We start from the raw sequence: 288,358 nt of genomic DNA, 5'->3' as shown, positions 1-288,358 counted from the left end.
TGACCATAGGTACCCTCATCCTTGATCACTGGGCATACTGGCTGGTGCTGATGTTTTGTAGCCCAAACATCCACAGTGCAGGGAGTTAGGGGACGATGTTGCTTCTGAGTGTCCCTGGCTTCTGAGTGTCCCAGAGTGTGTCAATAGTTCTCGACACATGCATCCAAGTCACAAAGCATTGAAAGTTTTGAAATGCTTTGTTGCTGTTGTTTAGTCGTTTAGTCATGTCCAACTCTTTGTGACCCCATGGACCAGAGCACGCCAGGCACTCCTGTCTTCCACTGCCTCCCGCAGTTTGGTCAAACTCATGCTGGTAGCTTCAAGAACACTGTCCAACCATCTCGTCCTCTGTCGTCCCCTTCTCCTTGTGCCCTCCATCTTTCCCAACATAAGGGTCTTTTCCAGGGAGTTGTCTCTTCTCATGAGGTGGCCAAAGTATTGGAGCCTCAGCTTCAGGATCTGTCCTTCCAATGAGCACTCAGGGCTGATTTCCTTAAGAATGGATAGCTTTGATCTTCTTGCAATCCATGGGACTCTCAAGAGTCTCCTCCAGCATTGAAATTCTTTACTATTTCTAAATGAGCAGATCTCATTTTGTGCTCGGTTTGAAATGATCAATTGCAAATAAAATGAGGAGATGCCCTGCTTCTGACCACGAAATCTTATGCCGCGACTCTTTTAAGTAACATTCAAAAGAAGTAGGAGGAGAACACCTCTATAAAATAAGGAGAGGCATTAAATATGACAAAGTATGGGTGAGTAACATTTTAAAGAAATAAGAAAACCCCTGATAACTGAAATAACCAAGATATATTTGTCTAAGGTTATTGATAGATGTAACCTATAAGAAAAACAACAGTTGGATTTATTAAATTCTATTAATAAGCTGTAAGTTTACATCAACTTGGGTGGGATTGCTATAGTTACCAATGCACAGCTGTTGATTGAACTCCATGTGCTCACCTCTGGAACAAAGTTGCAAATTAAGGATTCAGTACTTTAAATATCAGGTCAAGTCGTTTTAATCTGGAGTTCTTCCTAAGTGGTTCACAGGCCAGTTTTTTTGGGTTGGTTACCTACGCAGCTGCATGCTTTCCCACACTGCAACCTTTACCTGACAAAACAAAGCCTGTTTTCTTCCAGTTGGCTGATGGTCATCCTCGTCCTGGCCTTGATATCTTCACATGAATAATCTCTTATTTTCTGCCTTGCACCTGGCCTTTTGTTACCAGAAATGTACTACTGGTTCAGCGAAAAGTTCCCATAAATAGCTTTATTTATTTTTTTACTGTAGGTGTGATAGCATCTGAAATGGCTTCTCTTTTGCATGAGCTGATCCATCTTCCTCAGGGAGAGAAAGAAGTCTCTCTCTCTCCCCCCTCTCCCCCCCCCCACAACCAGAAGGCCACATCAATATATATTTTCCAGCATCGGTTTTGAAGCCTATCATATGAGAAGCCAAATAAAAGGAGCAGCATAATTAGGAATGCCAGGAAGTAATGAACGGCAATGAAACTTGTGGTGTGTTTTATTTGTTTTCCCACATCTGCTCCATGTCGCTGGCTGTTGTGAGTGAAGGGGAAACAGGGTATGGGCCATAGCTTCAGGGGCAGAGCATCTGTTTGCAGGCTGAGGGGCCCAGGTTCATTCCCAAACATTTCCAAGTAAGACTGGGAGAGATTCTTGCCTGAAAGTCTGGAGAGCCACCACCAGCCAGTGTAAGCAACACTGATCTAGATGTACCAGCAGTCTGACATGATACAATTCAGCCACCTATGCTCCTATGTGAGAATCTCACTTTACAGATTTCATTGCGAAATGTTACAACTGGTTCCCTGTTTTTGCCTGTGCCCTATGTTTTGGGTAATGCCTCATTCTGTACATCTAGGTATAGAGGATGCAGGTGGTGCTGTGGTCTAAACCACTGAGCCTCTTGGGCTTGCTGATCGGAAAGTCGGCGGTTCGAATCCCTGTGATGGGGTGAGCCTCTGTGGCTCTGTCCCAGCTCCTGCCAATTTAGTAGTTTGAAAGCATGCCAGTGAAAGTAGATAAATAGGTACCACTGCGGCGGGAAGGTAAATGGCATTTCCATGTGCTCTGGTTTCCGTCACAGTGTTCCGTTGTGCCAGAAGTAGTATAGTCATGCTGGCCACATGACCCAGAAAACTGTCTGTAGAGGGTTGGTCTGAAAGCGAGATGAGCACCACAACCCCATAGTCACTTTTGACTGGACTTAACCGTCCAGGTGTCCTTTACCCTTTAAATCTAGGTGTGCCATCTAATTACACACATGCATCACTTCATTATTTCCAGATCACACAACCAATGGCAAAGAATCCATCCCTTTTTTTCCTCTGGAATTTGTAAATGGCTCTGAAAAGGAGGACTTTTTTTTAGCTGGAACTCACCAGAACTCAGTTCCGGCACCTCTCAGGTGGGCACCATTGCCATTCTAAAAGAAAGAGGAAGGTGTTTATGGTGAGTTCCAGCACTTCTTTTTCTAGAAAAATGGCACTGCTGAAAAGCCTATAACTGACAATCACACCCTCTATGAAACCTCAGCCACTAGTCTCCAATCACCATGACCGATTCAGTCAAATGGATCAGTAGCAAACAAAGGTGACATGTGAAATGGCAATGACATTGACTCCCGTCACAAATGCACTTCATCATGTGGAGGAATCGCTAAAATCAATGGTCCTTACCTGCAAGTGCTTCGGATTGCAGCCATGTGGTAACAAGGTCATTTGAGGGCCCTCTAATAGAGTATAAAAGAGGCACTAAAATGAATCTGACCAGTTAGGTGATTTAAGATATTCATTGTTCAAGCACCGACATCTGCATGGCAGTCATTCAAGCACAGTCCTCCTTACTCATCCTTTTTAGTTTTCCAACGTGGCTGAGTTGTGGCTCAATTTTTGAACTAGAAGATAACCAAACTAGGCCTGGTCCCACCCAAACCATTTATGGAGGGGTGAAAAGAAATCAACCACAAAAAGTGGAGGCAGGCAGGTAAATTTGGTTGAAATGTTCAGTGGGGATTGGCTCTCACTTTAATAATTAACATTGAGCGATGGCTAACTTTTCATTGGTGTCCTCACATCTTTCAAGTGCTCTCCTTGAGGATACATGCCTGGTGTCATCTCAATCAGTTTCAGTTGCCAGGCTAAGGCAGACCTGCAGTTAATTAATGTTGCCCTTTTGGTGATAATCATCTTTTTGTGGGGTGGGTCACAAAATTAACTTATTCATTGATGAGCATTTTATATATTTTGCTTAGTCATTGTTCTTTCATATAATTTTCTCTGGTTTAAAAATATTTGTATGTGTCATAGGAGCCAACTCCTAGGGGTCAAAATCCTTTCGACCCCCCCAATAAAATATGTGAGGGACCCCCCCCAAGTTGCTGGGCATTTCCATTCAAATAGTGTGTATGAGCCATGACTTGTGATTGATTATGTAGGATAAGGTATACTTGTGTTGCCTTATATAAAGCTTTGTTAATATGGACAAATGTGTTTATGGAAATTGCTCCCTCCTCATTTTAGCATTTTAGCAATGCACACACACAAAACACTGGCTTGTTAGACTAGCATGCGCTTCATACGTAAACAGATGTAATCCCATTTGTTTGTTTGTGTGTTTGTTACATTGTATATATTAAAGGAATGAATACAGAACTTCAAAAGAAAGGGCAATATTCTAGCTTTTAGTTTTCATTTACTGGCAGAAGTTCTAATACAGCAAGCTCTTTTTCCACTCCAAAAAGAGTACAGATTTTCTCCCCCTCCCCCCAGCCACCTCCCTCCTGGTTCCATGTAATTTCACTAAACAATTTTGTGGCAGTATTTCAAATCTGAAAGGCGCAAAGCTGTTAGTCCCCTAAAGCCAACCATATGGTCTTGGCAGAGTAAATACTCCTTGTTGTATCTGTCTTCAGACAGATTATTGCCCTGGATAAAAATGTTGTGGTGGAAAAGTTAATCTTTCATGTTAGCATATTCATATCCGGTGCACGTCAATTCATGTCTCTTGTACAAAATAGTCAGGATGCAAGTCAAGCTGAAAGAGCAAAGCAGCAGACAGATAAAGGTGACACACTAACTGCTTTTGAACAAATTGACTCCAGCACCGTCTGTGCAGGAAGGACTGAGTATCACTTGAAGGCTCCGTCCATCATTTTAGTGTATGCATAGGGAGATTTGATCTTTCAGCAGAAGGTTTTGCATGAAACTCAAGTTGGGATCCGTTTATTTACAATATGACTTCCCAAGCACTTGTTGCTTGAATTAACATGAAAGCCCCATTGACAATATTGAGACTCTCTGCCAGTTCAAAATCCCAGTTATGAGTCGATCCTATAAATAAAGTGCTCTGTCATTAAAGAAGTAATACTGGGGATTTATAACAATCAGTTGGAGAAAAATGGATATTATTATTTTCTTCCAAATTAAATGAGTTAACTAATACATCCCAGCTGGCTTTAGGGTGTTGTGTAAGATTTTATCAGAAATCACAGTAATAAAATTTCTGTGAGGTGGGCATAGAACCATGCCAGCTACCTGTCTCAGCCAAAAAGTTCTTACAGGGGCATGAAAATATTATTTGCATACTTTCAGAGTCACAGCTCTGCTGGACTGAATCCTTGATCATAGTAATTTATATGTCAACGTTTTTGTGTGGAAAAATTTGTGTGTGATCTGTGTACAAAATGATGTCTTCTTCGTTATCCCTGGTGCCTGAGAATCTTTATCAAGATCTCTTTGGAGTTCAACATAGTGCCCTTCAGATGTTACTGAACGACACTTCTCATCAGTCCCAGCCACCATGATCAGTGGTCAGCGATGATAACAACTGCAATTCAGCAGTATCTAGAGGGGCATTAAGTTGGTTACTCCTGTCTCAGATGGACACAGTGCATTGGTAAATGTCAGGGAACTGACATCAGAGCGAGAGGCGAAGGGGAGGCTCCCAGATTCTGCAGGCGAAGGACCCAGCACCAGGGGGAGAAGCAGCTCAGTAGAGGAGGAAGGAAATCAGCGCAACACCAGGGATAAAGGGGGGGCAAATGGGGGAAGCGGAGGGAGAGCTCCGGGATTCTTCTCTGGACATCAATGAGGAGAGCACAGGTCCTCCACTACCCATGCCCTCCCTGCGCAGAGGACTCCCGCGCAGTGAGAGGAGGAGGCGACTGGGAGTCAGACAGCTTCTATGCTGGAAAAGGTTTAAGAAACACCCACAGACAGATTCTGCTAGCGACTGAGGCAGCCACACGGAGATGGGCTGTGCAGTCAGAACGGTTTAACCAAGGCAATTAAGCCTAGAAAGGCGGCAGTTTACGCACGAGTAACTCATACACATTACAGTAATGGTATCATTTATGAGGAAGGTCTCTGAAGAGCTGCTTTATCTTCTGAGGTGAGGTTTTCACTCATAGAGCTGACAGACTAGCTAGGCATTTTGGAACATAGGAATCTGCCTCAAGTCTGACCATTGGTCCTCCTAGCTGAGTATTGTCTACATTGATTGGGTGCAGCTCTCCAGGACTGGACTTCTCTTGGCTATACCTGGAATTGCCAGTGATTGAACTTCCAAATGCAAAACAGATGCTCCACCAATGAGTCATGGTCCTTCTTTGTGAGTGTGAAATGACTTGCGTAGTCAGTTCCATGGGCATTCCCTCCTCCCTTTGCTTGTACTTCTACATACAGTGGAAATCTGAGTAACAATAGATTTATCATATTGGTAAAAATGTCACCTCCACCTCCATTCCTCTTAGGAGCACGGCCTATTTTTAGAACCAAATGCAAAGAGGCTGTTTAAAGTCTCAAGGAAGAGTTCCAACTCACTGACTCACTGCTGAAGTTAGAAAGTGTTAGAATTACCATTCTATTCATTGACTGTGAAAGAATAGCCCCAACACTATCAAACATTTTTAGCTGCCAAAATTAAAATCCAGTGATGCATTTCAGAAGAAGGAAACTCTTTAATTCTCCTGTCATATTATTTTCTGAAGAGCTACAGGAGAGTTGCATATATACATACACACACACACACACATCCAGATTTTTAACATTTTTTTACAGGTTTGGGTCCATCACATCATTTTAAGCATGAGTTTTTCCTCATTTAAATTGACAATATGAGTTACTGAGATCAAAATATTTCAAGGTGCAGATAATTCTGATCTCAGATCATCTACCACTAAACTATAGGTCTTCTCACCGTATCTGATGGTACCACTCTAATACTTAGCATAATATTATCATAATAATATAATATAATAATACCTATCAAAAAGCACACAAAAGAGTGCTTAATAATCAGCATTGAATAACTGCAAGGGTGGCTTCAAATACCAAGATGTTCTAACGCCTTTGCCATTAATAGTTTGTGGAAGAAGGCCAGAAAGGCATAACATTCTCTCTCTGTGTTTCTGACCCTGTTGGATATTCAGCTCTCATAGAGAAATGGATCTGAGAGATAATGTGGCTTGCTTATATGACCATGAGTGCCCATGGTGGACAAATGTGCCAATTTTTGGCTTCTCACTTGTCCAGCCTTCACTTCTCCACATTTCTGCACCAGGCTGTGATATATATAATTTTTTAAGGGTTCTCGTGAAAATTTGTCCACCATTTTTGTGCAAATTTATGCCAATTTTTATATGCAACTTTCCCAGATAGCATGCATTATTGTATGCTATTTTCACTAATCTATGCATTGGTATGGGCACTTTAATATATGCATTCTTGTATGTGTGACTTGGCTGGAAAACCTCACCGCAAAATGTGAATAATTGCACATCTCAAAGGATGGCTATGTTTGGGTTTGCATGTTGTTTCAGAAAGTGTAAGTTTGCCTTTATATGCAAACTGAATCAAATTTCTCTCCTGTCTCTAACAGCAGACCATTGTAAAAAATGCATACACAAACAAATGGCCTTCTCCTACTCATCAGAAAGTCATTAAAAATCAGCTTGGTACTGATCACTGTTGGAGGCAGGCTGCACAGTGTGATGAGCTTTTGCTTGGATGAATGAATATCAAGGCACAAAGCAGATTTAATTTAGGAAGGGGAAACCTTTATTGTTGCTATTGTTCAACATCATTGCTGATATTTCAAATCCTATAATATTCACCAGGATGGACCACTTGTGAATAATTCAGTCTTACTGAATACTTGCCTGGTTTAGTAAAGAAATGTCTTTACCATTGCCCTCACCTATTTTTACTGCATCCATTTTCATTTTGGTTTGTTATGCTGGGTCCCTTGTGGGATTCTCAAAGGAACTCTTAATACATATCTTTAATATACTCATAAATTAGTAATCTTAGTGTTGCCTTTATGGTGTTATTGGGGGTGGGGGAAGGAAACATGCACCAGATATCTTCCAAACCGATGCAATATTATGAAAATCATGGGTGTTAGGCCAGGCTACTGAGAAGGGGCCTTTAATTTTTATTGGGAAAATATTAGGCTCCACTAGCAGCATATTATAAACATCATGATGCCTAGACCAGGGTCTCAGTGTTGTTGTTTAGTCGTTTAGTCGTGTCCGACTCTTCATGACCCCGTGGATCAGAGCATGCCAGGCACTCCTGTCTTCCACTGCTTCCTGCAGTTTGGTCAAACTCATGCTGGTAGCTTCAAGAACACTGTCCAACCATCTCATCCTCTGTCATCCCCTTCTCCTTGTGCTCTCCCTCTTTCCCAACATCTTTTCCAGGGAGTCTTCTCTTCTCATGAAGTGGCCAAAGTATTGGAGCCTCAGCTTCAGGATCTGTCCTTCCAGTGAGCACTCAGCGCTGATTTCCTTAAGAATGGAGAGGTTTGATCTTCTTGCAGTCCATGGGATTCTCAAGACAAGCTCTTAGTAGCTTGTTTGATCATGCAACCCTGGTCAAGACATCCTCAGTCTCCATCATTGGGAGGGGGGGGATCAGTAAACCGCAGAGTTGAGTTCAGATACCTTTCCATTGACCAAATGAACAAACTCAGGAACCACAGTTTGAGAATCTCTGGTTTATTCCGTAAATATCCCTGATGCAAGCTTTTACTAGCTAAGCAGAAAGGTCTTACTTTTTAAATGGGTTTAAATGATATAATGTGATCAGAAGCAATGGCAGTAATTTTAAATGTTTATTTTACAGTAGAGATAATGAAATATCTCCAGGCATTGGTACAGCTGTAGCCGTCAAATTGTAGGGCTCTATTTATGTGCAAAACCAGACTAATACATATAAATACAAATAGTGTGATGACAAAAACTGGGCTGTCAGAGTGATTAAAGCAATCATTGGAAGTTGTTAGTAAAGGCAGAGCTACAAATAATATACTTTGATACTAATTTGACCTACTTAAGACTTTACAGTTAAAAAAAACAACACCTAACATTGCAAAGGTAATCATGATTCTTCTTTATATATATTTTTTCAGTTCAAAGGGGGAAAAAGTCTTTTAACAGAGCATCCTAAAGAAATAACATAATTAAGCCAGTCACCTACTGTTTTCATTGTACCTGCAGTAAAGAAAAGCACTGTCTTAAGTTTGTATCAGAAACTGTTGGGAGTATTTGATACAACTCAACAAGCAGCATCCGTTGCAATTACAGCTGAATTTGGAAAGAATTATGTCTTCCATTTACAAAGGCAGTATGTAAATTGGCATAATTGTCTTCAAAAGAGCAACAGGGATTTGCCGCAGCTGGGGATCTGGACCATAAAACTCAGACTGTGTTTCCATAAAAGAACACTGCCTGTATTACGTCTTTGACCAATCCATAGACTGATTAAAAGCCCCTTGTTATCTTCAATGAAACAGACCCAGGTTAAAAAAAGGCTTTCACAACGAGTCACCAATAAAGACAAACCCACTGGACATGGATTGTGAACTGCTGAGTGCTTCATAATCCCCCTTGCTTTTGCAACCCAAAAAATGACAACGGGAGATCTATTGAGCTTTTTGCGGATCACCTTATATAAGGATTGAGGCTGCATTCATTTTGGTGGGTGTGGGTTTGAAAGTAGCCTAAAGGTAGGAGCACCTGCCAGATGTTGCTGGACTACAAATCCCATCATCACTAAACCATTGGCTATGTTGGTTGGATCTGATAGGAGATAGTCCAACAACATAATTTTTGCTAAGCAGTTTTGTATTCTGGAGGGCTTTCTGCACAGTAACTTCTTGATTAGCCGAGACAGACGGTGACTTTTCACCCCAAGCAGGTGAATGAGCAAGAGGTGATGGCCCTGTGGAGTTATGCATCATGAGGTGCCATAAGGAACATTGGAACCCGCTGGGTTGCGTCAGACCATTGGTCTACTTAGCTCAATTCGATCTACACTTCCTGGCAGTGGCTCTTCAAGATTTCAGGCAGGGTTCTCTCCCCACCCAAACTGGAGAAGCTATGGATTGAACCTGGGACCTTCAGCATGCAGGGTCCTTCCCATTCAGTGACAGAATACATGTTTTGAATGCAGAAGGTTCAGGGTTGGTCCCTAGCACAGGGCTGGAAAAGGCCCCTGCCTGAAATTTTGTAAAGTTGCCTGCCAGATAAAACTGAAGTAGGTGGATTAATAGAAAACAACATGTGATGCCCCTTTTATGTGAGACATGTGCTGCAGCCAGAGCCAGCCCACCTATGAGGCAAAGTGATGTGATCGCCTCAGGTGGCAGATTGCACAGGGACAGCAGATCCCAATGTAGATTTTTATTTTCCCCTTTGTTACTGATGTAGATCTTCATTCACCCCTTCCACCCTGTAAAGAAGTAGGGGGTGGAATTTTGTGGTTTGCCTCAGGTGCCAAAATGTCTTGAGCCGGCCCTGGCTGTAGCACCACCTTGTTCTGCCAATGCAGATTTGCATCTGCCTCCTTAGCCATGGCCTCAGGCTGGGCAAGCATTGTTGAACAAAACCCAGTCTCTGGGTCCAGCTGTGATTTTTCTCCTTCTGCTTGAAGACTGAGGGTTGTTTTAAGCCAGAAATTTGGAACTTGTGGTGCGCCATATGTAGTTTGGTAGTCAGAGGCAATGGACTATAGATCCCCATCCCTATTTAAAAGTCCAGGGCCACATCAAGAATGTAAAATACAGAAAAGGGATGTCATAATTTTAACGATCTAACCAGAAATGGTATTTGCTAAGAGATAAAGAAGTAGATAGAAGAATTCTTCCCCAGACAATTGTCTGATTTAATGATTTTGTTGTTGAAATGTCTTGAGTTTATAGTATGAGGTAATTACGTTTGAGTCTTCAGGGAAAATAGATTTATAGTAATGTAGAAAAGTGAACATTAACTTGATTATCACAGCAGATCAAGAGACTCTCTTTAAGTCTTTTAGGAAGGAGAAGGGAAAGCCATGGGGTTATTTGGGTAGGGTTCACTACAATGAAGTTAAAGGGGGAAAGAATTCCACATGCCAAATAAATTAATAAATTAAAATTAAAATTACAACATTATAATATGAGAAATCTCATTGTGATCCTGTGTGCTACTAGGATTTCAGAACTTAGATAGATAAGCAAGTAAGCTAGCTAAAAATTCTGATTCACATTTGACTTCAAAAGCTCAAGATATATGAAATAAATGATAAACTTAACTTGCACAGATCAGTTTTGTTGGATGACTAATTTAAAGGGGGATCTTGGGGAGGGAATAGTGAGTCTAGGATTCACTTTGCAAGTGGTTTGCCAGTATATGCCATTGTTGTAATCAAAGCTCAAGCCACACACTTCTCTTACCTCTAGGTTAGCAAATGGGAGGGAGGAGCTAGGGACTTCAAGTTGCTGGGTCTTGGTGAATGGAGTATGAACTGCATAATCCATAATGAATGACATTGTTACCTGCTCTTCACTTTCTAGAGCAGTGAGACATTCTAGCGACCTGGGATTGGCTACAGGAGACCTGTATTTGGTTTATTATTGCAATTATACAATTAGAGCATAAATGGAGGCAACCAGCAGATCTCCTCCTGTGCTCTCTACCTCCCTTCCAAAATTCCTGCTAGAGAAATTGAGAGAGATCAAGAGATCACTTACCTCCCCCTAACTGGCAGCTGTCATATAGCTGTGCCACCTTCTCCAAACTCTGATATCTTTCCCATTCTAGACAATCCAGGGAGGTCTCTGTATCAGAGAAATCGCCTTCTAGCAATTAGTTCCCATAAATAAAAATGCCCTGGCCATGCTGGACCATTGAAAAATAGTGGGTGCATCCAATGATGTGTGAGCATAAAAGGCAAGCTTGCACAGTGAATTGTTCCCTACCTCCATCCTCTTCCAGAACTCTGTATTCCCCCCCCCAATAAAATCATCTCCAGAGGCTCGGGGAATGTGCTAAACATTGTGGGCTTGTACCACTGCGGGAACCACAAGAGGAGGAAGTCGGCCAAAATTGGATGGAGGAATCTTGTCTTCTGCCAATTAAGATGCTTCCTACTTGCACTCTGTTGGATACAACTCATCAATTTATTTTGTCAAAGTCCAGACTGTGCTCAAGTCTTGCTTTAAGATAAGGGCTAGCATCCATATGGACACCCAGCTATTGCTGGACAAAAACTCCCTCTAATACTTAGAGTCTTAAATGATATTTACAATGCCTTTTCAAGTCAGCCTTTTTGAAAAGAGCAACATGCCTTTTGAAGGTTGGAACGGACCTATTTTGTTGAGCACTGAATTGCCATTGCTAGTTTCTTTTCAGACCAACCAGAAGAAGATTCATGAAACAGAGACTGAAGTCCAGTCATCTTGTTGTTGGAGTTCCATTGGAATTGCACCAGCAACAAGTATGCACATGGAGAGTTATAATCAGAAGAATCTTTATTTGCATCAGCCACTAGCAATAAAATAAAATCAAATGTACTGAAGATAGAGGTAAAAACTGAACTATACAAAATACATTTTGGAGGTTGACATCAATATCACATAGAGAGTTATTCTTTCAGACTTACTGAAATAATATTTGGACTGTTTGTATTTGAGATATTGAGTTGTGTGCACCACTATTATTTTGGCATTGTAAATATCATTTAAGATTCTAAGTATTAGAAGGTGTTGAATTTCTTTTGTACATTACTGTCAATGATTTTGTGTAAACCACATACTGTCAGGGACTGGATAGAGGAGGAATGGTGGAGACCGCCTCTCCAGCCTGACCCTTCCAGAAAAGAGGAAGACAGTTCAGAATTACAACAGGGGTTTGAGGGAGGTCACAGCTCAGAGGCAGGTGAAGGGAAAAGTTGGGAAATAATGGGAGAGGAGGAAGAAGAAACAGTACCAGAAGGGTGACAGCTGATGGATACTGTGTCTTTAGAAAGCATTCCAGGCCCCACCCCTCTCCCAGAACCTGTAAGCCTTGAATGTAGGAAAGTAAAGAGCTCAAAGGCAAAGGGCACTTGTCAGCAGCTGTAGGGATGACACATGAAGGAGTAGAAGAGATGGAGGGGGTGGAGATCCACGCAGGACAACGCCATTAATAAAGAGGCTGTGTTCCAAAGACTCTCTCTATGAATATTAAATAAAAAGCGTATGGTAAGAAACATTCCTTGTCTTTGTACTTTCCTGGGCAACCAGCCATGGGAGTTGCTGGCAGCCGCCTGACACATACAGAGTTAGTCTGTGATGTTTGTGATGTACGTCTCTGCAGTCCTTGGAAAGTAGTATTGGACAAAAGCTTTCATCATCCTTGACCACTAGCCATGTATGATGGGGCTAGTGGGACAGGAGTCCTACAACATCTGGAGGGCCACAGCTTCCCTGTTTTTTAAGGCAACACATGAATCCCAAAGTGTGGATGGGAGCAGGGGTGTCCATATGAGCTCTGCTTGCACTGTAATGTTCTTATCCATGCCTCCACTACTCAGTGCCCTGAGCTTCCCTGTGCAGGGAAGATCTTCAGTGGGCTTCTGCTTATGTTCACTTGAACGTTGATAGAATCCTCCATGCAACTGGAGATGCTGCTTTATCAGTCCATGCCTCCACACATTGACACTGAAGACATCAGTAGTGGTAATCTCATTCAGAGTTGCTGCTGCTGCTGCTTTTGTTATTTTAAATCAATATCCTGTCCTTCCTCCCAAAGGAGCTGGATGGCAAACCATAAACAGTACAAAATAAAGCAGAAGCAGAAATAGAAACATAAAACAGTATACAGATTTTTTTTTTACTGTGTACCATTAAGTTCCTCTTTTCTAATTATATTTCTATGATGCTTGAATCCTTACACCTATCAATTTGTTCTAAACAATTCTATAACCTTTCCATACTGCCTACTCCATCCTACATACATATGTAGAAATTTTGATGTATTTATATTTTTTCCCTACACTATTCTACATGAATGAGCATTCTGTAATTATCTTTGAGTCATAGAGGTTTATATTTTGCTCATGACAAACTTGATATGATGGTGAGGTTTGTGTGTGTCTCATCCATACCCTGCCTTCCCTAAAGGCAGGAGCTAAGGGTGACTGCATAGTTGTCCCCCTGCCCATTTCATCCTCACAATATCCCTGTGAGGTGTGTTATGCTGAAAGACAGTGGCTGGTCCAAGTCACACAGTGAGTTAAATGGCGGAGTAGGGATTTGAACCCTGGTCTTGCAGGTCTAACCACTACATGATGCTGGATGGGGGAATATGATTTTAAGAGCAGAAGAATCACATGAATTTAAAGTATGGTTGTAAATCTTTTAGTGATACATACATCCTCATTTCACATTCATCTACCCCTCCATGGTTTCCCCCACATTTTCTAAAATTGCTGCATATTGTAGTTATTCTATACCTTATCTTCTCCACAACATTCTCCAACAATATATAATGAATAAACATAGTTTGGTCTTTTTTTCTAATTTATATGATGGCTCTTTTCGTTTTTGCCAGATGATTGTTTTAAAGCCATGACATTTCTCATATTGTATTAATCCTTGTTTTCCTTCCTACATTTGAATTGCAAGAATTGTTTAGTGAAAATATTAATAAAATGACAGCATCTGTCCTCTTCCTGACTCTCTGAGCATTTGTGCTGGCAGCTTCTGAGCTGCCTTACGGCAAGTGTTTGTTTAGGTTGCTCATGACTGTCTAGGCCACCATTGCAATCTGGATCACAGTTTTCTGTTCCTTTCCCATCGTTACTTTGATAAACACTTTTAAAATTTCATGCCACTATGTATTATTTTTTTTAAAAAAACAACAACAACACACACAACCCTAACATAACCACAAACACCCTGGTCAGTCTCACCCAACCACGGCAAACCACACTTCACAGCCTGATTTTTCTGCAGTGTTCAACTTTCTATACATGTTTCCAACTTTCCACTGCTTCTGTTAAACTTAAATAATTCTCTTTAATTAAATAGATGCTCGGTAACCAACAGTGCATGGATTAGAAAGTATAGATCCTCCAACTGTCCCTGTTTTCCAGGGACGGTCCCAGATTTACAGAAGCCATCCCAATTTCTGATTTGATCATTAGAAATCCCTATTTTCATCAGAGAAATGTTGGAGCGTGTGGAGTTATGTGACCCCCCCAAACCAAGGAGATAAGTAACTATATAGCCTTTAGAAGACATATGAAGACAGCCCTGAATAAGGAAGTTTTAAAATGTTTTATTGTGTATATATGTTGGAAGCTGCCCAGAGTCGCTGGGGAACCCAGTCAGATGGGCGGAGTATAAATAATAAAATCATCACCACCACCACCATCATCATTGTTATAGAATAGAACATACCTATTTTATTTGGAAATATGTTGGTGGGCATGGGAAATGATGGCACACATTGGGTTTCAGCCAGACTTCATATGCAATCCAAGCTCCCTTTGTACCAAACTGGGTAGGGCTGGGTTGGGTAAATTGGATTAGGTGGAAGCGTCGCTCTGCCCAGGTCTGTGGGCCTCTCCCAGCTTCCACCAGTACACAGCTCCCCATTCTACCTACCAAATGTATAGGAAGGTAGAAGGTCTGTAATTGGGCTCTTCATTGGTGCCAGTCAGGAAATAGCTCTGAAGTGGAGTGCTCTGAGAGCAGGGATGGGCTGAGCTAGCTGGGGTTCCATAGATTCTGAGTCACCCCTATTGCTCTCATGTGACAGCAGCTGGGTCTGATCTGAGCCTTATCACTGTTCCAGTTCTGGGCTGGCACATCTATTTGCCTATCCCACCACATTCTGCCCCACCTGGCACGGACAATAGGTTGGTTGATGCCAGTGCTATTTTTCTGGAAAAAGAGGTGCTGGAACGCAACATGAACACCTCCCTCATTCTCTTAGAATGGCAATGGCGCCCACCTGAGAGGTGCCGGAGCTGAGTTCTGGCAAGGTCCAGCTGAAAAAAAGCCCTGGTTGATGCAGTAGTGGCCCTGCTTCTCCACTGTCTACCACAAGGCAACAGATACGTTTAGGATTATGTTGTTGTAACCTGCCCTAGGATTTTGTAGTGAAATGGTGGGTAGGAAAACTAAAGAAACAACATCCTTAGTTAATTGCCTTCAGGTTCTATTGAAATCAATAGCAAAAATTAATCTCTGGAAGGTCAGGAGAACCCCCAGGATAGAGGGGGTTTGACTAGCCAGCTGAAATTCTTGCCCAAGTGCAACGATTGCCATAGTGCTACACTGAATTCTTCCCAAGATATATTTTTTTAAAATTCTCAGTAAAACTTTCCAGAATTTTTAGTGTGCATTTCTCCTAATACACACACACACACACTTGCATATACTTTTGCTTCAAATACACATTCTTGCAAGCAATTACCCATATATTAACTGCATTTTTGGTGCTATTTGTTATTCACATATGTGTTTTTAAGTGTATTTTCATTAATAGAAACATGTTGTACACCCTTTGGGAATTAGGTAGGCATACATTAGAATGCAAACTGAAGCAATCTTCACCTCCATCCCAAGATACAAGTGCAGAGACAAAGGAACCAAAGTGCCCTCTTTCACGGGGGTTTATAGGACAAGGAACATGTGGAATACATGCTTTGGACATCTTAATAAGGGGTCAATCAAGCGGTTCATAGGACCATAAACAAATTTGAACTAGGAATTTCATTTGTTTCACTGGCTGTCAGTTAAAAGTAGATCATTTGGGCTGATCTTCCACTTATTTCATATGCCTGTTTTTCCCCCCTGAGATGAATGGTGTGTTTTTAATTCTGGGGATAACAATAATGACATATGTCACTCAAAAATATCCCTGCAACTTTTTGTTCTTGTCAGTAGTGATGGTGGCAGTCTTGTTACCAGAAATAGGCCTCACAACACATGTTCTTGTCTGCAAAATGAGAGCATGTCTACTAAAATGAAATAATGCACTTTTGATATGCCATATGCAGGCAAAGCAACCCACAGTTCAGTTTCAACACTATGTATCAAAGCAGGGAATTGTGGATGAATGGGTTTAGGACCAAATCTCAGTCAAAGGATTTTAATACCATGGTCCTATGCATTTTTATGCTGAAGTAAGTCCCACTGAGTTTTCTGGAGTTTACTCCCAGGAAAGTGTGTCCAGAATTGCAGCTGCTAATTATTTCAATAACAGAGTTAAATATGCATTTAAAAGTGCTTCACTGTGCTTGGATCACGCCATACCTCAGAAAATCAGCAGTTGATATAACATTCTGCATATTTTGACATGAAATATTTCTCATTATTTGTGTGATTCTGACTGAATCACTTCAGCTTATCTCTGTTGACCTTCTGGGGTACTTTATTAAAAGAGAGAACTGTGTAATTCATGCGTCATTTATCATGTTTAATAAGGGAGGTATTTTTTCCTAACCCCCTTTCCCAATTAATTTTAGTTTCAGATAACTTTGTGCCCTGTAATGTGAACTAAATTTCATAACAAAAATATGATTTAGAGTTCAGAGGTCAAGAACTGCATAACAAGCCCAGACTCCACACAACCCATCATCTGAGTCATCAGAACGCAACTACAGTTCTGCCTCCATGTGAGTCATCCACTGATATAATCTGAGATATACAGAGGCACAGTACTCCCAACCCTTTACCTCCAGATCTATCGCTCATTTCTAAAATTAACTTCCAGATGATGCCTCATTGTTCCTAAGAAACTTTCCCCACAACACTGCATTCAGGCTTTAAAGATGGACAGCGCTTTGCTGCATTGTAGTGTAAGTCATAAGAGACATTGTGGGCTGGTTCAGGTGAAGAAGCCACGAGCCGTCAGATTTCACACTCTCCTCTCCTCTAAGTGTGACGAGAGAAGAGGAAAACTTCAACTTCTAGTTAGTTTGCTTGTTTGCTTGACTATTATTATTAAAATGTTTATGTGCCTTTTTAATTACAGAAGAAATAACAAAGTGATTCATACAGTAATAAAACAGATTTATTATGTCGAGTATTAAAAAAAATCAGTAAAATCATTTTTATTTTGTGAGACCAACCACCTTTTCCCTTGCAACCCAAGCCATGAAAGATCTTGCTGCCTGGGCTTGTGTTTCTTCCACTTTGCATAGGTTCTTCTGAATCCCAGCCATGAGGAGGAGGACATTCAATTTGGTTGCCAAAGGGAAAAGTCTCTGAAAGCATTATTTAAAACTGGAGCAATGTATTTCAAGACAGGGCTTTGTAGAAAACAGTTGTGGCTGAGAAGAACCTGACAACATAGAGCACCAATTTATCGCCCGTGGAAGAGCATTATTGCAACGAATAGACTATTCTCTCCTCCACATCTATTCTTGGTATGGCCTTGCTGTAGCAGTAGAGTGTGGTATGGAGTGCTAAATTGTGCTTGATTTTGGGCATGGGAACTGGGACATTGAATAGTTTCATTGAATTCACAGAGCAGAGAGGAAGAAAAGCCTCCCACCCATAATAAAAAAAACCTCACAATCGTACAACATGCACATCTATTTGGGAAACTCCGAGGTCTCTTAGGACTCTTAGTAATTTGATTTAGAACCAAACAGAAATGAATGTTAAAATTAAATAAATGTCTCTGGGTTTTTCTGCCCCTGCCCCCTCTTTGTATATCAAGTGAAAACTATTTGTCAAAATAAATCAAGAAGAAAGAAATACTGTCCATATCAGGGCAGCCAGTACTTGTAGAAGTCAGTTGGCCCAGAACCTGTAAATTTGGGCCTACCATCTATTGTTGATACTACATCACACTTTGACCAGCAGAGTATGCACAGCTCCAGGAGAATCTTCCAGCAAAACACCAGCATTTTCCTGCTTTCCAGGAGGCAGCTTTTCCCAAAGTTCCTGGTGAAGAAAATGCAGACCCTCCAAGCATCCTTATTTTCCAGGGACAGTCATCCCGGTTTCTGATTTGATGTTCCGCTTTCCCTTAGAACGTCCCTATCTTCAGTGAAGAACTGTTGGAGGGTACAGGCATCTCTATATTCATCAGAGAAATGTTGGAGGGTATGGAGTTACCCAACCCCCAAGCTATCTGAAGGCAGCCCTGTATAGGGATGTCTTTGAACGTTTAATGTTTTATTATGTTTTTATACCTGGCGGAAGCCGCTCAGAGTGGCTGGAGCAACCCAGTCAGACAGGTGGGGTATAAATAGTAAAATTATTACTATTATGGAATAGGACCTCCCTAATTTCATCGGAGAAATATTGGAGGGCATGGGAAATGCCTTTCCCATTCAGTTTAGTTCAAAGTATAAGGTGCTTATTGCCTCAGGACACAAGGCAAACACAAACACACTAGCTACACAAACTTTTAGAGATATTGGTACATCATGAACTATTCTACTATAATACAGTTCTTTGGTCCAAGAAATAAACCTTGCAAACATACACATTTACAGAGAGACCCACTAGCACTTTACCATTCTAGCTCACCATGCTTGACTTTACCATATAGCATGCCACTTTGAGCTTCAGCATGGATACCTTGCATTGAGCAAATACCTCACTCACAGTGAAGACCTCACACTCCTGTCAATGCCTCATATTCATGCAAACAGCTGCTGAATCCAACCTTGGCTTTATACCCACCAGTGCACCTACATACATTCCTTAGAGAAAAGGAGGGGAAAGACTTTACGTCTTTAGCCTTGGACCATTTCTAAGCCACCCAGTGCAGCCGAGTCTTTCTCTAAGCAGAATCCAGACATGGGTGATGGGCTGCTCAAGACATGGCCCAAGCACCTGGTACAATTTGATGCATTTTTCTAAATTACCCCAACAGAGCCCCCCAGATGTCGTTGGACTATAATCATCATAACCGCACGCCAGCCAACATGGTGCAGGATATTGAGAATTGCAGTCCAGCAATATCTAGAGGGTGACATGTTGACTACCCTTGGAAGCTATCCACTGTGTCTTGTACCACCATCACCTTAAGTTAGGTCCAGCAGACTCCAGTCCTACTTCACTGAGAAGAGAAAGCATTGGAGGAGCTACTGCTTCACTAGCTGTTGGATGGGGCCAGGTTGTTCTTCTTCTCACTATGATGTTCTTGAGAGGCAGGAGAGCAGTCTCCCAGTGGCCTTTGGTGCCCTGGCTGGTGGCAGAGACCAGAGTAAACTTCCCTTTAATTCTGCAGTCCTAGTTGAATCCTTAGCCCAAAACTTCTCAAATGTTACTATATTGCCAATTTCTTTTCTTTTTACTGGCTCACCTGCTTTCCCCTGTAGCCATAGATGACTATGTAAAAATTCCCATTTTTACAAGGGCTTCTATTCCTAGTTGTCTGGAAGTGATTCTTATTCACCACAGGTTACCAGGTGACTAGCTATTTGCCCAACCTTCTTCTATTGCCTTAGAAAAGTCATTGTTTCCATACTGGGGAGGGGGGGCAGAATCCACGTGGGCAACAGCAGGCAATGGCGGGCCATATTTTAACAGCGCAGAGCCACAGCTCAGTTAGAGGGAACTGCCGGCTGTAAAGGTTTACAGCTGATTTGCTGTGACCTACTCACTGAGCAGCAGAAGAAAATCTTTATTCCCTCAGTTGATTTGCAGCACATGTTGTTTCGATACAAATAAAATACAGTGAGTCGAGCTGCTATGAATCACTACCAAAAATAGCAGCTTATTTTCTAGGGGAAACTACAAAGTGTTCTTAAAAAGATGCCGTGCTTATTTTCAACAGCAGTAGTAATGGTGTTCTTTTTGCACCTCCTAACTATTTTGTCCATCTATTTTTTCTCTCCTCACACCTCAGCTACTGAAATCTCGTCTCCTATATGGTGGAAAGTAGTCAAAATATTGCCTTACATTGTAAAGCGGAAGGGCTGATGACAATGCAACTGAAAGACCCACCTCTGATGGGAGGCTGGTCAATGCCAAAAAAGAGGACAGGGGGCTGTATCTGAGTTAGCTGTGCTCAGAGTAGACCCATTGAAAAGGATAGCTATTAACTTAGGCCCATTAATTTCAATGGGTCTACTCTGCACATAGCACACTTGTATATAGGTATCTGGATGGCCACTGTGAAATCAAAATGTTGGACTAGATGGGCCATTGGTCTGATCCAGTAGTCTCTTCCTGTGTCCTTATTTCCTTATGGAACAGAAGACCCCTTGCACCTTGAATAAATGTGTAGAAAGGCAAATTTTGACAACTGGAAGCTGAGGCAAGAAAACCTGCATCTTGTAAACAGAAATATCTTCTTTGCTACAACTAGTAATGATATAGGAGCCCTGTCCTCTTTTGCATTTGGTCACATTCTCAGAGGGCCTTCTCAGTAGTGGCACCCACCCTGTGGAACGCCCTCCCACCAGATGTCAAAGAGAAAAACAACTACCAGACTTTTAGAAGACATCTGAAGGCAGCCCTGTTTAAGGAAGCTTTTAATGTTTAATAGGTTATTGTATATTAGTGTTCTCTTGGAAGCTGCCCAGAGTTGCAGGGGAAACCCAGCCAAATGGGCGGGGTATAAATAAATTATTATTATTATTATTATTATTATTATTATTATTATTATTATTATTACTACTACTACTACTACTACTACTACCTTAGGAATGACAGGTTTCCTGTGGAATACTGGGGTTTTATATCACAAATGGGTTGTTCAGATCTGCACAATTGGCTTACTGGATTCCATCATCCCATTTTTTTATGGGAGCTGTTCTCCAACATCTGGAGGGTACCATATTGACAATTCCTTTTTTAAAGTTATAATAATGAATAACTTCAGAAACATTCTTTTTTTTTCCCCTTGGACATCTGTCTTAAGAAATAGTTGTGTACAATGCGGAAGTTCACTGAGAACATTGTGAGCATTAATTGCCCCCAATAAAATACAGGTACAAGCATTTATTGTGCTAATAAACAAACCAATATTTGTAAGGCTGGTTGATTCTGGTCTTATTGGATGTTGTGGTTTTTCAGTTTCTTAGGAGACCAGTCAGGGCTGTCTTAAGTATATGTGGCTCCAGGGTGCAAAGATCCTCCCAGCCCCCCCCCAGGTTGCCCAGTCCCAGGCGCGCAGGAAGGTGGAGCCAGCTGATGGCCTCAGCATCTTGCTGGCTCGGTCGCCCCTGAATTCGCGGTGCAGAGATCCACAGCAGGAGATTCCGTCACGGTGCTCTAACCAATGGGCAGGCTCTTTCCCGGACTCAACTCTTGCGCCCCGGACTCTCAGCCTGGCGCACCTGAGAGCCCCTAGCATCTATGGGTAAAATGGCCCTGAGACCAATCACATATCAGATTCATATAATTGTGATTCCTTCATTGTGGGGGAATCACCCCTGGGATTCCTTCCAACTCTAGAATTCTATGATTGATATTTATTAATGTGTATAAATTATTGTCTCCTGTCCAGTTGTGGACTAGAATATCTCCTGCATGCCCAAGGGAGGTTGTAGTCACTGCCAATTATCCATGAACAGTCAGATAGTGTAAAGGTACATGCTCAGAGATTAGGTTTGTTAGGCCTTGGGATTGATCTATGAAATGCTGGCCATCAGGTTTGGCATCAGCATATGGCACCATTAGGAAGCTGTCAAGCAGAGTGCACTCTCCCACCTTTAACAGAACCTTGGAGCCACTATTTAAATTTCCCAGTGCATCCCAGAGTGATGTAAAGGTGTGGGAACTGTGGGAAATAAAAATGGCTCCCAGATGTCCACCATCTATTAGAGTGCCACCATTGTCTGCAGTGAGAGCCTATCAAGGTAGAAGAAAAAGGGTCCTCTAGTGGCAAACAGCCTCTTCAAACGTAGGCTGGATCTAGTGACTGTGGCTACATCCATGCCACAGATTTAACACGTGCTGAAAGCACATGACAATCTTTCCCATACCATGGAATTGATGTGTTTTAAGTGCTTGGATCGAGATGGCCTCTCCTGCAAGACTAGCCAGAGCATAAGAAGATGAAGTAACTACACCCAGCTATCACACTTGCTGAGCAATTATATTCTTGGAATCAGACTTTGTAGTGGATAAATGGCACTGCAGTTAGAACAGTAGGCATAGCTCCTCTTAAAAACAGAAGCTAATCTCAAATGAATCACCAGTAGTAAGAAACTGGTGCGAGGGGGACAATTTAGAAGCAGTATCAATTGAAAAGGATTTCCTGATAAGTACCAAATTTAAAATTCAAAGGATGCTGTCTCCCTTTGAAATTTAGCTTTGGCTTTTAGATAGCTGATAGATAGATGATAGATGATAGATAGATAGATAGATAGATAGATAGATAGATAGATAGATAGATATAGATGATAGATACCATATTTTTCTGTGTATAAGACAATATTTCCCCCCTAGAAATAATATGCCAAAATTTTGGGTCGTCTTATACACACAGTTAGCAGAGGGGGGGTCAGGCAACTGGTGGCAGCAGCCAGCAGGAGATTGGCAGCAGTGATAGGGTGTGCAATTGGTTGCCGTGTTAAGGCCTCCTGGCAATTGGCTGCGGCAATTGTGTGGGCTTTTTACGTCATTGGCGAGTTGTGCATGCAATCAACTGCGGTTGCTTCGAGCGTTCTGGTGGTATTTTGGCAGCTAGCATGCAGACGATTGGTGGCTGCGGCGATGTGTGTGATTTGCACCCCCCCAAAAGCTCAACAACTCTGGGCAGTCTCCTTCCCCAAAAAAGCTGAAGGACTCTGGACAATCTCTCCACCCCCCCCCCATTTTTTGTTGCGGTCCAAAAAATAGGGGTCGTCTTATACATGGGGTCATGTTATACACTGAAAAATATGGTAGATAGATAGGTAGACACACTACATATGCATTTGTGTGTGTGTGTGTGTGTGTGTGTGTGTGTGTGTTTATAGTATTTACTTCTACCTGAAGTGTTCCCTGCACAAGAGGGATGCTGTTGGGCTGATGTGTAGTGTGTGCCTTGCAGCAGTGTTGCTGCTACTATTTAAAAATAAAATTTAAAACAGACTGGTGACTGGGTGATTGGGCAAGATGGCTGGGGTTAATGGGTGCAGAAATCCAACAACATCTGGAGGGCTATAGGTTTCCTATCACTGACCTATGACATAAAATTAGAATCATAGAATTGTAGAGTTTGAAGGGACCCCAAGGGTCATCTAATCCAACCCCCTGCGATGCAGGAATCTAAGCTAAAGCATCCATGACTGTTGGCCTTCCAAGCTCTGCTTACAAACCTCCAAAGAATGAGAGTCCACAACCTCCCAAGGCAGACCATTCCACTTGTGATCAGCTCTCATTGTCAGAAAGCTTTTGTTGCTGTTTAGTTGGCATCTCCTTTCTTGTAACTTGAAGCCCAGCCCTGCCCTCTGGAGCAGAAGAATACAAGCTTCCTCCATCTTCCATGTGACAGTCCTTGAAATATTTGAGCATCGCTATCATATCTCCTCTCAGTCTCCTTTTTCCCAGGCTAAACGTACCCAACTCCCTCATAAGGCTTAGTTTCCAGACCCTTGATCATCTTGGTTGCCCTCCTCTGTACACGTTCCAGCTTGTCAACATCCTTCCTAAATTTTGGTGCCCAGAACTGGACACAGTATTCCAGTTGTGGTCTGACCAGGGCAGAACAGAATGGTACTATTACTTCCCTTGATCTGGAGACTCAGAATCATTCAGCTCCTTTTTCACAGTCATGCCAGTTCCATCTTTTGCACCAGGCAGGCCCGTGCAAGGCTTGAGAAACATAAGACTCATTAAACCCCGAGCAGAACGTTTGTTTCTCTATTAGAATATTCTGAGAGAGGCATTATGTTAACAGAATGTAATATAAAAAGGGGAAATGTTTTGATGCTGCATCTGCATTAGACCTGATTCCATCAACCATGACTGTTTTGTTATGTGAAAAAAATTGGTTTGCATTTTTTATCAGCTCATTTTTATGCTATATTACCCCAATAGTATCTTTTATCACAAACATGCCTTGTGGGGGGAAATGCTCATTTGTAAACAAATTGGTAATCCTGTAATTGCGGCAACAACTGGAAAACCAGAGTGAAGCATGTGTTGGTAACAGCCCACTGGGATAACATTTCATCAACTATTTTCTCCATTATGTCCAAACCATTTAATACAAAGGAAACATACAATGCTTAATCCACTGGAGAGAACACTGTGGGGCCACGTTGTGCTCTGAGTGACAGCGATACAGGCCTATTTAATCAACACCGGATCATGCTAGAAATCAGAATTATCCACATTCTATCCTCCTCTCATGCACTTTCTATTGTTTCTAAGACCTGACTCTCTCATTTTCTGGAAACAGAAAACCCCACGCTGCAGAATTAAGCAAAACAGATTGCATCAGTACCCTTACAAAATAAAATACTCTAAAGACTGAGGCTTTTGGGAAGAAAGAGCTAAGGCGTGATATCTCAGAAGTGAGTTCCACTGGGTTAATTGAGGCAGAGGGCTGTTGCCAATGTCAGTCCTACTTAGAGTAGACCCATTGAAACGAAAGGACATGGCTATCTTCATGCTGCTGATTTCAGTGTGCCTACTATGATAAAAATTGAGTTGGAGACAACTGTTGTTCCCAGGTAAGTGCATAGCTGTCAACTTTTCCCTTTTCTTGCGAGGAATCCTATTCGGAATAAGGGAATTTCCCTTTAAAAAAGGGAAACGTTGACAGCTATGGGTAATTGTGCTTTGTTGTTGTTGTGGTTTAGTCGTTTAGTCGTGTCCGACTCATCGTGACCCCATGGACCAGAGCACGCCAGCCAGGCACTCCTGTCTTCCACTGTCTCCCACAGTTTGGTCAAACTCATGCTGGTAGCTTCAACAACACTGTCCAACCATCTCGTCCTCTGTCGTCCCCTTCTCCTTGTGCCCTCCATCTTTCCCAACATCAGGGTCTTTTCCAGGGAGTCTTCTCTTCTCATGAGGTGGCCAAAGTATTGGAGCCTCAGCTTCAGAATCTGTCCTTCCAGTGAGCACTCAGGGCTGATTTCTTTAAGAATGGATAGGTTTGATCTTCTTGCAGTCTATGGGACTCTCAAGAGTCTCCTCCAGCACCATAATTCAAAAGCATCAATTCTTCGGCGATCAGCCTTCGGATTGCAGTTTTAGTATCCTTGGCTCCATTACCACATACACTTGCGTTTAGTGCTTTCTCTTTTAAGATAGTTACCTCACAGGACTAAGCTACTTGTTATGCTACCCACACTGTTTAAAAAGGGTTCTTAAACTGGCTATTTTTATTCTGAAGGAAAGGTACTGACTTTTCAAAAGTTGCTTTGGTTCTAGATTGGACCCTGTGCCAGTTAGTTTCCTGCTGGAAATCCCTCCCTCTCTCTACTGTCTGCAAACAAAGGTGCCATTTTCTGCAAACAACACCTTTCAGGGACATAGAGAAGCTGAGGAAATATTTGGCAGGAAACTGGCACAGATCCCATTTGGGATCAAGAACTGCATTTTCTTCCAAACAAAAGTGGTTGGCTTAAGTGTGTGTGTGCCCCTCCCCCTTTTAAAGCATCAGTAATGAAGGATGTAGCTTTGTCCTTACATCAAATGGAGACCTTTCCCTCTCCCAATGCAATGAGAGACAAAAGGTAGTTGTGGCTGCTTCTACACATTCAGTCCCTTGTGTGGTTGTGGTACAGCTGGAGATGCACAGATGACAAGGCTGGGAAGAGAAACAAGGGTCTCCCATCAGGTGTAAGAGTTGTAGATCCTACCACCATCCTGCTAACCCAGTAGAAGATGGAATCAGTTGAGTGGTTGTGTATCTTGGAAGTTTTGATCAGGACAAATAAAAAGCAGTTTGGATAGTGAGAGGTAAAGTAAAGGGTAAAGGGACCCCTGACCATTAGGTCCAGTCATGACCAACTCTGGGGTTGCGGCGCTCATCTCGCTTTATTGGCCAAGGGAGCCAGCATACAGCTTCTGGGTCATGTGGCCAGCATGACTAAGCCGCTTCTGGCGAACCAGAGCAGCACATGGAAATGCCGTTTACCTTCCCACCGGAGCGGTACCTATTTATCTACTTGCACTTTGGTGTGCTTTCGAACTGCTAGGTTGGCAGGAGCAGGGACCGAGTAACAGAAGTTCACCCCGTTGTGGGGATTCGAACCACCGACCTTCTGATCGGCAAGCCCTAGGCTCAGTGGTTTAACCCACAGAGCTACCCGCGTCCCTTAGTGAGAGGTAGGGGCCAACCTAGTCTTGTTTAACTGAGACAGCTTTACAAAAGGTACAGTTGTGGCATGGAGGGGAGTGAATGTTCAAAAGCATTGAAAGTGTACCTAACATTTCATGGGTATCAAGTAACGGTTTTTAAGTTAGGGTCAGGTGACTTGGGGAATCCTCTAATTGTCTCCCAGGCCCAGATGCTGTAGCTTCACTTATTGTCATGCTCTTCTGTGTCTGTGGTCAGCTTCCCCTAATTTGTCATTCCTCAGACTACTTAATGCTTCCTTCCTTCAAGTTACCTGCCTTGCTCTGTATGTCCGCCTGCCTGTTTTCTGTCAAAAAATCAACTCACTTAGGTTTGCCCAGTGAATTTTATTAATGGGATGCTACCAGAGAAGGGGCATGAAACAGTTTGAGGCCTCAACAAAGTCGTCATCCTCCCAGTTAATTATCAAGATGTAACTTGACAATTAACAGGGAAATCTGAAATCATATAGTTTACAGGAAAAGTTTACTATAATCAGGATGGCACAGAAATGTTGTTTCTTCAGTAGGATTTGTCTTGATTCAATACATCTTATTTCCACCTGCAAAAATACTGATATGACAAGCTATAAATCTTTTCCACTGGTGTTCTTATTAAGGATGTGACCAATATTGTATGCCATTAATATGGCACATTTTGGCCACAGAAAACACCTGTCTACAATGGAAACTCGTGTATCCCAAATGTCCAGCTATTTTATGCCAAGCTTGATTCCTTTTCTTCCAAATATTTGGAACACTTAAGTCTTTCTTCATTTGGCAAGTAGATTTTTTCCATATTAGGAAAACCTCTTTGTTCTTGGATTCTCATTTTGATAAGAGCATTTTTTTAATAAAAAAAATGTTATGACTATATGTCTTCAATTTGCTTTTGAAAAAAAAAAGCAATTTAAAATACTATTTATGAGAAAAATGCACTCAGAATATATCAGAGTTTCCAGTTACCAGTAGCAATGCAAGCTGCCTTTTTTGGTGAAAATTAGCAGTTTGGATCATATAAAGTAGAAGAGGCTGAAGTTTTCAAGCTCTAAAAGAGAGGATGAGTCTTGCATCAAGTGTGGTAACTAGCACATTGCATAGATGCTGTGCAATAGCCTGATTGTTCTAATAAATGTAGGCAGGCTGTGGAGGAGAGTGAGAGGCTGTGCTCTGTATCTGTCGTGACAATGCAGCCTACCATCAGCTGAGATTGCCTCAACAAAGACACTGCTTGTGACATGACTAGAAAAACTTTCCCCAAGGAAAAAAGTCACACTTCTTGAACTTCCTTCTGGTACTATGCATAGCTAGTACAGGCACAGCAGCCTTTCAGCTCTTTAATTTGTCCTGTGATTTCAAGTCATTTGCTCTCTTTATGGTCCCCACACTTGCCCTGGGAAAACTCACTCTTTACTGCTGAACTGGAGCAAATGTCAATCCGCAGAAAAACCTGGTTGCCATTTGGTCCAATTCAGCTGTAAACAGCAGGTTTCCCCAAGCAATGCGGCGGGACAAAATTGAAAGCTCTCAGACCCCTGATGAAAATCATGGGGGACAAACAAAGGTGTAGATGGTCCCTGAAATGTGTGTAGGGGGAATATGGGGGAGAAAAGTGCATGGGCACACCCATACATTTCATTGAATGCAATATGAGGCTTGCAGCCAAGAGGAAGAGGACTACAGGATTGTTGGAGCAAAGTAAAGCAATCACCTAGAGCAGGCATGTCCAACATTCAGGAGACTAAGATCTACTCCCACTATTTAAAAACAAAACTGACAGTGATCTACCAAAGTTGTTGAGCTTTTTGGGGAGAGCCAAAGTTGTTGAGCTTCTTGGGGAGAGCCAAAGTTGTTGAGCTTCCAGAGGATTGATTACCTAGTAGGGTGATCATGATCTATGGAAATTACATCTCCAATACAGTGGATGCTCGGGTTGCGAACGTGATCCATGCAGGAGGCACATTCGCAACCCACAGTGTTCACAACCCACAGTGCCACGTCTGCGCACACATGGGTTGCGATTCGGCACTTCTGCGCATGCGCAAAGCGTGATTTAGCACTTTGGCACATGTGCAACTGCTGAAACCTGGAAGTAACCCGTTCCAGTGCTTCCAGGTTTTGGCGCACCCGTAACCTGAAAAACCGTGACCTTAAGCGTCTGTAACCCGAGGTATGACTGTAAATTTCTTCTACCAGGAATCTACCACGGACCCCCCACGATCTACCAGTAGATCGCGATCTACTTGTTGGACATCCCTGACCTAGAGTGACAGATGATGGGGAGGCAGTGATGACAACTCTACAGCTGTCCCTTCTGTGTCCCCTGGTTGTACCCTTCCTTTGAGGGCAGAGCTGTGGGTGCCACGCCACTTGTCCGGGGCCCCATAACTATCCTCTTGGCCTCAGATGTGACAGTGGACACTACTGGTACTGAAGTGAAATTCATCTGCCAGTCCAGTCAGTTTCTAAATGCATAATGTGCCATTTTATTTGTTGCCTCAGGCGACATAATGCCATCTGCCTAGGGATGCCATATGTATGGATTTTCCTGGGCAAGTCTGAGAAATTGGGCAGGAAAATGGCATTCAGGTGGATTTTTGGTAAATCGGTAAAAAAGTGCCTGAGAAAACCTGGACATAAGGCAAAAAAACAACCCCATGTACAGTGGTACCTCGGGTTACAGATGCTTCAGGTTACAGATGCTTCAGGTTACAGACTCCGCTAACCCAGAAATAGTACCTCAGGTTAAGAACTTTGCTTCAGGATGAGAACAGAAATTGCACAGCAGCGGCGCGGTGGCAGTGGGAAGCCGCATTAGCTAAAGTGGTGCTTCAGGTTAAGAACAGTTGCAGGTTAAGAACGGACCTCCAGAACAAATTAAGTTCTTAACCCAAGGTACCACTGTAAAACTAAAATAAATAAATATATTAAAAGGCCCCAAAGTCCTTAAAAAACAACAACAACAACCCAACAACTTTGACCCCTCCCCTCTCAAAAAAAGAAGCTCAACTTTGTCCAGATTATCACTTTTGGGAATATGGCATCTACTTCTGTCTACAATCTGCAAAAGAGATTTGTGACTTGACTGCATGGCAGGAATAGGAAACCTATGGCTCTTTATATGTTGTGAGACACCAGTCCTCAATGGTTCCATTCAGCATGGGCAACAGACAGGGGCAATGGGAGTTGGGTTCCAACCACTTCCAGAGATCCACAGGTGCCCCATCTCTGCTGTATGGTATAGCCTATGGGTAGGCAAGCTAAGGCCCAGGGGCCGGATCTGGCCCGATCGCCTTCTAAATCTGGTCTGCAGACGGTCCAGGAATCAGCGTGTTTTTACATGAGTAGAATGTGCCCTTTTATTTAAAATGCATCTCTGGGTTATTTGTGGGCCATTGGAATTCGTTCGTTATTATCCTTTTCAAAATATAGTCCGGCCCCCCACAAGGTCTGAGGGACAGTGGACTGCTGAAAAAGTTTGCTGACCCCTGATATATAGCCTGTTAAAGATACAAGTGTAATATGCATAAAATGCAAGGTTTGGATGCCCTGCATTTAAAATGCTATGCTGCGAGGTTTGCATTAGGCACAGGAGGCTTCACTCTGGCAAATGTGGCAGAAAAGGCTGGCTGTTTCTCTTTCAGTCTTTAGGGTAATTGATGGCTCATCCCAGAAACCTGAGCTGCAAGAGCTCGCACAGCAGGGAAGTGAAATCTAAGAAGTCAGGTATTTTTGTCAGTGATGAAGTCCATAGCAGTGGCAGTAGTGGCTCAGGTCGGCGATGATGAACAAGAAAGATGCTTAGGATCTATATCTGGGACCAGAGAGAAGAAGGTTCCTGGACTGAATCCTAACAACTATATATATATATATATATATATATATATATATATATATATATTTGCTTTCGTAGATTTTCACGGGTACAGGAATGCAGGTTTTGGTGTCTTCGGGTGTCTTCCCGTGTAAGAGTCGGGGTGTCTGTGCGACGTTTCGACGAGGTCTCACTCGTCATCTTCAGGCTGGTGCTTTCGGCTTCTTGTTACTGGAACAGAGCTCTGTTCCAGTAACAAGAAGCCGAAAGCACCAGCCTGAAGATGACGAGTGAGACCTCGTCGAAACGTCGCACAGACACCCCGACTCTTACACGGGAAGACACCCGAAGACACCAAAACCTGCATATATATATATATATATATATATATATATATATATATGGGAGTCCATTGCTAGTTTGTTAAAGAGGTTACTTTGTATTTTTTGCAATATTTTATTTTGTAACTAGTTGAAGACAGTTTTGCAGTCAAACATTTTGAAACTCATTCTTGTGGTGGAGAGCATTTTCGTCTCTGCAACAAGGTCCTGTTCAAGGAATCCATTGCAGCAACTCTAAAATAGACGACTTCATAGGCCTTGTGTTTGTTCAAAGAGGGTTACTGACCCCTATGATCTGAACCACTTATGGCACTTGGGCTGTGAGTCAACTATCCTTGCTCTAAGCCAGGCACAGGCAAACTTGGCCCTCCAGATGTTTTGAGACTACAACTCCCATCATCCTTAGCTAACAGGACCAGTGTTCAGGGATGGTGGGAGTTGTAGTCCCAAAACATCTGGAGGGCCGAGTTTGCCTATGCCTGCTCTTAGCCAGCCTTGGGTCCCCAGATGTTGTTGGACTACAACTCCCATTATCCCTAGATAGCAGGACCACTGGTCAGGGGTTATGGGAGTTGTAGTCCAACAATACCTGGGGACCCACGGTTGAGAATGGATACTCGGAGCTATGTCATTCTTAGTCATGGATCTAAGAGTACTAGCACTATAGTATCATAGCTCTTAAAGGTCTCATGAGAGGTTGTACAAAATGAAGAGGGAAAATGAACTTATTATTAGTTATTTACTTAGCAGCCACTTGAACTTTTAAGCACTTTCGGCTGACCATCCTTTGGGAAAATGAGACATATTTACCATAGCTTAACTGTAGCTTGCTTCACTTAGTCACACAGGAAGCTAATGATCTCCCGGGAAACTGCTGTTATCATAAGAGGATTACAAACTGAACAAGGTGTATAAAATTATACGGCTCTCAGATATTTATGACCTGTTCTGTGATTTTTCTGACATTCAAGACCTGGCTATTGGTATTTTTTTTAATAAAGAAAAAATCTGAGAATTTCTATCGACCCAGAGTCACTTTTAACATTTCAAATCCTCTTATCTTTTGTAGCATGTTTGCCTCTCTCTCTCTCTCTCTCTCTCTCTCTCTCTCTCTCTCACACACACACACACACACACACTTGGGTGTGTGCATACACATGTAATGCTGTGGACCATTAGAGGAAAATGGTAGCATCACGAGACAGCAACCAAACCAGTAATTTAGACTGCAGCTCTCTACCCACTCACCTGGGAATAAACCCCATTAAGCTTAATTCCAAGTAAACTGAATTGCATTCAGTTATTGAATTAAAATTAAGCACATAGGCATGCATAGGTTTGGCCCATTAGCAGCTGCTATCAGCAAAGGAACAAACAATGAGAACATTTTCCTAAGAAGAAGCTATGAAGAGACTGCCAATGAAACACGGACCTTCGTTCTTGAGTGTTTTGGAGAAAACAGGTCCCTCCTCCTCTCCTCTCTTTGTCTTTTCCTTTTTTATTTATTTAAAGGTATTATTTAAAGGTAAAGGTAAAGGTACCCCTGCCCATTCGGGCCAGTCTTGCCAGACTCTAGGGTTGTGCGCTCATCTCACTCTATAGGCTGGGAGCCAGCGCTGTCCGCAGACACTTCCGGGTCACGTGGCCAGCGTGACAAGCTGCATCTGGTGAGCCAGCACAGCACACGGAACACCGTTCACCTTCCTGCTGGTAAGCGGTCCCTATTTATCTACTTGCACCCGGGAGTGCTTTCGAACTGCTAGGTTGGCAGGCGCTGGGACCGAACGACAGGAGCGCACTCCACCACGGGGATTCGAACCGCCGACCTTGCGATCGATAAGTCCTAGGCACTGAGGCTTTTACCCACAGCGCCACCCGCGTCCCCTAAAGGTATTATTTAAACACTGCCTATTAGGGCAGGGTGGTAAAAGACTCTTGTCTGAAACCCTGGAGAGTCATTGCCAGGCACTGTAGATCAGGCATCCCCAAACTCGGCCCTCCAGATGTTTGGGGACTACAACTCCCATCATCCCTAGCTAACAGGACCAGTAGTCAGGGATGATGGGAATTGTAGTCCCAAAACATCTGGAGGGCCGAGTTTGGGGGTGCCTGCTGTAGATAATATCGAACTGGGTGGGCCAATGGTTTGACTCAGTAGAAAGCATCTGCCTAGGTTTCAACATTGTTCTGTTTGCTCCAGCCCCCTATTTCTCTCTTATCTTTTCCAAACATACCTAGAAGTGGTGGCAAGGAAGGCTTCACCACCAAGGCTTCTAGCAGACCTTCAGCAGTTCTGTGGCATTCCTGGTAGAAGGAATTTATTGGAGATGTAATTTCCATAGATCATGATCACCCTACTATGTAATCAATCCTCTGGAACTCTTCTTTCTTTCTTTCTTTGGTGATCACTCATAGCCAAGTAAGATTGTCTTCCATAAACACAGTTTTAACAATGAGCCCGTAAGTGACTGAGGAGGCCAATTCTGGATCTACACATACTTCCACAGTGAGGACATTGGTTTCTGGGCAGAAGTTGATCACAGTGTGGATTTGCCAAGCGTGCCTTCCTCTTAGCACTTTCCTCCTTTGCACCATGAGTTCAAGTGTCTTCAAAGCCCGTGGCACCTTTGGTAAAGGCTCTTCTCCAATCGGAGCCCTTGCTCCAATTGGAGGCAAGTGTTTCCCAATTGTTGGTGTTTATACTACATTTTTTTGGATTTGCCTTGAGACAATCATTAAACCTCTTTTGTTGACCACCAGCATTACACTTTCCATTTTTAAGTTCAGGATAGGGTTGTTGCTTTGGAAGATGATAATCAGGCGTCTCCCAACATGACCAGTCCAGCGAAGTTGACTCACCACAACAAGGTGATGATCCAGGGAGTGAGAACTATATCTCCCATGGATCCTTATTCCTGAGAAACCAACAGTGACACTGCCATGCCCTACAGCAAAGCCTCCATGTGGTGAAGCAGCTGCGATGGGGCAGGCGGGTGCCAGGCTTAGTATATGATGTAAAAGGTAAAGGGACCCTGACCATTAGGTCCAGTTGTGACCGACTCTGGGGTTGGGGCGCTCATCTCGCTTTATTGGCCGAGGGAGCCGGTGTACAGCTTCTAGGTCATGTGGCCAGCATGACTAAGCCACTTCTGGTGAACTACAGCAGCACACGGAAACGCCATTTACCTTCCCGCTGGAGGAAGTAGACCTATTGATCTACTTGCACTTTCGAACTGCTAGGTTGGCAGGAGCAGGGACTGAACAACAGGAGCTCACTCCGTCGCAGGGATTCGAACCGCCAACCTTCTGATTGGCAAGTCCTAGTCTCTGTGGTTTAACCCACAGCGCCACCCACGCTGATATATGATGAGTTGGACCCAAATTGAAAGGGATCACTCAGCATCATAAAAAAGGAGGATCCCTATTTTCATAAAATTTGCACATCTCATTTCTAGATGTAAATTTAGGAACATTTACTATCTTTTAAATAGAGATGGAAGACATTTCACCACAGTGGGGGAGACTATGAGCAGGTTGGCTGCCCAGGTGCTGCTAAATTTTAATGGGCAACTTCAAGGCTCCACCTCTCCCTTTGTAGGATTCTTTATCTTTAAACAGGAATTGGACTGGGAAGCCTTTCCTATAGAGGAAAGTGGCCTCATCCTGCCCATATTTTACCAGCTTCTCCACAGGAATATTGGGGGGAGGGGGGCTTTGTCAAAAGCCTTACTGAAATCAATGAACACTACATCCATAGCATTCCTGTGACCCATCAAGCTTGTAACTCAAAAGAAAGAAAGAAAGAAAGAAAGAAAGAAAGAAAGGAAGGAAGGAAGGAAGGAAGGAAGGAAGGAAGGAAGGAAGGAAGGAAGGAAATAAGATTTGTCAGACATGACTTGTTTTTGAGAAACCCATTCTGAGCCTTAGTAATCACAGCATCCTTTTCTAATTGCTCACAAAATGACTGTTTAGTTATCTGTTCTAGGATCTATCCTGGTATTGATATAAAGGTACCAGTCAATAGTTTATTTGCCCCCTTTTTGAAGATGGGGATAACATTTGCCCACCTCCAGTCTGCAGAGGGTGCTTGAGTTTCTCGTGTAAACAGGGCTTCCAAGTGGGGGAAGTAATTCCTTAACCCCTCTCCTCTAGTACTGAATTCCAGTGCCATGGTGATGATGATGATGATGACTGGAAAGCACTTATTTACCACTTTTCATTTCAAGAATAAATGCCAAGGTGGTTCAGAAACAAAGGAAAGCTACAGCACTAGTAATAGTAGAACAATAGCCAGCAAGAGACTTTAAGCACGTTGAGAATTGCATCTGCGAAAGGAAAGCCTTATGCCATGTTCCAAAATACCACAAAATCAATTCACAGATTTTGCCAATGTTCTATTTTTGTGTTGTCCCGTGTCTGATGCTACCAAGGTTGTTCTTGTTCCAAAAATGAATGATTTTAGCAATAGCTGGCACTTGGTAATGAGAGTCAAGAAGAGTGAGATTTTTAACACATTCAGAGTGGTTTAATTTCCACTCCATCAGATGATATTAATTTAACATGGGAGGGTGAGGAGGGGGATATGTGGAAAAAAATATGTGGATTTTTAAAAGCCTCCCACACACCTTATGGAATTCAGTCACCGGGGGGTGGGGGCTGTGTCCATGAAGCTGTACTCAGTACTAAGGGATAGTCTGCCACAGCACATTTTCTTCTTAAGGGGTGAAAAACCATTAAATTAAAATTTAATGATACTCCTTTTATCTAAATATCCTATTCCAAACATTTAGATTATGCCTGTTGGGATGTAATATTATTTAATTTAAATTAGACTAAGAATTTTGCTTTGGGTGACACTTAGAAAAATGAATCTGCTTGCTTATTCATTTTGTTATATGTACGACTGTTTTATGTTCGTAATGCAAACACTGGAGAATAATACACTGGGGGGAGGGGGCTACAATGAGACCCTTTTTATTGCTATTTTGAAATGTATAGAGATATGTGTGTGTATACTACACAGACCCACACAATTTCCGGGGTTGGGGGGAGAGATTAGATTTTAGGCAAAACAACAACCCGTGCTTCATGTTATGACGTATTTGAAAAGCACAGAAGAGGGAGGGAAACTGCAAATTTTCACTCGGAGCTTCCTTAGCCCTAGATTCAGAAATAGATTTGGCAGTACGTGAATGAGATGCATAGCAGCTTTACAGATTTATGCAACAAATTAATGCAAAAAAACAGGAGGTAGAATGTGGGAAATCCTCTGCTCCCACCATTGTTTTTTTTAAAAAAATGTTCTCCCTAGGACATTTTTAGAAATTCATTTGAAGCATATACAACTCTCTAATTTTAGACTTTGCCCCAAGTGGAGGGGGAAAACAGATGCAAGCTTCCTTCAGATGTGTGTGTGTGTGTGTGTGTGTGTGTGTGTGTGTGTGTGTATCAGAAATAGCAAAACGACAATAATGACAGCAATAACCTGTCATCTAGCTGTAGCCATCTCACCAGACTACAACACAGGGACTCTTAGTTGGCTCAGCAGAGAGACCAGAAATTTTGGCTTTCTCCTCCCCTTGAACTTCTTCCGGATTTCTTTTTTTCCTCCTCCTTTCCAATCCCTTTAGTTTTGTGTTTTTAAAACTGTAAGCCTAAAGGCAGGGACAATGTTATTCCTGATATTTCTAAGCAGCTCTAGGAGTGCTGTTCTCAACGGAAGATGGGTGTGTGTGACATTTGTTGGAATTCATTTGTCTCAAGAGACAATGGAGTGTGCCTTCAGAGGTGGAGTCAAACCACTGTGTTGGCAGCACCAAAGTGACCTTCCTGGGATGCAAGCCTTGGCAGTGTGTACGGAGGTCTCTGGCTGCCCAGACAACAAGATCTGCCTCTGGACATCACTGATTTGGTCCCAAGAAAAACAGAGCCTGGAAAGGAACAGGAGGAGGGACAAATTTTGCTGATGGTGTTCTTTTACATAGGATGGAACCTGTGCAGTGTTCCAACAGGAATGCTGTGTAATGGGTCATGTGTCAGGGACTGGGCAGAGGAGGAATGGTGAAGACCGCCTCCCCATCCTGACCCTTCCAGGGAGGAGGAAGAGGAAGACAGTATAGATTTACAACAGGGGTTTGAGGGAGGTTGCAGCTCAGAGGCAGATGAGGGAGGAAATCATGGGAGAGCCAGAGCAACTGGCTGACATGTTGTCATTCGAAAGCATTCCAGACCCTCCATCTCCCAGAACCTGGCGAGCCTTGAAAGTAGGAGAGCAAAGAACTCAGAGGGCACTTAGAGGCATCCGTAGAGGAGGTGATGATGATGACGAATTAGGAAGTGGGAGATTCACTTGGGTCAATGCCATTATCCAAGAGGCTGGGTTCTATAGCCTCTCTCTGTAACTAAATGTACTGCAAGAAACTTCCCCTTGTCTTTATACTTTACTGGGCAACCAGCTGGGAGCTGCTGACAGCATCCTGACATCAAGGAGGCATGGAATGGCAGATCACAGACTCAGGATAGTGCAGAGAAATATTCAGTGGGGCAACCCCCTACTGCCATCTCAAATCATTTTCATAAATGGGACCTCAATAAGAACATCCTCAGTAGATGGCAAGACTTCATGAGGGTCTAACACTAATTGGGAGCATCCTACTGCATGTGCCGCCAAGCTGAAAACCCACAGAAAGGAGGAGTGGTGACTTGTGGCCCTCTGGACCTTATTGGACTACAATTCCCATGAGCCCTGATCATTGACAATGCTCACTAGAGATTATGGGAGTTTGAGTCCAACAACATCTGATGGGGCCACAGGTTCCCCTCCCCTGTTAGAGAAACAATGTGGAACCTGATATGAAGTAACTGAGCACCATGAAGGATGAAGAGAAAGTCCAAGACTGGCAATTTGTTGCATGCCTTACTTTTGAGGGAATGACTCTAAACTTGCTTTCCGTGAATTGCACAAATTATGCGATTGGTGTGAATACTCCTCCATCAATTGCTCTGTGTGAAAGCGCATTCTCATGCCTTTGAGATGGGTGACAGATTGTTTTGTTCATTTCGACACTGAAGTGTGCTCAGGATGGCCTACAACAAAACAACTACATACCATACCATACCAAATAAATTTAAATGGAAATGAGCAATAAAACACAGTAAAAACCAGCAGCCAAGAATATCAAAGGGGCCAAAGTGAGAAGAAAGCTCACTAGAGCTCATCACCACCTGCCAAACACAAACATACCTCCCTATGTATGCTGTTTCCACAGCCTGGGTGCTACTGCTATCATTCACTTATGCAGCAATTTAGGAAGGCCTCTGGAGCAGAGTTTCTGTACAGATCCATTGGAGAGGTGGTGAGAGCCAGTGTGGTGTAGTGGTTAAGAGTGATAGACTCGTAATCTGGGGAACCGGGTTCACGTCTCCGCTCCTCCACATGCAGCTGCTGGGTGACCTTGGGCCAGTCACACTTCTTTGAAGTCTCTCAGCCCCACTCACCTCACAGAGTGTTTGTTGTGGGGGAGGAAGGGAAAGGAGAATGTTAGCCGCTTTGGGACTCCCTAGGCTAGTGATAAAGCGGGATATCAAATCCAAGCTCTTCTTCTTCTTCAGGAGGTCATATTATAGCAATCTGCTCATCACAGGTTTCATCAAGGCACAGCCCTTTGGATTCAGCACAAAGTTATGGCAAACACTGAAAAGATATGAAACTTCTGTATATTTGATTCTCAACTTACTTTAATTGACAACAGGAATGAATCAGCAGATGGGGAGGGGGATGACTTCACAGTTTCCAGCTGAATGGATATAACCAGGCAATGGAGCCGTTCAGTTCCATCTGTTGGTCTCTGTAGGCTGCTCTTCCCTGTGCAAAATACCCTTGAAAAGGCTGCTGTGCAAAGTTGTGTCAGGTGAGATTTTATTTCTTGCACATGGATACATCCAAACAGAGGATTTTAGAGTAGCCAAACAATTTTAGGAGTCCCTTCCATATGTGTGAAGTCCCCAGGTCTACCTTTTCTGCTTTACGATGGCAGAGGATGGCCCCTTTAATTTTCTTATTATTATTTATAAGACTGTGGACACAACTTGCAAGCTTCAGCCAAGCAAAAATTGGGAGAGGGGAGGAGGTTGTGGCCCTCTGGACTACAGTTCCCATGAGCCCTGATCATTGACAATGCTCACTAGAGATTATGGGAGTCTAACAACATCTGATGGGACCACAGGTTCACCTCCCCTGTTAGAGAAACAGTGTGGAACCTGATTTGAAGTAACTGAGCACCTCTTCTTCTTCTCAGTGGTGGCAAAGGAAGAAAATGAATAGGGCTGAGCTCAAGAGAAGGAAGGGGTTATGAGTGCACAGGGATGCCTGGCATGAGATGATGAGCTGCAGATGCAAGCAGAGCACATGAAGATAAGCTGCAGGAGATGAACCCTGCTGCCTCAACCACCCATGGCAACTCCTGGCCTGAGGATGCTCAAATGCTTCTGGACTGAAGCAAGTGGGATAGATTAAATGTTCCCTAACCTAGCTCTCTAAAAAGGTAGGAAGGCATGATCACCTCACTTCAGCTGGACCTATATCACCAGCGAAATATTTGCTCATTTGTTGGACTTCATGTTCGTCTTTGGAATGACATGCCCGCAGTGGCTGTGGTTGATAATTAATATATCATACTTAATGACATCACCAGGGCCTGCTTCCTGTGATGTCACCAGGGGCCCAGCCCTAGGTCTCAGGTGTGTTCCTGGCCTGGCAGTGCTAGTGGAAACTGAAGCATCATGCAACCAAGCAGAAGTAACCTCCCTCTTGCAGATCATTTGTGTGAAGGTGCCAGTGTCTGTCATTTGGGGAGTCCTGCCTGCACCCCTGTCCTCTGCTCCCAGGCCAGCTCAGCCCTTCTTTTCTTAAGAGACAAAACCCCCAACCTTTGTGAGTTTGTTGTGATACAAGCAGTTTGCTTTATGGAGCTGTCTCCAATGTATGGTTCAAGCAGCTACCAGGACTCCATCTGCATGCTTGAAAGGAGTCACACAGCAAGCAGCATCGGACCCACCTGGGTTGTCGCAATGTATTTCTCCACATGGTCCCCCAGGCTTTGTGTGTGTAAGCATTGAAATGTAATCAGCGGCCTTTCATTGGAAAACAGTGCAGAAAGGAAAATGAAAAACGCCTGTGCCGAAAAGCATTCATTAACCAGAGCAAACAACAAGCCAATAAGTGTTAATTAATAATTTAAGTTCCTTCAATAGAACTTGCCCGCCCAAGCCAAGGATAGGCCAGTTTGAAACCAGCTCCGCTTGGCTCTTTTGTCTCCTATCTGGTTTTAATTTGAGTTGACCTCTGGGTTAATCTCTACTGAAAGGAGGGAAGCTCCCCCAGTCAACTTCCTACTACACACAGACAGACGCTCTCACCACTCTCCAATCATGAGAAAGTCTTGGAGCTATAAAGGGGCTTTCTGTCTTCTGGAAGAAACAAGAGGGAAGCTTCACTGAACTGATCTTACTACATCATTTGCCTTCCCCAACACTGAGTCCCCGGATAAAACTCCCATCATCCCCAACCAACATGGTCAGTAGTAGGTAATGGTGGGAGTTGTAGTCCCAGTAACAATATCTAGGGACCAAAGGCTGGAGAAGGCTGGATTAGCTAGTCTATGTGTACACACACTGAGAGAGAGACACACACATACACACAGTGCTGAAGTTAGAACTTTTGAGGATGGGTTTTCTGAAGCTTAAAGGTTGACTGGGGGCCAGCAGTAGTGTCATGCGTTCAAACCAGTTCCTTTTCCAATCTCGTAGAAGCATAGATGGGTGGCTGGTTCAGTTTTAATAGCAAAACAGGTATGTGGGTGAGGAGTATAGAACCCTCTCTCATCTCCCACTACTACCTCCATGCAGCTCCTCTCCCCAAGTGGTTTTAATCTAGCTGAGCTCACACCTGGTATTTTCCAGCTGGGAAAAAATGACAACAGAGAACACCCTGAAGCCACGGGTGGGAAAGGTTCTGCTCTTCTCAAATACCCCATTTGCTCCTAAAATTAGACACTACCTCATAGGAGCCAACTCCTAGGGGCTGAGGTTTCTTCGCTCTTGTCCCAAATAAAATATTTGAGGGGGCTGCCCCCCTCAGAGTTGGTAGGCATTGTCATTCAAATCGTGTGTGTGTGCTGTGCCTTGTGATTGATTATCTTACCTGGGCCCCCACAATATTTGATTCAAGGTGGCACCCCTGCTCTACCTGATTACAGCTAGGGATGTACAAAACTGTCTGTTTGGTTTTGCTCCATTTGCCTTTTCCCCACTCTGTGGCTCTCCACAATTATGTGTCATTTGCAATAATATAAAATAATGCTTATGAAATTGCATCAGCATTTTGGTCCAAATTTCACTGAATATACACATATTTGCAAGCAATTTCTCCTAATTTTTTGTACGTCACATTCACTCATGTGTGCATTTTTATGCACATTTTGCCCTAACCAACACATTTTTGTACACATTATTCGGTTGGACAACTAAATTATAAAGTTTGTAGAAGCACGATTCCAAAGCATCAAAAAAGCATTTGTGCATTATTTCAGAAAGTGCAAAACCGGTAGATTTGCATCACTCTCTACCCCATCCCTAAATTGCAGGGGAGATATGCTATCACATTTTGTTTGGCCCTGAATATAGGAAATGTTGGGAGATGTTTTGTTATTTTCAGTTTGTATGTGGAGGATGCTGATCTCTGAACTGTATTTTTTTTTTTTTTAATGCTGATGTGAATTGCTTTGGATTTTTCTCCAATAAAGAAAGATAGCACATAAGTGTTAAAAAACAAAAAAAGGCCAGATAATTTAAACTTTCTGTTCATGTAACATATGCAAATAGCCATGTCTCTCCCCCTGCCCACCCCACACTCCAGCCTCTGGAGAGATGGTAATCCTAGCCAATGTATAAGAATGTATCTATTTTTTAAAAATGGGATGATGAAGATATTAATTGAGTTTTGTGCCCTGCAAAGCTGTTGGTTCACGAAAGATGGGCGAAGTATTGCTCTGCATAATGATTAAACGAAATAATACGTCCCTCCCTTCTGTGAATTGCTTCTTTATTCCTGAAGTTATGAAGCAGACTCATTCTTGCCGATATTGGTTTGGGAAATAGACACTTAAATTACAACATAATCCTGGTATTTATCCTTTAAAGATAGCTGTCTCCCCATGTTCATGATTTATAACTCTGCTAAGAAGCTGTGTGGCCCTTCAGGGCAAGATGGTTTCATTTCAAGAATCGTGCCATTTCCCCACTTTTTTGCCATCTAAATTAAATTGTTAGAGATCTTTGTAATAGCTCATAAGCAAGAATCCCGGCTACATCCAAGCTGCTTGGTTTTTAGGCTTTATCAGATTGGTAGGCGAAGGCAGTATCTTTGTCTGCTTTTGAATCCATTTGAGAATGGCATGTGCATAAAGAAGACATATTATTAGGTTCTAGAAGAGGCAGGAGACAATGCCTACCTGAGTTTAAGCAGCTGTATTGAAAGGTTTGATACAGGACTGAAGCCTGTGGGATGTAAACTACTAGAGCTGTCAAGTACAACATCACCTGTTTTGCTAGAGTGGTCATGCAGGGGATGTTGGTCCAGCCAGTCGAACTTCCTGTTACACCTGGCTGGAGCATCCTTCCTTGCATGTGACTAGTAGGTGGGCATGACCTTTCCAGACCTGGTAAAAGGCCAAGTCATGCAGCCACCTCTCTCTCTTCGATCTTCTTTTTCGTCCTGCAAATTTCCTGATTCCTGCCAGCCAAGCAGCCCCCCCAGGTTATCTTCCATATGGGGTAAACCTGTTTGTTCATATTTGTAGCTTTAAGCCTAAAGCCTGCCTTCAGGGATCACACTAAGTAAAACTACTTTTTGTTACCTGTGAATAAGACTGTGGTGTCGTTATTCTTTTGTTGTTTAGTCGTTTGGTCGTGTCTGACTCTTCGTGACCCCATGGACCAGAGCATGCCAGGCACTCCTGTCTTCCACTGCCTCCCACAGTTTGGTCAAGCTCATGCTGGTAGCTTCGAGAACACTATCCAACCATCTTGTCCTCTGTCGTCCCCTTCTCCTTGTGCCCTCCATCTTTCCCAACATCAGGGTCTTTTCCAGGGAGTCTTCTCTTCTCATGAGGTGGTCAAAGTATTGGAGACTCAGCTTCAGGATCTGTCCTTCCAGTGAGTACTCAGGGCTGATTTCCTTAAGAATGGAGAGGTTTGATCTTCTTGCAGTCCATGGGACTCTCAAGAGTCTCCTCCAGGGATCAAAGGGGTCTTATCAGGAATAATAGCACATATCTCAATCCATTTGGAGTTGCAGTCCATTATGGCCACTACAGGGCTGGAGATTTTCTTTGATGTGGGCAGGTGCCACTCTTTTCCATTCAATCTATTCTGATAAGCATGTATTCCCTGATGAGGTCCAATCCATGGAATTCAAAGGTGTGGGGGATATTTCCCATAGAATGCCCTTTTCACCTGTTTTGTATCTGAAGAAGGGCTTTAGATCAGGGTAGAGCATCTGCCTTTCATTGAGAAGGTCTCAGGTTCAATCTCCAGCATCTCCATGTAGGGATGGGAGAAACGCCTGCCTGAAATCCTGGATTGCTGCTTCCAATCAGTGCAGGCAGATGGACCAGTGGTCTGACTTAAGTAAAGGTAAAGGGACCCCTGACCATTAGGTCCAGTCATGGCCGACTCTGGGGTTACGGCGCTCATCTCGCTCTATAGGCGAGCCGGCGTTTGTCTGCAGACAGCTTCCGAGTCATGTGGCCAGCATGACTAAGCCGCTTCTGGCGAACCAGGGCAGCGCACGGAAACACTGATTACCTTCCTGCTGGAGCGGTACCTATTTATCTACTTGCACTTTGACGTGCTTTTGAACTGCTAGGTGGGCAGGAGCAGGGACAGAGCAACAGGAGCTCACCCCGTTGTGGGGATTCAAACCACTGACCTTCTGATTGGCAAGTCCTAGGCTCTGTGGTCTGACTTAGCAGCTCCTAAATTCAGATGACTGGTTGTATGGTAAGTGTATCAGGTCTAATTAGATCAGGGGTCAGCAAACTTTTTCAGCAGGGGTCCAGTCCACTGTCCCTCAGACCTTGTGGGGGGCTGGACTATATATTTTTTTTGGGGGGGATGAACGAATCCGTATGCCCCACAAATAGCCCAGAGATGCATTTTAAATAAAAGCACACATTCTACTCATGTAAAAACACCAGGCAGGCCCCACAAATAACCCCGAGATGCGTTTTACATAAAAGGACGCATTCTACTCATGTAAAAACATGCTGATTCCTGGACCGTCTGCGGGCTGGATTGAGGAGGCGATTGGGCCGCATCCGGCCCCCAGGCCTTAGTTTGCTTACCCATGAATTAGATGTTTGGCTATGGTTATGCTATAAACCAATATAGCAGAACATTGGTGTGCTTAGTCAATGCAGTATATACCTTCTAGCTGCTTGACAACATCTCTCTTGCAGTCCTCAAGGGCAGACAGAAAAAACAAAAGAAGATATTTATCTGCCCTTTGTTGGGCCACCATATATGGCTGATGAGTGGTGTGTTGCTGAGTCAGAAGTTGTGATATAAGGTAAGCAAGCCTTGGGGAGTGTGCCGAGAAACCAAGTGTATTAATGGAGTCTCCTTGGCAAATTGCAGAGGGCTTTTAACAATGCTTTTAGCTAAGCAATGCTTTTAACAGAAACGTAAACAACCATTAATTGTGATAGAAACCAATTGACTTTGGACCTTTAATTATTATTTGCATATCTACTAGTACTTCCCAGGCACATTTAACAGTGGGGTTAAATGGGTCTAAATCTCCTGGCAGGTGGCAATATAATAATTATAAATATGGATTTCTAACTGTTGAGAAACTCTGATCATCCCAACTTCTGTATGTGGGAAGATGCTTCTGGATGGTACTGCTTCATGTTTCAGCCTGTCCTCATGCTTTCTCTCTCTCTCTCTCTCGCAATATATAAACCCTTCTCATTTCTTCTACAGAGAGGTTATTTGCCTCTGCAACCTCCCTTTGCCTTGTTTACTTTGGGATCTGGTGGAGTGTCCATCCCTACCGTTAGGTAATGTGCGCCTACCACCTCAGGCCAAGTGTCATGAAAGGGGGGGGGGAATTGTTGTTTATGTATGTATCCATGGATTTACTTTGTGCTTTTACAACTAGAGAGAGACGGTCACCCCCAGGCTTGATTATAGTAACTCGCTCTACGTGGGGCTTCCCTTGAAGCTGAACCAGAAACTCCAGCAGGTGCAGAATGCTGCGGCGAGGCTCCTTATGGGGTCCTTGCCACAGGATCACATTCATCCAGTGCTTTACCAACTGCACTGGCTCCCGGTGGTGTACAGGGTCAGGTTTAAGGTGCTGGTTTTGACCTTTAAAGCCCTATGCAGCCTAGGACCCACATACCTACCTACAGTACTGCCTCTCCTGGTATGCCCTGCTGAGGACCTTAAGGTCCACAAATTGCAACATTTTGGATGTCCCAAGTCACAAGGTGGTTGGATTGGTCTCAACTAGGGCCAGGGCCTTTTCAGTACTGGCCCCAACTTGGTGGAATGCTCTGTTGCAAGAGACTAGGGCCCCGCAGGACTTGACATCTTTCCGCAGGGCCTGCAAGACAGAGCAGTTCTGCCTGGCCTTTGGTTTGGACACAGTCTGACCCTTATGTTTCCCTCCCTTTATGGTTTTGATCTATGGGCTACTTCTAAAATGAGGCTGCATTTTAAATTGCATTTTAACCTGTATTTAAATTTTACTGGTGTTAACCACCCTGAGCCCAGCTCTGCCTGGGGAGGGTGGGGTATAAATAAATTATTATTATTATTATTATTATTATTATTATTATTATTATTATTATTATTGCTGCTGGTAGTGCCAAGATAACTTGACTAATCTTAGGTATACTCTGCTCTTTGACCTGTGGGAATCCAATGGATGAGCCTCACTCTGGGAAAACCTCCTTCATTATGAAGGTGCCAAGTAAATATAAAGTCAGTATGTGTTCCACCTCTACTCCCATTTGCCAAGATCAGCTTAAGGCAGCATAGATTCCTAGCCAATCAGCACCCACACAGTCTTAACCAATCAGCATTTCCCTTACTACACTAGTGGTGCACGGGAGGGAGAAGCCAGAAACGACTGCAGTAGTTGAGTTGATGCTATCCTAGCAGCTGGTTTTTCTCTTCTTTTTTTAAAAGGACTTTGTTACTTATAATGAAAACTTCCCAGCCGAAAAATCCATAATGTATGTGAGGTTGTATCGGAAAGGCAATTTTTAATTAAAGCACTTAGGTTATTAATGCTTTCAAAATTGGCTTCTGTTCTCGATACATTTTCTTCATAGTATTTTTAATATACTTATTCATAATTAATTATTGTTTTCTTCACTGGGTGACGGGAGTTGGTTTTTGAGGTACGAAGGGAAAGATACGACTAAAAGCCCTTGGATTGACACATGCTTTGGATCATGAGAAACACTTGAAAAAACTGTTTGAAGTACATCATTTATATGGATGTAAATCACTACTTTAGTCCTGGTATATAATGTAATTTGCCACACACACACACTCTTTAATTCAAGTATCGGCCTTTTCAAAGGGTGAGGTTGGGCAGGAAAGGCAAAATAACCATGAAATGTCTTCAAAATGCATAGTAAAAAAACCAAAACAAAACACAGTAAGGTTGTTGTACAATAGTTTGTGATGGTGGGGAAGGGGCAGAGGGGTGGACCTGAAGGTGTTTTGATCACAAACATGCACACATTCACTGCACTGCACACACACACACACACACACACACACAGAGAGAGAGAGAGAGAGAGAACACTTACCGTATTTTTCGCTCTATAACACACACCTGACCATAACACGCACGTAGTTTATAGAGGAGGAAAACAAGAAAAAAAATATTCTAAATGAAACAGGGGGTGTATGATTTTTGTGGTTCATGCTGTGGCCACAGACATGTGATCTGACGGTGAGTTTGGGGTAGCCCAATGCAAAAATCCTGAGGATCCATGTGGATCCATGCTTTGTAACCACGTTTTAAGTGGGGAGGGAAGGAAAAGCACTCAAGGGACAAGGAGCATGCATGGGGTGGGTGGAGAAGGATGCTGCTAATAATGCAGAAGAGGAGTATAAGGGGAGAAGGCTCCTCTCCTCTCCCACTTTGCTCCTTTAAAACAAGCAGGCTCTGCTTCTCTCCCTCCTCCCCGGCTTAGAGAGCTGAAAAGCTTTGCTGCTATTTAGCGAGCTGAGTGGGGAGGAGAGAGGGACACAGAGCACAGTTGCTTTAAAGCAGCCAACCAGACAGGAGCCGCTTACACCTGTGTTTCAAAGCGAGCCACGAAGGAGGGAAGGAAGGGGAACCATGGATCCTCTGCTCACGACAGCAGTAGATCCCCCCCCGCCACCCATAGGCATTCGCTCCATAACACGCACAGACATTTCCCCTTACTTTCTAGGACGAAAAAAGTGAGTGTTATGGTGCAAAAAATACAGTACTTTATCACATGAGTGACTTCCAGATTGTCCTTATTTTGCAGAATAAATTCAAGTGCAGACCAGAGATTTACAGTAGGTTTGCACAATTCAAGTGGGTTAAAGCACTCTGCTACTCTAGTGCAACAAATACACTTCGAAAAAGGAAAAGAAACAGATGTTTTGCTGTAAGGAAAGTGATAGGGAAATGCACAGAAAGGTGTGGAATAAACAAATGATGAATAGAAAGACATATAACTAAACTAATGTATAACTAGTTTAACTAGTTTAAAGGTAAAGGTAAAGGTACCCCTGCCCGTTCCGGCCAGTCGTGACCGACTCTAGGGTTGCGCGCTCATCTCGCTCAAGAGGCCGGGAGCCAGCGCCGTCCGAAGACACTTCCAGGTCATGTGACCAGCGTGACGAAGTTGCAACTGGCGAGCCAGCACCAGCGCAGCACACGGAAATGCCGTTTACCTTCCCGCTATAAAGCGGTACCTATTTATCTACTTGCACTTAGGGGTGCTTTCGAACTGCTAGGTGGACAGGAGCTGGGACCGAAAGACAGGAGCTCACCCCGCCGTGGGGATTCAAACCGCCGACCTTTCGATCAGCAAGTCCTAGGCACCGAGGTTTTACCCACAGCGCCACCCGTTAAACTAAACTAAATTGGGAGCACTGGTAGAACTCTCAGAGATGACCTGCTGTACTGCACTAATTCTTTCTGTTTGGAGTTTCCCTGCAGCGAAAGCATGCAGTGCTATTCTGTATGTTACAAATGAGTAAGCATCTTCGAAGAGATTGCTTGGTCAGAGTAGCTTACTGAGACAAAACATTTCTTAGGAATATGGGCCACCATATGACTCACAATTCAATATATAGTGGATTACATTCTCCACCTGTTTAAAATTAGATGCAAATCCGTTTGGCTACTGGCATCTGTCAGCATCTACCGTCCAACATGGCAGAAGGCATACTTTCTAAGCCTAGGTCTGAAAAAGTCCTGTACAGTGGAAAACACTGTTCATTCTGCTAAATATTTGATGGTCTTTTTTTTGGGGGGGGGGACAATACCACTGGAAAAAATTGGACTGTTACTAACAACCTCATATCTCTGTCACTGAAATCAACAGTATATAGAAATGTTTCATCAAGGATTGTTTTGTGGAAGAATAGAAGCCTTTTTTGGAATATATATATATAATTAAAATTATGGTATGATGAATTCGTGAGCAGGATTTGAACTATGAGTAACAGAAGGAATTAGAGATCATTGTATAGTAGTTATGATATAAGAGAGAGAAGATAGGGTGCAGTATGGGGGAGAAGCTAAAAACACCATGGAAAATGGGAGGGTAAGTTGAAAAAAAGAAAAAAAGAAAAATTGATTATGCTTTGGGGTGTAGAAGGCAGAGATCCTTCTCGGTGGTGGCGCCTGCCCTGTGGAACGCCCTCCCATCAGATGTCAAGGAAATAAACAACTATCTGACTTTTAGAAGACATCTGAAGGCAGTCCTGTTTAGGGAAGTTTTTAATATTTGATTCTTTATTCTGTTTGAAGCCACCCAATTTGAAGCCATCTGTTGGAAGCCACCCAGAGTGGCTGGGAAAACCCAGTTGGATGGGCGGGGTATAAATAATAAAATATTTTTATTATTATTTAAAAATAATATGGGTTTGGGTCATGCCCTCAATTATTCATCTTAGGCTACAATCCTATATACACTTCTGTGTGTGCACCTAAGCCCCACTGAATAGGGCTTACTTCTGAGTAAGCATGCAGAGGAATGCACTTTCTGGCTGCAGTCTTGTTCTCACTTCCCTGAACTCAGTGAAGTTTACTTCTGAATGGACACGCATAGGATTACACTATAAAAGTACTTATTAATATTCCCTTCGTTTTTTGGCAGTTTAACCATTTGGGCACAGACACTTATATTGGCAGGCTCCTTGAGTCAGGAAATTGAGCTCGATAATGCTATTTCATGTGATTTCTCTCTCTTTTTGTAATAATAAAAAAGTCCTATTGTGCTAAGCTCAGTACACTGATATAACCAGCCACAATTTTTCTTGATTTCCAGCTCAGCCACATTGTCAGAATGACTGATGTGATGGGGAAACACTGGTTGTGTTTCATTTTCCCTCTCCTTTATTATATAGCCTTTAAATCAGGGGCAGGGGGGAGCCCCAAAGTATATTAATTACTTTTTGAATACAGTATTAGAAATGTTGGATTTTAATCAGCGGTAATCTGTCTGCTTTTCTCCTGTCAAGAACACTGTTTTATTGAAACTTTCAAGAGTAATATACTTACTTTCAGACCTATTATCACTGTCATTTCCCAGTTTACATCAGTTATTTTTGTCTTGAGAATTATATTACTGAACCGTGGAGGGCTAGCGGGGGGAGATGATAAAGCATAATGGTGTCAGATAGGGATTTTATAATTTTTTCCTGTGACCTGTACAAGGATGATTTAAAGTTTTTCATTTTCCTTTCTTCCTTGTTTATGTTTAAGGTGATAATAGTAATTGAAGCCTCCAAGAATCTCTCTCTTCAAACAAGTTACAGCAAGACTTCAGCACCACTGGTGCTGTGTTCAGGGTCAACATATGAATGACTCTTCTTGGATTCAACATCCTAGATTAGCTTGACCTGGATCACTAAGTTACATCTGGAAAGCACCCGCAGGATGAAAGATAGAAATATATTTGTTAGTCTTGTCATCTTACAAATTATGCTATGTAAATGGTTAAAGACAATGATTAACATTCTTACTGAAGCCTTGTGTGTGCTAAATTATGCTTGGATTATTCATCTAAAAGGAGAATTTTTATTAAATATTAAAGCTGCGGAATATTGAGCTTTATATCTGTCACATATAAAGTGACAGATGTGCCTATGCATACACAATAAGCATCAACGAGTGCAATTTGCACATTGTTTTATGCTCCCACAAGCATCTCTCAAAGACGGTAAGGATAGAGGTGTTTGCGAGATGTTAAAGACAATTATTGCCAGGGGTCTGGTAGGCTCTGGAATTCTGCAAATCATATCATCCTTTGCATATTTAGGAACCACCACAGAATTTGATTGCGGCTGTGGAACTAGCCACAAAGAACTCCCAGTCTTTCTGGGAGAAAGATTGAAAATTGGGAATGGGCAAGTTGACCACACCCAAGGAAAAGCGAGGCTCCACACCAGTCTAATCTCAACCGAGTGGTGCAGGGATTGCAAGCACTCACCCAGGATTTATGTTTGGAAAACTAGGCACAATGGAGGCTATGTGTATTTAAGGTTTGTTTATGAATATATACAACCTTAGCCTACTTATGGAGGAGCTCACAGCAACAGCGACCCAAAACACTGGCAGGGAACATGACATTACAGGGGAGGCCAGAGACCCAACTCTTCTCCACTGGTCACATCTGAAAGCCCTATGCATATAAAATATGAAAGGGGCTCAAGTGGTGTGTACATATAGGATGTGCTTGATGAGACTGATTCACACATGCATGTTCACCCCTTGATTTTACTGTAGCTGACGACTGTACACCTGAAGTTGACTTGCATTATCTCTTTTTTGTCTGTCAAAGAACCCATGTGCAATCATGCATCCATCCACTGGCTTCAGAAAAATTGTGACCTTGTGTCCTTTCAGCAGGAACAATGGGGTTGTGACTTGAAATTCCACTGTAGAAATCACTCAACACTTAGAGCAAGCCCTGATATACTTAGGCCCTGAACTGTGCCTATAATTATTTTGTACCTGATTCTAGATCACCAAAGTGTTCCTTTATAAAAAAGACAGCAGATCTCAGAACTTCCTGGAAACAACATATTTTGGCTCAGAACTAACTGTGTTAGTTAGTTACATAGCCCTGTAAAATAAGCGGGAATCCTGCTGACCAATAATTTGGAAGGGAGGAAGAAATCCACCTCCCAAATAGTTGATGACATAATGTCAGTGATGACATTAGTCAGTGGTGACTGAAGCTACCTGGCAGGCCATAATACATGCCTGGAGATGGGCATTTGGTATGGTGGGCCCCAGACAACTTGGCACCTTTGTTTCTGATAGGACTTAAGCAAAAAGCTAACTTTATCTGGCTGTAGGCCACTGTTGCTATGCTGTAACTTGCAGGTGGGAGGGGGTTCTAGGAAATACTTTCAAATTTTGCAGCTAAGTGCACATCAAAAAAGACGAGTGAATCTATTCTTAAGAAATAACTCGGCCACCCATTCCATTTCTCAGAACTTCCAGAGGGCAAGTGTCAACCTCTCCAGGATCCTTGACCAGTTCTTCTAATGTCAAGTGAAGACCATTTTCTGGCAAGAATAAAAGTGTGTCACTGTGGTGACATTTCAGATTTCACAGTAGGGGCAACATTTAGCAAGAGGTTAGGTGGAAAAATAAATCTATTTTAGGATTGGCTGTAATGGTTGCCATCATTACAACCTGGGACCATTAAAATCAACAGGAGCTTCTCTATTAGCTTCTCTGGGAAAGTGGATTCTACCTTATAATGGGAGCCCCTATAGGGTTGCTCGTACAATAAAATTATTCATGTAGGACAAAAATAACAACTTAATGCCAGTGCTTTATCTTCTACTGGAAACAATGAGCTTCCTTTTGCTGAAGAGGACAAGATGGAATGCATTGTGTGTGCTGTTCCACAAAAGTAAAACTTTTGTCATTCCTGAACAAAGTAAAATAAAGCAATGCAGAAAGTGAGAGGTATAATGACTGTGGGAATTAAAAGGCAGGTCTAAGTTGAATCAGCTCCCAGATATCAACAAATTCCTCTGCCACATATATGGCAAAATAATCTGTAAGTGGTTTACAAGTATAAAATCAATTATAAAATCCATACTTAATTAAAATATATGATGGAAACAATTCCATCAAAACTTTTAAAAAATATATAATTAGAATTTACAATACAACAAGGCGATTAAAAAGAATAAAAATAAAAGCAGTTAAAAGAGCAATGCAAGCAATTCAGTCAGGAAGTTCAAGTTCAATGGAATGCTTGCCTAGACAGCTGTGTCTTCAGGAGTTGCTGGAATATCCATACAGCTAGAGCCTATCACATTTCAACAGGGAGGGCATTCTACAACACTGTTGCCACCAGTGAAAAAGCCCACCTGTGGTTACCGCAAGCCAGTAATGATGGTTTGAGGCAATAAAGCATTCTTCCATAAAGGTGTGAGAAAGAGAGGAGAAGCCAGGGGAATCACTCAAGCTCCTTGTTCATTCTCAACTGGAATTCAATGTTTGTCCATTGTATCTGAGAAAACAAAGCAGATCCATACATCAAAACACGGCAAAGCCAGAGGGATTTTTCCAAAGGAACTATAATGAAAGGATCAGCCAGTGGTGTAGACTTGGGTGAACTGTGATCTATTACCAGGTGAGAATTGAGCGTACGTTATTGTGCTTTGCTTTTCGTTAAAGGTTTTTGGTATGCTAGCCCATTATTGAACTCACAACATTCTTGGGAGGTTGCATGTGTATTTATTTTTCTCTTCCCTGACTGGAATCCAAGCACCTGTAACAGGTGCTCCTGACTCTTCTTTTTAAAGCATCTCCTCTCCTCTCCCTCTCCCTCCCTCCCTCTCTCTCTCTCTCTCTCTCTCTGTGTGTGTGTGTGTAGAAGGAGGATTGAGATGACTGTACTGGCATGAAGATTAACCCCCTACTTACACCACTGAAAACTTCTTGGGACTACTGGAATCAGAGCCATCCCAGTGTATCTTATTTCCCGAGCCATTTCCCTCTGTTAATACTTTGTCGTCTCTATAAACTAGTTCCAGCTGTGTTGATTTGCCTGATAGAGCACTTCAAGTTTGTCTTTGGAGTCTAACATGCTGCACTGTCAGCTGACACCAGCACCTTGGTCCACCTAATCAGATTCTGAATGTGATGGGAAATGGGGAGGAAACACAAAAGCAAGCTATTGCTGAAACTGTTGCTGATAAATATAGCTCTTGGGTCAGACAGTCAGCAGCGGTGTGAAACAGCCCAAGATATCATCATGATTTGGATTGTCGAAATAACCCATGTTAGATGGGCATAAAAAATATGGAGTGAAGCTTGCAAATCCAGCCAAATATTCAGCACTTTTAAGCACCACTCATTTCAGAGAGAGGCACATAGCATTATTCTGGGACCAGGGGTACCTCAACACAATGCAGTCAGAATTACTACCAATGCATGTTTAGTAGAAGGGCTTCAGTAGAGGCCTGTGCATTCAGCACAGGGACACGGGTGGTGCTGTGGTCTAAACCACTGAGCCTCTTGGGTTTGCAGATTTGGAAGGTCAGTGGTTTGAATCCTCATGACAGGGTGAGCTCCCGTTGCTCTGTCCTAGTTCCTGCCAGCCTAGGAGTTCGAAAGCATGCCAGTGTAAGTAGATAAATAGGTACCACTCCGGCGGGAAGGTAAATGGTGTTTCCGTGTGCTCTAGTCTCTGTCATGGTGTTCTGTTGCACCAGAAGCAGTTTAGTCATGCTGGCCACGTGACCCGGAAAACAACCTGTAGACAAACGCCGGCTCCCTCGGCCTGAAAAGCGAGATGAGCACCACAACCCCATAGTCGTCTTTGACTGGACTTAACTGTCCAGGGGTCCTTTACCTTTTTTAATGCATTCGACCTACCCTGCTTCATAGAGGTGTTAGGACAAAACAACAGGAAGACCTGTAGTTGTCACTAAGTTCTGTGGAAAAAAGGGTGGAATGTAAGTGGAGTAAATACGTGAGTCCTAGTTAGCTTTGAGGCGGTAAACCTGTGTGCTCTGTACCATGACTGTGGTATTATATGACTGAATGCCACTTCATTGGGGGAGGGGGAATGCTTCAAAAAAAATTAAGGGAAATGATTGTGTGAGGAAGAGTTAAATCAAGTAACCTCCCACCCACAGTCTAAAGGGGTACAAACAATATACAGGCTTAAAACATCAGTTATAAATCTGCTGTGCCTTAGTGGACAGTTACCTCCACTAAACTAGGCCCTGTACAGGTACGCTACAGATCTTGTCTGTAAGTGAATCAATTTTTTAAAGGTTGGCAGGGGCAGTTTATCTCACCAAAAAGCACATGCTACTTAAATGTTCATATCAAGGAGAAACTTTACTGCCATGTTCTAATACACAGCAGAAGATGGGGATGTCATAGGGTGGGACCCTAAGAGGGCTGTTATTAATTCTCTCAAATATTGGTGGAGATTGGAAGGCCTCCACGCCCAGAGTTTGCTTAATAAGCTTGCCAATTTCATTTTGGCGCCTCCATATCTGTGTCACACTCTGCAAGTCGAAACTTGGGCTTCTGTAACCACAAGGAGCAAATTCTGACAAGTGTCTTGCCCTTCCCAATTTGCTGCCTTTGCGGCTTACATCCCAGGTGCAACAGTTTGCGGATTCGGATAGGTGAGTGAGTGGCACCTGTCAAAATACTTTCCCCGCTTCAAGATGGGAGCTGGGGAAGATAGCACATTCCAATAAGTGGAAGGCACCTATCGTAAATCGCTGCCTCCTGTATCAAGGATACAAATGGTAAAGATAGCAAATTCTGACAGGAAAGTGACATCCATCAGCATTTTCTAGAAGTGCTGTTCTTATTTCAGAATGTAAAATGATACAATCATCATCTTTTGCTGCTAGAAGCAAGTGCAGGCTGGAAGGCATTTTTTTCAGTGATATACTGCTTCTTTCTTTCCCCCCAAATTAAGCCTTGGGATTTCATTTCATTCCACCTGCTTAGGGAAAAAGCAGAGTGGGGGAGCTCATGCTGTCAAAATGTTCCCAAATCTGTATTCTCTGGTCTAGGATCTGGAATGGGGAACCTGTAGACCTCCAGGCGCAGTAACACAGGAGATGGGCTTTTAGTGTGGTTGCCCCTGTTCTGTGGAATAGTATTCTTGTTGAGATACGACAGGCACTGTCGAGGAACAATATATTGCTCAGTGGGTTAGAGTGCTGTGCTGATAATGCCGAGGCTGCAGGTTCAATCCCTGTATGGGACAGTTGCATATTCCTGCACTGCAGGGGGTTGGATGAGAAGATCCACAGGACCCCTTCCAACTCTTCACCATCCTGACCATCATCCATGGTGATTGGGGCTAGTGGGAGTCACAGTCTAACAACAAAAGCTCCTATCATTCCTTTCTACACCGAGTAGAATGGAATGATAGGGATTCATACATTGTTTGATTCCGGTTTCGGTCTCTGACTTACAACGTTATTGCCTCCCAGTTACAAGGTCTTATCTTCAGCAAGCCCTTAAATGCTATAGAATTCCTCATCTTCCAGGCATTGTTTCTAGAAGCACAGTTCATATTGTAACTGCTACAAATATTGTTGTTGCTGCTGCCGCTGTTATTATGACTTCATTTTCCAGCTGACTCTTACAGGATGTGAATTGGAAAACTTACAGTATCATATCAAGCATATTTACTTAGAGGTCAGACCCCCTGAGCTTCAACAGAACTCACTTCCAGACTCATCCAGCGTTTTAGACTGCAGTTTACACACTTACCTAGGGGTAAGCCCCACTGAAATGAGTGCAATTTTAAAATGTTCAGCTTTGATCAGAGGGCTTCCTCCATCTGGCTCTACCACCTTCTGCCCTGTGACCTCTATTGTTAATGACCTCTGAGACAGCCATTACAGGAACACAAGATATCTATCTTCACAGTGCCAGAAGTCCCCCCCCTTTTTTTTTTTTTTTTTTGCTTTCCTTTCTACTGTGTGTGCATGTGGGGCAGAGCAGGGAGAAGCAGCCAGGGTAATGTATTCAAAATACCCAGCACCACTTCTGCCTTAAGCCTAAGTTTTGTAAACATGGACCTTATTTAGAAGATTCCCAGACTCCCCCAAGTGGATAGCAAAGAAATGTAGCTCTAGAGATATTGCCAGGAAGATCCCTCCTGGCAGTCATTATCCATAATGAGCTAAATTCCTGCATTCTGATATACACTCTCTTTCCCCCATTAGCTTCAGAGCATTTGTTTGACAAGAATCATTGCCTAAGACTCTTCTTGCAAGCTGATGAGCTTTTTGCTCATTCTGTAGCTTAGCCTCTAATGTGGGGGGGGGAGGAATCTGTGGCCCTCCAAATGCAGATAGGATCCAACGCCCCAGCAGATATTTAATGTTTTAAATATGTCCATTAAAAAAATCCTATTGTTTTATCACTTCAGTGTTTGCCACCCTGGGCTCCTTTGGGAGAAGGGTGGGATATAAACATCTTATTCTCCTTCTCCTCCTCCTCCTCCTCCTCCTCTTCCTCTTCCTCCTCCTCCTCCTCCTGAACCAGCATGGCCAATGGCCAAGGATTATGGGTCTGAGTGTCCAACACCATCTTTAGGGACACTTTCCCCTATGTCTGCTGTAACGTAAATCTCTTAGGAGGAAGGGGTCAGGTTGTTTTTTTACAGACCAGGAGGATCCACCTCAAACCCTCAAAGCTTCCACTTTTTAATATACCATAATTATATATTTTTAAATCTGCTTACGGAAGTTCTATAAAATGGCTTGTGTGATTCTTTCAACTGTCTGTCTATTGCTCAAACTGGGCCCTCCTTGCTGTCTTGCCTTTCTCCTTATCATACAGCTCAACCATATGCATATTTACTGGGAAGTATTTGTGTTTGGTGCAGTTTACTTCCAGGAAAGTAATGTTTCTGGAAGGATCCATCTTAGAGCTGCAACCTTCAACTCTCTTACTGGAGAGAAGGCCCCACTGAAGACAGCGGGACTTCCTTCAGAGTAAACATGACTTGGATGTATTGGCAGGGAGGTAAATGAGAGAACTGTTTGTAGTCCCTTCCAGGTCTATTTTCTTGATTAATTTTATTTAAACAATTCCTACGTTTCTATGATTGTGCTTCACAACCCACTTGTGTGCCATCACGATCTGTTTATCTGAAGGCTGGTAGTCTAAGGAACAAGTTGTAGTTTTTCTCAACCCAGGATTGTTCACACTCATCCTCAACATGCTGCTTACAGTGTTGTTCAAACTTGGACACTAGTTGGTTTTGGACTACAATTCCCATCATCCCTGACCACTGGTTCTCCTAGCTAGGAATGATTAGAGTTGTAGTCCAAAAACAGCTGGAGACCCAAGTTTGAGTAACACTGTGCCACTAGATTGATTCTAGATCCTTCAATTCCAAGGGTGGGTGTGGCTACTGATAGATACTTGAAAACTCTTCCCTTGGTTAGTTATCGACACCTTTCCTTTCCTGCACATGCCCCAGGTGAATGAAGAAAGAAGTGATGGCTGCCACCTTTGTACATGCCACCATCCTTGGGCAGCTGTGGAGACACCTCCATTTCTGGGATCACCTGTATCTGTTTTCAAATGGACACACTGAGGAGAAACGTAGTTTCTCAAAAAGCGCTTTACAGGGGCACAAAATATGCAGCACACCTAGACTGTGTGTGGACTACAGAAAAACAACAGGAACCCAGTTGCCACTCATTCTGGAAGAAAACGATGTGTGGACGCCAATTAAAAAACCTGACTAGCCAAGATGGGGTGGTTGGTGGTATTCAGATTCTTAGAATCATAATGTCAGATGTTCTCAGAATGACTACAGACAGGGGTACCAACTTGAATAAACTAGAGGGGCAGGTAAACTCCACCCTGCATATTCGATCACATGACAAAGTGCACACACACTATTTGAATGGCAATGTCTATCAACTTTTTTGGGGGAGGCCTTTGGCCCCTTGAAATATTTTTGGGGTGGCCTGAAGCCACATCAGCCTCTGGGAGTCAGGCATAATAGAGTAATAAGTATGATAAAATGTAAAATCAACAACTTAGTTGATAAGTATTTGAAACCCGGTATGGCTTTTGGAGGTCCATTATATTAATAGCTCCAAGAGCAGCTTTCTCTCTTATTGCCACTGATCCGTTTAACTCTTGCCGTGCTGCTCTGCACCTGTTCAGAAATTGCATGCGGCCCCCAGCAAGCCTCTCCACTCGGCCTGCTTCTTAAGCGGCACCCCCGGCAGAGCGTGCGCCTCAATCTGCTTTTTCACCAATTAAGCCATCTTCGGGTTAGAGGAAGAAATAAAAGTCTCTGTAAATCCATTGCAGGAGGAATGGTCCCCAGGCTTTCCGCTGGCTGGCTATTGATCCCTTTAAGTGCCTGCTAATGAGACCCGTTTATACCCAATAAAGCACGCGCTACCGGAGCGCCAAAAGACAGATGAAGTGCTCGCAAGGAAGGGCAGCACGCCCCTCCCCCCGAAAACCCGGGCACAGCGGGAAGAAGTATTGATCTGCTGCGGGGCCGCTCTTCAAGGGTTAACCTGCTCGAGGAGGGAGAGAGAGAGAGAGAGAGGGAGAGAGAGAGAGGGGGGGCGTGGCCACGGTGGCATCAAATCTTGAGGTGGGAGGTGGGAGTCTACAAAAGAGAGGCAAAGCTGCCGGCTCTCTCCAAGTCCCGCGGTCTGTTCCTGAAAGGGAAGAGGCGCTGAGGCTGGGAAAGCCTTGGAAGCCTTTGATTCTTCCCCACCGCCTCCGTGTGTAGTTTCCTCAGTGGTGGAAAGGAAAAGCCTGCGTCCAGAAGGCAACATTTATTTTCCTGCTTCTTGCTCTCCCATGCACACCCCGAGATTCCAAAGGTTGCATCCCCTGACATTGAAAAACCCGGTCCTGCGGGGCAGTCCAGCTGCTTCTCGCTTGGGATCTGCAGGCAGGCAGGCAATGACAGGTACGGGGGGGTGGGGTGGGGGACAACTTCTACAGGGGAGGAGGCCCACAGCAAGGAGTCCCCTAGCTCTGCTTCCTGTATCCCAACAAAGTGCAAGTAGGAAGCCCGCAAACAAGGCAGAGAGAGAGAGAGAGGAGCAGCGTTTGGTCTCGGATATACACTCCCTGGTGGTGGAGGCTCCACCGAGCTGGCGCACATAGCAGAGAGTCGCTTGTAAGCAGCGAGGAAGCGGCTGCCCCGTCTTCCCCCACCTCCACAGGATCCCACCACAGCCTTGATCCCCGAGAGCAGGCGTCGATCCTGCTCGGGAACGATCCCCCCCACAACTAAGCGAGAGAAGCAGCTGCGAATGTCACATCTTAGGGAAAGGGGATTCGCTGCAGCTGATGGAAAGGCTTCCCTCGACCAGCCAGTCAGGGACACTCGCTCGCCTAAATAAAAAATAAATTAAAAAAATCTCCCCCTCCCCTCTCTTCCTTCTCTTATATTTTACCTGGGCGACGGCAGCAAGAAGCTGATGTGGGGAGCGGGGGCGCCCTCTTCGCTTCTCCTCCTCCTCTGTCCGTTATTGCCCTCTTCTGTGGAGGGCTTGAGCCAAGAGTGAGGGTGGGGAGGGGGGAAACTGAGGAGGAGAGTGGGGGGGGAGGGGGAGGAGGAGAGAAGGCGGCGTGTGACAGATGCACTCCTCTGACAGCTCCCCGGCTAGTGGCTCCCTGCCATTGGCTCAGTGCAGCGGAGCGGCAAGGCTGCGCGCTATAATAGCACCATGCCTGTGCGAGGCAGCAGCTCAGACTCCTTCGACAAAGCCAGAGAGATGCTAAGGCTGCTCCTCCTCTCTCTCCTCCTCCAGCAGCAGCTCTAAGGGGAAGGGGGGGGGAAAGACCGTGGTCAATGCCTGCTGGCTCCGGCCATTGCTAAGCTCGCCTGCTTGCTGTGTCTCTGTCCGTCTCGCTCTTTCTTCCCCACCCTGCGGAAAGGCAGAGCCGGGCTGCCGCTACTTCCACCGCCTGAGCTGGAACGAGCAGCCGGAGGGAGCGCGGTGTGCATGCCTCTGGTGCGCGCGCCTTGTGTGTGCTCGGGGCTCGCTTCCCCCCGGGTTTCCCCACCCACTCCCGCCGCCACCCCATCGCCGCTTCCTCGCACCGCCACCCTACACTCGCACGCACATACATACACGCGCGCGCACACACACACGCCCGGCGCCTTGCTTCCCGGCTGATCGGGCACCCTCGGGGTGCATGGAAGCAGCGGCGGCGGCAGCAGCCCACGAGGCGGCTGCCCCATGGAGTGTTATTACATTGTCATCAGCTCCGCGCACCTCAGCAATGGGCACTTTCGCAACATCAAGGGAGTTTTCCGAGGTCCTCTCAGCAAGAACGGCAACAAAACTCTGGTAAGGAGCCTTCCTCTCCACCCGCCCGCCCCCTCTCCTCTTCCTCGCTCGCTCCATTATCTGTTGATGCCTCGCTTGGGTTAACTCTGGGTTCAGCACCGCAGCGTCCTGGACAGCTCCGAGCGGCGCGCTCCAGGGAAGGTTCTCTGGCGGTTTGGTGGAGATATATTTGCTAAAGGATGGGGGAAACGATTACCTTGTGTTCAGTCTCCCCTGCTTTCTTGTCGGTTTACTTTTGGGTCTTCTCCAACGTGCTCGTTATGTGATGGAACCTGGTTTACCGTAACACCCAGTGGAAGGGGCACAGATGCTCTTGCTTATTGGTCGAAGCAGTGGTTAGTTCGAGTCCTTCTTCTCTTGGAGGGCAGTGTTTAAAACAAGCTGTGCAGTTATCTGGTAGAGGTTACGACTCCAGAGGAGGAAGTGGAATCCCTCTTATGTCTAGCTCTGGTTCAGCTTTGTTTAATACGAAAGAGGGTGTGAGGGTCTTCAGAAAGTGAAGAGAAAGGCTCAAACTATTGAGTTTTTCATTAGGAGGTTGTTGAAGAAGGATAGTAGCTCAGAGCATCCCCCTGTTGATAAGAAGGGGATGCAAATCAACTTATAGTACAATCCTATGCATGTCTACTCTGAAGTTGGCCCCACTGCTTTCAATGTACCTTACTCCCAGATAGTGTATCTAGGATTACAATCTTGCACACCTGTTCTCATTTGACTTCAAAGTGCTTAAGAAGGCACTCCTATACCCTCTCACTCAGGAGTAAGCGCCTTTGAGGATAGTAGTATGCACATAAGGTTGATGCTGATTAACTGTCCATGGGGTGGCTTGAGTTGAGAATGCACTAAAGGCACACCTACCTCAATGATATATTGGTATATTCAGGTTGCCAGCCAAATTACATTAGTTGGGGTGTTTGGCTGGCAACTCTTCTGTTAAATCTGTTGACGAACACATGCTTGGTTTGACTTGAGAGTGATCACATTTGTTGTGTCTGTGTTTGAAATTGTTGACGCTGGAAGGAATTGTTTTCTGAAGAAGTTCAGCTTCTTCATATGACAAATGAGATGCAGGAAGGCTACCCACTGTGGACCTGTCACCATGTGCAAGAGAGCCCTGAAAAAGTTCTATAGTACTGGATCCAGCTTTGGAGAGAGGAACGCTGTTTTCTCACTAGTGCTTATTGAAACTTTTCTATAGCAACAATGCAGTAGGAATTCAGCACATGTCCCTTGTGTGGAAGAGTTGCTTCCTATGCTTGCTAAAGATGGTTACCTTGTGATTTCTCTGTAAATATAGTGACTGAACAAAGTTTGAGGCAAGTCCTAAAATAAATTACACTAAATAGAAAATGACACTGGTTTGGGAAATGTTGGTGCTCTCTTCTATGGTTTATTGCGGGAAACACCTTGTTAAATTCATTCATGTTTCATCAAGCAGGGACACACAAACAAAATGCCATACAGAGATTTTACATACACAGAGATTCCTATGAAATAATAATGGAAGATGGTATGAATTATGCCAAGTAGGGTGCTGTTCTCTTTAAGGAGCAATAAGGCAAGAATGATTCATTGATGAAATTAGCAAGCAGCCCACAAGCATTTCTATCCATGTTGGTTAAACTGTGTCAAAATCTTATTACCTTCATTGTTCACTAGCCTGAGCTTTCATTGCTATGATTGGTTTGTATATACAGAATTTTCTCTGTGTCTTTAACAACTGTGATCCTAAATACAATTCCTTGGAAGCAAGTGCCCATGTTGTCAATGGAATGTACTTCCAAGCAGGTGAAATGGGTTCCTATCTCAAATATCTATTGGTAAATTTGTTACCAGTGGCAAGGGAAGATTTGCTGCAATATTTCAGATACCTGCAACAAAGTCAACGTTACACCTTGTGGAACATTGCAGCTCAAGTTAATGCACTTCTGTAAAGTTCTGTTTGGTGACAAGTGGCACTTTGAAAAGTCATGTTGATCACATTCCAATATATATATATGTGTCAAATGCCTTTTGTCATGTACCACTAATACATCTGAAAGTTCAATTATCTGCTTATTATTCGGCATGATTGGGAGCAAATCTTAAGATATTTTCTTACGTACCACATTCTAATGCAGAAAAGTCCTAAATGTCACCACTCCCTGAGTACTGACATAATTTGTTTTGCCTTGAAGTTATTTTGGCATGTGGCAAAATTGGCCTTTGCCGCAAATCTAATTCAGTTTCTGTATTTGGGGAGAGTTTTTGGTTTGTTTTTTTAAAAAAGTTAATTTAATGAAAGTGATACAGAAGACTTCCTGAAAGGTAATATAAGGAAAATCTTATTATAATACAACCTAATGCTCTCAAAAAGGAAATTCATTTCTTTTTGGAAGTGAATGCAAAATTATTTCACAGACCCAGTCAACCAGGATGTAAATGTACTTCTTAAATGTAATTTAAAGTGGAAAAACCTTCCAAGGGAGATATGGGATTTTTCATAAGTAAAAAAATACATAGTCTTCAATCTTGACTTTCTCTTCTTGATACATAATAGAAAGGGGCATTATGCATGAAAAAGGAACCAAATTAACAGCATAATGGACAGAAGGGGAAAGAAGTAGAGCTGGCACCCAACTGAAGACGGTGCGGTTAACTTTGTTAAAGAATGAAATTAAGTTGCATGGTTTTACATATTAGGACAAATGGAAAAAGCTATTCATTTTTGTTTTTGGGTGGGAAGGGGAGAACGTGTTGCTATCCAGGTGTTCATGGACTACAACTCTTGTATTCCTTTAGCATTGACCATGTGGGCTGGAGCTGATGGGAATTGGAGCCTTATAATATCTGGAGGGCTGCAGCTTCCCCATCACTGTCCAAGCAGGCACCACTTTAGAAGATGTGTTCCATTCCATGCAAGAAGGCAACATCTAAGTTAGTGCTTACCACCCACAGTTTTTCTGTCAGAATTTTTATTTTAAAAGGGTTTCCTGATTTATTAGTATTTAAAACTTTTAATAGATTAAGCAGTACCCCCAGGTTAATGTAACTGCTGAACTAAAAGTTGTAATCTATGGTGAAATCTATACAATTGAGTTGTCCCCAAAGTAGCAAGTCCATTGTGATCTGTGCTCACACTCCAAATCCAGCTGTTGTCAACAGTCTTTGCTAGTTGTAGAGTGTGGTAAAAAGCAACCATTTCTTCAGAGTTCATGGAATAACTTCAGTGCTGTTTATTAAGTCTTTGATTGACGGTTGACTTTGTCCTGAAGAGATGTAGATATATCATTCCACCAAAAAATTGTGTGCATCTCTTTCTCTCTCTCTTTCCCTGTGTGTGTGTTTGTGTGTGAAATGAATATACATATATATGCACACACATGACTGAAGCTAAAATGAACTTCTACCAAAACCTTTTTGTGACATCAACACTATATAATCAACTTTAGTGCAGGAGACCCACGTTGTTTTGTCAGCAAGGAAGTGCATACATTCCCAGGGAACATCAGATATAGAAAAACCCATAAGACTGGTTAAATGAGCAATTTATGATTTTAGATGTAATGAAAGGGCCCTGGTTATTTCAGCTTTCAAGGGAGTTTATTTTATTGCATTTGTGCAATTTCTCCATTGGCCAAGAGGGGCCACTGCTGAGCAGTTTATCCCCCTCTCTTCTGCTCTCTTCTCTTTCTCCTCTGAACTAACTTTGCTGTGTGGTTGTGGTCTTAAGAATGAGGACAGTAGATGTTAATCCCACTCCTGATCTAGTGAGCAAAGAAGCACAAATCTGAGGATTTATTGCTCTTTCTCAGATTTCTAGTTGGGGGTGGAAGAGGTGATAGTGCCTTAGGTCTTTTCTTCGCTTGCTTCGCTGCTTGTGAGTGACTTGAAAGAGATGATTGTGAAACTGCAGCTACGTGGTGTTAAATAGAGGAAATGAAGAGCCTCCATTCATATTGGTTCCGTAGTAGGAAAGTGTGACACCCCAGCACCCTCACATTCATGGTCAAGTAAATAAATAAAAATAACTGAGGTTCTGCTCCCTGCTAACATAAACCCTGGCTATGCCCCTGATCACATTATTTTCATTTCTACTATGAGACGGGGGGAAATGTTTCACCGTGACCAGGATGCAAAAGGAAACTGAAGAACAAAGTAGTTGGGGGACAGGGAAGGAGACCTCAAGAGCTGTGAGACTGGAAAATGGCTATGGATCAAGAAAACCATGAGTGAACATTGTAGTGGATGTAAAGGTTGGATAACATGCTATCAGCCCAGGATGGAAATTTGTGGTCCTCCATATATTGTTGGACTCCAACTCCCATCAGCCTTTGCCAGTATAGTTATTGCTCAGGAATGATGGGAGCTGTAGTTCACCACTAAGTGGAGGGCCACAGGTTCCTTGCCTCTGGGGTAAATGAATGTAATTGAAACAAATGTTCAGAAGGAGCATGGAAATGAACTCAAATTTTGATGCTGTGTCACTGTATGGTGTAATTAAAATTATGCAGTGAAAATTGAGGTCCTGTAAATGTTTCCCTGGGAATAAGTACAATGAAGCTCAACAGGACCTATTTCCAAGTAGATAAAGGTAAAGAACCCCAGTTAAGTCCAGTCAAAGGCAACTATGCTGTGCAGCGCTCATCTCGCCTCAGGCAGAGGGAGCCAGTGTTTGTCCACAGACAGCTTTCCATGTCATGTGGCCAGCATGACTAAGCTGCTTCTTACGCAACAGGATACTGTGACGGAAGCCAGAGCACACGGAAATGCCATTTACCTTTCCGTCGCAGTGGTACCTATTTATCTACTTGCACTGGTGTGCTTTTGAACTGCTAGGTTGGCAGAAGCTGGGACAGAGCAATGGGAGCTCACCCCGTCATGGGGATTCAAACCGCCGATCTTCTGATCGGCAAGCCCAAAAGGCTCAGTGGTTTAGACCACAGCGCCACCCGCTTCCACTTTCCAAGTAGATATGCATACGATTGCACTGTAAGTATGTAGAGAATTCACAATAAAGTTGCAAAGCATGTGTATTACAAAGAAATGATGGTTCTAGATTCAGGTAGGTAGCTGTGTTGGCCTGACGCAGTAGAAATATATAAATATAAATAAAAATAAATTGTCCAGTAGCACCTTAGAGACCAACTAAGTTTGTTCTTGGTATGAGTTTTTTTGTGCATGCACACTTCTTCAGACACACGAAAGCTCATACCAAGAACAAACTTAGTTGGTCTCTAAGGTGCTACTGGACAATTTTATTTTATTTTTATTTTTATGTATTTCTAAAGAAATGATGGTGGGATTTAGCTGGAATTGTATCAGAAAGATTCCTTTCCATGACAGGACTTTATTTAATTTAACTACAAAGTAGCAAAATAATTAAAATGAAATAAATTTTGAGCACAGAAGAATTGTTCGCATTAGCCCAACAACAGCTGGACAAAACATACCAACTGTTTCAAAACTCTCACATGCAACATGAAGACAAGAAGCAACGATATAGCAGGTCAGACTATTCAGCCCAGTGCTGTTATTCAGGCTAACAGTGTCTCTCCAGCATCTCAGAATCCTGTCATCCTGGCTTTTTCTTCTTCTGGGGGTACTCAAGGGTATGCAGTACCAACGACTGCCCCCCAAAAAACCTTAAAAGTGTGACAATTACTGTAACGACTATGGTGAATACCAGCACCTTTTCCTCTCATTTTTTAAAAAATAATAATCACTTGAATCATCTGACACCTGATCATTTTAATTGAAGATGCTAGAGATTGTACCTGGGACCTTCTGCATGCAGACATGTGCTCTGCCACTGCATAATAATCCTTTGCCAAAAATAGTGTGTTATAAGTACAGGAAAAGTCCAGCCTATAGGAGCAGTTAATCAATGGAAGAAAATATCTGGAATTCCTTTTAGAGGGAGCTTTCAAAGAAATGAAAGTAGGGCTGTACTTAGACACACACACCCTGCTCTCCATTGCAGTGCCAGTATTCCATTTTAACTTCTGCAATGCAATTCAACTCTTTGTTTATTATTTACATTTTATACTGCTTACTATAAAGAAATTATTGAATTGATTCATGTCATAAAGATGGTGCTTTTAAAACCATTTCAAAAAGCAGAAAGATCAAGAACTAAAGGACTATAGAGTCCAGGGTTAACAATCAAGATTCACAGGCAAAGGGGCATGTTTTTAACAACAACAACAACAACAACAACAACAACAATTTGTTTATTTATTTTATTCTGCCCATCTGGCTGAGTTTCCCCAGCCATTCTGGGTGACTCCCAATAGAATATTAAAAACACGATAAAACATCAAACATAAACAGGGCTGCCTTCAGATGTTTTCTAAAAGTCAGGTAGTTGTTTATTTCCTTGACATCTGATTGGAGGGCATTCCACAGGGCAGGTGCCACTATTGAGAAGGCCCTCTGCCTGCTTCCCTGTAACCCTGTATAGGAGGAACACTTCTATGTTGACGTTTCCTGAATAACAGGAAGGGGAGAGCATTCCACAGGGTAGGGACTATCACAGAGACAGCCTGCTTCTAAGTTGCCATCAGAGAACAATTTGCAGGTTCCGGCAAAACCCACGAAGCCTCCCTTGAATATCTTCATGATCGAACAGTTTATACAGGTGAAGGATGTTTTCCAGGTAACCTAAACTGCTGAGGGCTTTGTTCTACTGAGCACCCAGGCAGCTGCATGTGGAACCAGCTGTAGCTTCTGGATCAGATTCAAGGGGAGCCCTACACATTACCATAATCCAGTCATGAGGTCATCTAATCATGAGGTTATCAGTGCATGAATCACAGTGGCTGATCTATTCCTGCTTGCTGTTCTGGAGCAGGTCTTAGCTGGTGTACCAGCCACAGCCGGTAATAGACACTTGTCCCCACAGGAGCTTCTTGAGCCTCTCACGACAATGACTCATCCAGGGTCTAAAAGACAGAAACTGATCCCGCAAAGAATAAGGCAATACATTGGACACCACAGGCAGTATCCAACTAACTTGTTCTATCAGCGTAAGGATTTGCACATTAGAACTACCTGCTATCTCCTCCACGCTGCATATCCCCTAAATCTGTTCTGGGGATTTGTGCGACCCTCTGGAATAGATCTGAGAGGGTGCAGGGCAGGGAGGGGAGAGGGAAAGGTCAGTTGCACAAGCAGGAGTACTTGCACTGACAGAATGAGTTAGTTGGAAACCGCCTCACGTCTGATACTATACTAACCTGAGCAATTTTATCCTTGAATTTTATATAAAAGTGGTCTCAGCAGACCTCTGACAGTTCCAACATGCAATTCACTGAGCTAAACATTATTTAGGGCAAAATCTCACTGTTTAGTGTGTTCCTTTATATTCAACGAGACTAGAAAAGGTGATGGAGATATTTGAAATTTCTTTTGGAGGAGGAGGAATTCTTGCCTGGCTCTTTGGTTACATATCTTTAGGGATCAGGCAAAAACGTTTCTTAATCAGGCCTTTGGCTGACCAAGATTCTATAGCTTTTTAAATGTGTCTGTAGGAAGGTGGTTATTGGCTTGTTTTTATTTTGTTATGTATTTTGGGTTCTCTTTTTGCATTTTTATGTTGTGAACTGCCTGTGATCTTCAGATGAAGGGGGGTTTACAAATTGAAATGGTGGTGGTGGTGGTGATATTGTATCTGCCCTTGGTCTACTAGGCATTCTAAAATAGAACACACTACAAAAAGCCCAGGCATTGCATAAGCCTATTGCTTAAGATGGGGTCACCAGCTGGTGACCCACAGGCCAAATTCAGGCCCCAAAATGTTGTGATCTGATGTCCCTGCAAATGCTGATCTAGGGGTAGTAAACGTTTTGCTCATGCTTTCACGTATATGAAAAAGAAACAATGGGCTGCCATGCCTATTTTGGTTGAAGACTACTGTCTCTCAGTTTTGCGCTCACTCTTGAAGATTAAAGGTTCAAAGCAGATTTGTTTCTCAAGGACATCACCTGCCATTTTTTATCTTGCAGTGCCTGCGTAAATGAGCCCCCATGCTTGTAAAGTCCTTGCTACAAAATGATGTTGGCTTGATTATTGAACCAAGTTTGTTGCTGTGTTTAAAGTTTAAAGTTCATAGTGTATTTATGAAGTGTGCTGTGCTTCTGTAAGTATGCAGCTGGTTCCAGAAATCTCGTTGTTGTTGTTGTTGTTGTTGTTGTTGTTGTTGTTGTTGTTGTATAGTCGTTTAGTCATGTCCGACTCTTCGTGACCCCATGGACGAGAGCATGCCAGGCACTCCTGTCTTCCATTGCCTCCCGCAGTTTGGTCAAACTCATGCTGGTAGCTTCAAAAACACTGTCCAACCTCTGTCGTCCCCTTCTCCTTGTGCTCTCCATCTTTCCCAACATCTTTTCCAGGGGGTCTTCTCTTCTCATGGAGTGGCCAAAGTATTGGAGCCTCAGCTTCAGGATCTGTCCTTCCAGTGAGTACTCAGGGCTGATTTCTTTAAGACTGATTAGGTTTGATCTTCTTGCAGTCCATGGGACTCTCAAGAGTCTCCTCTAGCACCATAAGTCATTAAATTCACCTCTCTTCTGTTATGGTCTAAGTCACATACAATCTATGCCCTAGAGGCTGAACCCTCCAGTAATGATTCTGTGCCTTTTCTCATGACTGCCCAGACAGACGACCCCCCCCCACAAGCTTCTTGTGGGCCCACAGTTTACAATTTTTCATTTGCTGTATATACAAAAGAGATGGCAGCAGTGCTTCAATATTGTCATTGCTGAATATTTTCAGATAAATTTGCAGAAAGGAATCCTCACCAGTGCTCTCACCACTGAGGTTGATGAGGCAGTGCCCCACTCCCATTTGTCCTGATGCGACAGTCTCCATTGGTCTCCACAAGCTTCCGAAATGCAGTTCATTCAGATGGGGTCCTATCCAAATCCTATCAAACCTTTGCATTAGCAACTGACATTAAAAGAAGTCATGTAAATGCAAAATATAGATTTCCAGGCGTCCTGAATAAATGACAGTTGCCACAGACCAATTTGCTGCTGATAGAAGAGCACCTCAGGCAACCGCTAAGGTTGGATTGAAGAAACTGTTGTACATATTGCTTTTCAGTATCTGTTGGAGGTGGAAATGAAAACCTTATGGTGTGTCGGCATATGTTGTTGGCAGCGCAGTAGGTAGCATAGAAAGGGGAAGAAATGTAGAAAGCTTCTGCGGTGACTGGTTATTTCTTAGCTGTTAACATTTTTTGTGCTCTTGATAGGTTCAGCTGGTAAAAAATTCAGTCCTACAAAAAAAGGGAGATACTATTTCAGAGGTATGTGTTATAGAATAAATATCCTTTTTAGTATACTGGTTCTGTAAAAAGCTTGGTTTAAAAGGACAGGAAGCCTCGGAAAGCCAAACTCCCAGGGAAACAGCAAGTATCCCCTTCCCCAGAACAAGTAAAACAAAGCTTGTGATAATCCTGAGGGCCACAATCCTGTGCCTTCTGGTGGTAGTAGTAGTAGTAGTAGTAGTAGTAGTAATAATAATAATAATAATAATAATAATAATAATAATAATAATAAATTATTTTATTTATACCCCACCCTCCCCAGCCAAGACCAGGGGCTCAGGGCAGCTAACAAACAATAAAAAACAAGTTGATTGAAATGCAACTTAAAAAACAAGATTAAAATACAACATTTTTTTTTATTTTTAACAACATAAAATGCAGCCTCATCACAGGAGCAGAAAGAAAAAAGAAAGAGGGGGAGGGAATCAAATTGACTCCAAGCCAAAGGCCAGGCAGAACAACTCTGTCTTACAGGCAATCAAGACACAGACTGGTGGAATGCTAAACCTTTTGGAAAGGGGTTCTTGCATGGAATTTCAGTATTGTGGACTTGGAGAGGGAGCTAAAGGGCTGAATTGATGGCTAGAGTGAGATTTAAATCTTAGCTACTATATGACAGTTATTTGATACATGCATATAGACATCCCAATAAGCATCTTTGACTTTGCTTCCATGACAGTTTCATGGTATAGCTAGGACTTACCCACCCAAACCTTTTATTAGCCCACTTTTCAAACCAGTAAATAAATCCAGCTCTAGCATATGCCATACTAATTTCCAAACTTGTTTCCATTTCTTTTCTTGCTTAAAAATAAATCCATATTCCATGTTACATTTGATATTTAACTAAAAAGGAAGAAACCCCAAAGGCACTTATTTTCTTCTTCTTTTCATCCCCTTGGTTTTAATTGGTAGCAAATCCCAATGTCATTGGAGTGATTCTGAAAATGCTGAGGGTCAAGGTCAGAAAGTTGAGTGACTTCTGTAGAAAGTGTCTAATTAAGGAAAAATAATAACCAGAAAATAAAAATCAACAGAATACTTTCCAGAGTTTAGTAACACATAGAAAAGTGTACTCAAGTGCGCCATGACTACAAAATCTACCATAGCCACATTGGCTGGAATAACATGGGTGCATTTACTTCGGGAAATGTAAAAATAGAACCCAAACTGAGAAGTGAGATTGTACAATGGATGGAATCCAGATGAGAAGGACCAGCTTCTGGCATCCTTGGACAGCTGTCAGGGCCCATTGCCCTAGACCTTCCTACATCTTTATTTTCCTAGGCCTGGCACTCCTAGCAGTGGCAAGATCTAGCTGTGCTTTCAATGTCCCACAATGCCACTGACCTTGCATTGCTTTGGGAATAATAACATGGCTAGGTGCCCAGGACTGCCTGATTTGTTATCAACCACAGTTAGGTAAGCCTGCCAGGTCTTCTGGCAAAGGAGAGAGCCCACCAGAGGACACAGTGCCCAGAGCTCCCTGAGAGATAGACTAAAAGGAAGCATTGGGCTGATAGGTGCCATCTGCTCAAGATGATTGAGGGGACCCAATGCAACATCTTGATGTTGCGCATGCGACATTGCATGAAGTCAGAGGGCAGAGCTGAATGCCTTCTGAACATTGAGGTGGTCTGGCCCCCTAAAAGAAACATTGGGGCCTCCAAAAGTGCCTCAGCCCCTAGAGGCTGATGCCTATGATTGGGCTTAAGGGATAAGGTATATTTTTGGTAGATAGAAACTCTAGCTTGCCGCTGAACTAGATCAAAACACATCTTACTAGAGTCAAGGAATTCCAGGAGTGGGTTGTTTTTTTTTGGGTCATTTCCAGCCTTTCTAAACTTTCACATACTCATTCCTTAGCAACTGATTTCATTGCTGCAGAGGGTGGATCTAATTAATCCAGCCTTGAAATTTATAATCTTAAATCATGCAGGATTTCTCGCCAGGTTTTTAATCTCGGGAAGGGTTGACAACCTATATATGAAGGGATACCTGTCTGGGTAGATAAATCAAGTAGTCAGAAGCTACAGGTGAGTTGATTTGCAGAGTATTCATAGCAGCGTCCTTCAAAATTGCTAGCAGTGTTTGAAGGGATTTACTGTCACTACCCACGTGACGCGTTTAACACTTCAGCAGGTGAAATGACCTTTAAATATGATCCTTCTCAAAGAAGTAGTGACAGAATAAAGTCTGATAACTGAAGCTCTGACTACATTTAGGCCAGCTCTGCAGACTTCAATAAGAGTACTGTGGTTTTAAAACAATTAGGGATCTGGGTACTTTTTTTAAGGATATTTTTTCCCCTTTAGAAACACATCCTACTCAGCAGAATGTCCATACTAAAAAAAAATATTCCTTTTACTTTCCCATGTCTCATTTGTCCACACAGACAGTATGATAGTGATACATAAGGGCAAATGAGGCCAAGGACAGTGAAGGCAAAGAAGAAGAACTAGCAACTAGAGGAATAAAAGGATTGCACACAATGTGTCCCCCCACCCCCGCCATGAGAGGTTTATTTCCTTTACCCCCAGCAATTTGTTCAGCCACACTGAGTCTACCAATTTACAAAGTGGATTATATTCAGTACAATTAGAGTACCAAGTAACTATTTTTCACGGTATTACTAATGGGCCACACTGTCTGTTGGAGATGGAACAGCAGGGATCATTCCGTTTGTAACTGAAGGGTTAATTCTTTTAGTGTTAAAGTCAAATAGGCAGAGTGGCATGATCTTCACTTACATATGTAACACAGACACTGATTAGCTGTGCAGTTCTGAAGGAGTTTTTCCACCCTGCTATGTAAAAGGCTTGATTAAGAAAGACAACATCTCTATTCCTTTCTCCTCAAAGCATACATTGTTTGTTCAATTTATGCTCAGTAAAGTGCTATCGGGATCCCCCTCCCCCTGCTCTGGATTCCATCTGTTTTATTTAAGTGACTTTGCTAACACTGTCATGTACCACTTACAGCAGCTTTAATGAAAAAATGTTGTCGGTGGTGGAAGGGTTGTGCTACCAATATTCTCTCCTCCCACCCCCCAGCTTGGAAAACCAGTTTAAATGAAAAATAGGTAATGTTGCAATATGGAAAGATATTGCAACACTGAAAACATGTTGCTAAGCCATGCATGTTTTATACATGTCTCACATTTCAGTTGGGCACCTTTGTTCTTTCTTTAAAGCAGGCATTCTCTTGGTTCCTTAAATCAAAAACGGCAATTGCCATGTATACATCAAATTTGTTACAGCTAATGATTGGCTGATCAGGAGGGTGCGCCAGGCTGCTTTCCAGGAATCACTTGCTTCATAATGGAAAGTGTAACCTCTCTCTCTCTCAACATCTGAGTGACACAGGAGAAACTGCAATATAAAGTGTCACCCTACAGTTTCATTTTCTCCAGTATTGGTTAGATTTGCACCCTGCCTTTCTGAGACTTATGACCCACTCAAGGTGACTTACGTAGAATTAAAATCACAACCATAGCAAAACATCTATTATCTATAAAGACAGAGGCGACAGATAGAAACAGTCCTTAGCAGAGACACTTATCTAAGGTGGCACAGTGAAGGAAAATGGCAATATCAGCCCTCGCTGGCAAATGTTTCCCAAGAACTAGAGTAAAGATGTTTCCCAGACCCTTCTACCCAGTTTGGGTAAAATGTGACCTTCCCATATGATAGGTTTGCCATATTTCAAAAAGAGAATATCCAGACATGGGCTGCCATACATTCAGATTTTCCTGGACATTTCAGCGATTTCCACCCAAATGCTGTTTAAGAGGGCCAAATACCAGCTCTATCTGGGAAATTGTGGGCGTATGGCAACTCTACCATATGATGATGGATCTCCCATCATTCTTGAGCATTGACCAGGTTGGCTGAGGCTGATGTAGGATTTTGGAGTCCAAAACCAATGGGAGAGCCACAGATTGGCCGCCCCGTGCTTTAAATGGACATGGTAATGGTCGACTGCATGGGTTCTACTACTGAACTGTGAGCCCTTCTCTTAGCATCACATTTCATTGTTCTTGGTGTCAAGTGTCAAGTGTCAAGGTGTCAAGTGTGAGTGTGAGTCAGGCTATGCACAGGTACAGTGGTGGTGATGCACAATGATGGCAGGTGGGAAGGATGCTGCATTCGTTGTGTTCTGTGGAAGCACAAGAGCAAGGTCTAGAATAGATTGTTCTCTGGCACAAATCTTGGAGAGGCTAGATTGTTTGGGGATATATAAGGCTAGGTCAGGCAAGACAAAACATCTGACAGCTTCTAGGAAGTTGCTTCAACAAAGGGCTGAAGTCAGCTGAGTGCTGAAGCCTGGATTTGGCAAGCAAAAGACTCCATAGCATCTTCCATTAAAAATATTAGGTAGGCAAAGATGGGGAAGACCTCACTGAGAGCTGGTGCCAATTGGAGTAGACCAGTGTTCTTCAACCATGGGTTCAGAGATGATGATCAACTGCAAACCTCATCATTCCTTGCTTCTATCTAAACTGGTTGGGGTGATGGTAATTGTAGTCCAACAACACCTAGGGAACCAACGTTGAAGAACACTGGAATAGACGGTAGGGCTACATGGACAAGCCCTTGCATTAAAACTGATGAGATTTAGCCATTGATTCTATAATACGAAGGGGCTATATCTAGCTTCTGCTGGCTTCTACTCACTGCAAATAGCAACAACTTCATTTCTCATCTACAGTATTTCCAATGACTTTAGAATGCCTTGCCTCACTTTCATGAGTGCTTGAAACATGTTTTAACATATAATAAGTATTATAAGTTATATGAATCTTAAGATGCCGTATGACTTGGAATGTTAGCCCCAGCAACGAAAATTTAATTATCTATGAAATTGGATAACATTTATGAAAGAATCAAAGTTTAAATGGGTAAAAATGACAACATGTTATATTTTTAGAGTAAATGGAAAATAAGAGATTTAAACTTAAACTGCAATTGAAAATACAAAGAAACACACGAAATAAGGGTATAATTTGCTGATAACTTTATTGTCAAGAATGCACTATGTGGGAGATGTGGGGAAGTCCAATGGAAATTTGAAATAAGTTGTTGAAATGGTTGTGATTTTCTGTTTTTTTCTTTCCTTCTTTCTATTCTTTATGTTATTTCTTTCTTCTGTTCTTTCTGTAATTTGGAAAAAATGCAATAAAAATCATTATAAAAAAAAAGAAACATGTTTTAACAAATACTTCCATTCTCAGAATAACATTCCCCTTTGGTTACCCTATTGCACAACCCTGACTTAATGAGAGCCCCCCCCCTTTAAGTAAGTAGGTAAGTAAATAAATAAATAAATAAATAAATAAATAAATAAGTTCCTGTCCAGTTTGTTACTAGATTCTTGTGATATTGTTGGTTATTGATATTTCTAAAAAATGGTTGTGCAAGTTTGTTATTTTCAAAGATTGTAATGCTCCCAAGTTCAGTGGTCTAGCTGTGTTGTTGTTTTTTATATTAAATTACATGAGGTTGAGGGCTATGAATGCCTTCTGAAAATGCCATCTGTCGCTCAGGCTGTCTGTTGTCAACTCAGGCTACATGTTGCATTTTGTCTATCTTCCTCGACCACCATCCAAATGGCATTGGATGTAAAAATATATTTGCACAACAATGAAAATATGAGCATTACAAATATTAGCCATTAAACAGTGCAAAATAGTAATGGATGCTTTTAAAGCCAATATTCATAAGTGACTTATAGACCATAATACCAAGCACACATGCCGGGAATGTGTTCTGATTTCAAGAACGGATTCCTAATGTATAAGTAAGATTTCACATTTGGACACTGCTCAATTTATTTTAAGTGCTCTTACTAATAACAAATGGTGGTAGTGTAGTACATGATTAATGTAAGCAGAACCTTGGGTGAGGGGGGGGGGGGGAGAAATACTTTTGAAAGATTTTGCAGCGAAGTCCCAGAATGCAGATGAGAAGGACCATGTCCATATTCAAAATGTGCACTCCTCCATGTCCATATTCAAAATGTGCACTCCTCCTCCAAAATAAACCCACCTCTTTTCTAAAGTACTCTCTCTAATATACACTTGTGCATATACACACTCCCGCCTTCTCTTTAAACCTTTAAATGCCTCTTTGCAGAGATTTCATTCTTCCTGATCTGCAAGAAGATACATCTTTATTTACTGTATTTCTTATTTTGCTAAACAATGTCCAAATCGCCGTGACACAGTCAGATGTACAGTATCATCCTCACTGCTGACATTGCCTGTTAACTTGTAGCAAATCTATTGACTTAGTTATGCATCAGTCCCTGCTCAAAATTGCACCCCAAGGTACTGTAATAATGAGGCTGAACATGGCTTGTGCAACTAAGTTTCAGTGTGCCCCTCTCTGCCCCACACCAGGTGCAGATCTGCTGAAAGAATCCCCAGTCCCATTGCTACATCAAGAGTGTCATTTTTAAATACTGAGGAGCGGGAGAGGGTGAAAAGTTGTGGATGTCTGCAGCATCCCCAACTGATATTTTATTTAAAAATAAAGCAGTGTGAAGATTTGATGCATGATCTCATCTAAGGGGAATCGCAGGGGGTCCCGGCCAAATTTAGGGCAGTGTGACTGGTTCCACTACTCTGGGTGCTGAGCCTAGGGAGTGTTGCAGGGCGTCACAGCTATGATGTAGTGAATTGAGCAGAATGGAAGGTGAGAGGCGGGGAGGGGGGCAGAAATCTGGGCTCACACAGGACACCATTGAAATTTGAAAGACCAAAGTCCACCCCTGTACACGCTGGTGGGATAAGAGCTGGAAAGAAGACAGAGAGGAATTCCCCAAGTGAAATAACCCTTTTCCTGGCATCGAACACACCAGGCTTCCCATGCATACAGGAAGTGTGGTAATGGGAGAAATACAGCTGAAGGTGGTTAATGCAGGTAACAGAGTGGGGAGAAAAGCAGTGCTGGACTTGGGGCAGTGAGGGCAGTTGAGGGGGTGCAAGATGAGGGGGAGAAGAAGAAGAAGAAGAAGAAGAAGAAGAAGAAGAAGAGGAGGAGGAGGAGGAGGAGGAAGAAGAAGAAGGAAGAAGAAGAAGAAGAAGAAGAAGAAGAAGAAGAAGAAGAAGAAGAAGAAGAAGAAGGTATAGTATAGTATAGTATAGTATAGTATAGTATAGTATAGTATAGTATAGTATAGTAGTGTTTTTTTCTGGGGGTACTCAAGGACCAGCAGTGGTACTCAAGTACAGCACTGATACTCAAGTACCAGTACTGGGGTATACAGTACCAGCACCTTTTTCTAGAAGAAAAGCACTGACAACTACCACCACCTATATTTATATAGGTAAATATCTAGGTAAAGTGCCAAAAGGAATTATTATGAAAATAAGATGACGACGACAACAACAACAAAAATGTTGGGCAGCTCCCAACAAAAAAATAGTGAAAACGCAATACAAAAAATAGCAAAAGCACACATTTAGGGATTGTGTGCAAGATTTTGTCTTTGCTCCAGATGCTATCTTACCAAAGTCCACCACTGGAAAAATAAGGGAGGGCGAATGGAAAAGTCCTTGGCATCGGGAATGAGGGCTGGGCATGGGCTGGGGCATTTGTGTGTGCCACCTTGAACACAGGATAAAGAAATAAACAGATTAGATCTTGGTTCCAGGGTCTATTCCCCCCTTCTCCCTTCAGTCTCCCCACCCCCACCCCTCACCCTGGGTCATTGTCATGCCATTGGCTGGATGTGAAGGCATTCGGTCGAGACGGCAAGGCAGCTAAATTGCTTTATCCCTGTAAAAATCGATGACTAAACCTATGGTGTTGTGTACACTGTTTCATATGCACCAGTGCAGCGATAAATTATTCATGTTGTGCTCTGTCAGCAGTTTTACTGTAGACAGCAAGGCTGCTAGCAGCACCTAATCTTTGAGTACATGAGTGCATCTTTCAGTGATTATGGCCCGTGAGCATATTTTATGAGAGGTGGGCCAGATGTTGTGTTGCTTTCAAAACACAAATGTGACTGCTTTGCTTTTTCCAACCTGTCTGTCCTTCACTGCTTACATCTCCTGGAATTTTCTCTCTCTCTTAAAGTTGCTTTACGTGAGCAGGTGTGACATGCTGAGGATAGTCGAAAAATGGAATCGTTCAGAACTCTCACCTCCAAGACAATAAAGTGTGGCTGGGATAACTCAGTAAAATGTTGAATCTATGCAAAATAGAATTATCCTACTCAGTTTGGTTCTAAAGGCTAATAGCACACACACTTCTAAAGTCATTCAGTCAATAACGGAACTTTGTTTTTAAGGAAAATAAGAGTTAAAGTTGAAGCATCTGTTCACCAAGCTATTTTTAGAGCTCTCCTAAAAAGCTTTGGAGTGAGTTTTGTCCTCTGTGTGTCTTTTTAAGAATTGTTTGTGATTTGATATCTTGAACTTGCCTTACTGTCAGGGCAGATGCATTGAACTGTTACACAAGAGGCTGTGTGTGTGTGTGTGTGTGTGTGTGTGTGTGTGTGTGTGTATGTGTGGAGTGGGGTGAGAGAGGCAAGGCCCAGTAGTAACACAAATTAAGAGTAGTACAGAGGAATTGTGAATCAGTTACAAAAGGGCACTTGACTGCTAGTCAGCCATGATTTGTTTTTTTCTCTAAGCTAAATGTGTCACACAACAATCCTGTAAAAATCAATTGTGGGGAGGGGAGCAGATAAGTCTTTCATAACTTTAGATAATGTGCACGTTGGCTGGCTTTTTGCTTTGCTTTTCCAATATGCAGTTTTCCATTGCAGAATTACAATGTCGGCAAGGGCAATTTGGTATGACTTAGGCCAATCAATGGTGAAGGCACAGGTTTTCCTGCAGTGTGGGCCACCGTGCCATTAAGATTATGGAAGAAGGAGATTAGAATTACCACCCCCTGTGTCTCTTGTGGTCACAATGACTTTGGGCTTGAGATGGGGCATGAAAGAACCAGGGAAGAGGTGGGCTAGGCGAAAAGCAAGGTGGCTGCTTCTATTTATATTAATTAATAATATACCAATGGGTTCCTAAGCAGTTTACAAGTATAAAAACCAACCACACAAGCATTAAAATACATCTAACCATAACTGAAAGATGCAATAAAACAATCCTATTAAATCAATGGAAGGAAATAGTAGCTGGGAATGTGAGGAAGGCAGACAGCCATATCTGGTGAAGGCATTTTTAGCAAGGGAAGCTCAGATGTTACCACACTACTGTGTCCTCTGTCACCGAGGCAGGAAACTCTGGGTTGTATTATCTCAGGCAGTCGGTGACAGCAAACACAACTTAACACTCCTCCATTAAATAATAATAAAGCTAGGATTTTGGGGAGAAGGTTAAGCCAGAAATTTTCCCCGTGCTATGATTATTTCCTGCTACCATTTCAGAAATGTGAAAGTCTTTGTTGTCTTTTTTTACTCAGGTCTTGTACATAGCAGGGGAGCATTCAGCCAAACATATGGAGGGAAAAGGCCAACCAAACTACATGGCTAATCAGAGCATGTGCCACCTCAGCAAACATCATGCCATTCTGCCTGGCTGTTAAGCAACATCTCCACCCTTTGTCCTCTTGGCTAGTTGACTCTTAAGTTGCACACGGAGTGATCTCTGCTGTGGCACTTTCAACATTGTTGTCCTTCCATTCCCTGTCTCATCCAGTAATCCATGTTGATTGCCTTTCGAGAGAGTTAGCACTTCATAGGGGCTATCAAGTATGCTCAGTCCTCATTGGGTCTCTTAATGTGTTTTAGGGTTGCCATATTTCAAAAAGTAAAATTCCTGACACCCACAAAGTTGTTGAACTTTTTTTGGTGAACGAACCACAAAATAGTGGTTTTAAGCTTTGGGAGCTGTTTACATTGCTTCTTCCATTGTGTTGCCATACATCCGGGTTTTCCCTGGCATTTCCCCTCCGACCCCATTTTTACACCTGAAAACCAGGACGTATCAGGGATTTTCCTGATGTATGGCAAGCCATACATTTTGTATATCTGCATATCTTGTATATCTGCATATCTTGGGGTTACCTCAAGTCTGCTGAGGAACCCCTTTGTGTGTTTTGTGTTGCTGTTTTAGCTATATAAGGGATACCTCTCAAGGCACTGAATCAGAATTATCTGATTAAACGTACTAAACTGAACTAAGTCCCATCGTGAGGGGTGGGTAGTGATTACTTTAAAAATGCATTTCAGTGTGCCACTTCCTCCCATTACATTTTTTGTAGTGGCTTGATAATGGTGTTCCACTTTGTAGGATGTTAATTGTTTGTCTATATGTGTGTGCATATGAAAGACCCATTCCACGAAGGCCAAGGATCTCGATTTGAAAAGTACCACTTATGAGTGGAATTAAATAGAAAGCAGTAATGATTGCTTTCAAGATCTCTTGCATTTGGGAATGATCTAAACACACATTTGCATGGGAGACCAGAGTTGTAATACCCATTAAGGGTCATTGTGCTGCACATTTTCATAATGAAAAGCTACATTCTTCAGCTGCTATGATGAATGGAAAATTCATACCAACTGGAAGAAAGCAGCATCGGGCTCTGTGCATCTAAAATGGTTTTGAGCAGCATAGTTTTATGGTAAATCCGCAGAGTCTCTGTGCGGGGGGCTATCTTCCTTTTGCCATGCCTTTCATCCCTTGCTGTGTGCTTCTCTACTCAAATTTCTCTTTCACTGGATTGGATCCAGCCCAATATAGGTGAGTGGTCGTATGCAGAGGGTTTTCCCCATAGGCCAGTGGCAGCCAAACTCACACGTAGGCCTCACATGAAAGTTTTGCAGCCATAGGCCTAATTTCGAACACTCTCTGTGAGCCATTGATTTAGAACTCTGACAAGAGTGTTCCACTCCCTCAGTGTGGATCCTTTGGTGGGAAGTGTATGAGTGAAGTGGTGGAAGAAAGACAGAGAGGTAGGTGACCTTGCCCACTTTGGCCCCACTACTCTTTTTTGTCTCAGCCACAACTAGCATGTGGTCCCTGACATATTAACACCTCCCACAAGGGAATGTGGCTGGCTACAGGAGAGAAAAAAAGGTTGCCAATTCCTGCTGCGAGCTGTTTTCTCATTCCTATCATGCATGCATGGGAGTAGCACAGACCCTCCAACATGATGCAGCCAAAGTTGGGGACACCATCTTCCGGGTCTGAGTGCCATGACCCTTGCAAGATCACAGACCCAGAAAAAAGTGTTTATTAGGCACGGTGCCCAAGAACGCATGTTTGGGGGCATTGCACAAGATTGTGGACCCAAAGAAACACTTTTTCAAGGGAGATATATCAGTCAGAAATCATGCGAGAGCAAGGTGGCCAAAATGGTCACCATACTCTCATGGGGTGGGGTGGGGGGGAAGGGGATGTCCTGGTTTTTCTGCTGCAGTTGATGGGCACAACACCTTCAGAGGCAATGTCAGACCATTTGTCAGGGAACTGCCATAGGAAGGACAGGAGGTGGAAGGGCTCACACAGGTTGAGAGAGACTCAGCAGCTGAAGAGGGAACCAGCAGGGGGAGAGGAGGGGCTCCGAGGGAAAGTGAGCAGGAGGGATGGCTCAGAGACACTTCCAGCGAAGACAGTGGGGAGGTTTCAGGACCTCCTATAGGGACACCCACTCCTCGCCGGAAACTGTCACGCCGAGAGTCCCGAAGACGCGTTTCCGTTAAGGAACTTTTATGTTGGAAACGATTCCGAAAGCAACCACTGTCGGAATCTGCCAGCGACTGACGGAGCCATGCTTAAGGCGCTCCGTCACAGACAGAGGTTTGCGGACTTGACCAAACTCTGAGGGACTAGGATTTTACGCACAAGCAGCTCATCATCCCATCACACCATTATAGGAAACAGGAGAGCTGTGTTAGATACTTCCCAAAGACCTATTCAGGCTTCACCCTTCCATTGAAAAAGGAAAAAGCACTTTGATCTCGTTCCCCTTGACTGAGCACAGGGAGAAGAGGTGAATGGAGATATGGAAGGTGCACATCAACTTTCTGTTTCCTGTAACATGCCAGTGTGCTGAACCTCCTTGGGTGAGTGCTGCAATGGGCATGGGGAAATTGGAGATCTGCTGCATTTTATTGGGATATTTTTGTATTCAGACACAGCACCTTGGATTGACTGGTTTGAGCTGTGTGTTTATAGGAATACAGAAGTGGAGTCAATATTGTGCTAGGAACAGTTACCGGTACTTGAGATTTAAGGCCAGCAACTTTGATGCTGCCCCATGGGTATAATCTGATATAACCATTGTCTATATAGAATGGCAGACGCTCTGTGTATTTGTGGAGCCCCATCTGTCACAGCTACCCATGAAGCTGTCACACATGAAGCAGGCTGTGGTTTTCACGTGGTGTTTTGCACAAATTGAGGTGCTTGTGCGAGGAATCATTTCCTAAGATAGCATACTGGTACATGTCTTCTGGAGATGAAAGTTCTACTTCCTGTGTCTGAGGAAATGAAGCGACTTCTTAAAAACAAAGAAGACTTAACTAAATCTGCCCTGCAAGTAAGGATTTTCTGGGAGAATTGTGTTCACAGCTGCTAGTACAAAACAGAGCATTGCAGCAATAGAAAAAGTAAAAAGTAAACATTTTGTATGACTGGAGGTCATCCCACACTCATTCATATTATTGTAGTTGTGCACATCACCTGTTGCTTAAATCCTTTCAAAGTCATCTGAAGTGTAAAAGGATGCAGCCTGTGTTTTCAGGTCACTGATTATGCCCTGCTAAGTCTTGGAATCCATAGTTTATATGGCTCTGTCCTACTAAGTTGCCTCAAAGGAAGACCTCCTGGGAAACATTTATAAGCCTCCCTGATATCTCCAGAGGGAGAGCAAGGACTTGGTCCCATCCACACCATACATTTAAACATGGCCTCCTTCATGGCCTCCTGGGAACGGTAATTTACTACAAAGATCACCACCCTTAACAAACTACATACCCTCCAACATTTCTCAGATGAAAATGGGACATTCCGCATCAAGAAGCTTCTCCAACGTTTGATGTCACTGTACACATAGACACCATATACATTTTTTTTTAAAGGATCAGACAGTGGCCCACTGGCAACAGGTCTTATAGGAGATGGCAAATTCACATATTGTACAGTATGTTTAGATTTCGGGGTAGTGTCTAGAATGTCCAGTGTCCAGCAGAAATAAAAATCTGTGACATGGTGTTTTGGCTCTTTCCCGACAGCAAACCACATTCTGAGAGATCCAACTTTTAGCTAGGCTGTTAACAGTGTTACATGTCTTTTACAACAAATATGTATCTCTGCCACCACTACACACTGAATTAGGTTTGATAGAAAGGTTTGTGAAAGCAATAGATAAATGCTTTCTTTACCTGAAAGGGGGGGGGGATCCAAAGATCAGCATGGCCACAATCTAGGAAGGGATAGTGATACGTCCAAAAGTCAGAGAAATCATAAAAGGCAAGGTATCTGATGATGTGTTAAATTAAGGGAGAGTGTGGAAAGCATTAAAATCCGCTGTTACACATTTTCTTGGAAATCTTAAGGCCCCAAACTATGAAACATGAGATGCAATATATCTCTGAAAATTCTTGGTTTCATTTCTCAACTTATTCCCACCAAACTTGGGTGCTCTGAGTGACATACACAAAAAGTGGTTTCACCAAGATATGCTCTTTCGCTAACCTTTTCACTCTGAAATTCATAACACTGTTTGTTTTTTTTATCTCTGAGCTATCTCATGCTCAGTTAGCTGTCATTGTTTTTGTGCATTTTTACTGTCTGTGTGCCTGCAGTGGTATTACACAACCAACTTACAGAAGACCTTTTTCCCCAAATGCAGATTCTCTCCACTCTCATCAACAATCAGCAGCATGCATTGTTGGAAGCAGAAAATGGAGGAATAAATAAATCTCTACCTGCATTCATGAAACATGTAAAGGTTTTTTTTTTTTAAAAAAATTGTCTTTTGGCCAATAAGTTATATGAAATTTCTACACTGGTTGTTCTAACTGCTGTCTGCAATATGTTATAGTATTGTTTTAAATGTCTCTTAGGTGTTTTTATTGTATTGTGAGTTGTCCTGTGCTTCCTTCATGGGGAAGGGGGATTATAAATTTAAATAATGAATAAGCAAGTAAGTCAAGAAATGTTTATGCAGAAGGAAATGTCTCCATTGTAGGATTTCCCCCAGAAAAGGAAAAATAGAGTCTTTAGTAACTGGTTTTGGAGAACTTAGGCAAATGCAGCAACAGTTGAAAGATTAAGTGTCCTTTTCTGATGGGATATGCATTTTAGGTAATCTTGTCAAAGAAAAGACTAATTTGAAGAACAATGAATGTTTTTGTTTAGATTTCTGTGCCAGGCAGGAAAATAAAAGATCTGGTAAAGTGGGTGGTTGAGGTGATGGGAAACTAGGGTGGAGATATAAATAATAATGTAGAATATCAAATGTGTGGAATGGCAAAGCAATACTAATCTTGTGGAGGGGACATCAACAGCCTTAAAACAACTATGCATCTTATTGTAGAATATACAGTGCAGAAAGAAGTTTAAAAACACACTGGTTTTCTTTCTGTCATTCTTTTGTGCCATGGGAGTAGATGGTTTGCATTGGAGACAAAATCAGTCACAACTTTTTTGAGCTAGGTAAAGGTAAAGGGACCCCTGACCATTAGCTCCAGTCATGGCCGACTCTGGGGTTGTGGCGCCCATCTCGCTTTATAGGCCGATGGAGCCGACGTTTGTCCGCAGACAGCTTCCGGGTCATGTGGCCAGCATGACTAAACCGCTTCTGGTGAACCAGACCAGTGCATGGAAATGCCGTTTACCTTCCCACTGGAGTGGTACCTATTTATCTACTTGCACTTTGATATGCTTTCAAACTGCTAGGTTGGCAGGAGCAGGGACCAAGCAACGGGAGCTCACCCCGTCACAGGGATTCAAGCCGCCGACTTTCTGATCAAAAAGTCCTAGGCTCTGGGTTTAACCCACAGCGCCACCCGCGTCCTTTGCTTGGGCTTTAATAATGGCACAGACCAAGCTGGCATGGCAAAAACTGCTGGCATTAAATGACCACAGACAATTGGTGAGCCCCATCCCAACCAATAGCTAATATGACTCTGCTTTAAAAAATAAAAATAAAATCATTGAAGTCCAAAAAGTCCTCGAAGTGATGTAACTATACACTCACTTCTCAATATTATGATGTGATATAGTCAACATAGCACTAAGGCGAATAATTCATCAGCTCAAGGATTTTTCATAACACAACTGAACAGTCTCAGTGCTATTTTTTCTAGAAAAAGGTGCTGGAACTCCCCATGAACACCTCCCCTGTTCTTTTATAATGGCAATGGCATCTACCTGAGAGGTGCCGGAACTGAATTCTGGTGAGTTCCAGCTGAGAGCTCCATCTCCTGCTCCCCCTAGATTACCTTCTGGGTTCACCACCCCCACCCTCTGGGGGATGGCATGGGGTGTGCATGGGGGAAAGAGGGGGATACTACTAGTATTCCTTGTGCAAATACAAAGATTTAATTGAATACTGCTTGGTATGATTGGACAGATTAGGTTTTCTCCTCTCTGGAACAGCTGTCCTAAAATACCATGAAAATGACTGTGTTGTTCTTTTATTTTTACACCACAAAGCTTATCCTTCTGGCTGCCAGCAGTTTACAATGTGCAGACTCACACCTTCCGTTCTTCCAGTTGTAAGAGGGGTGGTGGTAGTGGTGAAATCGTGGGATGAACTTTGTACTGAATATCATGTCTGTTTTAGCTCCTGCTGCTTCTAAATTTATTCTCCGCTAATTGCTAGATGCGTCACAGAGGAGAGGAAAGGTGAAAACTAAAAGAGTACCTTGTGATGTGTGTGAACAGGGAATAAGCCAGGAAGGCCTAAGAACATTGCAGAGACAAACTGTCATGGAACACATTCCTCCTTTTCTCTGACTGTTGTCGAGACGTAAACTACTTATTATCTGCAGTTCTCCCTGACACAAAGACAAAACTCACCTTGAAGTACTGTTTTGCTAACTCCATCCCAACCACCTTTTCTGGCCGCTCTGACCTTAATGTTCCTTTCAGGTAATTGGCAAGATTTACATTAAAGTGATCAAATTGAATTTTTGAAGGCTCCCATCTTATATCTGAGCCGCATTAAGATTGTGCACTCAGATATTTAAGGAAAAAAGAAGAAAGAGGGGCACTGGTTTGTTTTTAAGACTATACAAGGGTTAAATGACTCCTGGAATACTAGTATTTTACTTTAGAGCAACATTGTATGAGAGCTAATAGTTACATGCTCAAGTAAAAAAAGATAAAGGACCCCATGACAGTTAAGTCCAGTCAAAGGCGACTATGGGGTTGCGGCGCTCATCTCGCTTTTAGGCTGAGGGAGCCAGCATCTGTCCATTGGAAAAAAGTGTGTCACTGTACTGCATTAAGCAGGAATAGAGGATCTAGTGACTTAACAGATGGAATTCTATAAAAATAAGAACCAGTATAAAACCAAAACACCCACCATTTATTAGGCAATTGTCTGATGACTTTTGAGCACATTTCTTATAAAGGTCAACTTCATGTGGACATTTGGATGGCCTAAATCAATTTATATGTTCAAATTAAGATGGGTGTATCACCTGCTATTGTATTTTAATGTGAAGTGAGGGGTCTCTCCCCTCACACTTTTGCTATTTTTCATTATACTTTTTGTCTATATATTGTTATATATACACAAATACATTTTAATAGTAGAGATAGGATACTGCTCCACCCTGGTTCACCATCTGTAGATTGGAATAGTGAAATGGAGGCATCTGGCTAACTGTAATTTAATCCCATGTTACATGCAATTGATCCATTGATGATGGATTGGTTTCTTGTGTGTTTGTGAGTGCATGCAGGAAGGAGCTTTGAGAATCACTCCTTCAAAGACAATTTGCTACGGCAATGATGATTTCCTCCAGGATCCTAGTATTGTTAGGAGAAGAGACACGTATGCAACACGGCCAATGAATTGTGGAGATCTGCCTTGCGGGAAGCAGAAGTGGCGTGACAGAAGCAAGCATTGAAAAGATAAGCTTAAGGAGAACTCTCAGAGTTCTAGGATTGACGTTAAGCATAAGAAGGCATCAGCTACTGATTACGCTAATTGGAGAAACACAGGGAACCATGCAATGAGGCTGTTTGGTAGTTCAGTTGATGTCATTAGCTAACTGTGTGTTGTCCTTCCATATAGTTGCTCATGGTGTGTAAGCCTCTCCCACTGCCATGCTCACTCTACCCTACAGCAAATTATCAAAGTAGATTTATCAGGTCCCAGAGTCCCGAAGGACTAATAAGCTACCAAGTGCCAATTCTTGGGTTGCAAGTGTCAGGCATAATCAGTACCTCCAAATCTATCAATACAAAATATGTCCTCCTCCCTTCTGAGATAACATCACTCATAGAAACTTCATTATCCTTACTCCGTAGCAGTGGCTGTATTGCCCTTCAGGAAGGAATCTATTTAAAATGACACACACAAGGCAATAGATCAAGCTCTGATTCTCCTGAAGGAGGAAGGCAATTGACGCTCATCAGAGTAAGTAAAGCTTGTATGTGCTACACTAAAATGGGGGGGGGGGCTGATATTTGCTCAAGGACAATTAAAGCTAGGGTGCATCTCGAACCCTGAGGTATGAAATGTTTGAAAGCAAAGCTTCACTGGAAGGGCAGCTGAACTATTGAACATAATAATCTTATTGAGGTAGACCAAATGGCCATTCAGCCCAAAGATTTAGTAATTTCCAGGCCCTGAAATCTTGGATGAATGTGTTTGGGTAGGATGGGCCCCATCGTGTTGGCATATCATCTTGAATGACCTTTTTGAAAGGTAACTCAGAATTTAGTAGAAATCCTTGTATTGTAGCTTGAGTCTTTGCAACAGTGTGAACATGTTTTCAGCACTAGATAATTGTGAGGTGAATGTTACATAGTTGCCTGCTGCATTTGCTAAGGTTATCGGTAATTATCAATGCTGAAGGCTCCACTATTTCTTCTTGTGGATTTTACAATGAAAGAGAAGATGCAACAGGTGAAACTCAGGGGCTGTCCTTTTGACACAATGTTTTCCCTGAAATGCAGCAAGGTGGGCGATGTGTGCACCCATTGAGTGATGTGAGAAAATTCCAATGAAAATTGACGTGGAAGCAGAAATTGTCCCTTCTCCAGAATGGAAATAAATCCAGTGAACGTGATAAGTATACAGTTTTGTTGTTTCCAGTCTGCAAATGATACATAGCAATAAATAGCTGTTCCATTTCCATTGAAACAACTGGTGTGGAATATGTAATGATTGCATAATTAATTGTGTAAAATTTCATCAAAGTGGACAGTGAAATGAACAGCAGCATTGGTTTTGGGAGCTGAACTGCAGCACAACAGCAACAGCACTGCATGAAATGAATATGGGGCAACAGACCTTCTTACATCCTTAGTGAAACCCCTCTGAGAAATCCATTGCAGTCATCAACCTTCCCACCGCCACCTGCTTGAACATGTTACTTGAAGGACCTCAATCTACTCTTCATATATGGCTTTAGGGCAATTCAGTGACAACCTAGTATTGCGGTCCTGAGCTGGTTAAGGCTTTATAGGTCAAAACCAGCATTTTGAACTGGGCCCGGAAACTAATTTGCAGCCAGTGTTGTGGGGCAGCATTGGTGTAAAATGCTCAAACCATCTTGCCCCAGTGTCTAACCTGGCTGCCAAATTCTGCACCAGCTGAAGTATCCAAACCGTCTTCAGAGGCAGCCCTACGTATAACATGTTGCAGTAATCTAACCTAGAGGTTACCATAGCATAGATGACAGAAGTTAGACTATGTCTGGGAAGGGGTGCAGCTGGCCCACCAGCCCAAGCTGATGGAAGACACTCTACACCACTGAGGCTACCTGAGCCTCAAGTGACAGCCAAGGATCCAGAAGTATGCCCAAGCTACGTAACCCCTCCTTCTAGAACTTCCCATATTTTAAGGAGATCTCATGTTCTATCAGCTCATTATCAGCTCTGCCCCTCCTCCTGAAATTATTATATGACCTGGCTGTACAGGTAAATCTGTACACTTAATGTAAGTGTGCTGCTATCCTAGTCTCCAGGTAGAATGGCACAGGCAGGGAAGTGAGAAGGCATCAAATTCTACTCTGATCTGTGTTTCTCACGAGTCGTGCTTTTTCCATTCCACTGAATTCAGCTTCCAATGAAAACTGTATCTTTCTGTCTGTTGGGGCAGAATTTTATGTAATTAATTAATTAAGCTACCCCACTCATTTCAATGCGAAGGGTGTGTGTGTGTGTGTGTGTTTCATCAACTATTTATCATTTGCAGACTGAGATCAGCAAAAGTCAACTGTGATCATATAATGAATTGATTTCCATTCTATACCTTGGATGAAGAATATGTTCTCATTTCCATCAAAATTCCCCGACATCCCTACCTACAGGTATGAAAGCAAGCGAAAAGCTGTTTTACATAATAACAGTTTAAACTGATTTAAACTTACCACCAAGTATTACTTAAATAGGCACAAACTGAACTCTTCAAAGGAATCCTTCATGGGTGTACATTAGGATACTTTGTTGCCATTATGGTAAGAAGGATAATTGCTCTTTTTAAAAAAAAATAATAATCCTTTTTGCATGTCCCAGAATTAGGTTAAACAGTAAAGAGTATCTAATGTGAAGATTTTTTAGGGTTTATTCTTTTCTCAATGGGCATGTATAAATCCAGCTAACACTGAATGAACGCAACTTCTGAACATCAAAGGGAAACTGAGTCCCTTGACACCTTTTTTAAAAGAGTCAGACTCATTTTCCTTTGATGCATACAAGTTGTTTGAATTAGGCTACAGTCTTAAATGCATTTACTAGGGAGGAAGCCCCAATGAACACTGTGGGACTTACCTCTGAGTAAATATGCATTGGTTTGTTCTGCAAAGACGATTGAGTGAAGCAAGCATGTGATCTTTCGCTTGGGAATCTTAAAGCTGTGGATTTTATGCCATTTGTACAGCTTCCAACCCTTTCCACAGGTCTGTCATGTAGCAATCACTGCAGGCACCCACTACAAATGAAATGAAGAGGAACTTTGTCGTTACTTTCATTCGCAGATAGGGCGTTTGTTATGGAGAGCTGATCCACAATTAACAGACACTTAGACGAATCTGTTAGGATTAATGATGTATAATGCAGAAACATTTTTTGCTGTGCTCCCTATTAATTACTTAACAATGACAGCCGTTCCATTCAAGCATCATAATTTCACACCTGATGAAATTTAATTTCCTTTTTAGAGTTGGATCCTAACGGTTGCTGCATCAGCAGATACAAAGGCATGTGAAATGTGGAGTCAGGGCAAAGTCACAAAGTGTGAGGTTGCCATGGTATTTGTTAGTGTAAACACCAAGCTGAAGTCTCAGCCATCACGTTATTAGGTGGTATACGGGAGATAATTTTTGTTTTCCTTTCATGTCTAGTGTGCTGCGTTCAGGAGCATCTCATCAGTGTGTATTCTTCACTTCAGAGTGGTCCAGATTCCCCCTTCCTCCTTTCTCTTAAACTAGGAAAATCCGTGCTGCAGGCTTGTATTAGGAGCCTGGCCAGAGAGCTGTAAATAGGGTGGCCAGATGCGAAAGAGGAATAAATCTCCTGTACTTTTTAACAGCTGGGTAGAAGAGGACATTTCAGCCACCATGCAAACTACAACTGATGAAATTCCCTCTTCTATTATAAATATTAAAGATGTGAGTCCTCTACCACCCTTACAGTGGGCTATAGGCAGGTCTGCCCTGTAGGTCCTCCTCCTACCTCCTAACTCATATCCCCACAACCTGGTACCCTGCAAATGTTGGACTCCAATTCCAGCCCCAGCCAATATGGTGGATGGTTAGAGAATATGGGAGTTGTCCAAAACATCTGGAGAGCATTGTGGTTAGGCAAGGCTGGCATAACTGTGAATAATGTGTCCAGTTCTGGGCACTATAATTTAGGATGGATGTTGACAAGTGGGAACATGTGCAGAGGAGGGCAACTCAGATGATCAAGAGTCTAGAAGCTAAGCCTTATGGGGAACAGTTGAAGGAGCTGGGTATGTTTAGCTTGGAAAAGAAGAGACTGAGAGGAGACACGATAGCCATCTTCAAATATCTCAAGGGCTGTCACATGAAAGAGGGAGCACACTTGTTTTCTCCTGCTCTAGAGGGTAGGACTCAAACCAGTAGCTTCAAGTTACAAGAAAAGAGAGTCTGATTAAACATACAGAAAAAACTTTCTGATGGTGAGAATTGTTCAACAGTGAATTGGTCTCTCTCTGGAAGTTGTGGACTCTCCCTTCTTAGACATTTTAAAGCAGAGGTTGGATGGCTGTCTGTCAGGAATGCTTTAGCTGAGATTCCTGCATTGCAGGGGTTGGACTAGATGACCCTTGGGGTCCCTTCCCACGCTGTGATCCTAACTGCACCACAAGTCCCTGTTGCTTTTGCTATGATTGCTACCTGGGCTACAGTTTGACCATGTATACATTTATGTCATTGACCATCAATGACATTTATATGATAACAACATGGTCTGGATGGCTTAACAACATGGTCTGGATGGCTTGCAGTAAATCAATTTCAATACAACATGAAGCCTTTGAATCAAATTGAAAGTTACATAAATACACCAGAAACAAAACTTGAACTAAGAACCATACATTCAGACTTAAGCCCCATTGAATTCAATTGAACTTCCTCCCAAGGAAGCATGATTTGGACAGCCATCTCTAATTAGTGCTGATTTTTGTGAGTGCCAGGGTCAATAGCCTTGATTTGGATTCAGTATTGGCATATCTTATTGAGCCGTTTTTAGATTGTATTTATTAAATTGAAAAGTCACCTTGTGGGTCCTGCTGTGGATTTGAAAGGTGGTGCTTGAATTAGATAACCAAACTGCAGAATGATTTTCAGCTTCATAGGCTATGAAGAGACATGATGTTCCGAGGACACCTACATTTGAGGGTGAAACTTAAAGGTGCACCTTGCTTATGTCAACTTAACTCCAACCCTTAAAAGAAAAAATCCCAGAGATTTTTTTCTTTTTCTTTATGAGCAGATGAGTTTTTAAGAAATGCCATGGTTACCTCCTGGAAGCAAATACACAGTTGCATCAGACTCCTTAGGAACTGAACAAGACACACGAACCATGTCTGCCAGAGCTCACTGCTTTGTAAGAAATACTAAAGCCATATGGTCTAAATCGTATTTGTAATACCACCTCTGAGGTTCTGAAATAACATGTTTATTCATTACGACTGCTTCGGATTGTTCATGCAGGTGAATTATCAGAGGCTCTCAACATGATTTCCATAGAAATTCTGTCACTATTGTATTGTCTTCTTAAAAAGAAAAAAAGCACACACAAGGTGCTATGATTAAATGTGAAAATTCGCTCAGCAACTTCCTTTGTGTTTATATCCCATGCTTAGTTCTCTGAAGTTATTGTTCAGGGCAGATCCTTTTAGATCTGTACAGGGTTTTGTTTAAAAGCAGTAGAAGATTCGTCCTTATTATTTATTTTTTCTCTGTAATAAAGGAGCATTGGAAAGGATGTAAAAAACAAAGGCAGCCGCAGTAAGCAAAGTGAACAATGGCACACAACTTCATGTTGCATTTTGAGTTGTTCCCAACACAAGAACTGACTAATAGTTCTTCATAGAGACTTGATTTCAATTAGGAAGTTGACCAATCAACCGAACAAGGCAAAAGAAAAAAGAAAAAAAAAGGAGACGGTCCAGGGATTGTTGCATGGGGTTATGCTGGATGTGTGGGAAGCTACTTTACAGCCCAAGTCCCTCCTGGTCTGTCTACTTTCCCTTTCTAGCAAGAAGCATGGAGTCTGTGGAAATCCCAGGTTCAGCAGCACAGAGACTGGAAAGTTCAGAACAGGGCTTGTCCAAGACATTTTGCTGCCCAAGGCAAAAATGACACCCTCCCCCCTGATATTTAGAGGTAGACTGTTGCTGGACCTGGAGGCTCTATTTATTTTCCTTTGGGTCAGAGAGTGAGGCCAGCTGGGGGGACATTTTCTCCACTGGGAGTGGGAGGCAGAGCAACACAGTGGGCTGCCACAACAGCACTGAACCCTAAAAGAGCCACGGAGGGCTTTAAATATTAAAACTGAATTGAGCCTGGAAACGCTTTGGCAATAAAGTTGGTGCAGCCCTGGATGTACAATATATGCTCCTCTCTCATCTTCAAGTCCTCCCTCAACTTAAGTCCTGCTTCCTAGTCAGTGTTAGAAACTGAGAAATGAAAGCTGGGTGCTAAATGGCACCTTAAAACGAGGTTATGGACGCAACAACAGAATGCCTAGGTACACTTTTATATAACAAGAATACAAAGCCGAAAATGAATGAACTGCAGCTAAAATATTATGGTCATTTTTCACCCAGTCTAGCCCTTCCCTTGCCTGCCCCCCTAATATTATTAAGAGGGTCTCTTATCCAGTCTTCATAGAGTAGCTGAAAGTGGGGAGGCAACAAAAGGTCCTCCTTTTCTTCCACTCTGCAGTTTTAATCTGAAATCTTAGGCACAGTACTGCGGCCATAAACTGCTCGTGCTAATGAAATTCCTTGTTGCAAAACACACCTAGAACAATGGGAGTTTCAAACACAGTTCCTACTTTCAGGTACTACAGAAGTGCTTTTGCCTTGTTACTGCTTGCAGACTAGTACTATTTCTCCTAGTAAAAACTATAGAGACAAACGCGTGTGGAGGCGTTCACAGCAGTAAACTACTGCTTCGCTTCTCATTTCTTGTTCTGGATTTAGATTTGTTTTAGATTTAAGCTCTTCTAAATTCTGTCCTCTCTCTATAAGTGCATCCTTCTCTATTTTTGTTTCTCTTTGTTTCTCTGGCTGTGCAGCCGCGTTAACTGCTTAGTCATACATCGCTTTTGTCTTGTCATGTCATGTATAGACACATTTCTATTAGAGCTGTCTGAAAAGAGGTGTTTTCTTTGGTTTTCACATTCCCAGCCTTCTCACAATTTCCCTTAGATCTTTTCCTTGATGTCACACATCTTATCAAACTGTAAGATTGGTCAGAAGTGGACTGTAAGTAAACATTGCCTCATGGGGCATGCCAGCTGCTGTGGCAGCACAATGCCACAACCCGCAATGTGATGCTGGCAGATCAAACAATGCAGAGAGAACATTTTTATCACCTCAGTTAGAGACGGATCTGTCAGTTCAGTTCTTCATAGTTCTTCAGCATTTTTCTATTTTTCCAAAAACAAATCACACTTGAAAATATGTCAGCAATATCATGCAAATTTCTTCTAGTAGACACAATTTATATGCAATTTTGTCTAATGTGTATAGATGATCTGTAAAGCAAGCCACCGTTGTGACCTCCAGATGTTGCTGGACTCCAACTCCCATCAGTGCCAGCCAGGGTGGCCAATAGACAGAGATATTGGGAGTTGTGGTTGACAACATCTGGGTTGCGCCATGTTGGCTACCCTTGTCCTAAACGAATCCTTTTCAAGACAGTCAATTCACATACTTGGGTCTCTAACTCACACATTATTTCACTTTTATGGACGTCATTGTGTGGGGGTAGTCATGGGGGAATAAAAGAGGGAGGAAATGCTTCCTTTTTGTTGTTAGAACTTGTGTTTTTTTTTTCCAATTTTCCACCCCAAGACTGTTTTTCATGACTTTCAATCATTTTCATTATTCCCAGTCTTTGTTCTCTACAGGTGATCTTGTGCTACCTACAATTCTGGTGCTTTTGATCCAATTGGCATAAATCCTCCAAGTATTGTACTGATTTTTATGTTTCATTTTAACTAATTTTATCCCTATTGCATTACTTTTGTAGCTCATTGCGTGGTGCATAGAAACGACAGCATTAAGTGGTATATAAATAAATTGTTCAAATTATTAAATGAATAAAAGTGGGTGTACCCACTTCACACAGAGACCCGTTCTGGGTGCAGAGACACATACTGCTTGCCCAGCAGCCAGTTGTTGTGTTGTTTTATTGCCACCCCTTTGCTATGCCTTTAAAGGTCCATACCTGCCAAATTTCATTGAGATATGAGCAAAGGAAGCTCACTGATTGTAGTGACTAGATGGAGAAAACAGGTGAAATGTGACTCAGATGAATCCACTTAAATCCATTCTGGACCGGTCCATTTCCCTCGTTGTTTATGGAAGTAGTGTACATCCTTAATGAAAGCCCTTTTTGAATCTAGAGTCAGAGAGAAGTCTGGAAAAGGTTCCGCAAGTGAACCAGTTCTGAGTTCTGGCAAATGCAGGGAAATCCAGGGTTAACTAGCCAATGGTTTTTTTGTTTGTTTGCATAACACTAGGCCAAAGCATGTTGTGTGGTATGACCTAAGCTCTCTTAAAAGCATCTCGGTCAAGCTTGTTCTGGTTGAAGCAAGGAAGCAATTTGGCCTTTGGCAGCCTTGCCTTCTTCACACACCTCCTTGCTTTGCTCCCTAATGTGACAGAAGCTGCGCCTGACATAAACAGGGGACAATCGGTTGGCCTGAACCTGTGGCATTTCCCTGGTTACACCTCACGTGATCTGGTCCAGGCCGTGTGGGAAGCAGATTTGAACATGACCACAGCCGTATGGAGCACTGAGTATATGGGAAGTGGCTTTTGGATGGCAGCCAAGCTGCTGAGATGGCATTTTGCATCAGCACACATCATGATCATAAAAATACAGTGTACGGATGATCAAAACCTAAGATCTAATATACTAATGGCTTAAATGTAGCACATTAATCGCTCGCTGCTTTCAGGCATTCTGACAAAAGAAGTGCCTTGCAAGGTGCATTGTTCAAATGCAAAGGCTGTGGGTGGGAGAGGGTGTAGAATGAATGGCAAAAGATTGTGATAAGGTAGTGAAGCAGTCTGTAATACAATGGTGGCCTCAACGTTGTCCTGTCATCTGCAATCTAATCTCTGAAGGCTAGCTGGACCTTTGGAAGCTAAGGTTCTGGATTCTGCTTGTTGATTCTAGAGATATTGCATGCAGATCTAAGCAGTGCTTTTTTCTGGGGAGGACGCGGGGGTACGCATACCCCTAAATATTTTGTGAATCTAAGTTTGGCCTCATTGAGGGGCAGTATTTCAATATGAGTAGGAAAATGAGAGTACCCCCCCCCCCAATTTTTTTTCTTCCAAAAAGCACTGGACCTAAGGCTTTCAGGCAAATGTATGATACATAGAGTCATGATGTGATTCCCCTCTCCTCCCCCCCCAAACAATCATCAATAAAATGTACAATTACTCTGCAGAAACAAAGCTGGGACAGGTTGGAAGGTAGATCATTTTAAAAGGATGATCAATATTCACAATGGTCAGTTTGTGAGAGGCAGAGAGCCAAATACTCATTGATCAAGTTGATGATTTTGAAGTATATTGAAGCTAAATGACTTGAAAGTGGCTATTGTGGTGGTAGGGGTTTTTTGTTATTAAAAAAATGCACTCATTGAAGACCTTCAGCGGTTGTGGTAATATCATCAAAGCTATTCAGAGCTATTTGTGTTTAATGTGCAAAACCAGCTTTTTTAAAAAGGCATATGACTAAAATCAGCTAGTGGCTAGACAGATAATGGCTTATGAAATAGGCTGCCTTCCATATTCAGGCAGTGGAAACAAAACTCATCAAAAATTGCCTAATTAAAGATGTTTCATAGATGAAGAACCAGCTGTTTTGTGTGTGTGAGAGAGAGTGTGTGTTGTAGTTTTAGGAGCAGTAGTAGAGATGCGGATGAATTCGATTCACTTTGGATCTTGAGAAGAACTTACCTAATTCAGCAAATTAGTAACTGACGTTTTCCAAAGCAACATGTGAACCGAAGTGTGCCCTTATACAATTTTGCAATGCAGTTTTCTTGTGAAATACCGTGTCCAGAAATGCTCATGCAACGTGTGCATGGAAATGCACATATCAGTAAAAGAAAAACGGAGTATAAAAATGCCTTATATAAGGAGTTAATGCCTTGCAAAAATGTCTGTATTAGGCAGAATCGTATACAAAGATGTATCGATTGGGAGAAATTTGCACTAAAATGCTGATGAATTTTCATGAGGCCTTTCTCTTAAAAAAAAAAAAAAATCACATACAGATCTGGAAATGCTAAGAAATGAACTGAAGACTGGAAAACGAGGAACCAAAAATGACAGGTTTATCTCTCCCTGGTGTACATGGGGGAAAGCTTTTTTTCTTTGTCTATTGTAGGTATGCTTTGCATGTTGGCTTTCCTAATGTGAATGGAAGTGCTTTACTCACCAATTCCTCCCTCTCCTACAGCCTCCCCTTTTGAGATGTACTCCATTATCATTGTAATGAAAGCAGCCTTCCCTTTTCTTGAAGGTTTTTCTCCTCCGCAAAAGAGGCTTCCACTCATCCGCCTCATTCTCAGAGCATTTGTTGGTGGGTGTGGTCTGGTTTTGAGCTTAGCTTATGACGGAAAGGTGGCTGAGGGCGTGGCACGTGATTTATTTCCTTTCCACTGCATATCTCTTGCTGAAACTTCCTGATCTGAAGACCCCTCACAGGAGCAGGTGCCTCATGATCCTTTCCCCTGGGATTTAATTGAAGCACAGTTACCTTGGAAGACTGCAGAGTGGCAACACGCTCCCAAGAACAAACAGTTTTGGGGTGACCTTGATAATAAGCAGAACAAAAAACCTGCGTCCCACCATTGCAAATTTGCTGACATTTTCTCCCCCCTTTGATAGTTTTCAAATATGTTTTCCCCTCCTCATTAATTGATGGGGAATGGTAAGAAAAGAAAGGGGGAAAGTTGGAGACATTTTTGGCACAGAATAACAACAACAACAACAACAACTTATATGCCACCCATCTGACAAGGATGCCCCAGCCACTCTGGGTGGCTCCCAACAAAAAATAGTAAAAACACATTACTCACTAAAAACTTCCTTGAACAGATGTCTTAAAAAAACAACACCATAGCTGTTTATCTGTTTGACATCTGCTGAGAGGGTGCTCCACAGGGCAGGCACTACTACTGAAAAGGTTCTCTTCTCTGTAACCTCACCTCTCACAATGAGGAAACCACCAGAAGGCCCTCAGAGCTGGATCTCAGTATCTGGGCTGAAAGATGGGGGTGGAGATGCTCCTTCAGGTATACAGGGCCTCCCGAGCAGATTTTTGAGATATACAAGGAGATTCCAGGTAAAGCAGTAGGGGTCTCTCCCCCCCCTCCCGGAGGCTCACCATGAGTGAAACTCAATTCATAATAAAACTCTCCCTTGAGCTGAATCTTTATTATCAATGCCTAGCACAACTATGAATATCTAAGGCAATTCTGTCATTGAAGCAAGACAGGCAGATCTTGCATGAGTCACTGTAGCTCTGTTCAGATACAAAGTTCACTAGGTGACCTTTGGGCAATTCCTCTTGTTTTGGTTTAGCCTACTCGCATAGCTTGTTGTGAGATTAAAGTGTGGTTAGTGGGTTGCGCGTGTGTGGGAACTACATAAGCCACCCTAAACTCCCTGGAGGAAAGGTAGAATATGAATGGAGCGACAATTTAAAACAAAAGTAGCTTGCTGCTTGGGTGGGAGGCCACTTGGGAAATCATATGTAAGCTGTTCTTAACTCTTTGGGGGAACAGAAGCTTGGGGGTGTACATAGGATAAGCAACTTCACATAGCGAAGGTTACAAACCTCTACATTCCTATCTAGAAGTAAGTGCCATTGAACCCTGTTGAGCTTAATTCTGAGTACATGTAGAACTGTGCTGTAAATATTCCAAGCATACAGTATTTTAAAGGCGAGCTTGTAACTCAGGAAACACCTACATTATAAAGCAAATATGACCTTTTGTTTTCTTTTGAACAAAACGCTGAAACCAGCATTTGAATCCCTACAAAAATTTCAGTAGGCAGCACTAGCTATGAATTATTTTTAATGTTAATGTTGGCACTGAAGGTCAAAGTGATCTGATGTCCAGTATTCTTTGGCATCCCTGAAAAATTATTGATGTTGTCCTCCTTTCTAACACATTGTGGGAAACCTGAGGGGGGGGCTTCTTTTGTTGTCTTTCTCATTTTTCTCTGTATGGGAGCAGCGCTAGCCTTCTGAATGATTAAAGGATGGGTGGGAGGGATGGAAATTGCAATGGGGGGGGAGAACTAGTAATGGTTTCTGGGGCTAAAAATAATAATCCATCCTTATCTATTTGACAGACATTTTGTGATATGTCCAGACTGTAAATCCCTGCAGGCACAGTTTGGAAAAGCCAGACTCAGAGATGGGCCCTGGCATTATCAGCTTATAACTCTAAGCCAGGACAAGTCCTGAGTAACACAGATGTCCTCTGCAGGTGCCCTCTGCTGGATCGCCCACAGGCAATACCTCAGCCTTTTGAAAGCATATTGAACAGATGCTACAGAGATGCAGAGAGGAACCGACAAAGGCCCACTGTTGTCCAGACCATGTGCTGAATGCTTACAAATGGGTAGACTGTGAAGGGGAGCCCAAGATCTGCAAACCTCTTGATCACAAATGAATTATTTAAATAACCGAGGATTAATCGCACCAATTTTTCGTCCTTGAAACTCTTTAAAAATGAGAAGTGTGCTTTTGAGGGGTTCATAAAACATCCCTAAAAAGCACTGCTTTCCACTGTTTCTGTGCCTATTCACAGCCATTCTTCTGCACAAATAAAAAATTCAAGGAGGGGGCTGGCCCCCTCAGTATTCTGCAGTAACCACTGTGTGTCATGCTCATCTCACTCGTATATGCTGTGTGGCATGCATGAAGGACGTCAGCATGTTGCACAGTGCATGCATGTCACACAGCACCGGCCCTCTAAATCATGGGAGCAAGCTGGCACGTTTGACATACAGCCATACCTTGGTTTTCAAACAGCTTAGTTCTCAAACGCCACAAACCCAGAAGTGAGTGTTCCAGTTTGCGAACTATTTTTGGAAGTCGAACGTCTGATGGGGCTTCTGCAACTTCTGATTGGCTGCAGGAGCTTCCTGCAGCCAATCAGAAACACACTTTGATTTCCAAATGTTTTGGAAATCGAACGGACTTCCAGAACGGATTCCATTTGACTTCCAAGGTATGACTGTATATACTCTTCCTTCATTATTTCATAGAATCATAGAATCATAGAGTTGGAAGAGACCACAAGGGCCATCGAGTCCAACCCCCTGCCAAGCAGGAAACACCATCAGAGCACTCCTGACATATGGTTGTCAAGCCTCTGCTTAAAGACCTCCAAAGAAGGAGACTCCATCACACTCCATTATTTCTCCATTATTTCTCCATTATTCCTTCATTATTTCACTTCTCCATGTGGATCCTTTAGAGCCTGCAATAAATAAGGTTGCATTTTTAAGGGCTCTTGTATATGTGTGTCAAAAATAAAAGTTTAGGCTGTGCATCCTGGAATACATGCAAGTGGGAAAGAACTGCCTTTCAAGGCACCCGGTTTAATTATTTAAACTCCCTGGGGCTCATATCAAAGTTTTAAAAAGATCTGGCCTTGCAGATGGGTTATGGTTTGTTTATCCTCCAAGAGCTGGGCAAAACTCCTGGGTAAATCCCCAAGACTGATATGCAATTGCAAAACAGAATATGCAGAAAAAGATAATGTGGAAAATAGGCTTGCTGGATGACATAACCATGAGTAGCTGAGTAACAATGTTTGACTCATTTCCATCTCGGCACATATTTTATTTAGATTCAGAACAATTTTGCAAACGTTCCAAGAAAATCTTGCTCAGTCGGATAAAAGGACCCCGACCTACCAATGTAGCCCTATTCCTCAAGATTTGCAGCATAGTCCTACACTTGTTGGTGTGTTTGATGGGGCTTGCTTACATATGAGTGCTAAGCAGATTGAGTCTCTCCTGGGATAAGCACAAGGGATACAGAGCAGGGAGAAGGGAGTGGGTAGTCTCACTGTTGGAAGAGAATGGGGTGGAGAACCTGTGGCCATGATGATGCTGTTTGACACCAGTGGCCATCAGCTCCAGAGATAGGAGGAACCTGTAGTTCTTAATAAATATTAAGGATTAAAATATTAATAAAGGAGAAGAAGTTAGTAAATGAAAGAAGTTAATATTATCAAAAATATTAATTTGGAGAACTGCTAAACAGGAGATATAATGAAACTCAGTTAGAGGGGATTCAAGGAAGTCAGTTATCAATGAAATGAAATTAGGATTTGGAAGTAAAAATTCTTTTTTATGCGTTTTTCTTTGTTTTTGTGTATTGTAATGTTTTTCTTTGTTCTTGCTTCTTTTTTATGTGATAAATGTGAAAACCAATAAAAAAAATTGGGGGGGGAGGAATCTGTAGTTCAGCAGCTTCTGAAGGACACTAGGTTCCCTACCCTGGAGTAAAGCATTCCTTACATTTTATGTTCCCACCCAATTACTTTGTATGGAAAACTCATGCCCTCTGTCTACACCAGTGTTTTCCAGGTTGGGTGATACCGCCCCCTGAGAGGTGCTGGAACGATTCAGGGGAGCGGTAGTAGCCTCAGGTGCAATTGGGGGCCATTGAGTAAAAATAAGGGGGCAGTTGAATCATACAGAAAATTTTGAAGAACCATTCGTACATGTTTCATCTGCTGTGTAATGACGCTTACCGCCAGATCGGGCACCGTTATAGGACGGCGGCAATGCCTCCCTTGGATTCAGCAGTTGTGCTGGAAGCAAGGGGTTTTCCTGGGCTTGGGTGAACCCTTGATGGCTTCACAGAGGCCTGGGAAGTGGATTGCCTATTTAGCCAATGGCAGGCGGCTGTGGTGCCAGCCCCGTTCCTTGGACGGATTGGACTGAGCTGGCAGGCTTTTGTTTGTTTCTGTTTGTGCACTTAAAGATGGTAGATTTCCAGGGGGGTTGCTGAGTAATCCCCCACCGAAAAGGGAGTGGTAGACCAAATAGGTTTAGGAACCTCTGATCTACATGCATGTTCTTTCACAGGGCCTGCAACAAAACAGAACAATGTAACCTTAGCTCCAGACAACTGGCCAATCTTGCCTTCAGGATACTCCTTTCTGTTCCCTCTCCCCATTCATTTTTCTGTTTCCAACTGACAGTAAGCACCCCATGACTAACAAGTCTTGGTTCTCACCTCTCTCTGTGTGTGCTTTTACTTACTCCCCCCACCCCCACCCAAAAAATCTTATGCTTCTGTAAACTTTGGGGTTCCCTTGAGTGTGCTGCTATCTCCCTCTTCTTTCTCAGTCATCTTATTTTGGCTACAATTCAGTTGGCACTCAGGACTTCACTACAGTATTACAGGGAGTGATATATTCCATGGTTCTGCAGAACGGTAGCACAGGGATGGAATCTGATATTTACTGCAAACTCCGGCATTGTGAGCTCAGTCTGTGAAAATCCTCTGGGGGGCAATTTGAAAAACAACAACTCTAAGTTGATAAAATCAGTTGCAAGGGGGATGTCCCCCCCCCCATGATCCCCTCCTTTGAAAAGTTCATATCTCTGTCCTGAGAGTCCCAGCTGTAATTAACAAAAGAAGTTACTTGCAAACATTAGTGGCATGAAATAATTCCGCTTTGAATTTGTTCCAGGTTCCCAGTATTCTATTGGTTTCATTCTGGTTAAACTCCAGTCAGAAATCTATACTTCCAAATGTCAGACTAGAACAGATTCTGTGCATATGTTGGTCTCATTAACGCACACACATACACACAGCCTGATAGCACAATTGCCCCATTGTTTCATGCTGTCATTGCACCATTTCAGGTCTGCCTCCATGAAATTAAGAGGGAGAGGTTCTTTGCTCCCCATCAGGCATTTAAGGGGTGCGGCATCATTAAATCTTCATATTATATTCAGTGGGGATGTCCATTGCACCACCGTGCAATTTTGAAAATTAGAATATGCAGTGGGGGGAATAAAAGAAGCAGTTGTTCTGTCATTTTAAGCAGTTCAGCTTCCTTGGGAAAAATCTGGATATTTTCCTCTGGAATCTGATGCAACGATGAATTCAATCGTACCAGGTTCCACTCCAGAAAGCATGCTGGAATCATAGGACAAGGAAATCCAGGGCAATATTTGACATGATTACTGTATTTTTCTGTGTATAAGATGCCCCCATGTATAAGGCAACCTCCATTTTTTTTAATCCAAAATTAAGAAATGAATATTTTAAACATAAAACAGAACAACTTTGAGCTTTTTTGAGGGAAGTTGGCCAAAGCTGTTGAGCTTCTTGGAGGTTGCCCATAGTTAGGGTTGGCCAAGCCCAAACCCAAGCCCAAACCCCAAACCCCTGTCCATTCACCATCCATGTATAAGACATCCCCTAATTTTTGACTATCTTTTAAAAGCAAAAAAAAAAAAATCATCTTATACACAGAAAAATATGGTATATAGCCATCCTCTCTTGGAGTCTTTTGTACCAAATTTTAGATGGGTTCTTAATAAAAATAATCCTAATTTTATTATTTATATCCCACACATTTGGCTGGGTTGCTGCAGCCTCTCTGAGCAGCTTCCAACATAATACAACATCAAACCTTAAAACTTCTGCTGACATAATTTTCGTTGTTGCCTTTAACTTTTGTTGATTTGATTGGTTTTTATTGATATGTTATAAACTATCTGGAGTATTTCAGTTTAAAGGGCTGAATATATATTAATGGTTATAAATGCATGGGCAGTGCTTGTTGACACTTTAAGTGCATGTGTGGTCTTGCCCCCTTGAAACTCTTTTTTCAGAGAGGCAGAATTTCCAGTCCCCTAGAAGAAAAAGAATAAATTATGCAAACGCCACCCCTAGTAGATGCAAATGGGCTTCATCTGCATAATTGGAAATGACCACATGACTTTTTGTGCTGCAGAGCCTGAGCTACCTCGATGTGTTAACTTTGATTTGGCACAGCCCTGAATACACTGCGGTGCATAATGCATCATTCTTGCCTGTCAGAAAGCAAGAAAACAACTGAGTAGAATTTCTCTGACATGGAGCAGGGCTTGCCGCACAAGTTCAGCAATTAAGTCAAGCCAGATGCTCCACTTCTCAAATGAGTAGTAGCTTGGCAATAGCCCTGTAAAGCTGTCTACTTGACTTTATAGAGCAGTCATTATGCGCTGCAGCAAAGTAACTTATTACTTTTGTTCAAGCTACTGTAATCACTTTGCATGGAGGGAGGCAAGCATACAAAACAAAACAGAACCTGACTCTTCCTTCATAGCTACATAAAAAATGGGGAGGGGTGTTTGGAGAAAAGACAGATTACTCTCACTATGGATAAAGTGCTGTCTGAAGCTTCCATTCGCTGCTGCTTTTCCAACTGTATTCAAAGCCTCGGTTACAATACATTCAGTTTGTGAGATGCATTTGGGATTCTTGCAAGTATGACTCCTCACCCATAGGACACACTTTTGGACCACTGTCAAGTCACGTGACTTGAAGTGTGTGACCAGGGGCTCCCTAGGAAGATGCCTTTGATTTATTTTACTGACATCTTCTAATGCATTTTGACCGGGCCAAGATTCCAGGGAATAAACTTGATCAACATGAGCTGCTATGGGCTTGCTCTGCTTGATGGGACTTTTGTATTCTTAACCAAAGGATATTCGGAAACTGCTAGACAACATGGCCAACTCCAGAACATCAAGACATTATTCTTTCATGGTGATCTAATAAGCATGGTCCAGAAGGGATACACTAGATAAGTTAAAAAGGTCCCAGCAGAAGCACTGCTTCCCTGTGGACATTGTTTGGGAATTCCATGTAAGTTATGAGATTTCTGAAAGATGAGTAGGGTATAAATGTAGTAATAATAAACAAATAAAATGCTATGTTCAGTTTTGGAATGGCCTATTGATGGAAGTGCTATTGGCCTTGGTGATGTAGGTGTGTTGGCAAGACATATGGGGATGTGATTGCTCCGAGGTGAAACTGACACACAGTGGATTATTTCTGATCACAATCCACAAGCTTTTTTATTCAAGCAACTATGAGAGCAGACCCTCAGAGCCAAACTCAGCCATTAATCTCTGGTGGGAATTTGGGAGGAGCAATGGGATGAAATCCACCTCCCTGGTACCATTGTCCCTGTACAGAGCCCTGCCTGGTTTATCGGTGAAGGCTTGTGAGAATGGAGCTCTGGAAGATGTGGAGCCATCCTTGTGCTGTTATGCTATCATCATAAGTATGATTTAGGATCCCCACCCCCAAACAGCTAAAAAATAAATTCCTCCAGATGTCTGATGTATTAAGAGCATTCATTCTGATTTGCTTGTGCAATGCTTACACTGAGGTTAGATTATATCCAGTCACTGCTGAGCATGTGTTCTGATTTCTTCATTGAACCTTCGTCTTGCATTCCTGCTGATTTGCTTGTGGTGTTTATGTGCAATGACATTTAATTGCTCGTTCATTTTTAATGCATTGTCCTGTAACTTCCCAAACTGCAAGAGGTCCGTTTCTTTTCTTTCTTTTTTAAAGATAATAATAATAAATAATAAATTTTATTTATATCCCGCCCTCCCCAGCCGAAGCCGAGCTCAGGGCGGCTAACAACAATAAAACAGTACAAAAGTACAGCATAAACAACATTCTAAAATCATTCATTATAAAATTAATTAATTCAAGCCACTGGCAACCATTGGGCCAGAGCTCCGCGAAGATTGCCGAGGGAGGGAGTCAGGCTGTGCCCTGGCCAAAAGCCTGGTGGAACAGCTCTGTCTTGCAGGCCCTGCGGAAAGATGTCAAGTCCCGCAGGGCCCTGGTCTCTTGTGACAGAGTGTTCCACCAGATCGGAGCCACAGCCGAAAAAGCCCTGGCTCTAGTTGAGGCCAGCCTGGATTTGTTTCACAAGGGTGACAGAACACTTGCACAAACCTACATTTCTTCAGCTTGAATCTCACCCACAATAGACTGACAATACCTACAGTATGGTTGCCATGGCTGTGGTAGTCCTCAGAAAGATCTGTACTATTTGGATAATCTCAGATTTTAGATAATAATTGAATCAGCTTGGGGGGAGAGCTGACCCTCAGTGCTAGCCTCTGGGATACACAATCTGTATGACAGAGACAAATATGACAAGCTTTTTAATCTACTTTGCCATGGAAGAAAAAAAGTGGGGGGGAGGCCATTGCAGTTGTGGGTTTGGACCGATAAAGATTTTTGATTGTTCATGGCACTGACAAGAGTGCATGAGACAGATCAGCTGGCTCCTGCCCACTGCCAGCATAAGGATGGGAGCCATTCAACACAGCTGGGTACAACTGTGGGAAGCCAAATCTTGGAAATGGCCATTAGTAAAGTCTTGGCAGGCAGAAACTAGAGACGCATGATTCCCAGGCATGGGTAAATTTGTTGTTTGACATTGGAAGGACCTTGGGCTGACGGAGCTTTGCTGTTAAATCTGCAGTTTGCAGTATGTTTTAAGGGAGTGCAGTTGTACGCAGACGGTATCCTCAGAATGACCCTGATGAAGGCTGCACAGAAGCAGTTTGGTGAGATCCCTATATTTTGTGTGTCTGCAAATTTCATCACAGAGCAAATGTAAAAGTTTATTAAATGTTAGGTAGCTGTAGCTGTAATAACAACAGGGACACAGAATATGTGATTTAGGAAAGAGAGGGGAATTGGAAATGGTATATACATCACAGCGGACCCTCTTGGCACTGAATGACACTGGATTTATGGAGGCAAGGAATTAGTTTTTCCGCTATTTCCTGAATTAACTTGTTTGGCAGCTCTTAACAGAAGACAAAGTTCCTCATGGCTAAGCCCGAGAACATTGTTTTGTTGCCTGAGCTCGCAGAGTATGATTAACCCACAGCCAGCATTTATTCTTCTGAGATTAGCTGGCAAAGCATCCAAAACAGAAAAACCCCCCAAACCATGATTTCCACTGCCTTTCCATCTTTCTTTTTACTGCAGTCATGCCTGAGAACCTCAGCAGAAAACATTGTTCTCATGGTTTCTCATCAAGCCAAGAATCACCCCAAATGCATTCCAAGTAAATCCAATCATAGGTTGCAATGTTCTGTGCACATACTTGATAGCAAATCCCACTGAACATGAGAAAACATGCCCCATGCATATCTCCTCTGGTTAATCTACACCCTAAGTGGCTCTGCCTTCCAAGGCCATCTGGTCTCTTTGTTTTCCTTCATCAACGTAAATGGCTTTGCAATATTTTGATAGATAGGACTGTGTGACTTTTGTGCTTCCCTGACATATTGGTGGGCAGGTGCATCTTGGAGCAGTGCAGAATCAGCCATTCAGCAGCTGATCATTGGTCAAGATTTCCTCTCTGGACATTTAGAATCAATGAACAGAAAAACTGCCCATGTTCTTCCCTCATGTACTTCTGTTGCTAACACATTATTCATTATTGCATTGCATTATTATTTTATGGTTCTCCTTTTAGATGCATATAAAGGCAAATTAAAAACTATACCATAAAAATTGCTTAATTTTTTTTAACACAGTCCAAAAACAACAACCACAAAACAGCAAAAGAGAAGTTGAAAAACAATTCAAAGTGAACACTTGAGTAGGAGGCCTTTTCATCAAGCTACTAAAGCTTATCTAAGATACATTGTCTCTAGTTGTTTCCAGAAAAGGCAGATAGAGTGGTACCTCGGGTTAAGAACTTAATTTGTTCTAGAGGTCCGTTCTTAACCTGAAACTGTTCTTAACCTGAAGCACCACTTTAGCTAATGGGGCCTCCTGCTGCCACCGTGCTGCTGGAGCACGATTTCTGTTCTCATCCTGAAGCAAAGTTCTTAACCCGAGGTACTATTTCTGGGTTAGCGGAGTCTGTAACCTGAAGTGTCTGTAACCCGAGGTACCACTGTAGTTGAACCTTATTTGGGATACTATTCTACAGAGGCAGCCACATTGAAAGCACTGCTCTGAGTTACAAAGGGGTGAGCTTCTGATATTTTAGGGATATATTATAGGAACATAGGAAACTGACTTGGGTTCCCACAAGATGCTAAGCTCACAGCTGCTTCCTCCCTCCCTGGTCCTCCCCCCCCCTGCTGTGCTGCACTCACAGCTAAGCCTAGTTCTGGCTTAGTGAGTCATCTGAACTGGAGCTTGTGGTTAAACGCTCTGCAGACTAGCCGTGATCTATAACCAAGAGCAAATTCACAAGCCTAGATTTGAATGACATGCTATAAACAAAAGCTTGGCTTGGTTCAGTACAGCATACCCTCCAACATTCTTCAGATGAAAACAGGGACATTTATCACTCCCCTCCAACTGACTCTCCTCGACCCCCCAATTTTGTGTGTCCCCTGAGCATTTTCTATCAGGAGAAGGGCGAGTGCCACCACCACACCAATGGGACACAGCACACCCACTCTCCACTGTCCTGAGAAAATTCATTAATCCCAATTTTATTTTATTTTATGCTTTGGAAGATTTACCAAAAGAAAAATACAATAAATAAATTTTAGAAGTGGGTGTTTTTTTTTTTTATTAAGACTCCTTGCATTTGGCTCTTCTGTGCTCCCCCTTTCTTTCCACCCAGGGTGGCTCTGTCCTTTACCTGCCCTTCAGGACCAGCATGTGACATAGCTGGGTACAACCGTGCAAAAAGTTAGCTCAAAACTCTCCTGAAATATTTTTTGTATGAGATGTTGCATAAAATAACACACTTTTATATGCTTTTTTCACAAATGCATGTGTTTTTGTCCACACTTTCCCTTCAGAAATATAAATTTTGGTGTGCATCACTTGGTTAGAGAACCACCTTGCCAATTTTGGAGATGTGCAGATTTTGGAGATGTGGTTTGTTTCACATATTGTTTCTGAAATTGAGAATTGCGTAGGCTTGCATTAAAAACCAAAACCAAAACCATTTTCTACCCCATCCCTCCTCCTATCCATGTTTATTATGCAGTCGGAATTTCAGGCCGAATCACAAACATCCGGTTTTGCAGTACTCATGTTAGTAATTTAATCCATTTCTGGTTATTACTTTACCATTTACAAATGTTGGGATTTATTTGACAATCTGCCAGTACATTAGCTTATTTATTAGGGTAAATGCTAGCTTTATAAGGCAGGGTGGCTCCAAACTAAATTGTCTGGCTCTACTGAATGCAGAGGATTAATCTTGTTAAAGATGGAATTGCATCTGGCATGGTCTGCAGGAGAAAACAATGACAACACGCAGCACCATGTTGAACACATATGTTTCCAGCATTAAGTAACTAAAGGAAACAGTTTTCTTAGTTGGTTTCCGTCAGTTGCCATTTATTTGTTTGTAAGTGATTTTGAGCAGCCCTACTGTCTCATCTCAGAGATGGAAGTTTGACTAGGGGCTAACACCCTAAATTTTGAGAATCATGCCATTGATCCATCACGGACAAATTTATGAACCAGCCTCCTTGTGATATTGGGCCCTCTCCTCCCATCCATGGCTTAATTTGAGCTAATTTTACTTGCCCAGTCTCATCTCAGAACAAGCTCCAGTAGGATATCTGTACTGCATCAACCTCTCCATGCTGGGGAATTCATTGGGTGTGGTTCTCAGGTGAGTTGAGTTGGGCAAGACAGAATCCTGAGTTGGCTACCCATATGCATACCAGGCTTCCTAGGCAGCACAAGGAAAAGGCTTAGAGCATACCCTCCAACATTTCTCTGACGAAAATAGGGATGTCCTATCCCATAACAATACTAATACTGCTGCTACTAATCATTTTATTATTTATACCCCACCCATTTGAATGGGCTTCCCAGCCACTCTAGGAAGTTTCCAACATATATAAAAACATAATAAAACATTAAACATTACAAAACTTCCCTATATGTTCAGATGTCTTCTAAAGGTTGTATAGTTACTTATCTCCTTGACTCGGGGGTCGCATAACCCCCCTACCCTTCAACATTTATCTGATGAAAATAGATATATCCTAAGGAAAAGCGCTCACTGGAAGGACAGATCGTGAAGCTGAGGCTGCAATACTTTGGCCACCTCATGAGAAGAGAAGACTCCCTGGAAAAGACCCTGATGTTGGGAAAGATGGAGGGCACAAGGAGAAGGGGACAACAGAGGACGAGATGGTTGGATGGTGTTCTTGAAGCTACCAGCATGAGTCTGATCAAACTGCGGGAGGCAGTGGAGGACAGAAGTGCCTGGCGTGCTCTGGTCCATGGGGTCACGAAGAGTCGGACACGACTAAACGACTAAACAAACAAAACAAAAGGAAAAGCGGGACATGCCGGAATGAAATCAGAAAGCTGGACAGCTCCTGTAAATCCAGGACTATCACTGGAAAATAGGGAGACTTGGAGGGTCCGTTTGAATAATCACTGTTCCTGTATATTAAAATACCTCTGACCAAAGGTCCATATAGTCTAGCATTCTGTTCTTACAGTGGCCAACCAGATACCCATGGCAAGCATCTTAAATGAAGTTGCAGCCTATTTTATCTCAGCTATTGTTGTTCTGCACTCTCATTTCTGAGGCCCTTCTTCATGCACTTCCCCCATGAGAGGTCTAGAGGGCAACACAAGAGCAGGCCTTTTCTGTGGTGACTCCTGGTTTGTAGAATGCTCTCCCTAGGGAGGCTCATCTGGCACCTTTGTTGCATATCTTTAGGTTCCAGACAAAAACATTATTCTCCCAGGCCTTCTCCTATGGTCTTTTAAACTGTGTGCTGGAGTGGTGTTGTGTTTGTTTGTTACTATGTTATACATTTTGGTATTTTTATATTGTATAGAAGGGTGGTATAGAAATTTAATAAAAATATATTAATAATAATGTGACACAGTGAGGCTGAGCTGTGACCTCATAATAAAATCCAGATTTGATGGTTAAAATGCTGACCACACTGGGGCAGCAGTAAGCAAGAGCAAGGTTGCCTGTACACAATCCCATCACAGATGCTGTGTGTGGATCTTGCTTGTGTGAAAGATAATTAATCTACCCCTGTTTTGATGTCTGTGTCCAGCAAATTCAACTTGGCTTTGTTTGGGCAGCCATTAAATACCTGTGACTGTGTAGATGTGTTTTACCCAAAAAAGAAGGTTGCATGAATAGAGTGCCCTCCTCCCTTCTGATCAGTGGTCTTATACCTATCTATGTTATATGGCCATATATTATGGAGTTCTCTCCCTAAGGCAATTCAGTCAATGTCTTCCCTGCTGATTTTCCACTGTTAAATAGAAGCCTTTTTTTTTGTTTCAGTTGCCTTTAGGGAATTAATTACTGTTTTGCCCTGTTCTATCTTGTTTGCTGAACTGTTGCTTTCTGCTGGCATTGGGCTTTCTTCGTTTTATTTGTATCATTTTAACACCTAAGATTGCTATGAAACTTGGGTGAATTCCAGTCTTTCTTTTTTTTAACGGAATCAATCAATAACACTCCTTTGTGTGTATGTTAGGGGCTTTTGTGAAACATAGACACTTGGTAAGTCAATGAAAGAGGAAACAGGGTGCACCAATGGGCAGCTTGTATATGACAAAATGTTAGTTTCCTGAGCAGAGTTAATCTAATGTGGATTAGGTAGGAGCCCCCAGGCACTCATATGTAATCCAGATCCATGCACAGATTAAAACAATACAAAGTGATTACTTTTCACTGTGTTCACTTTGTTTTTGGTTGAATTAGGTCCCTTTTGACGCAAAAACCCCCCTCAAAAAACTGGGTCACTGAAAGATGGCAGTTCCAGTTTCTGAGTATCCGTGCATCTTTTAGTTTGAATAAATGTGTGACAGCTATGAAATATGTATTCAAAAGATTTGTCATGACCCCACTTCCATTTTGAGGATTGGATGTTCAGTTCTGTTCCATTAATGAACATGATTTTTTTTTGCAGGAGGACAGTGAAGTGTGGCTTAACTTGACTGAGTTCCCCTGTGCATAGGGAACTGGAGTTTAAAAGCACTATTGGGTTTATTTTCTTTCGATGCTACCCTTTCATTTGCTCTGAGAACCGCAAGTGTTGTCAAGTGATGACACCGACAATGCAAAAGGGTTTGCTGCCTATGAAATGTGTGTGACAGATGGAGTAAGGGGGGGGGGGCTTAGTGCTATTGCATTAAGGACTCTCTCTTCATTCTTCCCAGCCTGCTTGCTCTAGTCCCCGTAGTACTAAAAAAGTCAGAAATATCACCAAGAACAGATAAAGGCCGGTGCATTATCTAAGGGGGAGGACAGGAAAGGAGCTTTGCTAACATTATATCAGCATAATTGACCTTAAAGTATTCACTTATCTGTCAGAGGCAACCAATTATTATTTTTATCTTTGTGGAGCTAATTTTAATGGAATTCTTAATGAGGGAAGAAAAGTATAAAAATATGCTAATTTTGCATTCATTTTTAATTTACTTGGAGGGGGGAGTGCATAAGCACTGGATAGAGGCTTTTTTGCAGTGTTATTATAAATCCAATTAAGTTAACAAACATAAATGTGAAAAAAGAACAGAAAAAGCCTCAGATGTAACCATCTTTTGCAAAACATTCCATGTAGGCTTCAGTTGTTTGTTCTTTTTACTGTCTGAAAGGACTGTGACTCAGCATTGCGGGTCTTTACTCTTGCCGGCGATTCCTTGAAACTGATGTCTGTTCGCCTGGTGTTGGAATAAACCAAATAATTGCAAACGAGAAGAAATGGATTGAGTGGTGGTAGTATTTATTTCATTTCATTTGGTTCTGGAATATACCTTGATGCTACCTCACTGGCCCCATCCCCCGATAATTTAAGAGGCAACTTAGTTTCTCACAAACATGAGGGCTAGACACTTGCTAACACAATTTGTAAGCAAGAATGCACAGAAAAGATTCTCAGAGAGCTGGTGGGTATTACCAGTATAATATTTTTATATAAGGATGGGCAGAATAGACAGAAAAGAAGTCACACTACTATATTGCCATGGCATAGTGCACCTGGTTTGTACCAGTTTGCTGTGGGTGCAAGGCCTGTGGAGGAACCGGATCCACAGCCCAGTAAGCAGGCATAGAACTGGTGCCATGATTGTATTATTATTTAGTGAACAATTAGGGAGAACGTGACATATGAAACTCCACAAAGAATAGGGCGTGAGCTGCTTCAGTGCCAGCTGAAAATTCAGGGAGGGAGCCTAGGATATATATATAAGGTGGCAATCCTTACCACCCCCTAGCTACAGTCCTGGATGGAGTATGTGACAACTGGCAGGAGGGAAGCAATGAATGTCAGTCAAACCCCAAGGGCAAAGGGACTACAAGGGAAGAGAGTGAGCTCTTCTTGTGATGGATCCCATAGGGAGATACCCAAAGCAGCCAGCTTGGCGATACTTGCTCCTATAAACAGGGTGTGGCTTATAGATTTGGAAGATATAAGAGCTTTTGCTAGTTAGTGCTGAATTTTGTTTTGTTGTACCAGCCTGGGAAGTTTCACGCTGAAGGGCAGGTTACAAAGGTAGTAAGTGGATGTAATAGTTTGTCTAGCTCAGCAGCGGCAAACATGTAGCCCTCTGAATGTTGTTGTTATACATTTCCCATCATTTGTGACCATTGGCTGGGGCTGATGTGAGTCCAGTAACATCTTAACATCTTAAGTTAGCCACCCCTGAGCCAGCCCAGCAATGTCAACTCTGACAGCCAGCAGTAGCTTTCCCATTGCATTTGTTGGTATGCAATATGTCACATGGATTCATTCCAGAGGTAGCTCCCAAGTGCCTTGTGACTCCCTTAAGTATATTTGTGTCTGTTGGAAAACCAGGATATATTGAAGAAGTTGAGATGAGTACCTTTCTGGTTTTAAGCAGAGCATTCCCTGATCTGTTGTGTTGGATTAAATATTTCAACTCACTGTGCTTCAGCAAAGGTCTTAAAGGCTTAATTTTTGTTTTCACTATTCTGGGCAGGGCAAGCAGAGGTGGGGAACCTCTGGCCCTCCAGACATCGTTGGACTACAACTCCCATCATCCCTAAACACTGGCCCTGCTGGGTTCTGGAAGGACAGCATGCCATAGTCTGACATGGTTAACACCCTTCAGCAGAATACGGATTAGGTTGTCCATAGAACTGAACTGGAGCTGATGTTTTCCCACACAGAGAGACACACACACAAATGGATTTCTGTTATTCCTGCTGTATATAAGTTAACCAAGATGTCAAATGGCATTCCTACTTCGGAATTTAGCAATATTTAGTCCAAGGTGGATTTTAAGTTCGAGTATATTTTGTTGCTCTCTAGTTTATTATCTTTTCTGCAGCTGTAATAAAGAACTAAAAAGTCTAGCTTCCTATCAGTTGTTTAGCTGGATGAGAAAGATTTGTGGAATCCAAGCTGAAAGGCTAACAAATTATCCTTTTGAAACACAATCTTATGTTTGTCTACATAGAAGCATGTCCCATTCAATTAAATGGTGCTTCTTCCTGAGGAACCATGGATAGGACCTCAGCCTTAGCTGCAGGTTTTAAGGATTCAGGCCTGACTTATTTTCACAGGCGTATGTGCACATGAATGCATCTACATTTGAGAAATTATCCAAATTCACATTTATGCATGAATCGGGGGTTTCCAAGCACCTCCCCCCAAATTATATGCTCCACTAATTTTCATGGCAAATAAATGAGTGGTTTTTGACTCCACCAAAAAATGGCTTTTAAATCATAAGTTACATGAGTTACGTTATGCTGACATTACTACTTTGAAATACCATCTTTGACCATGAGCTACTATGGTATCAAATCATCGATTCTTGGCCAGTTTTTTAGTTTTCTCCCAGCAAAATGGAAACTGGTCTGGCATTTTTTTTTTTGTAGTCCTCCCCCTTTTGAGCAGCAAAGATTAAAATAGGCACTGTGTAAAATAGGTGTTACGTAATGGAAGTGTCATGAAGACAACTGAATGTAAGCATGCTGAGCAGCATAAGAAGATATAATTCTCTGCTTGGGTATGTGCATGAAAAGCATCAGTAAATCCTACTTTTGCAAGTGGCACAAAACAAAAAGGGTGGGGAAAATGGGTCTATGCATGGGATGGCGAGGTGGGGATTTGCAGATACACACACACAAACAAACACACACAAAGTGTGTGCATGTTTGTAATGATATAATTTTAATCTGTGGTACATTTTTTCCCCTGATGTTGCTGTTGGGCCAAGCAGTACTAATGTGTGAGATATGCTTACAAATTGCTTGCTTTTTAATTTTTTTTGCATTGCTGTGGGTTTTGCTGCTTACAAAATTCAACATGTGAGAAACCTCCTAAGGGGAGAAATGAAAAGATCTTACTTGGGAGTCAATAACTCATCCATAACAAAGAGAGACAAATGTGTGCTTTACTACTGATAAGAAATGTGTGCTTCTGACTAAATTATTTGTTTAAATAAACTTCCCTCCCCTCTGTTCATTTATGTCCTCCATAAATAATGTTTTAATTAGAAAGAAGGAAAAACCGATGAGTTTTCGACACATATTTACAGAGTTGGTGAAAATGCTACATTTGTATTTAGAAGGTTAACTCTTCCCAGGAAGAGAGAGAGAGAGAGAGAGAGAGAGAGAGAGAGAGAGAGAGAAAAGCTGTTCTAGTTCACTTAAATATGCTAGCTTAGGCACCATCATTTTAAGGGTCTATATGACTGTTCAGGTGTTGAAATTGTACAGCAAAGGAGTGCACAGCTTCTAAAGAAGCAAAACGTTAAAATACTCTAAGCTGCTTTAAAGATTACAGACATTGAGGAGAAGGCAGTGGCTGGAAGTGTCCCTGGGCAGTGGTAGAGAAGTGGGGAGGGATGTACCGTATTTTTTGCTGTATAAGACTCACTTTTCCCCTCCTAAAAAGTAAGGGTAAATGTGTGTGCGTCTTATGGAGCGAATGCAGGCTGCGCAGCTATCCCAGAAACCAGAACAGGAAGAGGGATAGCTGCTTTCGCTGCGCAGCAATCCCTCTTGCTGTTCTGGCTTCTGACATTCAGAATATTTTTTTCTTGTTTTCTTCCTCCAAAAACTAGGTGCGTCTTATGGTCTGGTGCGTCTTATAGAGAAAAAAATATGGTAGCTGGTGAGGTTCAGACCAGCCTGGGGGGGGGGAGAGACTGGAGTTTCAGAGGTGTGGGGGACAATGAAGTTATGGGGGTTGAGGGTGAGCACTGGAGCTAGCTGGGCTTCAGGGAAGTTGTCTGTATCATGAAAAACTTGAATAAATAGGAAAACCTGTGGAACACCCTTCCAGCAGATGTCAAGGCGATAAACAACTATCTGACATTCAGGAGACATCTTAAGGCAGCCCTGTTCAGGGAAGTTTTTAACGTGTGATATTTTATTGTATTTTTGGTTTTTATGGAAGCCGCCCAGAGTGGCTGGGGAGGCCCAGCCAGATGGGCGGGGTATAAATAATAAATTATTATTATTATTATTATTATTATTATAAAACCATTAGCGTGCAAAAAACCCCAAAACCTCTCCCTGATACAGATGTTGAATAGAGGGTCCCTATTTTGATATGAGGAATGTTGGAGGGTGTTCCCAGTCTCTTTCTCTTTTACATACATGGGAATGAACAAAGCCACCCTGATTCTTAACTGACCTGTGCAGTTACCTCATGGACTGGTGCTATTGCCCAGTGTGGTGTAGTGGCTAAGAGCGGTGGATTTGTAATCTGGTGAACCGGGTTCACGTCTCCGCTCCTCCACATGCAGCTGCTGGGTGACCTTGGGCTAGTCACACATCTCTGAAGTCTCTCAGCCTCACTCACCTCACAGAGTGTTTGTTGTGGGGAAGGAAGGGAAAGGAGATTGTTAGCCGCTTTGAGACTCCTTAGAGTAGTGATAAAGCGGGATATCAAATCCAAACTCTTCTTCTTCTTCTCTTCTTAATTGCATTTTAAGCGCACTCCGCAGTAACTGCAATCTCCAGATCAAACATGAGGGAAGCTCCACAGAGAGCATTACAGTAATCCAGTCCTGAAGTAGCCAATACATGAACTACTGCAGCAAGGCTTTCCCAGTCCAGGAATGGCCATAACTGTTGAACCAGTTAGAGTTGGTAAAAGTAGCCCTGCTGCTTCAGGGGGAGTGGAACCCCATCCAAGGTAGGGAACTGACCATTTTTCAGAAACTGGGAACTGTCCCCCCACAGTGCCTCCATCTTGCCAGGATTCAAGCTCAGCTTGTTCTTGTTCATTCATTCTACTGCTGTGTCTAGGCAAGGCAATGGCCCAGGGATAGTGCAGTCCATCTTGATCCAGATGTTACAGAGAAACAGAGATGAGTATCATTAGAATATTGAGGGCACCTCACCCTGAATGACCTCCTAATGACCGCTCCCAGTGGTTTCATGTAGACATTAGATAGACCTGGAGATAAGAGGGTCCCCTGTGGCATCCTATAGCATAGCTGCCAGGGGGTTGAAAGACACTCTCCCAATGCTACTCTCTGGACTTGGTCCTGAAGGTAAGATTAGTACAGTGCCTCCAATTTCCATTCCCCAGAGCTGGCCCAAGAGGATACCGTGGTTGATGGTATCAAATGCCAATGAGAGCTCAAGAAGCAGGAGCAAAGTCACATTCCACTTGTCCCACTGTCTGCAGAGGTCATCCAGGGTTGTGGTGAGGATAAAATGGGAAGTCTATTATTATTACTATTATTATTATTATTATATTTAATTTATTTACCACCCTATGCCTGGGGGTCTCAGGGCAGTTCACAGAATAAAATCAAGATGTAAAACCACAAAATACTTAATAAAAACAAAAACAACAATGCAATAGCCCCCCCAACACATTTTAAAAGGGCATAGGATGTAAATCAGATCAATATAGCAATACCTCCATGTTTTATAGCAATGCCTCCATTTTTTTCCTTTCTAACTGTCTTTCCTAGGTATCTGGTTGACTTACCTTGTTCTTTCTTAAAAGAAAGATAAGAGCCTAGGCCTCCTGTGGGGAGAGGTGGAGAATGACCATGAAGGTGAACTAGAAATTGGTCAACTGTCACAAAATGAACTCAAGTCAGCTTTAGTTTGCACCCTACAATTCTGCTAACGACTTTCGGGTGTCGTTCTGGGATTTTTAACTAGTTCATTGGGACCAGTTCATTCCAGCCACTGGAGAAAAGTGAATGGGGATTTGGAGGCCCTGCACAGAACTGCCACTCCTCATAACAGCCTGGCCTATTAAGTATGTCACAAAATGGAGCTTTGTTACACTCTATGGCAATTCTTCTACATGTGGGATAGGCAGTGGCGTAGCGTGGGGGGTGCAGGGGGGGCCGGCCGCACCGGGCGCAACATCTGGGGGTTAGGGTTAGGGGGCGCAAATCCACGGGTTAAGGGGCGCAAATCCACGGGTTAGGGGGCGCAAATTACTTGCCTTGCCCCGGGTGCTGGCAACCCACGCTATGCCACTGGGGATAGGTTCATGCCTTGATGGATTAGTGTTAGGGCAGCTACTTTGAATGCAGGCAGTCTCAAGTTTAATTATTGGCATCTCTAGTTAAAAAGGATGATGTGATCAGAAATCGCATGCCTGAAGACCCTGGAAAAGACCCTATTAATCAAAATAAAGTAGACAATACTGGGTTAAATCGGACCAGCAGCCCGACTACCTTCCTACTATAGCTTAAAAAATATTTTGTAAGCAGCTTTGTGTTCTCTAGGTGCATTGTGGGATTTCCTATTTTCAGGATGCTTGAAGGCAGGATAACCCAGATGGATGACAAATGCCATGCCCAGTCTTTATGCGAGGTATTTGTGCACATGGCTGGGAGCCTGGAAGCTGACCTCATTGAACAAAAGCAGCTTGCAAGGCTATTATTCAAGTTATAAATCCAGCACACAACAGATGCTGGAGTTTTACTAATATAGACGGAAAATCCATGTAATCCCCGCTTGACTTAATCGAAGAGCCAGGGTGCCGCTCAAAATGAATCACTGGTTCTTGTCTAGAGGAAAATGATTTCAAACAACTAGATTGTCCCATCCGTCCCAGAAAGTCTTTACATTTATACAAGGCCTGCAGGGCGTAACGAGTCATGCTCGCTTTATAAAGAAAGTGATCTATATATCTTGGAAATCTTGAGAATTTATAACAACTTTTGCCTTTGCTGGGTACTCATGATGCCCATATATAAAACTAGTGATCTAGGGTTGTCTTGTGAGTTCTGCAGCACAGATAATCCGCTGGATTTTGATAAACTTTTAAACAAAAAAACACTGAAATCTTTGTAGATGAAGTGCAGGAAACTGAATTATTGCAAATATTCTGTTTATTTTGCTTCTTGGCCTCACTACATATCTAGCCATGGACAACTTGCCTCGTGTAACTGCTAGTATAGTTTTAATATTGTTGAAAGAAATGATATTCAATCCAGTCCTCCTCCATTAACCCACTGTGTTCACCATCCACTAATCTGAACAAACAGCAGAGTTTCATTCAATGACAAATGAGTCAAACTTTCTGAGAGTTTTCTGAGGATAAGCTGTGGGAGAATTGCACCTCCCCAACAAGAATGTTTGATGAAATGCTTCTCTACCATTTTGCCATCTCTTAATAGTGAGGGGAATCCTGAGAGGCTATTTCTGCTTAGCCCTCTGAGTCAAACCCACAATATTTCTGTGGAGAAAGCTTATGCATTCAGTAAATAGAAACTGAAGATGGGATTCAGCTAATAAATGCCATCAGCAGAAGCCTTCCACAAGAATTTCCACTTGTCCAATGGGGCTTCCCCTCTTTTCCACCTGTGTTCCCTCAAAATTGGCTCTAAGGGGCTCAGGAGAACCCCTAAAAGAACACACAGGGAAGGAGAAAGGTGTTCTTCCATCAGACAAGCTGAAATGTTTGTCCTGGCAGAATAAATGTCTCAGTGTGATGTTGAATTCTTTCCTGAGTGATGTACGTCAGGAGAGGAAAGAAAGTAGATGAGGATCTACTGATATATTTCTAACTAATCTGCAGTAGATCAGCAAGGGTTGCTTATTGCCATTTGTTTAACAATAGCTACAGCAAAATGACTTTTAACACCTAAATTAGGCTGCTGAAATGAAGAACACTAACCAGGAGTGGACTTGAGTGTGAGCTGATTGTGAGCTCAGATCACTTCTGGTATTGAAAACCAGGGAAAAAATGGAACTTTGAACTCCTGATGTGCATCTGTATGGAATCAATAGCTTGTGGAAAGTACCAGCTCATTTGTACTGCTATAATGCAAATAGCACAGTCCCCTAGAATTATCTACTATTCCTTTCCCCATTTCTTCCTCCCACATTAAGAACATAGGAAGCCTGATACTGAGTCAGATTATTGGTCTATCTTGCTCAATGTAGTCTACACTGACCAACAGTGTCCTTCTAGTGATTCTGGCTGTGGTCTCTCTCAAAGCTACCTGGAGACACCAGGGACTGAAGCTGCTCTGGGGGCGAATCTACACTTGCAGTTTATAACGTTAATAATGCATTATTACAGTGTGATGTTATAGCTGACTACTGTAGATTCACCCAAAGTGTGGCAGAAATCTTTTTTCCACTCTCATGACTATGTAAAATGAAATGTGTGAATGACTTGTGCAGTCCTTCTCTTTCCTTAAAAAGAGAGTAGAATAATAATTACTGAGAGGAGGACACAAATTATCTGATCACGTAAGATTGGCCTTCTCCCTACTCCTCAGCCTAGCCCTACCTCCCTTTTGTATCAATGGTTATACTATGCAGAAGACACCAATTAATATCTATTTTGGTGACTTGGGAAGCTATCTGGGAAATCCCAAACCACACTGACTCAAGATTTCAGTTTTTTTTAAAAATTCTTTAAAAAGGATGTCAGGTTCAATATTCCTGTATTTTGTTATTTTGTTGTCAAGATTTCAGTTTTTTTAAAAAATTCTTTAAAAAGGATGTCAGGTTCAATATTCCTGTATTTTGTTATATATCTATATTATTTAATGGTTTACATTCATTTTGTGAGGTAAAATATGTTTTCATTTATTTTATCCCCTCATAAAAATCTCCCCATATATTATTCTTCCAACCAGACATTACCAGCGTCAGATTGAGATGTGCTGGTTTACGGCTCTAATATATCTGACTTTAACAGGGTGACTCTAACTCAAAGTACAGTTTGTCCAGACTGTTTTGAAATATTTCCCCCCAACCCCCCCCCCCCCACAACCATTTAGGCATGGGAGTGTTAAATAATGTTTTGTGAATGCAAGCTTCACATTTTGACACTGCTGCAAATTGACCAATTTAGGCACAAATAAAATAAAAGACTAGACTCCTAAAAAGTTCACTGTGTAATGTGTAAAAAGGAAGAAAGAATATTATGCTAGGAGGGGTAGATAGTATCACAGGAAGAAAATAAAATAATAAACTAATGGAATCTTCTGCATTGTAAGGTGTTGTTCTACCACAGATCCAGGTCTTGCAGGAGTCAAAACTATAATTGGATTCTATATAACCAGTCAATGGACCTTCCACATACAATACCTTATTCTGTTTTGCAAATAAATAAATAAATAACATGCTGACATGCTCACCTGAACAGAATACTTCCAGATGTTTGCTAACCATGCTATAGCGGAGATGCATTTTTATGTAGACATATTAGGAAATCTGCAGCTCTTTCCAATTTCATTTAGATATATGGCAGCACTTTCATAGAATTTAATTTATTATAGTTTGGGTCTAGTAAATTGTATGTAATTTGCTTTTTATAAGCCTGTGTTTTGAAGTGAGTTGTTTGGTCAGTTCACAGGCATGCCAGAAACTGGAAAACATCGGGGAATTGGTCCTAGCAGCATGATGGAGAGTGATTCTCAAATTTCCTTCTAGCGCATGATTGGCAAAGTAGCATTCATGCAAGGAGCATTCGGAGCATATGCATTTCTGACAAGCAGCTTTTGAATTGTGGGGCGTTTCTGGGCTCATCAAATTATTTATATTTGTTGTTATTTGTGTTGTTTTTTACTTGCTATTGTATACTTATGTTGTATATAATGTGTGTGTGAGAATAATTTCAGTTGTATATTAATGTATGTTGGATTATTTACAAATATCTAAACAGTATCAAGATTTGCATTCTGATTTTCGTACAGCTGGGTTCTTGTATTTTTCCATTTGTGGTGATCAGCCACAGCCACAGAAATGAGAACTTTTGATGTGAACCTTACCTAACCCAACCACATGGTCGGCATATGATCTGATATTACTGGCAGAAGCATGGGAGCACACACACTGGATCAGTTGTCATGCTGCTGCAGGTAACTTTGCCTCTGTTTACTTTGTCTGTTAGGATTGTAGAAGTCAGTTGGCCCATACCCTGTTGGGCCCACCATCTGTTGTTGATACTTTACTAACAAACCAATTAAGGAGAGGCCAAGGATCCTGATCCAGGATAATCATTGTGTCCCTGTGCTCCAGATTTCAGAGAACTGTGTCTCTACACCTCAGCTACTATGATCAGTAGAGTATGCACAGCTCCAACAGAGCCCTCCAGCTTTCCAGTAGTCAACCTTTTCCAGAGTTCCTGGTGAAGACAATTTCTTTCCCACTCAGTTCAGAGTATACAGAGCTTATTGTCCCATGACACAAGACAAGCAGGAACACACTAACTAAAAGATGTGCGTACCACAAGAACTATTCTACTACAGTGATACCTCAGGTTACAGACGCTTCAGGTTACAGACTCCACTAACCCAGAAATAGTACCTTGGGTTAAGAACTTTGCTTCAGGATGAGAACAGAAATCGTGTGGCGGTGACAGTGGGAGGCCCCATTAGCTAAAGTGGTACCTCAGGTTAAGAACAGTTTCAGGTTAAGAACGGACCTCCAGAACGAATTAAGTTCTTAACCTGAGGTACCACTGTATTATTCAGTTCTCTGGTCTTAAACTTTGTAAAGGTACAAGTTTACATAGAGATGAACTAGCACTTACTGTGCTAGCTCATCATGCTATATTGAACCATATATCATGTAACCTTCAGCTTCGCCACTGATAGCTTGCACTGGGCAAATCCCTTGCTTCCAGTGAATGCCTGTGCTGTTGAATCCAACCTTGGCCACTGCACAGACACATATTCCTTTGAGAAAGGGAGGGTGGATGAGTTGTGCTTTAGGCACTTAGCCTTCAACTGTTTCTAATCACCAAGTACAGCAGCATCTTCCTCTGAACAGAATCCAGACATAGGAAGTGGGCTGCTCAAGACATGGCCCAAGCACCAACTACCGGTAAATGACACCGGTATGCCCTACATGGAATCAAAATGGAAACTGCGCAGCTGGTCTTAGCTTCATTCTAATATTGATATGCTATTTTTTTAAAAAATAAATAAATACATTGGTTCTGGAAGAGACTAGAAAACTGGGCTGAGGTGGGATGCAAAAGCAGTTTATGTAGCTAACTGTGGTTTGTTCTAGATCCACCAAACCAGGAGTTGAAACATCATTTTGAGAGAACGGTAGCTTACCGCTTTGTCTAAATATACAGGCTATTGATTTATCACCGTTCAATGCCATTTCTCTGCCCCAGGTGGCTGCTACACCATGGAAACAGGAGTGGGTTTATGAAATTGAGTCTGGGGCAAACAGGAGGCGAAGGCAGACAAGAAGCTCAAAATCATGGTTTGCCTGTCATACAACTGGAAGCTCAAACAACATCCAGAAACCCCCAAGTTGAATTCCACTCATGCAATGGGCCTTTACTGGATGGTCCTCTGTGCTGAAGCCCCCTGAACCTTTCAGACTCTCCTGAAGGTCAAGGGATACTCTGAAATTGCGTGTGATGGGGCATGCAGTAGAATTGGAACTGTCGAAACTTGGGGCAGTAAGATCCAATCCCAGTTCTTAAACATGGTTGGGTGGTTTGTATTCACCATGGTTTGCTACCATCTCAACCCAGCTGAAGATTCCAACCAATTTGTAAGAGCTTGTCTTCATGAGTTGAGAAACTCAAGCATGCAGACGAGAAGTGCTGTATCTGATGCTCTGAGATTGCGCCTTTGTCGAGACAACCCGTTGCCTCTCACTCTGTTATCTTTATCTTGCTCCCTGTTTTCCATCCTCGTCTTCAGATCACTAGACAGCAAGCCTGTGCTATACACAAATCAGATTCTGCTGTGGGTAGAGGCAGTGTAGAATAAATATTGCTTCTGAGAGCAACTAGTTTTCAGAGGCCTATGAGATGTGACAGTATTCTGTTTAGCTGATAAATTGCAGTGTAGCAGGAAGGATTCTACAATGAGTATTGATTTCTTTTGTGCATAGAACTCATTTTGCCACAGCTTGTGAATTGCCTTCATGAGCTGACAATCCATTAAGGATCACTTTGTATGTCTCTCCCTTCATTATTGCTTCTTTTACTGCTTTCTGCTTTACTGCCTTTTAAAATACATTGTCAAGGCAAACGAAAATAGGTAAAAGGGGAAAACTCTTAATAGTGGCAAAACAATTTGGTTCCTGGTAAATGGCTTTATTGAAAAAAAAGGGGGCATTTTTACTGGGCAGCTACCTGCCAGATTGATATTATGTTTGTGAGGTTAGAAATGTATTGTATTAAAGGGGGCGGGGGCAGGCTTCCCTGCCTACTTATTGTTGTTCTGTGTCGCATATGGCATTTGATTAAAAGAATTTAATATCAGAACAGCTAAGTGTTTGATTTTGGTTGTTCCTGACAATATGGTTACTGTTTATCTGTTCTGTTCCCATTTGCCGAATCAATATGTCCGTGAGAGAACAGATCATAGCAATTTCTTTCCAAAATTGTGTGAGGTTTCCCCCACTTTATCCTCGGTTTTTCTATCACATGTTGAATTAGTCTGAGCATGTGGTGTGTCTCTGGATTACTGGTTCATTTCCACGTTGCATATCAATGGCCACTCAAATATCTAATCCAGGAGAGGCCAACTTGTTCATATCAGGGCCTGAAACCTACTGGGCTGTGTCCAAAACTTAAAAGAATGAAATCATCCCTGTCCACAGACTTTCAAGCTAATCAAAGAGAAGTCACTCTAAGTAGGAACGAAAAGGGTTGTAAAAGAGAAAAAGGCTCAGGTGGGAAATGATAGAACCAGCTTGGTCAGGAGGACATCAGTTTAACCTTCTGTACTGGATGCCCCATCTGTTCACACAATTGTTTTCCAACACCTTTTGCTTTATTTCATCACATTTGTACCATATAATTCTCTAAGGCATTTGGGGAGGTGCATGCTTAATCTTATCTTCTCAACTTCCCTTAAGATAGGTCAGGTTGAGATGAGGAGGCTCTGCCAAGGATATAATGCTAGCTTTGAAGCAGGATTGATAGTTCAACTGCTCTAGAAATTGTAGCTTTGGGTGGGGAATGAGGGTCTCCTAACAACTCTCAGCATCCTTTACGAACTACAGCTCCCGGGATTCTATGGGAAAGTTATGACTGTTTAAAGTGGTCTCATACTGTTTTATATGTATGCAGACCCTCCAAGTGTCCCTATTTTCCAGGGACAGACCCAGATTTATAGAAGGCATCATGGTTTCTGATTTGATTCTGGAATACCCCACTATTTTCAATGGAGAAATGTTGGAGGGTATGGAGTTATGCGACACCCCCCCCCGAGCCAAGGAGATAAGTAATTATACAACATTTAGAAGAAATCTAAACATGTTTTATGTTTTTATATATGTTGGAAGCTGCCCAGAGTGGCTGGGCAACCCAGTCAGATGGCCAGGGTATTATTATTATTATTATTATTATTATTATTATTATTATTATTATTATTTAGGACGTCCCTATTTTCATAGGAGAAATGTTGGAGGGTATGTTATGGTGTGAATGTGAACATAGTGAGATATTATGATGGGACTTGCTGCTATCTGGTTTATTTCTCTCTGTTCCTATGCATGATTAAAGAAAATTCTTGAGCACAGCTCACAAAATTGATTGAATGTAGAGGTTAGGGCTGTACAAGGACAACACAGAGCCCTTTAATCTGGCATTAGAGTGAGAGGATGTGAAATCTGCATGTTTTTCTTAAATGTGCTTTTTGCAAATATTTTACAGTTGAGTGAGAGTTCCCTAAGGGGCTGCAATGTCGTTTTTTTCTCCCCTATTGACATCTTCTTGATGTTTTGAGCCTCATGCAAATTAGCTGTGCTGTCTGATATTAATCTCTGCTTTGAGTTGTATTTGAATGGGCAGATTAGAAGCACCAATCTTTCTTTAGCAAGAACTTTAGATATCCGAAGCCGATTCTGTTGAAGGACATGGCAGTTTTTATAATGAGTTTATTGAGACAGCATTTCAAATGCAGCTAGACTATTTCAGGGTGGGGGGCGGCTGAAATTCATTATCTGGGACCACACCAGGAGTTTGCATCATCACAGGCAAGGTATATCTTTGGATTTCAGACTTTGTAACCAGAGCAGGGATAGCAAACATGGTGCCCCCTCTGGGTGTTGATCATTTTTAAATAAATGTTGTTGAACTATGCGAAACTCACCATCATGTTGTCCATGCTAGCTGGGGCCTTTGCAAACTGATGGCCAGATAAAGAGACAGACATAGAAGCTGGGGTGAACTAGGGCCACTCTATTTAAAATGAAAACCAATGAAAAGCCCCTGCAGAGAGAAAACTCTATTGGTGCGGAAGCAAACCTGAACAAACTGCAACCTCTAGGGAGTCCAAAACCCTTAGCTGCAGGAAGTGGAGGCACGGCTGTCCAACCTCCCTTCTCTTCTCTTCTCTTCTCTTCTCTTCTCTTCTCTTCTCTTCTCTTCTCTTCACCATGAAGTTGAGTAGGAAGGCTTTTGCTGCTTCATCAACATCCCAAGGCCCCGTAGCTTCAGATAGGAAAGACAGCTTAGCCTCAAGAGCAGCCCCTATCCTACTCCAGAGCCCAGAGGGCAAGTCTCAGGGCCAGCCCATCACCCAGGAAGGTGCTGAAAGGTAAAACTAGCAAAGATTTACCATATGAGTGATAACTTATGCTGGAAATGTAAAGAAAAGGAAGGTACCTTTTATCATATGTGGTGGACATGTCCTAAGGTGAAAGAATTCCAGGAAAAGATTTATAATGAATTGGGGGGGGGGATGTTGAAATATACATTTATTAAAAAACCAGAAGCCTTTCTACTTGGAATAATAGGATTGGAATTGCCCCCAAAAGATGTTTGACTGTTTTTGGATGCCACAACTGCAGCAAGAATTTTGTTAGCCAAAAACTGGAAATCACAAGAAATACCAACAGTGGAGGAATGGCAGATGAAGATGATGGAATTTTGGAGCTGGCCAACCTGACTGGAGGGATCTGCGGTCAGAAGGAGGAGGAATATCAAGAAGATTGGAAGAAATTTAAGGATTATTTAGCTAGATATTCAAATATAACATAAGTAGAACTATTTGTAAGTATCAAATCGGCCTAGGAGTAAAATATGTTGAATTGTATAACATTATGGATTGAAATTATCATGAAGAGAAAGAAAGATAGCAATTTGATTAAGTTAATTTTATTGGAAAGTGGATATTGGAAAACTGCTACAATGAGATTTATGGAAACTCAGCTAGAGGGGATTTGAGGAAGACACTTAACAATGAAAACTAAATTGGGCTTCAAACAGTTAGATGTTTATATGTTTGTTTGTTTGTTTGTTTGTTCTTTTTAATATTGTTATATTTTTCTTTTTTGTGTGTTTGTTGTAAAATTGGAAAACCAATAAAAAAATTGGGGGGGGAAGAAGGTGCTGAAAGGGGGTCGCCAGGCTGAAACACATCTACCCCCTTTCCTGCGCCTAAACCACAGTGAACAAATAAAATACCAGATTAACCTATTTAACAATACAGCAGACCAATCTAATGCCCATCGTCCAGCTATTCAGGATGCAGGAGGTTGAAAAAACCAACCCAGTAAGAGGCGGATCAGCCAAAAATTCCTTTGTGGCCCTGAAGCAACCAAGAAGTCACACTGAGAGACACACACAGAGAGAGGGTGCTGCTTCCAGGAAAAAAAGGAGAAAGGCAGCTCCCATCCCGTTCACAAGTGTGTGAGTGACGCATCAGACAGGCTGTCTTTCTCAGCCTGAATAGACTGCAAATATGCCCCACCAGCTAGTACCAAGGAGGAAGATGCAGTGGACCGGGCCTTTGGAACTAGAGAATCTTATTTGTAACATACATGGTTGATGCTTTTCCGAGATGGAATAGATGAGCCAACCACATGCCGTGGATAGAGATACCAAGATGAGCATAAGGTGTTACAAAACTCTGCATCCCAAGGATGCACTGATTCTTATTATGAGATTACTGCTGTGGTTATATCTGTTACCATTGGTCGCACTGGTTGGGGCTGATGGGAACTTTGGTCCTAAGTGACAGGAGGGCAATTAGCCAAGGAAATATGCTTCGGGAGATGAAGGGGGGGGTTGGATAACTTCAGCTATGAAAGCTGGGGCTGTCGAAGAGACCAGAGACCATCTTGGCTGTGAGTCCTGGAAGACCTGCTCCCTGCCTTGCTGGACTTTTCCCACTTGGCCTGGGAGGGTGGGACCCTGACTGACTTCAGCTACAAAGCTGAGTCTACGGAACAGCCCCTCGGACTGCGATGTTTCAGGTTTTTTGTTGTTGTTGTTGGCAGGGGGCATTGTTGGGGGGGGGTTGTATCTTTATTTTTGATCTTGTGATTTACGTGGGGATTGATCTGTTTGGTTGTGTGTGTTTTTTAATGTTTTAATTATTGTTAATGACTACTTTTGTCGTAGTTATGTATTTATTTTTTCATGCTGTAAGCCTCCTTGAACATGCTTTGAACTGTGGGAAGGCAGCATATCAATAAGATTATGTATTGTACATATGGTTGATTTGAATATGTTATTATTGATTATGCACACCCAATGTATCAGCTGCCTGGGGCGTTTCACTGTTTGTTTTCACTGTTTGTGTTTTGGTTGTTGGTAATAATAATAATAATAATAATAATAATAATAATAATAATAATAAAAATAAATCAATAAAATTATGTATGTATGAGGGGGAGAGAGAAATCAGAATATGTAGGTGCTGAGACAGAAAGGCATGAGCCAAATCATGAGACATAGTCATTTGGGAACTAGAAGCCCCATAATAATATAATAATAATAATAATTTATTATTTATACCCCGCCCATCTGGCTGGGTCTCCCCAGCCACTCTGGGTGGCTTCCATAAAAACCAAAAATACAATAAAATATCACACGTTAAAAACTTCCCTGAACAGGGCTGCCTTAAGATGTCTCCTGAATGTCAGGTAGTTGTTTATCGCCTTGACATCTGCTGGAAGGGCGTTCCACAGGGCGGGCGCCACTACCGAGAAGGCCCTCTGCCTGGTTCCCTGTAGCTTTGCTTCTCGCAATGAGGGAACCGCCAGAAGGCCCTCGGCGCTGGACCTCAGCGTCCGGGCAGAATGATGGGGGTGGAGACGCTCCATAATTCATGTTGTTGTTTTCCTACGCATAGACAGCAGGAGCAATAAGGGCTTGGCAATTAATTGGCAGCAGGAGGGCAGGGTGTGCACCGTAATAACCACTGAGAGCTCAGGATAGGCTTCACAGTACCCAAAACATTGGCGAGTTAGGCCCTTGGTCTCCAGAGTGCATGGAAGAATTGATATTAAAGCAACGTCCGAAGGGCATTTGTCACTTGCTTATCATGGATACACATGCACCCCATACTGTCACATCTTAGGTAAAGGTAAAGGTAAAGGTACCCCCTGTCACATCTTAGTACAGATTTAAATCAGGCAGCCAGAAACATGAATATTTTAAACCAGGGCTGGAGGCATTCTGGCTTGTTGTCAGACTGCAAGTCCTGTCTGCCCCATGGCCAATGGTCAAAGATGGTAGAAGTTGTTGTGCCATAAAATTTGCAGGGCCACAGGTTCCCCACAAAGGGAACATTGAAGGAGCTGAAGGATAGCCATCAAACAACCATTTCTTTTCCCAAAACAGACAAGGCCTTTCATGAGAAAGAAGGGAGCCCAAGTTTAAAAGTTAAAAAAACAACAACAACCAGGCCCAGAGAAATCGTACTTGAATATGAATATCTCTCTCTCTCTCTCTCTCTCTCTCTCTCTCTCTCTCTTCCATGCTGTGTTATAATGTCAGTACATTATGTGTCTCCGGCATCTCTGTATTTGCATTTCCCTGTTGGAAAGGAAATTGCTTTCTGTATTTGATGCTATTAAATAACTTTATAAAAAGGAATCAATTAGCTCTCCTGTGTGTTAATTAATCCACTGTTTTATCCTAAGGATTGCTGACGAGAGAGTGCAGGTTATCAAAGCTATTTTGTGCGCAGGAAGATGACTTTGTAGGCTTTCTAAAAAAATGTTATGCCAGAGAATGGAGAATTGGAGTAATGCACCCTGACATTTTATAAATGCTCACTGAAATCCATCAGAAGGCAGAATACAATAAAATGAGTCTTTACTGGTCAGCACTCCTTGGGATAACTGGCTAAAATGCTGAGTGCATTAAAGTTTATTTTCTTTCATCCCCCCCACTGTACTATACTTAGAAAAAAATCTGCACAGAACTTAAAAACTCCAGTTGCATGAGAAACTCTGAAAGCTGTGCTTAGTAACGTTATTTTAAATTGGGATCAGTGGCCTGGATATGAAGGGCTGCCCTCAGCATTCCACACATATTCTGGGGCTTCCCTAGCCCTCTTCCAGTTGCAGCCCCTTGTACCTGTCCTCCAAAACATCTTCTGAAGGTCAGAGGACTCAGTAGAACTGCATGCAGGACAGCCCAGGAGGATGGAGAGGGTAGAATCAGCAATGTCCTTTATGATAATGGATGTGCAACCAGTACCAGGCTTAATGGGATCGCAGTGGCACCAGGGGTGGAGCCTATTGCTTTGATTTCATCTCCCCACACATATTAATTACTTGTACAGTTAACGGGCTTCACAAGTTCCTTGTATATGGTTGTAATGAAGAGACTGTTGCAGTAGCTCACTGGCCCACCCTGTTTTCACAGTGGCTAGTCAGAGGCAGGTGCGTCAACTCTGGGGGGCTGAAGACAGCCCCCTTGATATTTGTTGGAAGGGAGCAGTGCCCCCTTAATATTGAGGGGGCCTGGTGTGCTGGGAGTGTGCGCGTGATGCCCAGTGGCCAACTTCTCCAGAACGCTCAGTCTCCTCCAGATGACAAGACAATGCATGTGTGATGTCAAAAATGTGCGACACACGCCAGGCCTCCTCGATCTTGGGGGCAATCTAGCGCTTTTGGTCAAAGGCCTATGGGAAGTTTCAAAGCAGGATCTGAGCACAGCAGCACTTTCCCCTCTTGTGATTGCCAGCAACTGATATGCCTCTGATAGTGGAAGCATGGTGGCTAATAGCTGCTGGTAGTCTTATTCTCCATGAACTTGTATGATCCTCTTTTAAAGCCGTCCAAGTTGTTGTCCAGCCAGGATCAGGGCAGGGTGAAATGTGGGTGGGAAGGACCTGTGTGTCTGGCCTTTTAGCTTTACCACCCTTGTAAGATGAGTCCATGAAAATCCAGCTTCAACTTTGCTACATTAATGAACAAGGCCAGCAGGAATACGTACACAAGGGGAACTCTTTTCAATACACACAATGGTTGTCTACAGCTGTGGGTGAGGCCAGGCCTTGTGGTCTCCACAGCTCTTTTTGTATATTCTTTAATTCATTCAGCAGAGGGGTTACTGTAATAAGGAATTCTCAATGTGGTGCCCTCCAGATATTTGACTACAGCTTCCATTAGCCTTGGTTAGCATGGTCAATGGTCAAGGATGATGGGAGATGTAGTCCAACAATGTTGAGAGGGCCCCATGTTGGTTTATCCCTGGTGATTACATTATATGGTTAAATAAACTTCACCTTCTGTGTGGTTTCTGCATGATATTTAATAGAGGAGTCATATTTTCAGTGTGCCCCCATGCATAGGCGCCGGCTCCTAGGGGCTGAGACACTTTCATCCCCTCCCTGTTTTTGTTTTGAGGGGACTGGGCCTCATCAATGTTCAGAGGGCATTCAACTGCAACCCCTGGTTCTTTGCGACATTGTGCGTGTGGCGTCAGAACGTGGTGTCACTCCCCACAATGATCCTGAGAAGATAGTCCTCTGCCCCCATGTATAAATAATCTTGTACGTGGCAGACTGAAATATATTTAAGTGGAAATCAGCATTGCCCTCTCCCTGGTTTGGCAGTTTAATACATGCACGGATATTTCTTTGTGAGGGAACATTCTAGCATATTATACTCTCTGAATTGGCACAGTCCAGAATTCTACCTATTCAGGCTATAGACCTATACTCACTGACTTGGGAGCAGCCTCATTTGACCCAATGAGGTAAGTGTGTGTGTGTGTGTGTGTGTGTGTGTAAGTGTAAACACACAGAAATATGATTGCCTCATCAGGCTATTGCCTCGCCAGGCTATTGCCTCATTCTGCATAATGTGTCGAACAATTAGCTGCACCAAACATTATGAGTTTCTGGCGCAGATGGCCAGTGTTTAATTTCACTCAGGGCTCTGGCCCTGTTGCTGTTTCGGGTGCCAAGCCCTCCAGGTTTGATGGGAGAACAGAAGGAGAGAGGGCCAGTCCTCCTCCGCTGATTTCCAGTAGCCATAACCAGTCTCCACTGGAGGAAATTAGTCAACACTGAGTCTTGGCAACATATTTCACTTTGGATATTAAAGGCGGGAACCAGACTAAGTTAATTGCAGTTCGTTCCCTCAGGTTAGTAATATTTAGCAATGGCTGCAATCCAAGCTCTGCTTGTCTGGGAGTGAGCACCATTAGATGTCTTACTTCTGAGTAGGAATGGGAAAATCTCACTTTCTCATTTTTTAAAATTATTAAAACGAGTTTTCCACATGTCTGTATAAGTTTGAAAATCCTTTTGTAAAGTCTTCTTGAGCATTTGGCAGTGTTGTAGTGCAGTTTTAAGCATGGAGATAGCTCAGTCAGTAGAGTATGAGACTCTTGATCTCAGGGACATGGGTTTGAGCCCCACGTTGGGCAAATAATTCCTGCATTGCGGGAAGTTGGACTTGATGACCCTCACGGTCCCTTCCAACTCTACAATTCTATGATTCCACACATTTTTGCAAGTCTTTCCCCCTAATATAATACATCTAGGTATGTTGTTTTCAGTAACACCTGCACTTTATGCACACACTACTGCAATGCAATGTACATCACTTGTTGGAGAGTTGCATTGCAAAATTCACAGAAGTGTGAAGAAAAGATGGCTCCCTTTCAGAAAGTGCGAATTAGGCAGGTCCTGCTTTCAGTGTGAATCGAATTCCTCCCCCAACCCTAGGTGCACAGAACTCTCCATGCTGCTCTAGCTGCTTAAGGCAACCCAAAGTAGTTTCCCCATTTTTGTGTGTAACATTCCTCAGTTCACACGTTCTTCTTGGAACTGCAAATTGGATAGATTCACCTTTAGATGCAAGTTGAATCAAATTTCTCCTCCATCCCTACTTTTGAGTAGACTTGGTTAGGATTGTGCTGCTTGTTGCCATTTAAATCACTGGGACATGAAGTGCAGTGAACTTCGTCTGGAAGCAAACTTGGCTAGAACTCTTCCTTTACTAATCAAAGCCATTTTGGGAAGATTTCAACACCAAACACATTAGGGTTTCCCAGACATAGCCCTTGTAAACAGCATCAACAACTTTTGTGTCCGGATTTTCACCTTTTGAAATATGGCAGCCCTAACACACATTTCTCTGAGGAGTACGGAGTGGAAATTGGTGCAACATATGGTCCACGCATCAGCCCTACCATGTGAAAGTACAGTGGTACATCGGTTTATGAACTTAATCTGTTCCGGAAGTCTGTTCTTAAAACCGAAACTGTTCTTAAACTGAGGCGCACTTTTCCTAATGAGGCCTCCTGCTGCCAGTGTCCTTCCACAGTTTGGCTTCCGTTCTTAGACTGAGGTAAAGTTTGCAAACCGGGGCACCACTTCAGGTTTTGCAGAGTTTGTAAACCGGATAGTTCATAAGCAGGGCTGTTCTTAAATCGAGGTACCACCTTATCAGGATCAGCCCATGATTTCAGGTGCTGCAGCTGAATGGTGTAGGCATCTGTATCCTCTTCTCTTCGGATTGCCAGTTTTTCCAGCAGGAGAGCACCTGGTCATGTTTATCTCTATAACCTCTGTGAAAAGCTTCACCTGCCGATTTCTACAAATCAAGCTGCTGTTAAGATGCCTAACAGCAGGCCTGGGCGGTTTATTTCTGGTCATTGGGCAAGCCTAGTTGCTATTCATGCAGCTTTCCACCACAGTAGTTTGCACAAATTTCCTGGCTTCCCCTGCTTGGCATGATCTTAGGCCGGTATCTGCTGCCAGGGTCCACCTGCATTGTCTGTGCTGTGGAATGCTTGGCATAGGATTGATAGCAAACAGTAGCTGGTCTTGTAATGGACCTAGAATTGCTTCATTTTCATGCCACATTAAGGGCCATTTGGGAAGAACCCGGACCTGGCTCTCACGAGCAGCAATTCTTTTTTCTATCCACTAGGACCAGGAGTTTTCCCACTGGAAGCACTTCTGATTCGTCACATCCCTTTTCTGGGACAAGTGACAGGAATCCATAAAACCTATTTCTCTTCACCAGATGAGCAGCCAACCCTTGATGTTTGAACACCTGCATCATTCTGTGAGTTCATGGCTTGCCTGATCATTAGGGGTATTTTGCAACACACTCTATAATTCATTCGTTGACCAGATGTCCCCAGCCCAAAGGGTGGCAGTCAGCTGTCCTGAACATGGTAACCTGGATACAGCTCATAGCTCAGTTGGTTAGAGAGTGGTGCTGATAATGCCAAGGTTGCAGGTTTGATCCCCATATGGGACAGCTGCATATTCCTGCATTTCAGTGGGTTGGACTAGATCAGTGTTTCACAACCTTGGGTCTCCAGCTGGTTTTGGACTACAACTCCCATCATCCCTAGCTAGCAATACCATTGGTCAGGGATGATGGGAATTGTAGTCTGAAAACATCTGGGACCCAAGGTTGGGAAACACTGCACTAGATGATCCTCAGGGTCCCTTCCAACTCTACAGTTCTATGATTCTATGACTTAGCTTATTTAAGCAAGAGTGGAGAACCTGTGGCTTTCCACACATTGCTAGACTCTAGCTCTTATCAACCCTATCGGTCATGTTGGCTGGGGATGATGAAAACACAGCGACATTTGTCAATTTTGGTACCTCTTGGTTTCTCATTTTTCCAGTATTAATTTTGCTTCTCCACATCAGTTTGTGACTGATTTGAAAATCATGAAAATTCACCAAGATTTTAGCACAAATTTCTCTGAATGTGACATGTTTCTATGCAGTTTTTGCCTAATATTTGCATTATAGCAAAACAACGTCTCTTAATTTAACACGTTTGCATGGTAGCATTTTTATGCATGCTTTAGTATATGCATTTTTGCACACATTACTTAGAAACAATGATGCCCTCAGAAAAGAAAAGTGAGGAGGTCATTTTGCATCTTGTTTTGACTCATTCAGATTGGCTTGGGATCTAGAACCGTAAGTTATGGTAGGCAGGCAGAAATTAAGCAGTTGAAGATTATTCCCATCATGGCATCTCCATGTTAGGAGATGTTCCCTCCGAAAGTATGACTCTTGTGAGGCGCAAGAGACTTCCAGGAAAACTGGTTGAGCATCAATATGTGGTCCTAGAATCAGTGGTTCTATTCCATCTTCAAGCTTCTTCAGCACTACAAATGGATAGGAGAACACAACCTCAGACCTACAAAAACAATTGGGACCATTTGTGAAGGCGGAACTCTACAGGAGATTGCATTGGTTGTCATTTTTGAACAAAACAAGCCTGACTCTCAATTTGCAGTGCTTTTCTTTTTTTAATGCCTGTGATGGGCCTCTCTTGATTTACAAAGCTGAATCTGGAATGAGGCTTTCTATTCCTCTGCTTGCCCAATGCATTTTCAAAGCCTCTCATCAACCTACCAGCGCAAAATTAAAATGTATGCACAGCAACCTTCACATGGCTAAATTTTAATACAGTCAAAAACCTACACAGCACATTACATATCATTACTCTGTTTGATCAGGAACAACGAATGTAAAATAAAAATGGGTCACCTTGCCACGGAGGAGCACGGCGACGTGAACAGCTGCCACTTAAAACTCACCACCAATTAAATCTGTGTAAACATTGCTGCTCTCCATATAGAGGGAGGAACACAGTGATATCTGCAGCTTTATGGGTTGACATCTGTTTGAGTGACAAATGCCTCTGTCACAGGAACGCTGTACAGATTTTGTTTTATTGATGACAATCTCCTCAAAAAGACTACACAATACAATAAATTGAGATTTTTTTTAAAAAAATAACTTTTATGATGAAGCTCTTTATATATTTTTAAAATCCCATTTATCAGGAGCAGAAGCTGTGGGTTGTTTAAACTCCATATGCCATCGCAGGGAGATTTGACACATCTCCATAGCATTTGTGCTCAAGCGTAGAGCTGCTCCAGGGATCATTTTTTCATGCAAACGCATTCCCGTGCTGGAATATGCATGAAGAGTGCATGCCAATTGTCATAGGTGCCTCATACTTCTTTTTCACTCTGTATGGTGGTGCATATGCGCTAGAGGGAGCCAGAGGCAACACATGGGCAATTGCAGTTGCATTCTGTGCTGAACATGATGCTCATTGTCTCAAAGCTCACAACTTGTATGCATGTTCCCACAGAGTGGTATCATAACACATGGACATCTAAATGTATCCCTTATGTCTGTACCATTAGCTTTTATATTCTTGGGATGAATATGCAAACATGCAAATGCAGGGTAACATTCGTTCAGTGGGAAAGAATTCATAGCAGTTTCTGCAAAATTAACAATGGCTGAAAGTGTTGCATTCTGAAAACATTGCTTCTTAGCATATTAAAATAATGTGGCTAGTCTTAGAGCAGCAGTGGGGAACCTGTGGCCTCCCAGATGCTACTGAACTACAGCTCCACTCATCATTTACCATGCATGGTTCATGCTGGCTGGGGGTCCTCTAAGAGAGCAGGTTGCCAGTCCCTGCTATAAGGCATCTCAGCATCGTATTTGGGGAGGTACATAGAACATACTCATGAATTCTCTCCACTGCTAATGCTGACAAGACTTCATTCTTTGAAGTTACCATTGGGACATGCGGCAGCTGGGTTTCTAGAGAGATCATCACTTTGGAAATGGAATCTGAAGTGCTTTGAGAAATAAAGCACTCTACAAATCCTGTATGTACAAACAGTGTATATAAATTTTTACTGTGATGGGATGGCTCGATTCCAAACAGCAGTAGTGGATCTCGGCTGGGATCCATTTAAAAAAGAGAGCAGGGCTCATTGTTCCTATATTGTGTATCATTTGGAGTTCTGTTTATGCATCATAGCATCTCTGGGTGTAGTGTGTTATGCTACAGTCAGTGTTGGCAGGTTGAAGATTTAGGCATCATAGCTTCTAGATGAGCATAATTCTTCATTGCTTCTCCTTTTGGAAACTGAGCAGTGATCCTGCGCAAGGTGAAAGGAGCAAGTCTTCTGAGCTGCCTTGCAGAGAAAACCTTATTATTAAAAAGACAGCAGTTCATATTAGGGACATTAGGCTGTGCAAGAGCCCCATGGTGTCTCTCTCCCATACCTGTGCTGGATAATGACTTCAGGTGGCTCTGTATTGACTGAACGATTTGAAATGACTTGAAATGACTTGGTGAATTATTTCTTATTATGCCACATCCCTGTCCTTGTCCATGTGTGTGGCAATGTTGCACATCAGCAACGTTGTGCAATTCTGCTGTGTTGCATCTGCCCCGGGTTTCATCTAAGGCAAGGCAGAAGAAGAAGAGGAGTTTGGATTTGATATCCCGCTTTATCACTACTCTAAGGAGTCTCAAAGCGGCTAACATTCTCCTTTCCCTTCCTCCCCCACAACAAACACTCTGTGAGGTGAGTGGGGCTGGGAGACTTCAGAGAAGTGTGACTAGCTCAAGGTCACCCAGCAGCTGCATGTGGAGGAGCGGGGAAGCGAACCCGGTTCACCAGATTACGAGTCCACCACTCTGAACCACTACACCACACTGGCAGGGCAACATATTGGATTATTCTGCGTTGACACACCTATTGGACTTCTTCCCAAACTGAGACAAGCTGTTTTGTGGGATGCCCTTTCCGGGGCTGGACAACCAATGAAACTGATAATAAATGAAGCCATGCTGCTGAACATGTGCAGCTCTTATCTGTTAGTGTAGCAGCTCACAGGGCTATTCCTGCATTCCAGGGGGTTAAAATAGATGACCCTTGAGGGTTCTTTCAACTCTTTAATTCTATGATTCTATGACTAGCTTGCCATTTGGTTATGTTTTCTCAGGTATTGTTCTTCTCTTTTTTTCCATGCTTTTCTTTGGGCATTAAACTAAACAAAAGGAAAAAGAAATGATGAGAATGTATTTCTAGATGCCTTCCACAGAATGTGTTTGGCTCGCTTTTACGCTTTGGGGCATGTGTACAGTACAATGGTTGGGGGAATATGAACAAGCAAACATGTTTGGTTTTTGAAAACAAAGTTGTAATTAATCCTTCTAACTGGCCTCAGTTGAAGAACCGTTATAAAAAAGGGGATGGTGAAAGTTGGCTTGATGTCTGATTTCCCAGATTAAGTCCTGATTTGTTTTTGTTTTTAATCCTAACCCTAATCCTTTAGCAAATCAATGTTGTTACTATATTGTAATTACCAAGCGAATACGCTGTTCATTGTTTCATGTGGAAATGGTAATCCAGATTCGTTAGCCATTTTCTTTTTTAAAAAAAGTATACTGAATGCTTTAGCAGATGCTATTCCACACATGCACATTAATAAATATACTCTCTCTAACTGTGCATCTCTGCTGTCTGATCCCAAATGTTCAAACAAAATAAATCAAGCGTCACCATGTACTTAAGTAAGTGACAGGATTAACAAAAGAATCAAACATGCTGGAGAGACTTTTATAAATCTCTCCTTCTCCCCTATGAGATTTCTTCCCATCATTTCTACCAGCAGCTATGTCTTAACATTTAACATTCACAGAAGCTGACAAGCTTAGCAAATTCTTTTTGGCTCTGAGTACTCATCTGCCATGAAGATCAGCTTGCAAATTTCTTTATGTAACCAGTAACCGGAAGGCATTTTATATTCCGATCCATACATTTGAGGGGAAATGTTAGGGGACACACATTCTTAGGGAAAGTCAGAGAAAAGCAAAATAAGCCAGGCAACTTTCTATATTGCAGTGTAAATAAGCACAAGGCTGTTGACATACATGGCTAAAAATATGTTGTCTTCTGGTTACTGGGTGCTGTTGCACTCAGGTCCTGCCTTCTGGCTTCCCACAAACATCTGGTTGGCCACTGTGAGAACAGGACTCTGGACCAGATAAGTCATTGGCCTGATCCATGAGGATCTTTTTACAGCCTTGTTGAGATGTCTGGCTTACCTGTACTTTTAACTCTCATCCCTTGACCATCCTTAGGATTCAGTTGAATCTGCATATGCTGCTGTTTCATTTTGGTACTTTAGCAATACAAGGGAAGCATGCAGAGAAGCCCCTAAAATGACAGACAGAATGATCTAAGCCAATGTCTGTATGGCTGAGTGTAGCTGCTTTGGTGCTAAAGTCATATGGTCATCATTGGTGTTAGTCTTGAGGTGGGAGTTTGGGAAGAGGTAGCAGATTTAAGGTACCTCCAGACTCTCAGTATTTTGTGAGGAGGATTCAAGTGCATCCTGGAAATTTAGATATGTGCATTTAAAGTGGATTAAAGGGTTCAGTGCTACAAATCCACTTAAAAGACAACAATTGTCTTCTTTGCAGTTTGGAAAGTGAGGTGGATGAGCAAGTGATTAACCTGGAGATGTGTAAACACCCCGCAACCAAATCAGGGTGGATGCAGGATAAATGCTCATTGCAATGTAAGCACCCGGTAAACAAATAAGAACAAATGCTCAATAAAGACCTGACATAGTCTAACCACCGCAGAAGCTTTATGCAAGTGTATTGGGGTGAATATTGGTCATCTGGAAGAGTCCCCAGTGGACAACCTTTGTCTTTTGCAAAGCAGAACTTGATTTTTCTTTCAGAAATGTAACAACTAGGACAAAGCAGTGGCGTAACATGGGTTGCCAGTGCCCGGGGCAAGGTGCAAAGTGGGGAGCAGATGCAGACTCCAACCACCCAATTGGAGTCCTTCTGGCACCATGTCTCATCCTGTACCAGCCATAGCACTTCCACAGGAAGCTCCACCAGTCTGGCCCAGGAGCCAGTGCACTGCCAGCCAAGACTTACACAGCTGCCTCTTTGTCTGTGCTGGGTGCTCCAGTGGCACCCCACAGCTGCCTGCTCCTGTATGGGGGCCTGGACTGGGACTCTGCAATACCATGGGAGCCCCAGCTGCTTCTGTCCCAAAGCAGGGGCAAGAGGGGGCCTCCCAGTGCAGCAGTGACCTGGCATGCACAGCGCCGCTGCAAGCCATGGCACGAGAAGCATGTGGCATGTGGTTCCTGCAAGCAGAGGACTTGGCATATTGAAGGGGAGGGCAGCGAGAGGGGGCTTCACCCTGGTAGGAGAGGGTGTTGATCTGACTGGTTCTCTGCTCCCCACTCGCAGTCCACCCAACAGCCTGGGAGATGCTTGCACCACTGGGAGGAACCCGCTCCCTCCCAGCCTCACCACACCTTCAGGACTGCTGCAGCTCATTGGCCTAGTGTGAGATGTGCCTGGGGCAATCACACCTGGGGCAATCACCCCTGTAGCCCTCCCCCACGCTACACCACTGCCTCTTCCATACACTTTGCCATTTCTCCCCAGTATAATAGATCATGCTAGTCCTTGCCCTGTAATCACTAGACATAAAATATCTTGACTGGCGGGGATGGCGGGGACGCCTGGTCTCTAGGGCACAATCTTGTAAACAAGCCCATTGCACACACATGACCACTAAGAGTCATGTAAACAAAAAGGCTCGTTTTTGAATAGTTGATAGCAGATTGCATGGTAATTTATGTTTTCCCAAAATAGCCTAGAGAGCAACTCATTTCTTGCGTCTTTTAAGACTGCAGAAATTGTTGTCATGCATAGCAAATGGAGTGGAACTTCCATCACTGGTGGTGAAAGGCGCTTGAGTAATAGTCCTTGGTTTTTGTTTTTGAAAGGAGGAGTGCTGCACAGTTTCCCCCTTTTTCCATCTGCAAAATATTGGGAGGGATGGTGCCCACGGTGACATTCCCACGCACTGCAAAGGGTTAGCTCCCCAGGAAATGTGTGCGCATTGTTTCCAAATGCTCAGAGCTGCTGTACTCCCCCCTAGGACACATATGTATCTGGATTCCTTTTGTGTCATATCTGCAAAAAATATACATTCTCTGGATTATGTGTCAAATAAAATAAACACACGCAGCTATGCTCTGGGGAAAGAGAAGTGGGGAATATGAAGGTTGCTGGGTATTTTTAAATCCATCAGGCATTCACAGAAAGTCTCTCACTCATCAGGATTCCGTTCCCCCAAACTGAACCTTCCTTTGAGAAAAAAGAATGAAATGTTAAATATTTGTAGCATAGACTATTTTTAAAATCTGACTTCAAATGACTTGGGAAGTTGCCATTTGCTCACTTTGTCATATTTCATTTCCTTTTCTGTCTTCCTTCATATGGCAGGGGGGAGAAAAGGTCTGATTCCTCTTCCCCTCCCATAGCTGCTACCAGCTGGGAAGGATAATTTTCTAGCAGCAGTGTGTAGCTTTTGGCAGGCCTCTTAGCAGACACTGTGTACTTGTTCTGAGGTGGGAGGGGGATCCTTGGCTTCCTTCTACTGCTGCTACTAGTTTATGCTACTGATGGCACATGCTGGTTGTATGTTAACCCTCTAGGTCTGTTTTCTGCCAGTCGAGAAAAAAACCTCTTGACTGTCAAAGATAGATTTTAAAAATAGGGTATTGTGTGGTTATAGGACTTGCAGCTAAGAGTGCCATATGGACTTGATCCATTAATGTAGACAGGTGGGATTCACAACGTGCTTCACAAGCTTATTAGTAAGAAGATCAGGAATGAAGGGCACGTATGCTGAGGGGCTGGGATGCAGCTACCCATTATCCCTTGTAATGCATAGCTGCAGAGGAGTGCAGAGGACCCTCTACGTTGCAAACTTAGGACTTAGCTACATTATCAAAGAAAAAAATGCTTTATATGTGTTGTATGTGCGTTATAACACGGTGACACCAGATGGCGCTGTGGAGTTCCTTTTTTGCCAATCCAATTTCTCATACAAAGCTTACAATGCTTTTAACTGAAACGCTCCTTTGATGTGTCTAGATTCAGCCTTAGTCCAAACATGCACTGTTTATGATGGATGAAAAGGATCATGAAGAGGAGGACCCACAGAGGATGCTTAAACAAAAGCAATTTTAATATAAACAGTTTATGGAGGGGGAAGCATGTGCCAAGCTGCCAGGACCAGATTAAGACCCTTAGAGACCCTAAACACTTAAAAGATTTTGGGGGGTCCATATATACCTAATTCAAAATATAAACAGTAATAAACTGTGTACAGTTGTACCTTGGAAGTCGAATGGAATCTGTTCCAGAAGTCGGTTCGACTTCCAAAACATTTGGAAACCAAAGCACAGCTTCTGATTGGCTGCAGCAAGCTCCTGCAGCCAACCAGAAGCTGCAGAAGCTGTGCTGGATGTTTGGCTTTTGAAAATCGTTTGAAAACTGGAACACTTACTTCCGGGTTTTGATCGTTCGGGAGCTGATTTGTTCGGGAGCCAAGGCATTTGAGATCCAAGGTATGACTATATCATGAATCTCTATTATTACTATTATTTAGTATTTTTTAAAAAAAAATGTGTGTGTATATATACAGCTTCTGACAACCTAGCAGTTCAAAAGCACACCAGTTCAAGTAGATAAATAGGTACCAGTGTGGCGGGAAGTTAATGGCATTTCCGTACCCCAGTAGTGGTTTAGTCATGCTGGCCACATGACCCGGGAAAGCTGTCTGTGTACAAATGCCAGCTCCCTCAGCCTGAAAGTGAGATGAGCACTGCAACCCCATAGTCGCCTTTGACTGGACTTAACCATCCAGGGATCGTTTACCTTTTGCTGGTTAATCCAGCCCTGCAGGCTGCTGCTTAGAATGCAGAACTGCAGATAAAAGCAAAGCGCCTGTGAGCCGATTCAGCCTGTTCCCAGTAGGGCAAGCCACAAGAGCCAATTCCTCACAATGGATCAGTTCATTGATCTTACCCAGGATCCAGAAGATTGAGTGCAACTGTTAGACGACATACCCAAGGCCTACATTAGGAACTGATGTTCTCCGTCATAGAGCACTTTATGGGAAACAGCTACCCTGCAGGGGCGAAGGAAGGCTCTCTGGCACCTGGTGGGGCGGGTCAAGGGGTGGGGCGAACCACCCACAAAGGTGGGGCAAATTGCCCAGTGGCGCATGTGCAGCACTGCTATGGATGGCGCATGCACATGTGCCGCATGGATGGTGGCAGGATCTTCCAATCATGGCTGCAGCAGGGCGGGTCCAACCGCCCAGTGGCACATGCGCAGTGCCACTACATACGGCGGTGCCACACGTGTGCTGTACAGACGGCAGGCTCTTCCACACACGACTGCAGCGGCATGATGGCAGCGACTCACGCCGCTGTGCCCTTTGGCGGCAGGGCAAACCCCCCAAGGGGTGCCTTCTTGTCACCCCCCCCCTCAGAGATGGCACATGGGGTGAACCGCCCTCCCGTCCCCCTTCCACCGCCACTGCACAAATGGAACCTCACTGACACGAATGCCGGCTGTCCAGTGAATTGAACAAAAGGGTGCATTCTGTGATGCTAGGGGTTACCCTTGGCCCAATCTCTTGCATGGTGCAAGGAGGAGTGAAAGGGTTGCAGAGAGGATGGGGAATCAGTGAGAAGAAGGGGTGGCAGAAAGAGAAACAGGTGCGTCACTCACCCTGGGCTCTGGTCTTACCCACCACTGACATGTCCCCCCGCCAACAGATTACTCAAACAAAATGCAGTCCATAACAGGGGAAAATGGCTCTCCACTATTTCTCTAGTCATCCGTCTTTTTTAATATATATAAAATTATTCTTTTGATAGATATACAAACCCTTGTTTATAATGCTTATTTTTGTGTGTGAAATTGCTTCTCAACAAGCTAACTCTTATTTTAAAAATCTGCACAGGGACCTGTCTGAACAGAGACCTATCTATCAGCACAGGCCAGTATAGCTGAAATAGCTGCTTCAGGGAAGAAAAATCAACCATGTTTTGAAAAAAAAAAAATAGCCTCCAAACTGGATTCCTTATCCTGTACTGATGATAGTACCAGGGGATCGCCTAGGATACAGATTATCCATGGAGTGATGCTCTCAACCTCCACATGATAGACTGTAGACTAACAACATGCACAGATTTCTTTGCTGTCAGTTTCTGCATGGAAACTCAACTTATCCTGCTCTGCTCTTAATTCCCTGCTCTGCCGAAAAACCTCTGTGCTGGGAGAGTACATTTGTATAAGTAAATCTCGATTAGCATAATTATTAATCATACGTCTTTTGTCCACTTATTTCCTCTCCTAGAGGAAATTACCGACTACTTGAGTTCAAGCATAGTAAGTGCTGTTCTCCACAACAATCCATTAATCTCCAAACTTTCAAAAGGGCCCTTACGTGGCTTTTGTATTTTGATTATCTCGGAGCTGCTTGGTCCAGATGCATCTCTAGGCAACTGCAGACTTGCAAGGGCTTTATGCGGAGGCCTGTAGGAGGTGTGTTTTTTACGGCATGGAGATTTGCTGCAGTGGCCATAGCTTCCTTTTAATGTAAACTAAGTATTTTGGAGGCTCAATTCAAATTGCAGCATGGAGTGGTCACCTTTGTCCTTTTCTCCTCCCACTCATCAAGCTCTGGATTAACCTTGCTGCTTAGCACTGTTTCACATAGCATGGTGCTTATCCATCACATGAATCCTTCAGGTGCCTCAGAATGTAAAGGTAAAGGACCCCTGGATGGTTAAGTCCAGTCAAAGGCGACTATGGGGTTGTAGCGCTCATCTTGCTTTCAGGCTGAAGGAGCCAGCATTTGTCCACAGACAGCTTTCTGGGTCATGTGGCCAGCATGACTAAACCGCTTCTGATGCACAGAACACTGTGACAGAAACCAGAGTGCATGAAAACTCCATTTACCTTCCTGCCGCAGCAATACCTATTTATCTACTTGCACTGGTATGCTTTTGAACTGCTAGGTTGGCAGGAGCTGGGACAGAGCAATGGGAGCTCACCCCGTCATGGGGATTCAAACCGCCGACCTTCTGATTGGCAAGCTCAAGAGGCTCAGTGGTTTAGACCACAGTGCCACCCACGTCCCTTAGAGTGTACATCCTTGCAAGAAAGTATAACACCTGAGGCCATCATTAATCTGAATTGACCCAGCAACATGTAAGATTTCAGAACAGGGTTAACTGCTGTGGTGCTCTCTGGATGCTGAATTGATGGCTTTGGCATCTGTCTGTCTTGGCAGACCATGGAGGAGTGCACCTATGTGTGTGAAGTTGAAATGTTGAACTATAGCTCCTACAATCCAAAGCCTTTGGCCGTAGTGCTGAGGCTAAAGGGATTTGCAGTCTAACGACATCTCATTGGCTCCACACTGAGGGCTAATCCACACTTCCGTTTGTTCCGGCACTTTCCCCCAGGAAACCCCACTGAACCAGAACAAATGTCAGTTGGTTCTTCTGTGGGCTGACTCTTGTTTCGATTTGGTGGTAAAGAACAGGCTAACTCGGGGACATATGAAAAACCACTCAGACCCATGGGACAAGCAGAAAACTGCTTGGACATGCTTTCTAGGAATGGGAAAAGCAAATGTGTAGGTGAGCCCTTACTTCCTGTTTTAAAAGCTGTGAAACATGCCTCTGAGATAATGGAGATTTCCATACTAAAATATCTGTGTGATCTGAAACTCTCACCTGGGCTAGCGGGGACAAAATGAATAAATAAAATGTGTGACACCTGAACCAAGCCAAAGTCAACTTACTTTGTTCAAATTGTCTGTTGTTGCTTTGGGTTTCTGTACACAATGCTTAAGACATGTTTTTTAATATATTAATGTGGTATAGAAAATAAATAATCAATCAGATATAAACAGCTGTAAGCAAATATTCCTGTAGGGTTCCTGCTTAAGTGTAGGCAAGAGTCTGTCAATGAAAACGGAGACCCTAGATTGCCCTATTTCAACATTATTCTTATGCTTCGGAATATGGATGGCTCCCTTCCAAGGGAGACCCGCCTGGCTACTTCCCTGATTTCATTCTGCCAGGTTAAAAACTTTCTCATTTTAAAATGATTTTGTAGTGGCTGAGCAGCAGTTCTGTGGATGTTTGGCTTATGAGGTTACTGGGAGGGGCCTGTTTCTGTTCAACTGCTATTGCCATATATACAAATATTTTTTTAAAAAATGGTTTTGTATTGAATAGTTCATTTTGTTCTAGAATGTGTGTTGAGATTTTTCTCCGTTCCTTCGGATGCCTTTGAGCTAGAAGTGTGCTCCATAAAACAATCAATCATTGGCAATGCACTGCACTTAAGAGCAGGTGAAGCCTCTGGCCCCGACCCGGCTGAACTGGTGTGAAGCCAGAAGACTCATTACCAACTGCTCAGGGAAGAAAGCTGATTCCAGTGATAGAAAGGAAAGTTGGAAGTTTGGCTGGGTGTAAAACCTCCCACAGACCCCAGAGTATTGTACGACATTCCCAGGATTGAAAATAGGCTCTAGGAGGTTAAGAAGTATAAAGGAAGGGCAGTTTCATATGGAAATTATAGTAGATTTAAAATCACTTTCTTATGAAAGAAAAAAAATGTTTCAGAAACACCTATCATCCTTATACACACTGCCTGCGAATGAACAGCCACCATGTTGTCAGGCAATATATATATAAAAGGTAAAGGTACCCCTGCCCGAACGGGCCAGTCTTGACAGACTCTGGGGTTTGTGCGCCCATCTCACATCTATTGGCCGGGGGCCAGCGCTGTCCGCAGACACTTCCGGGTCACGTGGCCAGCGTGACAACGCTGCTCTGGTGAGCCAGAGCCGCACACGGAACGCCGTTTACCTTCCCGCTGGTAAGCGGTACCTATTTATCTACTTGCCCCCGGGGGTGCTTTCGAACTGCTAGGTGGGCAGGCGCTGGGACCGAGCAGCGGGAGCGCACCCCGCCGCGGGGATTCGAACCGCCGACCTTTCGATCGGCAAGCCCTAGGCGCTGAGGCTTTAGCCCACAGCGCCACCCGCGTCCCAATATATATATATATATATTTAAATGTATTACAGTGGAATCTCAAATGTGATCACTAAGATGTAAATCCCACTGAGTTCATAGCAAGCTTTGGATCACTCTGATTGTTTAATAGGAAAACATATTTGTGCTTTGAGGGTGTTTTAGATTTGTATTTAATCGAATTACTCCTCTTGTGTGGGATTAAAACAGTGGCTGCCTTGTACCTTTCCTGCCCTCATTTCATGGCTGTACTGTTTTACTTAATCTTTATTGTAAAAAATATGTATGCCACTGAACTCTTGGGCCTACTAAAAAAAAACCTGTGAGGGCACTCATTATTAATTCCTGCTGCTAAAAATTTATAATAGCTAGACTGCAGTCTCTTATGTCAGGATTCTTTCTTTTTCTAAAAAAATGTGATAACTAGCTGCTATGATTGAAATGGTTGCTTTCATTTGGGTCAAGGCACTGGCAGAGGAATAGGAGTGTGGGGGGAGCGCACCGCCCCCAGCAGCGCGATCCCGGTGGGGTGCCATTATGGCTGCCCCCTGCCTGCGCTGGGCTCCACGCCCCCAGGCCCCCACCTGCTCTCCAGCCCCTGGTGCCGGAGCATGAGTCAAGGCACTGGGTCAAGGCACCAGTGAGTGTACAGTAGATAACATGCATGCATAACATATATGCCTTTGTGTGTGTGTGTACTAACACATGTGCATGCACGCACACACACACACAGCTACTAAGTTTCTACAGAGATTGTCCACAATTCATTGTATTACAGATGCAAAAGCTATCTTTTATGTCTCAAAGTGGGGTGGGCTTAGGGAGAGGTTCTTTTCCCCCCTGAACATTGGACCATTTACAAGTTTTGGTTGTTCATCTTCTGTGCTAACCTGTCAGGGAACTGACATCGGAGCCAGAGGCGGAGGGAAGGCTCTCAAGTGATGCTGGAGAGGGACCCAGCAGGGAGAGAGGTAGCTCAGCAGCGGGGGAAGGAAATCAGCGCAACACCAGGGATAAAGGGGGGCAGATGGGGGAATCGGCGAGAGGGCTCCAGGACTCTTCGCTGGACACCAGCGGGGAGAGCACGGGTCCTCCGCTACCCACACCCTCCCTGCGCAGAAGACTTCCGCGCAGGGAGAGTAGGAGGAGACTTGGCGTCAAACAGCTTTTATGCTGGAAAAGGTTTAAGAAACGCCCCCTGACGGATTCTGCTAGCGACTGAGGCAGTCACGAAGTGAAGGGCTGTCCAGACAGAAAAGGTTTAACAAGCCAACTTAGCCAGGAGTGGCGGCAACTTACGCACGAGCAACCCCTATATTCATCACATAACCAAACAGGAAATGACTTCTAGAGGGGTAGCTATATTAGTCTGTTGCAGCAAAACACAAGACGTCAGAATATAGCTCCTATGCTCAGAGATCTACACTGACTTATGGTAAGTTAAAGACGTTGCTGTTAGTATAAAGCCCTTAACAGCTCATGGCCTGTTAACTTGAGGGATTGCCTTACCACCCCATATATACCCTCTCAACTGCTTCAGTCTGTCCATAATATTTGTTCTGCACTTGCATGTAATCAATGTTTTAGTGTGGCAAAACCTATACTCTGGAACTCCCTCCCTATTTACCTCAGGCAAGTACCTTCACTGTGCACTTTTTAGCACCTGCCAAAACGTTTTGGTTTACGTAAGCCTATCCAGGCAAGAAGGCATGCTGAAGGAGACATATGTTTCCATCTGTTTTTAGTTTAGCTGTTGATTTTAATTATATCTTAACTACTCTATGTATTTTACCAGCAATTGCAATTCTTTTTCTTGTAAAACACTTAGAGGTTCTATCGAGCAGAATATGAATTCTGTTAAACAAAATAAATAGCACCTTAAAGGTTGACTCGTTTATTATGGCATAAGCTTTCTACTTTATCAGATGCAATAAACAGAGAGTATTGTTCTATGGTATCAGCAGTTTTCCCAAATGATGGGTTTGGAAACTTTTGAGCATTTTCATCCCGGGCCTCTAGTTGTTAAATCCATCTAGTTGCTTGTGACTAGTGCTGCAGGAACCCTAAATACATTGCTGTTACGAGAGGGTTTTTTACCTGGTTCTGCGGCTTCATATTCTTTCAGGATGGGCATGCATTTGAGTTAGTACATAGCTAACATACATTTTGCCCTTTTGGTGAATTGGAAATTGCTTCAGTGGCAGAGAGTTGAATGTGTTTTCTGTTTGGTTATATGAATATGGCTGTATCTTCCAAAAAATTATCTATAGCATTTAGTGCATCAGTGATGCTTATTGAATGTCGTGGAACTGCGTAGTCATTAGGACAAAGCTATGGTTTTATTTAAGCCAATGATCTCTCTCTCTCTCTCATTCACACACACACACAAATATCACTTTCTGGCAACTGATAATGTGGAAACTGCTTTGTAAATGCCACACATCTTGCCCATTCTGTCCTTGAAATTCTGCTGCTATCCATTTGTTCAACTGTGGATAAGGTTGCACATTTCTCAGGGCTACCTTTTTACTTGATGTGTTGTGTTGGCGTAAACACTGGAGGCAATGTGTGGGCCACCACATTGTGAGGTAGCTGTGTCCTTGGAATGCGAAAGGTAAGTTAGCTGGAGGGGGTGTCGGAAACCAGTTGCTAGAGAACGTTGTGGATACAGGGAGTGAGCAAGGGTTGGGTGCTCTGTTTATTTCCGAAATGAACTCGCTGAGAACAGAAAGATGTCTTCGTCGAATTCTGTGGCACTGAAACGTTCTGAAATGGGAGGAATCCATTGCATTTTGTGAAGCTGTGATATTTGACACTTTGGGGCATTGTAAGGGAACAGAGCACAGTTTGAAGGGAGTGGGAAGGGTAATTCAGATTTCAGTTTCCAAACACTCTATTTCATCTTAAAATTTTTGAAGTTTAGTATAGATAAATGAAAATTGGTCAGACAAATGAATAATTATTATATTTGTGGTTTTATATTCTGATTTTATCCTGTGAACTGCCCTGAGACCTGTGGGTATAAGGTGGGATATAAATTTTAATAATAATAATAATAATAATAATAATAATAATAACGACAAAATGGTATACTAAGCAGATGTGCACATTACAATGGAATGTTTCAGAAGGACCCCTGAAAGTTAAGTCCATTTGCGAACGACTCTGGGGTTGCGGTACTCATCTTGCTTTACAGGCCGAGAGATCCGACATTTGTCCACAGACAGTTTTTCCGGGTCATGTGGTCAGCATGACTAAGCCGCTTTGGAGAAACTAGAGCAGCACACAGAAACGCCGTTTACCTTCCTGCCAGAGCGGTACCTATTTATCTACTTGCACTTTGGCATGCTTTCGAACTGATAAGTTGGCAGGAGCTGGGACCGAGCAACGGGAGCTCACCCTGTTGCAGGGATTCGAATCACCAACCTTCCGATCAGCAAGCCCTAGGCTCAGTGGTTTAGACCACAGCGCCACCTGCGTCCCTATATCTGGATAGGTTTGCCCAACAAACATGTTTTTAGCAGATGCCAAAGAAGAGTACAGTGAAGATTAGGGTTTCTATATTCTGAAGAGCTAAAAAGAGGACAAATTTACTGTGCAAGGGAAGTCCCACATAGAGGTATCTCTGATTCAGTGCCAGATTTACATATAAGCTAAACAAGCTATAGCTTAAGGCCTAACTCTCTTGGGGGGCCCAAAAAAATTAAAAGGAAAAAAAAACCTGGATGAACATTTCCAAAATATAAGATAAAAAACAAATAAAATAAACCTACATACAGCAACAGTGTTTTGTGTTGTGTAGGCTCCTGTGATGTAAGTAATGGCCTTGTCTGCTAGCCTGCTCCCTGGAACGTCACTGGTTTGCTCATTTCTATATATAGGGTGCCTACATTCTGCATGGACTGTTATGTGCAAATGGCTTTAGATACCTATTAGGTCCATAAATTACCATATAGCATATATTCAACACAAAAAACAGCAACAATTTGTTGTTGACAAAGGACAGCTGAACATATAAAGGGCCCCATTGCCTTCAGTAGCTTAGGGCCTCATCAAACTTAAATCTGGCCCTGCTCTGATTCATCACAGTTGTAAGTGGTTTGGTGGTGGTGCGTCTTAAAAGCCATTTTAAAAGGCATTGGGTGGAATCCTAGTCTTCAAGCTTTTGGGTGAAGCGGTGCGTCACCTGCCTGAACCAGCGGCTGATTCATTAGAGGGGTCTCAGTGGAAATCTCTGGCCAAGCATGGGGCAGACAGGCCATAGAGCTTCCAGCAGTGGCCTTAGAATGGCCATCTTGGTAGATTGACATCTTGGGAAAGGCTCACATTCCTTGGCACGACCCTGATGCAGTTTCAGGCAGGAGGCTAGACTTGATGTACACCCATTGCCTGAGCCAAAATACCACCTACACCTGTAACCAATCAAGTTGTGGCCATTTTTCATACAGATCGTTGTCAGTTTGACTTAGTTCTATCACACCTCTTAGTACTTGCTAGCTGGGGGAGGGTGACACTGTGACTGGTACCGCAAAAGGTGCTTCCAGCCTCTGAATGTGGCAGGTGAATATGCACAGATTAAATACACACTAGCTACTGCTGTGCAAAGCGAAGGGAGGGGAATACTCTGCCTATTAAATTATATACCCTTGCATCCGGTTCTGTTCAAAGGGATTGGTAGATTATATGCAAAATCCTGTTAGCTTTAGGATTCTTCATAAACAACTCATGCCTCCCTTTTTAAAATTCTGCTTGAGTAGATAAATGTGATTTAAAAGTGAGAAAGAGGGAGAGTAACTGTTTTACTACCCGAGCTATATAATGTGCCGCTGCAGAGGCAGAGTTAGTGATTTTATCTAGTGCTTGGCAATTAGTAGCTGCAGTACTTTACAGATACCAAGTCAGCACTTAATTTTTATTTGAGCAACTTCCTCCTTCCCCGGTTAATGCAGCAAGCTTCCGACTGCCCCCAGGACTAGCACCATGTGTTTGAGTTCGTGGCGTACTTGCGGAGGATCCCCGGGGACCTTCATCACAGATGCAGGCCTACTGTTATGTACCCACAAGAATCTGCTCAGTCCTCGCTGTGTGCAAAAGATGACAGAGCAACGCAGCAGAAATAATTCATGACTGTGCACCAGAAACCAAAAGGCATTACTCTGAGTTGCCGAGGCTGGGAGTGCATTGCTTCTGACAGCTGATTCCAGTTTTGTGGCGGTCTCTGGGATTTATCTGCAGTGCCTTATCTCCTCTCCAGATCGGGCAGTAAGTCCTGGAAATTTACAGCCTCAGACCCAAGTGCCTGCAAGGCTGGCAGGGAGAGCCTGTCAGTTTTATTGCGATTCCCCAAAGTATATTTAATTATGCACTGAAGAATCAGCTAAACAATTAAATCTATTTTGACCAATTAAAAACACATTAAATGCTAATGGGTATTATTTTTTGTAATGAGAGATGCTGGATTGCCTTTAGACATTCTCAAAGCACTGCCGGATTATTCTGAACATTCTAGGTTATACTTGGGGTTGAAGAAGACATCTTGATAATTGGCAAGAGATGGTACAGACCAGGGTGGTTTTTCCCTTATGCTATGTGGCACAAAAGTTTATAGATTATTAAGTGTGCATATCTTTCCCACATAGCCCTATATCATCTGTGCAGAGAACTAAAGCAGAATAATATGAATAGTCTAAAAAGGTACTGTACTTGAAAAACCAAAGAGGTGATGAGAAATGATAAAGGAAGGAGCCTCTATTCACAATTTTTTTCCCATGAGTATACCATGCCTGTTGGCCCTACACCAGTTTTGAACATTCTGTTCATCCTCTTCCCATATGGACAGATTTACAGCATGATTGGAAACCCTGTGCAATCAGAGCCCCTGGTCACATGGGGAGCCTATGACCTGGATCCCTGATTGTATGGAGAGCCTGTGCAATCAGGGTCTCTGATCGTTTGGAAACCCTAAATTTCCAAGTGTGGTGTAGTGGTTAAGAGCGGTAGACTCGTAATCTGGTGAACCGGGTTCGCGTCCCCGCTCCTCCACATGCAGCTGCTGGGTGACCTTGGGCTAGTCACACTTCTCTGAAGTCTCTCAGCCCCACTCACCTCACAGAGTGTTGTTGTGGGGGAGGAAGGGAAAGGAGAATGTTGGCCGCTTTGAGACTCCTTCGGGTAGTGATAAAGCGGGATATCAAATCCAAACTCCTCCTCCTGTTTCCCTATTCTGGCACCATACTGAATTTTTGGAAAGCCGGGGCCAGGGTTGGCATGACATGCTATTCCAGGGGTGAAGCGAGAATAACTAGGGAATGTAGAAAAGAAAGGAGAAGAAAAAGGACATGAAAGAAGTTAGCGAAGCAGAAAAAGGAATGAGTGGTAGGCCAGTCTAGAATGAATGCAAGAAGCACATGAGTTTCAGTATTAAAATCCACCAATAGTATCAAGCTATTTAAAAAAAGTTTATTTCCTATTAGAACATTTTGTTATTGCGTTGAACTCCAACATTCCTTCTGCAAAAAAGTAACATCTCTAGTATGGTATACAAAATGTGATGTCCAGTTAAGTACTCTTGTGGTAGTCCCCCATAAGTAATGGACCTAGGTTGCTCTTAATATGGCTTTCTTCTTAGGATCTCTCTTGGAATCATTTTGTTAGGATGAGATTTGCCCCAGGGTAAATATTCATCCAAGTGCCAGTGGAACTGCTTTAATGGGCATTCGGCACCAGTTTCAGTTTTCCTGTCAACATAACAGCATGCAAAGAATGACTGCCTTCTCTTACACTGTTCAGCATGTATGCATTTCTTCTGGGCAGCTGCACCCTCCTCACTTCTCCTACCAAATAATATTGTTTTCTTCCCATTTAACTTGCTGTCCAAATCTACTGGAAAAGAGTGGTTCTGAAGCTTCAAATAGCTAGGACACCAAATGAGTCTCTCTTTCCTTCCCTCCCTCCTTCCCTCCCTCTTTCTCTCTCCTTATCTTAAATCTGCTAGCATTTATATTCTGGTTCCTTAAGAAAAAGCAACAAGAAAAAGCCAGAGATTATCAGTGAAAAGAGGATAGAAGGGAACTAATTATAGGAACACTGCTCTGAAGTTTATTCAGAATTATTAAATATTTGGTGGCTGCACTATTAGGTTGTTCTGCCAGAAGGATTAGCAGCATATGATTGGTGGAAATATGAGCCACAAAAATGCTTTTATAAATATATGTATATAAGCCAGCATGCAAAGGTAAAATCTCAGTTTTTGTTTAATAATAATAATAATAATAATAATAATAATAATAATAAAAAAATGTTTCCAGATCTGGAGTCCTAAATCACAAGGCTTCTACCTATGGACTAGGGATGCTTGAGGGACTCATTCTTACCAAATTTCAGTGCCAACTGCACTGTTGCACAATGCCAGGACTAAGGTGTGGGTTGGGTCTTTGTTATTATTTAAAGGAACTGTATCTCAGCAGTAAGGCATTTGCTTTGCATGCAGAGGATCCCAGGATCAGTCTCTGGCATCTCCAGTTAGAGCTTCCTGAAGTCCTGGGGAGCTGCTGCCAGTCAGTGTAGACCAGTGGTCTGACTTGGTAGAAGGTAGCTTCTTGTGTTCTTGTTGGGCAGTGTTTTTTTTCAGCCAGAGCACAGTTCCAGCACCTCTCAGGTGGGTGCTGTATGGGAAATGCATCCAGAAGACAAAAATGTATCAAGAAGTTAGTGATCTAACACGGAGCCCTTCCTGCCTCTGTTCCTTCCCCCCTCCCTCCATCTTGTTAAGTTTTTCGATGGTGTGAGAACAGCCTTTAATGCCCTGAGAACATTGGGAGGTGGTGGAAACCGCCCCCCCCCCCGCGCCCCAGCTGCCTTAATTAGTTGTGGAGGATAATGCTGGGTACCTTCTTTGATGTTGGACATTGTTTTGTGAAAGTGACACATTGGGGGGGGTGGCTAATGGATGACCTGCACGTAGTCAGCCTTGGAAGCCACACAGGCTATCTAGAAAACCGGACAGTTTGGGCAGAGTTTCTTTGAAGCTTGTGCACAGACTGATCTGAGGCTACCTGGGGGAGCTGGTTCGCCACTTCTTGAGGGCTTCCAAGTGGCTTGCTTGGTATGTATACATTGCTTGCTGTTTTAGAATAAACTCTTTAATCTTCTCACTCATTTGTGTATTTTGTGTTGCTTCTGAATCTCATTTTAAAAGAACCAACTTGCCTTTGGCAAGACTGGTGCCATTGCAGGTCAGCACTCCCCTGCCTGCTTCTTGCCTTTACATACTTCTGAGAAGCCCCAAAACAACATTCCAAGACAAAACAAAAGCTGGCCAGTGTGTGTGTGTCTACACATTATTTTTAAAAATATCTTTGACTAGACCTAGCTCCTAGCTGCTCCTAGTTGCAATTGGTCAAGCTGCAGGAACATCATAGGAACAGAGAAGGCTGCTTTTTAATATGTCAGCCTTGTTTGTCCCTTTAGCCCAGTTGTCAGGGAGGATTCTGAGGAGCAATGGACAGAAGAGGAAGACAGGGAGATGACAAGGGAGGCAGAACAGGGGGCGGAGAGCAGTCAGGGAGAACAGGGGCTCAGGGATGCTAGAGAGCCCTGCAACCACCCAGAGGCTCAGGAAGGAAGCTCAGAAGAGGGCTTTCAAATCAGCCCAGGCAAGGAGGGAAGTGAAACGTAAGGATCAAAGACGTCTCGCACGATTCCCACATCTACTTTGTTGGCGCGGGAATCATAGGAAGCCACTCCCTGAATCTGACTCAATGGGTTTGGACGAGTAATTCTGAACTGTAGCTGTTCTTGTATATATGTAATAAAGACTGTAAATATCACGCTGATTGTGCTGGAGTGTTACTGCGAAGGGGAAACACCATCTTTACACCAGTGTTGTCTACCCTTGACAGGCAACTGTTCTCCGGGGTCTCCATCAGAGAGTCCTTCCCATTGCTGGCTACATGTTGAATCTGAACACACTCATTCAAATGTGAGCCAAAGTTATTTCCACTGTTTCTGACTGCTGTATTCCAGCTATATCCAAGAAATTCCAGACGTATGCCAGCCCTAACGGTCCTTTTTTTAACACTCCAGAATGTATTTATATGAATGAGGGTGGATGTGTCACCTATCCGGTATGCCCGTTGAATTTTAATCTAATCAGAACATGCAGAGAGTACAACATCTTAATGGTAGCAATGTGTACCCATGTGTTTATTTGTAACACTGAATTCAGATGTAATTAATGTCACCATCAATGTAGACTGACAATTCTCAGAAATTAAGAGTGTGAAAGGGGACTGCAGTAGATAGGTTGATTGTTTAGACAATCGTTTCAATTTGATTAGCCTGGTTTGTATAGAATACGAAAGAAAAGAAAAGAAAAGGAGGGAGAGAAAATAATATCACAGCCATGTAATTTTTAGGATACAACTGAAGTAGGGCTGAGGGAGACTCCTTGTCTGAAAGCCTAAAGAACCATTACCGGTTGGTATAGGCCAATGTTTCTCAAAGTTGGGTCTCTGGCTGTTGTACTACAACTCCCATCATCCCTTGCTAGCAGGACCAGTGGTCAGGGATGATGGGAGTTGTAGTTCAACAGCAGCTGGAAACCGAAGTTTGAGAAACACTGGTGTTGATAGACCAATGGTTTGACTCAATATAAGGCAGCTTCCTATGTTTCTGAACATTGAAAAAATGCAGGATTCTACAAACCCAGTGTCATATTTAACCTTGTGCTCCGGCGTATCTTTGTGCAGTGAGTGAGCATCATTTCCTTTTGGGCCATACATCAGTGGTATAGAAATACTGCAAACTTTCAATGTGGCATGTGGCTGCATGGAACAATGTGTGGATAAGTGTTTTATGTAGTGCTAGTGGCATTAAAAAGAATCTGGTGTACAGTGGTGCCTCGCAAGACGAAATTAATCCGTTCCGCGAGTCTCTTCATCTTGCGGTTTTTTCGTCTTGCGAAGCACGGCTATTAGCGGCTTAGCAGCTTAGCGGCTATTAATGGCTTAACGGCTTAGCGGCTTAGCGGCTATTAACGGCTTAGAGGCTTTAAGAAAAAGGAAACAAACTCACAAGAACTCGCAAGACGTTTCGTCTTGAGAAGCAAGCCCATAGGGAAATTTGTCTTGCGGAACAACTCAAAAAACGGAAAACTCTTTCGTCTTGCGCGTTTTTCGTCTTGCGAGGCATTCGTCTTGCGAGGTACCACTGTACTGTGCTCCTTCCCTTTTCAAAATGAAACCATCTTCTATCCACCTGATTTCTCCCTAATAATTCATTTTATCTATATTCATGTTGTTAACAATTATTATTTGTGAAGCTCTCAGTGTGTAGCTGGCTGTTTGGGGTATTTGATGTATCATTCATCCAACAAAATAAAAGAGAGAGCGGGTGGAAGAGAGAAATCACAGGCATTTTAGCAATGGGAAAGCATGAAATAAATTTCAAAATTAAATCTATGCCATGGGGTGCTGGTCATAAATAGCTGGGGGCAGGGAGTGCTAAGCGGCAAGGATAAAAACAAAGAGAGAGGACTGGAGATGGGACTGAGGAGAGATTAGAGAGAGAAATGCAGATGAAGTAGCTTCAGAACCTGTTTCATCCTCCCAGTGTGTACTATCCATGAGAAACAAAACCAAAACCATGAGCTCAATACAGGAAGAAAGGGAGTTCTGAAGTCTGTTTCTAGAGATGATCCCATATGTACTGGAGGAGCCACAAAATATGTACTTTTCTATGAATTTGACTAAAAAAACCTCATCTAAGTCAATAATCATAGCTAATAACTATCACCACTTTATGTTCAATCAATTCTAGAAGTCAGTCTTGTATTATGGATGTGTTAATTGGCATTCAGTGGTCGAGTTGGGATCTTTGTTGCCTCCTTTTTGCCAGAAGCCAGAATGCATTGACTGGTGTCCTTCCCCAAACTGTGGAGAGGCTAAACTAAAATACAGTGGTACATCGGGTTAAGTACTTAATTCGTTCCGGAGGTCCGTTTTTAACCTGAAACTGTTCTTAACCTGAAGCACCACTTTAGCTAATGGGGCCTCCAGCTGCCGCCGCGCCGCCGGAGCCCGATTTCTGTTCTCATCCTGAAGCAAAGTTCTTAACCCGAGGTACTATTTCTGGGTTAGTGGAGTGTGTAACCTGAAGCGTATGTAACCTGAAGCATATGTACCCCAAGGTACCACTCTAGTATCCATTGTATACTCTCTGTCTCTGGGTCAAAGAGGTGGAGACAAATGGCTGGCCAGCAATTCCCCTGGTGGCATTTTAGAGGAATCTAACCAGTTCTCCAGTCTCTGCCTGGGAGTTAATCCATTGCCTCCGTATGGATAAACTTGGAACATGCAATTTTTTCCCTACTCAGCTCCGAAGCGTCTGGGGAATGGCAATACTGCCCCAATACAAGGGGGTGAGGATATGCTATCCCAGAATCATTTATTATATAATAACTTGAGAGCTGAGAACATAAGAAGAGCCTGCTGCATCTGGCTGGTGGTCCATCAAGACCAGCATCCTATTCTCACAGTGGCCAACCAGATGTCTATCCGAAGCCTGCAAGCAGGATTTGAGCACGACTGCAGTCACCCTTCCTGCAGTTTCCAGCAGCTGGTATTTGTAAGCATGCTGCTTCCGAGAGTGGAATTGAACAAATCCAGCATGCCAGATTTATGTGTAGTGACTTTTCAACATGTGCATGCAGTATCAATCAATGGGGAGAGAGCTGTGATAAAGCTTTCATGTCCAATTATTGTGCGAACCGGTTGTGTGACTTCACTCGGTGGGACGGTCACCACTGATCCCTGCAAGTTTAAATTTTTATCAAGTCTATCAATTTTAGTGTTGCTAAGGGATCTTCCGCGCTGACCGTTGTAACACGTTTCAGCGAAATGTAAAAATGAAATGGCTTTATTGATAGTGTTGTCGCTGCATAAGAATGCTGTCAAGCGTTAAACGCTAAAGTACCCTGGAAGAATGCTGCCTGGTTTTTTGACTGTGTTAGGTTGATAAGAGATTTTCCTAGATATGAATTTGAAAGATGCATGCATATAAAAATGTTTTAGGGCCAGAATTCTGCTGTTTATAGAGTAAATAAAAATCTACAGGCAAAAAGAAAACTCACTGCTAAGGAAGCTGTGCAAGTCGAAGGGTGATTCGGATTATTCATTCTCTGAATAACAAAAGTGGTGAAAAATGCATCCTTCTTGTTTAGTAGAAAGAGATAACAATAGATGTGATTATTGCTGTTTTGCAATTGAAATATTGCTGGCAAATAAAAGTCATTTTGCAGGTTGTTTTTTGTGGTAATGGGGAATGCCTCAAAATAAAGGTAGCACCAGTTAAAACACAACGGAACTATCTTGTGTTTGTAAATGAGTAAAATGGAGATGTTGTTGCATCTGGCCTTACAGCTGCGATCAACTTTTCCCTCAAAACAAGATTTGGGTGGCTCCCCAGGAGAAACAGCTAGGAAGCCGTAATGTGATGTTACTGCAGTCTTTAAATGATTGCAATTATAAAAGTTACCAGGCAAGACAGATGCAAAAATGTCCAGGAGTTCTGCCCTGGCATTTAGGGGAGTTTTGCTAAATGAATACCTAACTATATTCCTCCTAGAATAGTAAGTTAAGAGAAGCTTGCAAGAATAATGCTCTCTAAAATGGCATATCTTTCTCACTTTTCTTAAAAAAGAAACTTTCATTAGCAGAAATAAGATGAGGACCATCAGCTACAGATGGGCAAACTTGTCAAACTTGGTTTCTCTCTCTGTCTCATTTTCCCCATCTTAAGTTCAGTTTTCCACATTTCCAAATCAGTTTGCATTTCTTTTTAAGTCCTCAAGAAAATTCATCAGCAAATTTCCCCAATACACATTTTTGTAAAGCAATTCTCTCTAATAATACATTTTTGTGTGCAATTCTCACTAATATATACTCTCTCTTTTTACACACCTTACTCTGTCATATACTTGGCTCAAGAACTGCATTGCAAAATTGGGAGAGGTTTAATTTTTGAAAGATGATTGTGTTTTGGTTCACGTATTGTTTCAGAAACTGCAAATTAAGTAGGTTCAACTTTAAATACAAACTAACTCAATTTCTCTGCTCATTTGACAGCAGAGCAAGAGAATGACTGGAACTTGGTGTCATCATTTGTACCTCACCACCAAAGTATACCTGCTAGCATGATTCCTCTTGGTAACTATAATCAACAAGGCAGTTTTTTTCTATAATGTTTCTTAATTCTTGCACTGAGTAGCTCAACCTTTGTTTAGGAAGTACAGTGGTGCCTCGCAAGACAAAATTAATCCGTTCCGCGAGTATCTTCGTCTAGCGGTTTTTTCGTCTTGCGAAGCAACCCTATTAGCGGTTTTAGCGGCTATTAAAGGCTTAGCGGCTTAGCGGCTTAGCTGCTAAAAGGCTATTAAAGGCTTAGCGGCTTAGAAAAAGGGGGGAGTGAAAAAAAATCTCAAGACTCGCAAGACATTTTCGTCTTGCGAAGCAAGCCCATAGGAAAATTCGTCCTGTGAAGCGCATTGAAAAATGGAAAACCCTTTCATCTAGCGGGTTTTCCGTCTTGCAAGGCATTCGTCTTGTGGGGCACCACTGTAATACACCCATGTTTTGCAACATTCCAGCTGGCTCTTTAAAAACAAAGAAACAAATAAACCCACTTCTCTTGAAGCTGTTAATACACTTTTTTGAGGTGAAAGCAAAATCCAGCTCTTTAAAAACATGCAGTCTCTCCCTGCCTGACCATCCTGAAAACCAGTTTTATAATCACAGCTGAGAAATAAAATTGGAGCAATTTGCATCAGAGGAAAGGAGGGAGGATTATCATAGCTAGGCGAAATTAACTGTTTGGCTGTGCAGGAAGCAAAAGAATAAAAACTAGTAATCTCCTCATTAAAGCATTTTGGCACAATCACGTATGTATGTGGGGGGAAACATTCCAGACAGCTGAGTCGAATAGCAGTTGTATGGGCTGTTATCACAGCCTCCTGGTGAGTCAAAGCATGTTTATGTGTTTGGAGAGAGTGCTTAAGCATGTTTATGTTTACGGAGAGCTTGTTCTATTAGTTTCCTGTGATACCCTCCACACACAGAGAGACCCACATGCAACTCAAAGTCTTAAGGACGGAAGAAGTCCTAGCATTGCTGCAACATTTTATGTATAGTGAAATCTGAGGCAAATTTTGTGATCCTGGAACCCATTCAAGAAATTCCAAGGGAAGCCCAAAGGCTCTTGATAAAGGGTTGCAAAATATCTCAGGGAGATTGAGGTTCTGCCAGCTCTGCTGAATGTTGCAAATGTATAGATCAAATCAGGATGGCCAATGCAGTGCCTTCCACCATTGGATATGCTGTCTGGGGCTGATGAGAGATGTCGTCCTGGAACATCTGAGGGCCACCACCTAGATCAGGGTTTCCCAAACTTGGGTCTCCAGCTGTTTTGGGGCTACAATTCTCATGATCCCTGACCACAAGTCCTGCTAGCCTGGGATGATGGAAGTTGTCATCCAAAACCAACTAGAGACTTACGTTTGGGAAACTCTGATCTAGATTGTCCCTGGTTTAAAGAGTTACTGAAGGTTCCTGCTTGCAGTCAGAAAGACTCTTGGGAGAAATGCCCAGTGCAATCTTCAGATGTAAGTTTGGCAAAATTCAGTGTGAGTTACTTCCTCATAGATGCGTTGAGGATTGCAATATAAAAGGGAGCTCCATGAGACTAGCAAACTTCCTCTGGTGTGTGTGACTGTGATGGCCCTCAAAAGAACCTTGCATGAATTAAATAAATGTGTGTGGAAGCTAAGCAACCATAGTATGGGAAGATTGTTCAGTGATTTTTTACATGCACATTTTATCACAAAGCTTGAATGGCTCCATTTGTCATAACACAAGGGGGGTATTTTTCGTTGAGGGGGGAGATAATATTTATCGAGTCATTCTTAATATTTTTTTAATGGATGACCTGTGTTGTTCATTTTGATCTTCTGGGAAAATTCTAAACAATATATATGTTTCACCTCTGACACTCGAGGCCATTGCAGAGACCCATTTATTGTATTTGGTATAAATAGCATTTTCTTTAAAGGCCATTTTAGCTTCAATTGCTGTGCGCAGCCATTCAGAGCTGCGGTTACCTGGCTAGGTTATTAAACCAATCATCTACCTCAAGTGCCTATTACTGTACGGAAAGCAGCTGGCATAATTCAGATCTAGTAGGGAAAGTATGAAATTCAATTTCAGAGGGCAGAGTTGGCTTCCTACATTAGATCTTCAACGGGAACGAGAATACAGGGTTGGCCTTCTATTAACTGTGCAATAAAGGTAATGATGTAGCTTCCAATCCACAGGCTACCCTGGCCCAGGTGAGATATCATGCTGGAAAACCTTTGTCTTTTATCAGAAGGGCTGGGAGGCTACAGGCCAAGCCAGAGGGAGGGATTGTGAGAAGCCATTGAAGGAGATTATACACTTTGAAGAGTTTTAGTGCTGTGGAGCTATGGTGATATATTCTGCCATGATTCCTCATTGTCACAAGATTTTAATAATGTGCATAGATGAGATATACTTTTTTGGGGAAAGTCGCTATGCATTTGGACACGCTCTGAAGATATTGTAACGAGATTTTGCATTATGGTTCCTGTGACTGAGGAGCAGCTTTTCGGTGGTGCTTGGGCCAAACCTTTCAGAATTGGACTGATTTTAACCAATTGTTTCAAAACTTCAACGATTCCTTTGGCTGTTTTGTTTTGTTTTAAGAATTCCCAAACAATGCTGGGCACGAGGGTACTTTGGTTGGCAGAGAGGACGCTGCTGAGGCAGGTATGAGATAAATTGCCTCAAAGGAGCCTTATGTAAGCAGACTAAGCCTGAAAGGTGGTAGTTTTTGTCTCTCTGAAGTCTTTGGCTTCTGTGAGTCTGGGGAAACAGAAGATGGCAGTAGGGAAATGTCCTCTATCCAGGAAGGCCAGGAATAGGGTACCATTGGTTCCCACCTCAAGGAACTAGCCGGAACTTCATCAGAGTCCTCCGTTGTGCAGTACATGATGCCGATACTCTCTAGGTCAGGTGTCCTCAAACTCGGCTCTCCAGATGTTTTTGGCCTACAACTCCCATGATCCCTAGCTAGCAGACCAGTGGTCAGGGATGATGGGAACTGTAGTCTCAAAATATCTGGAGGGCCGAGTTTGAGGAAGCCTGCTCTATGTTTAAATGTGTAACAAGTTTATTATTATTGAACCCATAATTCATTTCAGATACCTCATTTGCAAATGATTACATGTAGAAAGTCCAGGTTTCAATGGCCATCATTGCCAGGTAGGGCTAGAAAAGAGTCCTTGTCTGATGATACCCTGGAGACCTGCTGCCAGTTTGCACGGATAATAATGAGCTAGATGTATCAATGGTCAGACTTGGTTTAAGGCAGCTTGCTGTGATCCCTTGCTAGCTGTGCAAGCAGAGTGACATTTCTATAAAGCTGAGCTGGGCATTCACCAGAACCTGGAGTAGAGAGCACTGAACCATCTCAGTTTGTGTCAGCTGGCTACTGAGGATGAGAAGCCCCTGTGCATGGTGTAAGGCCACAGATGCAATTCTGGAAGCTGTGCACATAAACAGGTAGATGGGGATGCCCACCTGTGAATTCCCTGGTGTCATGTGACCACATTGTTTGAAATCAAAATGGTCTGCACAATGCTGCAATCAGCTGATTTGGGAAGCACTGTGCATCATGCTTCTCAAGGGCAGTTGAGGAGTTCTTGAGAAGCCTTGCCCACAACATTTCCCAGCTGATTGTCTGTGCTTAAGAAGCCTTGTTCAAAGGTATCTGAAGACACCATCCCATCAAGCTTCACCTTTGTCCAAGCTTCAGCTTTCCTTGCCCCACACCTATGACATTAGATGGAAGACAGATGGGTGTGGCTTCACTGAGATGACCTCATGGGATGAATGGGGAGGTGTATTTTTGGATAAATTTGTATTAGACACCAAATACTTTTTTTTCTTTTTAAGCAAACAGATGTGGAAATGTGGAGAACTGAAATTGGGGGAAACGAGAACATGAAATCGACAGATTTGCCCAGCTCTACTCCCAAGTAAACTTATACAGTACTACAGCCTTAAAAATGGAAATGCTGAGGCATTTGTGACTGTACTGTTTCCACCCCATTTAATCTAGCTTGCAAGTAGGGCAAAGAGATTTGCAAAGAGGCACACTGGGATGTATTTTGCATACAGATTACTTCTCCATGTGACGTGCTGTTCTGTTCTGTTTTGTTTTTGTTTGGGGGCCCAAATGGTACAATAACTATTGACAGAATAGAACGCAAGTGCATATGTGAATCTTGTGTGTGTATAAGAGAGAGAGAGAGAGATCACTAGAAGGTAGCAGTCAACTTTGCTCAGCATAAAATCATTGCAATTGATGCCCCTAACTTAGTTGTTAATTTCAATAGGTCTGCTCTGAGTAAATATTAGTTGAATACTACCCCGTGACTTTGAGGTGTTGACTGCCCGACTAAACTTCCTTCAGACAACCATCTGCCAATGTCTGCTGATACCATCAGGCAAATGTTAGCAGAGAGAAATGGAGAAATTGTGTTATTCAATGACTCTACTGCTGAGCGATAACGAAACTTCTGTGTATCCTCCTGCTAATAAGTAGGAGGATTGGATTGTGTGGGGTGCTGCTTCAGGAGACAGGAAGGAGATCTTTGGTAGGAAATGTATCCACTCACCCCACCCCTACTTTCTCCAGTAAGTTGCCCCGTAAGTTGAAAGAAATGTTTCCATGGTTTCTCCTTCCTGCCCACCCTCCTCTCCTTCCTGACACCCACCCCAACAGCCCCAGATTGTTCTGGGCCACCCAACCCAACCAGCAGAGATTTGGGGCTTTCTCAACTCAATGGCTGATGCCCAGATCCCTCTGAATAGGTCTGATATAGTTTGAGGCTCTGCAAGATCCAGTGCAAAGTTCTACATCAGGGATGTCCAACTGGTTGACCGCGATCGACAGGTCCACCCCCGGGGTGATATTGGTCGATCACAGTCAATTGCGGGCTCACTTTCCTCCATGGGGAAAAAAGAGCATCCGGCCTCACCCCCTCACTCTTCCCTTCATTTCATGACTGAAAAAAACAGAAGACGGATTGCTGCCGTGTTTTGTATTCAGCAAGCAATTAATGGCGCGCTCCCCCCCAAGAAGCGGCAGAAGTATGGTGTCTCCCTCCCTTACAAAAGCTCAACAACTTTGGGTCCCCCCCCCAAATGGGTAGTTCACTTCCATTTTTTTTATTATCCAGGAGTAGATTGCAGTCTCTTGGGAGTTGGACGTCCCTGCTCTCCATTATACCAGGTCAAACCATGGATCCATGTAGTCTAGCATTGTCTATTCTGATTCACAGCATGATTCACAGCGTCTCCCACATTGGCCTTCCACATCACTTGCCACCTGATCCTTTTCAACTGTAGATGCAATGGACTGAACCCAAGTTCTTGTGCATGTGTGCTTCCCTTGGTTCCTCCCTTGGTCAGAGAGGCCAGAGCAGAGAACCTTGCAAAGAGCTGGCAGCTGGAGCAATGGTGAGAATAGAGAATTCATATCCATAGGGAGATGAGATCTGGGTATTCTTTCTTTTCAGATACCTTGGCTGCTCTGAACAAGTGCTCTCCTCACTCTGTTTTCACCTGGTTTCCTTTAATTCATTTAATACATAGAATGAATATGTTGCTTTGCCTGAAGCAATACTAGACAACTTGTTCAGTGCTGGAGGATTGGAGAGCCATAACCATTATGCATCTTTCAGCTGCATGGAATTCTTGTAGCAGATATAATTTCTGTGCAAGCAGGTGCCCTTCGCTGTTTTGTAAGGGTTGTAATTACTCTACAGAATTTCTATTTGTAAATCATTATCTTCAAATGTCAAAATCTGAAATTATTCTTGATTCATAGCTTACTCCTCCATGGTATATGGATTAAGATACACGGTGAATTCTTAGTGATGCAAGAGCTCATCTAGAATAGTAGCTAAAAATAGTAGCAGTTCAGATCTCAACACAGCTATGAATCCTTTCGGCAGGGTGCTATTTCTTGGCCTCAGTCACACTGTCTGTAACACAGGGCTAATAATGCTCACCTACTTTACAATGTCAGCGAGATAATGTATTTGAGGCTCTTCTGAACACTCTAGATTTTGAAAATGATGCATTGCTTCACAAATGCTGCTGCTGATTAGTATTGTCCCATTTTTAAAAATGTTCTCATTACAGGCTTCTTACAAGAAAATAGCAAGACTGGCGCTCCCATATAATTTTGCTTCACTTAGGAAGCCTTATTAACTGTGTTGTTCACGTCTGTTAAAATATCCTATGAAGGTTTTAAGCAGGAAGGGTGAGCTGAAATTCTCAGGAAAGAATATTCTGAGAAATTCTCAGAGAATTTACTATTTTCAGTTGTGTCCCCCCCCATTGCAAAGCTCTATCCCCTCCCCACCCCAAAAAGAATGCTCTATAGAATTTCTCTCCCAGTAGTTCTTGCAGGGGACTATTAAGAACAACTGTGGATTCAACCCAGTACGATTTTAATATTGTTGAAGGAAGCAATGGACTTCACCCCTGCTCCTTCCAGCCCTCCTTTCATAGCCCATTGCTCCCTTTACCCAACGATATGAACTAATAGCAGTAGAGTTTTATGCAACATCAGGTGAGTTGAAATATCTGAGAATAGTTTCCTGACAGTTTTCTCTCTGTGTGTGCTCCCACCCATACTACTGTATTAGGAAATCCCACCTCCCACCAGGGAATGTTGGGGTTGCTTCCACAACCACTGCTGCCATTTTTTCCATGAAACAAACACCATGGAGAATTTTATGATGCCATTTTAGCTTAACCCAGGCCCCGCTGAAAATGCTGCAAAAAGAACTAACACATGGAAAAGTTCTGTAATGAAAGTTTCATTAACTTATTTTTTTTTAATCTGCCCAGTGCTGTTGTTTGTCTTAGTGATTAATTCAGAAAATCTTCCTTACTAGTCAGCAGTTGATAACACTTCATTTTGTGTCTTATTAGAGATGTGTTGACATTTCTGCTTGCTGGAAGAGCTTCCCTCCCCCCTCCCCCCTCTTCTTTCTGCCACAGTCTCGGCATTATAAAATGCTGCATTAACCTTTCTATTGGGCGAAGGTGTGACACAGAAGATATATTTTACAAGAGAATGTATTATTCATTAAGTAAATAGTGGATCCGCTATGAAAGAATTGCCTGAGTGCTAAAACTTAATCAAGGAAATTACAATCAGTGAGGGATTAATATATTACTAGGCACAATTACATTACCATTAAACACACTTGGTCCTTTTCTTTAGCAGCAAAATGGAATCTTCCTCCAAACAGTTGTCTGAGTTGATCCAGCAGTGTCTATTCTCATTTTCGTTTTGAAAAGGTGTAAGGGTTTGCCTCATTTATCCAAAGGCCAGTGGGGGCAGGCAGAAGGAGTGGAAGGGTATATACACAGTTATGTACGTAACCACGGCAAGCTGAAACAAAATGTTACAGCATGGAGTTTTCCTGCTCAGTTATCCCTCCCACCCAGTTATTCTGTCTCCTGCCCCAACAACCAGTCAACGTCCCATTGTCACTGAGCATGCACTGTGCTTATCTGTTTCAGAGGTATCCCCAGAAGATTTTATTTTGTACTTTTGCAAGTCTTGGGGACCCCCAAAACCTGCTGATGCTTTCCTCGTGTATGTGTGTGTGTGTGGTCCCATTTTAGCTATATATGTAACAGCACTCATCTCTGAACATTTGAACTAGAATGAACGATGTTTTCTCTTCCTTAGTTCCTGAGTGGAACTGAAATATATTAAAAGTGTGCCAGGCAAGCATAATGATAAACTTGGCTAGCACCGCAACTCTTTCAGCCCGTAAAGGTAAAGGGACCCCTGATCATTAGGTCCAGTCGTGGCCGACTCTGGGGTTGTGGTGCTCATCTCACTTTATTGGCCAAGGGAGCCGATGTACAGCTTCCGGGTCATGTGGCCATCATGACTAAGCTGCTTCTGGCAAACTAAACGCCGTTTACCTTCCCGCTGGAGCAGTACCTATTTATCTACTTGCACTTTGACGTGCTTTCAAACTGCTAGGTTGGCAGGAGCAGGGACCAAGCAATGGGAGCTCACCCCGTCACAGGGATTCGAACCACCGACCTTCTGATCGGCAAGTCCTAGGCTCTGTGGTTTAACCTACAGCGCCACCCGTGTCTCCTTTCACCCCGTACCTCACTGCTATTTGCATCCCTTTTTCCCACTTCCTAAATACCCTAAACTTAGAATCATGCAATTGTAGAGTTGGAAGGGACCACGACTATCATGTAGTCCAACCCCCTGCCTTATATTTGGTTTTCCCCTCTGCCTAAGTCCTTCCCTCCAACTCTCCATGTCCCCTTTGTTAGATGAGAGGTCAAAAGAGATGCATAAGCATTTGCAATCCAGACTTACATGTATGTTACTCATACATAACCCCCACAGAGTTCCATGGGATGTTCTCCTATGTGTAAGAGCATAAGAATAGCACCGCTGGATCAGACCAATGGCCCTTCTGGAACAGCGCTTTGTTCACACAGTGGCCAACTTGATGGCCATGGGAAGTCCACAAGCAGAAACCAAGCACAGGGAGAGTGCAGACGATGAGTGTTGATTAAACATGCCCAAATGCATAAAGCGTACAAATTAAATAGCCCCACACTTATTGACACCAAATTACATGTTTCTGTTGTTGTTGGTTTTTGAAATTACATTAAAAGAACATATTGTGCCTTCCTCAGTCAAGTGCATCCTCCCTAACCCCAGCTGCATTATTTTTACACCTGAGGTAGAAGATCCCACAAGACCTTCTCTCCCTAGAAGCAAGCTTACAATCATATAAATTTAATATATATATCATTTGCTATTTTTCTTTATGGCATCTTAACATGACCATCTCACGCTACCCAATGGTAGGATTGGCCCCATTGGTCTTCCATGCACACCTAGCATTTAGTTATTAATAAGTAATGTGAATATTTCACCTTTGAAATGGAAAATAAGGGGAATTTTTTTCTTACTATCTAGCCCATCAATAAAAGTACATAAATACCCACAATCACAACCCCAGGAGAGATTTATTAAAATGTCAAAGAAATTGCCTTTCCATTTTTCACATTATCAGGCTACAGAAGTTTCAGATGGATTGCCCTTATGTATACAATTGTCTTGTTTAAAATGGGCTATTGCAGAAGAGTAATAGAAATTATGGATCAGATATGTTGAAAGATTAAAAAGCAAATTCCAATTCCCAAGTTACTGATGCTTAAAAATAGCTTGGGTGTAGCTACAGCTTCCTCAGTTAATAATATTTACTTTTAAACACACTTTATCTGTCTCCCCATCAGGCTGGCATTTATTGTACAGGGAACTGAGTTTTGATCCACTTTGCTCATTAATCATCAGATCTGCGTTTGCTTGGTTAATAATACATATTTTTAAATCCCCAAAATACATATTCATGATGTGGCTGAATAATTCATGTATGATATTCTGTCCCCTCCCCCCGCCATCTAGATTCTGGGGTTCTTTTCTAGGGGAGCATCCTGCCAAATTAGTTCAGTGGAAATTTCCAGTGATTCATTTTCAGAAAGAGTCTTTTCTGTTTGGAAGTAGCCGTAATGATACTCTGCCAGTCCTCTGGAATTTTTTGTTTGTTGACAATCAGAGAGACACAACAAAAACAGTAATCATCATCATCATTCTGTTATGTCAAATACGGTAGAAATGCATGACTTAATACAGTGGGAATGTTAGTTTATACTTATTTAAAAAATGCAACACAGCCCATCTCCTTCTGTATGCAACCCCCCCCAATAATATAAAATAAATATTTGACTCAGCCCCGTTAAGAAAACTTATTCAGAATGCCAGTCTGAATTCCACCCAAGAAATTTTTCTTCTTGTTGAGGCTGAGAAGTCATGACTTCTGGGCCAGGAATGGGGAAGAAATTTGATTTGGTTCACATTTAAAAGCAAACTTACCTATTTCACACTTTCCAAGGAATCAAAATGCAGCCATTCTTTGAAATTTGAGCTTCTCTGACCTTTTCAATGCAGTCCTTCAGCCAAGTATTTAGTACAAAAATGCATCTAGTAGGGTAACATGTGGATATCTGAGTGAAAATAGCATATAGGTATTCATATATTTGTGAAAATAGCCTGCCAACATGCATTACGTCAGGGAAAATAGTTTTGTTTGTATTAGGCAAAATTGCATACAGATGCGTCTATTGGGGGGAAATGTTAAAATGCTCATGAATTTTCACGAGGACTTTTTTTTAAAAAAGCTAACTAACATGGAAATGTGGACAAGTGAACTTAAGAATGGGGAAATGAGAAAAAGAGACACTGAAATTAATAGATCCATCCAGCCTACTTCCATGTAACCATACTGCAGCCTTAAAAATGGAAATCCTGAGGCATTTGTCACTGTATTTCTCCCATTCCACTTAATCTTGTTTGCAAGTAGGGTAAAGAGATCCACAAAGAGGGAAACGGGTAAGGATTGGTATGAACATGTTGTGAGGCATTTAAAATGGAGAACTGCAAAACCACCAAGTTTCACTGATAACAAAGTATCCATCACAGCTGTGGACTATTAATTTTTGACCACTCCTGACCGTACCATTGGCTCAGATCGGCCTTCCCAAACCTGCGGCTCTGCAGATGTTTCTGGACTCCAACCTTTGGTAGTGTCAACCAGCACAGCCAACAGTCAGGGATGGCAGGAGTTGTGGACTGTTGGCTGTGCTAGTTGGGACTACCAGAGGTTGGAGTCCAGAAACACCTGCAGAGTCCATGAACATCTAAAGACCCAAGGTTGGGAAAGGCTGGCTTCAACTATAGTTTTGCCCTGTAACCTCAAACTGTTCCGCCAATACAAACCTTGTTTCCTTCAGAGGAAATTGAATTTGATCTGAGGTCCATAACTTGAATATGCCGAGCTATGCAATTTGCTGCAACATTGTCATGGGCACATTATATTAAGGAACCAGTAGGCCTAAGACTCTATAATAGTCAGGCCCGTCACTTTAATTTAAATCAAGATGTACGAATTACCCAGGGAGAGGTAATGTACATCACATGGCCTGCTAGATTATGCATGCTACTCTGTTTCTTTCAGCATTGTTCCACTGATACCTACTCAGCAAATGGCTTTTATATTCAAAATTATAAAAGGGAGATGTTCCTATTATTAGTAGCAATTCAAACATAAGGGTAGAGGGGAGCTGGGACTTTTCTGGCAGAGTCCTTTGTGAGGGCTTGTGAAATTCTTTTCCAAATGTGTAAGAGATTTTTAATCAAGATTGCTTTTCCAAAGGTGTTTCAGAATAGGTTCTTCATGGGTTGTTAGGCAGAATGGGAAGGCATCTGATGGCTTTAAAATGATGTGTGCCTGATTGAGATTCACAGCAGTGACTCTAGCTAAGTTAGGAAGGACTTCTAATGTGAATCTGCACAGAGCATACTTGGTACAATGCAGATCTGTGGTTTCTCCAGGCAAGGGAAGATTTTGGTCTTTCAAATTTCATCAGCACCCTGTGTGAGGCCAAAATTTGGATGCCATCCCAGCCCTCCACCAGCCTTCTGTTTTGCTCAATTCACTACATCATAGTTGTGATGCCCTGTGGCACCTCTTAGACTCAGCACCCAGTGTGGCAGAACCAGTCACGCTGCCCTAAATCTGACTCTGCTCCAGAACAGCAATTAAGAACACTGATTTTGCAGCATTAAAAATATTCCCTGGAAACCCACTTAAGAGAATTCTGAGTAGATTCTGAAGACTCATTATCTGGATCTTGCCATTGTACAACGAAATGAATATTTCACATATGTCGTTAAATTCCCCGTGTTTGTTGTGTCGGCATGTTGAGTGTCTAAAATGTGCCATCAAAATAGCATAAAACCTGGGCTCATAGGCATGCTCATATGCTCATATAGGCACATATGCATGCTCATCGTTTGATGGAAGAAGCACCAGATGGCAATGTGAGCCACTGCAGGTCAAACACCACTGCTAGAACTTCACATCACCTCAAGCAAAATGCTTGCCCATGGAGTAAGTTCATGTGGCAGTCAGCACTCAAATTCTGAGTAGTTAACCCATGTTCTGCTCTGAGTGAAACAGCCTGCAGATTATAGGAAAGCAGCTTATTATGTTTTTGCAGATACTGCAAGGAGACATGCCAATAAAACTTTCTAGGATTAGAATTCCTATTAAATTCATTACTGACTTTTAAGACGTGAATTTTGCACATCATCAAAATCTCAACGATGATTACTAGGGCTATGGATGCCCCCACTTCCCAGATCCAATCCAAGGTCCAAGTCTAGCATTTTGGATCAACCTGATTCAGTGATCCAGGGGCAACCTGACCTGGATCTCAGTCCTGAATTGGTTCTTGATGCTTAGGCCGGATCCTGTGCACGTATTCCACATGGCAGGAGTCAGTCATTGGCAGGTTCAGTTCTATCATTTTTCAAAGTGTGGAGCTGCCTTAGGTAGCAGATGGTGGCCACAGCCCCACCACCACCACTTTCCCCCTTGAATCTTCTAAGCCAACCTAGTGTCCACCACCTAGGCTCTAGCTTGATGCTTCGAGGACGTTTCACAGTGAGAGCAAAATTCAAGGGACAAGCTCAAATGTTTTCAGGGACAGAATGGTTGGAAGAGCAACCTAAAACTTAAAAGAAAAAAATGTCCCTATGATTTGCCGTACATTTCCACACTTCCTTTCAGATCACCCTAAACCAGAGAAGTAAATAAAATGTTTCCTTAGAGCAACAGTTCCTTACACACTTAATTTGCTTTGCAGTTTTAACTGGCACCTTCTCCAGTCTCAGGATCAATATTTATTATTCTAGCTGTGTCATAGACTGTGTTTTGACCCTGAAATAGAAGCAAAGCTACTTGAACATAAAAATTGTCTTGATTTGCCCTTACTAAATGTACTCTAATCATAATATATACTTTCTTTTTTAATTTTCCAAATATTTTGAGAACCTTTTGAATTTGCCTACAGTCCCTTTGTTTTGAACAATGGCAGACATCCCGGACTCATTTAAATCTCCATTTTATTTGTGTGTCTCTTCCAGGAGCAGTAGTACAGGAGGCAGAATATATTCAGTAATGTAACATACTCATTATTAAAAAGACAGATGACCAGAAAATTAAATCTTCTAGTCCCACAGAAGGTTCTCAAATGTTAAATGAAAACATCTGCAACAGATCTGTTTCATTCCCTTTTAAGTAACAATGTCCAGATGCTGATCAGTTCTAATCATGTGCATGCAGGTGAAAATCCCTGGCATGCAAAATGTACCTGTGGGGGAGAATTCAGCCCATGACAGAATTAATTGATATGGAGGAAATTACCCTCTACTCTGATGCCAAGTGAAACTGAATTGTAGCATGCTGCACCATTGAATGGTGTGGTGCAAGGAACAGCGTTGCTGTATTTTTAACGATCACTTCTTGGTTGTTGGGTCAACAGCAGGGATAGGGAACCAGGGATAGGGAACTGGGAATGTTCCACATCCCATCCTTACTGACTAACTGGAGGATTTGCCAAGGTTGCCTGTGGCCATCAGGTCAAGAAAGGGTATACATTCTTGGTTTAGCGTGTCAGGCTGCGAATGGGGAGATCTAGGTTCAATCTCTGATACAATCATGAATGCCAGGGACTGGCTGAATGAGGAAGAGTGGGAAGAGCTACTCACCCAAGACTGTCCCCCAAGAGGGCACAGAAGATGACGACTTAGATCCCAGATCCTGGTGGTGGGATACCAGCCACACCTCAGAGGAGGGGACAAGGTGGGAAGTCCTAGAAGCAGGAAGTATGAGGGATCACAGAAAGGCAGCAGCAGGTATGTGGCCCAGCTCGAAGCAGGGTGGTGTGATTTCCAGTTTGGATGCAGGCTCTGACAGAGAAGACAGAGAGGAACCAGACTCTGCATCTTTCCCACACCACCAACAGGACAGCCTCTCTGCTGAAGATTTTCTGGCCCCATTGACCCCTAGAATGTGAAGGACGTTACATGTTGCTGAGCAGTGGGCCACAAGCACACAGAGAGGCTCAGGCTGCTCACCATAGCACAGGATTACTGGGGAGGAGCCCTGACTCAGAGGGCTATAGAGTGAAGGAGGGGGCTGCATGCCAGCTCAACCAACTTCTTCATGACAGGGGGTTGCCTTTACGAGCCTCCTTGTATTTTTTTCCTCCCCGTAATAAAAGAAACTACCGGTAACTGCACCTTAGACTCGTGTCTCTGTCTCTGACCTGTGAATGACCTGATCGTCCTATCAGCCCCTTGACAATGAAACTTATTGGGTGCTCCAGTCTCTTTTGCCTCCCAATCTAACCTTCCTCAAAGGGTTGATGTTCTGATAAAATGAATGAAGGCTCATCGGCACAAATGGCTCATCAACACAAACACACCCCAAGCTCTTCGGAGGAAGAGTGATATATGAATGTATTAAACAAACAAACAAACAAACTATGAATAGCTGCCCTGGATCCTTCCAATGGCCCTTGCAGAGGTGGGGCATCCAGGTACACCTGCCCTGGGCCTCAGAAGGCTAATCCTGCAGGTGGACTAGCTGCTTTTTTCTTTTTGAGTTTATAACTTTATTCTAACAAGACACCAGGCCTCAGACAAGCTTTGCACGAGCCTGTCTGTCACTATTATACTGTCCCTCCCTAGTTAAGTACTGGAGTCATAGAATCATAGAATCATAGAGTTGGAAGAGACCACAAGGGCCATCGAGTCCAACCCCCTGCCAAGCAGGAAACACCATCAGAGCACTCCTGACATATGGTTGTCAAGCCTCTGCTTAAAGACCTCCAAAGTAGGAGACTCCACCACACTCCTTGGCAGCAAATTCCACTGTCGAACAGCTCTTACTGTCAGGAAGTTCTTCCTAATGTTTAGGTGGAATCTTCTTTCTTGTAGTTTGGATCCATTGCTCCGTGTCCGCTTCTCTGGAGCAGCAGAAAACAACCTTTCTCCCTCCTCTATATGACATCCTTTTATATATTTGAACATGGCTATCATATCACCCCTTAACCTCCTCTTCTCCAGGCCAAACATGCCCAGCTCCCTTAGCCGTTCCTCATAAAGCATCGTTTCAGGCCTTTGACCATTTTGGTTGCCCTCCTCTGGACACGTCTGATAGGAAATCTAGCTCTTTTCACAATACAGCTTTAGATGTAAAATCATCACCATCCTTCTATGCCAGGGTGGGGAACCATTTACTTGTGCCGTATGAGACATGACTGGTGCATGGGTTTTTGAAGCCTGGGCTCACAATTCTCTGGGGCCCTTTATTTTCAAGCCTGGCTTCCAGTATCGTTCACCATGGGTCATTAAGTCATCTGAAGCGCACCATAGGTCTTCCCCCCACCCTTCAAACTTCCAACCTGCATAGTTAATATTGACTGCTTCAGTTCATTGGTTTCCATCACTACACTGCAGAATCAGAATAACTCAGAATTCTGGATAAATGGGAACTGAAGATATCTGAGTTTTTACTGGGTATTGTGCCAGCATCTGTGTTGTTCTCGGATAAGAAGTAACACAGTGTAAATAAAATTTGATTTTAAAAATCGCCTTTTGCCTTGAAAACAAGCCCTGCAGCACCATTAGCATACCCTCAAGGTAAACTCCTGCAACCTATTTCACAGCCATGAATTTTCTTTGAAGTTATGACAGCTACTCATGCATGCAGGTACTTATAATTAAAAACAAACCTAGTGGGTTTCATTTCATGTCCCTCACTCTTTAATGGGGGGGGGGGGAGAGAGAGAGAGCCTGACTTCTCTTTACAGTGGTTCTGATGCCATCATGTGATTCCTATCAGAAATTCTCATCAGCTAAATAAATCGACTGAAAGAAATATGCTGAAAGAAAGTACTGGTATAAAAGTCTGTTTTCTTCAGTTCTTAAAATAAAGGAAACAAAGAAACTGAATGCACAATATCTGGAAAATATTATGTTTTCCTTATAGAAGGGGTACTTTGCTCCATTTGCATCAGTTTCTGATAGAAATCACAAAATTGCATCAGAACCGCTATCAAGAGAACTCGGGTTTTTCCCATTAAAGTGTGAAGGGATTTGAGGCGAAACCCAGTAACCTTTGCTGTGATAGCACCCACACCCTGGAATAGTGTTACCCCAGGAATAATCAACATTAGTGGAATTTTAGCACATGCTGAAAAAAACTCTCACTTTGGCTTTTACTGAGTATTGATCACTGCCACTGTAGAACTTTAAGGATTTTTTGACTGCATGTTTGATATTTATTGTAGTTGATGATTACAGTTGGGTTGTGGGGTTTGTTTGTTTGTTGTATAATATTGTATTATTTGTTGTGCACTGTCTGGAGATGTCTGCATAACAGGGGGCATTATAATATTAAATAAAGCAACCTACCTAATCACTTTCTCTTGGAACACAGATCTGTTGCTGACTGTGTCTTCCTCCCCCCCCCATTCCTGTATGAATCTCAAATGCACGTCGTATTTAACCAAGCTAGTTTGGCAGAGGTATTTCGGGCTGTTTAAGTTCTCTACAACTTGTGATTTTATAAGCCAAAAAGAGTCCAACTAGCCATATGCTGATGTCAGGGGTGCCAGCATCTGGGGGCTAAGCACTCCCCCCCCCAATATTTTTAGGATGAGGGTCACTTCCTCCATGTTAAAAAAGCATGGTGGTGAAGCATGAAACCGAGTGTGGTGCGGTTCCATTGGCCAGCTCCTCCTTATCCTGCCGCAGAGGGGAAGAAAGGTTGAATCAGTTCCCCACCGGTGATGATGTCAGGAGGTGGCAGAAGAGGAGCTGCTGGCCATTGAAGCTGAATGGCCACTGTGTTCTGCTCCACCCCAGCTCCTCCCAACGTCCTGACATGCATGATGTTGGAGCGTGCAACATCACATGTGTGATGTTGGCCCCCAATCACCCTCTTAAGTTGGCGCCTCTGATTGAGGTGCATCATAGGCTCGATAAATGTCTTGTGTGGTACTGCAAAGACAAAGTCTCCACTGGTGGGCTGTGTTTGCCTTGGTGGCTAAAAGATTGTGCAGGTCTGGTCTGTGGCGGGTCTGGTCTGTTCCAGTAGTTGTGCATACAATTAATGGCAGTGTGGACTCATTGTAACACCTTCCTGAGTAATTGTCCATTTGAGGACATTTTATTTGTCATATCTTAGCCTGTGAATCCAAAGCCAGCACTAAACTGTCTCAGTGTCCATGTTTTCTTGAAAATGCACATAATCTGTATGTATGAAGGCTATTATTTGCTTATTTTGCAATCTACTTAAAGAGGCGCATACCTGGAAAAACAGCAACTATGTGCAATCAATTGATTGCTAAAGAATTATTATCCCACTAGGATGCTTTTCTTTATGTACAAGGTGGAATGTGGGATTTGAATATTAGGCTTGCTGTGCTGCTAGCAGCAATCCCAGTTGAAGAATGTCAATCCACTTGAGAAAATTTCAACATTGTTATCATTATTATTTTACTTAACCCTTCACCCCAAAGCAAGCAAACATATTGGGAGTCATGAACCTTCTTTTGCACATTTGCTTTTGTGAGATGGAGAATAAAATAAATTTGGCCCATCAGTTATTTATTTTGAGAGCCAGTGTGGTGTAGTGGTTAAGAGCGCTAGTCTTGTAATCTGGGGAACCGGGTTCGCGTCTCCGCTCCTCCACATGCAGCTGCTGGGTGACCTTGGGCCAGTCACACTTTTCTGAAGTCTCTCAGCCCCACTCACCTCACAGAGTGTTTGTTGTGGGGGAGGAAGGGAAAGGAGAATGTTAGCCGCTTTGAGACTCCTTAAAGGGAGTGAAAGGCGGGATATCAAATCCAAACTCTTCTTCTTCTATTTATGTATTTTCTTCCCAGCTGAAAGATTAGGGCAGGGAGAAATTTAAAACTTGAGGCCAGCCTGATTTTCCTAGCTAGTTTATAATAACTTCAAAACGTGGTTTTTTTTAATATAAGAACCCCCCAAAACACTGTACTTTTAAAACAGAATTCTGCTGTGTTGCATTCCCCCCTCCCCGCTCCACAACACACATTGATTGGTAATTTGCATGTCAGAGGCTAATGAACTTGGGCTGACTCTTGGAATATCAGCCAGCAGATTATGAGAGGAAGAAGCTGTGCTGTGGAGACATGTTCAGAACACTTTAACATCACTCATGGCAGGAAAGGGAAGATTTTGACACATTAGGCATCTGCTCTGAAAGCCAAACCTCTCCAAGGATAACTTAGTAACAGAAGATGCAAAAACAGTTGGGGAAAAGAGGCCAGAGAGATCCAGGGACAGGCAACATACCCAGCGCTACAGGTTGCAATGTAAATGTTTCATGAGCTTGAAGATGACAACGAATCTGCATCTTCTATTTCAATACAATTAACGTAATGCTCATCGTAGGAGCCAACTCCTAGCGGCTATGGTCTATTTGGCCCCTCCAATAAGTATTTGAGGGAGCTTATAAAATTATTCCAGGGCCGTTTTGGGGTTGTTTTTTGACAGCTCACTGTTTACAACTCTCCACCCCAAAGAAGTCTGCATATACTTGCAACTCATAGTAAAACTTCACGTATCTGATGAAGTAGATTGTAGTCTGCAGATGCTCATACATTGATTCATGTATCTTGCGTCTTTGAGGTGCCACAAGTCTCTTTGTTGTGTTTGCATATATCACGAACCTGTTCGGTTTATTAAAATTGCAGTGTTAAAGAAGGGAGTGGAGTTTTATTTGAAACCATCCTTTACCCTGAATGTCTCTCTTCATTTACAAAGCAAATAAATACTTGTGTTTGGGGTGACGCTTTCCTTCCCACAATTTGACTGATTTCTGCTGGGATATTTGCATATCTTATCACTACTAGATAAGCATGTTTAAAGAGGGAAAGGACTGAGCATTTTACAAGGAAACATATGAAATGAAAATTCATTCCATTCTAAAAGCATTGTTCTGATAAGAGCACCACGGCAAAATGATTTCATCCTGAAAGGCTTCTGAAACAAGTGCTGCAGCAGGTTTTGGGTTTGGTTTTAAATTGAGTCTCACCTGCTTCTCATTCATCCAGTGTCCTGTGTTCCTTTTACAGGAAACATGTTTTCATTAAGCCAGGACATTGTGAATGACAGCTAATCAGGAGCCTGAGGACTGAGCCCTTTGGGGGCTCTCAATATTTTTGGGGTGGGAGCCAGCCTCCCCAATATCTGAAAGCATGGAGGTGAAGTGTGGAGCCGAGCATGGCATGGCTTCAGTGGCCAGCTCCTCCTCCTCCTGCCACAGATGGGAAGGAGGGTTGAAGCTGCCTCCCACCAGTGGCAATGCCAGGACAAGGTGAAGGAGGAGCTGCCAGCCATTGATACCATGTGGCTGCCATGTTTGACTCTGCCCCGGCTCCTCCCAATGTCCTGACGTCTTGTCTGTGACATCAGGACGCGTGACATCACGCACACGGCATTGCCCCCCCCATCATCCTTGCAAGATGGCAACTCTGCAGCTAATAGTTTGTCACTGTGTTGTTTGCCCCTGTGTTGCAATTTATAGGACTGTCTACAGAACTTCTGATAATTACTAAGAATAAGAAGAAGTTTCCTTACTTCCTCTTCCTTATTTATCTTCTCACAAGGGGCCATTGCATCCATGTGAAAGAGGTCACCAGCCTCATGTACACATTTAGGGATGTGAAAAACTCTCCCCATACCTTAAAGGTAAAGGACCTTCACCTGACCATTAGGACCCTTGACCATTAGGTCCAGTCGTGGCCGACTCTGGGGTGGTGGGGCTCATCTCGCTTTATTGGTCGAAGGAGCCGGCGTACAGCTTCCGAGTCATGTGGCCAGCATGACTAAGCCACTTCTGGTGAACCAGAGCAGCGCACAGAAATGCCGTTTACCTTCCCTCTGGAGTGGTACCTATTGATCTACTTGCACTTTGACATGCTTTCCAACTGCTAGGTTGGCAGGAGCTGGGATCAAACAACAGGCGCTCACCCCCTCGCGGGGATTTGAACCGCTGACCTTCTAATCGGCAAGCCCTAGGCTCTGTGGTTTAACCCACAGCGCCACCTGCATCCCCTCCCCATAACATACCATGTAGCAAATGGTGATAACTGTAGGAATCCTTCTGGAGATGAGAGAGAGAGAGAGAAATCTAAGGGCTGTAATTGATGATTCTGATTCTGGGAAGAGGAAAAGCTACTTTGGGTTGGGAAATTAATGCCAACTCTGTTAGGTTTCCAGAAAGCGTGAGCTTATTTTCATCTCTGTGGCCAGGAGCTTTCCAAGCCATTTACGAAATGAAATAGCTGAAGAGGAAAGTGACCACAAACATGTGGTGAATTGCAAGGGGAGTGGCTAGGGTGGCTCGATGTTAAAAGGAAACCAGGGTCATGTTTCCTTAATAGTCAAGCAGCAGAAGAAGGCATTTTGGTAATCAACACTTTCCCACCCCTACATGGGTGGGTGGGAAACACCTGTTTATTGCCAGTGATTCCAAATAATCTTATCTCAAAATCCAGTCATTTATCTTATGAGAACTCATGGTATTTATTCATCATCGTCATCATCATCATTGTATGGTTTTGTTTGTTTTGCATCCTGTGCTGCTGTTTGTACAGATGAAGGGTGAGCTGTACAAATATTTATTTAAAGTTTTTAAATGAATAAAGCAAGGCATCTTCCTATATGGACATATTTTACTCCCAAATCCACTGGCATTATTATTACATATTGACATATGAAATATAAAAGATTCAGTCTGTCCTGTTAACTTGGGCTTTGAAGGAACAGTAGTATATACATTTGACTAGTGATATTATTAATAGCAGCAATCTCATTAATCAAAGCTCTGTGGATGGTTTATTGCATCTACTTCTTTATTTGGCCCAACTGTCAAAATCAAAGTTTTGAAAATGCCAGTGTATTTTTTAATTAACCCAGGGAACTAGAGATTTTGCTATTTTGAAATGCCTTGTGTACAACAAAATGTTAGTGATCATTAACTCTAATATGAAATCTGCCTATCATCACCATTGTTTCCTCTGAACTCAAGTAGTTGAGTGTCGATAGACTGTAGTCAAAAAGGCTGAGAAACAAGATGGGGTCTGTGTGTGACAGCAGGCTTGGGTGAGTTCCTAGAAATGAAGAAGTACAAACCATTAATAAATGACTGTGCGAACCTCACAACTAAATATAATACCATTTTTGTTCTAATACACTTGGAAATAAGTCTCATTGATTCCTAAATCAATGGGACTTAATGACCAAATGCTTTCTTAAAATCATAGATGAACATTTACAATCCACAAACCACGTAGACCAAAATGTTTATTATTTTTTAGACTGAGTTGGTTCCATTGACTAAATGGACCCAAATCCAAATATTTAACTTAAATAAAAATGTGATTAGGCTGTGCATTTGTAACCACCATATGGCATTGTTGAAACCATTTCATTCGGCAACCAGAATTAAGGGGAACCCTCAATTCACTGTGTGTGCTTTCTCCTTTTAAAAGTTTTGCTTGTGACAGTTTGCATTGTTGTTTAGTCGTTTAGTCGTGTCCGACTAGGCACTCCTGTCTTCCACTGCCTCCCACAGTTTGGTCAGACTCATGTTTGTAGCTTCGAGAACACTGTCCAACCATCTCGTCCTCTGTCATCCCCTTCTCCTTGTGCCCTCCATCTTTCCCAACATCAGGGTCTTTTCCAGGGAGTCTTCTCTTCTCATGAGGTGGCCAAAGTATTGGAGCCTCAGCTTCAAGATCTGTCCTTCCAGTGAGCACTCAGGGCTGATTTCCTTAAGAATGGATACATTTGATCTTCTTGCAGTCCATGGGACTCTCAAGAGTCTCCTCCAGCACCATAGTTCAAAAGCATCAATTATTTGGCAATCAGCCTTCTTTATGGTCCAGCTCTCACTTCCATACATCACTACTGGGAAAACCATGGCTTTAACTATACGGACTTTTGTTGGTAAGGTCATGTCTCTACTTTTTAGGATGCTGTCTAGGTTTGCCATCGCCTTTCTCTCAAGGAGCAGGCGTCTTTTAATTTTGTGACTGCTGTCACCATCTGCAGTGATCATGGAGCCCAAGAAAGTAAAATCTCTCACTGCCTCCATTTCTTCCCCTTCTATTTGCCAGGAGGTGATGGGACCAGTGGCCATGATCTTCGTTTTTTTGATGTTGAGCATGAGACCATATTTTGCGCTCTTCTCTTTCACCCTCATTAAAAGGTTCTTTAATTCCTCCTCACTTTCTGCCATCAATGTTGTGTCATCTGCATATCTGAGGTTGTTGATATTTCTTCCGGCAATCTTAATTCCGGTTTGGGATTCATCCAGCCCAGCCTTTCACATGATGAATTCTGCATATAAGTTAAATAAGCAGGGGGACAATATACAGCCTTGCCGTACTCCTTTCCCAATTTTGAACCAATCAGTTGTTCCATATCCAGTTCTAACTGTAGCTTCTTGTCCCACATAGAGATTTCTCAGGAGACAGATGAGGTGATCAGGCACTCCCATTTCTTTAAGAACTTGCCATAGTTTGCTGTGGTCGACACAGTTGAAGGCTTTTGCATAGTCAATGAAGCAGAAGTAGATATCTTTCTGGAACTCTCTAGCTTTCTCCATAATCCAGCGCATGTTTGCAATTTGGTCTCTGGTTCCTCTGCCTCTTCTAAATCCAGCTTGCACTTCTGCAAGTTCTTGGTCCACATACTGCTTAAGCCTGCCTTGTAGAATTTTAAGCATAACCTTGCTAGCGTGTGAAATGAGTGCAATTGTGCGGTAGTTGGAGCATTCTTTGGCACTGCCCTTTTTTGAGATTGGGATGTAGACTGATCTTCTCCAATCCTCTGGCCACTGCTGAGTTTTCCAAATTTGCTGGCATATTGAGTGTAGCACCTTAACAGCATCATCTTTTAAAATTTTAAATAGTTCAGCTGGAATATCATCACTTCCACTGGCCTTGTTATTAGCAATGCTTTCTAAGGCCCATTTGACTTCACTCTCCAGGATGCCTGGCTCAAGGTCAGCAACCACACTACCTGGGGTATACGAGAAATCCATTTCTTTCTGGTATAGTTCCTCTGTGTATTCTTGCCATCTCTTCTTGATGTCTTCAGCTTCTGTTAGGTCCTTTCCACTTTTGTCTTTTATTATGGAAATCTTTGTACGAAATGTTCCTTTCATATCTCCAATTTTCTTGAACAGATCTCTGGTTTTCCCCATTCTACTGTTTTCCTCTATTTCTTTGCTTTGCTCATTTAAGAAGGCCTTCTTGTCTCTCCTTGCTATTTTTTGGAAATCTGCATTCAATTTCCTGTATCTTTCACTATCTCCCTCGCATTTCGCTTGCCTTCTCTCCCCTGCTATTTGTAAGGTCTCGTTGGACAGCCACTTTGCTTTCTTGCATTTCCTTTTCATTGGGATGGTTTTAGTTGCTGCTTCCTGTATAATGTTACGAGCCTCCATCCATAGTTCTTCAGGCACTCTGCCCACCAAATCTAAATCCTTAAACCAGTTCCTCACTTCCACTGTGTATTCATACACTACTCTCAGCCATCCTAATGAAAGATCATAAGAAATTTTGGAAGGCTGTAGCAGACTCCCCACAGACACAGGATGATTCACTGACATTGATTCCATCTTTGTCATGGGTAGAGCATTTTAAGGCAGTTTTCTTCGATGACTGTATTCCACCTGATAGTCAAGACCATACCACTTTTACTTTCGAGGATCAGTGGCCCCCTGTCTCCATCACCAAAGTTATAACCATCGGAATTGATCAAAGCCAAGCCAGAGTGGTGAGCTCCAATACTAGTGGAACTATTCACTATGATAGATAGCTCTGGTAACTATCTATCATAGTGAATAACTCATGGTAGCATTCTATAATTATCCCAATCTTTAAAAAGGGTGACAAAAAGCTGCCATCCAATTATCGGCCAATAAGTCTACTGTCAAACATTGGGAAATTGTATGCTAAACATCTGTTAAATAAACTAACTACTTGGCTTGATGAGAATAAAATCATAGGTCCAGAGCAGGAAGGGTTCAGGCCAGGGAAATCTACTTTATGCAACTGTTTGGTGTTATCTCATTTAGCCACTAAGTACACATGACTTCATAAAGAATGTCTTTATGTGGCCTCCTGCTTTTGGCACAGTCGACAGGGGGCTGTTATGATCCAAATTGGAGACAATGGGCCTAGAACCCAGATTACTTTACTTAATAAAAAAGCTTTGCTTTGCCTCTTTCATTTGACAAACGTTTTGCGTCACTGGGAAGGCGGGAATTCTGTGTTGATTTGCTATGGATATTTGTGTGTGGTGCCAATAAAAGGTTTGATAAAAAATAATAATTACCAAGTGAATAATTTGTGTATAAATGGGGGAAATGGAAAGGAAGAAAACCCACTTCTGTGAGCACAAGAAGAATCAGAGAGGGGAAAAGTGGTTGTGGGGAATAACCATCATTAATCACTGCATCATATAATAGCATCATTGACCCAAGCATATTCTTAGGAAACTGAGTGATACCTGGCAGTCACTGCTATTAAGCTAAGGCAGCAAGCACAATGAGTCATTCCTCCAGGGGAAATCCACAAGATCAGGATTTGGCAGAGTGAGGCAGCTGATTCAGGTGACCAATGCTGGGGGTGGAATTGACCCCCCCCACCATTGGGGTGACCCAGTCATTCCTCTGGGGTCTTTTAAGCCAGCTGCCTGCTCTTAGGTATGACACGTTGGTGTCTCATCATTGCTGTTGAAGTAATTCAATTGCCTATCTTGTTAGATTTATACAGTGGTACCTCTGGTTAAGAACTTAATTCATTCTGGAGGTCTGTTCTTAACCTGAAACTGTTCTTAACCTGAGGTACCACTTTAGCTAATGGGGCCTCCTGCTGCCGCTGCGCGGTTTCTGTTCTCATCCTGAAGCAAAGTTCTTAACCTGAGGTACTATTTCTGGGTTAGCGGAGTCTGTAACCTGAAGCGTCTGCAACCCGAGGTACCACTGTACTTAGAATGTGGGTTGGGGAGAGACAACTTGTCCTTCAGGCACCCAAACGTTTTGGCCAACCCTGCACACAATGTCAATCATCAGATTTTTTTTTTTGCTTTATGTTTTCTCACCTCTATGCATTTCTCAATTACTTTTCACCCCCCAAACCCAGTGTTACAATGGCTCAAACATTTGAGAAGTGTGAAAGCTGGTGTATAATTATGCTCCAATCTACATATTAATCCTGGAGGTATGGATCGCATCGGCTCTTACCAGAATTCATAAAGGTCGAAGTCTACAAGCTTCCCTCATTATTCTTTTTATGATAATTGGTTTGAGAAGGTTTACAGTGCGAGCCTATACATTTATTCTCAGCAAGGCAGCTGAGAAGAGGGCTTACTCCCAAGTAAGTGGGTGTTGGGTTACAGCTTTCCCCTCCTACACACCTACACTTCAGAGAGTTCTTCCTACTGGGAGTGCAGCCACTTAGGCATTCCCAGTAAGGGTAGGGATCCTGTACTCCTTCAGCTGTTAATTAAAATTATTTTTACCCTGTCCATCTGGCTGGGTTTCCCAAGCCACTCTTGGCGGCTTCCAGGAAATGTGAAAACATAAGAAGTCATCAAACGTTAAAAAAACCTCCTGAAACAGGACTACCTGTTGTTGGGTTCCATACTACTATGGTGCAACCTCTTCTTCCTCCCTGCTGGTCCTCAGCATAGTGTGGTGTAACTATGCTAGGCATAGCATGCTTGGAAGGCTTAAAGAAGGATAACCCACACTAGACATGGCATGCTCTGGCGAAGGATCTGCCAGGGCTCCTTCAACGTGGTTCAAAACCTCATAGAGTGTGTTCATCACAATGTGGCTCTGTCCCAAAACATGGCTTCTCTAGCTTCTGGGAGGCATGACACTGATGGGGGAGGAGGCAGGGAATGGCCCTCAAAGCTATTGGGAAAGGGTTGTAGCTCAGAGGTAGAGAATTTGCCTTGCATACAAAAAGTCCCAGGTTCAATCCCTGGAATCTCCAGGTGGGGCTGAGTTTGTTTCCTGCCTGAAAACCTAGAGAACCACTGTGAGTTACATACAGTACCAGTGTTTCCCAACCTTGGGCCTCCAGCTGTTTTTGAACTACAATTCCCATCATCCCTGACCACTGGTCTTGCTAGCTAGGGATGATGGGAGTTGTAGTCCAAAAACAGCTGGAGGCCCAAGGTTGGGGAACACTGCAGTAGACAATACTGAGGTAGATGGACCAGTTGTCTGATTTAGGAGAAGACAGCCGTGTTCACGTGTTCCTGCTGACATTTATATTGCAGTGTGAGATGGAGCCATGCTGCAGCAGCTTCTACACTGTGATGGTGACATGAGCTGGAGCTCCAAGAGCGGCAATAGTAAACATCTCTTCACTATTACAATTTGAAAGAATTCTTATATACTTCTATACAGTGGTACCTCAGGTTAAGAACTTAATTCATTAAGGAGGTCTGTTCTTAACCTGAAACTGTTCTTAACCTGAGGTACCACTTTAGCTAATGGGGCCTCCCACTGCCCCCGCTCCGTCGTCATGCGATTTTTGTTCTCATCCTGAAGCAAAATTCTTAACCCAAGGTAGTATTTCTGGGTTAGTGGAGTCTGTAACCTGAAGCGTCTGTAACCTGAAGCATCTGTAACCCGAGGTACCACTGTATTCCTCTTCTGGAGCTGTTAGCACGTGCCTTAAAAGGAACATTTGATGTACCAACAAAGATAGTTTGGGGAACATGCAACATCTTTAATAGATTATTAGACAGGCTTCTGATAGCTTTTTAATTACCAATCAATGGTTACTGCAAATATTGAATGTACTGTAATAATTTCCTGCATGTGACAACGTGGGGGACCTTGAAGACTTAGGAAATTTCACACAGTAGGTTTAGCTGATCCAAAAAGAAAAACGAGCTTCTTAGTGTGGAATGATTCATTTATGAATGTTGTAAAAGTATTCTAGAAATCTGTAAGGCAGCCATTTTAAAATCAAATGCATGTTTTGCTCGATTTAGCTTTTTCATTGGATTTGGAAAACCAAGGAATATGGTGGTGTTTGTTTTGTTTTTTAAATAGAGAAAGCATTGTTTGTGTAACTTTTGTTTTAAAAAGAAGTCCTTTAAATGTTATCAATCTGTCATAAAATCAGTGCGTTTTTCTTAAAAAAATGTTTAGGGGTACTCTCATTTTTCTACTCGTATTGAAATACTGCCCCTCAATGAGGCCAAACTTAAATTCACAAAATGTTTAGGGGTATGCTTCCCCCTGTGTCCTCCCACGAAAAAGCACTGCTTAAAATGATGCAGCAAAACAACTGTTGGAGAAATAGTATATCATATTTTGCAGTTTCACCCATCCCTAAACTCAGATAAGTCTGTATCAATTTGATTGCCAATTTGCATATCCCAATTACTATAGTTGAAATGAATATTTGCATAAGTAGATACAGGCTTTGTCTTCTAAACCATAAGTTTTTATTTCTGAATTTTTTACATCCCTATTCAAATATTGATCCCCAAATCCGGATGTCGAAATCCATCTGTAAGCTAATACTGAGGCAAATACACCTTTGAACAGTTGCTATATTTCTTAATAGATGAGTAATGGTACAAATACTCTGCTTTAGGGCACAAAAGTTAACTTTTAGAAGATCCGGCCTTCATATTTTATCTTTTCTAAAGAGTGACATGAATGCAAAGAGCTCGGGAATACAACAGAGGGCAATATAAGATAACTACTGTTATAGTTCACATATTATTATGTGCTGTACAGCAATCCAGAGTCATCTGCATCATCATAAGACACAAAGGCTGGTGCCAAACACACAGTTTGGCTACTAATGACCAAATGACATTAGAGGGGTCATATGCAAGGGGAATTGATTCAGGCATCACTTGTTACTGGAGAAAAGAGAGGCAAACAGGACATGTGTTTTTGATATGCAGTGGCTGGGTCAGGCTGAGGTCTATGGTAGATTGTGTGCTCACAAATCTATTCCTATAATGCACTCATTGGTCCATCTAGGAGCTGCTTTTTAGGGTCTCAGGTGGTGTCTTTCTCAACTCTTCTTGAAGATGCAGGGGATTCCATTTGGGATTTTTGTAGACAAAGCATGTGTTCTGCCTCTGAGCTATGGCCCTTTCCACATTGCATTCCTTACAAATAACGTAACATGGTGTGGCTCCTATGTTTTGACAAATTCCTTCAAACTCTCTGCTTTAGGACACATTACATACATTGCCTGGTGGGTGGGAGTACAAAGAGGCTTATGTTTCTATGAAGGGAATGTTTTGGCCATTGTGGGTACCATCCAACAAGAGAGAGAAAGAGGAGGCTCTCTCTCTCTCTCTCTCTCTCTCTCTCTCTCTCTCTCTCTCTCTCTTTCTTCAGCCCCCCCCCCCCATGAGCAACATTTTCTGACTCTGAGAAAATTTGCAAATAGCATCCTCTAGCCTCTATAAATTACAGTCCAGTTTTTCTATGTTCATCATTTGATAGCACAAACCGATCTAGGCTGCAACAGACTGCACTTATAGCTATCACCTGTATTATTATTATTTATTATTATTGCTGTTCTTATTTCTATTAAAGGCAAACAAACCTGAGGTTGCTCTAAAAATGGCAGGCATCCGAGAAAGTTGTTTCACTACATTTCGTTTTCTTTCCCTTTTTAAAAAATAGCTATGTTCTACTAGTGACATTAAAGAGTGAGAGATTTCCTGCTAATTTTGTCCATCCAGATTAAATATGCTGCTTCTCAAAAAAAAATTGCCAACAATTATTTTGATAAAAATAACAAAAACAATGTTGAAGTACATTATGTATGTGTAACGCCAACCATTTGCAGTAGCCTACACAATGTTCAGAAAATGCAGCATGTTTCCAAGTGGGTGTGTAAAAGATGAAAATCTCAAAAGTTTCCTTTATTTTCAGTTTCTTTATTTCCCCCCTGCTTAAGTAGGTCATTCAGTTTTGGATGCATGTATTAAAGAGTCCAGGAAGCATTATTACACTGGAGCTAGCACCTGTAAAATGGTGTGCTCTGACATAGCCTTGATAACACCAAGGTTGCAGGTTTGATCCCCATATTGGGACAGCTGCATATTCCTGCATTGGCAGGGGGCTGGACTAGATGATCCTCAGGGTCCCTTCCAACTCTACAGTTCTATGATTCTACCTACCTCCACAATCAGAAGCCGCATGCCTCTCAAAACCAGTTGCAGAGAATCACAGGCATCTGGTCAACCACTGTCAGAATAGGATTCTGGACTGGATGAGCCATTGGCCTGATCCAGATACCTTGTCTTGTGTTCTTATGCTGTATGAAAGTCAGGGTTTTTTCTTCCCAGCAACCTATTTTGGTCTTTGAAAATAGATAAATAAAAACGCAGTCTTTGGAGGGAGAAGGATTGGAAGCGTTGAAGGCAATTGGCTAGAGATTTGCTAAATTCACGAAACACTTAGTGCTAAAAATGTCCTAATTCCCAAGGTCTTAAATTAGCGTAAGCATATTCCTTAGGCTTTTCATATTTGCTTGTTGATTCTATGGAATTTAGATACCTGAGGGGCAGAGACAATCATTCCCCATAGCCATGCAGAAACGAAAAAGAATGAAAGTCGTATTTGCTATTGAATTTTGTTTCTTTTGTTCTCTTTTGGTTTTTGCATGGAAATAAAATGACAGAATGATCTCATGAAAGAAAAGGCTATTATTTTGCAACCTCAACAACAGAAATAGTATATACATGCACCCCAAAACACCAATAATCAATGGGTACTCTCCTCAATAGTTGTTGTTTTTTAACCAACCAAATAAATGCCGAACAAATACAATATGTGAATATGTTCTGTTTCTTGGAACCAAATTGGACATGACATTGGGAGTTCCACAATCAGACTTCTACACTTAAAAATAAAATCAATTAGAAGTGCTAATAACAGTTGCCAGAAAAGGCAGTTTAGACTGGGGTCATGGTTTTGATCCCCTGCCTGATGTGTGCATCCCTACCTCCACCTTGTATGTTCTTCCCAGGGGAAACAGCAGCTTGGGACAGAAATTTATTTCTGGGGCGAAATATGTGGTTGGGAGGGGTGTTAAAATTCTTCCCCTCCAGTGTCACTGCCCAAGTCCAAATCCCTGCCTCAATGAGCCAATCAGAAGCTTGACAGCAAGTCAAGGATAAAAAAAAATCCTTTGCCTTTGGGGGAAATAAATCAAACAATGGCAATTAATGGGTTAAGGTTTGAGGAACGTTTGACTGATATAACCAAGAGCTGGGATTTTATGGGCATGCCTAGTCTACAGTTAAGATTTCCTGAATTTAAGCATTTTTTAATCTAACAGTATCACAACTTTTTATGACATTGGGAATTGTGTACAACTGACAGTAGCAATCAAGAGAAAAGGCAGCAGATTTGCAGTTGGGTGATAGACAAACTGACTGAATGACTGACTGACAGATAGACACACATACCACAACTATGTTAAAATTATATGTCTATTTGAAAAGTAGTGATAAAGTGAAAATGCCTAGAGGTCAAAGGGGAACTCCACAATCCACAGAGTGCAAATACCTCTGTCGATTAAATATGACAATCCTTACTTAGAAGATGTTGGCTTTTCTATAATTCTGTATATTAATTTTAAATGATTGGCATCCACTTATGCTGCTTCATTCTGAGCTGAGTTTGTGTATTATATTCACAGCTGCAATGTCAAGTAATTTCTTGCTTGTCTGAAATGAGACAATCCACATCAAACACCACAGAAAGAACTTTCATGTAATCTGACACAATGCCTTTCAGCTTGAGAAGTTAGTTCAACTTATCACTGTGTGATAACAAATTATGTGCATCCTTCTCTAAATCTATCTTTTCAGCCTACAGACCTCAAGTTTGAAATCCAGCCTCCAATCCCCAAACCAACTCTCATTGTGAAGTGTGAACCCTTCTTTTCACTTTTGTAATTGATGTTATTAAGCTAGTACTAGGTTTGAAACTTTGTTAAATCTGTCCCAAGTGACTTTTTGTCGTTAAAATTCTCCACTCTTGCATTTAAAATGTGCCTTCTATGCACCACTGCCGCCATCTGGATGCTAACAGAACTAAGTAAATGTTTGTGGTGATCTCCCCCTCTAGTGGCTAATTTCTTTCAGCTCCTTTGATTCAAATGGTAGTAGGCTGTGATTTGTGAAAGAAAATGATCACAAAACCTTTCTTTTCCTCCTTTTGTATGTCAGCTGGCAAGTAAGATGCCCCTGTGTCTCATTGCATTATATTCTTTAGGTGATAATAATACAAACAGGTGATAGTACACATTCTCTTCATTTTGCTGATTGCTTCAGGAATTTCAATGAGAAATGCCTTCTTGTCATTTTTCAGACTCTGTTGAAAAATGAGACAATGGGGGGGGGAATTAAAGGCACACTCATTCATTTATGCTATTCTTTCCAGTTCATACAGGAGTCAATGAATAAGATTTCACATGATGAGAAGCCTCCGGGTGCCTGTGACAGCTAGTGACTGCTGCAGCCACCTAGAAAGAACCCACTTTCAGCCTATTCAGAGCAACCCACCTGCTTTCTCACAACCCATCCTCCACCCCTCACATGCTCTTCTTTGTTCTTCTCTGCCACTTTAAGTCCAAGCTTGAGCCCTGTGGTAAAAGATGGAAGGTGAGCAAGTGGTCAATAATGAGAGAGGGTTGGTAGGGAACTTTTCCCAGATGACTGACAGAACTGCTAGCCACTACAGTCCCCTAGAAGCTTCTTACCATGTGTAGCTTTGTTTAAAGGCTCCTGCATGATCTCAGACAGAGATGTACATTCCTTAATCATATCCTCTTTGTTGTGTTCCAGTTCAGCTGTGAATTCCTTTCTCTTTCCCTTCCATCCTCCTCCCATTTCATCTTGAGTTTATTAAGCAGAGCATGAAAACTAAACTGGTTCCTAAACCCCAAAGCTTATAAATAAAGAAAGCCTATTCTGCTAACCAGTCACATCTCAACTCACACAGTTGTATCTAAAAAAAAAGTTTCCTCCTGTCATACTGTAAATACTGTTACCACTACCATGTCATCATCATGTGATACCCATGTACCCATACACAGTCACCAAGTGGCATTTGGGGAATTTTCCATTACATATAACAAAGGACAAATATTCTAATGTGATAATCATGTGACTGGAACTTCCATTCATTCAGTACCATTCAGTACCCATCTAGTCCAGCATTGTAATAGGCCCTGTGGTGCCAAGCAGGATGGTGCGTGAGTGCCAGGATATAGAAGAATAGAACCTTGAGATGAGGGTTGGAGATAGCCCTAGTCTTGGAGGCCAGGGGTTGCGGCAGGGCATCCACACATCCCAGCCAGGCAGGCAGAAGTGCCTGTCTCTGCTCCGCCTCTGCAGAGTGAGGTTCCCATTGTATCAGAGGAGCTGGCCAATCGGTGGAGCAGAGGGAGAATCAGAGGGTTGGACTACAGTCCTGTCGCCAAGGACGGGCCACCATCAATTGCAAGGAGATTCAGGGCCATCTTTACCCACGGGTGCAAGGGGTGCGGGGCACCTGGGCACTGAATTCTGGGGGGCACCAGGCGCCCGCCACTGAAGCCACCTAAGCACTTAACTATCTACCTGTTATGAAATGATAAATAATTTTGATCAAGCTGACATTCAAAGCCGGCTGCTGCTGCTGCCTCCACCCTGGCCGCTTTCTCCTCCCCGGAGTCCCGCCCTGCATGGAAAGGCATTGCTCTCTCGTCCACCGCCGGGATAGCTGCTGCATCCCTCTTCTTCTCCTTCCTCCTCTTGGGGAGCTTTTGAAAGCGCCTGGATGTGAAGCTGTGCGCCTTTAGGAGCTTAGGCTCCTGGTTCTTGAGGGGCAACGGCAGCGAGACTTGGAAGAGCAGGATGATGACTCCAATGCCATGGCCTTGCCTGCAACCACAGAGAAGTATATCTTGGGTGTAGACATGGGCAGCACTAAATTTGGGGGTGCTGGGCAGATCTTTGCACCCCGGCGGCGCTTTTGCTAAAGAGGAGATCCATATCTCTCTCTGCCCCACCCCACCCCTCACTTGCAGGCTCAGTTTTCTCACTTAGGGAGTGAACTGCATGAATAACAGGCTTGGCTCTGCTCCTTTAGCAATAGAGCAGGAGCGGTGCAGTGGAAACCAAGTGCCTTATGGGAAGTCTACAAGCAGAACATGAACACGTGAGTTCCCCAGTAACAGGTTCGTAGACACACATTGCCTCTGGCACTGAAGGTAATAGAGCCATCATGACTAGTAGCAAGGTGAGGGGAAATGTGGGCAGGGGTGTGATTTGGGCCAGGGAAAGGAAGTTCTGGGGCAGGTACTGATAAGTGGTTGCCAGTGTGTATCTAGGTGCAATTTCTAGGTGCTCACATCAGTGTTTAAAGACCTAAATAACTGAGGCTCCAAATACCTGCAAGGCTGCCTCCATCTTTAGATAACCTCTTGACAGTTAAGCTCAGCTCTTGGTAGTTCTACCACCCTCAGAAGTGGTGGGGAACCAGGAGACGGCCTTCCCTTGTGGCAGCCCCTAAGTTGTCCAGCAAATAATTTAATTCCCTCCTTGGATCGATGCATATGGTACCTTCACTATATGTGTTCTGAAGAGGCACCCATTTCCCTTGGCCTTTGACCCACTCTGTTCTCATGACTGTGATTTGTTTTACACTGGTTTTAATACGGCATTTTGAAGTTGCTATAACCTACCCTGGGATATTATGGGGAGGGGCAAGTAAGTAAAGTAAGTAATATTTGGTTGGTCAGCTGATGACACATTCAGCAGATGACAAATCATGGTGGGATATAAGCCAGAGATAATTGCTTTGGGAAAATACAAATCTTGAGCCATTGCTAGGCTGCCTATGCCTCATACAAGATTGGCCTCAGACACGAAAAGGATACATAAACAGGAAGCAATTTGAGGCTATTATTTAAACATTCACATTTGAAAATATTCAAAGTGATTAGTTCCCCAGAACGGCAATTTGCAATTAAGGCATTTAAGCGGGCACACAAAAATTGAAGCCCCCTTCCAGATACTGTTCTTGTACAGAGCTTGCTTTTAAAACATGAATTCTTAATACATTAATCAGCAGAAGCAAATGGAATATCTTTACTCGGTTTTTTTTTTAACTTCAGACTTTTTTAAAAAAGACTAAGCAAATACATTGTGGGGAGGTAAAAAGGAATCCAAGTTTTTATTTAATCCCTAATTTTAAATCAGATGTGACTGATAGATTTTGCAGGCTAACCACATATGTGTAAAGAATGCCTTTTTCTGGTTTGCAAGATTATTTTTGGATTTATTTATTCATTTTGGATTGGGAATGGGGTGTTGTTTGCTTGTATTGAGCAAACAGGCATAAATAGATATGCAGATGATATCCGCACCTGCACTATATATTTGAGTAGCATTGTGCCACTTTAAACTGCCATGGCTTCCTGCAAAGAATTCTGGGAGATGTGGTTAGTTAATGGTGCTGAGAGCTGTTAGGAGACCCCTATTCCCTGCAGAAAGCTACAGTTCTCAGAGTGGTTAAATAATCAATCCATCTTCCCAAAGTACTCTGGGAATTGTAGCTCTCTGAGGCGAATAAGACACCAACAACCCCACCTAAAAAATTCACCCCGGCGACATTTTTTAGCTATAATGGTGCCACTTGGTTGCTCTGACTGGAGATATTTAGATGAGAGATAACTCTACTCTAGGGTTGACCCTTGTGTGAGGTACCGAGAGGTAATGAACCTTTACCTATAAGGCAGGCATACCTCTCAGTAGTGACTTGAGCAAATTCTTTAGAAGTAAATTAAAATCGACCAGGAAGAATATGTCATTTACCTATCCGGGCAAATGGTGTGGAAGAAACTGCTCAACGTGGCTGTTGTCTTAAATTTGATTTGGATACGCAAGCTTTTATTGATGGACACACACTAATTGGCAGAGTTGTTTTCCCCCATAATGATTTTCTTTGTCCCCACCTCACCCCCCTTTTATATATTTAAACCATAGTACAAAGCAGTATTGCCTTTGTTCCTTATTTATCTTGTACACTAGATAGGGGCTTGCTCAAACTGCAAACATCTTATTCTTTCAGTATAGTGAAATGAAATTCTATAGCATTTTAATCCAGTATGCTTGATACATATTGGTGCAATAACAATTTGCAATCATCATGAGCTGCAATCTGTTATATTATAATGAGAAACATGTGCACTGGCCTGGAAGCCTGGATCCTGGCTACAAATCCGATCTTACAAACACTTTCACTCTTAAGTAATGCCACTCATCGGAGTGATCTCATTGATTTTTGGCAGTAAGCTGTTTGTAAAATTGGGCCTGATATGTTTGAAACCTTTCAGAGACACTGATCAATGCTATAGTCTTAATTACTATGCTTTGCTATTGAACTGAAATATGCTGGTCTAAATGGAGTGCAATTACTTCAAAGTGCTGTAGCTAGATTACTTATTCAGATGAAATGCAGCCTTTACCGATGATCTGAGCTTTCCATTCATACCTTGGATACTTGTAATATTTTGCATTGCTTTCAGATGCTAATGAGCATCTCGCAACCCCCTTCGTCATATCTCTCTGTGACATTCCTCAATCCATACGTTGGCAATCAAGGAAAAGAAACAAGGAGCTCACAAAGAACTCATAAGCCACTTACTCTCAACAACTAAGACCATCATAACAAGATATCAGGAGTCAAGATGGACCACTGGTCCCAAACTGTGTGGGAAACCACCCTACTAGAGAAGCTAACCAAAAAACTGAAATTAGCATGGTTACAAACAAAGGAGGTGGCCTTCACCCCTTCATTACATACAGAGGCCAACAAGACAATGACCTATCCCCCCCCCCGGCAAGGCCTACATATCAGTATGGCTAGTTTGACCCAACAACAGCCCTTCTTGCACACACACAAACAAAGCACGCTGCAACCAACCAATGACAGCAACCATGACCTTGGCCCTTTAGTCTCTCACTCCGCCAACAAAAATATGATACCTACTTACATGACACTAGCACAAAACTGTGCTCACACAATATGCAAAAGAATGAATGTTTACTATCTCCTCGTTTCAGGGCTGTCTTAAACATATGCGGTGCCGGGTTGCAAAGATCTGCCCCACACCTTCCCCCCAGGTTGCCAAATCCCAGGTACGCAGGAGGGCAGAGCTGGCCAGCCGCTTCAGCATCTCACTGGCTCAGTCGCCCCCAAACTCATGGCGCAGAGCTGCCCACAGCAGAAGAGTCCATCGTGGCGCTCTGACCGACGGGCAGGCTCTTCCCCGGACTCAACTCTTAGGACCCAGACTCTCGGCCTGGCGCCCCTGAGAGCCCGGCACCTGGGTGCCCTGCACCCCTAGCGGCTATGGGTAAGACGGCCCTGCCCCCTTTCCCCTTTTGCTCCCACTCTCTCCCCAACCCTATACTGTCTATAACAGTAAAGACCCACATTGAATGTAACAGGCCTGTATGAAGGACTCTTCAAATTGAAGAGTGACTAGTGTCCGCTTCAGGTCAAAGGCCTGGAAGCGATGCCTTATGAGGAATGGTTAAGGGAGCTGGGCATGTTTAGCCTGGAGAAGAGGAGGTTAAGGGGTGATATGATAGCCATGTTCAAATATATAAAAGGATGTCACATAGAGGAGGGAGAAAGGTTGTTTTCTGCTGCTCCAGAGAAGCGGACACGGAGCAATGGATCCAAACTACAAGAAAGAAGATTCCACCTAAACATTAGGAAGAACTTCCTGACAGTAAGAGCTGTTCGACAGTGGAATTTGCTGCCAAGGAGTGTGGTGGAGTCTCCTACTTTGGAGGTCTTTAAGCAGAGGCTTGACAACCAGGAGTGCTCTGATGGTGTTTCCTGCTTGGCAGGGGGTTGGACTCGATGGCCCTTGTGGTCTCTTCCAACTCTATGATTCTATGATTCTATTCTATGAAAACAGGGACACCGTATGTACTTTTGTTACCCAAGAAAACAACAACAACAACTTCTTTACTCTCGACCCCAGGATTGGCATTTGAGTAAATGACTGTTTTCTTCCCTAAACTGCAGGAATATAGGAACATAGGATAGTAGTTCAGTATTGTCTGCTCGACATTGTCAACATAAAATATGGGTCTTTATCCTTGCTACGTAATAGTCATGCTATTGCAGGGTTGGGGAGCCTGTTACAAAGTAGAAACAAAGCTCTGCAGGCAGCTTTGTATTGAATGCTGCATAGGGTCGTTTCAATCATTAACAGAATTGTGTGCACTGAGGGGAAGGGAAGCAGCCGCCATATTAGTATAAAAATATAAGCTTTGGGTGCTTCATACATCTTTAGAGTTTCAAATGGAAAAAGGCAGGGGGAGGAATACTGAATAATTATAAACAACAAGAAGGAATGACTTTTAAAACATCTCTAACCATATTGCTACTCCTCCAGCATAACAATAGGATGCTGGAAAAATAAGATTGCAGGACACAAACCTCAGGTGTCAACTTGTCAACATGTTACATTTAAAGTAGTTATTAAAATCATTATGCCATCAAATCTCAAAGTTTAGATACTCCAAAGATAGCAACCTGCTTTAATTGCTCACCACTTTTCAGAGAGTGGGGAGGTGGAAGGGGGAAGAGAGAGAGGGAGGGGGGAACCTGTTAATACACAAGTTATTCTCAGAGGTTTTCCCCACCCACATCAAAAGGCAATGTGCACATGCCACAGATTAATCAATAAATAAAACCCCAATAGCAAGAGCTGTTGACTAAAATAAATACAACTTGTACAATCAAATCATAGGCTTTGAATACTGAATGACTAACTGGAGAGATACCTGCCTAGCCATTTGCCCATTTTGGAACATAAATTATGACACCAGATAGGAATTTCTGAGAGTTTCCAGAAACACAAAGAAGAAAAAACAACAACAACATGCATGTTGACATGGCTCTGCAGTTCCAATAATGACATTTATATTGTGTTTATCTGGGGAAATTAAGGTAAATGAATATAAACGAGTGCAATCTAAAACATGTGAAGTGTGCAAAGCTAGTGTTCCTAATCACCCGACTGGTATGTGTAAGATTAAAAACTAGTCTATGGGGATTGGATAGTAAACTGTTTGAAGGCCACTGCTAACATCATTATTTATCTGTTCACTGATAGGCAGATCTTGTAACTGGACCTCAGTCATGTAACTGGGGCAAGCTCACATGAGAGCTTGTCGGCTGCTGAGTGTGTGAGTTAACTCCTGCTCTTGTGGCTCCAGGCACTTGTTCCATGCAGCTGTTTGCCTGATTCCTAAAACTGGATAAAGATTGATCCAAGAGTGCCTGCCTGGGTAGAGCATTCCACCAGCAGATATGTGGCTAAAGGGGGAACATTTCATTATCCTCCCTCTCCCTGTACACCCAACTTCACTAGTCTGAAAGGGAAATTATTTTTGTATGGTAGCATTGAGCAATGAGCGGGGGAGTCTCAGGGGAGTACACATATTCCTAAACAAGCAAAATCTCTAGCTCCTTGGACCATGAAGGCAATGCACTGCCTCAACACCTAGAGGCAGACTGCTCCTGAAGACCAGTTGCTGGGAACCACAAGAGGGAAGCTCTTGTCTGCTTGTGGGTTTCCACACTGAGGTCCAGTGCCGAGGGCCTTCTGGCGGTTCCCCAGCTGCGAGAAGCCAAGCTACAGGGAACCAAGCAGAGGGCCTTCTCAGTAGTGGCACCCACCCTGTGGAACACCCTCCCACCAGATGTCAAAGAGAACAACAACTACCAGACTCTTAGAAGACATCTGAAGGCAGCCCTCTTTAGGGAAGCTTTTAATGTTTAATAGGTTATTGTATTTTAATATTCTGTTGGAAGCCACCTAGAGAGGATGGGGAAACCCATGCAGATGGGCGGAGTATAAATAATAAATTATTATTATTATTATTATTCCACTGTGAGAACAGGATGCAGAACTGGGTTGGGCTGAGGCCTGAACCAACAGGCTCTTCTTACATACTCTTCTTATGCTGCTTTAGCTGCATTGCAACAGTTGGGGAAGTGGATGGAGTTTGGCAGGCCACGTGGAGTGTGTCTGAAGTTTGTGTACCATTCCAGTGGTCTGTCCCTGTTTCCCACCCACCCACCCATTTCTCTGTCTCCCTAACAGTCAGACAACATTTAATGCAATAATGAGCATACTTAGTCTCCATGAAGGTCTTTATTTACTGCCCCCTCCATTTTTTCCAGGAAAGGGGTTTAGTGATGTGATATGGAAAGTGAAAGGATGATACTTTTAGTTTCAGCTTCCTTTAAAAAAAAAATTAAAGTAATCCTATGTATCAAAGCTTTGCAAAGTTTTAGTTTCAGCTTCCTATGATAAGTACAATTAAGTACATCTTTAAGATTTATTTTAGTATGATGTTATTGAGACGCCTCTTCTGAAAACCATTCAGGTGGATTGCTTTCTTTTAGTTCTCTGTGTGTACATGAGTGCACCTTCAGTAATGTTCCACCAGTACACACCAAGTCAATTGTTTTAATTTATTGTTTATGATTATTATACTTATTAATAATAATATCAGAATATTGACTATGCAACTTGAAAACATGAACGTTATAAAGATGTAGACTGCCTGTCAATGATACACATTAACCAAATGTCTCCTTTGGGGCTCAAAGGATTCCTGTAAGAAAGCTGATAACTCAGCTGACTGGCCACTTAAAATTCACCATGTTCACAGAGACCATTCAGAAAAAAAGATGTAGAGAGCACCTCCATTATTAAAGTCTTGCTATGTGTGTTTGTTATTGTCAGCAGCTCCTCTTGGTAGGCTGCTGGTTCCACAGAGGAACAACATTAAGACAAAAATCTGTAGGGAAGTGATGAATTGCTACACCGATGGAAACAATTTAGTACTCATTGATAGTCCATAAAGAGACTGGGTGAACTCGCTAAAGTGACTCTGTATCTTAGACTCAAACTCTGCTTTGCAATGCCCATCTTGTGAATGTGAAAGCCATTCAGCTAAGAAAACAGAGTGCTTAATGAGGCAGAATATAATGACGTGAAAGGATACAGGGCACTGAACTCCACCTCAAATCAGAATGGAAAATAACAAGTACAATGGTACCTTGGTTTACAACCATAATCCGTTCCGAAGGTTCGGTTGTAAACCAAAACAGGTTGTAAACCAAGGCGCGCTTTCGCCAATGAGGCCTCCCCCCAAAATTGGCTGTAATCCCAAAAAAGGGGGGGGTTGTAATCCAAAAAAAGGGACACACGCTTCAGGGTTTGACGTGGTTGTACTCCAGAATGGTTGTAATCCAAAATGGTTGCAAGCCAAGGTACCACTGTATGGTACTTTTACACGTCAGTTTTCAGGCCTGATCAGTCATGTTTCCATGAGTTAAGTTTTTATCTCCTAAGAGAGAGAGAAATTCTTGACCACAGCAGAGCTGCTTTCTTCTCTTAGCCTCATGAAATTTTTGAAAAATAGACCATTTCTATCTGTTTGATTGGGCAAAAGGGAAATTACTTTAGAATTCCATACCAGAGCTCAAAATTTTATTTTACACTGAAATTAAGTGTTCTAGACTGCTTATCTCAGCCTTGAGGGAAGGGGCTTGACAGAGGCAGAACTCAATGGTTGGTGCCTGGTTGAATTTATAAATTCTTGGACAGAATTGGGTGGGTATTTTGCTTCCTTTTTGGACTCTGGTGACTTGACAGAATATCTTCTATTGTACAAACTGCACCCCTTAAAGCTACATTGTGGCTTGGCAATGAATAATTTAATGAATCTGCCTGAAGATGTGTTGTTGGCTAGTGCTGGCCGTACATAATATTAAGCTTACAACATACTGACAGTGGGACATAACCTTCAGTTTGACATCTCTCTGTATTTACAGCAGCTGAGGGTATCTTGCTCCCTAAGTTTGCACCTATTGGAGAAACCGCTTCTAGCTCATAAATGTGTTGCCCTCCCACATTCTAGAGGGATTATACTGGTACACCTTTGAGTAATAGGTAGCAACACCTTCTGCACATTGATTTAAGAGGACAAGTGGACGAATAATACTTGCATGGATTTAAGATCTCTTTAGGCACTCTTTAAGAATTTCAATGAACCCAAGGTGGAGGAATAAGTGTGTTAGCTCCACCCCTCATCACCGGTTCAATCATCTTCCATATGTTGGAGGACCATCTTCTGAAGCAGGCAGCTTCATGGTGATCTATGCGTACAGAAGACTGCTTGCTTCAGACAGCTACCCTCCAACTTGTATGGAGTGATGAGGAAATATGAGGTAGAGCTAGCTCTCCGCACATCTTTCCTGAACAAGGCTAGGGGATGCCTAAAGAGAGATTTAGAAGAATATATTTTATCTTAGGAGAAGACTGTTTTATTTCAGCCCTTAAAAAAAATAATCACCTTTTTTGGTAAGTCGCTTTTCAGGTCTTACAATACAACCACAGACAGTTTTGTGGGAAATGATTTTTAGCTTCTAACAGCTACTTAGATGCACATTAAAACAATTTACATCTCCTTGCCCTAATACCTTCCTGTCTCTAATTTTAATTTAGTGTGTACGCTCTTTCACAGCCTGCGCTTTAACTGTACTGTGTAAGAATAATTATTGCACCCCGCCTTGTCCTCTTTCTGTGTGTGTGTCCTTAGGGGGTGGGTTATGGCGGCAGTTATGGTGCCATAAACAAATTGATTAGAACCAGAAATGAAATTGCCAGGGGAGGGAAGTGTTTTGTTTATTGGAAAAGGCAGAATGTGCCTGCTTGCAAATATTTAACCAATTTGGGAGAGAAAATGTTGCAGGAAAGCTTCCTGAAAGGTAAATGAATCTCTATTTTAGTGCACCATTCTCATTACCTTTAAGATTGAACATGAAAGGTCAGCAATGAAAGACTCATATTTGGTAAATTTTGTACTAGAAGGTGCCATTTAAAATAAAAGCAAAGATTTAACCCCCAATAAAGGGTGGTGACAACAATCACCTGAATACTGACACATTCTTCTCTGCAATATTGTACTATAAACAGGAATGCTGGCTTTGCCCGTGATCCTGATAATCAGAGGTGGTAGAAGGAGCATTGGTAGGGCTCTCTGTGAAGACCAGATGACTCCACACAAGCCAGGTCTACCCCCAAGCAACCTTAAGGATGCTCAGGTGGTGCCATGGTAAAGCACTAGACACAACACAGGAGGAACTGGTTGACTGTATCAGCAGCTGAAACTCCGGCTTCCTGCCACTTAATTTCTTACGTTTATATACCACCTTTATCTTCCAAGGAACTCAAGGTAGTGCATGTGGTTCTCCTCCCCCTCCCCATTTGATCCTCACAACAACCCTGTGAGGTAGGAAAGGCTAAGAGTTTTTGAAATTGCTAACCCTAGGCTAAGTGCAGTAATATTTGCTGATCTATGATATAACACGTGGAGGGCTATATTTCTAGAAAACGTGGTGCCGGAACTCACCATAAATGCCTCTCTTGTTCTCTTATAATGACAATAGTGTCCACCTGAGAGGTGGCTTGACTGCATCTAGCACAATATTTAGGCAGATGTTTAGGTTCCTACACTATGGGGTGGAGGAGAGGTTTCTAAGGAATCCTAAGGGAAGTTGTTTTCCTGTTTTTAAATATATCTTTCATGCAATTTCTCAAGGTGGCTCCGACAGATCACTACATTGTCTTGAATTTACACCTATTAAATATCAATAATAATGATGATGGTGATGATGATTATGATGGTTCTTGTTTTCGTTTTTTGAAACTTCTTCATGGTACACTAAAGGAAGGGTGTATTTTTCCTACAAAGTTGTGAACGTGCAGATTAGACACCTCTTATAGCGGGGTGGTCAACCTGTGGCCCTCTGACAACTGTCATCATCCTTGACCACTGGCCATTCTTGCTGGGACTGATGAGGGCTTGGAGTCTAAAGGAATCAAGCATTGAAAAAGAATTAAGCCAGTGAAGAAGCAAGGTTCTGCAGGGCAGCCAGAGATGTCAGCATTGATTTTCTGTCTGACCTTTAGTTCTTGCTGTTGTTCGTAAGAAGATTTAGTTTGTAACAAATTAAAGACGCCATGGGATAAACTGCTGAGTCAGAGTGCTAACATGAAATGCTCAGGGTGAGCATGTTTTTCATATCTGCCATGATGAAAAAAAGCCAACAGGAATATGATCAGTAGGCAGTCAAGAAAATGCTATTTTAATTAAGGAGCTGCCCATGGAAACAGTGATAATTTTAGACCAAATTAAATCGATTCCTTCTTGCTTTGTGTGAAACTATTCAAAGGGCACTTTGAGATTTCAGATGTATCTTGCAAAATAAATATTGCAACTAAAATCCTAGAACTCCCACTGTGGGATGGCTGCCATTCATGACTGGCTTGCACTGAAATTGAATTTCAGCCATGTTGTGATCTGCCAATTACGTGGGCTGAACAGTGGTGAGTCAAGCTCAGACCAGCTTCTGTGCATGTCAATTTGGTTGTCAGAGACTTTAAAGAGGAGCACAAACTTTTCAGTGGGGTGTTAGGATCCCACTGAAAAATGAAATCCCTCTGGCCATTTTCCCTTTCTTCACACTTGGCCATTTTTACACACCAGATACACACAGAGAGAAGGGCACTTTAAGATGCTTCTCTGTATTATAATCCCACACCACTGGGGAATTGACCACATGGGCATGATTAATTCCATAGGACCTTGGGACCCGTCACCCTGGCAAGGAACCAATCAGGTTGGGAGGCGGGATCTCACCATGTGACTGTTTTGATTCACATGCAATCACCTGGAAATAGGAGTTCATCATAAGGAAGCAGCACCTCTCAATGGCGACCTCAGGCAATCTCTATAACCCTCACTCACATTCCTGACCACCGTGGGTGATTTCAAGGCACTAGTTCCTTTGGCAATCATAATTCATATACTGACTTTGTCAGCAGGGACTGAAAAAGTAATGTGGGCAAGGGTAATCCTGGCCTTAAAAAATGGCACGCTAGAATTCCTTTATTGGGCATACAATTCTGGTATGGGGGAGGAATTTGGATGGAAGCACTCTTTGTACAAAACCATGTAGAATCCTAAACATGTCCTTGAACTTATGCATCTACAAGCATAACCCACATTTGAAAGCTCAATCCATCTCATCAAGACATCACGTACTTGTGTGTATATCAGTCCTCAGTGTTTTCGATAAAGTGACCTTTGCAGAGAACTTTTAACATTTTCACAGATTCAGCCGTTTCATAGATTAAATCATTAACACGTTTGCTTCAGATCTTGTGAAGTCACAGCTCGCTACTAAGGAACTGCCTTTAGGAAGTAATCTGGCTGTCAGACTGTGTGGGGGTGGGGGAATTCATCAGATTGAAGCCTTCGGTGGTCTCACTGGCTAAAAAGTTTCACTGGCTATCCCTCCCTGAATGTGCTGCTTTTCCAGTCAGATATAAAAATCCTTGTAAAACTCAGTACACAGATTGTAAAAGCAGTCTGAGATTTTGAGAAATAAAAACTGTTTATTCAGTATAGCCATAAATACAAATAAAAAAGGAGAAACACATTTTATAAGTCACAAAATTGGCTTGATGCAAAGCATCGGTTTGCCTCTCCACATTTTAGGGAACCTAGGAAAATAAAAACAGTTAGGGCCAGCCCTATCACTGAGGAAAGGGAGCCAGCTGCCTCAGACAGCTGATATTGACTGTCATGAAAGGCAGCAAATTGCTAGCTATGTTACATGTTATTATTGTATTTTTATGCCCAGAGAGCAACACTTGCAGGATCAATTTTTTATTACTGTAGGGATATGTGAAGCTGTCAGTGGTGGCTGGTAGGATGGAAAGCATGGAAGACAACAGTAGGTGGAGCCAAAATATTTTTCAAATATGGCAACCCTAACTTATTCAAGAAACATAACATTTTTTCACAACCCTAGAAAACAATTGGGGTATTTGATATAACTAAGTTATTTACTGTCAAATATATTATCAGGAGTATCTGGCAGAGTTCAGCTCTTGCAGCCAAGGGCATCGGAGTATTTAAAATCTGAGAAGTCACTACCTAGGCCAAAAATACTTCAGAAGTCTAGTCAGGAGGAGGATGAAGTCTCATGGGAATTCCATAAGCCTCTAAATTTTAGCAAGTAGAAAGGAAGTATGTACAAGGATGGGACATGGAGCGAACAGAGATGGGGAAGATTTCACCTAAACAGGAATTCAGCAATTGAAAAGTGTTGTGTTTGTATGTGTGTGTTTGTAACTTGTGTAACTTTCCCATCTGAGAGATTTTGTGGCAAGACAAAAGTGCTGAGAAAAGACTAGTAAAATTCCTCAAGCACATTTCATGCATCAGTTGGGTTTTTGGTATTGGAGCTTAGGGCCTGTGTTTGGATGTGTGGGTTGGCTGAGAGTCATTATGATAGGACACTTGAGAACTCTTGTATGCCCAGCTGAGTTTTGTGAGAACCCTAAAACAGCCTCCCTCTGTACCTGACTGTGAGGGGAGTCCAAAGTTCTCTCCAGGAGAAACAGAAGACGATGCTGTATGCAAAAAGACATGTACACGTGCACTAGATCCATACTGGTGTGCCCACGGAAGGCCTCGTTTGCGCCTGAGGGACTTTTTGGAGTAATCAATGAACTTAAAATTCATCTTGAACTTGTTCTCCACAGAATAATCAAATTTATTTGAAAGAAAATGTATTCTTCACAACAAGGGAGGAAGGATGTTACGACTCATGGGCAATAAACTAAAATATGCTTCTTGAAGTGTGTTTTTGAACTTCCCTCTTGTGCTTAGGAGAAAAAAGAAAGAAAAGAAGGCAAAGCAGCAGATAGAAGCAAGTCTCTGTACAATTATTTGAGACCTGCCCGATTGGGAGGCATCTTTTCGGTGACTTGATCTTTAAGTACTTATAGCATGTAACTTCATCATGCATAAAGCAGGACTAGTGGTGAGATTTCCTAGGGAAATAGCAGGACAGAAGAAAGATGGTAAATTTCCATTAAAAGGCTTAATAGATTGGAGAGCTATTGTCAAATGGAAACTGAGGTAGAGCAATGGGTTTTAGAGAAGCATCTCTACAGAAGGAGGTGGGGAATCACCAAGCCTTCTCTTTGAATTTCAACCAGCATCTGTTTGAATACATATAATTTTAAATTCTAAAGTGTTTTATTCATAATAGGTATTTACTTTCATTCAGGGTACATTTCTGGAACATCTCAACAGGACAAATAAGTAAGATGCACTTTCTGCAGCCACTGATTTGTATTTAATTATTTTTAAAAAAACAAAAAACCCAGCTTAAAAGATATGTATTTGAAAGGAAATCAGTTTGTGGATTGTAATGAATCTCAGGGGGAATGAAAAATAAATGACTTAAGTATACATAATAATGTTTGACAAGCTCTGTCATGATTGCCATTTTTTTCCCATTTCACTTGTAGAAAATACTAATTAAAGTGAAAAAGAAGAAGCCAAGGGGAAATGTGGCTTCTTTAAATAGGCACAAATTGGGGGAGTAGGTGGCGAAAAGATATAATTTGGGGAAGTAGGATACCGATTTGCAAAAAAAGTGCCCATAATTCTTCCAAAGCTAACTCTAAGTCTCCCTGATTTGAATGAGACAGTTATATTTGTGCATAATTCTGTCATTTAAATAAATGGTAGTTCCAAATGCTTAGGTTTGGCTGGATGGAACATGACCAACAGGATGAGAATATATAACAGAGTTGATTTGGTCTACAAATATTTCCTCAAATGGCCATTTGGACATGGCATTAAGGCAGTGGTTTCCAGGGGCGCTGAAGCTAAAAGCCCATGCACTCTAAGGTTCCTCCTAATAGGACTGACCCCATGCACAGACTTTGCATAGTCACATTCTGTTCCTCTGTTTGGGAGAGAGCTGTAGCTCAGTGATAGACCATATGCTTTACTTGTGGAAGACCCCAGGTTCTAACAATGACATTTCCAAGGACTGAGAAATATTCCTGTTTGGAAACCAATGGCGAGCTCATTCTCGGAGTGTGGATCCTTGTGTAACCAAAATGCCACAACCCACAGACAAGCGGGAGGATCCACTTGGCTCACAGAAACCCACAGAATTCATTAGGATTTGCCTAACAAGCCCTGTCAGCAGAAGCCCTGTGCAAGGACTTCCAGTTGTACACAACTGTTTGTGATTCCCCACAGCTGATTGATATCTAAGCATGCTCAGCTGGCATGGAATGCTAGCTGACTGACAGCAGAGGAAAGTGAAACCTGTCTGTATGTGTGGGGAGAGAGAGAATGGAGTGGAATGGAGTGGAATGCAGTATTCTGGAAATGGGCATGGTTGGTGAGCTGACTGAAACTCCGAACAGGAACACACCACAGTGCAACATTTTGCAGATCCTATTTGTATGTCCCCAAATATGCAACCCAAGGCTACACCATACAGAGAGAGATCAGTTGTGGTGGGCAAGCTGTCTTTTTGAGTGTTTTATCTGCTGTTGCTGATATCATGGAGGACACCCAGGAGGTTCCATTAATACCACAGTCAATAATGCTGCTTCTTTATCACAATGCAGTACAAATCCTCTGCAAGTCATAACCAGTAGACTGTCTCATGAACCTGCTGAGGTTAATTTTTGACTAACTATATTGTTCTCCCACAGTTTAAGGTAACTTACATCAAACCAGAAGACACCAGAATGCCCAATTTTATTCATCCATAAGCCAAATATGCTTAGTAAATAATAATAATGTGTTTTGCGAAATCCTGGTCACATTCTGTGAAATGATAAGAGCGAGGAAAGGTCTGCAAGAGCTCGTTGATATCATCTGGTATTTGCACGCTCATATGCAATAATATTATCCCTTTGATTTAGCTCTTCCGTTTTAAAGTACCAGAAGAGCATCATAAATAATAAATAATAACCATATCTCCATGCAATACTGCTTGCCTAACATTTAAAAACTTAATCAAGCGATTTTATGGGACTCCTTTTTCCCTTTTTAAAAAAAGTCATTTTGCAGTAGCAAATACTTAACTCATGTAGAACACACAGAAGACTGTAGTAAAGCAGCCATTCCATCACAAGCATGGCAGGATTTAGTGGCAACTTAAAATGATCAGACTGGTTTTTCCATTGACATACATCAGTTTCAGGTTTTGCTTCAGGACAATTTTCCAGCTGCACAGTTATGGTGTGCATTTAGGGGTGTGTGTGTCTGTGTGTGTATGTATGCAGTTGCCTGTGAAGAAAATGGGGAATTTATTACATAACACATTGCAGAAGGCAGCAATCACTGTTTGTGGGAGATGGCAATGTTCAACACTGAAAATAAGTATTTAGGAACAGATGAAATTATCACCTACTAGGCCAGTTTTTGTCCATGGAGCCCATTCTTGTCTTCTCTGTCTAGTAGCAGCTCTCTTGGAACTCAGGTCAAGGTCCTTCCATCCTGTCTGATGGATGGAAGAGGTTTCAAGAAGAGGTTCCAGGGGCTGAATCTGGGACTTCCTGCATGCAGAGCCATAACCCCTCCTACACTTTATGCCAGAAGGAAGACAGAAACAGCCACTCGTCACTGAGAAATATGGAGAACGGTTTCTAGGGATTTCAACAGTCTTATCAAAATGCTTTAGCTTTCCTGTGTAGCTCCTCGCATCTCACTCCTGAGATGCACTCTGAATTTCCATTTAGGCAAAATTGGCCAGAAGATACAGAAAGCCCCCCTAAGATGCACTGCTAGTCTTAAGGAATCCTCAACATCCCTCAGAGGTTTTGCTTGAGTAGGAATTCTCACATTTATTCAGGATTTAGACTAGCTATGCAAAGAGAGGGCTGTGAGGGTCCTTTGAGATGGGAAGAAAATGGGGACTTAGTAGATCGATACATAGTAGCCTGTCTAAGAACTGTCAATTGCCAGTAGGAAGGGTGGGGAATGTATTTGAAAGCCTGAAGAGCCACACTGCCCATCAGTATTGACAGCCTTGAGCTTGATGGACCAATGGTCTGTCTCAGTATAAGTCAGGTGCTGCTCAGCATTTTCATCCAATCAATGAGTGTATCGCCATTGCCTTGTTGTTGTTGTTTAGTCATTTAGTCGTGTCCGACTCTTCATGACCCCATGGACCAGAGCACGCCAGGCACTCCTGTCTTCCACTGCCTCCCGCAGTTTGGTCAAATTCATGTTAGTAGCTTCGAGAACACTGTCCAACCATCTCATCCTCTGTCATCCCCTTCTCCTTGTGCCCTCCATCTTTCCCAACATCAGGGTCTTTTCCAGGGAGTCTTCTCTTCTCATGAGGTGGCCAAAGTATTGGAGCCTCAGCTTCAGGATCTGTCCTTCCAGTGAGCACTCAGGGCTGATTTCCTTAAGAATGGATAGGTTTGATCTTCTTGCAGTCCATGGGACTCTCCAGAGTCTCCTCCAGCACCACAATTCAAAAGCATCAATTCTTCATCTCTAAAATTAGGAAAAGTTAAATGTGGCATGTAAAGGGAGAAAGCCAAGGAACACTTTATACCATGGGTAGGCAAACTAAGGCCCATGGGCCGGCTCCGGCCCAATCACCTTCTATAATCTGGCCCACAGACGGTCCAGGAATCAGTATGTTTTTACATGAATAGAATGTGTCCTTTTATTTAAAATACATCTCTGTGGGGCCTGCCTGGTGTTTTTACATGAGTAGAATGTGTGCTTTTATTTAAAATGCATCTCTGGGTTATTTGTGGGGCATAGGAATCTGTTCATTTCCCCCAAAAAATCTAGTCTGCCCCCCCCAAGGTCTGAGGGACAGTGGACTGGCCCCCTGCTGAAAAAGTTTGCTGACCCCTGCTTTATACTGTATATTCTACTGGGGCCACAGTAAGTGGCAGTCTTTCCTTCATCACTGGCTGATTCAACCCCAGCAAAAAACATGGCCTGTGCCAGGGAGGGGGGCACTTTTGACCCTCCAGATATCGTTGGATTCCAACTCCCATCAGCTGCAGCCAGCATGTCAGGGTTGAAGGGAGTTGTAGTTCACCGACAACAGATTGCCCATCCCCAAACTATAGCCATTTTTTAAAATAATAATTATTATTCAGTTGTAGCCTGAAAATAAATAATTATTCAGTTGTAGAATCATCCTCCTACATATTTATTCCCTTCCCCCTTTTTATTCCTAATATTCAAGCAGCGATTTGTTTATTACTGTTTACTGAAAACAGCCCTGTAACCAAATTAAATGACTGCCTTAATTTCCATATGTGTTCTGCTGAAATGTATTTATGCTCTGAAGGTTTTGACCACACTAATGTGTGTGTCGTCGTCGTCCCCCCACCACAGATAGAAATTAGCATTTACACAGCCGTAAGCAAGATAAATATTCATTTTATTTATTTCCTTTTCCATAAGATTAAAAGACATGTTTCCTTATCCCTAGAGGTAGCTGTCAGTTGGAAGTGCAAATTGGAGTGTGCAAAAATGTTATGCTCCTCTGCTGATAAAGCAAGTAAGAGCAAGTTTTTAGTTACAGGTTGACAAATTTGATTAACTTACCCAGTACAAAAAACCAACAAGCCATCCCTCATATTTGTAACGTTGGAATAACAACTAAGAATCCTTACTCTTCCTCTCTGCAGGATTATGCTGAAAAGGAGAATACAATCGCCAAGGCTCTGGAAGACCTTAAAGCCAACTTCTATTGTGAACTTTGTGATAAACAATACTATAAGCATCAAGAATTTGACAATCACATCAACTCCTATGACCACGCTCACAAACAGGTAGGTGCCTGCATTTTCATGACTGCCAAAATGATGTAAATAGCAAAGTTATTTTTTCCACTGCTGTTTTGTGCCTGAAACCCTAGTTGAAAATGAAAGACCTATGGTTAGAACAAGTGCACATCATTTTGAAAAAGAGGGTACTAACAGACTGTCACTATTTGGGGTTGGATTCTATCGCATACCAGCAAATTCAGGCTGCAGAATTATAGGACGCATTTGCACCATATATTTAAAGCACTGTGGCACCACCTTCAACAGTCTTGGCTTCCCACAAGGAATCCTGGGAAGTGTCATTTGTTAAAGGTGCTGAGAGTGGTAAACAGAGACCCCTTCAATTCCGCTTTGCAAGGAACTCTGGGAATTGTAGCCATGTGAGGGGAATAGGGGTCTCTTGACAACTCTCAGTACCCTTAACAAACTACAGGTCTCCAGATTTGCGCGGGGGAGTCATGACTGTTTAAAGTGGTTTAATAGTGTTTTATATGTATTGTGCGGATGTGACCATAGAGTCTTGATCAACAAGCCCGCTTTTTGAAAAAGATCTGACTTTTTGAGATAAGGAAAGTGACAGAAAAATTCATTGGAAAGTGTGGGACAACACCTTTTGACGTCACCTAATCACTTGTTGGTGTTCTGCTGATTTATTATATTTTCTTGTGTTTGGCTACTATCTTATATTTGCCTACCTGGAGGTCAGCCCCTTTGAAATCAGCCAGACTTATCTTTGAGTAAACATGTACACAACTGCACTGTTTTTTTTCTATATTATTAGGCACTTTAAAATGTTGCTAAAAGTTGGGATGGAAATCGTAAAATTAATTACCGTAATTAAAATTTATTTCTCTATTATAAAACTTTCCAGTACTGGCATCTTTGAGATTCTGAAGGATGTGTGAAAACTCACAATTTAATAAACAAGCATGACTACTAATGGTACCTTCTTTAATATTTTATTCCCTGTTTCTGATGCACCAGAACCAAAATAGCTTCAGAAGATTAGCAAGGGTTTCTTTCACTCTCAGCCCCATCAATTAAAATTTGCCTTCACTGATTAATATTGGACTCCTAACCAATTAATCAACTAAAGCGTTAATGGATTAATCTGCTGATTAAAGCTTGCAAGGCTCCATATGAGTGATTACATCCTCGGTCCTCTCCTGATTTGATTTCTTATCAATTACATCCACAGTAATTGCGGATGGCCTGAATGTACATGCTTGCCTTGTATAGACAGCTGTTGTCATGTTGACCCCAAGATCGGAGAATATAAGACATATAAAATAGTTAAGGTATTCTTTTTTTAGATGTTTGTGTCTTATTTGTATGCAAGCTTTCAAGTTGTGCAATGACAAAACCAGGCAAATAAGAAGGTGACTTGAGAGTTTGTGAGGTGTGAGACACCCTAAATTCCTGGATCCAATAAAAGTTAGAAATTAATCAAGGTTTGGAGAGTTAAACTATGCCAAACACTGAACCCCTGAATTAAGTTTATGTTAACAAACCAGGCCAGTCTAGTGATTGCTAGTTGAGTGTGGGTTATTAGGGGGACAAAGACTGGTGATGAGTAATGAGTCATCAGGACACTCAGTGCCAGACAGCAATGGTAGGGATGGAGCCCTTCTTCTAAGTGGGTTTAGGGGTTTATGATTTCAGTTTGGGTGATGTAGCCTGGGGGGGGGAATCCTTTTCAGTCTGTTAGTGGCAACAAGGAAGAAGAAATGGGGGTCAGGGGCACCATGTGATAGCTGACTGTGATAACCTAAAGAGACAGAGAGCATGGCTGATTTCTCTGTTCTGAGACCCAAGTCTGCTGTGCCTATGGGAGAAGCAAGAGACCCTATTGGAATCTGAATGCTCTGAACTTTCTCAATTCTAGATTCAGGCTGTAAATATGCATTAAAAAACCATATATAATAAAGACACCACAGTCCCCGCTGTGCCTCATTGTTCCAAAAGAAAACATGAACCCTGATAAGCATGCCCGGTACCCTTGGAATCTCACACCCCTCACAGATTGTGGTGGCACATGACAATACAGTAGTACCTTGAGTTATATATGCTTCAGGTTACATATGCTTCAGGTTACAGACTCCGCTAACTCAGAAATAGTGCTTCAGGTTAAGAACTTTGCTTCAGGATAAGAACAGAAATCATGCTCCGGCGGTGCAGCAGCAGCAGGAGGCCCCATTAGCTAAAGTGGTGCTTCAGGTTAAGAACATTTTCAGGTTAAGAATGGACCTCTAGAACGAATTAAGTACTTAACCCGAGGTACCACTGTACACTAAAATTGGTTTCTTCCAATTGCTACAGGATGCAATTCTAAGGACACTTACCTGGGAATTCTGAGTGCACATACTTAAATGTTTTGGGTTGGGGGTTTTTTAAGTCTAGCTCATAATAATGTTTGACACATTGTCCTCTAATGGGATCACAAGATCTGAGCTGAGAGTTCAAACTCATGACACTTCAGCTGAAAACTGAGGGTGGTGAATAGTGTACGGTTAAACCTCTTTTGGATGGGACTGCATTTTCCCTAAAGCAGGAGTGGAGTACCTGTGACACTTCCATTGTTCCTGGACTACAAATCCCATCATACCCAAACAGTAGCCATGCAGGCTAGAGGGCTACATGTGTCTGAAGGATCAGGTCCACAATTTGGACGTCTTTACTTTACAAGAAAAATAAGAAGCTGTGCTTTCAAACAGCAAGTGCTCTCCCTGTAAAATATGGCAACTTTTGCTCATACACCCCCAGTTCACCATAATGCCCCCCCTATTTTTACTGCATGTGAATGGGTCAATAAAGCGGGAGGGGGATTTTCATCCTATTTAATTTCCTCCAGTACTGTTTTTGTATTCCAGTGAAAATGTCTTTTGACCTAACACTATTTTTTTCTCTGTGTTCTTTCCCCCCTTCTCCATTTTTTAATTTGAAGCAGAAGTAAACATGAATCTGTTAGCACACAAATTTATCTCTCAGCCCTTAAGTGGTTTATGATTCACACAGAAGTGTGGAGAACTGAACATCTTGCTGGAGACAGATAAACAGGATATTTAAGGGAGGGAAAACGACTATACCTTATTTCACCTGTTAGCATCCTGTATAAATATTTGACAAAATGGAATAAATAGCAAGAAACTAAGGGGCTTGGATTAAATAAAACCTGACTGTGAGCAGAAGGAGAAAATGTTTCTTCCAGATCTTCCAGAGGTCTTAGTGGGATATTTCTTATAGTTTGGCACTGGAATGTCCCAGAGGTTGCATTACAAGTTTTTAAAAAATGTGAATAAGGAAGACATAGGTTATAACATTTAACTTAGATAGCCGATGTGCTGCCCTCCAGGTATCACAGACTACAACTACTATCTAAGCATGGCTAGTAGCCAGCGATGATGGGAGTTTTAGTTCAACAGCATCTGTATAGCACCACATGGACTACCTCAGCCTATAAACTGGTGTGTTATAAAAGCATCTTGAGAGACAACAGCTCATGCAAAGCAAAGAACTTCTTTGTAATTTTGACCGCAATCATCTTTCTTCAAGCAGCAGAGCATCTTTGCATGCTAGAAGCCCATTATTTCAAGCTGGGCGTGTGATGCAGTCATAAATAAAGATTGCAATTTAAAAAAATCAGAGGAGCAAGAGTGGCATGAGCAGCTAAATTTGACTGGACACACCCACCTCAATGGCGAAGAACTTGCAGCCTAGAGGAAGAGCACCAGCATGTTGTATTTTGGCTCAAAATGGGTGCTGATGCAGTGTTGAAATTGCAGTGTTGAAATTGGCGAGCAAAATGCTTCTGTGTGGAAATTTCTGGATGCTAAATATGGCTGGTGGGGCACAAATTGTGGAGGCCTGGCTTGTTTGTGGAGGCTTTTCTTAGCAATAACATTATTGTTGTGGTTTCCTCACTTCTGCTGATATTATACTTTTCAAAAATGTGGGCAAGCAGTTTTTTTTTATTCTACTTACATCATTTGAACTGTTGGGTATTCTGTCTCTTTGTAACAGTAGTTCTTTCTTATATCAGTTCTTAAATACCGTATTTTTTGCTCTATAAGACTCACTTTTTCCCCTCCTAAAAAGTAAGGGGAAATGTGTGTGCGTCTTATGGAGCGAATGCAGGCTGCGCAGCTATCACAGAAGCCAGAACAGCAAGAGGGATTGCTGCTTTCACTGCGCAGCGATCCCTCTTGCTATTCTGGCTTCTGAGATTCAGATATTTTTTTTTCTTGTTTTCCTGCTCCAAAAACTAGGTGCGTCTTGTGGTCTGGTGCGTCTTATGGAGTGAAAAATACGGTAACTTTTGTGTCACGGGAATCTGCCACTGTGACAGTTTTGGAAGTGCAGCTTTTTTTAGATTACCAAACCTCAAAGGGATAGTTGGCTCATTGTCCTTCCTTCCTTCCTTCCTACCTTCCTTTCCTAGTACATCCACCACTGTCCTTATCAGACATGTTTAGTGAACTGTTGTGGGATGACTCTTCACCACCAATCAATAAAACTTTGGGTGGGGGTTGAGGAATATTATTTGAAATGCTATTTGGATTTTGTGGCCGGTAAAAAATATCTTATTTCCCTAGGCCTTTTAATCTCTTCTTTCTATATATTTTGTGGAGTTTTTTTTAAAAAAAAATGGGTGATGCTTTTTTGTATGTTTTCTTAAATTACTACATGCATTTTTAATCTGTTTGAAACTGCCCCAAGAACATGTCTTTAGGATGTGGCATCTAAATCCTTCAAATAAATAAAATTAAAAAATCAATTCTGGACTTAAATGGAAGAACGGATTCATCACCTCTATACCTTTTGGGGGAGTTTTGGAACTAAGAGTCTTCTGGACATCTCTGGTACCAGCTTTCCCCCTGTTATCATGACCTTAGTTCTTAGAAGTTAATTGGCATCATTCTGCTATTGATTGCTCTTCCTAAATGGCATCTCATTATTTCAAACAATTAGTTGCAACAGTCAGTTAGTAAAGGCTGCCCCATCTTCGTCAGAAAATTGCTGGCTAACACCAGAGCTCATCAATGTGGAGCATTCCAAACACCTAGGGAAGTACGGAGTATTATTGTTAAACCTGTTAGCAAATCAAGATATCTCTCCTTTTATGTCTCTTTTGTCCTCGTACGCAGTGAGGCAGCTAATTTGATGACATTTGGGAACTCCTTGACAAAAAGTTTGCTGTCATCTCTTGAAACTTAGCTCAGTTTCTCTTGTTTCACAAGACCACATCAGTGGAAAAGCTTCTCCCTAATCAGAATGGGCATATATGAGGAACTAATTGTGTTGTTGATACTATGGAAATAACTTTTCTTGCATGCAATATCAGACAGTGGTTTCCCTCCTCATCTTTCTCTGCTCACTGTTACTCCACGGAAAACAGGTTCTTCTGGTTTTCTTTGGATAGAAATGACCAGGATCTTTGCAAAAAGCTTGTTGTTATCATTTGCCTCTGCATTATAAATTAATTTTAGAAGGATGTTGTGCAATTCCAATGCTCAATCAATAATACAATATGTAGGCAACTGGCACCATTTCTGATGGGTAGGCAACATTCTAATCAGCCAACATGCTATCTAACTAAGACACTTTGGCAAAATCCATCTACTAAGTCTCCTCAAGTTTTGTTTAAGCCTTATAACACAGTCCATCCCATTTCCCCAAAGCAGTTGCTACTCATGACATTTTCTGAAGCCCCGACAGAAGCATAATTAAGTAACTTTTTTTTTTGTATGAGATAATTTTCTGTCTCTCACAGGTAAAACATCAGATTACAAACAATAAAAATACCTTGCTTATAAAATATCTAACTCCCCCTTTAAAGTTGATTCCTATCCTTCCATGGCTATTTTGCAATGCTATTATACAAATCTATGATGGTGCTCCACTTTTGGAATACTGTGTGAAGTACTGGTTAACTCATCTAACAAATGAATATTGTAGATCTGGAAAAGGTTCAGAAAAGGGCAACCAAAATGATTAAAGGGATGGAGTTAGTCTCCTACATGGAAAGGTTATGGTGTTTGTTCACCATGTTTCTAAATTTAAAAGCTCGAAGGGGACAAAATAAAAGTACATAAGATTGTGCATGCTTGGAGAAAGTGGGTAGAGAAATGTTTTTCTCCCTTTCTCATATTACCAGAATCCAGAGCTATCCAATGGAGCCAAAAGTTAGTATCAGGACATGCAAAGGAAAGTGCTTCTTGACATAGGGCACAAACCAAGGAATGCCCTCCTGCAAGTTGTGGTGGTTGGCTTAAAAAGAGAATTTGACAAATACTTGGAGATTAAGACTATCAACAACTACTAGCTACAGTGGTTATGTTTGACCTCCACTGTCTGAAAGCCAGTGGCTGCTAATCGCAAGGTGGGAATGTCTTGTTGTACCCAGTTACAGATAGGTAGCCGTGTTGGTCTGCCATAGTCAAAATAAAAAAAATCCTTCCAGTAGCACCTTAAAGACCAACTAAGTTAGTTCTTGGTATGAGCTTTCGTGTGCATGCACACTTCTTCAGATACACTAGTGTGCATGCACATGAAAGCTCATACCAAGAACTAACTTAGTTGGTCTTTAAGGTGCTACTGGAAGGAATTTTTGTATTTTGTTGTACCCAGGTGCTGCTTGTGGGCTTCCTCTAGGCATCTGGTTGGTTGTGTTAAAACAAGATGCTGGACTAGAGGGGTCTTTGGCCTGCTGTAGCCAGACTCTTCTTACAATGGTCTGAAAGCCTAGACAATAAATATCCTCAAGTCCTACTGTTTTTACTGTCCATTTTAAATGCAGTACTGTTTGTTTCGTGGTTTTGTTTCAACACAGCATTGTCAGCATTAATTGCCGAAATTATAATCATGCAACCTGCTGTCATTTTCTGCCTGTTTATTACCTACATAAATCGTGCCAATCACGAGGGGGAGGGATAGAGCTGCGTTAAGAGGCTTCTTTAGCTTTCCTTCCCACACCGTCTTAAAGCTGCTGACATTTGCATTCCCTTGAGTAAGGTAAGATTGCCAAAGCAACAGGACAGCGCTAGACCTTGAAGAAGGTGAAGAAACAGAAATTCCACTTAACTTACAACTCTGCTGAAATCCAGAAAATGTGACTAGAACACTAAGTCTGAAAGGAAATCCATGATAATGGTGGTGAAGACACAGTAATTGTTGAGACAGTGGACTGGAGGAGGCATTTTTTAAAACAAATCGGCTGCACAGGAGTAAATGAGATTGAACTGAATTATAGCTCTTGAGAGACAGGATTTGGAGCTCATGGGAAAGCCTTTGATGTTATTCAGTGACACCGTATGACATCATACACTGGAAAAGAAAAGAAAGCAATTGAGGACAGCAACTTCCAGCAGGCAGGCAAAATCAAAGAATGGTCCCATCTGCACATTGGTCCAGGAAGTTTGGATTAGATGAGTCAACTCCCCATATCCTTTCCTAATACATAAGGAAGAATGCGACATCATGATGTAATGCCACTTCGTTGGTTAATGGGTCATAAATTTCAAACAGAATGTCATTTGACTACCTTAGGTAGCTGAAGCAGCAAAGGTTGGTGGGGGGTGTTTTTTCCTAATAAGAAAGAAAGAAAGAAAGAAAGAAAGAAAGAAAGAAAGAAAGAAAGAAAGAAAATAGAAGAACCCTCAGCCACCTCATCTTTTAATGTCAGCCCACTCACTCAGATCCAAAAGTTTTTCAGTGCTTTTCCACAAGATTAATCCAATCACCAGTGGTAATTTTGTTCCACTCACCACCATCACCAGTACCAAAACATGCAGACCTGAATACTTTGGCCCAATGCAACTTTGATCTGTCAGCTGGAATTGCTGCAGAAGTGCAGGGAGGTAATGCATTGATTTTGTTTCACCTCTGAAATTTCAGCTCCAACGTACTGCAAGAAGCCTGTGCTTTTGCGAAGAGACAGTTATCAATTGTGACCCTGAATTAGAGCAGGTGGATCAATATTTCAAAAAGCAAGGGACTCTTAGAGGTGTGGTATCTCAAATAAGAGACATCCATTATCTTCCCTGGAAGGGGAACAAGTGGAAATAAGGGGCATCCATTACGTTGCAAGTGACTGGAGTAAAAGGATGCCCTCTTGGGGGCTCTGTTGTGCATCACTGCCTTTTTCAGCATCAGTGTTTTATTGCAGAATATCTAAATCCAGGTGCTCTGTTGAATATATGGTTTTATTCTTATGAGAAGAAACACATAGATATATTTAGTTACATATATTTTTCCATCAAGGATATGTGATGTGAGCCCAGGAGCAAGTTCTTCACCAGACACACAGCCCAAGATTAGATGCTTGGTCCTGAAATGCACCAATAAAGATACTTTGGCTCAGAGGCATTCAGGTTGTTCTGTGTTCCTGATTAATCATTCAAGTCTCTCGTGGGGATTTGGGGGATCTCACAGCACAATGGTTCACGACTGTGGGTGATCCTCTAATGGTGAGTCCTGTCAGTGTATGGATTTCTGCTTGCAGAATGGGACTTCCCCTCTCTCCTTCCCCCACGTGTACTCCACACACTCTCCAAATCTACTCCAGAGGGTTGGGGAAAACCTCTATGACAGATTTGGGATGACATGGGTAGATGACATGGGGACATTCTGTTGCACAAGCAGAAACTTCTGCTGACAGAACATTCTTCTTAGTGCTGTATTGGATTCTCTCCTTTTTCTTTCAGCCATTCTATCCTGGACCTATGTTTTTAAACATTGCTATTTGGGTATTATTTTACAGAGTAGCTTCATTGGTCTCTTTGAGTATTGTGAAACCTACATTCATTTATTATTTCTTTCCCAGCCACCCATCCTCCTTCTGAGGAGCACAACGATAAGGTAGATCCCTCAGTCTGCATTCCCCACACCCTCATAAAAATATTGTGAGATAGTTTATGTTGAGATACAGTGGCAGGCCCAAACATTTAGGTACCTTCTTAAATGAGTGGAACTTGACATTGGGTCTCGTCGATCTTCCTGGTCCGTCTCAAGGTGAACGTCCTGAAACAGTTTAGTGGTGAAGGGAGCATTCACCCAACTGATGTGCCAAGACTGGCTAGTGTGAGGGCATGGAGAAAGGTCCTCTCTTGGGCAATGGCAAGCCATGTGTTCCTCAGAGGCTTGAGGAGTGTGGTTGCCATTAGCTTCCTCAACTCTTATACAGGGTCTTGTTTAGGTGAAGCAGAGGACAGGCTGTACCTAATTTGATCCATGTTGCCCAACAAGGATGACATCAGGATGTAAGGTTTCTGCTTAGAAGTGGTACCCACACTGCTAGGGGAGGCAGGCATTAGGGCTGGCAGGGAATTCTGCTCTAAGTGGACATGGGAGCAGAAATTTCTGCAGCTTGCATGTTGCTTTGAGGTCAGGAACGGAAATCAGGTAAACAGATATAATTAGTGTTCTTTGTAGCTGCTGTTTTTCATCCACAAAAGATATGTAAATAATGGCTTTCCCTTGTCTCATTTTTCTGATGTTTTCTTCGCATTGAAATAATGTAATTAATGACATACAGTGGTACTGCGGGTTAAGAACTTAATTCATTCTGGAGGTCTGTTTTTAACCTGAAACTGTTCTTAACCTGAGGTACCACTTTAGCTAATGGGGCCTCCTGCTGCCGCTGTGCCACCGGAGCACGATTTCTGTTCTCATCCTGAAGCAAAGTTCTTAACCCAAGGTACTATTTCTGGGTTAGCGGAGTCTGTAACCTGAAGCGTCTGTAACCAGAGGTACCACTGTAATGAATTGCATTTAATTCAGTGAGAGCTGACAAGGAGACAAATCATCTAGATTTATGTGGAAGCCAAAGTGCAGCAGAACAGAAACAGCTCTGATTGCGATGAATACATGTTGGAATGGAGATAACTGCCTTCTTACATCCCTAGAAGACATAGACCAGGTGATGCCTGTTGCAGTTGCATTATTAATAATGCATCCCACATACATTTGCCTCGTGTCTTTTGCCTTTGTCCCTCATGCTGAATAATCTGATTATGTTTTAGACACTATTATATTAGGATGACACAATCCCAAGGGCTGGGCCAGAGCACTAAGCATACGTTCTGTGCCTGCTGAGTTCTGATTGAAATTCACAAGGCTGCTTGAGGACCACAGCCATTACCAAGAATCTTCAAACTCCTTATCGAGAAAAATACAGCTTGGGGGTTGCAGCAGTGGGCTCTGAATTTTGATTCCTTTGGAATGTAGAAGCTTGAACTTTCTACTTACACTTCGGCCTGCGAGAAATCCTGTACGGAGTCCTGCAACCTCTTTGCACATGAATAATAGAAGCTGACATAGCTTCCTGCCTCTATTATCTTTGCCTTTCTTCTGCCTCTGTGTTACACCATCCCTTTGTTCTCTCAGCCTCAATTAGATCTGACCGGGCCTCCTAGGCACCTCTGCATTACAAATAATGAATAATAAATAATAATATTAATTCCAGGTCATTAATGATTAATGCTGCTACATTAAAATGCCCAGCGGCTGTGCAACGGCCAGCCTGAGTCATCTCTGAGCGTATGCTGCCAAACGGCTCTTCTGAAATGTTGGTATTGCAAATATAAGCCAGCACTGTCGACCGCTGCAATCCCACAGGATGTATTGACATGAGAAGCAGTGGAATGAAGGAAATTAGCCTGAACAGAATTTCCAGCTCCTATTTTAAAAGCGATTAGCTATTAGTCCTTCTTCTTGACTAATGCTTGGTGTTGCCTATGAATTACAATCAACATACTTGCAGCCCGATCAAGTGATTCAGCGCAGACACAGGAGCTTTCTACGTATACAAGCACTCCACTCCGTACATGCTTTCCCTCATTCACTTCAATGGATATGCGAACTCCAAATGCACAAAGGGACAACGGAGTAGGTGAATCTGTCCACACCAGATTAGGTGAATTCGTGAACCACTTGCAATTGTGGTTCAGGGAACATAAATAAGAGCAGACACTATACCAGGCTTCCTCAACCTCAGCCCTCCAGATGTTTTTGGCCTACAACTCCCATGATCCCTAGTTAGCAGGACCAGTGGTCATGGATGATGAGAATTGTAGTCTCAAAACATCTGGAGGGCCAAGGTTGAGGAAGCCTGCACTCTACACTTTGTGAGAATGCGTAAATCTCCCGTGGTGCTTTTCTCATCAACTGAAGGCCCTTGTTAGGATTTTCATTTCAAAAACAGAAGTACTCCCCCTTGCAGTTTTGGAGCTGGAAATACGATAGTAAAATTTGCTGAAGAATCAGAAGCAACAGCTATTGATTGATGCGTTGATTTGCAAGCATGTCTACCCCTCTCTTCAACTCTAATGGAGCAGCTAAAATCAAAAGCAGCAATTTAAAACAACAATCATTTCATTAAAACAATAAAGCAGCATCACAGAGCAATAGCAAGAATAGCAATGTTTTCTCTTTTTTCACCACTCCATGCAGCAGACTTTTTTCACGGTTGACATAAGTTTTCCATACATCGGCATGTTTTAAGCCAGGGTTAATCCTGAAGCTCACTTTCCCAGGGAGAGGGTAGTCAGGTCTAGAACATGTGACAAATATCATAACAACAAAGGGCCAGAAGATGAGCTCCATCCCCCTGCAAAGTCTTACTAAGCGTAGACTAATTTAAGTCAATGGACTTTGGTGGTTGTGGCCAGTGCTGCCTGTGAGTAAATGAAATGGATTTCTACTAGTGCAATGGGACTTTACCTCCTTCAACATCCTGTGCACCCTCAAAAACTGCTCCAGAGGGTTCTGTGACCCTCTCGAACCAATTTGTGGGTGTGGGCTTCAGGAGAGAGAAGAGGAAGGCCAAGTGCCATTGTAGAACTGGAAGCTCACTCATACAACTTTAGATTCCACCCACTGATTTCAGTGGGTCTACTCTGAATATGCCTTAGATACAACCCTTTTTTATACTGTGTGTTTTAGCCAAGTCTCATTCCTAAAGCAGTATGTAGTTAATATCCATTATAAGGTGCAATATTGTAGAGACGTGGAAGTGTTTATGATCACTGGTTGTTGACGTCCCAGTTTCTTCTTCTTCTTCTTCCATTCATACAAAGGGGTAGAAAGACCTGCAGAAAGGCTCTGGGGCTGACTGAGAACTTGCAAGCCCAGAGAAGAAGCTTTCCATTTGTGGGTCATACCATTCTCTTGATTATCTTGCTTATGATTTTTTCTCTCTTCCAATTCTGCCTCCATGATTCAACAAGCTTCCTTGCAAATCACAGCTGGAATTTGATGTGCCACAGGAATGTGATTAGACTTTCACTTGAAGTGAAAGTGTGGGCCAATTTAGAGTCTAATTTGTGTTCCCAAAATCTATCCATGGAGTTTTGAGGGAGGCTGAATGAGTTCTGATAAGACTAGCAGAAGTTGCCTGTGATTTATTTGGACCTCTCTTGAGTGCCACTGAATTCCGTGTAAGGCAAAATTGGAGTCGTAAGCCTGACAGATCCTGCCTGGGCAAAACAACTTAAGATCTAAGGGGAAGTCAGAAGAATTTCAACCGTCATGTGATCCTTGGATGAAGGGTGGTATGGAAATTTATTAAATAATAATAATAAGAAGTCTAACAACATTTATCAAAGAGATTTTGCACATTCTTAAAAACAAAACAAAAAAGGGGGAAATGCCTTTGAAAGTCACAGATTAGTGTTTTTTGTTAGCTTACAATCTTACCTGAGCAGTAGAGTAAGATGAACTTCTTCGTTTAGGATGCAAGAACAAACTTTATTAGTAAACTCACTTAAAGTTTCCTGTATTTTCAAATCAGATATCGAGATCATACAGTACATTTGCTACAGGCTCGTATCTGTTATATGGCATTATGTTCTCAGGATGACTAAACTCACATGTTCTTTGTGTTAATAATTTACTGAACACATACAAACGATGGAAGGAGTTTAAGGCAAAGATGACATGGTAAGAGAGAAAAGATCTGGACCATTTCGAGTGGGAAGAAAACTGCTGCTCCTACTGTTACAAAGTGAACAGATTTTGAAGTCAGCAATTTGGATCAATTTTGTATTGTGTGCGTGTGTTTTGTAGGAGAAACAGTAGAAATATAAAATAATGGTTGTCTTTGTGAGCAGGCGGCTCTGATGATGTCTGCAATGAAAACTGTGCAGTGCACTGCTGAGAAACCCATTTCATTCCCCCATTCTAAGTGCTATCACAGACAATAAAATTGCCTGAAATATGAAGTAATGGCTGCATGTTGCTTAATGTGACAGGGGGTATGAGAGGTTTTGGCCTTTAGTATGGTTTAATGGGGTGCTTTAGAAAGTAACTATGCAGCAAGTGACACATCTATTTATTAAACACAATTGCCCCCAAACAAATTCGTCACATTTTTCCTCTCAAGAGAATGCATTATGAGTTAGCTTAATTGTGCAGGCTTTTCTCTCATTCTGACACCTTAACAGCCCTTGTCAGCTTTTAAGAGTTGGCCACTTCAGAGTGTCATACCTCTGTTCTGGGTGTTGCCATTCCTCTTCTGTGAGCAAATATGACTCAGGACTGCTTTACACGTAGCTTAAAGGCAGAACCCAACCCATCTTCAGCCAGTCAAATCTTATCAAATGTCCATGTATTTGAGGGCAGCATTGTAGTGCAAGGTGGAGAACGTCAGACTAGGATGGAGAACCTCTGGAGCATTTCTATTTGGCTCTTGGAACTCACAGGCCCCTGGTCTCCCCAGGCCATACAATTCTCTAGTCCTATTCTACCCTGTCCCCAGGTATTTTTGTCTGGCTGGGATGTGTCCTTGCACTATGACAAAGCCTCTTGCCTCTGTGGACAGAGAGCTGAATGAGTGTCTGTAGAACCCTCTGGCTACTACTGCATGGCTGAAATCTAGCATATGTACAAAGATCCAGAGGCAGCCCACCCATGAGGATGGAAGTGCCCCAGCCTGCCCCACCACTTCTGCCGCCACCGGAACACCCTTCTCTTGCTGGCAATAAGGAGGCGTTCTGGAGTGCCGTGTTGCTGCTTATCTTTCCCACCTCTGGGGTAGGAAAGACGAGCGGCAATGCCTTGCAGAACACCCTGGTTCTTGCTGAGTTTGGTGAGAGGGGGATGCTCTGGTGCCAGTGGAAGTGAGGGGCTGGACGACAGGAAGGCATGGGATGGCGCATTCCCATTTCACTACAGGTTCCATAAGGGAATGTGGTTTGAAAAGTTTTCCTACCTCTGTCCTGGTGAAAGACTCCACCCTCTGATTTGTACCACATTAGTGCAATGCAGAGCTTTACTTCCAGAGATAATAGCAGCGTGCAGGGAAGGTGGGATTTTCACAAGGATTATACCCCCAACATTCCATGGTTCCATGAAAACTCCCTCTATTTCTTGCTATTATTGATAAAGGTGTGTTTAGCATTAGGGTAGCCAACATAGTGTGCTCCAGATATTGTTGGACTTTAACCCCCATCAGTCCTAAAGAGCATGGGATGAGTTGTAGTCCAACATCATCTGAAGGATGCTACACTGGCTACCTCTGGTTTAGTGTTATGTCTAGTCCAGCCCTTGGCCAAAAGATGAAAACCTTGAGTAGCTGGAGGAAATATGAGGGTTTGTCTACAATGATACTTTTTTTCTGGCTCATTTCAATTGGCCCTCCTTCCCAGGTTTTGTTTCATTTTTTAATAATAATAATAATAATAATAATAATAATAATAATAATAATAATAATAACAACAACAACAACAACAACAACAACCTTTATTATGATCATGATGGTCATTCTTCATACAGTATGGTTACTGACATAAGGACATACAAATGCAGTAAGACTAAAGAATGTGACCAATAAAAACAGAAACCAGAAATCAAAATGAGAATACAGAGGGGAGGGGAAAACCAGGAGAGAGCTGAGAACGCAATGCCGCATACAATGATTACATATAACAAGAAAAAGGCGAGTCAAATTAGTTCTCGATAAAGCCTCTCCACATATTTATCTGTGGAGCATGGGCTTTAGTGGGCTGTGCAGATGAGTTTTCCCCAGTCGGATTTGTGCATTTCATTTGTAAAGTGGGAATAGGCGATTTATTTATTTAAAGCCCCCCTTTCCTTCAAGGAGCTCCAGATAGCATGCACTGCCTTCCCCACCTCATTTTGCCCTCTCACCACCCTGTGAGCCAGGTTGGTTTCAGAGTTCTGACGGGCCCAGCATCACCCAGCCAGCCAGCTTCATGGTCGGGCATTCTCACCACCATTGGTGTGTGACGCCAACAGTGTGACGCGGCAGCTAAAAAAGCCAATGCAATTCTGGGCTGCATCAATAGGAGTATAGCATCTAGATCAAGGGAAGTAATAGTGCCACTGTATTCTGCTCTGGTCAGACCTCACCTGGAGTACTGTGTCCAGTTCTGGGCACCACAGTTCAAGAAGGACACTGACAAACTGGAACGTGTCCAGAGGAGGGCAACCAAAATGGTCAAAGGCCTGGAAACGATGCCTTATGAGGAACGGCTAAGGGAGCTGGGCATGTTTAGCCTGGAGAAGAGGAGGTTAAGGGGTGATATGATAGCCATGTTCAAATATATAAAAGGATGTCACATAGAGGAGGGAGAAAGGTTGTTTTCTGCTGCTCCAGAGAAGTGGACACGGAGCAATGGATCCAAATACAAGAAAGAAGATTCCACCTAAACATTAGGAAGAACTTCCTGACAGTAAGAGCTGTCCGACAGTGGAATTTGCTGCCAAGGAGTGTGGTGGAGTCTCCTGCTTTGGAGGTCTTTAAGCAGAGGCTTGACAACCATATGTCAGGAGTGCTCTGATGGTGTTTCCTGCTTGGCAGGGGGTTGGACTCGATGGCCCTTGTGGTCTCTTCCAACTCTATGATTCTATGATTCTATGATTCTATACCACAATGGGTTCTGTCCCTGTTGTTTGTTTTGCACACGACGAGAGGGGGGAAAGTTTCAAGGACTTCAGTTCATGCCTTTGCCCCTCACTAATGAAAACAGACTTGCCTGGTAGTTCTCTCTGGGTACCACGCCACTAAGCGTGCTTTGATTTTGCCAGCTGAGCAGGATTACGGGGAAACTCACAGCGGAAAGAGATGTCCTTTTAACTCTTTACACTGCAAAAAGCGCTCACCCTTGGGAAAGGGGCGGCTCTTCGTCACTGTGCTGCGGCCCCTGCCATTTCTGAAGACATAAAACCAAGCCCCTGATGGCTTGTGATAATTAAACTCCCATAACACTTTTCGTAAGAGCAGGAGTGTCAACCCTCACACTCTTGCCAAATTCCAAGTCAGGTAATTAAACACCCTCTCTATTAATTTCCCCCCTGTGGTGCCAACTGATTGCACTGTCCTCTTTTTTTTCTGCTTCCCTTTTCTAAACTGTGCAGTGTGTCAAATTGGGATGCAGTATAACAGCAATTACCCTTTTTCTCCCCTTGTAATGGCTACCTTTCATTGGGAAACACATACCTGGCATCTCCTTTATATGGAGCACCTGAGAGGGTGTAAACTGTATTGTTTAAGCCCTAGTATTAAGTACTCTGAGATTTGTTTATTTATTCAAAGTTCATGATATCGCTGCTTTCCTGGTTTAACAGTATTAAAGCCCTGACCATTGGGTGAAATGCCACTCCCACTGAACTTCATCAGTAACAAAATGATGCCTTATGAGGAACGGCTAAGGGAGCTGGGCATGTTTAGCCTGGAGAAGAGGGGGTTAAGGGGTGATATGATAGCCATGTTCAAATATATAAAAGGATGTCACATAGAGGAGGGAGAAAGGTTGTTTTCTGCTGCTCCAGAGAAGCGGACACGGAGCAATGGATCCAAACTACAAAAAAGAAGATTCCACCTAAACATTAGGAAGAACTTCCTGACAGTAAGAGCTGTTCGACAGTGGAATTTGCTGCCAAGGAGTGTGGTGGAGTCTCCTACTTTGGAGGTCTTTAAGCAGAGGCTTGACAACCATATGTCAGGAGTGCTCTGATGGTGTTTCCTGCTTGGCAGGGGGTTGGACTCGATGGCCCTTGTGGTCTCTTCCAACTCTATGATTCTATGAGTCTAAAACTTTGGGCAGTATTTTGCCTTTCCAGAATGCTATAGAATGTAGATAATTCGTCTTTGGTTGCGGAAATTTCCAGAGAAACATTGTGAATATCTGAAAACAGACGTATCATTACCCATTTCAGAGAACAAACATCAGGGGATTCTGTCAAGGAGGCTGCCCGTATTTGCTGTTGTAGCTATGCTTTTGGACCTTCCCCAAATTCAGCTGACTAAATGCTGATATTCACCAAAATTTGGAATTTAGGATTTAACTCCAACATTTACTGCAGTGCAATTTTCTAGGCTCAACCTATCTCCAGTCTGCATCTATTTCATATGTCTTGGCTCATAGGACACTTCCACCCAAACACACAGAGAGACATACAGACATCTTATTAAGCATCCCCCCCACACACAAAAAATATGCATTTTTCCTACACATTTACCACAGGATTCCACCTAAACATTAGGAAGAACTTCCTGACAGTAAGAGCTGTTCGACAGTGGAATTTGCTGCCAAGGAGTGTGGTGGAGTCTCCTACTTTGGAGGTCTTTAAGCAGAGGCTTGACAACCATATGTCAGGAGTGCTCTGATGGTGTTTCCTGCTTGGCAGGGGGTTGGACTCGATGGCCCTTGTGGTCTCTTCCAACTCTATGATTCTATGATTCTAGGATACACATTTTATACGCATTTTCACATTTTAAATACACATTGAAACATGGATTATTGTATGTATTTTGGTATATTTCTGAGTCAAGAAATGTATTACTAAATTCAGAAAAGTGGAAAAATGAAGGACACTTGTGTTCCAATCCACATATTAGTCTGAGAAGTACAAATCAAGCTGGTTCATTTCAAATATGTCAACAGAATATTCCTACTTGCAAATAAGTCCAAGAGAGCTCAATGGACCTTACTCTCTAGTAGCGTATTTACACTACGACCTATAGAAGCAAATAATAAGATTTTTAGTAATGCTTCAGTAAATATTTCTGCTCATACCCCACCCCCAAATAGGATCTTTTGCATGGCATAATTGTTCACCAGATAACATTCAGTTCAGCCCTCATCTTTATCTCCCGTTCACACAGAATCTCAGCCCCTAACAGTTAAATGAGTTCATTGATGCAGCATAGTTGTGTTGTATCAATGAAGAAAATTAACTGTTAGGGCCTGATATTCTGTGCAAATGGGAGATAAAGATTAGAGGGAGATGGCAATTTGCTTTCCATGTGAGAAGATAGAATTTAAAGAATCCCAACTATGCCTTTCTTTACAAACATCATTTTTATAGACAGTTGCTTTTAAGCATGTGTTTGTGTATATTAATTTTGCAACAGATACTTTATATAATAGTAAATTGTGGAATAGCGTTTAGAATGGTGTTTTTTATGGGGGGGGGGAGAACGAATTCCTATGCCCCACAAATAACCCAGAGATGCATTTTAAATAAAAGCACACATTCTACTCATGTAAAAACACGCTGATTCCCGGACCATCCGTGGGCCAGATTTAGAAGGTGATTGGGCCAGATCCAGCCCCTGGGCCTTAGTTTGCCTACCCATGACTTAGGGCTTATAGTGGCCTCCTACAGTTAGGATACTATGTAGAGACTTCTGTTGACCCCATCTGAAAAGGAGTGACACAGTACTGGAAAAGGTACTGAAGATAGCAAACAAAATGACCCTAGGTGCGGGGGGGGGGGGGGTGAGGAGAGAGAGAGGGAGGTGGGAAGTACAGTTACACTAGTGGCCAAAACTGTGGAAACCTTTTGGGGAAAGTGTATTTCCAAGGTTTGATGGCTCATAACACCTGATTGGCTCTCTAAACACTCATGCTCATTGGCTACATTCGAATGAAGGAAAGCTACTGCATATCAACCCAAGCAAGCTGTGCTTCCTTTTTCTGGTTATTTGGCTATACCTTTTGATAGAATACCGATAATTGAACAAACTTTGTTGCATTACATTTTTCATTAAATCATCTTTCCATTGAGATATAATTTTATGTTATTGCTCCAATAAAAAGTGGTGTTATGAGCCACTGGTGTAAGTTTCTCCACTGAAGCATTTCTAGCCATATTTCTCCCAACAGTTTATGCCTCAGCACCATGAACTTGACTGCAGGGTTATGCATACATGTTGTAGGCAATAATAACTGAGGCAGCAAAAAGGTTGGGCTCCGAATTGCATATTGTGGGGGTGGGTGTCATCTCCTTTGGAGGAACTCTAGGAATTCTTCAGTAAACTGGATTAGATCATTTTCCTAGTCTGATGTCCTTTGGGATCTCCTCACTAAGAAATCTAGAGAGATGGGGCCCTGGGATTAAATCAGAAAAGGTTTCCTATATTAACCAAAGTGTCTCTCTTCACATCTGTAGTTTCCCAGTTCCTGTGTAGACATTACCAAAGTCTACTTTTTTAAAACTTGTAAACTATTTAATGGCAATGGCGGCGGGGGGCGGGGGGGGGGAAGAGTGCCCCTCACAAGCATTTCTGGAAACCTTAAGGGAGAAATGAGTCACCCGCTACCTTGCAGAGACAATGTTCCCTGAATGGGGTATTAGGTTCATTTTGCTGACTGTAGCTGCTGCTCCACTGCCTTCTAGCTTCTCAAGGACACGGAATAGCTCTCAAGCACTTTGTTTTTAAAAGGGAGGGGGAATAGAGTTTGTTCAAAGCAGCCGATCTTGTGTTTCTTACATTTCCTGGCTGAATCTTCTGCAGTCTTTTTGTCGTGGTGTAAGGTGCCTGTTGTTGTAATAGAGATTCCAGTGTGTTCTCTGGCTTTCACCAATAGCAGGCAACAATGGTTTTTTACAAAGGGAATGTAAACTGATAAACATAGTTGAGACCTACTTAAGTGCCAGTGTTTTAACAGCAATAACAAATGCTATTGTCCCTCACACTTCCCTGGGAGGCATATAGGTCCACTTCCACATATATATATATATATTTAATAAACCTATTTATAGACCACCCTCCTACAAAATACCAAGGCATTATACAACTAATTTTACAAGTACAATAAATCATTAAATACAATGAAAACAATACAAAGCAATCACAGAAATGACTGGCTCATCTCAAAATGGTTTCAACAACTGAACAGGCCTGGTAGCATTTTTTAAAAAAGTCTTCAAGAGATGTTGGAAAATTAGCAGCAAGGATGCCTGACAAATCTCTCCTCCAGAACATGAGACTGGCAACACTAAATGCCCGACTTCTAGTAGACACAAGTTAGGCTCCTGGAACAAGTGGGGAAACTTAACAGCACTCCTGTGGATCATCTCAGCAATTGAGGTGGGATTATAAGGCCTCAGGTGATCCTCGAGGTATCCCAAACCCAAGTTGATCAAAACTTTGCATATTAATACAAAAACCTTCAACCTGACCCAATAGAAATGCAGATGTTTTTGCACAGCTGTTACATGCTGTCAGCCACTTGCCCCATCAGCACTGCAGCTGCTGTGTTCTGCACTAACTGAAGCTTTTGGATTAGGCCCAAGGGCAGCCTCGCAAAGAGTATGTTTGCAGTAATCCAGACTTTGCACAACTCTGTTTTGGTAGCAGCAGGGCTGCTTCAAAATAGTTTTGGTAAGACTAGCAACCTTTTTAGGGAAGTCTGCACATTATCACCTGGTTGAGTTTACTTAGGACAAAAACTGAAGCAAATTTGGTGGGTCTTTCTCAAGCAAAGTACCTGAGGTATTGTGAAACAAACTCTTTATTATTATTATTAGATATGAAACATTTGTTTGGGATGTGTGGGTCTTTCTCTCATCCTTACTTGAAACCTGTCTGCCATAGCTAATTAATCAATGAATATTCTTCTGGTTAAAAGGTAAGGGAAAGTATGTTAGAAGAATGATAACTACAAGTTAGTCCTAGGGATCAGCTAGCATTTAGCTAGAAAGCGCGGTGGGATACTTTTAAAAGATCAAGACGACTTCTGAGGCACATGTACCTCTCTGTGAAGTGGAATGGACAACATATTGTGCTTGACATCCACACACTAACACATTTTTCCTTACTTGCAAACCATCTGCTTTTGCATGAAAATTACATCGATCTGCACTTTATGAAATATTCTTCATTTTTGATGTGAAGCAAAGGCCAGCTCCTGGGATAAGAAGACAGCCAATCTTCTCTGCCCAAGGGGGGTGGGGTGGGTCACACTTGTCTAAGAAACCGTCCTTTTGAAGATTCAAATGTCTTCATTTTTTAAAGTGAGGGTCACCTTAAAGAGCAACTATGAAGCAACATCAGCAGCCCTAAATCCTTAAACCTAAGCTGCTTACATGCCTATATCTTCAGAAATGAGACAGAGGAGAAATAAAGGCTACCCCCAGGTCACATATATCAGTACTGCAATTAGCCAAGTGGATTTCCTCCACAATTCAGTGTGAGAAAGGAAGATGGATTTTTAATCACCATACATAACACAGGAGTCACATATCTCATTTTGGCAAAAATACAGCCGATTTGAAGTACACTGCCAGTGAGATGGTGGGGTGTGTGTAGAGACAGGCCAACATACTGTCCTGTTAACAATACTCTTTTCATCAGGCTACTAAAACAATGGGATAGATATGGTGGAGATGATTCCTTTTCCTCTCTGTAGACCTGGTTCTTAGTATTCCCAGACATTATACAATAGTCATCCATCCACATGTCATTATGCATAATGAATGCATGTGATTTCCAAAGAGATGCTGTGCAGGTAATAAAATAAATTAAAATACTTGTCCATGCTTGGACACAAGTGAAACAGAGTTCAATGGGTGTGTTTGTGTGTTTTACTCTCACATTTTTTTTTCAAGTAGGAAATAATCCGACACATAATTGTCTGTCCTTTTGATGTAAAAGTGCTTCTCAGCCCAATCCACTGAGCTCAGGGTAAGTGCACTTAGGATTGCAGTCTATGTCTGGCAGAATCTAGTTCATAATTAAAGGGGGGAGCGGAGTTGTGGAAATTGGTAAGAACCAAACAATGAAAAGAATGTACAGTGGTACCTTGGTAGTCGAATGGCTTGGCTCCCAAACATATTGGCTCCTGAATGCCACAAACCCGGAAGTAAGTGTTCCGGTTTGCGAACGTTTTTCAGAAGCCAAATGTCTGACGCAGCTTCCGCGGCTTCGGATTGAGTACAAGAAGCTCCAGCAGCCAGTTGGAAGCCACGCCTTCATTTTTGAATGGTTTCGGGAATCGAACGGACTCCCGGAATGGATTAAGTTTGAGAACCAAGGTCCCACTGTACTTCTTTGTGTAATAGACAACTTAACAATTTTATTACACAGAATGCTTTTAAAAAGGTTCAGCAAATTCATGGATGGTGTCATAACAGCTGAGAAGGAACCTCCATGTCTAGAGCCATTATATCTCTGATTACCAGATAGTGTAGAATGGCTATCGCCACCAAGGTCTATATGATGAGGCCTCGGAACTGGCTTCTGTTGGAAATAGAGAAGTAGATAATGCAGATATTTAGCTAGATGTTAAGAACTTCAGATCGTGGATCAGGGGTAAGAAAAGACTACCAGCCTCAAAAGGGACTGATACAGTCAGCAATCTTCAGCATATACTGTAGGAGGCTGACCACTGGATAACTGTTCTGATTTAAGCCTGAAGGCAGCTATATTAGTCATTTTGGTGGGTTAAATATTGCTTGTGCCAGAAGGTAATCATCTATGTGTCTTGACTGTGCTTGGAAAAAGCTCTCACGTATTTGCTATTGGACAAGATTTGAAATGGGAGGCCAATGCGATACAGAAATGGAATTGAAATGTCAAGTGAAATTTGAAGTAAAGAGAGAAAAATGACTCCCAACTTGTCTTTAATTTTCTTGGTTGAGGAAAGCTCTTCAAGGTGTTACTGCAAATTTATCTTTATAATTAGAAAGCTTGTTCCGTTTCCTGGAGAAGCCAGTGAGTGCTTTACCACTGACTTCAGCAAAGGCAGACTGGAGCCCCTTAAAATCATTAAAAATAATTACCCTCCAACTCCAAGGCAATTGCCACATGTAGCAATTTTTACAGATAAACAAATGGCCTCAAGTTTTATGATCTTTTGATTATGAATTTAAATAAATCTGAAAGCTAGGATGCTAATTTCAGTTTTACGGTGTTTCCTTTGGCCCTCCCATCACTAATATTTATGAGGTGCTCTTGGGATTTTTTGCTGAAGCTAACAGAAATATCCTAAAGCTCTGCAATTTGGCCAGACTGTAGTTATACACATTGCTCCTTTTCCAGCTATCATGGTGAAATATTCAGCATGCTCTCCTCAGCTATTTTGTTCACATAAAATGGACTCAGCTTTGGTTAGACTTTTCAATAGGAATTGGGTTGGGTGTAGAGCAGAGCTCAGTCCCAGGTGTTGCGATGCGATTTGGCAACCTGGTGTCCTCCATATGTTGTTGAAGTCTAACTCACATCAACCCCAAACAGCATAGCTGATGATGAGAGGTGATAATCAGGTAAGGAATAGTTGAGGTAAGATATATGAAAGCCAACCTCAAATCATTTGAAACCCTTGTACATAAGCCCATTAATTAAAAGCAGGTGGAGACAAGCAAACAGATTCAATGTCTACTCAAAGGCAGATGAATGTAGCACAACATAGAGGTAATCATTTCAGTTTTTTGAAGAATTACATTCATGCATCCGGCAGCAAGAACAAGGGAAGAACCAAAAAACACAATAGCCATGTTTACCCAGGGTTCCCCATTCAACAACAGACAGATTTGTGGAGATCTGCTCCCCATGTGTGTGCACACTAACTGGATAAGTACAAGAGAATGGCAAAATGCTTCAAATATAGTAGAGTCCTTTTGATAGTCATAGTTTGGGAATACTTTCAGTTATTCATTGAGTCAAATGTTGTGTCAAGGCTGTAATCCAATGCAGACTCACAAGAATGTAAGTTCCTGCTGAACTTGGTGTGATTTATATATGGGTAAACATATTATATAGGATTGCATTGCACTTATTTTTTATTCTTTAACACCACTATGATTCTTGAAACCATTTACTAATAGTAAACACAGTATGATTTGCATATTGTTTTGGAAAGGGCAAATTAGAAAGTTTGCCTTTAAATGTTATTTGAATTTCTTCCCCATCCTAATTGTGATATAGTTATTGGTTAAAAGGGAAGCCCAAACCTATTGAAACATGTTTTAGTTTACAGTGCATTCAGAAATATACACATGATAAAGTACAAATTTAAATATGCAATTAAATATGTGTTGTTCTGTGGATTTTTTTAATAATAAAAAAAATAATCTTGCAATTTTGTGCAAAAAACAGGAGAGAATAATTCACTTATGAATGAACATATGTGAAATTGACAAAGAACAGAAGCAGACCAATCCAGCTATCCCTATTTAGTAATGCTTTTGATTCTTTTCTAGGTTAGTATATGTATAATTAGTATCCAATGCAAAATGAATATGCTAAATTAATTTCGTACCGCATTCAGTTGTACTCTCATCAGTTCTATTGAGGTTCTTGTATCATAGCCATTATTACAGTATTTGAGCATGGCATTAAATAAGATTTCAATATGCAATTTGAACTGATTAGCTTTAAAAAATTGAGTTATGTTAATCAGCCCAAACTAATATGCAGTATACGAACCCATGCTTCTTGCTAATTGCAACAGGAATACATTGCTGCAATGCAAGAATAGCAGAGAAATCACTCATTGTGAGCTGTGGGTTTAAAATAACCCATTAGTTGGATTATCCCATTCCAGATTTGATTGCAATTTTAGCATAGCAATAGTAGACAAAGAAATCAATTAGCAGAAGATGTAAACTTATCTAAATCAAAATTGGACTGCACAGAGTTGGTCTATATCACTGCTTTGGGCAAGTATGCATGGTCTAAAAATTTTCATTACAGCTGGCCTCTCGCACCCCCATTTCCACATGCCTCTTTTCTTCCTTTATGCTCATCCTACCCCATAGGGCACCTCCAAATTATCAGCTTATTGAGCATTCATCCCAATTTGTTCGGAGGGAGGATAGAGCACATTGTGTCAAAACTAGTGTTATCCCACCATTTCCAGGGTGTTTTCCTGCCATTTTCTTTATCGCAGGGAGTTTTGGGGAAGCAGGTTTTCTTGCACAAAGACCTCCAAATTAACAAGAATACCACAACTTGAATTTGCCAGAATGTCACTGAATTCCAGTCAAAATAGCAACAATCCGGAAGCATCCTTACTCTGCATCTTTTTCCCCATCCACTTTGCCTCTGGGAGGAGGAAGGAGAGTGATATCCCTTGGCCACCATTGCACCAAGCCTTTTCTCCTGTCTTATTTCTGTCCCACTTACTGCCTACAGCTCCAGTCACCAAAACTTGTGAAGTTTCTATTTCATCCAGCTGACCAGATTCCACATCCAGATTCATCCAGATACCACATAAAAATTTCTCTTTTGATCTTCTTGCTGACGCTTCTTGCTGTCACTCCAGATGCTAAGTGAACATGTGGATTGGACTGAGGCATGAGATTGCATCAACTGTCCATAGTGGTAGAATTCCTGCTCCATGATTGCAGTCATGGGTTTTTTGTCTATCACATGACGGTGTATGTTTTGACTCCACAAAGTGGGAAATGATGGAGACAGGATGTTTGTGTTACTGAGTTCTGTGAAGTGGGACTATTGTCCTTTGTTTTTTTTCTCTTTGCTGTCTGCTGCTAGAAAGAGGGAGCCATTTTGCAGTGCTCCATGTGTGTTTCTATGTAAATAAAGTAGATTAGCCAAAATGCTGAGTTGCTGAGGTCTGCTATGCAAGCTGCGAAGACTCTGCGGATTCCTAAGTGTGCCAGATACATGCACACGAAAGCTTATACCAAGAACTAACTTAGTTGGTCTTTAAGGTGCTACAGGAAGGATTTTTTTTATTTTGACTATGGCAGACCAACACGGCTACCCATCTGTCATTAAAATAAGATATGTGTTCATTGACCTCTCTAAGTTTAAAATACAATGGGGCGCATGTAGATGTGCACATAGAGTTTAGAACGTTTTTAGTTGCCACTGCCCTTATGGTTCGTTTAAAAATATTTTTCTGTGAATATAAGAGGAGTTCTTTAATCTCAGTCACTGAGAAGATCATATTTGCTCATCAGTTGGGCAGCATGATGTACCCAGTTTTTAAGGGGTAATCCATTTGAGAGCTCAATCAGGCATTTTTTTGGTAGCCTAGTGTTGTCCATCTGTTGAACTCTGAACCAGTAACAGAGAATTCTTTTATCTATTTGGCTCTCTATGCTCAACATGCGAGTTTCCAACCTGACCATGACAGATTGCACGTCTACTGTATTTTTCCGTGTATAAGACAAGGTTTTTTGCTTTAAAAAATTAGGAAAAAATTGGGGGTCGTCTTGTACATGGAACTGTCACGAGTTCAGCCTACACTTGAGTAGGGCCCTGGCAGAGACATATGCCCAACTGGCATGTTCCCTCCCTCCTGGTCGATCATTCAGGAACTTCATAAGCTTTCTTCAGCCCGAACATCACAGCGACTAATGCCAACCGACATGGGCACACTTAGGGATCCACAGAGTCTTCCTTGGCATCATGCTTGGGAGCCTGCTTCCCCGCAGAAGCAGCTGCTGCCACTGAGGGGGAGCATGTGGTGCCCCAGTCACTGCCTTTGCTTCTGCACCATGGTACACTGCATGCACCTCATGCTGGAAGCGTTGAAGGCGATCGCCCCCAAAAAAGATCAACAACTTTCTGCCACCAATCATCCAGATTTTCACTTCTATTTTAGGGTTTCATTTTCTTAATTTTGGGTTAAAAAAAAATAGGGGTCATCTTATACATGGGGGCATCTTATACATGGAAAAATACGGCAGTTCAGGTTGGCCCAAAGTAGCTTAATTGTTATTGCTGCCCTCATTAGAATAAGCTGCTACTGCTCATTCTTGCCAGAAGCCTTATGACCAGGGGTCAGCAACCTTTTTCAGCCATGATCCGGTTCACCGTCCCTAAGACCATGTGGTGGGCCGGACTATATTTTTTTTTTGGGGGGGGAATGAACAAATTCCTATGCCCCACAAATAACCCAGAGATGCATTTTAAATAAAAGCACACATCCTACTCATGTAAAAACACCAGGCAGGCCCCACAAATAACCCAGAGATGCATTTTAAATAAAAGGACACATTCTACTCATGTAAAAACACACTGATTCCCGGACCATCCACGGGCCGGATTGAGAAGGCGATTGGGCCGCATCTGGCCACCGGGCCTTAGGTTGCCTACCCCTGCTTATGACCAATGTCAGCCAATGACTTCCCTCAGCTCTATAAGGTCTTTTTGCCTGTCAGTGTATAACTTCTTCCTTCCTTTTTAAAGCTACCCAAATGCTATGCTTGGTTGTTGTTGATTTAGCTTATAGTGATGGAGGAGAGGGATAGAGACAGAGGCCCTCACTCCCCACCCCATTGGTGGCAATATTTGTTTTCTTTGCTGCCAGACTTGTACGGGGTGCAATGAGTCATCCTAGATTAATGTTAATAAAACTTCAGGACATCCAGATTCTGTCATGAGCTCAATCTCTAAATTTGGCCGTTCCTGAGAAGGAATGGGTTTACTTCATTATGCTATGTCTAGACCTGACTGTTTCATCACTGGTGTGCCACTGGGGTTTGAAAAAAAGCTGCCTCCAACCCCAGGTGGTGCCACAAAAATCAGGTGGGTGCCATCTGGTGATAAAAGAGTGTCAAAATAATGGATTTTTGAAAGGGGGTGAAAATTCTTTCCCTATTGTGTGTGCAGATGTGTATGTTATTTAAGGCAGCAGTCTATAGCTGCTTAAAGAGCTATTATGTTAAAATAAATCTCAGGGAGATAAATTTATAAGAAGAAAGTAAAATGTGAAAGGTAAAAGCCAGATGGGGGAGGCATGCAAGCAGTCTTTGAATAGTTTCAGTAGACTCATTTTACTTTTCTTTCTGCCTCCAAACCAAATCTGCTGTCTATGACCTCTTCATGAGGAATGCACTCATGTATTCAAGAAGCCTACAAAACTCTGGTCATTTTAGCATTTAGGATCAATTGTTTTTTTTAATATTGTGCATGGTCACAACACAGCATGCCCTGGAACTATCTCCTACAAAATCTGCTTGATGCCCCCTGGAAACACAAGAAGTTGCCTTCTCCTAAGCTAGATCATTTGTCTGTCCAGCTTGCTCTTGTACCTCTTATACCAGGAGTAGCTACCACAATGCCCTTCAATTCCCATCAGTCCCACCTAGCATGTGCAATGGTCAGGAATAATGAAAGATGTAATCCACCCACATCTGGAGAGAACTACATTGGTCTACACTGACCGGCAACAGATTTCTGGTGTTTTAGACACTACCCAGGAGATGCCACACACCAAACCTGGGACTTTTTGCATGCAAAGCAAGTGCCCTTCCCCTTATGCTTCCTTCAAAGACCTTCTCAGATTCCAACTTTTCGACCTACTCCCCCAAGTTCCCATGGCTAACCTCCAGCCATGGGGCCCAAAGACTCCACTAATTTTGGCAGCTGTGGAGCAAAGAAATTAGCAACAGGGTAGATGGACATGGTTAAATCTCTCCACCCAGCCCAGGCCCTGTTGAGAATACAGTTGTCCCTTTCCTACTTTCCTATCCCTGATAGGGATGCAAATTGCCTCCTATCTGCACAGATCAGCTAAGGAGGACGATGACCTGTATGTCCTATATCTGTGTTAGCGTGTGTGAATGCAAGAGTGTGTGGTGGTTATACCCACCACTGGTATGTGGAGTGTTCCCAAGGGTGAATGCACCATTTGGGCCAAAAAAAATATTAAGTTACAGTAGAACAGAAGTGACTAAAGTCTGTAACCAGACCTAAGCAGTAGGCCAGCCCAAGACATTTTACTGTCTAGAGCAGCCTTTCTCAACCTGTGGGTCCCCAGATGTTGTTGAACTACAACTCCCATCACCCCTAGCTAGCACTGTCCCCTCCGGTGGTGCCAACTTCTCAAGATGATTGAGAGGGGCCAACACAATATCCTGATATCACACAACATCATGAGGAGTCAGGGGGTGGAGCCAAATGCCATCTAAATTTTGAGGGGGCCTGACTGGCACCTATGGTCTCTTCCTACTCCATGTAAAAAAAAACCTGACCAAACTGATAGTTGAATCTTACTGGTAGTATGACTATCTTATGCTATCTTAGGAGGTGCAGGGCAGGCCATGTAACACACATTGCCCTGTCTCCAATACTGCATCGCTCTTCATAATGGCATGGCTGTCATTTGACCAGAAGTTGCTGGCAATCAGAGTTGGGGGACACAAGGAAAGCGCTGCTGGAGTAGGCCAGTGGCCCATTGAGTCCAGCATTCTGTTCTCACAGTGGCCAACCAGAGGCTTATGGGAAGCCTGAAAGCAGGGTTTGATCACAATAACACTCTTCCCATTTGATATTCCCAGAAACTGGCATCTAGAGGCATGCCTGTTCTGGCTTCCCATGGGAATCAGGTTGGCCACTGCGAAAACAGCATGTTGGACAGCAAGCATTTGACTTGATCCAACAGGGCCCTGATGTTTTCATTCTACATGTAACTAAAATAATAGTCCATCTTCCTCCATTTACCACCTGCCTTGCTTTCCTCCCTTTCCTCCACAGCTTCCCCTGTTTCATATTCTAGATACATAAGCCCCTTAAGGCAGGAACTTTTCTTCCTCTGTCATAAAGGAATCTAAAATGCATTGTGAGTCCCTGTCTAGTCTCCAGGAATGAAGCTAATGTGTTTCTCGGTATCTTTTTTTTATTAATGTATGGGTTTTCCACATTTTAATGCCATTTTATGCTTTGTTACATGTCCTTAAACAGCTCTTCCATTTGCAAGCTAGTAAAAAAGAAGGTAAGAATGTGAAAGAAGCACTTAATCCCAAACTTAAACAGGCTGTTTTCTGTGGGTGTAGTCTTAGGCAGACCTAGTCACCGATTTGTAAGTGTAGTTTGGCAGCAGAATATATATTTGTATATATATGCAAATTTGTAAGAATTCTGCTTACCTTTAACCGTAACACTGTGTTGCTCATGGCACCACCCCACCGTTCCTGGAGACCCAACAGCTGAGTACCACAGCCAGTAGAAGACACAGCAGTCTCTTTCACCAACTGGGGAATTTTGAATTTGGTTTGCCTGCAAACTGATCAATAGCAGATGGATCCAGAGATTGGCACACTCAGGGAGTGGAGCTACAGAATTGACTGAGTCCCTTGGGGACTTCATTCAGGTCCACTCCCACTTGTCACCTCAGTCATCAGATCTTCCACCCATCCACCCACCCTGGAGTTGGGCTAGCCATCACTGGCGGTAGTGTGCGTTTTGACCTTGTCCACAGAACGGACACTCACTGTTTCCCTGGTGGGCATTGCTTGAGAACCATCGCTCTCCACCTCCTTCCCGGCAGCTGGACCCACAGTCGCCAGCTGATGGGAAGCTCCCCCCACCCGGTGCAGCCATGGGGGCATGACTGCCTAGCCAGAGAGCCAGGTTTTTAAAAATAGTTTCACCAGTTTAAGTCTGTGGTGTGGATGTTCCTGATGTCCCAATCTGCACAGACAGGAGAAGAATATCGTTAATACCAACCGAGGGGGTTGCAACTGCTACCGTCAATCCTCAAACAAAATAAGAGCTGGGTCATATGAAATGGAGCCTCAGTAACCTAGCATTCTGTAGTATAGTGCAGGCTATCAAATATTCCAAAGTCTTGTCCAAAATGCCTAAGTTTCATTGTTTCTAGCTTGCAACAGACGGGAATGTTTTTCGCAAGCTCCACCTGGGGAATACTTACAGCAGAGGTCATGATTATTTTAACTTCCAAATCATTTATTTGTACCCATCAAGAGTTCCCTGAAAAGCCACGCAGAGCTACTGAAGTGACAAGTAATACCCATTAACCCACGAGTGTAATATTTCACTCTGCTCTTTCTCGGCATCTTTTTAAGGTTTATGACAGCATCTGAAGAGACAGATGGCACGGCGCTAGTATCACTCAGAATGAGAAAGGGAGTACACCAAACTACTAAAGGGTGAATAAATTAGGTTCATGCAAATGTGCTTCACAAAGGTTGCAGTTTAAGGGAAAGGAAAGGAAATGGAGAGGAGTGGAGGACTCCTGAACAGCGGTGTGCTTGCTAGGTGCTTGCTAGGGAAGAGCTGTAGACCAGCATGCAGAAAGCTCCAGGTATCTCCAACTAGGTCTGGGAGACACTCTGCAGTCACTGTCCATCAGACAAGACTCCGTTTGACAGATCACTGGTGTGACAACTTGGCACAACACAGGTTCCTATGTGCCATTATAAATCTATGTGCCATTATAGATAATAGACTTAAATCAGACTTATGAAGAATTGTGTGGATGTGAGTTTGTGGAAGCACAGAGCACAGGAAGTGACAATGTTAGGCAAATTAGAACTATAGTGGATGGTCAGGAGTGAAAGGTAGAACTCAGAGCGAGTTGCTAAGGATCTTTTTCTAAACTACAGAAGAAACAAAAGGGTTGTATTGGTTTGTTTTCCAGCCCCTAAATTCAGCTATCAAAACAGGCCTTTGCTAAGGCCTTTGATGGATATTAACTCCTAGACTAGCTTTTAAGATGTAGTCAACTATGTGAATGGCTGCCATTTTTATTTGCTTGCCTGTTCATGTTTTCTGATATTATTGTGCAGAATGATGCTGTTGTAATTGTTCTCAGTTTGAGGGTTTTGGAGGGATTTTTTACCCCACCCTGGGATCACTTGTGAATAAGACCAGGTTAGAAATATTTAAAATAAATGAATAATACAAATGATCAGATGGATGAAAGTTGCAAACTCCTTTTGCAAACACCCTTGTTTATTTCAACATATCCCTTAAAATACTAAGCCTTTGCAGATGTGCCAAAGCAGTTGGAAGTAATTCTGAGGCAACACAGTGGGGCAAGGACAGGGGCACCATTGCTATCCATAGTGTAAATATTTGTTTTGAAGATTGTCCTTAATAAAGTTGTGTAGCATTTGATTGTCTCATCTGTCCATTTTAACCACTATGGTAGAATGTATTTACCTTTCAAGATTGAAAATGTAATTGGTTAGATTTTTTGGGTTGTTGTTTGGATTAGGGTCAGATTGGAAAGGCTGAACTTTGATTAGCTTAATAACCTTGTCTGTATAACAATAGAAGACCCCAATTTTACTGCACCCCCCCAAAAAAAAAAAACCCCACATACAGATCCTCTCTATATGTCTGTGCCATCATAGAGGAAAACTTAAACTGTTTCCATAGCCATTCCTCAGATTAGGAATGGGGTACTAATTCAAATCAGTTCACATTTAAAGGTGAACTTGCCAAATTTGCACTTTCGGAAACAATATGCAAACCAACTTACAATGCACACTTCTCTATCTATTGCAACGCAATTCTCCAAGTAATGTGTACAGAGATGCATATACTGGGATAAACTGTACATGCATTAGTGAAATCGTCACAAAAATACATTACATTGAAGACAATTGCTTTGCAAATAATGTATATTAGGCCAAATTATACCCCGCAGAAAGTATCTATTTACACTAAAATTCTGATTAATTTTCATAAGAACTTTTTTTAATTAAAAAAAACAACCACTAACTGGTGTGGAACAGTAGAGAACTCAACTGAAAATTTGGGACAACTCAGTTAAAACACTAAAAAAAAATTAAGGATATAAAAAATATATAAAAGCAATTTAAAAAAGAAGCCCTCTCTGCTGAGCAGCGGCAGTAGTCCTTATAAAACCTGGCTCCCACCCTGGACCAGGTGGATAGAGGCAGTAGAAGGGCCCTCAGGCTCTCAGTAGGGTGGATGGTGGCTCCTTTGTCCATCCACCCCTCTAACTCCCAACAACAGATCTCAGGTTTCAAGTGGTAGTTTAATTTGTGTCTTTGGTCTCTGTCTCAGCTTGGTCTGAGGGAAGTCTGCCTGTTCCTTGCCAGAATGGAATCCACCCCCCTGGGCCTGCAGAAGAATGCTGCCTTCTCATCTATAATTTTGAAACCTGTGATTTTAGGTTTTATATCAAGAGTTCTTTGTTTTTTATTTCAAGGCAGCTAGTTCCCTACTTGCTTTATATTGAATCCTTTGGATAAATATCTTAGGGCACTTCTTGTTGAGCACTTCCTTGAACATTCACCTTGGTTTTGAGGTAGATTAGATGACACTGACTGTTTAAGTGAGCATTCATTCCAAATTGTCTGCAGTGAGGCTAGAAAATGGTGCATCAAAACAGGAGTTGCCTGTGCTTTCCAGAACAATCTTTTTTGGGAACCAAACCTGTTGTTAAAGTTCTCCCAATCAGCTATAACCGTGCAACCTGAATTTGCTGGTATGTGATTGAATTCCACCTAAAAATATTGACATTGTGGAAGACTTGTAGCTGAGTAACAAGAATGGCCAGTCCAAGGCATTTGGTGCTTGAGATGAACCACAAAAATGTACCTTCCCTCCTCATCAAAGCTTTTGGAACTAAACAATACCCCATAAATAAATTTAGAGATAGTAGTATTGGGTCATTTCCTTAAACAAAACCATTTTGCTACCAAAACAATACACAAGCAATCATGAAGGACTAGCAATTGAACGAAATGCCATCATAGATATGCTAAATTCGGGGGCTACTCTCAGTTTGTATAAATGCATAAATCAGAGGGTTTAGTGAGAACTGAAAATAATGGCTTCTTAAATTATTTTGCAATATTTTCTCTCTTTGTGCATTAAATGTTTCTCTCCTCCCCATTTCCCCCTGACCCTGCTTTTACTTGTTCCTAATAGAGACTCAAGGAGCTGAAACAGAGGGAGTTTGCCCGAAATGTAGCTTCCAAATCAAGAAAAGATGAAAGGAAGCAAGAAAAAGCCCTTCAACGCTTACACAAGTTAGCTGAACTGAGAAAAGAAGCTGTGTGGTGAGTGAAAAGTTATTGAAAGGTAAAAAGTACAGGGAAAGGGGAAAGAATATTCCAGATGACATGATGTGGCAGAATGCCCCATGACTATTAAGATCTCAAACCAGAACAAAGTAGCTATATATATTTGGCACTCTCTGAACTGTATGTTGCAATTAGATGTGGCACCATGCAAAGAAATAAATGTTTTAACATTACTTTTTCAACAGAGCTAAAATGACAAGTATTTGAGTTAAAAACATGTCCTATATATATTTAATAAATCAGGCTTAGCAGTAGAAAACATTAGGAAACTAGGTCAGTCATTTGAATTTTGACAGGACACCACTGATGAAGAAAGGAATACGCTGGCTTGCTGCTAGTCTACGCAATATTGCACAACCCAGTTCAATTCTGTAGTATTCATTCTGAAATTTGGGTCCTGTTCTGCTTTAAGCAGTTTATTGATAGCAAATGTCCCATTGTGCAAGCAGATATGAACTTAGCTTCTTCAAAGTCAAATCACTGGACACTTTAGTTGTCTACTGGACCAATGTTGTCTACTCTGATGGACTACAGGTCTACAGAGTCTCTGGCAGAGATCCATCCCACCACCTGCTACCTGGTGATATTATCACAGAATCATAGAACTGTAGAGTTGGAAGGTACCCTAAGGGTCATCTAGTCCAAGCTCCTGCAATGCAGGAATCTCAGCTAAAGCATCCATGACAGATGGCCATCCAACCTCTGCTTAAAAACCTCCAAGGAAGGAGAGTCCACAGCCCCCTGAGGGAGTCTGTCCCACTGTCGAACAGCTCTTACAGAGAGAGGAGGTTCCAGTGGTTGAGTCAAATCCTGCAAAGGAATTTGCCCATGTAAAAAAATCTTCAGGGTCCGAGGGGAAAAGTGGGTGCTACAGTGGGAACTGTCGCGAATTCTTCACACTGATTTAGCAGAAAAGCTCAGAGTTCCAGGTTCTTCAGTGCAGTATTATTTATTGTGAGCTATATAGACAAATGTGGGCTATGGGTGGCGCTGTGGGTTAAACCACAGAGCTTAGGACTTGCTGATCAGAAGGTCGGCGGTTTGAATCCCCGTGACGGGGTGAGCTCCCGTTGCTCGGTCCCAGCTCCTGCCAACCTAGCAGTTCAAAAGCACGTCAAAGTGCAAATAGATAAATAGGTACCACTTCGGTGGGAAGGTAAACAGCATTTCCGTGCGCTGCTCTGGTTCGCCAGAAGCGGCTTAGTCATGCTGGCCACATGACCCGGAAGCTGTACCAATAAAGCAAGATGAGCGCCGCAACCCCAGAGTCGGCCACGACTGGACCTAATGGTCAGGGGTCCCTTTACCTTTACCCTTACTGTATATACAAATATCTACAGAAGCAGTTCATACAGTCAGACAGAGTACCTGGCTGCACCTTAAGTCAAATAGGAAGACTCTTTCTCTCCGACCACACTCCTCTACACCACCACCTTTACTGCTGGACAGGTTTCCCTTTTAAACCGATGACAGCCAATCAACTGTCAGCACATTACTGCTGAGTCATTCTGACCCAGCACCTCCATAGAAAGTATTGCAGGCTGATTGCATCAGCTAGCAAACTCAAGCCTGCAGACTTACTACCTCACACAGCATTCTGTGGATCCCAACAGGAAGATGCTGATCACTGTAGACTGATGGCAGAACATCCCTAATTTTCCTAATTTTCTCTCCCCCTCTCCAACCCTCAATCAGTACTGCTGGGAACATGCAGAGTAACAAGCAGATGATCTGGTCCAACACACATTTCTATCATTGGTAGCCTCCCAGCATCCTTTATCACTAGTAGCATTCCATCTTTCATCTCAGTTTGCAAACATCCATATTGCTCTCCCATCTGGGATTGCATGAAGCCATTGTAGACATTGAAATATGTGTAGCAGCAATATAAGGATATGCTGGGTGGGAAGAACGAAGTCAAACATTTTATTGCATTAAGCAACCGCTTCTCAGTGTCACAAACCATATATACTGTGGAAACGGCAAACAGAGGACCCCTTATGGCTGCTGCTTTATGTCACACTTTAAATGTGCTATTCGTGTTACAACTTTTATTGAGGTGTGTTCACACATTCAAACTGCTAATAGCATTCACTTCATCACCACAAATCATTGCTCTTAGCACATTCTAAATTGATTGGCTACCATTATGAAGTATTTTCTTGTTGCGCTGACAGGCAATTATGTGTGATGACTGAAGTCCTATATTTTCCTTCATTTCTGACATTTTTTAAAAGAGTAAACATGGGTTTTTTTAGTGGACTTCCAAGTGGAGAGATCTGAATTGTCATGCAAAACTGCTCTGAGATTTACTGCGTTGATAAGAAAGAACAGCTCTCTAAGACAGAGCCAATAACATACTGTACCTCACGACCAGGGGGAGCACTGACAAAAAATAATCTGAAAGGCTTGAGTACCCAGCAATGCATCCTCCAGATGTTGTCTAGGTGCCATGAGACCCAGACAGCACAGCCAATGGTCAAGGATGATGGGAGTTGTAGTACTGCAACATCTGACTGGAGATCATCACATTGGCTCACCCTGATTTAAGATAAATGTCATCTGACCACTTTTTCAAAAATATAGATCCGAGAACTGAGAATTTGGGTTATCAAGTGTTTTTTTTATATAAATATTTTTATTAATGTTATAAAACAAAATTATAGGAACATAACACACATTTTCTCACAAATACATTCTTTTTGGACTTCCCTCAGCTCTTCTGACAATCCTCCGTTTTGATTATTTCTTACACATTTCCTGATTTTATATTGCCTTATAATAATAACCTCCCCCCTACTCCCTTTTTTACAATATTTCCAATATTAATTTTTCACAGAGCTTCCTGCAAACCAACAAACGTTGTTTGTTCATCGCATATACTTTTCAAATAATCTACAAATTTACTCCAGTCCTCGGTGAACTTATGGCCCCGTCAGTTTCGGATCTTTCCTGCTAATTTGTCAAGTTCTGCATAGTCCATTAGTTTCATTCTCCATTCTTCCATCGTTGGTAATTCTTCTTGTTTCCATTTTTGGGCCAGTAATATCCTTGCAGCTGTTACCACATATAAGAAAAGCTTACATTCTTTTTTATTTATTTCATTTCCTACCATACCTAACAGAAATGCCTCTGGTTTCTTTACAAATGTATATTTCAACATTTTTTTCAATTCATTATATATCATTTCCCAGAAGCATTTCACCTTTTTACACTCCCACCACATATGATAAAATGTTCCCTCTTTTTCTTTACATTTCCAACATTTGTTACACACTTTATACATTTTTGTTAACTTTACTTGTGTGATAGAATTTGGGTTATCAAGTGTTAGTTGTAATTCCTATGAATTATATACCCCTTTATACTCTTTTGACAGTTATCACAACCATTTCACAGGTTGGCAACTGACACTGAGGTATATTCATAGATACCCAGCTTGCTGAGCAGCGTCTTGAATCTATATTTCCCAAGACCTTTTCCCAAATCCTGCCTGCCGGCCTATACTTCTTAATCACAGCTTTTGTTTCTCATCAGAACTGACTAATAACCCCCTGAAAATAGTAACGTTTCCTATTTCCAATTAATGGGTGGCATGACTCACTTCCTTAAGATATCCCTTTAAATCGTCGTCGTCCTCATCATCATCATCCTTGTCCTATGGTTGCATTCAGCACCCCTGCTCCCCTCAATTCTGGATTTGAAGAATAACCCATCAGGGATATTTGTAGATAAAGCAATTAATCACAGAAAGGCAAAATGAGTGACCTTATAGTCTTCTTCCAGACCCAAGACTCTGCAATGAATTGGCTGCAGACCATGAACAATTCAAACTAGAAATAATTTAAGCCCTGTAGGGTACTGTACAGCTGAAACAGTTTAAATCCAAAAACTCTGATTTAGCATGTTGCCGGTTGGGGTGTGTGTTGTTATTATTTTACCCTTACTCCTCAGGCCTTTGTAACCTTTAAATAACTCACAGCCAGAGGTCCGTATCCAACTCCTCATGCTGTGCTAATGATCAGATTATACCTAATGGTATATTTATTAATGGCGGTGCTTCGGAGAGAGAGGAGGACAATAGATCAGCCTATGTGTATACATATCTGAAATTGCAAGCTGGACCCCTGGGGTACTGTATACATTTAGATACTGCTATAAATGTTTTAGAAATACAGCTAAGAGCTCTACATGCTACATCAGAGAAAATGCAAACCTGTCTGGTATAGGGTAGCTGTGCTCGGAGAGCAACTATTTAAAATGACCATGGGGGGTTCCATACTTATCTTCACTCAACAACTCGTGTGTCAAATAAGATGTGTTTAAAAGTCATTCCAAAATTGCTAGCGCAACATGCATTCCCAAAATGTCATTAAAAACACAGGGGAGGGGGGGTTGCCGATCAGTGGCAGGGGCCATGCTTTGCATACACAAAGCTGCAAGTTCCGTTGTAAGCATTTCCGACGAAATGATCAAGGATAGCAAGACTGTCTGAGAGGCCCTGGAGAGCTGCTGTCAGTTGGGCTTTCCACCAAATTGCACACAAAGTGAAATTTGAGACAAATGCGGAAGATCTTGTTCAGTCAAAAGATCTGAAGATGTTTCGAGGGAAGCTAAAATAATTCTGGCAGGTGGGATTTTATAGAGTAGGGAAATTAGTGCCCTATCCTAGGCATGGTGCTTTGGCTCATTATAATAAAGTCCTGTGCCATATGATGTCCAAGTGCCCCTATTTTCCAGGTACAGTCCCTGGTTTACAGAAGCTGTCCCAGTTTTTGATTTGATCCCAGAATGTCCCTATTTTCCTTAGGGTGTCCCTATTTTCAACAGTGAAATGTTGGACAGCATGCTGTACAAATTAAAGATTAAAGAGATTTTGACATATAATTTATGCCAAGCTCACAACCTACACATGCAGAAAGGAGACTTGAGGCATAGAATAGGTTAAAGGATGTATTTCTTAAAATGTTAACAGAATGGAGGATATGCATTCCAAGCAAACAAGTCAACCCAATCAAACAAATTCAGATTTAACAGACAGGTGAGGACTTTGTCAAACTCTGACAGGTAAATCCTCACCCAGTCTGGACATGAGCTGCAGCCTTGCACTGTGGCTCCCCAGCTAAGGTCAGTGAATAAAAGACTCCCTCTTCATCAGAAAAACCTTGTGTATGGTACCCACAAGTGCATGCAGACTGTGCAGCATTCACCTGTGTGTGTACTCCAGGCCTCAAGGGACACTCCTCCAAGCCCTCCATGTACAATGTAGCAGCTGGTCCCTGAAGAGTGTCCCTAGCCCAATACTGCCTCCATAAACCTAGGCTTTGCACCCAGCTTTCTTATCTACCCAGACTCAATGTCATACTGGCAAGAAAGCCACACCTCTCCCTGAATGCCAATCAAATTTACTCAACAGTGTGAAGTGGGGGGGGGGAGAGGCCCTAACAAAAAAAAAATCCTACTCAGCCCTGGGTGATTAGCCTATAATGCCAATATTGCATAAAGGGTACCAATGGGCAAACAGGAGGGGGTCTGAAGGAGGAGCTACCTTAAAACCCCCTTCCAGACCACCTCCTATTTGCCCACTGATACCATGTGACCAAGCCCCTCTCCCCTCCCCATGGGAGTGGCAGGCCTTGCATTTATTTCTTGAAGGGAAGGGTGGGAGCAAACATGCCCTGCAGAATTGCCACACTGATGTTTACCAAAATATACATACTTGAGAGACAATAAATCCCTAGTGTTATGATTCACAGCTGCAATATGGATTTTCATAAATATGTGGAATGGGATTCGCTTAAGAAACTCCATCAGGAGAAGCCATGTACAAGGACTTCTGATTGAGCCATGGGGTTCCACCATCCCTCAAAGAATGACTTGATGGGTTGTCAGGAGAACCCACAGAACAATGGGGAGGAAGGAGAGACGGGATTGTCCCATCTGGCTAATTGAAATACTTGCAAAGACAGAACGTTTGCAAGAGAGCAACACTGAATTCCACCTTTATTGATCAGTGGGGAGAGGGGTGCTTACATGTAAATTAGGTCTGGTTCATTCACACATTCAACTGTAGCATGTAGGTGTCATGTTCACTGAGAAATAGGTAAAAGTCCCAGGTTCACACACATTCTTCTCACTGAACCTTCACCAAATGTGAAGTCCCACTCATGTAAAGTACCAGTTTCCATTTCCCCAAGCACAATGAACAGATAGCCTTAATTTAGTGTACTTGTGTGTAGGGCTCTGTTCATGCTGAAGGCTCTCCCCACGATGGTGGAAGACACTCCAGTCCAAGGTTGGCAGGGGTGGGCCAGTGTGTGTGTGAACCAGACCCAAAGTTGCCATTATGTTTCTCCTAAAGAAAAATTCAAGACAAATTTTGTCATTCCAGCGTAATGGTGTGGAAGACCCATAGAAAACTTCCAGCTGCAATTCTGTCCTTGTCACTTTCAAATAATTGTCTAGTTCAGTGGTATAGATGTCTTCCTGACTTCTTTGTAAGAGAATAAGAACAGAAGGGAGCTGGAGAATAAATGACCAGAAAGAGACATGGTGTCTTATTCTCTCCCCCGCCCTTTGTTCTTTTCTTTTTCTTTTTCTTTTTTATTTCCAGAGAATAGAACCACATCAGGCCAAATGAAACCCTTGGCATCTGACTATGTGCTCATTTCCTCCCAGGACACAGAGCTGTTATATAAAGTGTGGTTTGCCATATTGAATGAGAATGGGTGGGAAACATGGAAATTGTTTTTGTTTGTTTTGCATACTTCACAGCATGGAAGAGTTCTAAGACCTATCTATTAATACATTTCTTCCATTTTTTAAAAAGAGGCATTGCTTTAACCACAGTGTTAATTAGAACCATATAACTGTAAAGTTGGAAGGGACCCTGAGGATCATCTTGTGCAACCCCATGAATAGGCAGCTGTCCCATATGGGGATCGAACCTGCAGCCTTGGTGTTATCAACAGACTCTAACCAGCTGAGCTTATCTAGTCCATGCTTTGGCAAAGGGCCCTCTGCCAACTCTAGAGACCACTGCCTGGGTTCATCCTCCTCCTCCCTCCTGCTGTTGCCTCCCCTCTCCAGCAAGCACTGAAAGAAGGAGAAATTGCTTTCAATCTCTCTTTGGGCAGCTGCACATCGTGAGCCCTAAGAAAGGCAAGCAAATGGGGGAAGCAGCAAGAAAGCAAAAGACGGTAGCTCCCACTTATGACATCTAGATCAGGTGCCTCCTAGACACTTGATCAGTGGCGGAGGGAAGGGGGCAGGCGGAGGTCCGCACCAGGTGCCATCCCTAAGGGGGTGACAAGAAGGCACCCTGCCTTGGGCTCGCCGCCCGCCATCGCACCACCCGCTGCCGTGTGAGAGGGAAACAGCCCGGTGGCGCATGCTATGTACTGCGCATGCGTCGCCGGGCAGTTTGCCCCGCCCCCGACACCCCACACCGGGTGCCGGTTACCCTTCCTTCACCCCTGCACTTGAGCAGACATTGATGGTGCTATAAACCAAATGGAAGCCTATTTTGTTTTTGTTTTTTTATAAATATTTTATTAAGTTTTCACAATAAAAGACAAAGAAAATACAAAATCACAAAAAATACAATACAAAAATACAGACATTAAGCACATCAAAAGAAAAAGAAAAAAAGATAAAAACACATATAATAACAAAAAACAAAAAATCCCTCTTTCTTAATTTCTCATCTTCCATTAGCTTATTTTCCGGACTTCCTCACATCTCCCGTTCTTGTATCCCTTTTTTTAAAAATTAATTCAGCAAATTCATATCCTATTAATTTATCTGTTGTTAATCCAATCTTACATTTTACTTTGTTGCTAAAACCCCTGCGATTCATTTCAATGTCCTTAACATTCATAAATTTTACAATATTTCTGCAAATAAATTTTAAATTTCTTCCAATCTTCCTCCACTGTCTCCTCTCCCTGGTCTCAGATTCTGCCAGTCAAATGGAAGCCTATTTTGGCATTAAGCCAAAGGTAGGCCACCTAAGGCCTGGGGGCTGAATGCAGCCTAATTGCCTTCTAAATCCGTCCCGTGGACGGTCTGGCAATCAGCAAGTTTTTACATGAGTAGAATGTGTCCTTTTATTGAAAATGCATCTCTGGGTTATTTTGGGGGCATAGGAATTTGTTCATATATTTTTTTCCAAAATATAGTCCAGCCCACCACATGGTCTGAGGGATGGTGGACTGGTCCACAGCTGAAAAAGGTTGCTGACCCCTGATAATGATGGTGGTGATGATATACAACCCTCTGTAGCAATTGGAACTCACGGGACCTACAGGAGAGTTTTGCAGGCAGCACTTGTGCACAGAATTGCCTTCAGGTGCATGGGTATCTTTTGCCTGTAAAATGTCAGGATTGTGCTGTTTTTGGAAAGGTGACATTGTTACTGCACTGCTAGCTTTGCATTTCAAATGCTTCTGAACTGCATTTACAGAAAGTGTATTCTTGTTTTCTTTCAGTGCTCCAGGGAGTGGCCCTATGTTCAGATCCACGACAGTTACAGTCCGAGATAATTGTAACGAAATCCCTCCACGTGCCCTCATCGACTCTACTAAAAAGGAGCAAGAATTCAACTTTGCATTATTGCACAGCTCAAAGACGGCTGACAATGTTACATCTGTGGCTTCTTCCTCACCTGAAAATGCAAATAACAGCAAGCCAGACATTAACAAGCCTGGGGATCAAATGCAGGGGCTCCATGGACATAAAGTGGGGTTCTCTTTTGCATTTCCTAAGAAAGCAGCAGTCAAGCTGGAATCATCGGCCGCTGCCTTCTATGAATACAATGATGAAACTTCGTCTGAACATGGGCTTAGCAGAAGAAGCCGGTTTGTTCCTGGACCTTGCAACCTTCAGGTTTCACTGAATGAAGAAATGTCTCTGTGTTCTGAGGAGAAACCTAATTCTATTGTTCCACTAATGGAAAAACATGCTGATGAATCTCTCCAAGTACAGGAACCACCAGATGAACCACCCAGTGAAGGAAACATGATAAAGGACGTCATGGAATTAAGATCTCCTGCTTCTCATTTGAAAGAACCTGGGCTTGGCGATTCAGAGGGCTTTTTTGTTAATGTAGATTCAGCTGCCTCACCAGATGAAACATCATCCAAAGTTGCCCTTGGGAACAAAGCCCTCCCTGCAGAAAGTAATAGTGATGAGCCCAATGGAAATAAATGCACAGGTCTCCCTGTGAATGAAAACTGTTTATCACAGCAGGATATCCAGGAAAAAAATGATCAGAACCTGAGCAGCGATTCACCAGCCGCTGAAGTTGAAATTAAAAAATGCTCATCGGATGGACTGATGCCAGCAAATTCTGAGGGGGAAACAGTAGCTTTTCCTTGTAAACAAAATTCACAAAAGAGACCTTGTGAGCCATTTGTTCCTGTGCTTAACAAACATGGATCAACCATTCTTCAGTGGCCATCAGAAATGTTAATTTACACAAACACAGAGCCAGTCATTTCATACAGTTGTAATCCATTATGTTTTGACTTCAGGTCATCAAGATCGAATGAATGCCTCGAGAAAAATAAACCTCAATCAAACCATGATTTGAGTTTAGACTGTCCAGATAAATCTCTTTTAGCAAATGTTGATTGTGCATCTCACATTAACACACATCCATACAATGATGAAAAATTAACTACGACGGATGCTTCAGTGGCAGAGGATTGTAGCCTCAATAAAAAACAAGATGGCCTAAGCCTAGATACTTTGTGGATGATTGGAGAAAATGAAAAATGTCATAATTCCCCAAAATGTATACATGAAAGCTCATCAGAACAGCAAAACAAAGCCTGGATAAAAAGAACACATGAAAAGTGGTTTCACAAAACCAGGAAGAGGAAAAGAAGAAGAAAGCTATGCCACCACCATTATGAGGAGGAAATTACTGAGGCAGATACTAAAATTTCTCCCTTACTCGAACAGCAAAATAACTGTGCTGATATTGATAAACATCCAAAACTTCATAATGCTTTGGAACAAGGCACTGGTGAAAATGGAATGGGAGATTCAGTTGTGGAACTCTTTCAGCAGACATCTGAAACTTTCCAGGTTGAGAACAGTGACTGTGGTGGAACATCCACACAGGTCCATGGAAACCAAAGTCTACATCCCACTTGCAACATAAAAGACAATAGGGAATTCTACATTAACTCTAACCAAGTGTGGAGAAGGAGTAAATCAATTTCTCACAGACAATCAAATAAACCAGGTTCAAGTTCTGGAAGATGCAGCTCAGTTCATTCTGAAGCATTTTGTAGTTGGAGAATCAGAAGATGTTGCAGTACCCCAGACCATAAACATTTAGACCATTTTCCTGAAGAAAAATGTGTGAATCAATCACAGCCCACGAAGAGAGCATATCATTCGCTCACAGAAGAGCCAGAGAGGTCCCATAGGAAACGGAGACATCATATGTATTCGTGTTCATCAGATGAAAGTTCAAATGCACTGACCTGTTCCTCAGAAGAGAATCTGAGGCAAACATGTAACTTAGCAGCACCTTGTAAACCTAAACGGAAACGAAGGAGAAAGAGAGCAAGAACTCAACATGCATTTAGAGAGAGGGCACCAAGAAGGAATGTCATTGTTGAGTCTCCTAAAAGGGTGTGCACAATCAATAATTCCCTCAAACTATTTACTGAAGAAAACACAGAGCAAACAAAAACACCTTCCATCACAGATGATGCAAATGGTAATATGGAACAAACAATCCAGTCAGTAGAAAGTCAAACAGCTCCACAATCTGAACATTTACTTTCATTAGAAAATATCAAAGGTTCAAACTCTTCCAGTACAGAGAAAACTACCTCTCTGGAGGAATCTACATTTTCTTCTTCTTCTGTTACCGAATACAGTGTTCAACCAATGGTGAAACCCCAAAACATGCTAGAAGAAGGAGAAAAACCTGAAAACCTGAGTGTCCCCGAAATGCAAGCTCCTAATAAAGTGCCCAGTCTTGAAAGAAACTTTGATCAGCCTCCTCCTAAAGCATATCTGTGTCATTATGAAGTGGCTGAGGCTATGCCCCAAGAGAAACTCAACCCATCAGTCAATGAGTGGCTACGGTATAACCCAGGTATATTTAATGCACCGCCCCCTTTGCCCTTTAAAGAAGCACATATGAACAGTCACACTTTTTTAACCACAGAGCAAATTCTTGCCCCCTTCACTTTGCCTGAACACACATTGCTTTTGCCTCCGGAAAGCCACGACAAGTTCAAAGATCTGCAATGCGAGGCCTACCACCAGATCTTCCAGCAAAACATGCTCGCTAGTAAGATGAAGCTGACCTTTCCTCCAGCTGCAGTCCAACCTTCCAATGCCCCTCTGCAGCCCTTGCCTTTGCAGCAGCCTCTGTGCTCTACCTCGGTCACCACAATCCACCACACGGTTTTGCAACAGCATGCAGCAGCAGCAGCCGCAGCCGCAGCTGCTGCAGCAAGTACATTTAAGGTCCTTCAGCCTCACCAACAGTTTCTTTCCCAAGTCCCAGCTCTTTCACGGACACCTTTACCTCATCTGTCAGTCGGGCCAAGACTTTGCCCTGCAAGTCACACAGCCATCGTTGGCCCACCCCAACTGCCCCTCATTCCAGCTTCAGTTCTCCACCCAAGCCATTTGGCATTTCCCCCATTGCCCCACACACTGTTCCCTTCACTCCTGTCACCACATCCTGCAGTCATTCCTTTGCAGCCACTATTCTAGGCCTCATGAGAAGCAGTCAAACTAGAAGGACAAGTCTTCGATTGAAGATACATCAACACTCTTCATCAGAACCATGGACAGATCACTCTACCAATAGACTGAGCTTAAGAGGTTGCAAGAGCCTTCTGATATAGAAGAATTTGCTATTGGTTTTAAAAAATGCAAATATTTATATGTAAAGTGCAGATTCATAATAAAATTAAAGCACTGAATAGTCTAATATTAATACAAACCACATATGTATAGATATAATATATATATATGTATATGTATGTATGAAGATCATGTCTTAAAAATATACTAACATGTATATAAAATATATTTATAGTACTGTAAGTTATGTTGTAAAGTATGCTCCTGGTTTTTTTTTTAAATTATATTTGTGTATTCACACCTAAGTAATGTTTAGACAAAGCTGATCCACCATGTTTTGTACAACATCCCTTATAACCATAAATATAGTGAGAACTCTCTCTTGCAATAATTTTCTTTGTTACAGATTTAACAATCTTTTTTTAAAGAAAACAAAAATCACGCATTGTGGGCCTCATAGATGGTTGCTTTCTGCCATTTAAATGGTAAACTCTTCTGTGTTTGGGTAACCAACTTTCCCTTAGCCTTCTGTGATTTATTATCATGGTTCAGAGGCTAAAACCTAGAGGGGAACAATCTTACTGAGAGGATGACAAAGGGTAATAGATCTGATTGTATTAGCAGCTTGATGCTGCGGAGACAAATATTGCTCATTTGCAGAGTGTGCTGGCACTCTCTTTTGTTTTTTTTTTTTTTTTTTAAAAAAACATTCAGAGGGAAAGCAAGCACAAGGGACTGCTTCCACAACACACTTCTAACAGCCAGCAGCTCCTGTGGTCTGCAGACCTCCTCTGAATTGCCTGGCTGTCTAAAACACATTGACAAAGCTCAGTCAGCCTGAGTAGAGATCAACTAGCTCAGCAGAACCTGGGCCAAGGGAACTACTGGCGTTGCTGCTCATCTCAGCATCAGAAACAGTATCACTGACTACCACATGCACTGCCAGGTTATAACAGACATATTGATGGCTATGAGCATCAAAGGAGATGCTGCCAACAGGAAAATCTTAAGTATTTTCACTCCTTTCCCTTACTGCAGGAGCATTATGACTTCCCTTGCCAACCAGGAACACAGAGTGGTTAAATTAACCATCCAATTATGGCGAGTCACTGGGTTATTCCATGTTATTCCAGAATGCTACAGTGGTGGGTGACCTGTACAGCCACAACACAACAAAGAGAGCTTTCATATTATTGCAAGCACAGGTCTTTTCAGCAACGCTAGTTCACACATTGAGCTGTCAGTATCAACTGGACGGTAAACCAATGAAGCATCCCTTGGGCATATTAATATATTACACAGTGAATGCAAGAAGCTGGCAGTCCAAGCACCACCCAAAGGGCCAATGTTACAGATTGCACCATAGGTGCACACTCTAGAATTGGTTACAATATTTTTTTCCAGTTGCACCACCATTTGGGGGGGGGCTGTGTGTGTGTGTGTGTGTGAAATCAATTGCCACTTTTGGTTCTTTGAGGATGAAAGAAAGAAATATTTTATGGCTGCCTTGCAACTGTTCAAGGCATATCTCTCTGACAGACTGGGCATAATCTAGCCAATAGCCAAGTCCTTTGTATCCTCCCAATCACAGCATTGGTGATGTTTTCAATCTAAGATAGTCACAAGGAAGGACCCAATCTTTGATCTGGGTTGTAGATCCAGCCAAGAGGAGTGTTCCTTCAATGGGAGTCTCCTGCATAATTATTGCTAACAGATGAACATTTGGGTACTGGGTCAGTATTAAAATCAGATTGTGGGACACAAACTATTAAAGTATTTCTTCAAATAGTGCAATACAGTGGTACCTCAGGTTAAGTACTTAATTCGTTCTGGAGGTCCGTTCTTAACCTGAAACTGTTCTTAACCTGAAGCACCACTTTAGGTAATGGGGCCTGCACCGCCGGAGCACGATTTCTGTTCTCATCCTGAAGCAAAGGTCTTAACCCAATGTAATATTTCTGGGTTAGTAACCTGAAGCGTAACCTGAGTCTGTAACCTGAAGCGTATGTAACCCGAGGTACCACTGTATTTAATAAATATCCCGAGTGGGACCAAGTATCTTTTAAAATGAAATGTCGGTATTTTTACCTATCGATTACAGTAGTTTAAATTTATCTATCTGACAGCACAATCCTTTACAAAAACAACTCCAAATGTGTGCAGTGGGGTTTAGGTAAGCAGGTAAAGGATTTCAATAAAAAATAGCAGTTTTTGAACAGCCACACCATTTCAGAGAAAGGAACTGTTCTGATATGTAATTTCTGTACTCAATCAGTCCACATATGTAGACTTCTTAAGCATTTTCACTACAATTCATGCTTTCAACATCTAGCAAGGAATTTAATGCTTTTTTTAAAAGTTGCCATTTCTTTAAATCACCTGGGTCTACAGAATTAATTAATCTTCAAATTGCAATGATAAGCCTAAATTAGGCTATAGATTTTTGTTAAATTGCTTCCCATTCCCCAAACACCTAAGCTGGAAAATGATTGAAAAGTTAATATGTTCCACCCAAATGAGAAATGTAGGATTCCCCCTCCTCAGCCCCTGACCTTGGAAAAGAACAACATGACCAGGCCCCAAACGTTTCGGAGGCATATTATCTCATAGGTAATATGAACTATAGGTGGAAGATCTAAATAGGAGATTTGTTAGCATAATCATATTATCTTGAGATAGCTCAACAATAGGCACTGAATTTGTCACAAACCGTAACTGCTGCATCCTGCAAAGCAGTGAGCCAGTGATTTATAACTAAAAACCAGGAGGATTGGGGAGAACTTCCCAAATGTTGCTGCAATTGCCCTAGAGATGGTATGCACAACTTGCCACTTGTTCAGCCAAATTTGCTCACCATCATGCTTGAAAACACCACAGTTTTTAGAGTCCCATAAGGGACATGGGTGGTGCTATGGGTTAAACCACAGAACATAGGACTTGCTGATCAGAAGGTCGGTGGTTCAAATCCCTGCAATGGGGTGAGCTCCTGCCAACCTAGCAGTTCGAAAGCATGTCAAAGTGCAAGTAGATAAAATAGGTACTGCTCCAGCGGGAAGGTAAACGGCATTTCCGTGCGCTGCTCTGGTTCTCCAGAAGCAGCTTAGTCATGCTGGCTACATGACCCGGAAGCTGTATGCCGGCTCCCTCGGCCAATAAAGCGAGATGAGCACCGCAACCCCAGAGTCAGTCACGACTGGACCTAATGGTCAGGGGTCTCTTTACCTTTACCTTTAAGGCATTAAAAAATAAGGAACCATACTGGGCAGTCCAACATGGCTGTTAAGCTGCATTTCACTTAGTGTATCACCAGTTATGGGAGCTAGAACCACTACAAAGGCTGAGGCTGATTTCATACATATATGTTCAGTAAACAGATAGGTGTTTGCCATACAGCAAAGCTTTCTTTGCAAAGAAACTAGAATGAGCTTCACTGCCTGCCCACTACTTGTCCCCCCCCCCTGCAAATGATATGTCTCAATCGTTTTCAAGAGATGCAGTTGCAGACAATGTTTTTGATCTGGTCTATCCACAGTTATCATGGCAGCATTCTGACAGTGGTGTCTCCAAGCACGGCAGTTTGGGGGGGGGGTGCTGCTCTAATATTGGGGAGTTTCATGGATGGACTGGACCATGTGCATGTGGTCATGACTCTGAGTGTGGAGGGTCAGACAATTTTCTTCCAGACAAGGAAGGACATACATGACATATAGAGAGAGAAGGTTAGCATATAGAGAGATAAGGCTAGCAACACTTTCAGATGTGAATCAACTTTCACAAATGAACTAACAGAAGAGCATACTAGGCTATCGGCCTTGCCTCTTCCTCCATCACAACTGTCTCCTGCTGTTCCAGCAAAGCTACACTTTTCTTTCTTTTTATTTTTCACGGTGGGTCTTTCAATGTATCCGTGAACCTTCTCAACCTTGTGACCTTCCAATGCTGCTGGACTGCAACTCCCATCAGCCTCAGCCAGCATGGGCAATAGTCAAGGGCAATGGGAGTTGTAGTCCAAAACATTTAAAGGAACAGTAAGTTGAAAATATCGGGTAAACATTGCAGTGAGGCCTACTCACCTACATAGCACACCATTCTTGTTACCCAGCATTGATTGTTTCAGGCAGTATGACTTCCTCTGCTTTGATAAAAGTTTGCATAAACTGCAACCAGCCCATTGCCTTGTACAAATCTGAAACCTAGTAAAGTACTGGACAATGGACAATGGAAAATCCTTTTCCAGTCAGCCATTTGTCCAGACCTGATGATTTCGTACTGTAATCTGTTGATATTAGTGTTTCCCAAGCATTTGACACATGGGCCCTTCTTTTCTGGATTAGAATTCAGAGGCACACCTTTTTACACACACACACACACACACACACACACACAATCTATCTGTCTAGAGCAGGCATGGCCAGACTCAGCCCTCCAGATGTTTTGGGACTACAATTCCCATCATCCCTGACCACTGGTCCTGTTAGCTAGGGATGATGGGAGTTGTAGTCCCAAAACATCTGGAGGGCCAAGTCTGGCCATGCCTGGTCTAGAGTGTTCAACACCCAGGAGAAATAAGAAGGCATTCTCCTTGAAACTGCATTAAATCTTGGTTATATGGCCTAGTTAAACACCTTACCCCTTTTGCTCGATCTGCTATGGATGGGGGTTGATTTTCTAGGTACTAGGGTACTTCTGGGATCCCCTCACAACACCTGTCAGCTGTAGGGCAGCTATACCAGGGATTCCAGGGACACTTTTACTCTATTGGTAGAGATGGATGAGGTGGAGATGTCAGTGCTGCATGGACTTTCCAAATGTGAGAGTGGTGGATGCACCCAACATGGTGGCTTAGTTTTTTCAAGGCACATGTAATTCCCTGTTCATGGCTGATTAGTTTGTCCTGGCACACAACTTGGGAATCACTAGTTTAAACTATGTTAGTCACATTTAGGTCCTATTGAAACCAATGGGGCTTATGTTAGTTGTGATTAACTTGTCACATCCCCCCGCCCCACCCAGTGGGACTGTAGTGTGACCAACTTAGTTTGGATTCAGCCCATTCATTTTATTTTCATTCCTGTATATTGTTTCAAGTATCTGTATATAAGGACAGTATCCAATGCACATGGTGTATGTTCCCCTACTGTATAGTTTTGTCATGTTATTTTAAGTCTTTTCTATTGAATTTAGAGACAATTTTTTATAAAGCAAACTAAAAAAAAGGTTGTGAATAAAATGTCATTAACTGTATAAAAAAATAATGCAACTTGCTATACAATATGTATATATTAACATTTTGTAGAGCATCCTGGATTTATGTATACAGCAACTAGATGCTTAAATATTATTTTTCCTGATAGTTTTCAGTCTCCTTTTTTTGCTCTTGCTATATACTTTATAAAGATTTAATTCTCTCTCCTTTGTCGGCTAGCGACACCTTTCAAGTTTCTTAGAATTTATATTTGCAAATATGAACTAGGGCTTTTTTTGTACTTTCAATTGTAAAAAATAAATTGTATCTGCTGTACGAATGATACGACTTCTTGTTCAGGATGTTATATTCAGTCTTCACTGCTGAGGTTTCAAATTTATTTTCTACTCAGTTTCTAAATGATAGATCATCACTATAATCCATTGGAGGGGAAACCAGACCACAGACACAGCTTTTAAATCTTTGTCTGCTATTAAAGACTTCCAACATGCCTGCACAGCTCATTGGTTCCATGCCTAGCTCCAGGGGAGTTTTGCCTTCTGCATTTCAGAGTCTTCGGCATCAGTTTGCTATAATACAAATCTTACTAGAAAACTACTGAAGCCAGACTTGCACATAAGACTTTATGAACATTTCAAGCTGCTTTGTAATGAGTCCAATCGTTGGTCTATCTATCTCAGTTTGGTGGGCAGTAATTTTGTCAGATCTCAAATGAAAAAAACGTTTTCCAAGTCCTTAGATCCTTAAACTATAGGTTCCAAGGATTCATAGGACTTTGTGCACACAAAGAACATTCTCTGCCACCATGCTACGACCTCCAAGACACATTTTTTCATTACTAAGTTATAGTTGCACTTATTATGTGCATCTCTGCACTTTTCCCATAAGCAAAAATCTCTTTTTTTATATAACTTTCTAAAATGTATCCCAAGGTGATTATAATCATAGCAACAATAAAAACAAAATATAATCCACCACAAAACAATCAACACTAAAAGGCATCAGCTAAATAGAAAAAAAAAGACCAGACATCAATATAATCCCTGCAAAATGCCTGGGCAGAGCGAATTATCGGAAACTAATACCCCAAAATATTGTAATGCCAACACCAGACAAACCTCCTTAGGGATTAAAATGTCATGGTGCCCCCATAGAAAATGCCCTCTCCTTTGAGCAAGGGTAACACTCTTCTGCAGACAATAGGACTTGGGAAATTCCTCAGCTGAAACTGTAATACCCAATCAGGGCCTAACACTCTACTCAATATTCACACATATTTTGATGCTACTAGTAAGGAGAATTGGTTCACATAATCCTTCCCCTCACTTCACATTACCAACCCAAGGTCCACTTTCTCCTCACATGTGCCTGCGATTCACTTGATGACTTCATCATCAAGTGAGGAATGAGCCATCACAGATAAAACACCATCAATACAACTTGTTTACCACTTCACACCAATAAAATGCTTTTCAACGGCATCAGTCCACACATCAAATCAGAGGTGCATGCATGTCTAAAAAGAACCAAGGGTAAACATAGCATGCAGACAAAGTAAAGAAATATATGGCCATGATCATGGTAGCTGAGAAAAATGCCCATACAATTATGGGATCTGCTGCCAATTTTTATCCAATCCACAAGGTCTCGCTGAGTGTTTCAGCGTGTTTCAGAAGAATATCCATAGGTATTTTTATGTTTGCATATTGCTCTTTTATATCACATTTTCCCCATCTCTAACTACGTTTTCTCTTGGCATGTCCACCAATCTACCTGTGTCAACAGCAGACAGGATAATGACAAGGAAATTGTATATCATTTGCATGAAACAAAGTCTGCTTTTCTATCTGGAGAAGTGATTTAGTAGAACTATATATCAGTGAACAAAATAAGAATTTCAGCCTTTCAGTCATTGCATGAAATTAGACCATGCTATCTTCTTTTGTGCAACTGATTCACCCCCACTGACTCCCACCCCATGCCAAAAGAGCATTTTAATTTAGTCACACAACTCTACATCAGCCTTTAGTGTGTGTAGTAAAGGTTTGAAATTTAGGTCTAAGTGCTATTGCAATTTGCAAACGCTTAATTGTAAACATTCGAGCCATTTTGAAATGAGTATTGGATAAAGAAATGTAATAGTCTCAGCCCCAGGAGATATGCCTAATGGCCAAGGATGATGGGAGTTGTAGTTCAGCAACATCTGGAAGGCCACACTTGACCTAAAGCAAGGTTTTAGGTAAATTTGGGTGGTCTGGCTGTGGTGTGTTGGAATTTTGGTGGATTTTCTAATAATGCTTTCTCCCACCTCTAACTAAGATGTGTGAATAGCTGAAAGAGCAGCATAGGTGCCCCTCCATCTAATTTTATTGCACTGTATTAATATATTAGGTGGAAAACGTCACCAAATATACTCATAAGTAAGTCCCACTGAATTCCACGAGGCTTACGCCTAGGGACGTGGTGTCAGGATATCAGCTGACCTGACAAAATGATGAGGTCATGACACTTTTCAGGACATAGAGAGATACTGATGAAATAATTGTAGCCATCCTGAGCCCACAGCATAGGGCAGGGGTAGGCAACTTAAGGCGTGCGGGCCAGATGCAGACCAATCGCCTTCTCAATCCGGCCCGCGGACGGTCTGGGAATCAGCATGTTTTTACATGAGTAGAATGTGTCCTTTTATTTAAAATGCATCTCTGGGTCATTTGTGGGGCCTGCCTGGTATTTTTACATGAGTAGAATGTGTCCTTTTATTTAAAATTCATCTCTGGGTTATTTGTGGGGCATAGGAATTCGTTCATTCCCCCCCCCCAAAAAAAATATATAGTCCAGCCCACCACATGGTTTGAGGGATGATGGACCGGCCCATGGCTGTAAAAGGTTGCTGACCCCTGGTATAGGGTGCAATATAAATATAAATAAATAAATAAATGAGGATGGGGAAATTTACAAAATTATTGAATTCCCCCTCACCCACCTGCCTTTCTGTAAGCAACAACTCTGTGGTGACAGAGAAGAAAGGATTCCCTGACACAATGCGGTGTGACACTCACATTAATAGCATCAGCCTTCAGATAACTCAGGCACCAGAAAGATTAATTACCCACAAAGATTTGAGAAACAAACACCTACTGGAATATTTTCTTTTTTGCAGCAAGTCAAAGCTGTCCGTCCTTGCTTCATTAAAAGGCATACGGAACTTGTACTTGGGGAATCTAAACATTTTTAAAACTCTCTTGCTGTGATGCCACACTGTGAGGTGCTGTATCAACGTACATTTCCCCATCATTTTTCATTATCAGGCGGAGTTATGAAGCTTAACGCACATGATGGATTTGATATGACAGATGCGTCATCAGGACCACCTGAACACAGCTTCTCAAAAACTAGAAGCCTGCTTCGTATTTTTATTTTGAAGCTCGCTTAAAAAAAAAAAAATCTTCTTAAAATGAAGATTAAAAAACATCTTCCGAGCTATTGATGCTCAACCTATTAGATTGCTGCTACTGGTAAGTTGAAAGCATGAAACTTAATCTGAGCTAGGGCTCACCGGGACATATTCCTAAAATGTATTTTTCAATGTCACAGCCTGAGAACCTATTTTTCAATGCCAAGATTCAGCCCTCAAACATGTCAAGTAATATTAAAGAGCCTTGAACAGGTAGGGAGAGAGTTTTCATCAACACTGAGTAATCACAATCAGCCGCACACATGTGCAATGAGGAGAGAGATGTCAGAGTGCAATTTCCAGGCTCGTTTGAAACTCTGGACCCATTATTATTATTATTATTATTATTATTATTATTATTAAGTAAGCCAGGTGAAAAATGCACACACCACAGCCCAATAGCTTTAGCCCTTTGTGCATCTTTTAAAACTGTGTAGGCTCAATGTGTGGAGAGAGAAGGGGAATCCTACCCAATGGGAACTGAATCAAATGTCTAAAGACTGGAAAATGTTTATTGAATATATGGGAAATAATTGTGTACAACTGAAAATTCTGGCAGCATTAAGATAAATTCAACAGTGTAAATAAGTTTTGGTGGATGCAATAATGGCATACTGAATGGTATAGTTTTTGTAAAATATGCAGGGATTTATGATATGTAAAATGAACCATGGAAAAAGAAGAAGGGAAGTCACAGATATCTTAAGGAGTAGAATGAGTATTTTAAATTGTAAAACTGTGTGTGTGTGTGTGTGTGTGTGTGTATGAGAGAGAAAACTGAATAAAATTTCTCCCACATCCCTATCTGAAGGTCTGAGCAGGTGGCAATGCTAAGCCAATCATTTCAGCTGAGGTTTTCTCATGACATCAGGTTTGGCACAGTGCTAGAATAAAGTAAACCTAATGCTATGTGTCTGGTTGTGTGAACCATCTCTATGAACTGAGGATATTTTCCAATCTTTGGGACAATGCATGGAGGTCAGGGATGCAGGTGAACAAAATCACCCTCCCTTGAGCCTAACTCTTTTTTCTTTTCTTTTTTGAGTGTGTGATAATTGTTCTGTTACATGATGCAGTTTATGGCTGAAATACCTACTGTTTTTGAAGTTAATTCAGACTTTTTTCAGAGTACAGTACTTAAGAAGGGGTTACTTATTTAAGAGCATAGGGAGAGTCCTGATGGATGTGGCCAATGGTCTGTCCAGATCAGCATCCAATTTCTCATACTGGCCAACCAGCTGACTATAGGGAACCCACAAGCAAGTCACAATTGCAATAGCTCTCTTCCATCTTTTCCCCAGCAGCTGGTAGTCAGTAGCGTACTGCCTCTAAACTAGAGAAAGCTGAAATAAACTGAAATAAAAAATAATCATGGTGTGCTCCCAAACCAGCAATCATGTCTAAAAATCCTTATATCAGCAGCTGCTACTGGTACAAAAAAAAGTCCATGGTCTTGCAAACCAATAATAATGTGCTGCGGCTTGTGGGTTGTAACCAATGTTAGTTCTACCCAGAGTAGAACTTTGAAATGAATGGGCATGGATTAATTCTCTTAATTTCAATGAGTCTACTCTGAAGAAAACTAAGTTTGGCATGACCTTGTCTCCATTCAGGCATGGGGTTTATTGCGCAGTTTAAATGCTACCACTTCTGTCTCAGTTTCTACATTTCCTTTTATACTGCAGTACCTGTTGCACTATGGAACTGTGCCTTTTTTATCAACAGACCACCACGTCGTGTTAAATTTTAAATGGTGGGAAAGAGCTCCAAATTTCATTGTATGAGCAGCAGCAGCATGAAAACCACGGGGAAATTACAATGCAAAACTCCTGTGATTTGCTGACTTAACAGGTTACAAATGGATTTCTTTTTCGAGGGGGAGATTAAGATGGAAGAGAGCGCTAACTTTTGCAGATTCCACTAGATTTCTAGAAGCTGCTTTTATGTCATGTGCAAGATCACATGAATTGGAAAAAGATAGCAGGTGAGGAAATGTCAGGAAGAAAGACAGAAGAAAGTACTGTATGAATTTAGCCCTTGTTTCACAATGAAAACTTGGGAGAGTCAAATTACAAGATTAGGATTCCTCACACAAACATCACCCGACTTTGTTGTGTCTATCTGTTAAATGTGCAGAGGATAGTAGTACCTTTTAAATATATTGTTGGGTGAAGTTTTTAATTAATTCTGTTTGCGTGCTGAGGTCCCCCAAAACACCCCATCCCCAATAACTCACACTTCACACATAATTTTTGTTTAAGGTTTTTGGCATAATTTTGGCCACAACTTTATTATCATACATAAACTGTGAGTGGTTGCTTAGGCATTGGTTAAGACTATCTGTCCCCCCGCCTTGGGGACAGGACTGACTTCCGGATTCCAGCGGAAGCCAGTGTGGAGGAACAAGTTCCGGGATAACTGGAGCTGCGACACAGACCCTCAGCTTCTCCCCACATGCTCCCAGGGGCTTACGCGGCCCAAACCCGATTCCAGGGGTTTGGACAAAAGGATGGTAAGCCCCTGAATTCCTTTAACGGAATTTCCGTGCAGCAGCATCACTTGAGGGGCAGGCACAGCCAATCCATACCCCTCCACCAACCAATTTAAACCAATGCCTAACCGCCAACCTTACAAGTTGTGACGATTTGCTACGCGGTAGGCAAAAACCAAATGGCACACACTAATCAGCCATATGGCAAAATTCCTACCGGGCCCCCGCATCAATGCGAACGACCCCATGACAGGCAATAGCAAGGTCAAAGCGAAGCCCAAACAAGGGAGGGCGGGCGGGTGATCCGATGCCCACAGCAAAAGAGAAAGCAACTCTCTGTGGGCCTTGCTTAAATATCCTCTGATCTCCACCCCCAAATTGGCAACATACTATTTGCCCCAGCAACACCAACACCAATCCTGGCCAAATGCCTTCCCACGATTCTGCCTGGCAACTAAAGGGTGCTTTGCCTAGCCCCAGCCGCAACACGTGCTCTCCCTTAGTGAGAACACGCTTTGCGTGCTGAGGTCCCCCAAAACACCCCATCCCCAATAACTCACACTTCACACATAATTTTTGTTTAAGGTTTTTGGCATAATTTTGGCCACAACTTTATTATCATACATAAACTGTGAGTGGTTGCTTAGGCATTGGTTAAGACTATCTGTCCCCCCGCCTTGGGGACAGGACTGACTTCCGGATTCCAGCGGAAGCCAGTGTGGAGGAACAAGTTCCGGGATAACTGGAGCTGCGACACAGACCCTCAGCTTCTCCCCACATGCTCCCAGGGGCTTACGCGGCCCAAACCCGATTCCAGGGGTTTGGACAAAAGGATGGTAAGCCCCTGAATTCCTTTAACGGAATTTCCGTGCAGCAGCATCACTTGAGGGGCAGGCACAGCCAATCCATACCCCTCCACCAACCAATTTAAACCAATGCCTAACCGCCACCCGAGCCCTTACGCTCGCCGCCAACCACTCACAAACTTAAACACTCCCGCAACTTAGCCACCACTGACCTCAACCATACATCATTCCCAACTGAGGTAAGATGAACCCCATCTGACCTATAGCAATCAGTGGCTTTAACATTGATATCTGGGTGGGGAATCACAAGCCCACCCATATCAGACACCAGCTTGCTCGCAGCTGAATTTATACGCTTTCGCACCCTTTCGGTGGCCACAGGGCAGGGACTACCCCTCCAGATGCAACGCTGAAGCAACTGGGACCAAATAATCTTAGTAGCAGGCACCAAGGCTGCCAAGTCCCTCAAATCCTGCAAAATAATAGCACGTAAAACATAACATGACGAGGAAACCATATCATTTTCCCCCAGCTGCACCACAATCCCTGTTGGGGGGCCCTCCAGCAGAACCCGCCTCTGCATGAGCGGTAAGAATTCCTTCCACAGCATCCCCCTTCTGGCGATCCAAGACACTTGCACGTGCTGAGGAAGGCCAAGGCCAGCTCCCAATTCGGATTGCCGAGCTCTGCAAGCAGCCCAATGCACAATACTGTGCCCCACTATCCAGACCCGGATGGTGGGTAGACCTAGGGTAAAACAACATATGTGAGTACATGAAGTCAGCATTATTTCCGCACATAACCCCTGTATGCGCCCGACTTCCAACGCCCCAGGTCCTTTATCCGTTTCACCGACAAGCCCCAATGGGCAGCTGTCGTTGCCGCCCCAATCCTAAAGGAATGCGGAGCAAATTCAGATGCTGCATGGCCACAGGCAGCCACGACCTTTCTCAAAACACCGGCGAACTGATGGCGCGCCAGCGGCCGCCCATCTTCGTGAATGAGCAAGGGCCCCCCTCCTGGGGGTCGCAAAGCCATATATTTCTGGAGATCCTTAACTGGGCAAGGGCCCCCCATCCCAGTTGCCGGGAGCCGAAGAACTGCTCCCCTACCCAGCTGATCAGTCTTGGAACTCCTGACATGGACCTGCAGTTCCGACTGAGACAGGCTCACATCCTGTAGCAACAAGCCTCTAGAACCTCCATCCTGTTTAGGTTCAAACACCACCTCCCCAACTCTTAGGGCCCCAAAAAAGGCTAGCGAATAGGCTGCGGAAAACAACCGAGCCTCAAACCTGGACCAACAGATGCCTTTCAATTTACTTCGCATCTTGGTCAACAAACTAAACGTTATAGGCCTCCTTGTGGCTGGCCTGGAAGGGCGAAGACGCCCCCAACCTTCCAAAGCCTTGCGCACCACAAACTTTCCACAAGGATCATTATTAAAATAAACCTTGCTGAAGAAGGATATTGCGGCTGCATGCAGCCTCAGGGTCCTGGGCGCCCGCCGCATCTGAAACAAATGTGCCAAATATTGGAGCACTTGTGCGGAGGAATGAGATGTGCGCGTTTCCCCTACCACTGACCGCCCAGTAAAGTGCAAAAAATCGGTCCAAGCCTTCTTATAGGACCGCATAGTGGAGGGGGCAACAGATGCAGCTACTCCCTGTAAAACTAAGTGCTGCCAAGGTTCCAGAGATGATCCGGGAAAAATTCCGGACGGTCTCGAGCCACTGGCGCCAGGGACCTGAACCGCTCCATCTGAAAACGGGACAGAGCATCGGCAATCTCGTTAGATACTCCAGGTACAAAACGAGCTGAAAATACAATATTAAAACGCAAGCAATGCAAAACAAAACCCCTCAGCAGTGCTGACACCCTAAGCGATCGTGAAGACTGCTTGGCAAGCACGTTCACCACCGCCATGTTATCCGTCCAAAAACATACACGCCGGTCCCTGAAATGCTCGACCCATAAATGGACCGCGACTACAATAGGAAAAAACTCGAGAAAAGTTAGGTCTCGAGTTACAGCTCCCCCACGCCAGGCCAGAGGCCAACGCTCAGCACACCACCTGCCGTCCCAATACAAACCAAAGCCCAATGACCCTGCCGCATCAGAGTGCACCTGAAAATCATTACGCAGATTCAAGGTGTCCTGCCAAAGTGACACCCCGTTGAATTCCTCCAGGAATTCCAACCAAATACGAAGATCAGCACGCACTTGGGCTGACAGGCGCACTCTATGCCTCGGGGACCTCAAACCAGACATTAGTCTGGCCAAACGTGAACAGAAAGGTCGCCCCGGAGCGACCACCCTGCAAGCAAAATTCAGGTGGCCCAGCAACGACTGCAGTTGTCGCAGGGTAACCTTTTTCAAGGGAATGAGGTCAGAAATGATGCTTCTCAGCGTGAGGATCTTATCTGCCGGCAAACTTGAAGTTTGCGCCACCGTATCCAAGAGAATACCCAGGTAAGTCAGCTGCGTAGAAGGACCTTCAGTCTTCTCCGCAGCTAATGGTACGCCCAGTTCCCCAGTTAAGGCCCTGAAGGCCTCCAGCAACACCACACAGTCACCAGTATCACTAGCAGAGGCCAATAAATAATCATCAAGATAATGAGTGACCCCGCCCAAACCGGTTCTTTTCCGCAGGGCCCAGTCCAGAAAGGAACTAAAACACTCAAAGGCAGCACAGGCTACTGAGCAGCCCATGGGCATGGCCTTGTCGAAGTAAAATTCCCCCTCAAACTGAAATCCCAACAGCCAGAAGTCATCCGGATGAATAGGCAGCAGCCGAAATGCTGACTCAATGTCGCATTTGGCTAGCAGGGCACCCTGCCCGTACTTCCTTATCATCTTGATCGCTTGATCAAGCGATGCATACTGTACAGAGCAAAGCTCCGAGGGGATAACATCATTTACTGATGTGCCTCTAGGATGAGAAAGGTTGTGGATCAGGCGAAATTCCCCCGGAGCTTTTTTAGGAACTATGCCTAAGGGTGAAATATGAAGATTGGGAAAGGGGGGCTCAGCGAAAGGGCCGGCCATACGTCGCAACGCCAATTCTTTCCTAATTTTCCTACGCGGAACCTCGGGCATTTCCCTCACAGACTTCTGGTTTGAAGGGTTCCTAGCTACAGGAGTTGACGCCACTGGGATTCGAAAACCCAGAGAAAAACCATCGCGCAAATAAGACGCTGCTTCCTGCAGAGGGTATAACTGTAACCATGACAACAACGGCTGTAGCTTAACCGGGGTATAAGCTAAAGAGGAAAGAACACTATTTTCCTGCCCCAGAGACTGTCGCCTGAGGTGCGGCCTTTGGGGGCTGCTGAGAGCCCCCCCCCTTTTCGAAAGGGCCGTCGAACCCCTGCACAAGAAGATGCCGGATGGTTCCCTGAACACTTCTCACAACTATGAGAATACCTGCAGAACTGGCGCTGACAGGTACCCTTGTTAAAATCCCAACAAAAGAACCTGCGACCCGTCTTAGCTGGCACTGCCTTTGGTTTCTGCACTTCGGGGACCTTATTATCGATGCGTGGTGCCACATAAGTAGTCCAGACATCTAAATCCTTACGATCCCAGCGGGCAGTGGGAATCTTAGCGGCCCTGCGTCTGAAATTCTCATCATAGGAAATCGCAGCGGACGCTCCAGCCATCGTGAATGCTGAACGTACTATGGACAAATAAACCCAAAGGTGCATGGATCTCCGCGGGTAAGCCGCTGCCACCACTCCAGCGAACACCTGGAAACTATCCAACCATCGCTCGAAGGTCCTTTCCGCCTTCTGCACAACCACCCTCCTCTTTGAGGCTGCCACACCCTTATCCTGTGCGTCCTGGCTCTCCTGAGGGGGTGCCAAACTAAATATATCAATATAACGGCCATCCAGGATCCTGGATCGGAGTTTTGTGGGCAAGTGGGCCCCGGGAATAATGTCCCTAGCCGAGTTGGTGGATACTTTCACATCAGGCATCAGGACCCCATCCCGACAATCCTGAACCGCCCCATACTTCGCCCTGTGGGAGTTTGCCCTCCGCTCCCAAGCCCACTTCGGGAGGCCCGAGGTCTCCCCAAAGCCCCAGTACAGCTTAAGCGAAGATTCCTCATCGCTACTGGAGGTTTGAGACGAAGTACCTGCGGAAGACGACGAAGTGTCCCTCCGACTCCTCTTGGCACGCCTCTTAGACTTCTTTTTTCGGCGACGTAGCCCGCCAGAAGAAGACTTCGGCGGTGGAGGAAGGCTGTCCTCCACAGAGGACTCAGATCCATCGCCCTGCAGCATCCCATCACCATGCCGGACAGCACCTGGGACTGACTGGAAAGAGACAACTTGTGAGTGACCTGTGTCCGACCCTACTACAGTTGCAGCCTGTACCACTGAACCCCGAGCCGCCCGTAACCTTACAGAAGCCCTACGTCCCTTTGGATGCCTGGCACGCCCCCGCACCCTTGGCGCAGCAGCCCGAGACACAGGTAGAACCGGTGACTGGGTCAATTGGGTATTAAGTAAATCCCCCTCAGCCGACAAGTTCCCCCCCTCATCTTCGCTAGATGATGAAGCCGGAGAAGAAGCACCAACAGGGGGAGCCAGACTCGCAGAGGAAGATGCTGGAGTTGAACAGCGTTGAATTAGGCCGTCCATCTCGGCCTCCACACGTGCCAATGCGACCGGGTCACTAGCCAAACCAGTGACCATAGATTGAAGGCGTCTAAGCGGTTGACTTGGTTCAGGCGATCGAAGAGCCTGAGAAGGGCCTTTTATGGGCCGCTTCGCTGAAGACGCGGGTCCGGGCCTCTTTGCTGCCTGCTTCTTAGGAGCCATACCTACTACCAAGAAAGACAATCAGTAAATTAATTGCAAGCAACAAACAATGGTTTTCCCCAGCAAATAAGCTAAAACCGTTAAATGACTTCAATATCCTGAGTGGGGGTGCACTTCAGCCGCTCACCAGCAGGTGGCACCCCCAGCCGAGCAGGCTGAGTATCAGCTGCAGTTACAATACACGGCCACTAGAGGCCAGCACCCTCCGAAGAAACGGCCAATAAAATGGCGCTCCCGCCAAATATGCTTAAAGGCCTACACCACCTCACCAAGGCCTACCTCTCCCCACTAGGCCTGAATTAGGCCAAAACCGGCCCACAAAAAGGCCGACAAGGCCAGCGGCCGCGCTAAGCGCCGTCAGCCACCGCAGCTCCGCCCACGCCGCTCGCCCTACCGTGGATGGCCTGGCTAAGGCCGCGCCTCGTGCCCACAGCGCCCCCGCTGCTCCGCCCGCTATGGGGGGGGAGGGGAAGCGCAGTGGCCGCGGCGCCCCAACGGCCGCCCCGGGAACAAGGCCGACACGCCGGCCGCCTCGCAACCGTCGGGGGGGGGAACCACGGCAAAACCCCCTCCCACGGAACCAGCAGGCCCCAAGGCCCGAGCGCGAAAGCGCCAATTGGCGGCTCGGAAGGCGCCCGCGCGGCACCTCTCCCCTACCCAGGCCGCCCTGCCGAGCAGGACGTGCCGGGCGCGCAGGGAAAGGCCGTCGCCGAGAGAGCGACGACGGGGCCTCGGACACACCCAAGCGGCACAGTCAGGGATCGAGCAGGTACAGTGACGAAACAAAAGGAAAAGAGCGGGGGGGGGGAGGAAAGGGCCCCTGTCGGCCCCAAAATCAAATCAAATTAAATAAACTGCCCTACCAGCCTCCCGAGGCCAACCGGTGCCCGGGAGCAAGGTCAGCGGCACCCGCAACAGCGGGCAGGGCGAGCGCCCACCTTTGAAAGCCTCAGCCGCGGATCAGGCCGCGAGGCTCGGGCCTGGCGCCCCCCCCCCGGCCCCCAAGTCCGAGGCCCCGGGCAGAAGGCAGGGATAAATAAAATACTAAGAAGCAAAGAACCAGGAAATTAAAAGGAAATTGAGAAAAACTATAAGGAAATGAAGAGGGTAAATAAAGGGAAGAATAGGAATTAGGCTTATACAACCAGTCCTTCGCTGTGTTCTGATCCGATGCCCACAGCAAAAGAGAAAGCAACTCTCTGTGGGCCTTGCTTAAATATCCTCTGATCTCCACCCCCAAATTGGCAACATACTATTTGCCCCAGCAACACCAACACCAATCCTGGCCAAATGCCTTCCCACGATTCTGCCTGGCAACTAAAGGGTGCTTTGCCTGGCCCCAGCCGCAACACGTGCTCTCCCTTAGTGAGAACACGCTTTATTGCTGGTTTTATCTGATTTTAATGTCTTTGTTATTTTTATTATTTTATTGTATTAGCAGAAACGAAGATGATGATGATGATGATGATCATTTTTTCCTGGCTGTCAACAAACTTATAAAGACAAGACAATGGATGCTTGAGGTGGTCTTGAAACATACATTCACACAAAGGAGATGGAGTAAAGCTGCCTTGTTTGTAAGCTGAACTGAATTTCCATCTAGTCTTCTAGCCCAGAAGCGTGCTTGGCAGAACTGGTACAAACTTTTTGTAGCGAAGAAAGCATAAGCTTGCCCAGGAAAGAGATCTATACTGATACCTTTCTGAATGAAGGCATCTTCTAGTTTGCAAGCATCGTTTTAGCAAAATGGAAAATACAATTTTCACATTAAAATTGCAAAGGAGCAAGGTTGAACATTCATTTCCCCCAGTATACCTTACTTTTCACTATATCTAAGTCACCACATGGCAATGCTGCTAAACAGAAAATTAATGTCACACATGAAATAATCCAATATGGGTCTAGTTCTATGAGATTCATTTTTTAAAGAAATAATAATAATTGGCCCATGCAAAAAAATATTTGCCTACAATATTTTAAAACTTGGTACATCTAGGATAGTTCTAGTATAAAACTGGTTGGTATAGTTAAAGCTATGGTTTTCCCAGTAGTGATGTATGGAAGTGAGAGCTGGACCATAAAGAAGGCTGATCGCCAAAGAATTGATGCTTTTGAATTATGGTGCTGAAGGAGACTCTTGAGAGTCCCATGGACTGCAAGAAGATCAAACCTATCCATTCTGAAGGAAATCAGCCCTGAGTGCTCACTGGAAGGACAGATCGTGAAGCTGAGGCTCCAATACTTTGGCTACCTCATGAGAAGAGAAGACTCCCTGGAAAAGACCCTGATGTTGGGAAAGAAGGAGGGCACAAGGAGAAGGGGACGACAGAGGACGAGATGCTTGGATAGTGTTCTCGAAGCTACCAGCATGAGTTTGACCAAACTGCGGGAGGCAGTGGAAGACAGGAGTGCCTGGCGTGCTCTGGTCCTGGGGTCATGAAGAGTCGGACATGACTAAACGACTAAACAACAACATATTATAATAAGGAATAAAGAGTGAAATGTATGGTAAAATGGGGCATCATTTAGAGCAGGGATGGTGGGGGCTGTGGCCCTCCATATGTTGTTGGGTTACTACTCCCATCATCCCTCATTATTTTCTATGCTGGCTGGAGCTGATGGGAGTTGGAGCAAAGTAAAGTGTGGAAATATAGTCTGTTAGTCCTTTGAAATATTCCTTTCTAAGTTGTGTCCAAAGTTTCCTACTACACTTAGCATAGAAAAAGACCACACATTTGGTAAATTAAAAAGGGTTTACTTACAAACCAAGGGTCAGATTTTCCATATAGCAGTAAGAAAACACAGGCGGTAAAATTTTGGTTCCAAAGTGGTTAGAGTTTCTAAATTATTTGTATAGAAACACAAAGATGGTTTGCTTTAGCCATGTGGTCAAAGCCTGGAGCAGCTTAGACCTCCTTACCAGTAGAGTTCACATGGTGGAAAGTGGGAGAACAAAGACTTGATAACCCTTCCTCCCAAGGAACCTCCCATGGTTATGGGGAGTGACCTAGCTACTCCTGGCAGTATAGCTTACTCTATAGTTTTAACTCATTCATGCATTAATTATACTTAAGGATGTTGGTTTTATGAGGCTGCTTTTCCCACAGGCCTTTCTTCTCCAGTCCACTCCCCAAGGGCATTGTCCTGTCATCCATACGATAGGGATCGTGAATCTGTCAATTTCAGTTTCTCCCAGGTTACTCCCCACCTCCCATCAATTGTACCTCACCGCATCAGTTTGCAATTCTTTTTAAAGGCCTCTTAAAACTTCATTGGCATTTTAGTCCAATTTTTTTTTCAGCGTACACATTTGTATGCAGTTTTGCCCAACACACACATTTTTGCCAACAGCATTTTTGCACAACCTTCTGTAATATAATGCGTTTTTGTGCATTAAGTATCACTAATACATGCATTTGTACACAAACTGCACCAGAGCACATGCATTTTTGTACATACTCCTTGGCTGGAGAACTGCACTGTTTCAATTTGTGTACTGTTTCAGAAAGTGTGAATTTGGTACAATTGCCTAAAATGCAAATGGAATCAAATTTCTCTTCCATCTGTACATGCAGATAAACTGAGATGGAAGTGAGATTGAAGAGAGGGGGGAAAGCCTAAGTCAGTGATGCTGGTCGTATTCAGCTCAACATATGGCTCCTATTTTTATATTTTTTCAAGTTGCTTATCAGGACTCTAACACTAATCCATGACAGTAGATTGAAAAGAGACAAATGACAACAACTTGCAGTTTACAAATGGAACAAACAAAGAATTTGGCTTAAATGCAATGTAGGGGATGATGGATCCTTGTATAAGCTGGGTTTTGCATGATATAACATTATTCAACACTAGTTGAAGGAATAAAACACTCAAATAAAACCAGTTAAACAATATGATTTTATAACTGTGCTATGTGGTTGTTAAACCACCCATATTATTCCACAAATCATACTCATGGCCTATTAAAATGGCTGTTTCCCCACAATGGCTTGAAAAATCACTAGACGTTAGACAACTGTAAAAATAGATCTGGCTATAATTTTATTTAAATAGGTACAGGCGCTGCCATTATAAAATAATTATAGACCTTTTGTTAATACCTCTTCAGTCTGCCATTGTGAATAATAAGTGAAATACAGGTGGATGGCATAGCTTAACTTACACAGTTATTAGGATCCGATCTTTTCATTTAGGAGAAGCCTAGACTGTAGAGAGGCATCTAATCAGTCAGAAAGAAAGTTAGAGATCTATAGAAATGGAATGAGACTCCATTAGTACTACTTGAGATTATAATTTACCACTGACTTAAATTTCTGCACATGGCTCAATCGTATCAAAAAGCGACAGAATTCAGTTTTGCATCAAAACTCCCCATTATCAAATCAGGACCTGTGCTGTGCCAAAAACCAAAATACGGTAGACCCTAGTCAAATCCAACAGCATCCAGCCTGTTTTTGTTTTTCTCTTTCACAAGTTTGCTCTGAGTGGGAGATACACAGTCTCTAAGGTAGCCCCGTAGTCAAGGCCTCAGGCAGAATCAAAACAGGAAAGAGTCTGATGGATTCGCAGCAAAAATAAAATCTGTGTGTGTGTGTGTGTGAGAGAGAGAGAGAGAGAGAGAGAGAGATTACAATGTAGCCATTAAGAGAATTATTACTTTTATTGACTATTTTACAGTTGACTTCAACTTACAGTTGACTTGCGCTATCAAAAAGAATGGGGTCATAGATTTTCAAAAGTCTTTTGTTTCTCCAAATAATTTAAGATATAGCTCAGTTACGCTGGCAGTTCCATTCAAAATCTGAGTTCAACATCTAGAATTTCAAGTTGTGTTCTTGTGGTCCCATTAGATTGCCTTATTGATTGGCCTACCATTGATTTACAGGCTGCTCTGCCTGGAGCCATGATAACACCGAGTTTGTCTTTCAGCCTTACATTCCATTTCAGCATACTCTATTCATACTCAGTGTTCTGCATCTTTAACTAGCTGTGTTCTTTTAAGTTGGGTTTTCCGAGCAGAAAACCCCAGCCCTTTTTTACAGAGACGCGACATTAACATGGATTTACAAAAGGTACATTGACAGACATTGTGTAGAATTAACTAACTCAGCATTAACAGGAAATTAACATCTGTTTCTTCTGTTCCTGTGCTTCAGTTAATGTGAGGCATGCCATGACCCATCCATTCCGTGACTGGCAGAAAAGTTGATTCTGCCACCTCTGTTCCTTCCCAGAATTCCCTGGGAATTCTGCATGGTGTGGGAGCTTCTTTATAGTGATCCTAGTGCTAGTGTGATGCCAGACTGAGGAGATGGCTTATCCCCCCCAGCGTCTCTCTAGAGCATGGGTTGTCAACAAGGAGTCTGCCAGAAGTTGCAGGACTACAACTCCCATCATCTCTGTCCACTGACCATGCTAGCTGGAACTGATGGGACTTGGAGTTCAACGTTTGCAAAGCACCACATTGATTCCCCCCCCCCATTCTAGTACAAGTTTACACCAGTGGTGTTGTGCTGCCATTGTGCAGCAGGCTGTAAGGCAACTTATAAGTCTTCCTTCCTTCCTTCCTTCCTTCCTTCCTTCCTTCCTTCCTTCCTTTCTTCCTGTTTCTGAACAAAGTAACTGCATGCTACTCATTCCCCTCTACACTTTAGTGCCGGGTTGGAGTGTATTCTTGTGGCAGCCCACAGATAAGTAGTTTACAAGTGCACACAGCAGTACTCATGATGTTTAATCTAGCTGTATAGAATTTGCTTTTAGTCTGTTTTTTAATGCTGGTTTTAATGTATGTGTGCATTTGCTTAAAATATTGTAAATCAATTTGAATTGCCATGGCAAAAAAGCAACTAATACATTTAATTAGCTAAGAATAATAATAACAGCAACAAGAAGCAGCAGCGGCTGTAGTATTTATCAGGGGTGTGTGATTTGGGTAAATCAGTGTGATTTGGGGAAGGTTCTCATATTTCTGGGTCAGTTAATGCCATTAACAAAGCATCTCACAGCAAATCAAGGATTCCCTAAGCTTCTGTGTTGGATTGTGGCCTTGACTGGCTAAAACATATGTGGCAATGTTGTTTTTCTTTCTTTCTGAGAAAGGAAGCCAAACTGACTGAGGAAACTTGAGAGGAGAGCTTGAGAAGAGAGAGGATGGCGAGATGGGAATCCTTTTGTTTTAATGGGCAGGCCTAGCTGTTAATCACACTGAATTATTTCCCCAGGGTATTCCATTCAGTGTTTTAGGGGAGGGATCAAAATCTGTGTTTTGTTTTTCATGTGGGTTCATGCCAGGGATAGAAAATCTGGTGACCCCCAGATGTTATTGGATTACACCTCCCATCATCCTGATCCATTGCCAAGTTGGCTGGAGACGATGGGAAGTGGAGTTTTCCATCCGGATCTCTGCCTTCCCTTATAGATATCAATGAAGATATGTCCATTGTATCCTAAAAAAATACATGGTGTTGAGGAGAAGTCTACCAATCGCTAACAACCCAAGGCCCTTGCTTGGGGGTGATAACATACCCACCTCAGTCTTTCCAGAGGAGTTATGCTATTTTCCCACAACCCCCTGGACCTCATACAACAAAGCCAGAAAGAACCATCCGTCCCCCAAGCAGGGCATTTGATGCAGCAATGTATGCACTGTTTTGCCCCTTCATTAGAACTTCTCTGCCCATGCACCAAGGTGGGAGCACAGAACAGAAAGTTGCAGTACTGTACCACTGTTTAAGCCAGTGATGCCCCCCAGCTGTTTTGGGACTACAACTCCCATCATCCCTAGCTAACAGGACCAGTGGTCAGGGATGATGGGAATTGTAGTCCCAAAATGGCTGGAGGGCCATGTTTGGCCATCACTGGTTTAAACTAACACAGTTATGTAAATCTCCACAAAGACACACACATACACACAGGGGGCAGTTTGCACAAGCAGCACAGCTTAATGAATGGGGTCACACATTTCTGAGGACCTCACAAAGGGGCAAGGTAAATGTGAATTTTACTTTGTGCTTGTGGCCTTCACCAACCCTTCAGGCAAAGATCACAACATGTTGATATGTTGACACAAAAATAAGTGCTTTTCTTCTTTGTCTTGAAACCTACTTTTGTGTCAGTTTTATTAGTGTGGTCCTGATTTTGGGGTCTGAACTAGGGATGGGGTGGGAATCCAGCAAAAGAATATACCTATGCAGAATCACAGGATCTGCACCATCCTAGCCAATGTGCAAATTGACTTGTTTGTTTGCTCAGGTATACCCACATTGCTAAATACTCTAGATAACTTACAGAAGCCATACAAGGCGGTCTGAGAGCTGCTTCTCTGCCTTCTCTTTGCTGTTTTAAAAGAAAATCATTACATGAGGGGATCTGGGATCCTAATGCTGACACATTGAAAACAAACAAACCTCCCTGAGAGCAATGTGCCTGGCTCTCAGGGGGAATTATCCATAAAAAGAAACATTGGATACATTTTCTATTCATTTTTAAAACAAAAACAAAACACCATGCAACTGTTGAGATTTCAATTCCACCTTAAGAAGCAGACATGGAACTATTGTGTGTCACATGTCTGTTTATATTCCAGCACAGTATGCTGGGAACTTCCGTTGTGTTATAGCTTTTGTTTTTCTCTGTCTCTCTGAGAAGACAAAGAGAGACGACATGTTTCTTTGTCCTGATTTATGATTAATAAATGCGTAGTTGTAGTATGCTTCCCCAAGCCTCACACCTATTCTGTGTGTGCAGTTCGCTCTGCTGAAATAGTGTGGCCTGGCTTTGAAGCCCGGGTCGCTGTTTTATGTTGGACCAGAGGCCGATGGGTCGTTGCAGCAGGATGGCTGGAAGGAGACAACCCAGCTGGGGCTAACCAGCTGGGCTTGTGGCTCTCTGCATGCCGACAGCAACTTCTCCAGAGACTCTCAAACATCATGCCTTAAAGAGTCATTTGTAAACACTCATGGTGAAGCATTTTGAATACCTAAAGTGGGTTTTCTTTTTTACAGATTTAGGGGGGAGTTGGGGAAGAATTGCTAACTGCGCAATGCTGTTTTTCATTAAAACTCAAACTTATGTGCCCTATGTCAGAAGTGATAAAGGGGGGTGACAGAGAAGCAATGAAGTTAAAGCTGAAATTATATACTTAGGATTTACTGTAACATGCTCCAATTTTGAAAAGCTGCTTTGAAAAGCGCTCAGGGAATCATATGGTGCCTTGCTACAACAGCTCCACTAGCTATTGGTCTGTTTCCTGGCACAATTCAAAGTTTTGGTTATGAGCTATAAAGCCGGCATGGCTTAAGTCCAAGCCATCTGGAAGACTGTATTCCCTCACATAAACCTGCCTCAGTTTTCAAATCTTCAGGGGATGCCAATCTCTTGGTCCCGCCCCCTCAAAGGCATACTTGGTGAGGAGGTGGGAAAGGGCCTTCTTGGTGGCTGCTCCCAGACCCTGGAACTTCCTCCCTGGAGAAACTGGACTGGCTCCTTCCTTGTTGTCCTTCTACCAGCAGGTGAGTGCCTTCCTGTTTCAAAAAGATTTGGGGAATTGACTGGTTTGATGAATGGACTGGTGCCATGTTGTTTTTAATGCAATTATTTGCATATTTTAAGTGTGTGTGTGTGTGTGTGTGTGTGTGTGTGTGTGTGTGGTTTTAATTCTATTGATGTATAATTGTTTTTTAATTGTTGTTTTTTCTATGTTTCAGTGATTTCTGTTTTTATCTGTAAACTCCCTTGAGTCCGTAAGGGAAAAAGAAAGGGTGTAAAGACCTTTACCATGACTAATGAGCAGAACATTCACAGAAGAAGAGGGACATCGTTTGAGTAGATTCTAATAATGAATATAGTCAAGGTCAAATTACAAAAGAACAGCAATAATCAAACCAGGACTCCTGATTTAATTTTAGTGGTTACTGTTGAAAATATTGCACAGTCAAGAAAGATATAATATTTCTAAGAAACATTCACATGGGAGTCGAGATTAATATTACGATTGCCTCTCCTGCTTTTCCAAAATGGTGCTTTTAAAGCACAAAGCAGTTCAGCTGATTCATTACCAAGCTCAGTTTGCAAAATGGTCCAAGTGTATCTTCTCCCATCTTTGACCATAATTAGATCAGCTAATTCACAACCAAGTAGGGATGAGGAAGAAATTCAATGCCATTCACATTTAAAGGCAAACATACCAAAGCCACACTTCTCCAAATTTTGCAATGCAGTTCTCCAAGTACAGTGGTGCCTCGCAAGTCGAAATTAATTCGTTCCGCGAGTTTTTTCGTCTAGCGAATTTTTCGTCTTGCGAAGCACGGTGTCGGAAAAGTTTTGGAAAAGCTTCAAAAATCACCAAAAACCTCAAAAAAGGCTACCACACCGCGTTCTATGAGTTGCTCCTCAAAGTCAATTCACAACTGTATTAACGGTGTTAAGAAAAAGGAAACAAACTTGCAAAAAATGCAAGACGTTTTCGTCTTGCAAAGCAAGCCCATAGGGAAATTCGTCTTGCGAAGCAGCTCAAAAACCGCAAAACCCTTTCGTCTAGCGAGTTTTTCGTCTTGCGAGGCATTCGTCTTGCGGGGCACCACTGTAATACATACAGAAATGCATTTGCTAGTGAAAGGTGTGCATAAAAATGCACATTTTCATGAAAATAGCTTTCATACCTTCATTATATTAGGGGAAATTGTTTTGCAAAAAAAAGTGTGTATGTTAAGGAAATTTTCACACACAAAATGTATATATTAGGAGAAATTTACACTAAAATGCTGCCGAATTTTCATACTACTTGCTGAAAAAATAATAATTGGCAATTGATCTAGAAATGTGGAGAACTGAATTTAAGATTGGAAAAAATGAGAAGTTTTTGTAAAAAATTAAAGATTTTCTTTCTTTCCAAAGGTACATGCCTCTTCTTCTTTTTTCAGGTTGTATAGTCTTTCTTACAAATCAGTTACATTTGTTGTGAGACCTTAGTGTTGAGTACAGTATAAGGTCAGGGAAGAAGGGGGGGGAGGATGGTGGTGAGAGTTATATTCTTTTGTATAGTGTACGTGTGGGATTTTGTGTCAACTGGGTAGATTCTCTTTCTATTCGTTTATTACATTTCCTCGATAGTGAGAGGTACTGGGGGCATGGTGTGGTTGGTTGTCTGTGGTTGGCTGCAGTGGGGTTTGTTTGCATTTGTGATGGGGAGAGAACTTGTTGGATCAGGTAAGCCAGATTGATTCATATGCTGTCAGTGGATTCTTGTTGTTGTCTTGTTGGACTGTGTATATGATAAAGCAGAGCCATACTGGGGTGAAGGTGTCCTCTTCTATTTGTCCCCATGTTGGTTTCAGTTTATTGGTTAGCTTTTCTAGTAAGGCCGTTTGCCATACAATTTGATACCATTGATTCATGTTTACTCCTGACAGGTCTCTCCAGTGTCTGGCTATGAGGCTTCTGGCTGCTGAGAGTAGGTGGGTTATAAGCTCTGTATAATGTAAGTGGTCATTATGATTTTGGAAGATATTCAGTAGGCCCAGTTCTAGGGTGAGTTCTAATACCTGTTAAGTTATTTTGCATATCTCTTACAGGACTGCTGTCCAGAAGAGGTGGATTTTAGGAAATTCCCACCACATGTGGAAGTATGTGCCTTTGGAGGTGCAGCCTTGGTGAGAAGTTGAGAGAAGCCAAAATTGTAAGATCTGGCCATCTTTTTTTTACTAAGCTTTGTTTGTACTGTGGCTTCATAGTGAATTGTGTCCTATCTCTGAGCCTGAGACAAAAAAAATAAAGGGCTGGTTCACTACCCAAGTTTGTTTGCACCATCGCTTCAAGGTGCATCTTGTCCTGTCAGAAGAATTTGCATTTCTTTTCCCAGCATAGTCTTCCTATTTAATCCTGGGCATCTGTTCCTGTCTGATTTGGAATTCTTCTAGTTGCTTGTGTTAGGGTGGGGAATAAAAGTTATTTCTTCAAAAGACTGCTTAATGCAATTTTACAGTAGATATGCGAGGCACAGGTCATAGACCACATTATGTGTTAATGGGAGATTTAATTTTGGTAGCTGTAGGCATGGGGGAATGGAATTAAATGAGAATGTCATTGGTTCAGAAATGCAGACAAGGGAGAGGGAGAGAGTAAGAACAAACACCTGGCTTCATCTGCAGAGAGAGAGAGAGAGAGAGAGAGAGAGAGAGAGAGAGAGAGAGAAATGCATCATTCAGTCTGTTGTGTGCTGCCGTATTCAAAAGAGTGGTTATTTTGTTTGAAATTCAGAATGACAGCTCTGAGAGAAATATTCCCAGCAGCAATTCTGCCTGCACATGAACCTTCTTTTTCTTTTAAGAAAGAAACCTTCCTTCAGAAAATGCTATGTCATTTAAGACCAGGGCACTGCAGGGAGCCAGCTTTCTGGCAGAGGACATATCAAGTAACTTGTTTATGTATCCTACAGTATAAAAACACACACACTGGCCTTGAGCCAGAGATCCTGGAACATAACAGCAACCTATATACACAGAGTCAGTGAGGACTGAGCATGAGAATCTATTGATACTTTCAACTCTGACCTACTGAGAAAGAGATGCCATATGGGGAATTTCTAGAATCCGTCTTCGTTCTCCAAAGAATCCATCTTCGTTCTTGAACAGCAGAATCTGCCTCCTTCACACTGAAAATGAGGCATGAACTAATTAAATGGAATAAAGGGTCTTGTCTTTATTAACTACAAATCGGCAGCAGAAAATAAGAAACATACTTGACAGCGTGGGCAGTGAGATGGGGAGCCACCTGAAGGAAAGACTATGTGGCTCCAGGCATGGTCCAACCAATTGGCTGGGCCATGTCTTCTGATCACCTGCTCGTGAGACTGAACTGAGGGAGTGCTGAGATTCACCCCACTCCTGCTGGCTGGCATTCAATGAGGTAGTGATGGCAGCGATGGATCCAAGTTGTATGGCTTTAAAAGAAGGTTAGATAAATTCATGGAGAATAAGGCTAACAGTGGCTGCAAACCACCATGGCTATGTTCTACCACTGTAGTCACAGATGACAAGCTTCTGAGCACCAGTTGCAGGGAACCACATGAGGGGAGCGGTGCTATTGTGCTGAGGTCCTGCCTTCTCATAGAAGAAGAAGAGGAGGAGGAGGTGGAGGAGGAGTTTGGATTTGATATCCCGCTTTATCACTACCCTAAGGAGTCTCAAAGCGGCTTACAATCTCCTTCTCTTTTCTCCCCCACAACAAACACTCTATAAGGTGAGTGGGGCTGAGAGACTTCAGAGAAGTGTGACTAGCCCAAGGTCACCCAGCAGCTGCATGTGAAGGAGTGGGGAATCGAACCCAGTTCACCAGATTACGAGCCCACTGCTCTTAACCACTACACCACACTGGCTCCATAGGAATCTGGTTGGTCACTGTGAGAAAAGCATGTTGAACTTGATGGGCCTTTTGGCCTGATCTAGCAGGCTCTTCTTATGTTCGTAGAATTATTATTATTATTTATAGCAATAATATAGCAAAAGACAGGCTGAGGCTTAAAATGGTACTGGAATAGATAAAGGAGTAAATGCTAATGATTGGGATAATGTCATAAATAAATAATTTTAAAATAAAAAATGTTTAATTAACGCTCCTCATATATCGCAGCACCATTTTGAGAGTTCCCCCGCAGAGGCTGCGCAAAGAAGTTGATTATTCCTTCTATTTCCCAATATTTAGGATGTGTAAATATTGTTGCACGCCACCCCTATCTCCTAGCGGTATCAGATTCCAGCGGTTCCAGGAATTTACCTAGGGTTCGGTTTCCTCAGAATGAGGGACAGCAGAGACTGTGGTGTCTTTATGATATATGGTTTATTTACACATAAGGTTAAAGGTAAAGGTAAAGGACCTCTGGACAGTTAACCACTTCTGGCAAAACGGAATACTGTGATGGAAGCCAGAGCACACAGAAACACTGTTTACCTTCCCTCCGCAGTGGTACCTATTTATCTACTTGCACTGGTGTGCTTTCAGACTGATAGGTTGGCCGAAGCTAGGACAGAGCAATGGGAGCTCACCATCGTTGAGTGGATTTGAACCTCCGACCTTCCAATCGGCAAGCCCAAGAGGCTCAGTGAGCCTACCATGGAAGGGCTCACAACAACACCCCAAAAGGTCTTGCTTCTCCCACAGTCACAACCTTGGATTCAAGCAGAAATCAAGCATGGCTCTCGCTCTCTGTCTTCTGCCTGCTTCTAGCCCATCTCTCCCTCTGTTGTCCTTTTCACTACCAGTCAGGCGAGGGATGGGGCCCACGCATTTGTTCCCTGGCACAGAACAAACTTACAAAAATACTGATTCTTGGCACATTGCCGCCTGATGCCATTGCTATGCAATGTAATGATTCATGAGGTGGCAGAACTGCAGAACTTCTGGCATTGCTCTCCTGGGCAGAATTGGAGCAGGAAGGGCAAGGAAGGGTGCCAGTAAGGTTGGGGCTATGGGGACACACTAATGGGAGCACTGGATTGGCTCCACTGGTGAACCTGCACAGGCTTGACCTCACCATCACCTTGCCTTGCCCTGCCCTGCACCAACCCTGTCCAAGTCCATTGCACCACCTGGGTCACTACTGTATAAAAGTGTACCTTTGAAAGGGCACGTTGACCCAATTTTCCCATCTCATAATGAATGTGTCTGGTACATTTTTGGAAAGAGGTTGCTTCCCTACTGTTCCTCTGAATATCCTTCAAATGAATTCATTGCGAGCCATTGCTGCCCTTGATTCCCCTACCCTTGGAAGCATAGACAAAGAGGTACAAAGGTCAGGAGTGAACTAGGGTGTACAAAGGGCAGGAACAGAGTAAGCCACTGTGAGTTTGCAATGGTTGGAAGCCTGTTGTCCTCCTGGTCAGAAGGCTCTATTATTCCCCTTCTGCTATGCTTCGACGCAGCTCATATAAGTGTCTTTTGTATTTTGGGAGCAGATACATGTAGGTATGTGTATTTTGAGAGAAAGTATGTTCTAATGTGTGTTGTCACAGGTATCCTTTGAGAGAAAATATATTGTGAGGTGCATTTAAATATATATTTAAAAGTGATTTTTTTTTTAAATGTAGTTTGGATTTTTTTTTAAAAAAAGGCAGAATAATGTGGAAACAGGACAAAATAAAGATAGGCAAAAGTATAATTGACTGGGAAAACACAGACTCGCCCATCTGTAGTGGTTAGTATAATATAGTATTTGCACCAGGTTTATTATTATTTTGGCATATTAATTAATCATTCAGATAGCTGCTTATCTGTCTAGGTAGGGAGGGAGGGAGTGAGTGTGTAAGCTATAAGCTAAGAGCTGCAATAAACTGGGCAACAATAAATGATTCAGTAAAACTGGCTGTCAGAGAAGAACAGCTTAAAGTGTTTTCAGAGATCAAAACAATCAGACTGCAATCCTATGCCCATTTATTTGGGAGTAAGCCACATTAAATTTAATGGGATTTACTTCTGAGCAGACCTGGATAGGCTTGCCCTGTAATTCATGATTGCACAGACAGAGTTTATTCTAATGTGAAACGAGACGCAAGTTGTGCAGTGGGGCATAGGGAATGTAATGATGTTTTGTCTAACTTATGCCTGATTGTGTGTTATGCTTTATTATATAGTGTCCTGCTCTGGGGTTATTTTAATGGGTGTGTGTGTGTGCCAGTGCGTGTGTGCGTGCTAGGAAAGGACAAATTTCTCCATTTTGGTTTTTCTGTTTCTCATTTCCTTAATGTTCAGTTTGTCCAATTTCCACATGAGCTGGTGATTTTAAAAAAACAAAAACAAACAAACAGCACTGCCCCCAATATACACATTTGAGCAATTT

General features: G+C 42.6%; 1 protein-coding gene and 1 long non-coding RNA gene across 2 annotated transcripts; both read left to right on the top strand.

Annotated features, from left to right (window-relative positions):
- Positions 1-59,767: 59,767 nt before the first annotated feature.
- Positions 59,768-257,434, top strand: ZNF804A (zinc finger protein 804A). Its single transcript, XM_082200772.1, has 4 exons — positions 59,768-60,339; positions 210,739-210,882; positions 244,745-244,875; positions 253,389-257,434. The coding sequence occupies exons 1-4, from the start codon at positions 60,229-60,231 to the stop codon at positions 256,645-256,647; spliced, it is 3,645 nt and encodes a 1,214-aa protein (XP_082056898.1). The 5' UTR covers positions 59,768-60,228; the 3' UTR covers positions 256,648-257,434.
- LOC309520000 lies at positions 76,281-79,453 on the top strand. Its single transcript, XR_014214124.1, has 2 exons — positions 76,281-76,572; positions 79,084-79,453. It is a non-coding gene; the product is annotated as an uncharacterized lncRNA (long non-coding RNA).
- Positions 257,435-288,358: the final 30,924 nt, after the last annotated feature.

The sequence above is a fragment of the Podarcis vaucheri genome (assembly GCF_965113315.1).
Source record: "Podarcis vaucheri genome assembly, chromosome: 1".
NCBI classification, from domain to species: Eukaryota; Metazoa; Chordata; class Lepidosauria; order Squamata; family Lacertidae; genus Podarcis; species Podarcis vaucheri.
Note: the sequence above shows the minus strand (reverse complement) of the source record. Positions and strands in the feature narration are given on the sequence as shown.

Excerpts from the sequence above, each read along its gene's own strand:
- ZNF804A (XM_082200772.1), top strand. The coding sequence starts at position 60,229 with ATGGAGTGTTATTACATTGTCATCAGCTCCGCGCACCTCAGCAATGGG. Across the intron at positions 60,340-210,738 it reads AGAACGGCAACAAAACTCTG|GATTATGCTGAAAAGGAGAA; the intron begins GTAAGGAGCCTT and ends TCCTCTCTGCAG. Across the intron at positions 244,876-253,388 it reads CTGAGAAAAGAAGCTGTGTG|TGCTCCAGGGAGTGGCCCTA; the intron begins GTGAGTGAAAAG and ends GTTTTCTTTCAG.